Source organism: Hemicordylus capensis, chromosome 2, assembly GCF_027244095.1.
Source record: "Hemicordylus capensis ecotype Gifberg chromosome 2, rHemCap1.1.pri, whole genome shotgun sequence".
NCBI lineage: Eukaryota > Metazoa > Chordata > Lepidosauria > Squamata > Cordylidae > Hemicordylus > Hemicordylus capensis.
Window position 1 is genome coordinate 243,641,076 of NC_069658.1, and position 270,850 is coordinate 243,911,925.

General features: G+C 46.0%; 6 protein-coding genes and 1 long non-coding RNA gene across 25 annotated transcripts; 6 read left to right on the forward strand and 1 right to left on the reverse strand.

The window, feature by feature from the left end:
* The first annotated feature begins 1,692 nt into the window (after positions 1-1,692).
* LOC128343909 (zinc finger protein 91-like) lies at positions 1,693-39,018 on the forward strand. The gene is given in 14 exon segments (XM_053293340.1): positions 1,693-2,393; positions 3,483-5,759; positions 5,949-6,072; positions 7,868-7,950; positions 10,737-10,863; positions 17,303-19,184; positions 25,268-25,289; positions 26,322-26,492; positions 26,707-26,830; positions 30,322-30,401; positions 31,305-31,431; positions 33,207-33,299; positions 34,636-36,641; positions 36,643-39,018. Coding segments are annotated over 13 exon segments (5,106 nt in total). The 5' UTR covers positions 1,693-2,393; positions 3,483-5,660; the 3' UTR covers positions 36,811-39,018.
* A 6,895-nt stretch (positions 39,019-45,913) lies between these two features.
* Positions 45,914-94,333, forward strand: LOC128347428 (zinc finger protein 420-like). Of its 6 annotated transcripts, XR_008317564.1 has the most exons (8): positions 68,798-69,026; positions 70,058-70,535; positions 70,751-70,877; positions 71,353-71,435; positions 71,921-72,047; positions 73,920-76,789; positions 88,782-88,970; positions 94,229-94,333. XR_008317564.1 is itself a non-coding variant. In XM_053302064.1 (7 exons), exons 2-7 carry the CDS (start codon positions 47,307-47,309, stop codon positions 76,280-76,282), a joined length of 3,909 nt encoding a protein of 1,302 aa, XP_053158039.1. In that variant the 5' UTR covers positions 45,914-46,154; positions 47,198-47,306; the 3' UTR covers positions 76,283-87,300. The 6 variants fall into 6 exon arrangements, 5 of the variants coding, with proteins under 5 accessions (XP_053158039.1, XP_053158035.1, XP_053158037.1 ...); XM_053302064.1 differs by lacking the exons at positions 68,798-69,026; positions 70,058-70,535; positions 70,751-70,877; ... (2 more) ...; positions 88,782-88,970; positions 94,229-94,333 and adding exons at positions 45,914-46,154; positions 47,198-47,675; positions 47,891-48,017; ... (1 more) ...; positions 49,058-49,184; positions 60,281-61,456 and having other exon boundaries at positions 74,256-87,300; XM_053302060.1 differs by lacking the exons at positions 88,782-88,970; positions 94,229-94,333 and having other exon boundaries at positions 73,920-87,300.
* Positions 94,334-106,654: 12,321 nt separating this feature from the next.
* LOC128347429 (zinc finger protein 420-like) lies at positions 106,655-142,519 on the forward strand. Of its 10 annotated transcripts, XM_053302075.1 has the most exons (7): positions 106,655-106,868; positions 107,903-108,380; positions 108,596-108,722; positions 109,198-109,280; positions 109,766-109,892; positions 111,946-114,294; positions 139,242-142,519. In XM_053302075.1, exons 2-7 carry the CDS (start codon positions 108,012-108,014, stop codon positions 141,140-141,142), a joined length of 4,956 nt encoding a protein of 1,651 aa, XP_053158050.1. In that variant the 5' UTR covers positions 106,655-106,868; positions 107,903-108,011; the 3' UTR covers positions 141,143-142,519. The 10 variants fall into 10 exon arrangements, with proteins under 10 accessions (XP_053158050.1, XP_053158041.1, XP_053158040.1 ...); XM_053302066.1 differs by lacking the exon at positions 139,242-142,519 and having other exon boundaries at positions 111,949-115,428; XM_053302065.1 differs by lacking the exon at positions 139,242-142,519 and having other exon boundaries at positions 107,907-108,380; positions 111,946-115,428.
* Positions 109,291-129,984, reverse strand: LOC128347618 (uncharacterized). The gene is made up of 3 exons (XR_008317619.1): positions 129,763-129,984; positions 111,919-112,005; positions 109,291-109,924 (listed from the first exon to the last, which is right to left on the reverse strand). It is a non-coding gene; the product is annotated as an uncharacterized LOC128347618 (long non-coding RNA).
* Positions 142,520-155,501: 12,982 nt separating the features above from the next.
* Positions 155,502-188,472, forward strand: LOC128347576 (zinc finger protein 420-like). Its single transcript, XM_053302530.1, has 7 exons — positions 155,502-155,729; positions 157,264-157,735; positions 157,944-158,070; positions 160,556-160,638; positions 161,194-161,320; positions 162,750-164,953; positions 187,374-188,472. The coding sequence occupies exons 2-7, from the start codon at positions 157,322-157,324 to the stop codon at positions 188,262-188,264; spliced, it is 3,846 nt and encodes a 1,281-aa protein (XP_053158505.1). The 5' UTR covers positions 155,502-155,729; positions 157,264-157,321; the 3' UTR covers positions 188,265-188,472.
* A 6,416-nt stretch (positions 188,473-194,888) lies between these two features.
* Positions 194,889-230,102, forward strand: LOC128347587 (zinc finger protein 420-like). The gene is made up of 7 exons (XM_053302537.1): positions 194,889-195,204; positions 197,053-197,524; positions 197,733-197,859; positions 200,555-200,637; positions 201,329-201,455; positions 205,752-206,804; positions 228,496-230,102. The coding sequence occupies exons 1-7, from the start codon at positions 194,966-194,968 to the stop codon at positions 229,512-229,514; spliced, it is 3,120 nt and encodes a 1,039-aa protein (XP_053158512.1). The 5' UTR covers positions 194,889-194,965; the 3' UTR covers positions 229,515-230,102.
* Positions 230,103-239,868: 9,766 nt separating this feature from the next.
* LOC128347425 (uncharacterized) lies at positions 239,869-263,327 on the forward strand. 5 transcript variants are annotated; one of them, XM_053302041.1, is made up of 6 exons: positions 239,869-239,949; positions 248,619-248,735; positions 250,121-250,200; positions 250,713-250,839; positions 254,807-255,024; positions 258,155-263,327. In XM_053302041.1, the coding sequence occupies exons 2-6, from the start codon at positions 248,702-248,704 to the stop codon at positions 260,837-260,839; spliced, it is 3,144 nt and encodes a 1,047-aa protein (XP_053158016.1). In that variant the 5' UTR covers positions 239,869-239,949; positions 248,619-248,701; the 3' UTR covers positions 260,840-263,327. The 5 variants fall into 5 exon arrangements, with proteins under 5 accessions (XP_053158016.1, XP_053158018.1, XP_053158017.1 ...); XM_053302040.1 differs by having other exon boundaries at positions 239,942-240,003; XM_053302043.1 differs by lacking the exons at positions 248,619-248,735; positions 250,121-250,200; positions 250,713-250,839 and having other exon boundaries at positions 239,886-239,949; positions 254,807-256,753.
* The last annotated feature ends 7,523 nt before the right edge of the window (positions 263,328-270,850 follow it).

Genomic DNA, 270,850 nt, shown 5'->3' on the forward strand with positions numbered 1-270,850 from the left:
CCTCACAGGGACCATTTGAGCATGTGAGGTGGCCATTTTTAAAAATAATTTTTAAAAAAACATGGCGGCTGAAAACAAAATGGCCACCGCGCATGCTCAAATGGCCCCTCTGAGGCCTGGCATGGCCTAGGGCCTCACAGAGGCCATTTGAGCATTTTAGAAAAGGTTTTTAATTTTAAAAACTGGCGCCCCCTTCAAGTGGCACCAGGGGTACGTGCCCTGCCTACCCTACCCTAGATACGCCCCTACCAGTGATTCCCAAGAGGTCTGGTGGGTGGGTGGCGGGTGTATCACATTCTGCGGTTTCTATACCTTGAAAAGAAAAAGAAATGCCCCCAAGAAAAGTACAAAAGAGAGCAGCGTCTCCACTACCAGAATTCTCCTAACTTAATGCAGGGAAGAAAACAAAATGACAAAGCATCCCAAAAGAGCCTGAGCAGTACATGCTGCATTGAATCTGCTAAAGTTTCTTAATCTGGGGCCTCCAGATGTTGTTGGACTACAACTACCAGAATTCCCAGCCAAAGGCCATTGCAACTGGGGATGCTGGGAGTTGTAGTCCATCAACATCTGGGGGCCCATGATTGAGATACCCTGGTTACGCAGTCTCCCTTTTGGTCTGTGCATGGGACGCACTCTGTGCTTTCTGGTAAGAGTCTATCTTATCTATATATGGCTTTAAGAGGGGTTTGGATAACTTCATGGAAGTCTATATACAGCTACTAGTTGGAGGGCTATAGGCCACCTCCAGCCTCAAAGGCAGGATGCCTCTAAATACCAGTTGCAGGGGAGTCACAGCAGGAGAGAAGGCATGCCCTCAACTCCTGCCTGTGGCTTCCAGCGGCATCTGTTCAAATCCCCATTCAGCCATGAGACTAGCTGGGTGTCTCTGGGCCAGTCACTTCTCTCTCAGCCTAACTTACTTCACAGGGTTGTTGAGAAAGAGAAACTCAAGTATGTAGTACACCGCTCTGGGCTCCTTGGAGGAAGAGCAGGATATAAATGTAAAAATCATCATCATCATCATCATCATCATCATCATCATCATCATCATCATCCTTGGGAAGGACTCGATGTCTGGATAAAACAAACCAGTCAATAACACTTGTCTGACTGTGTAAACAAGAAATAATAATAATAAAAATAATAATCTGGTGGGCCACTGTGTGCAGCAGGATGCTGGACTAGATGGGCCTTGGTCCTGATCCAGCAGGGCTGTTCTTATGGTTTGGAGGTCCTTTTCCAGACCTCCGAACCGGTCTGGTGTTTGAGCCGGTTTGGCAGAGGGGTGGGGTATACCGCTGCTGCCTGACATAGGTGTTTCCCATAGTCTGGGAAACATACGAGGAGTTACTTTATGTAAATTTCCCCCAACCCAACCCCCAGAAAAATGCCTGCATCAAAAAGAGAAACATAGCAAGCACAGCAAAAAGAAACAGGGTATTATGATGTTTTGGACTTATTGATCTGATTGTTTTAAAAACTGGAAATGCTCTGGTTTTTGCAGGACAAATCTAAAATCTGTATCTAAAATATATTTGCTCAGGTATTTTGTATCTAAAATACATTTTAGAAGTATTTTGCCCATCTTTGCATACATATATGCATAAATCTCCCTCCTGCGAGAGTGTAAGTGTCCAAGAGAGTTTTCTTTTGCTTTAGACAGCATGAAAAGGGTTAATTATGAAAATGCAGAGGTGGAGGGAGAGGCTGTGGGCCTGAACCAAGCCCTTTGAGCCCAAGCTCAGGATCTTTTAAGTACTTATGTCCCTCTGCCTGGAGAGGGAAGCCAGGGGGCCATCTTTACTTCCAGGGCCCAAGCCAACCTTGCTACAGCCCTACTCAGGTTTGGGCTTTAGAGAGACTCAAATAGAGGCTACTGCTGCCTAAACTTCTAAGAGTTACATGAAGGAAGCTATGATTCCTAGAGAGGAAGGGAATTTGGGGATATGGCTGGTCGCCTTGCAGAGCAAATGCACCTCCCTGGCCTGCCTGGTGAATTTCGTTGTGGAGGAGGAGCTGAAAGTTAATGTTTAGAGAGCCATCGCTTAAGTTGCCACTTTAACACAGCGCTGCCTAGAGCAGCCAGAATTAATTATCTGAGCTCTTCTGGGCGGCTGTCTCTTCCCGGGACCATATTTATGTATTTTAAAAAACTTAATATACTGCCCAATCCACAGACTCAGGGATTGAGTCTGTACAAGGCAAGAAGAGCATCTGAGATTTTTTTTAAAAAAATTAAAGCGCAAACACCAGGTGGAAAAGAAATGTCTTCAGTAAGGATTTAAAGGCTGAAAGGGAGGAGGCAGACCGAATCTGGTGGGGCAAGAGAGTTCCAGAGTTCCATATCTGGTGAATTGCAGCAGATTTCCATATCCAGAGTTCCATATCTGGTGAGTTATATGCACACTTGTGGGGAGGGCTGCTGGGATCAGAGAGTGGGCAAAGGAAGGGGGATGGAAGACCAGGCAGAACTGGGGCTAGGGCAGACAAGTGGAACCTACTTCAGTGGCCACACACACACACACTTTATTCCAAAGTGTGCAGTTTTGAACAGGTGATTTTGAAACTGGATGCTATATGATTTCATAGTGAACCTATATGAAAGTGCTGAATTGCTAAGTTATTGCTTACCACAAATGTACTAACTTTCACATTTTTGGAAAGAGTGACATATGACTACAGGGCTCTGAAACCATTACAATTTTATATACAATTCCTTTCTGTGTAAGCTGTGTCTGACAGATCCATGCCACATCCCTTGCTATCATAAATCCAGTAACTATAAATTAGAATGATTCTCACACACAGATGTGATGAAAGCACATTCCAGATTATTCAAACACGTTGCAAACCAGTTGTGGTGTGTGTGTGTGTATTTACTATTGTAATTAAAAGACAGCAAAGTGTTGTTTTAAATGAAATAGGGAATGGGTCTGTTCTTTAAAGCACTGTGTGTTGAGCTATTTCCTGGAGAGGAAAATTATTTTGTTGATAAAAGAACAAAGTGCCCTTTTAAACATTAACTGGTCATTGTTGATGTTGGAACAGTTTGAGCATGGAAGGGACAATCCTCTCCACCTCACTCATTTATCTCTCAGTCTGTCTGGAGGGATGGGTTGTTGCTGAAGCTTTTCCTGCAGATTCCGCCCACTCCCGTCAAGATATTTCACGATATCAAGCCATTGATGATTGCTTTCAGGATTGCTTTTTCCAGGATTGCTTTCAGTCCTTGCTGAGATTAATGCTCATTCCTGGAAACCCCAGGAATACGGCTGCTAAGCTGTTGTGAGGCTAAAATAGGGATGGAGAGACCATGTATGCTGCTCTGAGTCCATGGGAGGAAATACAGAACAAACATTTATTAAATAAAGTGCACACTTAGACACACTGGGGGAAGCGGAGGGGGCTCATCTAAGAGTGGGTAATAATCTTTACATTTCCAAAATTTACAAGGAAACCTTTTGCTTTATGTCTGAAAGGCTGCCTCTGATGTCACATGTCACAGTGAGGACAGAAGATGCCCATTCTCTTCCAAGTTCCATGACATGCTGAAGGCAGAGGGAGAGAAGAATTCCTGGAGCAGGAATCCATTCATTCATTCATTCATCCATCCATCCATCCACAGTTGTTATTATTATTATTATATTTATTTACACAGTCAGTCAGGTGTTATTGACTGGTTTGTTTTATCTAGACATCGAGTCCTTCCCAAGGACCTGGGATGGCTGAATTTTATTGTTAATGTTGTTGCTGTTGTTATAGATATCGTCGTAGAATATTATTATTATTATTTTTACATTTATATCCCGCTCTTCCTCCAAGGAGCCCAGAGTGGTGTACTACATCCTTGAGTTTCTCTTTCACAACAACCCTGTGAAGTTATCTTGCTCTTCCTCCAAGGAGCCCAGGGTGGTGTACATGGTTACGTTTATCCTCACAACAGGCTTCTGAAGGATGTTATGCTGAGAGAGAAATGACTCTTAGTGTCACCCAGTGAGTTTTGTGGCTTAATGGGGATTTGTGTCTGGGGCTCCTTGGGCTCAGCCCAATGCTCTAATTACTACACTGTGTTGGCCTGTGAGAGATCCTTGCAGTTCTTAGGAAGATGATGATTAATCATTGACGCTTATTGTGCATCCTCCTCCAAGGAGCTCTGCATGCAATGGAGTACTCTCTTTTACCTGTTCTGAATCTACCACCAATAAGTGTAACTGACTAGCCGAGAGTTTGAGTGTAATGAGAGACCAAGAGAGAAACTTCTATCTGGTTTTCTACACTAGGGCCTATACTAGGGCCCAAACCAAAAACAGGGGGAAGAGTGGTCAACAAGCCCACAGTTGTGTAATGTAGACAGCAGAAAGATGCTCTCTTGTTGTATCATGGTCTGCTACAGAGAGGAAAGATATTGAGGGGGAAAGAGGAGGGGACCGGTCAGGGTGCCTGTCAAAACAAAGGGACCACTATTCCCGCCTTGGGCTTTTGCTTAGATCAGAGCTGGAGGTTGATGGAGCAAAGATTTCCCATTTGCTCTTCCACATAAAACTGCATGCAGTCCTTGAATAAGGAGCTAAAGTTTCCAGCCTCATTTGTGCTATTGACTCTTCACCAGTCCAGGGGAATGAGTCCCCCTTGTGGGGAGGGGACCAGAGGGGGCTGCAACAAAGGATTGATAGGAAATGTCAGGTGGGTATGGGGGAGTATGGGAGAGATCCAGGCCAAGAATAACAAGAACTAAGTAAGGCACCGGAACAGAGGAAGCTGCCTTATACCGAGTCAGACCATTTGTCCATCCAGCTTAGCATTGTCTATGCAGCGCTCGGCAAGGTCTTAGGCAAGGGATTTTCTCAGTCTACTCTGAAGACAGCAGAGATTGAATCTGGGACCTTGTGCATGCCAAGCAGATGCTTTGCCACAAAGCTGTGGCCCCCTCAGTAAGCAGCTGTTGATAGGGAAGGCTAGAAGCTTAGAAGAGCAAATGAGATTTCTTCCCCACCCCTCCAGCAGCTGCTTTCGCCCTTTAGTTTCTTTCCTCCCCTCCACAAAGCCAAGAGCTCAGTTCCATTTTGGTTGATTCTAGCTATTGATTCCAAGCTGTTTCTGTTTGCTCTAAGGAGAAAGGGGCAACTAAAGAACATCCACAAATCTGCCAACAGAGTCAGACTAGCTCAGTATTGTATATACTGGCCGGCAGTGGCTCTCCAGGTTTCCAGGCAGGGGCCACCCTGCAGATGCCAGGGACTTAACTTCTGACTTCTTGCATGCAAATCAGATCCATTGCCACTGCACTGAGCTACCATTGTGTTGATCCCCAAATGAAGGGATAGAGGAGGAGGAGTTATGGATGGGGACTGCTGTAGAGGAAAGAAGATGAAGCAGGTGTAGATGTGGTGGGAGGGGGCTCAAGGGAAGGCAGAGCAAGGGGCTGAGCTGTTGGGAACAGACGTGATGGGTAGGATGCTGGACTGCATTTAAGGCTTTGTTCTGTGGCCTCAAGGGAACGCCTTCCCCCACACTGCCTTTCTAGTTTTTTGACTCCTGCATTTGTCTACTTTTCTTACAGGGCAAAGATTCAGGAGGTGGAATTGGGTTGTTAAAAAGCCTAATCCCTCAGGAGAGGAGATCTTTAGACCTTGTTGGAGTCAAAGCACAGATCAGGGATGGAAGACGGTGAACTGGAGAGCAGTTCCCAGGCGGTGGCCCGGACAGAAGGCTTCCTTCTGAGCCAGGCAGAGGAGAAGAAGCTGGGAGAGCAGCAGGTGAGAGAGCATTTCATCCTGGGTGTTGCAAATGGCTGAGGGTATGTGCCAAGAGATCCTAAGATAACCTAGAATTGCCCAAGGGAAGCCGCTTTCAATGCACCCTAACTCATTCTCCAGACTTGTTTTGCACCATTCCCTTTCTAATCTCTCTGTTCTCCATTCCCTGCCTGGGATCTTCCCTTTCAGATAAAAGGATTGTTGTCAGAAGCGGCCCCTGGTTTCCCAGAGGCAGAGAAGGCTCCAGGTACCAGGCAGAGGTTGCTGTTCAGGGGAATCCTGCAGGAGAGTGATGGAGCTGCCACCTTGCTGGGTAAGGTGGAATGGGACAGCTGTCCCCTGGGTCTCCCTTTCTTTCACATATCCTTGAAATCTGTGTGCTGCTTTGATGTTGCCTTCAGCCTGTTGGAAGAAAATGCTCACCTCTAGCCTCAAACAAGGCTTAAATCCCCCCCCTCCGGTTTCAACAGATTAGGAATTTCTACATCTAAATCTGCACTCTCAGATATTGTGGTGAGAATTTTATTTCCATGAAACTCTACAGAAATACATCATTAGTGGAAATTTGTCTTTTCTGGGCATGAGACACTACATCTGCATCAGCAATGCCAGATGGTATGTGTGTGTGTGTGTGTGTGTGTGTGTGTGAGAGAGAGAGAGACTCAGAACAGCCCTGTTATTGCTGAAATATCAACCTCTTGGAGACTTTTTGAACCCGCATCTCAGAGTCTGCAGTCTTAACCTGTAGTGGGTTCATAAGTATGCAACAGGAACAAGGTATGCCAGGGAAAAAACATATCTTATTTTAAACAAAAGGTTACTTAAAAATAAGCAGAAATCATGTCAGTAACATGTAATACTGAAATCATGGCAGAGCTACAGTATTTCTTATTTCTCTTTATTTTTATGATGCTGCTTTGAAACCTCCCCTCTATCAAGCTAGTCTTTCGCCACCTGGCTGGCCCATCCCTTTGTTGCCTTCTTTCTTCCAATTTCTCCTCAAAATATTCTCCCTGGCTTCTCCCTTTCCAGCCCTAATCCCGCTCCTCTCTCCAGCCCTCAGTTCACTGTCCCGCCACTGGCCGCTCCACCAGCCACACTCACCAATTTGTTTCCCCTTCTCTTTCAAGATTCTAACAGGGGTTTTTCCTGCTTATGTGCAGGGGCTGTTTTCTCTGTCAATCAATGGTCATTTGTTTCGTCTTGAAAATCTCAATCATTTTTGTTGTTTGGCAAACATTTTGACCAAAAAAATGTCTTCTCTTTCTCCATTTTGTCAGAGGAGCCGGGTGTTCCCACCTGCTCCCCCACACTGCTAGACCCCTGTAGTGACCTGAAGGAAAGATACTTTTCATAGGCTCCCCTCTCAAAATGCATTACTCTGTGCCTCCCCCGCTTAATTTTTGTTTGTTGCCACTGGACCTTTATTGAACTTCTACAGTGCTGCGCTCAGAGGAACTCAAGGAGAGGCAGAGAGTGGGTGGGTGGGCAGGGGGCAGTGATTTGGGCAAGGCTGCTTCATTTTGTGACATATCTCCCCCTCCCTCACCCCACTCAACCAGACAAAAAGATTTAGTCCTCAGGTGAAGACAGCTCCCACCTGCCACAGGCTCTGGTTTATCTTGCAGTTTTAGCAATCATGTGCCTTTTTACAAGGGGAAATCTAGAAGCTAGCTGGAAAATTCAATCTTTGCTTGGGAAAAAACCATCCACGGGTGGAGGAGGGCCCTATCTTTTCGTTATATTTTCATTTTCATTTTATGTTGGGGAACCAGGGGCGTAACTATAATAAGGCAAGGGGAGACAGTTGTCTGGGGGCCCACTCTCTTGGGGGCCCCCCAGAGGCAAGTCACATGACTCTCTCCCCCAGCCACGCACGCGCCCGGGCTTCCTTCAGTTGTATTCATCCTCTGAAATTTCTTTACTTCATGAGCTGAGCTTCAGTGAGGGGGGGGGGCATTTTAAAATCTTGTCTCTGGGCCCACTCCAACCTTGCTACACCCCTGTGGGTAACTATATATATCTATATATCTATCTATATCTATCTATCTATATATCTATATATCTATATCTATCTATCTATAATAAATCTTCCCTGCTTTGCACAGGTTCTGGAATTGTGTTGGCAATACATTCTCAGCCATCTTTTCTTTGTGGTGCAGTGGAAGAAGCTTCAACACCACCAAATCAGGTAGGGGAAGAATGGCTGAGGGTATTATTATTTTTATTTATTATTTTTTATATTTATATCCCGCTCTTCCTCCAAGGAGCCCAGAGCGGTGTACTATATACTTGAGTTTCTCCTCACAACAACCCTGTGAAGTAGGTTAGGCTGAGAGAGAATTGACTGGCCCAGAGTCACCCTGCTAGTCTCATGGCTGAATGGGGATTTGAACTCGGGTCTCCCCGATCCTAGTCCAGCACTCTAACCACTACACCACGCTGGCTCTTCACCTCTACACCTCTTCTGGCTGAGTAGAAGATGTGGGATGGGCAGGCTGCCTCTGTCCCCTCCATATCTCTCTGGCCATGAAAGAATCTCTTTCCTTTAGGCTCTTCTCCGAAGCTGTCCACTAGGAAGGCTGTAAAGACTATTCCTGAAGGCAGGGGCAGCTCCTCACTGGGCAAGCGGAGGCAATTGCCTTTGGTGGCACATTTACGGGCCTTTTTGGAATGGCAGGATGCGCTCTTGCCCTTAGGAATCTTTTCTTTTTTACTGGTGGTTGTTAATGATGACAGCTCGACTTGCCACTCCCCGCTCTGCCCACAGGAATTTGGGTTTGTTTTCCTGACCAACAGCCAGCCCTTTGGCTCTTTGATATTTGTCTCCTGATCGCGCTCTGCCCCTACCTATGTACCAGGCAAAGCTAAATTCAGTTAGAGTTGGAAACTGACCAGTTTGGAGAGAGCTGAGTGTGAGTTCAGTAAACTGCAAAAAAAAACAAAAACCTGTAATGTTTATGAATGAAAGTGGAGGGCGGGAGGGAGCCAGAGAGAGGTGGGGGGAAGGGGGAGGCCAGAGAGAAAGGAGAGAGAGAGGCAGGCAAAAGGGGGAAACCCAGAGAGAGAGAGCAAGAGAGAGAGCAGCACACCATGAATGGATTAGCATTTCTTTAATCCAGGGCTGCATAGCTTTGGCCCTCCAACTGTTGTTGGACTACAACTTCCATCATCCCAAGCCATACTGGCCAATAGCCAGGGATGATAGGCATTGTAGTCCAACAGCAGCTGAAGGGCAAAAGTTGTGCAGGAGGTTTTCCAAGCAATGATTTACTCCCACTTCACAACACTTGGGGTAGGGGTGAGTTCATATGAAGGAGGCATTTACAACGCTTTCAGTTTGGTGCTGTTCATACTGCTAGTGGCATTATTTGGCCTGTTTACATGAATATTGGCCCTTAATGTGTAACATAAGCGTCTTTTAAAGTTGCACTTTGCTGCAGTGTTGAAAATGGTTGTGTGGTATACTCCAGCATTTTTGTGGGGCCATGTGGAGAGATTCCACTAACTGGGCAGATTTGTTTTCTGTGCCCTACAGTCAACTTCTTGCCTACAGCAAAATATCTATATTTTGTTCCATCTATAATGGCTAGAGTCCAGGGTACTTAGGAGAGCTCCTTCTTTGTCATGAACCCAGCTACCTATTAAGATCATCTGGGGAGATTCAGTTATGGTTGCCACCGGCTTATTTTGTGGTGACTCGGGACTGGGCCTTCTCTGTGGTTGCCTCAAGGCTTTAGAATACACACCCTGCTCAAATAAGACCATCTCTAATTGCTTTTTAAAAGACCCTCAAAACACACCTGCTTTCCCAGGCTTTTAAATGAAATTAATTTTAAACTGATTAATTGTTTTTATCCCATGAAATTGTGTTAACTTTTTAATTCTGTGAAATTGTTAACTCTTTTTACTCTGTTTTCTTTTTGTTGTGTTTTAAGTTGTGTACACCACCTAGAGATACAGACCTCCGGCAGTATATAAATATGACAAATACATGAATATATTTGCACACTGCCAGTGGTGTGCTAAAACAACGGACAGGCATACCACACAGGCAAATCCAAAATCCACAGCAGCTTTCATGCTCTGTAGTACAGTAAAAATATCAATTAAAATATCAGACTAGAAAATGGTGGCAGAAATACAAAATGGCGTCTTCAGCCGCATTCCACAGTTATAGCAATCCCTGCCCCCCCGCCCCAATCACAGTTGCAATATCTCTTCTCTGAGCTTTTTCTTTTCTTGTTTAGTTTGGCAAGGTGCTCTTGCTCACCTCTGCTTTTGCAAAAGGAAGAAAACAAGTCAGAAATCCTTCTGAAGTAATGCAGTTGCACAAGAGCACTTTCTCAAACCAAAAAACCCCACAGCTGTCTATGGGGGAAAGAGAAAAAACTTTATAACATGATAATGGCTGGGCAGAGATCTCTGAAAATTGGCACACAGGTATGGAGGATGACAAGATGGTGTGTATTGAATTCCAAGAAAATCGGTCCATGTTTAATGATTTTTAAAAGATTAAGCTGAAATCGCACTAGCATCAGAAAATTGCGGCAAAAAAACCTTTCACATCCAAGAATCACTGAAGTTTTAAAAAGCTGCATTTTGCCAACTGGGCAAGGAGGTGCCTTTGAGAGTGTGGGTGATGCTCAAATATTTAGCAAGGGAAGAGCAAATCTGCCTCTTCATCCCAACAGAGTATCTCTTCCTGCAGCTGTTCCTGGTGTCTCCACTGTGTATTTTTGGGCAAGAATTTGATCTGCTTTGGGGCAGGGGGCCACTCCCCCCCCCCCCCGCTTTTCTTTTGCTATCTAACCACTTGGAATATTTTTTATCAAAAAGTGGTATGTAAATATAATTAACAAGCCTGCAGGTGAACTTCCCCCTGCAGCTCATCAAAACCTTTGTGGATTCTGCTTCTAAGAGAAAGAAGCATTATGTTGTCTGTGAGAGAGAAAATGCTTCCTTCTTCTTTTTCAGAGTCTGGTGACTTTTGAGGATGTGGCTGTGCACTTCACGGAGGAGGAGTGGGTTTTGTTGAATCTGGACCAAAGAGCCTTGCACAGGGAAGTCATGGAGGAGAATTATGAGACTGTGGCCTCTCTGGGTAAGACTTGCTGTTTTTCCCTTAAAGGGGAGAGTGAAAGTGTGTGTGTGTGTGTGTGTGTGTGTGTGTGTGTGTGTGTGTGTGTGTGAGAGAGAGAGAGAGAGAGAGAGAGAGAGAGAGAGAGAGGCGAATGGGGAGAATAGAGAGCCAGTGCAGCATGGTTGTTAGTGTCAAAATACCCATTCAAATACCCCGTCAGTGATAAAGCTCACTGAGTGGCTTGGGGCCCTTAATTGCTTGGCTAACCTTCCTCGCACCGTAAGGATAAAATGGGAGAGAGACCATGAAGGAATGGGAGAATATAAATGCAAGAAATAAAGCTTTGTGAACTCTTTGAGAAGGCTGTGTCTGACGGACCCTGAGCATATGAAGCTGCCTTATTTGGGAGCAGACCCTTGGTCCAGGTAGTTGGGCATTCTCTGCATTGACAAGCTGCAGCTTTCTAGGGTTTCAGGTGGTAGTTTTTACCAGTCCTGCTTGGGGATGCTGCTAGAGATTGAAACAGAGAACTACAGCAGGCAAAACAGGTGCTTAGCCACTCAGCTACAAGCCCTTCCCTACAGCCCCTTCCAGACTGTCAGGCTTCTGGAGTGTGACAGTCCAGAAGGAAGGAGAGCTAAGCCATCGTTGGCCTACTAGGAGAGGGAGCTCCAGCATCTGCACAGAGACTGGCCCTAAGAGAAGATTTCCCTTACACTTCCTCTCTGTACCCTACATTTGAGGCGAATGAACCCAGACTTGCTTAAAAAATGAATACGGGTGCCATCATTCACACAAAAACGTATAAGTGTACAGGCATATGAATGCAAGGGCAACATAATGTCTGAAAAGGGCTTTCTTCGGGTTCAAGTCTGTGACTGATCCCCAAGCCTGTATTGAGATAGCCAGGAGAGGTTCGTCTGCAGTTGCCACCGGCTCATCTGGTGGCTACACGGGGATGGGCCTTCTTTATTGCTGCCCCAAGGCTTTGGAACACACTCCCCACTGAAATAAGAGCCTCCTCATCTCTTACAACTTTCTTAAAGGCAGTCAAGACACATTTGTTCACCCAGGCTTTTAATTAGATACTGTTTTAATAGTTTGATGGTTTTTAATAGTTTTAACATTGTTTTTAAATTTTAAATTATTGTTATGTTTTAATCTTTTTATTTGTCTTTATTGTATTGTTGTAAACCGCCCAGAGACCTGCGTTTTGAGCAGTATACAAATATGTTGAATAAATAAGCCCTGCTGAGTTTTAGGGTCCCTATAAGTCTAAGGTAAGGATCTGCCCATGAGTAAAGAATTCGTTTGAATCTCTTTTCATCATGCACACAATTGTTCTTACCCGAGCAAAATGTCAGGTCTAGAGTCTCCCCCGTCAAAGATATATGGCCGGATGTAACTGGGGACCTACCCACAGAAGCCATAAAACTCAGAGCTCCACCAGACAAGTGGGTCTCAGAATCAATATTGAAATGCCCCATGATAAGTAATCAGAGTGCTTCAACACTACCTTGAGGCCAGCCCTGTTGGCCCACAGAAGGAGATTCTTAGGCACCAGTGTCTGACAGGTATGCCAGATCTACGTACATACACTGGGAATTGCCCAACAAGGTAAGAGAAATAAAATAAGGGAAATGATATCCTGAGAGTGACCTCCCCATCGAGCCATTTCTTGCTGCTGGTGTGAGAACCCAGATGGACACAACTACAGAGGATCGTTTTTGGACTGTTTGTATACCACCACCCACTGTTTGTATACCACCACCCACCCTCACAGAGGTGCCTAGCCCAGCTTGACCTGGCTTAAGGGTCCAGGGATGAGACTGTTCTTACCATTCTTACCTGTTCTTACCACTGCAGTCAAGAGCTTCCCAAGGAGACTAGCTAAGAAAGTACCCAAACAGTTGCTCCCCATTTTTGAACAGCTCAGCCTGGGCACCAGGATTCCCTCTAACAGGGATTCCCAGATGTTGTTGACCACAGCTCCCAGAATCCCCAGCTGCAATGGCTTTTGCTTGAGGATTATGGGAGTTGTAGTCAACAACACCTGGGAATTCCTGTTGGAAGGAACACTGCTGGGCACCCCAATATTTACTAGCTTCCTTTGTGGAACTTTGGCCATCCTGAAGACAAAGGGCAAAGAAGCCAAAGTTTACCCTTTTTCCCCCAGCTGAACTCCTGACCTCTAGTCCTCTGTCACCCCTTCCAGAAGATATCAAATCTCCAGAGTCAACAGGCCAAAATCCTTAGAGTAAACGTTCAGCTTCCAGCATCAGGAAATCCCATCATGTAGTTAAAGCTAACTTGCAAACCCATTGTTCTCAGCCAAAAGCTCCCACATGTAGCCATTAACCATAGTCCCGCTCTTGCCCACAGCCCTCCCTTTTACAGGCATCTTTTTCTCCCTATTAGATGAGTGAGCCAAAAGGCCCACGTTGTGCAGTCTTGGGGTTCACCCCAAGGCTCTGGCCACCCTACTTCTTCCAATCTCCGTGCTCCCAAAGAACCCAGCTTCCTCCTCCGTGAAGTCAGGTTGCATAGGGAGTTTCTCTCCTCCACTTCTGGTAAACCCTCCCCCGCGCCACACAAACAAACACTTCCCCATGGATGTATCTGTGGTGGCTGGTGGTCTCTGGAACTGAGGTGGCAAAGTACAGGGCAGGTATTGGTCTCTGAAAAATCACATCAATCTTTATTTGTTTATATTTATAACTTCCTCCAATGAGCCCAGAGCGATATATATATTTGTTTCTCCCCAAATCACCCCTGCTAACTTGGCAAAGAGGCACCTTTTTAATGTGGTGATTCTCTTTATTGAGCAGGGGGAGAGTAACTGGCCCTATGCACCCCCAGCACAGTACCTCCAGTGACTGTTGCTGGTGTCTATCCTATGTTTCGTTTTAGACTGTGAGCCCTCTGGGGAAAGGGATCCATCTTATTTATTTATTATTTCTCTGTGTAAACCACCCTGAGCCATTTTTTGGAATGGCAGTATAGAAATCGAACAAACAAACAAACAACCCTGTGAGGTAGGTTAGGCTGAGAGAGAAGTGACTGGCCCAGAGTCACCCCCTGGTTTCATGTATGAATGTGGGTTTGCAGACCTAAAGAGGCTGAAGTTCTTCTGGTTCCACTCTCTGTGTAAATTTGCAACTTGCCTAAGGCTTATGCAGGTTGTTTTGCAGAGTAGTTTACACATCCATCCTTGTCTGTGTCCCCCATTGTTTACGGTGGCTGACTGATGGTAGCAAATTTCCATTTCTTTCCTCTCTGTGAAACAAAGCATTGGCAGCCTCGTTGTTTAGCTTTAGAGAGCTTTGTGTTCAGATTGCTGGAGGGCATGCAGAGTGCTTAGCTGGCTTTCCAGGTTACCTGGCTACAGTGGGAGTGGGACACATTGAGGCCATTCTCAGGATTGCCAAGAGAGGAGGGCAAGGAAGGAAGGCTGCTTTTAACTCCCCTTCTCCCCAGACGACCAGCGTTCCATGTGGGAACACAGTGATATTCGGCCAGAACTCATTGTTCCGGATGCCACGTATTCCACAATGCACTGTGCACAGTGCATTGGGGGATTCCCCAATCTCTGTGTCTCCTCGGGCTGCATGATACCCCGCAGCTGAGTTAAGGGTGTGTTTGCACTCTTAACCTTGGCTAACAGCCAGGTTTAGTGATGGGGTCAGACTGCAAGAGAGCACTGGGATCCGTGAGGATCCCAACACTTTGCACGAGACTAACCCATGCTTGGCTGCCCTAGCCTGGGTCAGGCCAGTCGTGAGAACAGCATCGGTTTCACTGTGGGACCGACGGAACAATACAGGAAATCCAGCAGCCATGCCCGCTTAGACTGGATTTTAAAAGCTTCTAAAGTTTTAAAAGCCATCTCCCCCCCCCCCCCCACACACACAACAGCCTGTAAAGTCAGTCAGAGAGAGAGAGAGAGAGAGAGAGAGAGAGAGAGAGAGAGAGAGAGACTGCCTGCCTTACAGGAGCAGATGACTCCATGACAGTCTCCCAAGTTTGTTTTCCCCCATTTTATCCTCACAACAATCCTTTGAGGTAGGCTAGGCTGAGAAATAGTGAGGCTGTTCACCTGCGCAATAAAGATCAAGTTTGGCTGCCTTATTCCGATCTTTGCTGTGCGTGTGAACCATCAGGAGCCGTGCGGCTCTTAGTGGTGGCACAGCGGCAAACCCATCTCTGGAACCCACCTCCAAAATGTTGTTAAGGGAGCATATACTCTCTTGGCCCCATTTTGTTGATTTTGCTTGCAGCTAGGATTAGGAGACTGCAGGGCTCCCAGCATTGGGTCGATCCCCATAATGCACTGTGCACTTGTGTGGTGCATTATGGGATTTCTGGGGGGTGGAGCAATGAGTCCCAGCCCCAACCTTCTGCTGCTGCCAGGGAGAGCTGGGGTCCGTGTGGGTGCCTGATCCACAAGGCAATTGGCTATGGGGGAGGTAAGATCTTACAGTTTCCCACTCCATGTGCCCCAAGCGCTTTCACAAGGATCATGAGAAAGGGCTCAGAGAGTGGCCAAGATCACCCAGTGATCCGACAGTGAGGATTTCATGACTGAGAGAGGGCTTCAGTCTTCCAGTCTTCATCCAACAACCTAATCACTACACCACATTGGCTTATGTGGAAGTTATAATCTTTTTTATTTTCTGATTTGTAGGAGGATATACAAATGCATGCTTTTGATTTGTATATAAACTAGCAGCTTTCTTTAGTGTTCTTACTGAGTAACAACTTGGGTTTAAGCCAAGGAATCCTTCAGAGTCACTCCTGTAAAACAACCCCCAACACATTGTTCTCAGTGCTTCAAGGATAGTATAGGCTGGGAAGAGAGGAAAGTAGGAAGCGGAATTGTTCACCTTCTCATAATTGCTTCACCATAAATACAACTTGATGCTCATTCCTATAGCTGTGGCTATAAGATTGCAACATTTGTCATGACTAACTTTCAATTATTTCAGTGGGTTTACTCCTCTAAGCGCCACTTTAAGTGGCGCAATGGGGAAATGCTTGACTAACAAGCAGGAGGCTGCCAGTTCAAATCCCCGCTGGTACTATATCGGGCAGCAGCCATATAGGAAGATGCTGAAAGGCATCATCTCATACTGTGCGGGAGGAGGCATGGTAAACCCCTCCTACCAAACAAAACCACAGGGCTCTGTGGACAACAGGAGTCAAAATAGACTTGATAGCACACTTGACCTTATTCCTCTAAGCAGGATTAACATTGGATACATCCTGTTGTGTTTTGATTTTTATTGACATACTTTGTGTATATTTTGCCCCCACCCCTCATTAATATGTTGGATGGGTATCCTATTGTCCCATGGCTATTTTTAAAGATATAATACAGGTCTAACATCAAGTGGTCCCGTAGAATAGTTATTTTTCTTTGTTAGGATGATTCACAGCCCCAGAAGGCACAACATGAGTAACTTAATCTTTGAAAAATATGTATTGCTTAAAGGAAATGGAAACAAGTTTGGATAAGTAATGAACTTCTCAAAATTGTTTCCTTTTTTTCAGGCATTTCATTTTGTAATTTAAAATACTATTTTGTATTTTTATTGGTTGTTTACTCAATATTTTGTATCTTCTATCTAAAATACATTTGCTCAAGTATTTTGTATCTAAAATATTTTTTAGAAGTATTTTGTCCATCTCTGCTTGCTCTTTCTTGCTCTTCTGCCGGTTCTTTTGAACCATCTGTTCCCTCCATCTCTACCCAAACTATTCGGGTCTGTCCTGTCCTTTTCTGGACCTTTTCACTGACCCTGCCTTCTCCCTGTCCCTGATTCTGTTTTAGATTTTACCCAGCTTAGACTGTCTCTGCCCTCCTGCTCTCCCGAGTGACTGCAATGGGTGCTCTGGACCCAAACCTATTTGGATCTCTTGTCTAGCTGTCCCCACTGTGTCTATGAATCTCTAAGATGGTGTCTGCCCCCTATCTCACCTGCCATCCTTTCCCTGCTTTCCCTTCCTCCGCCTGGTAGGATAGTGTACTTTCTTTGTATACAATGCCCCTTTAAATAGCCTTTTAAATAGCCCATGTAACTTAAAGCACAGGTTAAGTGACAGTGCACAGATAATGTTTTCCATCTTGCATGTTCTGTGTAGTGTGGAAATCCCCTTATTAGCATAGTAGTCTAGCCTCACTCTGTATTTAATAAAATATATTTCTGTTAGGTTTTTTTAAAACTGGGGTGTCATTTTCCTGGGAAACTGCCTGTTTTAGTCCTGTGCTTACAATATCCAAGGGGTACAGCAGTGCACCTCATAACATTATGACTCTGCCTGTGGCCTCCACCCATGTCCCAGTAATTCAGTTCAGGTTGGGTTTTTTTAATACTCCCATTAAGAGGACTTGTAACTGAGGGTTGTTTGTTGATCTGAGGCTCCCCAGGCCTTGACCAGAAGTTCTCTCTCTTCATTCCAGCAGGTGACAGGTGGGAGAGTGAGAATGAGGGAAAACTCCGTGAAAGATTGTTCAGAGATGCCAGACGGAAAAAGAGGGAACAGATAATGAAAACTGAAGCAAAACAGAAGAGGCGGAATAGATTTTCTGCTTCTCAGCATGGTGATGTCCAAAAAACCATGGAGAAAGTAACAGAAAGAACCCTTTGTACTGTCAGTAGGAAAAGCTTCAGTTCTGAACCAGGTTTTCAAGCTCAGTGGGGAATACACACTGAGGAGAAACCATATGAATGCTTGGAGTGCGGAAAGAACTTCATTCGAAAGTCCTCCCTTGCTTTACATCAAATAATGCACACAAGGGAAAAGCCGTATAAATGCTTTGAGTGTGGAAAGAGCTTCAAAAAGAGTGGATATCTTACATTGCATCAAAAAATTCATACGGAGGAGAAACCATATAAATGCTTGGAGTGTGGGAAGAGCTTTGCTCAAGTTTCCTCCCTTACTTTACATCAAAAAATCCACACAAGGGAGAAAACTTATGAATGTGTTGAATGTGGAAAGCATTTCTATCATAATAGCAATCTTATTGTACATCAAAGAACTCACACTGGAGAGAAACCATATATATGCTTGGAGTGTGGAAAGAGCTTTGGAGAGCGTTCCCACCTCACTTTACATCACAGGACCCACACTGGAGAGAAACCATATAAATGCTTGGAATGTGAAAAGAGCTTCACTAGAAATTCGTCCCTTACTTTACATCAAAGGATTCACACTGGGGAGAAACCATATAAATGCCTGGAGTGTGGAAAGAGCTTCAGAGAGAGTGGATACCTTATTTTGCATCAAAGAATGCATACAGGGGAGAAACCCTTTAAATGCTTGGAGTGTGATAAAAGCTTCGCTCGAAGTTCCTCCCTTATTTTCCATAAGAGGAATCACATTGTGGAGAAACCATATAGATGCTTGGAGTGTGGAAAGGGTTTTAGAGAGAAGGGATACCTTATTTTGCATCAAAGGATCCATACTGGGGAGAAACCATATGAATGCTTGGAGTGTGGAAAGCGTTTCTGTCGCAGGAAATCTCTTATTTCACATCAAAGAATCCACACAGGGGAGAAACCATATATGTGCTTGGAGTGTGGGAAGAGCTTTAGGGTGAGTTCACAACTCACCTCGCATCAGAGGATTCACACTGGGGAGAAACCATATAAATGCTTGGAGTGTGGAAAGAGTTTCAGCCAAAGAATAAAACTTACTTCACATCAAAGAATCCACACAGGAGAGAAACCTTATACGTGCTTGGAATGTGGAAAGAGCTTCAAGGAAAGTTCACAGCTTCCCTCACATCAGAGGATTCACACCGGGGAGAAACCTTTTAAATGCTTTGAGTGTGGAAAGAGCTTCAGGGAAAATGGAAGCCTTACTAAACATCAAAGAATCCACACTGGAGAGAAACCATACAAATGCTTGGAGTGTGGAAAAAGCTTCAGAGAAAGTGTATACCTTACTTTGCATCAAAGAATTCATACAGGGGAAAAACCATGTAAATGCTTGGAGTGTGGAAAGAGTTTCCGTCGCAGGCAATGCCTTATTTCTCATCAAAGAATCCACACTGGGGAGAAACCTTATAAATGCTTGGAGTGTGGAAAGAGTTTCCGACGCAGGAAATCCCTTGTTTCTCATCAAAGAATCCACAGTGGGGAGAAACCATATAAATGCTTAGAGTGTGGAAAGAGCTTCAGTCAAAGAATACATCTTACATCACACCAAAGGATCCATACAGGGGAGAAACCATATACATGCTTGGAGTGTGGAAAGAGCTTCTGTCAGAGACGCTCCCTTAATTCTCACCAAAGAATGCACTCCAGTGATTCACATTGTAAATGGATTCCAGGAAATAAGTCACATTAATTTGCTGTGACAAAAACTACAAAGAATCCTGTGTCCAGGGCCAGAATAAAGTATTTGTAAGCCCTAGGCACTCTCATAATTGTAGGCCCCCAAGATAGATCTATAGATAAATATTTGCATTGTGTACAATGTATTGGTCCCCGAATATGACCCATAATATGTCTGTGTCAGAATGGGTATCCACAGGGCTGGATTCAGGGGCGTAGGAAGGTTGGAGTGGGCCCAGAGACAAGATTTTTAAATGGGCCTCCCTACCTCACTGAAGCTCAGCTCATGAAGTTAATTGTGGACTATGCAAGTCATTTAAAGGTACTAGAGAAAGACATGCTGTTCTGGTCGCTCCAGGTCTTAACACTCACATCAATTTCGGAGGATGAATACAACTGAAGGAATCCTGGGTGGGTGCGCGGCTGGGGGAGTCAGTCATGTGACTTGCCTCTGGGGGGGGGCCTCAAGACAACTGTCTCCCCTTGCCCTATAATAAATAATAATAATAATAATAATAATTCAATTTCTATACCGCCCTTCCAAAATGGCTCAGGGCGGTTTACAAAGAGAAATAACAAACAAGATGGCTCCCTGTCCCCAAAGGGCTCACATTCTAAAAAGAAACTTAAGACACACACCAGCAACAGTCACTGGAGGTACTGTGCTGGGGGTGGATAGGGCCAGTTACTCTCCCCCTGCTAAATAAAGAGAATCACCACGGTAAAAGGTGCCCAGTTAGCAAGGGTGCTATAGTTACACCTCTGGCTGGATTATTCATTATTTCCTCACAAGAAGCTATATGGTGAGGTAGAGATAGTTTTTCTTACAAGTTTGTACTCTTACAGTTTTAGCTTATGCTTGTTGGCACCTTGTTATACTGATTGGAAATCATTTTTTAAGTCACACACAAACAAAGGAAGAAAACACAAACGGAGGCTTCAGGTGGGTGGGTGGACAGGGAGAATCTTTCTCACACAAAGAGTTCCAAATGGAACACAAACACACAAATGAAGGCTTTCAAGTGGGTGGTGAAATGTCTCTCTATCTCGCACATGAACACGCAATTCATACAACTGGGAAAGAGAGACACACAGTGGCTTCTAAGCAAGGGGAAGAAATCTCATTTAAAACACCTTTTTGTGGCCTTTGGGAGCTTCATAGGCCCTAGGCACTATGCCTGTTGTGCCCAATGGATAATCCAGCCCTGCCTGTGACACCTTAAAAATGCAAACATTGGTTGTGTCATGAGCCTTGGGGGGGGGGGTTGACCAAAGGGGGGCCTTGCTTAGAAATGCTAATACTTTACTGCTCACTTTAAGCTTAGAGGTAAAGCACTCACTCACCCATTTTCCTCTCTTAAAGTGGTGTGGAGCAGCAATGTGATTGGTTGACCCACACTGATGCATGTTGTGGAGCTTGAGTATGATGACGGTTTTTAAGAACTTTTTTTCAAGAACATGCATCTTATTACTTCTCTGTTTTAAATAAGGGGTAAAGGTGAAAACCCCTGAAAGGCAACTGACCTCCCTTCATAATGTGGTTGCAGGATACTACCATGTTTGGTCATTTTATGGCTCTATTTTCCTCAGGCACCTTTTGGTCCTCTTGTATTAAAGATGTTTTCACTTGAGCAGGCTGAGTTTTCAGTAGTTTTTGGGCCATCATTAAAGGAGTAATTCATACTAAGCCACGACATAATTTTAGCCCCAAGTTTGTAAAGAAAAAGGCTTGACCTATCAGGATTCATCTTAGGAACATAAGAATATAAGAAGTTGCCTTCTACCGAGTCAAACCATTCGTCCATCTAGCTCAGTATTGTCTACACAGACTGGCAGCGGCTTCTCCAAGGCAGGAGCAAGGGAGGGAACTTGGAACCTTTTCCATGCAAGCATGTAGGTGCTCTTCCCAGAGCAGCCCCATCCTGGGGACACCCATGATTTTGATGTGTACTCCAAGAAGCAAAAGCATTCCTAATGGAGTGATTCCTTCCCTGTTTTACCTCAGTGTTCTGTTTTAGCTAGACTTTCTTTTCCATGTGGCAACGTTTATATTTTTCTCTTGATTATTACATTTTGCCTTACCTCTAATAATGCTTTGATTTTATCTCTCCCCCCTTGCTGCTCATTTACATTGCTGCTCATTTAAACCTTCTTTGTTCTTTAGGCAGCCCAGTGTTTTGAGTTCCTTGCTCCTGTTTCTTGACTCTTTTCAACTTAAAGGAACTTTCCCTTGCTTGTTGTTTTCTCATGCTGTTTTGATTCAAGGTTTTAGAGACATTTTTCCTCTTCTGAAGCAATAAGCTTCATTCATAGCTGGAGATTTTGCTCTTATGTGCTGCTTTTGGGGCTTTTTCTCATTTTGTAAGGCCAAAAACAGTTAATCTACTTTCCTGGAGGATCAATAGAATACTTCTGACTTCTGGAGATTTCTGAAGTGCCTCTCACTTAGAACTTAGTAGATACCAAATATTACGTATATGATAATTTGATAGTAAAGTTGCTAAGGGGTTACAAGAGATGTTGGTATTTCTTTTTATTATAAATCATTCTTCTGTGTTGTCCAAATTCATTTTGTCCTATTTTCATGTAAGAATTTGAATGCCAGGAATTTTAGAACTTCTAAGCAGTAAATGCAGGAGGAGACAAATTAACTGCTTCAATTGATAAGAAGTGTGTCACCTGTCTCTAAGAAAACTGCTTCTTTCTAACACATTGTGAATTCTCTTTCCCTTGCTTTTTGTTTTCTCGTGCTGTTTTGATTCATATGTACTTATCTCTCTTTAATTCCTGTGTAGAACAACTGGTATCAAAAACAAACAGCTTTAATTTCTTTTCATAAAACCGTGTGTTGGCATCTGTTGAGCTATATGTACCCTCAGGTTAGCCTACCGGGCGGCGGGGGTGGGGGTGGGGATAAAAGAACCCAATTTTTATGGATGAGCTGTCCCAGAGATAGGAGCATCATGTCCTCACCCACATGGTTTCACTCAGCCCAGTTCCAGGCCTAGAAGGAAGATAAGGGTTTGGCCTCGCCCTTGGGCAGTGTTCCCTCTAAGGCGTGTGCATACAAGCTTTTTAATGTCTGTTCAGTCAATTTTAGATCTCACTCAAATTGAATCAGGAAGGTCCCACTCAATGCACGTGCGCACACACTGCCTTGATATTGCTGCCCAGAACAAAACTCACTGAAATGAGTTCTCATTGAAATGAGAATAAAGTCATTTTTTACACAGGTGAAAAAAGTTAGAGAGAATACTACTCCTGGGAGGGTTGAGGAGTCTCCTACCTACCTGGCTGTGCTGGCTTCTGCTGCTTGTTATGGGGCAGAGGAGTGAGTGAATGAGGCTTGCTGAAACAATAGCGGCCTTTAAAAATTCAAGCTACAAGATTACCATGTACTATGACTGTATTATCTGACACTTTGCTATAAAATTCCAGTTTGGTGGATGGAGGAGTGAAAGGGGGAGTGGGAGATATTTTGGGGGAGCACTTCCTGACCTTTGCTACCTCTTGGAGCCAACCCTGTGATCACCATATCTCAAAAAGGATATTATAACTGGAGAAGGTGCAGAAGAGGGCAACCAAAATCATCAAGGGGCTAAAGCACCTTCCTTACAATATACAGTTGCATTTGGAGCTTTTTTAATTTAGAAAAATGACTAAAGGGAAATATGACAGTGTATATAATTATGGTTTGGAACGACTGGATAGGGAGAAATCCTCTCACACAACATTAGAAGTAGAGGTCACCCCATGAAACTGCCATGAAATTTAGTTCTGACAAAAGGAAGCACATTTCCACACAGCACATAATCTGTGGAATTCTCTGCCATGGGATGTGTCTGCTGCTACTAGCTTGGATAGTTTTAAGCAGGGCTTAGACAAATTCAGTCAGCCACCTAACGGCACAGCAGGGAAGTAACTTGCCTTGGGAGCAAGAGATTGCTGGTTTGAATCCCCGCTGGTATGTTTCCCAGACGATGGGGAAAAACCTATATTGGGCAGCAACGATACAGGAAGATACTGAAAGGCATTGTCTCATACTGCGCAGCAGGAGGCAATGGTACACCCCTCCTGTATTCTGCCAAAGACAACCACAGGGCTCTGTGGTTGCCAGGAGTCAACACTGACTCTACGGCACAACTTTACTTTAGACAAATTCGTGAACAGGTCTATCAATGGCTACTAGGGGACCTCTGGGTTCAGAGGCAGGTTGCCTCTGAATGCTAGTTGCAGGTGAGCCACAGTGGGAGAGGGGGCATGCCTCCATCTCCTGGTTCTGGGTGTCCCAGAGGCATCTAGTGGGCTATTGGGAGACAGGGTGCTCATGAGCAGTGGATATTTTTAACCAGTGTTTGGAGGCTGTGCTGTGCTGGATGGGGAACCAACAAGCTGAAATTTAATCCAGATAACACAGAAGTGCTCTGGATGAGTAAAACTGATCATCCAAGTGGTGAGGTAAATCTGGTCTTGGAGGAGGTCCTGTTCCTGAAGAACAAAGTTTGTAGCGTGGGAATGCTTCTGAACCCAACACTGTCCCTCAAGGCACAGGTGGTGGTGGTGGTGTGCAGGAGTGCTTTCTACCTTCTACACCCCTACTTGGAAAAGTCAGACCTGACTTCAGTCACTCATGCTTTGGTAACATCCATATTGAATTACTGCAGTGTGCTCAGAGTAGGGTTGCCCTTGAAGATGATGCGAAAGCTTCAGCTGATCCAGAATGCTGCTGCAAGGATGCTCACGATCGCAAGACACTTCAGGAGTGTTACACCCATCCTGTGGCAGCTTCATTGGTTACCAGTCTGCTTCTGGGTTAGATTCAAGGTGATGGTCTTGGCCAAGTTCCACACAGTCTGAGTCTGGGATATCTGTTGGACCACATTGGTCTATATGAACCTGCCCAGGCCCTGCTCATGGTCCCACCACTAACAGAGATCCAATTAGTGGGGACTAAAGACAGGGCCCTTTTGGTTGTGGCCCCTCAACACCCTCCTAGATGAACACCCTCCCAGAAGAGTTTTGCCATGCTCCCTTATGAACACCCTCCCAGAAGAACTTTTCCCTTAGGGTCTTTAAGAAATGGTTGAAGAGCTATCTTGTTAGAAACATATTTTAACATTTTAGCTGTAACTATATCTAGTCAGTTTTTAACCTTTTAACCCAGGCGTTCCTAATTTGTGGTATTCCAGAAGTTACTGAACTACAACTCCTAGCAGCCCCAATATCTGGAGTATCACAGGTTGGGGATGCCTGTTTTAACCTCTTTTTAATCTTGTTTTAATATGTAATTTTAAATGTTGGTTTTAAATATATAGGAGATATGGCCTGATCCAGCAGGGCTGTTCTTACATTACAGCCTCAGAAATGGTTGAAACTTGTTTCCCACAGTGACCCACCCAATACCTTGAGGAAACCCAAATGCAGAAGACATGCCCCCTCTCCTGCCTTTGCTCCTCTGCAACTGGTATCCAGAGGCATCCTACCTCTAAATAGAGAGGTAGTTCTAGCACCATCAGTACTAGTAGCCATTGATTGACCTGTCCATCCTCATTAAGTTTGTCTAAGCCCTGCTTAGCCATCCAAGCCGCAGGCCACCAACACATCCCGTAGCAGAGAATTCCACAGATTAAATGCTGTGTGGAAAAAAATGCTTCCTTTTGTTGGTCCTAAATTTTCAGGCAACCGGTTCCATGGGATGACCCCCGGTCCTAGTGTGAAAGGGGGAGAAAAATGTTTCTCTGTCCACTCTCTCCACACCATGCATGATCTTAAAACAATTGCATTGTTTTATAAGCCAAAAGCAAAAGAGAGGGACCATGGAGAGGAGAAGGAACACAGGCGCCTGGATACGTCTGCGAGACAGACTCGCACTGGGGAGCCGGTGGAAACAAGGGCATTTATTGGGCATTTATTGGGCTCCAAGCGCAGTGGGATTGAAGAAGCTCAGACATACTGGCGCGCGTTGCCCCCTTCCTCCCCCCGCCTCATCCCATCAAGCAGCCTCTTCCCCCCCCCACTCATCCCACACACACACACACACCCCAATTTTGCACCCTTAACTCTTTGCCCCCCTAACTCCTCGCAAGTGGAGACTTTCTCGCTTTGCAGGTAAGAGGACTACTACAGCAGAGACAAAGATCAGAGACACAGACAGCAGTTGCTTCCGCTTCCGGTTTGTCTGCTGCCGTTTTTGCGGGTCAGTCGCATGTGTAGCGATGGGGACGTTCTCTTTTCCGACTCTATCATGCTCCGTCCGAGAAGGAAGAGGGGAGCGGAGCGGAGCAGGGTCTCTCGGACAGAGCCAGAGCCCAAGCTTAAGCCTTTCCACTTTGTGCGTTTTTTCAGGGAGGAGCTGGAGTGGAGACCGATGTCAAGAGGAAGCAACGCTTTCCCCTTTCGCAGGGAGCTGGAGCTTCCACACTTCTTCTGTGGGGAAGGGAGAAGGAGCGGCGCCCTTGTTTCACCCCACCCCTGGGCAGGATCCGGTGAGTCATAGGCACATAGGAAGCTGCCTCACACGGAGTCACCATTGGTCCATCTAGCTCAGTATTGTCCACACAGAGTGACAGAGGCTTCCCTAAGGTTGCAGGCAGGAGTTTTCTCTTAACCCTGCCTTGGAGATGCCAAGGAGGGAACTTGGAAGATTCTGCATCCAAGCTTGCAGATGCTCTCCCCAGAGCGGCCCCATCCCCTAAGGGGAATATCTTGCAGTGCTCACATGTAGTCTCCCATTCAAGTGCAAACCAGGGCAGACCCTGCTAAGCAAAGGGGACAGTTCATGCTTGCTACCACAAGACCAGCTCTCCTCATGGATTTGGAGAGAGAGGGCTACAGGGGTGGTTTAGTGGGAAAACAGGTGAGCAAGTGAGGGAGACCAGACACAGAACAGAGGCAAGCAAATCAGGGTGCTTCTGATGGGGGAGAGGGGGTTTAGGCTTAGAATAGCAAATGTGATCTCTTTGTTGCCGCCCATCCCTTTCAGCCCATAGGAAAATGCTCTTTGCTGCTTACCCATCCTGGATTTCTCCCCAGCAACCACATCAGGCAGTTTCCTCTCTTTTGTAAAGCCAAGAGCTCCCTTCTCTTTGGGTACATTCAAGCTATTTCTGTTTGCAGCCTACTTCAAAGCCTTTGCCATAGGTGGCTGAAGCCGCAAGCAAGAATCAAATCTTGGACCACCTATTGGCCATTCTGGCCCTGGAGATGGAAAGCTGGGTCAGTGAATGCAAAGCAGAGACCAGTTCCCAGTCAGTGACTCTGACAGATTCCTGCTTGAGTCAGGCAGAAGATGAGAAGCAGGAAGAGCAGCAGGTGAGAGTGGTTCATTCTGGGAGTTGCAAAGAGCTGAGAATGTGAGCCAGGAGACTCCAAAAAGAACCCAGTTGTTACTCAAGAAAACAACTTGGAAATCATGCAAGGAGATGACCCAGTTACTTTATGCCCTTCTCAGGCATTGTCCTTCATCACTCCCTTTCTAACCCCTCTCCTCACAGTTCCCTGCCTGGGATCTCCTCTTATCTTTCAGATACAAGGACTGTTAAAAGTGGCCTTTGATCTCCCTGAGGCAGAAGAGGCTCCATCAGACACCAGGCAGAGACTGCAGTCCATGAGGATTTCACAGCATGTGGATGGAGGTGCCACTTTGCCAGGTAAGGAGGGATGGTATATATATATTATTATTTATTATATTTATATGCCACCTCAGCCAAATGGCTCTGGGTGGGGCACAACCACAAAAATAAAGCTCACAAACCAATCCTTTTAAAAACAATCATTACAGAACAGTATAAAGCCATTAACAAAACATTTAATACTGTTTTAAAACCCTGGAAGGCCAGGCCAAACAGATAGGTTTTAGGGGCTCTCCTGAAACCAACAATGAACTCAAACTACGGATTTCTGCCGGGAGTGCATTCCACAGCCCAGGAGTAGCTACAGAGAAGGCCCAACTTTGAATCACCGCCAGATGTACCGCTGGTAACTGAAGATGGACCTCCTCAGATGACCTTAAAGTGCAGTGGAGATCATGCAGAAAAACGTGCTCTCTAAGGTAACCTGGACCTAAGCTGTTCAGGGCTTTAAAGATAATAACCAGCACTTTGTATTTTGCCCGGAAACATATCGGCAGCCAGTGAAACTGTTCTAAAACAGGCATAATAATATGGTATCTCCAGGTTACCCCAGAGACCAATCTGGCTGCCGCATTTTGAACTAACTGAAGTTTCTGAACTCCGTACAAAGGCAGCCCCACATAGAGTGCATTGCAATAGTCAAGCCTGGAGGCTACCAGCTGATGCACCACTGTTTTGACATCATCGTCTTCAAGGAATGGGTGCAGCTGTCAAATCAGCCAAAGCTGGTAGAAAGCACTCCTGGCCATAGCCTCCACCTGAGATACCAGGGTGAGGCCTGGGTCCAGGAGTATTCCCAGACTGCATACCTGTTCCTTCCAGGGGAGTGTAATCCCATCCAGCACATGAAGATCTAACTCATCCCTCAAATTCTGATCCACTACAATGAGCACCTCCATCTTACTTCGATTCAGTTTCAATTTATCCCTCATCCAGCCCATTAAGGCCTTTAGGCAGGCATTTAGAGAATGAATGCCATTTCCTGATGATACAGATGAAAAAGATAAGTAGATTTGGCTGTCATCAGCATACTGATAACACCCAGCACCAAATCTCTTGATTATCTTACCCAGAGGTTTCATGTAGATAACCCCAGAGGTTACCCAGAGGTTTCATGTAGATTTCATGTAAAGCATTGGTGACAGAAATTTCCACTTGGTCTCCCTTTCTCTCAAATATCTTCAAAGTCTGTGGGCTGCTTTTATGTCCTTGAACCCATCTGAAGAAGATGCTCATTTCCACCATCTCACATAAAATGAAAGATTTCATTTCAGCAGTTAAAGAATTTATACAACCGCCTACACTTTCAGATATTGCAGGGAAATCCCCCCCCCAAAAAAAACTTAAATATAGAATTATATGAAAATACAAATTTCTTATCAAGGATACATAATCAGTGGAAAGGCATCTTCACCATCAGACACTCTCTCTGCGGAAAGAGTCATCTATATTTATCAGACCCCAGTGGGTAGACCAGGTGTGGTGAGGTGTCTGAGTGACAGAATAGCCTTGTTATGGCTTAAATATCTGCTCCATCACTCGTAGACTCCTTTAACCTGCATCACTGAGCCTGCCATCATAACATGGTGCATAGTTTCTAAGGAGACAATATACACTATTAAACAACAAACTTTCTTTTGAACAAAGGATTATTTAATAAGCATCAAATTCTAAATAAATTCCTTTCAACAACACACAGTACTGGTCACAACTGTGTTATAGTCCTTATTTCTATTTTATTTTTATGGCACTACTTTGTAACCTCTTCTCTATATTAAATATAAATAAATAGGGCTTTTGAGAGAGAGCCTTCTTTTATTATGAATCCTGCCACCTATTAAAATAATCAAAGGAAGTTTGCCTTGTGGCAACTCAGAGGCAAACCTTCTCTATGGTCACCCTGGGGTTGAAATAAGGACTGCTCTATCCCAATTAGGGGATAATTATTTTATTTATTTAACATAGTTCTATACTATCCAAAATTTGTGTCTCTGGGCAGTTTACAATAAAACAATACAAATTAAAACAAAATTAAAAGGTTAAAATTTAAAAAATTTAACACAATCTTAAAACTGCTTTTAGTGTGTCTTCAATAGGACATTAATGAAGCCACACTGATTCAGCCATACTTTTAGCTGATTTTTTTTTACTGAGCCAGGTTTTTAACTGAATTCTATATAAGTTTTTAAATTTGTTTTAAAACGTTTGGCTGTTTTAATTGTGAACCTCTTTGAGACTTTTATTATAAGAGATGTATAAATAAATAAAAAAATAAAAATATATCATTCCAGTCTTCACAATGCAAATTGACCTATTCCTTTCTTGCCTCCCCCCTCCAACTTGTCTTCAAAATACCCTCCCTGGTGTTTTCCCTCCCAGTCATAACCCTTCTCTCTCCCCAGCTCATAGCTCCTCACTTGCAAACTGTCTCTTGTTTCCCAGGATTCTAGCAGGGCTTTCCTTGCTTATGTGCAGCAACCCTTGTCTGTGTGTGTGACTCGCTTCATCCTGAAAACCATCCCTTATTTTTTAACATTTTAGCAGAAAAGCCCTCTTTCATTCACACATGCTCACACACATTTCACACATTACTCAAACCATCTGTGCATAATGTACACCAGGGATGTGCACGAAACGAGCTTGGAACAGAACTCAAGATCTGCAGAACATTCTGTTGGAGTGCCATTTAGGAATCTGCACACGTGCGGCAGCTATTTGTGTGGTGGTGCTGACCACACAAATGGCCGTGTGCATGCAGAGGCCAGAAGAGCACCATTTTGGATTCATAAAAGGTGCTTGAAACATTTTGAGTGTTCAGAGTTCAGAGCAGGGTCATTCATTCCGAGCTCAGAACAGGCCCTTCTGCTCCAAGCCTGGAACACTGGGAACAGCCCAGTTCCAAGCTCTGAATACACTTCAAGGGAACACAGAGTGGGAGGATGTGCAAGGTGGAAGTTATTTGGGCAGATAACTGATAAAGCTTCTCCTTTGTGTTGCATATACTCCCTGCCACACACACAACGACAAGATTTGCTCTGCATCCTCAGGTGAAGGGACCTGCCACAGTTCCAGTTTATCTTTTAATTATAGCATTTGCCTGCCTTTTCTGCAAGGGGAAACCTGGAAACTAATGGGAATCACCCATCTTTATTTGAAAAAAACATCATCGTCTGAAAGGGGGCAATGTCCCTAAACCACCACCCCCAGGTGTTGCCCTGTCCCATTCCTCTTTTAACCTTTTTTCCTGTGTGATACTTGATCGCATGTGAAATCTTCCCCCGCTTTGATGCTCCTTTGAGTTTTATTTTTGGGGAGGGAGACAATTTTCTCCTGCCTCTCCCACAGTTTAAAAATATATTGAGTTAACACAGTTTTAGACTTCCGGCATCCAAATCCACATTTTTAATTTTCCACAAAGGGAAATATGAAGATTTTTTTCTTTTTTACTCCATTCCTGTTCCTCCATTTTCTCATTTTCCTAATTTTTCCCCATTTTGCATCCTTCACAGGTGCTGGAATTATGTTGGCAAGGCATTCTCAACCATTTCTTTCTGGTGGAGTGGAAGAAGCTTCAATACAAGTAGATCAGGTGGGGAGGGATTGTGGGGGGTGAAGGATGGGGGGACAGACAGGCTTCCTCTGCCCCTCATAAGACAGCTTGTGCTGCCTCCACATCCCCCTGTGCCTGAAAGAATTTTCCCTTTTGGCTTTTGCCAAAGCTGCCTGCTATGAAGGCTGTGAAAGCCACTCATGAACATAAGAACAGTCCTGATGGATCAAGCCCAAGGCCCATCCAGTCCAGCGTCCTGTTTCACACAGTGGCCCCTGAGAAGCCCACAGGCATGAGCGCATGAGAGCATGCTCTCTCTCTTGCTCTTGTTCCCCTGCAACTGGTATTTAGAGGCTGGACGTGGCCTATCACCACCAGACTAGTAGCCATTGATAGACCTGTCCTCCATGAATTTGTCTAAGCCTCTATTAAAGCCACCCAAGTTAGTGGACTCCGTATTTCCAAATGCCTTCTGCTCTTGCTTGTGGGCTCCCCAGCGGCATCTGGTGGGCCACTCTGTGAAACAGGATGCTGGACTAGATAGGCCTTGAGCCTGAGCCAGCAGGACTGTTCTTATGACTCAGTATTTCCAAATGGGCAAGAATTCTTTGAAAAGTTTAGCTCTTTAATATTGAGCTGGAGGAGAGCAAGTGTGTCTTTCCTTCCCAGCATAGTGGCTGTTCCTGGTGCTTCCATTGTCAGAATTTGAACCCACTTTGCGACAGGGAAATGCTTAATGCTTTTTTCCTCCACTTCTTTTGCTTTATTAAAACTTTCAAACATTTTCATTGAAAACCAGTATGTATAATTAAGAGTTCTGCAGGGGAGCATAGCCCTAGTCTTTTCGCACTGCCTCCCCTTAACAAGTCTTTTGGATTGTGCTTAGAAGGAAGATTTCCATTATGTGATCTGTGAGGCAGAAAATGTTTTCTTCTTTTTCAGGGACTGGTGACCTTTGAGGAGGTGGCTGTGTATTTCACGGAGGAGGAGTGGGCTCTGCTGGATCCAGACCAAAGAGCCCTGCACAGAGCCGTCATGGAGGAGAATTTTGCAATTGTGGCCTCTCTGGGTAAGGCTTCATCCTTTTCCCTTAAACAACAACGACAAATATTTATATATCGCTTTTCAACAAATGTTTCCAAAGTGGTTTACATAGAGAAACAATAAATAAATAAAGATGGATCCCTGTCCCCAGAGGGCTCAAAATCTAAAAAGAAACGTAAGATAGATGCCCGCAACAGTCACTGGAGGTACTGTGCTGGGGGTGGGTAGGGCCAGTTACTCTCCCCCTGCTCAATAAAGAGAATCACCATGTTGAAAAGGTGTCTCTTTGCCCAGTGAGCTGGGGTAGCGGGGTAGTTAAAGGGGAGAGGGAGATCAGTTAGGATTGCTCAGTTGCTGAGAATGCTGTTGTCATGAGTTCGATCCTCCCCTTCTTCAGAGTGCATCTCAGGCAGGTATCACTGCAATATTCTGCCAGGTATCACTGCAATAAGTCTTTCTGAACTCTGAGGAGGCTCTCTCTGACACACCCTGAAGATATGAAACTGATTTTATATGAGGGTCTGACCTTGGGGCCATCTAGTTCAGTATTCTCTCCCCTAATTAGCAGCAGCTCTCCAGTATTACAGGTGAAGGTTTTCCCAGCCATACCTGGAGATGCTGTCAGAGAATGAAACAGACCTTCTGCATGCAAAGGAGATGTTCATCCACAGAGCTACAGCCTGCTCCTATGATGGTTTGGAAAGAGTGAGGGCCTCGGACTTCTTGAGTGTGTTTAGGAGAGGGAGATCCCATATCTGCATGGAGATTGGTCCTGGAAAAGGTTCCCTCCCTCAGCTATAGAGCAAGACTTTCACCTGAGCAGCAGATTGCAGGCTAAGTCCTGGGAGGTGCCTTAGTCGGAGGAAAGTCCCCATGTTGACCCTACAGCCAAGATTGTGAACCACAGTTTTTGGTATGTTTTAAATATAAATCTCCTGCTCAGATGTCCAAAAAGGTCTGTCTGGTCTGCATTAAGTTCCAATTTGTTTAGGCTCATCAAGACCATCACTGATTCCCATTTCTGCAGAATCTTGTGGTCCCTATAAGTCCCAGATAATGATCTGCCCCAGAATTATTTTGCATCCCTTTCACCAGTCACACCATTTTCTATAATGGAGCAAAATTTCACTTCTGGAGTTCCCCTTGCTCAAGTTTTATGGCCAGATATAGCTTGGGGCCTATCCTTGGAAGCCACAAAATCCAGAGCCACACCAGGAAGGGTGGTCTCAAAGTCACTCCTGAAGAAACCTAGTCTGGACTTGGAGGATATTCACAGCTATAGGCCTGTGGCCAGTATCCCTTTCCTGGTCAAGCTGCTTGAGAGAATAGCCGCTGATCAACTCCAGACTTTCTTGGAGGAAACTGATAATCTAGAATCTAGATCTGTTTCAATCAAGCTTCAGGCCTGGTTTTAGAACAGAAGTTGCCTTGACTATCCTGTGGGATGACCTTTGCTGAGAATTAGATTGGGGGTGGGGTGGGCGGAGTGCAGCCCTGTGATTCTCTTGGATCCCTCAGTGGCTTTCAGAACCATGATATCCTTCTGGATAGGTTGGCTGGGTTGGTGTGGCAGCTTGACAGTGGTTCTGCTCCTACATGGATGGTCGTCTCCAGAAGTTGGTGCTGAGGGACTACTGCTCAACCCCTTGATGGTTATGCTTTGAGGTGCCACAGGGTTCCATTCTTTCTCCCATGCTGTTTATATCTACATGAAACCACTGGAAGAGCTAATCCAGAGATTTGGCTTCAGGCATCATCAGTATGCAGAGGACATCCAGCTATCTCTCTCTTTTTCGTCAGATACAGGTGAGACAGTGACTGTCCTGAATCAACCAACTGAGGCTCAGTCCAGACAAGACAGAAGTACTGTTGGTTGGTGGTTCCTCAACCCAGGTAAGGGATGTTCAGTCTGTTCTTGATGGAGTTGATCAGGGGTGGGCAAAGCAGGGGTGGGCAAAGCAGGGGTGGGCAAACTACAACTCCCAGCATCCCCAGCCACAACTTATTGTAACTGGAGAAGATGGGAGTTATAGTGCAATCACAGCTAGAAGACCAAGTTTGCCCAGCCTACCCTAAAGGATTAGGTTCACTGTCTGAGAGAGCTCAGTGATCCAGCATTGCCACTAGAGACTCAAGTGGCCTCTCTGACTTGGAGTGCCTTTTATCAGCTTTGGCCAACTACAACCTTACTTGCAAGGAGATAGACTGGCCACAGTTGCCCATGCTCTGGTGACTGCATGTTTTGATTACTGTAATGCATTGTATGTGGGGCTGCCTCTAAAAACAGTTTGGAAACTGCTGTTGGTCCAAAATAGGGCTACAAGATTATTAACTGGTGCTGGGCATTTTTATACAATTATACCATTGCTTCATCAGTTGAACTGGTTTCCTGTCCTGTTCCAGGTCCAATTTAAAGTATTGGCTTTAGCCTTTAAAGCCCTAAATGGCTTCAGGCCAGGTTACCTGAAAGAGCACCTTACCGCACTTGTCCCTCCCCAGACCTTAAGATCCTCTACAGAGGCCCTGTTCTGAGTGCCCCTACCAAATAAGGTGAGGCAGGTGGCAATTAGGGAGAGGGCCTTTTTGGTAGTGGCACCTCACGGTATGGTCTCCCCAGTGAGGCTTGCCTGACACCATCACTATGCTCCTTTGGATGCCAGGTCTTAAGACCTTGTTCACTCAAGTTTTTTTTAATGTTTAAGTGCTCGTACTCTTCAGTTGTATTTTTGGGTAGTTTTTTTTTACCCTTCTTTAACTTATTTTGCGAGCCACCCAGAGAACAGTTTGTTTGGGGATGGCCATATAAATAAAAATATTGATTATTTTTTTTTTTTTTTGAGATCCCTTGTGATAAGTAACTACCAGGACTTCAACATCCCCCTGAGGCAACCTTGGATCAGTCCAGGAATGGAGCTTGTTAAGCTCCAATGTATGACAGCTATGGCAATATTCAGTACAAACAATGGAAACGAGGATCTCTCAATGGGGTGAGTGAGATGAAATCCTCATGGTGACTCGCCCACCCATTGAGGCTGAGTAGCATGCTGCCTGTCGAAGAACCTAGATGGAGATAGCTAGGAGTCTGTCTGCCCCACCCACCTGTATCAAAATAGAACAGCGCAATCCCATGTTGTTTTTCCATTGCCAGAAGGTGTAAATGGGGGCTCTTCATTGACATGGGGCTCCTTTTCTTTCTCGGGCTCTGACCTGTTTTCTCCTTTCATTCCAGTAGGTACCAGGTGGGAGAGTGTGAATGAGGGGAAAATCCAGAAAGAATTGATGGGAAGTCCCACATCTAAAAAGTGGAAAGAGCAGAGTAGAAAAACTGAAGGCAAACAGAAGAGAAGTGGTGCATCTCCTGCTTCTCAGCATGGTGAGCTCCATGAAATCCTAACCCAAAACAAAGTGGGGAAAGAAAAAGAAAGAGGCCTCTGTTTTGAATCAAGCCTTCCAGATCAGTGGAAAATGCACATAGAGGAGAGCCCATGTAAAAGCTTTGAGAGTGGAAAGAGCTTCAAGCAACCTAACTCTCTTACTTTACATCAAAGAAGCCACACCAGGGAGAAACCACATAAATGCTTGGAGTGTGGAAAAAAATTCAGCCAACTTGGACATCTTACTGTGCATCAAAGAACCCACACAGGAGAAAGACCATATACATGCTTGGTGTGTGGAAAGAGCTTCAGTCAAATGGGACATCTTACTTTGCATCAAAGAACACACACTGGGGAAAAGCCATATAAATGCTTGGAGTGCAAAAAGAGCTTCAGTCAAAGTGCGAAACTCATTTCACATCAAAGGATTCACACTGGGGAGAAACCATATCAGTGCAGTGAGTGTGGAAAGAGCTTTAGAGAAAGTGGGAAACTTACTGTGCATCAAAGAACCCACACTAGAGAGAAATATACATGTTTGGAATGTGGAAAGAGCTTCAATCAGAGTAGAATACTTGCTTCACATCAAAGAACCCACACTGGAGAGAAACCATATAAATGTCTTGAGTGTGGGAAAAGCTTCAGAGACAGAGTACGTCTAACTCATCATCAAAGAACCCACACTGGTGAGAGAGGATATAAATGCTTGGAGTGTGGAAAGAGCTTCAGACAAAGTCGACACCTTACTTTTCATCAAAAAATTCATACTGGGGAGAAACCATACAAATGCTTTCAGTGTGGGAAGTTCTTCAAAGAGAGTGGAAAACTTATTGTGCATCAAAGAACCCACACTGGGGAGAAACCATATAAATGCTTGGTGTGTGGAAAGAGCTTTAGCCAAAGTGGACAACTTACTTTGCATCAAAGAAGTCACACTGGTGAAAAACCATATAAATGTTTGGAGTGTGGAAAGAGCTTCAGTCAGAGTGCAACCCTCACTTCACATCAAAGGATTCACAATAGAGAGAAACCATATAAATGTAATGAGTGTGGAAAGAGCTTCAGCAATAGTAAAAAATTTACTGTGCATCAAAGAACCCACACTGGAGAAAAACCATATGAATGCCCGGAGTGTGGGAAAAGCTTCAGACAAAGTAGACAGCTTACTTTTCATCAAAGAATCCACACTGGAGAAAAACCATATAAATGTTTGGAGTGTGGAAAGAGCTTCTGTCAAAGTGCAAACCTTAGTGCACATCAAAGGATTCACACTGGGGAGAAACCATATAAATGCTTGGAGTGTGGAAAAAGCTTCAGTGATAGTGGAAAACTTATTGTGCATCAAAGGACCCACACTGGAGAGAAACCATATGAATGCTTGGAATGTGGAAAGACCTTCAGTCAGAGTAGAATTCTTGCTTTACATCAAAGAACCCACTCTGGAGAGAAACCATATAAATGCTTGGAGTGTGGAAAGAGTTTCCACCAAAGTAGACACCTTACTTTTCATCAAAGAATCCACACTGGAGAGAAACCATATAAATGCCTGGAGTGTGGAAAGCGCTTCAGAGAGAGTGGAAAGCTTACTGTGCATCAAAGAACCCATACTGGAGAGAAACCATATAAATGCTTGGAATGCGGAAAGAGCTTTGGTGTGCGTTCCAACCTCAATTCACATCAAAGGATTCATACAGGGGAGAAACCGTATACATGCTTGGAGTGTGGGAAGAGCTTCAGGGGAAGTGGAAGTCTTGCTGAACATCAAAGAACTCATACTGGGGAGAAACCACATAAATGCTTGGAATGTGGAAAAAGTTTCAGTCACAGCTCAGATGTTACTAGACACCGAAGAATCCATACTGGGGAGAAACCATATAAATGTTTTGAGTGTGGAAAGAGCTTCAGTCAACGTGCATACCTCACTTCACATCAAAGAATCCACTCTGGCAATTCAAGTTATAACCAAATTGAGGGGAAAGTGTCACAGTAATTACCTGTCGCAAAAACAAGAGAGAATCCAATGTATCTAAAAAACTTAAATTTGTATTTTGGCATGAGCTTTTCAGGGAAGCATTTGATAAATAGGGTCCTTGCTTATAAAACGAAATGCTTCATTGTGAATGTCAAACCCAGTGCTGGAGATCCTATTTGGACTCCTTTTCTCTTAAAGTAGCCCCTTCTCTCTTAAAGTAGCATTAACTTTATGTCTTCACACATGCATTTAGTTGGACAATGTTTTTTAGACTGTCTTTCCCTTTTAAGTAAAAGGTGTAAGCCCTAGCAACTCTCTCCATTGCAGATTGACAGGACAATGCTCCACCTGATGCTTATGTTCTTACACCATGATGACCAGGGCTTCAGAAATCCACTAGTCTACTAGTCTGTGACTAGTGAAAAATGATGCCTGACAAGTGAAAAAAGTCCCAATGAGCAATGTACCAACATACCTCACTGAGTGAAATATTTTGTCTGGCTGATAAACTGAGCCAACATTTCTTGACCCCTGATGATACCTGTAGTTTTCTGAGACCCTGTTTGGTCCTCTTGTATTGGGTAAGTTTCAGATTGAGCAGTCTAAGTTTAAATGAGTATTTGACGCATGGGTAGAGGAGTGTTTTGGATGATGCACTGCCTTCCTCTGGTGTAAGTGTCCTGGTACACTGTGAATGGGGAGACACATGTGTTCATGCATTCTGATTGCAAGATCCTGGCGCAGTGGTGGATATGATATTTCAGGAAGGATATTGTAGAGCTGGGGAAAGTGCAGAAAAGGGTAAACAAAATGATCAAAGTTCTGGAGCACCTTCCTTGTAAGAAAAGGCTACAATGTTTGGCAGTTTGTAAAGGTGGGGGGGGGAGAGGAGAGAGAACACTAAGTTGAGGAAACATGTTTGAGACTTATGAAGCTGTGCATGGTGTAGAGAAAATGGGTAGAAGTTTTTTTTCTCCCTTCCTACACTAGAACCGGGGATCATTCCATAAAACTGACTGGCAGTCGATTTGGGAGAGACAAAAGAGTTTGTTACAGTTCCTGCCACTGTTCCCTCCAACTTACCCAGATGTTGTTCACTACAACTCCCAGAATCCTCAGCTGCAGTGGCTTTTGGCTGGGAATTCTGGGAGTTGTAGTCAACAGCATCTGGGAATCCCTGTTAGAGGGAACACTGGTTCCTGCAACCTATTTTCACTCCCCCACTGCTCCCGCCAATCTGTAAGCTCAACTTAAAGGCAGTTGTGGTTTTAGAAGCAATGCCCGGTAAAGCAGAGTTTTGCTTCCTTGCTCAAATGACTGGAAGGCCCACATGGAATACCATGACGATTCTTACATTGGGGAAGAGATCGAAGAAAATAAATATGACAAGGGGATTTCTGTTAGGAATTTTAATTTATTCATTTATTTATTGTTAAATTTATATACCGCCTTTCATTAAAACAATCTCAAGAACGGCACCTGCTGAAGCCAGCAAGATGAGAAATGCTTTGAAAGTGTATCTCTGTGTGTGATGCTGCTTTGGATCGTATATTCGTTGCTTTGAAATATATGTATTCTGGTATTTTGCATGCTTGAGTGAGGTTTGAGTGGTGCGTCTAGAAATTAGGAATTGCATAGATAATATTGGGTAATTATCTTAGTTGTTTTGAACTAAGTAGAAGTTACACATGTTAAGGAAAGCTGAGGACCAGAAAGTGTAGGTGGGCCAATTAGGAGGAGATGAAGACAACCATGAAGTGGTATGTGATGAGTTGTATAAGAGAGACCCATGGACTGGGGTTGGAGTCACAAGGGCATCTGACCAGTTGTTGTGGGTCACCCCACTATTGCCTCACAGGTCCCTGGACAGTTTAGACTACAAAAGAGCGATTCTTAGGTGGTCCAAAAAGGGACTTTTCATCCCACGTAGCTGATACCCATGCTGTCCATGTGAAGAGCATCTTCCAAACTCCCTGACTTCTGACTTTTGTCCAGTGCCTGGTCAGCACTGTGATAGAAAGCAGTGTAGTGTAGCAGGTAAGACTAGCTTAATAAATAACTGTAATATAAAGTTACAGTTGGTAAGCTGAGGCATTATTCTAGTTAGTGAATGTGTGCATGCATGCTGGTACAAGAAAATAGGCATTGCCACATTGAGCAGATCTGTTGGATTTTAGTTTGTTTTCTTCATTATGTTTGGGTTAGAAGTACATGATTCTGTTTTGTAAACCTTTGTCAAGGAAATAAAAGTGCCTTTTTCAGTGCACCATTTGTGGTTTGATATTTTATGTTAGTATGTATGTATTTTATTTGTACACCAAACTTCTTTCTCTAGGCAGTTTACAGCAACATAAACCAATTAAAATAGGAACTAAAACAATTTAGAACCACAAGTCTAGTTAAAAAGCTTGGGTGAATAAATGGGTCTTTAGAGACTTTTAAAAAGTTGTCAGAGATGGTGAGGCTCTTATTTCAGCAGGGAGTGCATTCCAGTCTTGGGGTGGCAAGTGGTAGCAGAGAAGCCTGTCCCTGAGTAGCCACAAGAAGGAGCTGATGGCAACCGCAGATGAACCTCTCCAGATGATCTCAATGGGCGATGGGCCACCTAGTGAAGAAGACTAGGATATTCTTCACTAAGTTATTTCTTCAGCTTAGGTAAAAGATACTGGTTGGAGTGAAATTTTTCACAAGGGAAGCAGCCAGTCATAGGCAAACGTAGGACTGTACAACATTGTCCCTCCAGCTGTTTTTGGACTACAGCTCTCCTCGTCCTCAGCCATAATGGCCAATAGTGAGAGATAATGGGAGCTGCAGTCCAACATTTGCAGGAGGGATGAAAACATGCAGCCCTGGTCAAATGCTTCTGTATTGACATATTTGACTGTGGCAGGCTGAATTACAGCCTGCCACATTGAACCCTCTGCTGTAACACAGCTAGAAACTTTTTGAGCAACAGGCTGCAGGGCAGTTTCCTTCTCCTCTCTTCCCTTCACTGACAACAGTATTTCAAGTTAGAGTTTCCAGTCTTTAAGGTTAAATTAAAAGATCCAACACTGCCAGGGATGTCCAAAGATGCATAATCTCTCCAGTGCAAGGAAGAAGTTGCTGCAATGTTTGTTTTGTTTGTTCGATTTCTATACGAGCCAAAAATGGCTCAGGGCAGTTTACACATACCAAACAGCCTGATTGAATATGAAATGAAATTGGCTCCAAGCAAAAATGTTTTTCTCCATCAAATGTCCTGCTGGAATCCAGGGATGTTCTGGGAAATGCCCTATTTAAGCCAGCCCAGTTATATGGTTCAGAACTATGATCAACCCTTTTAGGAGTACAAGGACTTCCTATAATCTTTATGGCATCTTTGGACACTAAACCTAAGTGTTCCTATACTTAGAGTAAGAGATTGAACTCTGAGACAGTTGGGACTTATGCAGCCTGCTTTGCGATTCTGACTGTTATCTCAGGGGATTTGTTGTATCTTTCTGCTCCTTTTATCCAGCTTCCCCCCAGTATATAGCACTTACATTTAGCACTTACATCTACAGAGACTTGGCTCAGCAAATTTAGGAAGAGGTATATTTTAGCCAGACTCTAAATGTTCTCTTTCTCGTGCTAAGCTGTGAGTGTGTGTGTGTGACAGACAGACAGACAGACAAACAAACACACACACCCCAAATTTAATTACAGTAACCAATACAGATCAGTGAGGCCTAAGGAAACTCAAATCAGGGGTTCCCAACCTTTTAAAACAAGTGTTTAAAGTGCTGCAAACCTTCAGCTAGGTACCCCATAGTTATGTGTGCACACAGACACACATCTAAATGTTACCATTCTGAGACAGGCTACTCCAGTCACTGACTTACATCCAGACTAAGTTACTCATGAGTACTCCCATTGAAATTAATTGAACAACTATATTTGTCCCATTAAATTTAATGGAAGTATTCAGTGCCAATTTTCTGAAGTCTGTGAGTCAGGCTGAAGGAAGGAATACATTGACTTCCAGTGCATAGCCACCCAATCAGGACCCCCTCCCTCTCCTTCTGCAGTGGGCACATTGCTGAGGATGCATTGGCTTCAAGCTGATGATCCTCAGATGGGGAACAAATAGTGTGGCTGCAGCATAAGGAAGCTGAGGGCTCCGAGTACTCCCTGAGAGCCCTCTAAGTGTCCCTAGAGATACTAGTAGCCCCTCTTTGGGACCCTTGACTTAGATGAACAGGTAGGGTGCTTGAGTACATATGTCACTTTGCCTGGATGTCTTTCCAAAAGCATACTTTTCAGGTCTTATAATGTTCAAGCTGACCCCCCTCTCTTCACTGCTCCTGAGGTTGAGAGAAATTCTTCTCCCTCTCACATAACACTAGAACCAGGGGTCATCCCATGAAACTGATTGCCAAGAAATTTAGAACCAACAAAAGGAAGTACTTTTTCACACAACACATAATTAACCTATGGAATTCTCTGCCACAAGATGTGGTGTCAGCCACCCGCCTGGATGGCTTCAAGAGGGGTTTAGATAAATGCATGGAGGACAGGTCTATCATAGGCTACTACTCTGAGGGCTATAGGCCACCTCCAGCCTCAGAGACATGTCTCTAAATCGGGAGAACAGCAGGAGAGAGGACATGCCTTCACCTCTTGCCTATGGGCTTCTGGGAGGCATCTGGTGGGTCACTGTGCAAAACAGGATGCTGGACTAGATAGGCCTTGGGCCTGATCCAGCAGGGCTTTTCTTACATATGAACCTGCACGGTGCTCCAGGTAATATATCTTAAAACGTCTGATCATCCCCCCCATCTCCCCCCCCTAAAAAAATTGTTTTTTTCCTTTGGACAAAGTGACAGTAGTGATTCAACTTCCAGCTTTGAAAGAGACTGATGTTTAACGTTGCATCATGCATACCAAAAGTCTAGGCAGCATGCAGAGTGGACTCCTTCAACCTGGACACTCTAGGAAGCTTTGACATCGTTCTGCTTTTTTGAGGGGACACAAAGGTGATGACTTTGACCTTGCATACGACTACAATTCCTGTGGAGGATATGGCGTGTGGATTACAAGACATGCAAAACTTTTAATGGGCCCACATAAAAAGACTGTTTTGGAGTATGGATGGGCAAGTATAGGTGGCTGAAGGGAGGCATGATAGAGATTTATAAAATTACTAGTATTTTTAAGCCCGTTATAATAACGGGCGCTAGGTTCCCCCCCCCTTTATTCCTTCTTCCTTTGCTCTTGCCCTTTTTTTTGGTTTCTTTTTTATTTCTTTCTCTTCCTTTCTTTCCTTTCCTCTGCAGTTACCTCTTTGAAACTATGGTCTACTTTACATTGGCTGTGTAGGAAGTTGTATATCAAGTCAGAGACCCTTGATCCGTTCATCAACCTCACTATTGCCTACTACACTGACTGGCAGCATCTCCCCAAAGTTCCAGGCAGTCTTTCCCAGCCCTCCCTGGAGATGCTGCCAGGGCTTGAACCTGGGGTCTTCTGCATGCAATAACTTACTATGGAGTAAGCCTTGTTGAAATCGGTAGGGCTTACTTCCGAGTAAATGTGCACACTGCAGACTCAGGCTGGAAGTATTCTACACACACCACCACCCATCTCCTTTGCAAGCTGCGGTGCGGGCGGCGATGTGACACAGACACACACTAAGCAAGCCAGCCTTGCCTAGTATATGCTTGCTGTAGTGTAGTAGAGAGAGGCTTGGGTTCGCGGGGAGAAGAAGTGCTGGTGTTTCTCTCCAGTGGGGGAAACAGCGCAGAGAGCATGACTGAGCTTCGCCCTTGCTGGAGTGAGAGAAGTGCAAAGAGGAAAGAGTTACCTCCTTGTTCTCTCACCTGCTGGCAAACAAATTGAGGAGGCTGGGAGCAGAAAAGCCTTTTTAGAGGAACCCCCCACCCGGAAAAGGAGGCATAGGAAGAAGCCGGGCAGAGGTGCCGCTGCGGCCGCCGGCGCCGGACGGGGTGAGGAGGCGGCGGCAAGAGGACCGCCTCCCGCGCCTTCCTCCCCGCTGAATTGCCTCCCTGCAGCCGGGTAGGGTGCGCCATCGCTGTCTCTGTGCTTCTGGTCGGATGGTGAGTGCCGGCCCCGCTGCCATCAGTGCCGCCCGCAACTGCCGTCTTCCCCTTGGCCCTGCCTCCCAGAGTGCCGCCCAGAGTGCCGTCCCGATTGCTGCCCGCCCCTGCCGTCTTTCCCTTCCCGGTGTCCTTTCCTCCGGGCGGACAGATGCGGCAGCAATAGAACCGGCCAGCATGGCCACCTGGTGTCAGTGGTCCTGTCTCCAGTGGGCTGTTCTGGGCCTGCGCTTCGCGCAGGCCCAGAACAGCCCAGGGAGGCAGGGACGCAGATCCCCAACGTTCCAAGGCCACGGCCACTCACTTAGCCCTTTATTATATAGGATGCATGGTGTGGAAAGAGTGGATAGGGAGTAGTTTTGCTCTCTCGCACCACATTAGAGCAGGGGTCACAACACTAGAACCAGAGGTCATCCCATGAAACTGATTGCCAGGAAATTTAGGACCAACAAAAGGAAGGACGTTTCTACACAATGAACAATTTATCTGGGAACTTCCTTCCCATAGGATATGGTGGTGCCCATTGGTTTGGGTGGTTTAAAAAAAACAACCTTAAGTGGGGCTTAGACATATTCCATGTCTATTGATGGCTACTAGTCTTGATGGCTATAAGCTATCCTCCAGTTTCAGAGACAGGATGCCTTTGAATAGCAGTTGCAGAGGAGTAATGGCAGAAGAGGGGCCATGCCTTCAACTCCTGCTTGTGGGCTTCCCATTTATTTATTTATTTTATTTTATTTTATTTTATTTATTTATTTATTGTTAAATGTATATACCACCTTTCAAAGTCATCTAAGCAGTTGACTGTAACCAGAGGTGCTGTACCCCTGGACTTCTGTGCTGATGTCCAGGGCCTCCACAGCCCCTGGGGGCCTCCCAAATTCTCTTTAGTCTGTCCTGGATGGTATGGTAGCCAGGCCAAGCATGATGATGCTTAATTTGTAGGGGAGGGGGGCCTCCAAAGACCTTAAGGTCCAGGCTCCCAAATTACCTAGGTGTACCTCTTGACTATCTCCACATTTTGTTGCAGGGGGTTCCTAAGATTAAATATGTATTACATGAAAAATAACATTTTTAAATTGTCTGAATCTACTGCCTTGTTGATCGGCCTCGAGTTCGAGTGTAATTTAGAAAATCTCTTTAGTCATTTTTTGTGTGTGTGCCAGTCAGCATTTGGGAAGCCACATGTGGAATAGGATGGATAGCTGGCTAGGGGATGGTGAGGAGAGATTGTGGAGAGCAGGAGCAACCACCAACCAGCCCCCAGCTTGGGGAGGGGGGCACTTGAAGCCTACTGCAACTGCAGGGGTCAAAACATTTTGGGGTGGCCTCATGCTGGGCGGGGGTCTGTGCAGAACAGTGAGAGGGGGAGGGTGCCCAGAAGTTGGGATTTCCTCAGAAGTTGGGATTTCAAACAGACTGGCCCTCCTCCAATCCTCCAAGACCGAGGAAAGAGGAGCCATGGGGTTATTATTATTCTTATTTTTATTTTATTTTTACATTTATATCCCGCTCTTCCTCCAAGGAGCCCAGAGTGGTGTGTACTACATACTTGAGTTTCTCTTTCACAACAACCCTGTGAAGTAGGTTAGGCTGAGAGAGAAGTGACTGGCCCAGAGTCACCCAGCTAGCATCATGGCTGAATGGGGATTTGAACTTAGTTCTCCCCGGTCCTAGTCCAGCACTCTAACCACTACACCATGCTGGCTGGGGGTGGGGGGAGCTGAAGGACCTGGCACTTGCCGTGTGAAAAGCAGGAGGAGCTCTCTTCCATAAGTTTGACAAGGACATAGGAAGCTGGCTTGCACGGAGTCAATCAGGTCCGAAGTCCGTCCCTTTCTGACGCTTGAGCGCCCCCCTGAGGCCGCGGCCAGTGCTGTGCGCTTGCCCTGTATTTCTTTGCAGGAATCAGAGCAGGAATGGCTCGAAAAGGTTGCAAAGCAGCGAGGGGGTGGGGCTGGAGGCAGCTGCGAGGAGCGGGTGGGGGGAGCTCCCGACTTCAGGGGGCTGTTGTCAGCTTGCCCTGGGAGGGAGAGTTCTCTCGTTTCCGTGCTGGCTCTGCAGAGAGCAGTAAGTTTTAACTTGGGCCGAGCTTGCTTTCTTTTCTTGGTGGGGAGAGGCCAGGGGTTACTGCCTGCCTCCCTCTACCGACTGGCCGCATCTGCCTCCCACTCCTTTGGCGCTGGCACCAGCACATGAGGGGAGGGGCTTGGAAGGGAGGGGGAGGGGGCTGCTGTCGTCCAAGTTACTGGAGAGCGAGAAGGGGGGGAGGGGGAGAGAAATTCCTCCTCCCGCATAACAATTACCTTTCTTTCATCTTGCAAAGTCCTCCAATCTCCAGTGCCCTCCTCCCACAAAAGAACCCCCCTGGCTAAGTGCTCTTCTTTATTTGCTTTTAATTTAATTTAATGTTTTGTTACGTACACACACACACACACACCCCCAGGATTCCTGAGATGAGGGATTGGAATGGTGACTGTGTCGCTGGAGGGAGCTTGCGGGGGTGGGGAGGGGTAATTTGGAACCTTCTTTATGCAGATGCTCTTCCCAGAGGGGCCCTGTCTCCTAAGGGGGATATCTTACAGTGCTCGCCCATGTAGTCTCCCATCCAAATGCAAACCAGGGTGCACCCTACTTAGCAAATGGGACAATCACTATGTTGGAATCTGAATTATCAAAATTCTACCCCCGCCCAACAGACCCACTGATTTGTGTCCCATATTCGGGGAACTGAATGTCGGCAACCCCAAATGACACTATTAAACCCCGCAATATAGCATCGCTGCAGCCTTCTCCGTCCTTATTCCAGGCCTTCTCTCTCCCTCTCTCCATCTCCCTTCTTTACTTGGGAGTCTCTGGGAACATAGCACAGCAGACAGGATCTTCCCTTCCTTGCTACCAGGGAGCCCTGCATCAAGCCCAAAGCGACATTCCCTTCCTGCTGCTCCTGTCTTGAAGTCGCAATCCCCCCACCCCCTCCCTCCAGTGGTGGAGCGTAGATGGAAGGGCAAGCAGAGGCCAAAGTCCAGAGCAGTGCATTTTGGGACATGTAGTTCATTGAATGCATCCATTGAAGTCATTCACAGAACTACGTGCCCCAAAATGCACTGCTCTGAATTCCAGCGTGCGCCGCATTTCTAGCTAGGATACACCGTTCTTGTTGGATCCGCTTGAGGGTAGTTTAGTCGGGAATGCTGCCTGGACTAAAATCCGGAGCTGCTGTCTGAAGGAGGCAGCTGAAGCTCTCACGCTGGTTCTTCTTCTTCTGGTGGTGGGGTCCAAGTGACCTTTGCCTTCTCCGCCCTTACGGGGGTGGGGGGATCTGGTGAGTCCCCTGTGTGTTGGGGGGTGGGGAGGGGGGCACCCGAAGGCATGATCGCAATGCCTAGTGGAGAAGTAATGCTATGGGTGGGAGACCCAGCAGGAAGGGAGAGAACAAAGGGGGCCTCCGCTTAGAGGAGCAAGTTTGAGCTCGCCCCTCTTCAGACTAGGAGTTGCTTCAAGGAAATTTGTGGGGCGGAGTCGGTGTCGACTCCTGGCGCCCACAGAGCCCTGTGGTTTTCTTTGGTAGAATACAGGAGGGGTTTCCCATTGCCTCCTGCTGCACTGTTTGAGACCATGTCTTTCAGCATCTTCCTGTATCGCTGCTGCCTGATATAAGTGTTTCCCATAGTCTGGGGATTCCATCCAGCAATCTCTTGCTTGCTAGGCAAGTTACTTCCCCGCTGTGCCATTAGGTAGGTAGGTGCCTAAAAGTAATGGGGCCTGGAAAGGCAGCTGCTGATGTGGAAGCATGGGGGGGGGGCAGGTAGACAGGAAGAAGGTTGATCTCCCCACCCCTGTCCCCTTCACCCCATTGGTAGATGCTCCTCGTTCCTTACCCCTCACATATTTCCCTGTTCTGGAGGATTCTTCCCCCTTCTCAATAGCCAGGAGCCCAAGGCTGAGGAGTTCCCTTGGGTCGACTCAGTTCAGTTTCAAGCTATTTTCATTTTCCCTTAGAGGCAGCTGAAGAACATTGATGAAGTTGCCTTCTGAGTCAAAGCTCTGGTTCATCTAAACAGGATTGTTTACTTGGGACTAGAACAAAGAAACCACTGAGCTACAATTCCTTCTCAAGTGGAGGAGTAAAGGAGAGAGGATTAGAGGAGGAGTTTTGAAGAGGAAAGAGAGTAGAGCAAGTGCAGCTGTGGGGTGAGGGAGCTGTAAGGAAGCCCAGAGGAGTAGGAAGGCTTTGCAATTCTTGGAGTCTGACCAAAGGAAAAGAGATTGTATTGAATGAAGGTTTTGTTCTGCCCCACTTCCTCCCCCACACATTGCCTCTCTAGTTTCTCTTTGACTCCTGGCATTTGTCTCCTTTTTGCACAGGAAGAAGGTCCACAAAGTGGAATCTGGGTGTCAAAAACCTTCATCCCTTGAGAGAGAAGGAGTAGTTCTTTGGATCTTGTTGGAGGCTGCCCTGGAGCACAGATTAAAGATGGGAAAGAAAGATTCTGCTGGCCTTGATGCAGGAAACAGCCCTGATGCCACCCAGGCAGTGGGGGATTCTGAGAATAGTGGGGGATTCTGGGAAAGGACCACACAGAAGATCGTGAGTGGCTTCCAGGATGCCAAGGGGCCCCGAGAGATTTGTAACCAACAGAACAACTTTTGCAGTCAATGGGTGATGCCAGAAAGATACACGAAAAATCAGACCATGGACCTGGTGGTCCTGGCAAGGTTCCAGCCCACCCTACCACAGGAGATGAAGAGCTGGGTCAGGGAATGCAGAGCGAAGAATAGTTCCCAGGTGGTGGCCCTGGCAGAAGGTTTGAGCCAGGCAGAGAAGCAGCAGGAAGAGCAACAGGTAAGAGAGCGCTTCATGCTGGGCGTTGCAACAGGCCTAGAATGTGAGCCAGGAGATGCTGGAAGAAGCCACTAGTTGTCCAAGAAGGCAACTGGAGAATCCTTCCAGGAGATGACCCTCCCAGCTGACCCCTTCTCAGGCCTTGTTCTGCACCATTCCTGTCCTAATCTCTACCTCTCCCTGTTCCCTCTGTGGAATCACTTCTTCTATTTCAGATTCCAGGACTGTTGTCAGAAGCAGCTCCTGGTTTCTCTGAGGCAGAGAGGGCTCCATTAGATGCCAAGCAGAGGCCGCTGTCCAGGTGGACCTTGCAGGAAGTTGGTGGAGCTTCCACCTTGCTGGGTAAGGAGGGATGTGTTGGAAGTCCCCTTGGTCTCCCTCTTGCTCAAATATCCTTGAAATACATGGCATGCTTTGATGTTTCTTTGAGTCCATTTGAAGAGGATGCTGCCTTCTAGCCTCTTGCAAAAAGTTTTTTAAAGATTTTTTTTCTGGATTTATACGTCCAAACCTGTACTTGCAGAGACTGGGGGGAGACCATTTTTCTTGCATGGAGCTTAAATATAAATTTGTACAGAAACAGGAAATGTATATCAAAAATTAATCATGATTGGAGATTATCAAATCCCCAGACTGGCATCTTTCCCGTCAACCACTAGTTGATGGGAACATTGCCACCAAATGGAGGGAAGAAAGAAGTGGGGACCCCCAGCGATCTGTACTGGGACCAGTAAAAAAAAACTATACTTAAAACTATACTTAATTGTCTCTCTCTTTCTTTCACCAACATTTTTCTATCACTCTGGTGTGATTTGCAGGTACTGGAATGACACTGCCAATGGATTCTCGGCCATCTCTTCTTGCTGGTGAAGTGGAAGAGGATTCAGCGCAAGCGGATCAAGTAGGGGAGAGATCGCTGGGGGAGGAGGAGGACAGGGAATGAAGAGATCACCGTTTTCTGTCCCATATTCCCCTGGGTGTGAAAGCATCTCTCCTTTGGCTTCTGCCGGAATTTAAAAAACCAAAAAACTTCTGGCTAGGAGAGCTGTGGAGGATGGCAATTGGCCGTTGAAGGATAGTGTGTTTTCCAGAGTCAGTTCCTGGTGTCTCCCTGGTGTCTATTTTTATGTGTTATTTTTGTAACAATTTGAAGCATCTTTGAAACAGAGCACCTTCCCTCTCCATTTCTTTTTATTTGCTATGTAAACCCCTTTGAAGATTTTTGTGAAAAGTAGTATATAAATAGGATTAATGACACTGCAGGGGAATCTTTCCTGCCATTCGTCTCCCAACGTACATTAACTGCCCATTTGGCATGTGCTTGGAAGGGAAAGGATCAGTGTGTGTTTTGTGAAGGAGGTAATGTTTTCTTCTTATTCCAGGCTCTGGTGACCTTTGAGGAGGTGGCTGTGCATTTCACGGAGGAGGAGTGGGCTCTGTTGGATCAAGACCAAAGAGCCCTGCACAGGGCAGTCATGGAGGAGAATTATGAGAATGTGTCCTCTCTGGGTAAGGCTCCCTCTTCTTTGCTGCAGGGGAGACTGAAATAGGAAAAGAGAGATGGGTCTGATTTGCTGAAGTTGGTGAGAGCATGGTGTAGATAATTGGGTGCAGATAACTGGGTTCAGTTCACTTGTGGGCCAGAGAACCAGTGTGCTGTAGCAGTCAGAGTGTTAAAAAATCTTGAAGATCTGGAATCAAATACTCCTCAGCAATGAAGCTTGTTGGGTGACCTTGAACCAATAATCTCACAGGCTAACCTTCCTCACAGGGTTCTTGTTAGTATCAAGGAGAACATAAGAACAACCCTGCTGGATCAGGGACAAGGCCTTTCTAGTCCAGCATCCTGTTTCACACAGTGGTTCACCAGATGCCTCGGGGAAGCCCACAGGCAAGAGGACTGTGCATGCCCTCTCTCCTGCTGTTGCTCCCCTGTAACTGGTATTGAGAGGCATTGTGCCTCTGAGGCTGGAAATAACCCTCAGACACCGGACTAATAGTCATTGATAGATCTGTCCACCATGAATCTGTCTAAGCCCCTTTTAAAGCCATCCAAGCTGGTGGCCATCACCACATCCCATGGCAAAGAATTCCATAGATTAATTATGCACTTTGTGAAAAAGTACTTCCTCTTGTCGGTCCTAAATTCCCCGACCTTCAGTTTCATGGGGTGACTCCTGGTTCTAGTATTGTGAGAGAGGGAGAAAAATTTCTCTCTGCCCACCTGGAGAGAGGAGGCACCCAGTGGAGGAAAGCTGAGATAGAAGTACAAGAAGTAAAATGGAACTCCGGGGAGATTCAGTCTGACAGACTCTGAAGAAATGAAGCTGCTTTATTTGGGGTCAGAGCACGGGTCCATCAAATTCATGGTTCTCTGCACTGACTGGCAGCAGCTTTGCAGGGTTTCAGATAGGGGTTTTCCCAGTCCTACCTGGAGATGCTGCCAGAGACTGAAGCAGAGAGCTCCTACTGGTGCTCCGCCTCTCAGCTACAGCCCCTTCCCTAAGAAGTTTTACAGTCGGGAGGGAGGGAGGGATTAGTTAGGAGAGGGAGATTTGGAATCCATGCAGAGACTGGTCCTAGCAAACATTTCATCCTCTCAGCTATGTAACGGGACTCCCCGCAAGCAGCAGATTGCAAGCCAAGTCCTGTGAATTACCTTCCACTAGAGGAGAGTCCCCATTTGGGCCCAGCACCTGAATCAAGGCTGTGAACCAATTTTCTGCATCATGGGTATATTGTGTGTTCAGCATATCTCCTGCTCAAATGTCCAAAAAGGTCTCTCTGGCCTGGATTAAGTTCCAGCTTGTTCACACCCATGGAATCGATGACTGATCTCCAACCCCTACAAAGTTTCATGGTCACTGTAAGTCTCCAATAATTATCTGGCTATGAGGGAAGAATTGTTTTTAATCCCCTTCAGCATCCACACAGTTCTCCATACCTGAGCAAAACTTGAGAACTAGAATTTCCCCTACCTAATATATATCAGGCCATAGAAGTTGAGACCTTCAAATGGAGGCCTCAAAATCCAGAGCTCCATGTGTCAAGCAGGCCTTGGAGGGAATATTGAAATCTTGAAGGGTAAGTAGGCAGGTGGGAATTTGGCTGTTAAGACACGTGAGCTAAACTGGCTTGTCAGTGTTGGGACCATCACTCTGAAGGGCTGATCTCTGCAGTGGGAGCCAAAGCCATACAAAAGGGAAGGCAGGACAAGCTTGTATGAACAATCAATCCCATTGATTAAAAAGGGAATTAGAAATTACACTTTGTCAGGGAATTGGGAAAAAGGTACATTGGTATTCACCGTGAAGGTGTCTTCTGGCTGGTGTAGAAGAGGTCACCCAACATGGGATTACATCCCTCCACATGCTCCAGAAGGCAGGAAGTAGTAATACTTGAAGATCCTTAACCCCATGCATGTGGGCAGATCCTCTCAGTACCTAAAACAGCTCAAGCTTTGGAAAAACATCAATAACATGAATAAACACCGACCACAACCAGAGCAACACCAAGTGGTAGAAAAAACATCAGAAACACGTAGCGATACAGAAGAGCCTATAGGGCGCACCAGCAGCCAAACAGACTCAGAAAGAACAACCCGGGTGGGCCTTGGGTGACCTCTTCTACACCAGCCAGAAGACACCTTCACGGTGAGTACCAATGTACCTTTCTCGGCTGGTGTAGGAGGTCACCCAACGTGGGAAATACCACAGCACCAACCACGGGAGGGGAAGATACAGACAGAGAGGAGCTATTGACCCGGAAGGACCTTCTGCAAGACCCTCCGACCGAAGGCAGCTCTGGCCGCATCGTGATAATCCAGCTTGTAGTGTCTGGAGAACGTGAACGGGGAAGACCAAGTCACCGCCTTACAAATCTCCTCAAGAGAGGCAGCCGACGACAAGGCAGCAGATGTCGCCGCCAACCTTGTTGAATGGGCCGTGACCTGCCTAGGTGCTGGAAGATTCTGAGCCTTGTATGATTCCGAAATACGGATTGTACCCATCTGGCAATGATGGTGGCCGACACCTTGGATCCCCGTTTTGCCTCCTTAAAGGCCACAAACAGCGCATCAGATTTGCAGAAGGGTTCCATCCTATCCAGATAAATCCTCAATGCACGACGAACATCCAAACGATGCCACTCTTTTTCAGACTGATGTTTTGGATCGGGGCAAAACGATGGAAGGTAAATATCTGCAGCCCTATGAAAAAACGAATTCACTTTAGGAACAAACGAAGGATACGGAATAAGTCTCACTGAATCCCTGGAAAAAATGCACAAGTTGCTCTTCACCGACAGGGCCTGCAGCTCAGACACCCTTCTAGCTGATGTAATCGCGACCAAGAAGGCCACCTTCCAGGACAGCAATTGCAGAGAAATGGAGCAGAGAGGTTCGAACGGAGGAAACTGCAGCCCCCTCAAGACCACATGTACTGTAGATCCCAGGACGGGAAACAGTGGCAAACTGGTGGGGAAAGCTGGACCGCTCCCCTCAGGAATTTCCGTAGCAGGGGGTGCCTAGCCTGGAAGGACCTGCGTTGAGGGAACAGCATCTGCACCAAACAAGCCACCTGCCTCTTGAGGGTGTTGGGTTTCAAGCCCAGCAAAAGGCCATCTTGAAGAAAGTCCAACAATTCCCGTAGCCGACAATCCTTGATTTGCACAGAACGTCTAGAAGCCCATCGCAAGAAAGAACGCCACGTCGACTGGTAAATCTTGTTAGTAGATACCTTCCGGGAGGCGAGGATGGTCTGGATAACGCCGCCCGACAACCCTTCCCTCTTTAACAAGGACCTCTCAGCTTCCAAGCGGTCAACTGCAACCACTCCGGGTCCGGGTGAAGGATGGGCCCTTGCTTCAGTAAATCTGGACGCACCGGTAGTCTGAGCAGTCTTTCTACTACGAGAGCGATAATCTCGGAGAACCACGGTCTCCTGGGCCAATAAAGTGCGATGAAGATCATTGAGGCTCCCGATGCCCGCAGCTTCATTAGACACCAAGAGAGCAATGGCACCGGAGGAAAGGCATACAGAAGACACGGAGGCCACTGCACTGAAAGAGCATCCGTCGCTTCCGCTCCCCAGGTTGGAAAACGAGAGTAAAACCTGCGCAGCTTGGAGTTCTGAGGCGAAGCGAAGAGGTCTATCTGCGGAGCGCCCAGTCTCCGAGTCACCCAGTGGAATACTGAATTGTGAAGGCTCCACTTGGCCGGATGGATCTCTTGCCTGCTCAGCCAATCCACTTGGATGTTGGATGCGCCGCTGATGTGATGAGCAAGAATGGATAGGAGGTGACTCTCTGCCCAAGATAGAAGTTCCACTGCCTGCAGGTGAAGAGACTTGAACCTCGTCCCCCCTTGTCTGTTTATGTGCGCCTTTGTGGCCATGTTGTCCATGCACACCAACACATTCTTCCCTGATACTGCTGGTTGGAATGCCTGCAGTGCCAAGAAGACTGCCCGCAACTCCAGCCAATTGATACTGTGGTGAGCTTCCTCCACTGACCATAGGCCTTGCGCGGTCCTGTTCAGGCAATGTGCCCCCCAGCCCGACAGTCTGGCGTCTGTTGTCACTCGAACACGATCCGGTTCCACAAAGGGCTTCCCTCTGACAAGGTTTTCCCACCAAGTCCACAAAACAAGGGACTCCTGCAGACGCTTGGGCGGTTGGATCCACTTGTCCCGTTTGAGGGCAATCCTGTGCTGAAAAGGAAGGAGCGTCCACTGCAGTTGGCACAGATGGAACCTCGCCCAAGGCACCAAGTCCATGGCCGCCACCATGAGACCCAGTAGACATGCTAACTTTAGGATGCTGATGGATGGGCGGTTCAAGACCTCTAGAACCAGGGAAACAAGGACCTCCCTCCTGTCTTGTGGTAGAAACAGTCTGCAGACGGCAGTATCTATAACCACTCCCAGATGACGGAGACGTAGAGACGGGATGAGGTGACTCTTGCCTGCATTTATCAAGAACCCGTGTTCCCTCAAGAGGGACATGGTCCTGGCCAACGCCAGCTCTACAGCCTCCGCCGATCCTGCTCGGATCAAAAGATCGTCCAGGTAACAATAAAGAGGGATGCCCTCTGTGCGAAGAATGGCCACCAGGGGGCTCAGCACCTTTGTAAAGACTCTGGGCGCAGAGGACAGACCGAAAGGCAGAGCACAATACTGAAAGTACCTGCCCCTGTAGCAGAACTGCAGAAGTGGGCGGCTTAGCAGATGGATCGGGACATGTAGATACGCGTCCTGTAGATCTATGGACGCCATGAAGTCCCCTGCTTGCAGCGCCTCCGCAATGGTGCGTAAGGTCTCCATTCGAAAGTGCTTCTTGATTACAAATTTGTTGACGGGGCATAGGTTTAAGACTGCTCTTGCAGAACCATCCTTTTTTGGAACTGTAAAGATCACGGAGTACACTCCCGATCCCCTTTGGTCCAGGGGGACCCGCTCTACGGCCCCTATATCCAGAAGGTGCTGAATGGCTAGGACGAGGCCTCTGTGTTTTGTAATGTTCCGTGATGTGGGCATGAGGAGGAACCTGTTTCCGGGAGTTCTGAGTAGCTCTATTTTGTAGCCTAGTCTTATTATGGAAAGTACCCCTCAATCTGCGATGGATTCCTTCCAAACGGGCCAGAAGTCCAAGAGACGAGCCCCCACCTTGATACTTGGACCGTCAGGATTGCTGCTTGGCCCCCCTGCCCTGGGTGGAGAAGGACTGCCAACCCTGGGGGGGAGAAAAATTGTCTACCCTGGCCTCTAGGCCTACCCCACTGTGACCTATAGGGTCGAAAGGAGTCCCTCTGCCTGTACTGGGTTCTGAATGCTCTAGGTGCCTGAGGGGTCCTACGAAATGAGCTCTTGTCTTCCTTACGTGGTGCTGCAGCCAGCGCCTTTTTCTTATCCTTGGTCTCTATCAAGACCTCCTTCAGGGCATCATCTCCGAACAGTTTTCCCCCCACATAAGGGACAGCTGCCAGGTTAGCCTTGGACGTGTTATCCACCTTCCAATATTTTAACCAAATATTACGCCTGGCTGAAACGCCCACACTTATGGCTCTAGCTGAAAAACGCACGCTATCAAAAGTAGCGTCTGCCGCGAGGGCAGCAGCCCTTTGCAAGCGAAGAAGCTTCTTGTGCATCTTGGACTGATCTGCAGGTGGGTCATTAAGCAGCTCATCCAACCACAGTACTGATGCCCTGGAGACAAGGGAAGCCATAGTGTCAGCCCGGATTACCATGGCAGACGACTCATGGGCCCTGCGGAGGGCCGCTTCAGCCTTCTTATCGGCTGGATCCTTGAAAGTGGAGTCCCCATCTTTTGGTACCACCACCCCACTGAGAAGGGCCCCGAAAGGAGCATCCGTAAGTGGGACCTTCAGTAGCTGCAGCGTGTCCTCCTCAAAATTGTATAATCTGGCAGCAGATGCTGTTGCACACTTAGCAGCAGGCAAGACCTCCCATTCCTCTTTAATAGAAGAAGTAAACCCCTCTGGCATGACTGCTCTGTACTTGGGAGCTTTAGATTGTGGCAGTACCAGGGAACCATTTGAAACTGTGTTAGCCTCCTCAGGTGTAACTGGCCTAAGGCCCAATGCCAGCAAAGATTGGTTGATGACCGGTTGAGCATCCTCCATAAGGGAAAGTCTCTGGCTGTTAGCACCCGACTCCTGATCCTGAGGGATCTCCCCCTCTTCACAAGAGGATGATACCGCATCCTCATCCCCGAGCCCTGAGCCTGCTTGGGAGCCTCTGGGCTGGTAAACGTCCGGAGACTCCTCCCCCGATTCTGCGGAAGAATGTAGCCCCCTGGACTCTGCGTAGGGGGTGACCTGCATAGTGTGCCTGAGGCGCTTATGCAGCGGGGACTCCTCATGTGAGTCTGAAGATGAAGGGCTTTCCCCCCGTGTCCTGCGCGCCCTAGTCGAGGAGCGCCCCTTGAGAGCTGCATTAACAGTTTTAAGCACTGCCTCCTCAATCCAGCCCTTCAAGACTGCCGGGTTAAGAGTGCCCCCAGAATTGCCCACGGAGTGCTCCCCCGCCATCCATGAGGTGTCAGGGTGGTTCCCTATGGGGGTTTGGCTCTCCTCATCCCCGCTCCCCCTAGCAGGTCCCACTCTCACCAAGGCTGGTCCGGCCGAGCTGCCTCCGTGACTGCCGATCCTCAGCACGATCGCCTCTGCCGATTCGCGGCTTGATGGCCCCTCCGCCCCGGCCTCGTCCCCGCGAAGGCTCAGGGACCTTAGGAGTTCTTGCTCCGGCCCACCCACAGCCTCTGCGGCGGGTCGAGCGGCCGCCAGGGAGAGAAGGGGCAGTGAATGGAAGACCGCCTCCTGCTCCGGCACCATGGAAGTGTGGGGCGGCGGAGCCACGCGGCGCTCAACAGCGGCCGGCGAGTGCTCCTTGTCGGCGAGCCTCTTTTTCTTCTTCTTCTTGATGGGGGGCAAGGCCTGAAGATTATCGTGCCCAGCCAGTTTGTGAGCATCCAAATCCCGGCCGTCCGCACGGGGGTATGGCCGCTGAGGCTCGACGGCGCCAGCAAGGCTCCCCCTAGTGGCTGCCATTTTGTCTCCACCCTCCGCGGCGTCCCGCTGTTTTGACGGGAAAAGCCGTTGGCGGGCCGATTGCTCCCTCCTCACGAGGAGGCCCAGGCCCTTCTTGGTTGCCATCAATCGTCTCCTCAGAGCAGTTGGGGGGGAGCGGGCAAACAGGGGTGACAGTAGAGGGAGAGGAAGAACTACAAGGAAAGAAATATCCTTTTTTAAAAAAACAGTAGAAGAAGAAGCTACACGAGAAGTGAGAGACAGTAAAAATTCCAGAAAGGAGACTCAAAGGTGAAGTAAGAAGAAGGAGTAGAGAGATGAAGCGAGCTACAGCAAACGAGTCCTCTGGAGCTAAGGCAGGAAGTAGAATTGGGAGGATCCGCCCACATGCATGGGGTTAAGGATCTTCAAGTATTACTACTTCCTGCCTTTTGGAGCATGTGGAGGGATCTAATCCCACGTTGGGTGACCTCCTACACCAGCCGAGAATAAAGCAATACCTTCAATTGGTCTAATTAGATTGTATTGAAAAACCTTTGAGTTCTGGGAGGCAGAGCCGCTAGATATGGTGGTCTGGGGCCAATGTTAGGACTTTCTAAAAAGGCTGAGAATTGTAGCAAAAACAAGAGAAAGAATTCCTAGAATTCTGAAGGGAGGGGGAAGCTGATGAAGAGAGAGAGTGATGGAGTAAGGGAAGATAGACTGGTAGTGAGTGGTGGAAGCAGTGAGTGGGGGGAAGGAAAATCAGTGAGGAAGCAGGAGTAGGCTAACAAGAGAATTTCTGAGTGGTTCTTTCCTCTTTATTTGTGAAACAGTTAAAAATCACCAGATGTTGCAGGTAAAAAAAGCAGAACATTTTCAGTGCATAAATAGTAACTTCAGCTGCTAATACAGACTGAATATCTCAATGGATTAAATTCCTTCCTGTGATGGAAGCTATGGGTGGGGGAGAACAGAAGGAGAAACACATCACAGCTGCAGAGGACAGAATAATTAACACAGCTTACATCATTCAAAGGTGCAAACCAAACAAAGTTAGTTTAACGTTGCCTCCATGATTTTATGCTTCTGCAAGTTTACAGTACTTCCCATTCCACATCTTTCCTTCTTGGCTGAAAATAGCACCAGTATAGTTAAGCAGGAGAGTGTTTTCAGCATTCCACCATTATAAGAGCCCCTGGTGGCGCAGTGGTAAAACTGCCACCCTGTAACCAGAAGGTTACAAGTTCAATCCTGACCAGGGGCTCAAGGTTGACTCAGCCTTCCATCCTTCTGAGGTTGGTAAAATGAGTACCCAGAATGTTGGGGGCAATATGCTAAATCATTGTAAACCGCTTAGAGAGCTCTGGCTATAGAGCGGTATATAAATGTAAGTGCTATTGCTATTGCTATAAGCTCTGAACATGCTTTTGCTGATAAAATCAAATCCATTTGTCCAATCTGCCTGGCCATCAGCACACATTCACAAGGTGACAAGAAATGAGGCTCTGTGCACACACACTTTGCCTTAATCAGAGGCATCTCTAGGAAGTGATGAGGGAAACTGCATCTGTTAAATGCCTTGCCCGGATGCATCCCTCGCCAGCCCAATGTATAACTGAAAGGCAAAGTGTGGGTGCATTTCTAAAGCCATCATCATATACCAGACTGTACAAAGTCTACCGCTTATATGGCACAGAAGTTAAATGGGCACCTTAACTTGCAATTTCTAAAGTATGAGTGAAAATGTAATGCATCTTAACTCTCATATTAAACCAAAGATTTTTGGATTACTGAATTTTGCATTAATACGCCAGCTGATACACATTTCTTGAGATAAATGACCTCAGAACAGTAGTACATCTGCTGGTCACCTCCAGACTTGACTACTGCAATGCACTCTATGTAGGGCTGCCTTTGTACGTAGTCCGGAAACTGCAGTTAGTCCAGAATGTGGCGGCCAGATTGGTCTCTGGGTCATCTCAGAGAGACCATATCACTCCTATCTTAAAACATCTACACTGGCTGCTGGCAAATTTCCGGGCAGAGTACGGGGTTTTTGGTTATAACCTATAAGGCCCTAAACACCTTGGGCCCTGGGTATTTAAGAGAACATCTTCTTTGCTATGAACCACACCACCCATTGAGATCGTCTGGAGAGGTTTGTCTGCAGTTGCCACTGGCTCGTCTGGTGGCTACTCAGGGACAGGCCTTCTCCATTGCTGCCCCGAGGCTTTGGAACACACTTCCTGCTGAAATAAGAGCCTTCCCATCTCTTACAACTCTCAAAAGGGCAGTCAAGATGCATTTGTTCATCGACACTTTTAATCAGATACTGTTTTAATTGTGTTTTAAGTTTTAACTTTTTAATTTTAATTGTTGAAATGTTTTAATCTTTTATTGGCTGTTTTTATTGTTTTGTAAACCGCCCAGAGAACCTGCGTTTTGGGCAGAATAGAAATGTATTAAATAAATAATAAATAAATATTCTGGTCTGCACAGAGCACTTTACAGAGTAAAGAGCCCAGATCACTTTAGACAGTTATGTTTATCCTCAACAACACTGGGCAGTAGGTAGGTGAGACTGAGTGAAAAGTGACTGACCCAGAGTCGCCCATTAAGTTTCATGGCTGAATGGGGGATTTGAACTCGGGTCTTTCCAGTCCTAGTACAACACTTCACCCACTACACTACTTTGGCTCTCTGAGTTGCAAAGAACACACTGCCAATGCTCCTTGAAATCCACAGTGTTCATTTCAGTAGCAGGCACAGTCTGACTGTTGCTGTGGCAGGGAGTAGCATCCATTGGGAAACCTTCGCCTCTGACTTACTTAGAGCTGTGCATCCTAGCCCATAAGTTTACTCGGACATTTGTGTAGCGTGTTGCAATAATAACAGAGTTGTTCTTTATTATGATTTAGATACATATTAAAATGGTTTTTATTTTAGATCCACGTTAGGTTATTATTTATATACATGTAAAAGTTCATTTTAAGCTGCTTGTTTTTCTCTGGATAGTATTCATTTAGATTTCATTGCTCTTCACTAAGCCTTTTTGTCCGTGCTTCCCTCACCTCCCACCAAGCTCCTTGAGAACAAAGAAACCCTCTCTTCCTGCCCCATGGGCCTCTAGGACCCACCCAACATGTGCTGAGTGGCTGATCCCTAGAGGTCACTGCCTGTCAGTCAGGACGGGGTTCACTTCCAGTTCACTCTTTACAGGAAAGGAAAGGCTGTTACTGCCGGATTGTTAAACTCTCGTTTTAAACCAAAGGGTTTTGGATTACTGAATTTTGCATTTATAGTCCGCTCTTCCTCAAAGGAGCGCAGAGCACTTTACATGGTTATGTTTATCCTCAACAACGCTGTGCAGTCGGTTAGGCTGAGAGAGAAGTGACTGACCTAGAGTTGCCCAGTGAGTTTCATGGCCGCATTGGGGATTTGAACTCGGGTCTTTCCAGGCCTAGTCCAACACTTTACCCACTGCACCCTAAGTTGCAAATTCCACACTGCCAATGCTCCTTGAAATTTACAGTGTTCATTTCAGTTGGGTGGGACAAAGTCTGATTGTTGCTGTGGCATGCAGTCGCAGCCATTGGGAGACCTTCCCCTCTGCCTTACTCAGAGCCGTGCTTCCTAGCCCAGAAGATTGCTCAGAAATCAGTGTAGCCAGTTGCAACAACAAAGTTGTTCTTTATTGTTATTTAAATATCTATGAAAATGTTTTTATTTATTTATTTTAGATACATGTTAGGTTATTATTATTTAGATATGTGTAAAGGTCCATTCTAAACTGCTTGTTTTTCTCTTTCTAGTGTTCATGTAGATTTCCAAGTAAATACTTCTTCAAGCTAGATATCTCATTTTTCTCTATCCTGAGTTGGAGGGTGCCAAATCATACTCCACCTAGGGCACCCAAAATCCCAGGGCTGACCCTGGGCTGCCTCCACCCATGCCTGGGGAACACAGACCAGTCTGTCTGGGTCCTTCTCCCATCAAGACGACATGTAACCGGGGCTTGTTCATGGACCTGACGCCCCTTGACTGTCTCATACCTGATCAGTTTCCTCTCTTCATTCCAGCAGGTGCCAGTTGGGAGAGTGAGAATGAGGGAAACTGCCACAGAGGATTGTTGGGAAGTGCTGGAAGAACACAGAGGGAACAGCAAAGAATAAAAACTCAGGTCAAGCAGAAGAGGAGGAATGGATCTCCTGCTTCTCTGCATGATGAATTGCATACAATCACAATCCAGGAAAAGAAGGAGAAAGTAGCAGAGAAAACTCTTTGCCCTTTCAAAAGAAGGAGCTTCATTTCTAAATCCAGCCTTCAATCTCAGGGGGAAATGCATACAGTGGAGAAACCACACAAATGCTTGGAATGTGGGAAAAACTTCAGTAAAAGGACAGATCTCACTTTACACCAAAGGATTCACACAGGAGAGAAACCTTATACATGCTTGGAGTGTGGAAAGAACTTCAGTCGCCGCAAAAGCCTGACTTCACACCAAAGGATTCACACAGGAGAGAAACCATATAGATGCTTGGAGTGTGGAAAAAGCTTCAGTCACAGCACAAGCCTGACTTCACACCAAAGGATTCACACAGGAGAAAAACCTTATACATGCTTGGAATGTGGAAAGGGTTTTAGTCAGAGGTCAGGCCTGATTACACACCAAAGGATTCACACAGGAGAGAAACCATATGCATGCCTGGTGTGTGGAAAGAGCTTCCTTCGATCTGACTCCCTCACTTCACACCAAAGGATTCACACAGGAGAGAAACCATATAGATGCTTTGAGTGTGGAAAGGCCTTCAGTAAAAGTACAGATCTCACTGTACATCAAAGGATTCACAAAGGAGAGAAACCATATACATGCTTGGAGTGTGGAAAGAGGTTCAGATACAGCTCAAACCTGACTTCACACAAAAGGACTCATACAGGAGAGAAACCTTATATATGCTTGGAATGTGGGAAGGGTTTCATTCAGAGAGCAGGCCTGATTTCACACCAAAGGATTCACACAGGAGAGAAACCTTATACATGCTTGGAATGTGGGAAGAGCTTTAGCCATAAGAAGCACCTTACTTTACATCTAAGGACTCACACAGGAGAGAAACCATATACATGCTTGGAGTGTGGAAAGAGCTTCCTTCGAACTGACTCCCTCACTGTACATCAAAGGATTCACACAGGAGAGAAACCATATAGATGCTTGGAGTGTGGAAAGAGCTTCAGACACCGCACAAGACTGATTTCTCATCAAAAACTTCATGCTGGTGATACTATATAAATGCTTGTAGTGTGGGAAGAGCTTTGGCTGGAGGCATTCTCTTATTTCTCACTGAAGTGCCACTCTACTTGTTCATGTTGTGTATGAATTCCTGGAAAAAAATCTACATTAATCTGTGTTTGAAAAAAGAGCCAAAACTATGCCCACCTTAAAAGCTTACATTTTAAGGCATGAGCAAAGAAGGGCTTTGCTTATGAAGGGCGGTACTTCTCTCTTCGATGCAGACTCAGCAATGAATCACTCATCTTCTCTTAAAAGGTGGTCAGAGCATCGATATTGCCCACTGATGTTCACCCACTATATTTAGATGTTTTAAAGGCCTCTCATCCCTTAAAAAAAAAAAGTAATTCCCTCTCTATTACAGTATTAATACCTAGTTTTGGTGCTGTGTCCTTACACCAAGCCTGCTCATCTTCAGCCCTCCTGCAGATGTTGGCCTCCAACTCCCAAAATCCCTAGCCACAGTAGCCAACAGCCAGAGATTATGGGAGTTGTAGGCCAACATCTGCAGGTGGGCCAAAGTGAACAACCCTACATACTGTATGCCATGGTGACCATACTATCCTCCGACTTCCTGTCTAAGAAACCTTTCAGGTTTAATAGCCTGAATTCTCAAAGTAGTATTTGGAGACCTCCCCGCACTCTGCCTCATGAGGGAAAGATGGAGTCGTGCCAGAGGCATTGCTAGATGCTTAAAAGATCTGAGGCCTAGGCCTTCAGGGCCTGGCTCCGGCCCACAGCCAACCCCTCCATTTGGATAAGTAAAACTGAGTGTTTGCTGAAAGACTGGGGAGTGTTTTGTGACCAGCTGGAACTCAGTGGAGCCTGTTCCTGTTCCCTTGCCTCTTAAGCCAAGGCATAGAAAAACCTGCAGTTGCTGAGGCAAGCCTCCGTGTGTGCCTGGGTGTCACACTCAGAAGCTTTTCTCATGATCATTGAGAAGAGCTTTGAGGCTAACCGCAGGGAGTTCGGGAGATCCCTGCAGATGAGCAGCCCGTTCGTAGCTGGGCAGCCAGATCAGCCAACCACACAACTGCTGGCTCGAGCCTGCAGGGGCAGCTGGGATAAGGGGCCGCATGGCCCCCGAGAAGTTCCAGGATGCCCTGTGCGAGCACGCAAAGCATCCTGGAGAGACCCCCCAAGCCTGGGAGGCTGCTTGCAGCCTCCTGGTGGGGGTCTCCTCATGTGTCACCATGGTGAGGAACAGCACTGTGGCAGCATATGATCAGAAAACCCTGGTTAGTGGAGCGCTCGCTCTGCTAACCTGGGCTAAAGAGAGGGCTACTTTGGCGGGCTAGACACCAGAGAACCACCGGGCTCACCCGCGGGCCAGCTGGTTCTCACGATGGGGAAAACCGGGCTGGGCTTCTTTAGCCTGGTTTCCCCCCATCCTGAGAATAGCCTCTGAGTGTGTCACTAAGTGTGCACTTGGCAAGGCACTTCGAGCAGGGGCGTAGCAGGTTGTAGTGGGCCCAGAGACAAGATTTTAAAATGTCCGGGCGGGTGTGTGGCTGGGGGAGTCAGTCATGTGACTTGCCTATGGGGGAACCCCAAGGCAGTGGGCACCCCAAGGCAGTGGGCACCCCGACAACTGTCTCCCCTTGCCCTATTATAGTTACACCACTGACTTTGAGTACTGGAGGCGCGTGTGTGTGTGTGTGTGTGTGTGTGTGTGTGTGTGTGTGTGGTTTAACCACCTTTTGATTGTGCTTAAGTTAATCCCGATAGTAAATAGCAGCAGTTTAGCAGTTTTGACTCAGGCCCGCAGCCACCCTCTGTAGGATTATTAACCCTTTTCATGCCCACTAATAGAATGCAAAACTCTCTTCTCCTTCTGGAAGCCATTAACAATCAGGACCTCTTTGTTGTATCTGGTTTGTTTGGGCCAGTGAAGTCATGTGGTCCTATTTGGATTGGGACCTTGGCCCACAGTCCTTGCTTTACTTTCTGTCCTCCTTTGAACCATTAATCTCTCCGCCTAGTTCCCCCTCACAGTGGTGTTGTGAGGACAAAATATGAAGCTCAGAGTGGTGGAAGTGGGAGGATATAAATGCAAGAAATGAAACATCCTGAACTCTGAGGAGGCTCTGTCTGACAGACTCAGAATGTGTGAAACTGCCATAATGATAATGATAATGATAATATTATTTTATTAATTAATAAAAAACTTTATTTGTTAGCTGTCCCATAACAAATTGTACTTTGGGCGGCTCACAACACACCATTAGAATGTGAAATAAAAACACATAACACATTAAATCATAACAGACCTGAAAGGCGGGTGAGGGCGGGGTTTGGAAAAGAAACATATCAAATACAATACAGAGCAATTTAAAAAACATTTTTAAAACCAGTTAAAAATGAACATTTAAAAATGCCTGAGTGAACCAAAAGGTCTTTACCTGGCATCTAAAAGAACAAAGTGATGAAACCAGGCGAACCTTGCTGGGGAGATTTGCCTTAAAGGGGTCAGACCATTGCCCATCTAGCATTTTTGACACTGACCAGAAACAGCTCTTCTGGCTTTCAGATGCGTTTTCCCACATGCTCAGCTGGAGATACTGCCAGAGACTAAGATTGTCTGTAAGCAGAGTAGGTGCTCTGCCACTGAGCTATAGCCCCTGCCCTAAGGAGTCCGATAGTCTGGAGGAGGGGGATCTCTGTCTTTTTAAAAAAATAATCATTTATTATTATATGATACAGGATAACCTTGTTATTCAAGGAACCACTATTCACAGTTCCGTGTATCCGCAGGGTGTTTGATAGACACCCATTTCAAGTATCCACAGATACAATATGGTTAAAAACCACATATTCACAATTCCTAGAGCGCCGGAAGAGACTGTAGAGCTAAGATGTTTATATGGAGAGCTTCACCATAGACAGCATAATTAACTGGTGAGTCGTGTTGGCTTCTGGGGATCCACATCTCCAGCAGTTATTGGAATTTAAGATAGCTAGCTTGGTAGATCCTTGGAAGACTGGTCCAATGGCTTCTTGAGCATCTCAGGAAGGGGAGATCCAGCATTTCTGCAGAGACTGGTCCTAGGAACAGGTCCTCCCTCTAGCTATGGAATGGGACCCTCACCTGAACAGCAGATAGCAAGGCGAGTCCTGTGAGTTGCCCCCCATCAGAGAAGAGTTCCCATTTGGGCCCAGCACCTCACATCCCAAGGCTGTGAACTAGGTGTGTGTGTGTATTAATCTCCTGCTCAGATGTCTCAAAAAGGTCTGTCAAGTCTGGATCAAGTTTGAGCTTGCCCAGGCCTGTGGGGACCATGACTGATCCTCAACCCCTGCACAGTTTCATGGTCCCAGGTAATAATTTGTCCACAAGTAACTAACTATTTTGAATCCCCATCATCATCCTCCACATAGTTGTCCATACCTGAGCAAAATGTCAGATCTAAGCTTTCTGTTACCAAATACATACAGCCGGATAGAACTTGGTGACTACGAACGGAGGCCATGAAATCCAGAGCCCCATTAGACAAAGGGCCTTGCAATGAACAAAGGTTTCCAGGGCATAATGGGAAGGTAGAGATGGGTCCCAAAGAGTTTGAGCAAGGAAGATTTGCCAGATGTGTGGACACTAGGTGGGCCAAGTCATATGTGCATAATAAACTGAAGGAATTTTCATGGTATGAGAAAGAGCATACACCTTATTGTAATGGGGAGAGAATGTGGACGTGATCTGTAGAACTTCCTCCACCTAATGCTTGAGTTGATGGGGACACAGTTTCATGTTGCAAGGGTTCTTTAGGCCAGAGGAAACGTATATAGGATCTCTTTATTATAGAAATTGTATTTAGTGTTTACTGTATACTTAAATATGTATTTAGCTCTGTACTTACCCTGATTTGTTTCTCCATCTAAGCTCCTCTGGTTCCAATGTACTGCATTAAGGTGAATTTATTGTGTACTTAGCGTTTCCAGTAACAGAGTTCTCAACAACATGTAAGAGTTGTTTTAATTAAAAAAACAAAAACCTCTCCACCCCAGGATGGAATTCAACTGTTATTACACGTGGGCTGAACACAGGTGTGCGTGTTGGAACCATCGCTCCCATAGGCTAACCACTTTAGTGAGAGCAGAACAAAAGAGAAGGTGAGATACGTTTCTAATGAAGAATCAATCATAGTTATTTAAAAAGAGAATTAGAAATTCCACATTGATGAGTGAACCAGCAAAATCATACACATGGGGAATTAGCAAAATAAGACAGCACATTCAATTAGGATCATTAAAATTGTATTGAGAACGACTGAGTTCTGGAAGATGGAGCTGCTAAATAGTACACAGGAACATAGGAAACTGCCATATACCGAGTCAGACCATTGGTCTATCTAGCTCAGTATTGTCTTCACAGACGGGCAGTGGCTTCTCCAAGGATGCAGGCAGGAATCTCAGCTCTATCTTGGAGAAGCCAGGGAGGGAACTTGGAACCTTCTGCTCTTCCCAGAGTGGATCCATCCCCTGAGGGGAATATCTTGCATTGCTCACACATCAAGTCTCCCATTCATATGCAACCAGGACAGACCCTGCTTAGCTATGGGGACAAGTCATGCTTGCTACCACAAGACCAGCTCTCCTCTCCAGTACAGTCTAGTGGGAAATATTAGTACTAGCTAAGGCTGAAGACTACAGGAAACGGAATTCCTAGAACCAGGGGCTGATTAAGCCTTTTGTGGCTTGCAGGCAGCCAAGGATTTGCTGCCCCCACCTCTGCAGCGAAGTTAGGGGTGGAAGGAGAAAGACCCCCTTTTTTCTCCTTAAAAGCCACCACTGTGGGTGGTGAGATAAGGTCAACAAGGCCACACAGTGGTGGCTGCAGGGAGGGGAGAGGGGAAAGTCGCCCCCTTTACCTTTAGAACGTTGTGCAGGTGACAGGGTGGTCTTCCTCTCCACCTGCGGAGAAAGACCCATAGCGGAGAAACCTGCGGAGAAAGACCCATGCAGATGGGGCATGCAGTCATTTGGGAGGGAGGAGTGGAGATGGAAGGAGCTCTCCCTCGCCGCCCGCATTACAGCATTGCTAAAAGGGGGAACTTTCCCCTCGGCCCACTACCACCCTTCCAGATGCAGCCGCTGTGTGGCGTTTTAAAGATAAAGCAGGGGACTTTCCCCTCACCCTCTCCCTGCAGCTCCCGCTGTGCAGCCTTCGCTGACCTTATTCCACCACACAGCAGTGGTTTTTAAGGACAAGGCGGGCGGCTCTCCCCTCGCCCCCAGAGAGGGGCGGCAAATTGAGGAGCAGACCACATCGAAGAACAATGGTGCCTATGGACTCGGGGGGACCGAAGGGGGAAAGCCAACGCATGGTCATATCACCATAGGGGGAGAGGCTACCACCAAAATCCTTGATATCATATCCAGAGATTTCCAACATGGTCTCTGCGCAGGCACAAAATCCATTCATGTAAGAGCACAAATGGCCACTAGAAGAACCAAAGTTACAGGGAAGCAACCTGTTGATTTCTCTTCTAGCTGGCCTAAGCGAATATGATGATCTTGCTACTGAAGCAAGTGTTTGGTTTTGGAGATTTGGTTCTAGGTTTGGCCGAGGAGGAATATCCCCTGTAACAGAGATTCCCAGATGTTGCTGACTATAACTCCCATCATCCGGTCCCCTTTGACCATTGCAGCTGGGGATTATGGGAGCTGTAGTCAACAACATCTGGAAATCCCTGTTAAAGGGAACAATGGAGGGAACCCATCTCCTTCCCTGGGCAAGTCTGGTTAATCAGCCTAATTGATTGGCGCCAGCTCGCTTGGCGGCAACTCGTGACTACTGAGCCTTCTCTGTGGTTCATGTATTCCCAGGGCTCTGGAATACATTCCTTCTTGAAATAAGAGCATCTCTTCTTGCTTTTAGGAATAACCTCAAGACCTACCTGTTCTCCCAGGCTATTAACTGAAATTTTTAATTTTATTTAATATGCTTATCTTTTGAGATTGTTTTTTACTTGTTTTATTTTGTGAATTTTAATGGTTTTATATTTTACATTTGCTGAGTTTTAACTTTGTACACCGCCTAGAGATGTTTATATAAGGCGGCATAGAGATATGATAGATAAATAAATAATTGATTGATTGATTAGGTGCTTGTTTTAGCCTTTGGGAGTGACTCAGTCTGGGGAATCTGACATTTCCTAAATTAATCATCTTGGATTAGATTTGCCGGAATGTTCTCTCTAGCATGTTTGAAAGGGTGCCTTGTCTTGATGATCCTTACTCCCAAACAATCTCTTCAGAGACCTCTAGGCATTAGAGATCAAGGGAAGGGTGAACAAGCTGTTGGCCTGCTCTCACGACTCCTCCTAAAGTGCCATTTTTGTTTCCAGTCTCTGGCTCTGCACAAGCTGGACCTGGCTGGGAGACTCCTAGGGAGGGAGTGGGCTAGGAAGGGGGTCTGGCCCAGCTCAGCACTACATGGAGGCCGGCTCTGTCAATCCAGGGAGGGAGATTAAGTGCCATGGTATGACAGGTATGCTGCCGGCCCCAGGCAGAAACAGGGGGGATTATACTGTTACAGTATACTCAGAGAGAAAGATGAAATCCTGATAGGAACTTAGGAAGCTCCCTCATATCTAGTCCGACCAGTGGTCCATCTAGTTCATTTTGTCTACACAGAGGGAAGAGCAGCTTCTCCAAGGTTACAGCCAGGAGTCTTTCTCCGCCCTGTCTGGGAAGTCCAGGGAGGGAACTTGGAAACTTCTTTATGCAGATGCGCTTTCCAGAGTGGCCCTCTCTGCTAAGGGGAATACCTTACAGTGCTCACCCATGTAGACTCCCATCCAAATACAAACCAGGGTGGTCCCTGCTTAGCAAGTGGGACAATGCACTATGTTCAAGTTGGATTTTGAATTATCAAGATCCCCCCACCTCCACAACCTGTGTCGCTACCCTTATTCAGGGAACTAAACATTGGCAAACCCAAATCACACTATATCTGTCGCCTTCTTGGGAGCCCTTCCCGTCCTCCGCCCTTTCCCTGCCGTGCCTCCCTCTCTCTCTGGGGGCAGAAGACAGCAGACAGGAGGATCTTCCCTTCTCTGCTACCAGGGAGCCCTGCATCAAGCCCAAAGCGGCATTCCCTTCCTGCGGCTCTTGCTTGGCATTGGCAATCCCCCCACTCCCTCCCTCCCTCTCTCTAGGGGTGGAGCGTAGCCGGAAGGGCAAGCAGAGGCCAAAGTCCAGAGCAGTGCATTTGGGGACATGTAGTCCGTTGAATGAGTGCATGCATTGTAGTCATTCACAGAACTACGTGCCCCAAAATGCACTGCTCCGGATTTCAGCGTCGGCACTCTGCAGCATTTCAAGCTAGGCTGCACCTGCACTGGGCACACCTTGGGATTTCTGGCTGGATCTGCTGGAGGGTAGGATGGCCTAGCTGGGAATGCTGCTGCCTGGACTAAAATCCGGAGCTGCTGCCTGAAGCCCGTTCAAGGGGGAACTGAAGCTCTCACGCTGCTTCTTCTTCTGGTGGTGGTGGTATTGGGGTCCAAGTGCCTTCTCCGCCCTTACAGGGGGATCTGGTGAGTCCCCTGTGTGTTGGGGGGTGGGGAGGGGGGCACCCGAAGGCATGATCGCAATGCCTAGTGGAGAAGTAATGCTGTGGGTGGGAGACCCAGCAGGAAGGGAGAGAACAAAGGGGGCCTCTGCTTAGAGGAGCAAGTTTGAGCTCGCCCCTCTTCAGACTAGGAGTTGCTTCAAGGAAATTTGTGGGGCGGAGTCGGTGTCGACTCCTGGCGCCCGCAGAGCCCTGTGGTTTTCTTTGGTAGAATACAGGAGGGGTTTCCCATTGCCTCCTGCTGCACTGTTTGAGATGATGTCTTTCAGCATCTTCCTATATCGCTGCTGCCTGATATAGGTGTTTCCCATAGTCTGGGGATTCCATCCAGCAATCTCTTGATAGCTAGGCAAGTTACTTCCCCGCTGTGGCTAGGTGCCTAAAAGTAATGGGGCCTGGAAAGGCAGCTGCTCATGTGGGAGCATGGGGGGGGGAGGGAGGTAGATGGGAGGAAGGTTGATCTCTCCACCCCCACCCCTGTCCCCTTTCACCCCATTGGAAGATGCACCACCTTCCTTACCCCTCACATATTTCCCTGTTCTGGGGGATTATTCTCCCTTCTCAATAGCCAGGAGCTCTCTTTGTCTGAGGAGCTCCCTTGGGTTGACTCAGTTCAGTTTCAAGCTATTTTCATTTTCCCTTAGAGGCAGCTGAAGAACATTGATGAAGTTGCCTTCTGAGTCAAAGCTCTGGCCCAACTAGACCAGGATTGTCTACTTGGGACTAGAACAAAGAAACCACTGAGCTACAATTCCTCTTCAATTGGAGGAGTAAAGGAGACAGAAGTCTGGAGGGGAGGAGTGTTGATGGCGCAAGTGGGGTGAGGGGGGCTGTAAGGAAGCCCAGAGGAGTAGGAAGGCTTTGCAATTCTTGGAGTCCGACCAAAGGAAAAGAGATTGTATTGAATGAAGGTTTTGTTCTGCCCCCTCTTCCTCCCCCACACATTGCCTCTCTAGTTTCTCTTTGACTCCTGGCATTTGTCTCCTTTTTGCACAGGAAGAAGGTCCACAAAGTGGAATCTGGGTGTCAAAAACTTTCATCCCTCAAGAAAGAAGGAGTAGTTCTTTGGATCTTGTTGGAGGCTGCCCTGGAGCACAGATTAAAGATGGGAAAGAAAGATTCTGCTGGCCTTGATGCAGGAAACAGCCCTGATGCCACCCAGGCAGTGGGGGATTCTGAGAATAGTGGGGGATTCTGGGAAAGGACCACACAGAAGATCGTGAGTGGCTTCCAGGATGCCAAGGGGCCCCGAGAGATTTGTAACCAACAGAACAACTTTTGCAGTCAATGGGTGATGCCAGAAAGATACACAAAAAATCAGATCATGGACCTGGTGGTCCTGGCAAGGTTCCAGCCCACCCTACCACAGGAGATGAAGAGCTGGGTCAGGGAATGCAGAGCGAAGAATAGTTCCCAGGTGGTGGCCCTGGCAGAAGGTTTGAGCCAGGCAGAGAAGCAGCAGGAAGAGCAACAGGTAAGAGAGCGCTTCATGCTGGGCGTTGCAACAGGCCTAGAATGTGAGCCAGGAGATGCTGGAAGAAGCCACTAGTTGTCCAAGAAGGCAACTGGAGAATCCTTCCAGGAGATGACCCTCCCAGCTGACCCCTTCTCAGGCCTTGTTCTGCACCATTCCTGTCCTAATCTCTACCTCTCCCTGTTCCCTCTGTGGAATCACTTCTTCTATTTCAGATTCCAGGACTGTTGTCAGAAGCAGCTCCTGGTTTCTCTGAGGCAGAGAGGGCTCCATTAGATGCCAAGCAGAGGCCGCTGTCCAGGTGGACCTTGCAGGAAGTTGGTGGAGCTTCCACCTCCCTGGGTAAGGAGGGATGTGTTGGAAGTCCCCTTGGTCTCCCTCTTGCTCAAATATCCTTGAAATACATGGCATGCTTTGATGTTTCTTTGAGCCCATTTGAAGAGGATGCTGCCTTCTAGCCTCTTGCAAAAAGTTTTTTAAAGAATTTTTTTCTGGATTTATACGTCCAAACCTGTACTTGCAGAGACTGGGGGGAGACCATTTTTCTTGCATGGAGCTTAAATATAAATTTGTACAGAAACAGGAAATGTAAATCAAAAATTAATCATGATTGGAGATTATCAAATCCCCAGACCGGCATCTTTCCCATCAACCACTAGTTGATGGGAACATTGGCACCAAATGGAGGGAAGAAAGAAGTGGGGACCCCCAGCGATCTGTACTGGGACCAGTAAAAAAAACTATACTTAAAACTATACTTAATTGTCTCTCTATTTCTTTCACCAGCATCTTTCTATCACTCTTGTGTGATTTGCAGGTACTGGAACGACTCTGTCAATGGATTGTCGGCCATCTTTTCTTGCTGTTGGAATGGAAGAGGATTCAATGCAAGCAGATCAAGTAGGGGAGAGATCGCTGGGGGAGGAGGAGGACAGGGAATGAAGAGATCACCGTTTTCTGTCCCATATTCCCCTGAGTGTGAAAGCATCTCTCCTTTGGCTTCTGCCGGAATTAAAAAACAAACAAACAAAACTTCTGGCTGGGAGGGCTATGGAGGATGGCAATTGGCCGTTGAAGGATAGTGTGTTTTCTAGAGTCAGTTCCTGGTGTCTCCCTGGTGTCTATTTTTATGTGTTATTTTTGAAACAATTTGGAGCACCTTTGAAACAAAGCACCTTCCCTCTCCATTTCTTTTTATTTGCTACGTAAACCCCTTTGAAGATTTTTGTGAAAAGTAGTATATAAATAGGATTAATGACACTGCAGGGGAATCTTTCCTGCCATTCGTCTCCCAACGTACATTAACTGCCCATTTGGCATGTGCTTGGAAGGGAAAGGATCAGTGTGTGTTTTGTGAAGGAGGTAATGTTTTCTTCTTCTTCCAGGCTCTGGTGACCTTTGAGGAGGTGGCTGTGCATTTCACGGAGGAGGAGTGGGCTCTGTTGGATCAAGACCAAAGAGCCCTGCACAGGGAAGTCATGGAGGAGAATTATGAGAATGTGTCCTCTCTGGGTAAGGCTCCCTCTTCTTTGCTGCAGGGGAGACTGAAATAGGAGAAGAGAGATGGGTCTGATTTGCTGAAGTTGGTGAGAACAAGGTGCAGATAACTGGGTTCAGTTCACTTGTGGGCCAGAGAACCAGTGTGCTATAGCAGTCAGAGTGTTAAAGATCTTGAAGACCTGGGATCAAATACTCCTCAGAGATGAAGCTTGTTGGGTGACTTTGAGCCAATAATCTCTCAGGCTAACCTTCCTCACAGGGTTCTTGTGAGTATCAAGGAGAACATAAGAACAATCTTGCTGGATCAGGCTCAAGTCCCATCTAGTTCCAGCATCCTGTTTTACACAATGGCCCACCAGATGCTGCTGGAAGCCCACTGGCAGGAGTTGAGGGCATGCCCTCTCTCCTGCTGTTACTCCCCTGCAACTGTTATTCAGTGGCATCCTGCCTCTGAGGCTGGTGGTGACCCATACCCCTCAGACTAGTAGTTGCTGATAGACCTTTCTGGAGAGAGGGGAGATCAGTTAGAAGGGGGAGATCTGGAATCCATTCCATAAAATGGAACCCTGGGGAGATTTCATCTGACAGACTCTGAAGATATGAAGCTGCTTTATTTGGGGTCAGAGCATGGGTCCATCAAATTCATGGTTCTCTGCACTGACTGGCAGCAGCTTTCCAGGGTTTCAGATAGGGGTTTTCCCCAGTCCTACCTGGAGATGCTGCCAGAGACTGAAGCAGAGACCTTCAACACATGCTCCTCCTCTCAACTACAGCCCCTTCCCTAAGAAGTTTTACAGACTGGAGGGAGGGGATGATCGGTTAGGAGAGGGAGATCTGGAATCCAAGCAGAGACTGGTCCTAGCAAACATTTCATCCTCTCAGCTATATAATAGGACTCCCCGCAAGCAGCAGATTGCAAGCCAAGTCCTGTGAATTACCTTCCACTAGAGGAGAGTCCCCATTTGGGCCCAGCACCTGAACCAATACTCTGGATAGTATTCATTTAGATTTCATTGCTCCTCACTAAGCCTTTTTGCCCGTGCTTCCCTCACCTCCCGCCAAGCTCCTTGAGAACAAAGAAACCCTCTCTTCCTGCCCCATGTCCCTCTAGGACCCACCCAACACGTGCTGAGTGGCTGATCCCTAGAGGTCACTGCCTGTCAGTCAGGACGGGGTTCACTTCCAGTTCACTCTTTACAGGAAAGGAAAGGCTGTTACTGCCGGATTGTTAAACTCTCTTTTTAAACCAAAGGGCTTTGGATTACTGAATTTTGCATTTCTATTCCGCTCTTCCTCAAAGGAGCCCAGAGCACTTTATATGGTTATGTTTATCCTCAACAACGCTGTGCAGTTGGTTAGGTTGAGAGAGAAGAGACTGACCCAGAGTTGCCCAGCGAGTTTCATGGCCGAATGGGGGATTTGAACTCGGGTCTTTCCAGTCCTAGTCCAACACTTTACCCACTGCACCCTAACTTGCAAATTCCACACTGCCAATGCTCCTTGAAATTTACAGTGTTCATTTCAGTTGGGTGGGACAAAGTCTGATTGTTGCTGTGGCATGCAGTAGCAGCCATTGTGTAAAGGTCCATTCTAAACTGCTTGTTTTTCTCTTTTTAGTGTTCATGTAGATTTCCAAGTAAATACTTCTTCAAGCTAGATATCTCGTTTTTCTCTATCCTGAGTTGGAGGGTGCCAAATCATACTCCACCTAGGGCACCCAAAATCCCAGGGCTGACCCTGGGCTGCCTCCACCCATGCCTGGGGAATACAGGCCAGTCTGTCTGGGTCCTTCTCCCATCAAGACGACCTGTAACTGGGGCTTGTTCATGGACCTGACGCCCCTTGACTGTCTCATACCTGATCAGTTTCCTCTCTTCATTCCAGCAGGTGCCAGTTGGGATATTGAGAATGAGGGAAACTGCCACAGAGTATTGTTGGGAAGTGCTGGAAGAACACAGAGGGAACAGCAAAGAATAAAAACTCAGGTCAAGCAGAAGACGAGGAATGGATCTCCTGCTTCTCCTCATGATGAATTGCATACAGTCACAATACTGGGGGGAAAGGAGAACGTAGTAGAGAAGACTCTTTGCCCATTCTACAGGAGGAGCTTCAGTTCTGAATCCAGTCTTCAACCTCATGAGAATATACATACAGAGGAGAAACCATACAAATGCTTGGAATGTGGGAAAAGCTTTAGTCAAAGTGCACATCTCACTTCACACCAGAGGATTCACACAGGAGAGAAACGATATAGATGCTTGGAGTGTGGGAAGGGTTTTAGTCGCAGCACAAACCTGACTTCACACCAAAGGATTCACACAGGAGAGAAACCATATACATGCTTGGAGTGTGGAAAGAGCTTCAGTCAAAGGGCACATCTCACTGTACATCAAAGGATTCACACAGGAGAGAAACCATATACATGCTTGGAATGTGGAAAGAGCTTCAGTGTGAGTTCACACCTCAATACACATCAAAGGATTCACATTGGAGAGAAACCATATAGATGCTTTGAGTGTGGAAAGGCCTTCAGTAAAAGTACAGAACTCACTGTACATCAAAGGATTCACACAGGAGAGAAACCATATAGATGCTTGGAGTGTGGAAAGAGCTTCTGTCAGAGCTCAGGCCTGACTGCACACCAGAGAATTCACACAGGAGAAAAACCTTATACATGCTTGGAATGTGGAAAGAGCTTCAGTGTGAGTTCACATCTCAATACACATCAAAGGATTCACACGGGAGAGAAACCATATACATGCTTAGAGTGTGGAAAGAGCTTCCGTTATAGATCAGGCCTGATTTCACACCAAACGATTCACACAGGAGAAAAACCTTATACATGCTTGGAATGTGGAAAGAGCTTCCTTCGATCTGACTCCCTCACGTCACACCAAAGGATTCACACAGGAGAAAAACCATATACATGCTTGGAGTGTGGAAAGGCCTTCAGTAAAAGTACAGATCTCACTGTACATCAAAGGATTCACACAGCTGAGAAACCATATACATGCTTGGAGTGTGGAAAGAGCTTCTTTCATCAAGTAAGGCTGACTTTACATCAAAGGATTCACACAGGAGAGAAACCATATAGATGCTTGGAATGTGGAAAGAGCTTCAGACACAACAGAAACCTGACTTTTCATCAAAAGACTCATTGCCCTTTCTACAGGAGGAGCTTCAGTTCTGAATCCAGTCTTCAACTTCATGAGAATATACATACAGAGGAGAAACCATACAAATGCTTGGAATGTGGGAAAAGCTTCAGTCAAAGTGCATATCTCACTTCACACCAAGGGATCCACACAGGAGAGAAACGATATAGATGCTTGGAGTGTGGAAAGGGTTTCAGTAAAAGTACAGATCTCACTGTACATCAAAGGATTCATACAGGAGAGAAACCATATAGATGCTTGGAGTGTGGAAAGGGCTTCAGTAAAAGTTCAGATCTCACTGTACATCAAAGGATTCACACAGGAGAGAAACCATATAGATGCTTGGAGTGTGGAAAGGGTTTCAGTCGCAGCACAAACCTGACTTCACACCAAAGGATTCATACAGGAGAGAAACCATATAAATGCTTGGAGTGTGGAAAGAGCTTCCGTGAGAGCTCGAGCCTGACTACACACCAGAGAATTCACACAGGAGAAAAACCTTATACATGCTTGGAATGTGGAAAGGGCTTCAGGAAAAGTACAGATCTCACTGTACATCAAAGGATTCACACAGGAGAGAAACCATATAGATGCTTTGAGTGTGGAAAGGCCTTCAGTACAAGTACAGAACTCACTGTACATCAAAGGATTCACACAGGAGAGAAACCATATACATGCTTGGAGTGTGGAAAGAGCTTCTGTCAGAGCTCAGGCCTGACTACACACCAGATAATTCACACAGGAGAAAAACCTTATACATGCTTGGAATGTGGAAAGAGCTTTAGTTATAGATCAGGCCTGATTTCACACCAAAGGATTCACATGGGAGAGAAACCATATAAATGTTTGCAGTGTGGTAGGGGTTTCATTCAGATTGAATATCTCACTAAACACCAAAGGATTCACACAGCTGAGAAACCATATACATGCTTGGAGTGTGGAAAGGGCTTCAGTCGAAGTAAATATCTCACTGCACACGAGATGGTTCACACAGGGGAGAAACCATATAGGTGCTTGGAGTGCGGAAAGGGCTTCAGACAGAACAGAAGCCTGACTTCTCATCAAAAGCTTCATACTAGTGTTCACATATAAATGCTTGCCGTGTGGGAAGAGCTTTGGTTGGAGACATTCCCTAATTTAAGAACATAAGCTAATTTAAGAACATGGCAATTTATGTGGAGATTATTGGATGCAATGGGCGTTGGCAACAATTTTATTAGGGCTATCAAGACAATTTATTCGGAGCAATATGCTAAGATTATTGTAAATGGGGAATTATCAGAGAATTGCAAAATACAAAAGGGGACTAGACAAGGATGTCCACTTTCCCCATTGCTTTTTATATTAGTCTTAGAAGTGCTTTGTAGAAATATTAGAGAAGATGATCAAGTACAAGGCCCAAAAATTGGGAAACAAGAGTATAAACTAAGAGCCTTTGCGGATGATGTTGTGTTCTTTTTAGAAAATCCACTGGACAAGATTCTTGGAAAAAATACAACAATTTGGCCAATTGGCTGGGTTTTATAGAAATAAGACTAAAACGAAGGTCCTGACTAAAAATATGGATCGGAAATCTAAGGATAGATTTTTTTAAAATAAGTGAGTTGAAAGTGGAGAAGAAAATTAAATATCTGGGGGTTTGGCTGACAAACAATAATTCTTTGTTCATTTGCCTAAAATGTTATTTCTATTTCAGACTATTCCTATAATCAATACCTTAACTTGTTTTAAGCAATGGCAGAAGGACATAACCAAATTTGTTTGGCAAGGGAAAAGACCAAGAATTAATTTTAAGCATTTAACAGATGCAAAGGAAAGAGGTGGTCTTACCCTACCAGACTTAAGGTTGTATTTTGATGCTGTCTGTTTGACGTGGTTAAAAGAATGGATAACATTAAGAAATCCTAGAATACTTGATTTGGAAGGATTTGATAGAAGGTATGGATGGCATTCATATTTGTGGTATGAAAAAAGTAAAATACATAAAGATTTTCTGAATCACTATGTAAGAAGGAGTCTAATGAGGGAGTGGCTAAAATTAAAAATTGGTTTGAACCTAAAACTCCGTTATGGGTATCTCCGATTGAAGCTTTAGCACGTAAAGAGGTAAATATGCAAGTGCAATGGGGTACTTATAGGGATCTGTTATATTTTCAAGAAAAGGGTTGTAAGTTAAAAAGTTTAATTGAAGTACAAAATTTGGTTAGTGATTGGTTTCAGTACCATCAGTTAAATGAAGTTTATAATAAGGATCTTAAAGTTGGATTTGGGGATCAGATGTCGAGATTTGAGGAAGAGCTGTGTGAAAATGATGAAAAATTAGTTTCTAAAATTTATAAGCTCATGCTTTTGGAGGAGACAAGAGATGAAGTGGTTAAAACGACTATGGTAAAGTGGGCTCAAGATGTGGGGTGCAATATAGAAATGGCAGCCTGGGAAAAATTATGGAAAAATGATTTAAAGTTCACTGCATGTTATGTTTTAAAAGAAAATTACTATAAAATGATGTATAGGTGGTATTTGACACAAAAAAACCTGGCATTAATGTATAAAAATGTTTCAAACAAATGTTGGAAATGTGGACACTCTGAAGGAACCTTTTTTTTATATGTGGTGGACTTGTAGGAAGGCTAAAGCATTTTGGGACATGATATATAATGAGTTAAAGAAAATATTTAAAATGACATTTCCTAAGAAGCCAGAATCCTTCCTGCTGGGAATAACACAAGGAGTGTTTTCTACAACTAATTTAACATTTTTTATGTACGCTACCACGGTGGCCAGAATAATATATGCACAGAAATGGAAGAGTAATGAACTGCCTTCAAAAGACGATTGGCTGATAAAAATTCTGGAATCTGCGGAGATGGCAAAACTTACAGTACTGATAAGAGATCAAAATTTAGAATGCTTTAAGGAAGATTACCCCCACCCCACTGGATTAAAGTGGGAGGTGTAAAAGACTCACCAGCCTGGAGAAGTCAGCTCCTGTTGCGAAGGGGTGCGAGGAAGCTGCAGACTCTTCACACCAGTTGAACGACAGGGCTAGAGTCAAGGAGAGTTCTGCAGTGTGGAGTTCAGGCTGCCTGAAAACCAAGCTCAGAAGCGTTGCAATTTCTACGAAATGCCAATGAAGTAACAAAGGGATTTATTAAGAATCTCATCTAAAAGAACCAGGAAAACAACAACTTGCGGAGAGCTCTACCCAACAATGTTTTCTGACTGCCTTTGGATGCCAAGGTACGGTCGGGATACTATAGCTCTATATAGAGAGTGATTAAGACTTTTCAAGTATATCTACAGAGAAGAAGAGCTATACCTTTACAGTATTTTTTTGAAGAGAGGGAGGTTTAACGCCTACTCTAACCTTTATGTTTTCACACGGCTACCAATTCTGCTGAAGTAACTTATAGTGAACTAAATCTTGCCAAAGCTAATCAAAGTAGTTTAAGATACTAAATTGTCAGTCTACAATTTCATTTTAAGTGGAAAGAGTCGACGTTGGACAACACGGAGGTGACTACAGCGAACTCCTGGGCGTTTTGTGATGTTTTGAAGAGCGTGAAGTATAGCTTCTACCCTCTTTTTGGTATAGTTGATTCTGCTTTAGTTGGTTCATCTACAAATACGAACTTGAGGTAACCTGTGTCTATATAATAGAGTGAATAAACGTACACACTCTGAGTAAAGAAAAACTCAAAAGAGTTAAAGGGTGAACTGGATTCAAAGTGGAAACTATACCTCCCCCTTTGAAGTTACAGGAGGGGTATATTGGCTAAAGAGTTAATCTTGTTGTAAATATCCAATTTGTTACTGTAGCCTTATATATCAGAATGTCTAAGAATAAGAATACTCCAACCGGAATCCAAACCCATATGGCTAGAAGATTATCAGTGGGAACGATTCCCCAAGTGGAAAGGTCCACTGGTGAAATTTGGGAGCTGCTTCAAGCCATTAATAGTAAATTAGATACAAATAACGAAGTAGTACAGTCTATGGTCAATGATATGCAAACTCTTAAAGAGGATATACAACAGATAAAAGCAGATTCACAGGTCTTAAAGCAAGATATGTTGCAGTTGAATAAGGAGGTACAAGTGATGAAACAAGGGATCATAGACAATTCAAACAAATGTAACAACTTGGAAGAAATAAGTAAGAGAACGGTGGAGGATACTAAGCTAACTTCTAAAAACGTAGAAGTTGTAAGTCAGGAGATAAAAGAATTGGAAAAGGAAAAGGAAGAGTTAGCTGACCAACTTGCATTTTTGCAAATGGCACAGAGGGAAAGAATGCTCAGAATAAGGGGAATTCCAGAAAGTACAACTCAAAATTTACTAGATGTTCTGACAAATGAATTAGCTAAACTCTTGCAGGTGGACATACCTAATATAGAAGGACTGGTTGAAAATGCCTACAGAGTAAACCACAATTTTGCAGTTGCCCATAAAGTCCCTAGAGATTGTGTAATTCAACTTAATTCCAAATTTACCCGAGATCGTATTATACAAGCCCATTTTCAAGACAAATGGGAAATTAACGGTCAAACTATAATGGTGATGAAAGAAATCCCAGAGAGATTTCTTATGAAACGAAAAGAATACAAAGACTTGACTGATATTCTAAAACAAAACAAAATCCCCTTCAGATGGGAGTTCCCTCAAGGGGTTGCCTTTACCTTTAAAAATAAGAAATATAGACTAACTGAAGACTTAAAAGTAAAACAATTTCTTCGTAGGTATAGGAACGATCTTCAGATTTCAGAGGACATACAAAAGACAAAAGGCGCTAAATAAGGGAGGAATTAGCAATATAAACAAATAGTTACTATGGAAATAAAATTCTTCTCTTTAAATGTAAATGGCTTAAACATAAAAACAAAACGCCAAAAAATATTTCATGATTTGAGAAAAAGAAAATTGGATTTGATTTGCTTACAGGAAGTGCATATAAGAAGGAGAGATATAAAGTATTTACAGAACAAAGCACTAGGTCAGCAATTTGAAACCCTAGATATTAAGAAAAAAGGGGCGTATTTTTTTTATATAAAAGACTTCTTAGAGCCAAAATTGTTATACAAAGATGATTATGGAAGAGTATTGGTGGTAGAGATAAAGGTGGGAGATCTAAAATACATAGTAGTGGGCATATATGCCCCTAATGAGGTAAAAGCAGAATTCCAGAGAAAATTGGAAAAACAACTAACAGAGATAGATAGGCAACGGATTATATTAATGGGATATTTTAATGGAATTGTCTCAACGCAGGCTGACAGAGATACAATAGATTTGAGGAAAAATGATGGGAAATTACCAAGAGCTTTTTAAAACATGGTTGAGCATTTTGGTTTACATGACATATAGAGAATTAAAAACTCAGATGCGACGGAGTATACCTTCTTTTCAGATAGGCACAAGACGCATACGAGAATAGACATGATTTGGGCCAATGTAGACGTGTTGATAACAATGAAAGATATCAATATATTGCCAAGAATATTTTCTGATCGTAATCCTATAGAATTAAAGTAGAAAATTGGAATAAAGAAAAATTATCAATGGAAATTAAATGAGTCCCTTTTGAATCAATCTAAAGTTGTGAAAGTAGGTTTACAAAAACTTAGAGAATATTTTGAGATAAATTTAAAGGACGATCTACAAATGAAGACAATATGGGGTGCAAGTAAGGCGGTGATGAGGGGTTTTTTTATTCAACAAAATGCATACTGGGGGAAAAAGAAACAAGAGAATAAGGTTTTAATCCAGATTCAAATTAAAGATTTGGAAGGGAAACTGATTGAGAAAAAAGGTGATCAAACTTTGATTCAACACCTAAAGGTATTAAAACAGAAATACTCCATGTTGACGGTGGAGGAGATGGAAAGAAATCTAAAATTCTTAAAACAAATCTTTTGAACAGGCAAATAAACCGGGAAAATATTTGGCCTGGAAACTAAGAGTTGAACGGCAAAAGAACTATATAATGAGTTTGTGCACCTCCAGTGGTATTATTAACCAACAGTCAATGATTAAAAGAGAATTTTACAAATACTATAAGGACTTTTATCAAAAAAGAAAGGTTGAGTTAAATAAAGTAGAACAATTTTTACAATTAAGAAACTTACCACAATTAAATTCTGAACAATGGGGAAAATTGAACTTTCCCATTTCCAATGAAGAAGTTAAGGATGCTATTAAGCGAGCAAAAGGGGGGAAATCGCCAGGGCCAGATGGGCTCCCAATTATATATTATAAAACCTTTAGTGAAGTATTGTCCCAACCATTACAATGGACAATGAATGAAATTATGATGAAGGGTTGGTTTCCTGAGTCATGGAGGCAGGCGACTATTATATTAATACCAAAGTCTGGTCAAGATACATCTTTGGTTAAAAATTATAGACCAATTTCCCTGCTTAATAACGATTACAAATTATATGCTTCTATACTTGCTAAAAGAATGGAGGGGGTCTTAGCAGAGTTAATTCATGAAGATCAGGCGGGATTTTTACCTAAAAGGCAAATTAAGGATAATGTACAAATTGTCTTGAATGTACTAGAATATTATGAAAAATGTAATGATAAACAACTGGCCATGTTATTTTTGGATGCAGAGAAAGCATTCGATAATATCTCTTGGCAATTCATGTTGAAAACTTTGGAAACTGTAGGGTTTGGAGTTAACTACATAAGGGCGATTGGGTCTATATATTCTGAACAAAAAGCAAATATTAAGGTTAATGGATAACTTACAGATTATTTCAGTATTCAAAAAGGTACTAGACAAGGTTGTCCCCTATCTCCATTATTATTTATATTGGTTTTGGAAATCATGTGTAGGATGATAAGGGAAGAAACTAAAATACAAGGATTGACAATAGGGACACAAAGTTACAAATTAAGAGCCTTTGCAGGTGATATAGTGTTATTTTTACAAGACCCTTTAGAATCAATTGATACACTATTGGAGATATTAGAATCATATGGGAACCTGGCAGGGTTCTATATAAATAAAGACAAGACAAAGGTATTAACTAAAAACATGAATAAAGAAGACATTGAAAGATTTGCTCTGAGATCTAGCTTTAAAGTGGGGAAAAAGGTAAAATATCTAGGAGTGACACTTACCACAAACAATGCATTGTTGTTTCAAAATAATTATATCAAAACTTGGAAAGAAATAAAGATGGATTTGAGCAGATGGAATAGACTGCATTTATCATTAAGCGGAAGGATTTCTGTTATTAAAATGAATGTTCTTCCTAAAATGTTATATCTCCTCCAGACAGTACCAATAATAAATTCAATGTCAATTTTCGTCCAGTGGTACAAAGATGTAAGGAATTTTGTCTGGCAAGGCAAAAAACCAAGGATAAACTTTAAAAATTTAACAGATGATAGGAAGAGAGGAGGATTTGCCCTACCAAATTTTAAGTTGTATTTCGAAGCGATTTGCCTAACCTGGATAAAAGAATGGATTACATTAAAAAATCCAAGATTGCTGGATTTGGAAGGATTTGATTTAAGATTCGGGTGGCATGCATATTTATTTTACGACAAGGTAAAAGTAAATAAAGAATTTTTAAATCATTATGTTAGAAGAAGTCTATATATGGTATGGATGAAAAATAAATTTTTGTTAGAAGCAAAAATCCCACTTTGGGTATCCCCATTAGAAGTTATATCTAGAAAACAGAAAAATATGCAACTATCTTGGCCCACGTATCAACAATTGCTCATCCTTCAAGGTGTAAATTATGAACTTTAAAAGTTAGAACATATGCAGGATTGGAATATTTCTTGGTTCCAATACCATCAAATCAATGCTTTATTTAAGCAAGACTGTAAAAGGGGTTTTAACCAACTAAAGTCAGAATTCGAACTACAGTTGTGCGATAAGGAAGAAAAACTTGTATCCAGGATGTATGGCCTATTACTAATGGAAGATACAAGAATGGAGGTAGTAAGAACCTCAATGATTAAATGGGCCCAGGATTTTGGTTATAACATTGATTTTGAAAAATGGGAAAAACTTTGTATAAAAGATATAAATTTCACTGCTTGCTCTAACTTAAAGGAAAATATTTTGAAAATGATGTACAGATGGCACCTTACGCCCAAAAAGTTGGCCGTAATCTACAGGAATATGTCAAATAAATGTTGGAAATGTAAGAAAGAAGAGGGTTCTTATTTTCATTTATGGTGGACATGCAATAAATCGAGATGTTATTGGGACTTAATATATAACGAACTTTAAAAAGTATTCAAAATGACTTTTCCTAAGAGTCCAGAATCAATACTATTAGGTATTGATAACAATGCTCTCCCGAGGAAATATTGGACCATCTTCATGTACCTAACAGCGGCAGCAAGACTGACATTTGCACGCAAATGGAAAGATAGTCAATGCCCGTCTAAAGAGGATTGGATTCTTAAAGTACTAGAATTGGCAGAAATGGCGAAATTAACATCACTACTAAGAAATAAATTTGAAGAATTTAAAAAAGAATGGGACCCTCTTCTTGTCTATTTAAAAATACATCATAAAATGGATTTTTGTCAGGCCTATGAGGGCTATTAACAAATGTTTTAAAAATATTCTTAAGTTGTTTTTTATATGAATTACTGGGGAGAGAATGTTTAATCTATAGGCAAGACCCGGTTATTGTCAATAACACTTGTTCCAATGATGAGATGGAAGTCTTTATTGTATGTCTTTGTGAATGTTTGTATAATATGTGTTTGTCCTTTCGTGTTGTGAAACTCGAATAAAAAGTATAGGACAAAAAATTTTTTTAGAATGTTTTAAAGAAGATTGGAAACCATAAGAACATAAGAACAGCCCTGCTGGATCAGGCCCAAGGCCCATCTAGTCCAGCATCCTGTTTCGCACAGTGGCCCACCAGATGCCTCTGGAAGCCACAGACAGGAGTTGAGGGCGTGCCCTCTCTCCTGCCATTACTCCCTGCAACTGGTACTCAGAGGCACCCTGCCTTTGAGGCTGGAGGTGGCCCACAGCCCTCTGACTAGTAGCCATTGATAGACCTCTCCTCCATGAAGTCATCCAAAACCCTCTTAAAGCTATCCAGGTTGTTGGCTGTCACCACATCCTGTGGCAGAGAGTTCCACAAGTGGATCACGCGTTGTGTGAAAAAGTACTTCCGTTTGTTGGTCCTAGACCTCCTGGCAATCAATTTCATGGAGTGACCCCAGGTTCTAGTGTGGTGTGAGAGGGAAAAGAATCTCTCTCTCTCCACTTTCTCCACGCCATGCATGATTTTATAGACCTCTATCATGTCTCCCTGCAGTCGTCTTTTTTCTAAACTAAAAAGCCCCAGGTGTTGTAGTCTTGCCTCATAAGAAAGGTGCTCTAGGCCCCTGATCATCTTGGTTGCCCTCTTCTGTACCTTCTCCAGTTCAACAATGTCCTTTTTAAGATGTGGTGACCAGAATTGTACGCAGTACTCCAAGTGTGGTCGCACCATAGTTTTGTATAAGGGCATTATAATGTTAGCTGTTTTATTTTCAATCCCCTTTCTAATGATCCCTAGCATTGAATTTGCCTTTTTCACAGCTGCCGCACATTGAGTCGACACCTTCAACGAGCTGTCCACCACAACCCCAAGTTCCCTCTCCTGGTCCGTCACCGACAGCTCGGATCCCATCAGCATATACTTGAAGTTGGGTTTTTTTGTCCCAATGTGCATCACCTTGCACTTGCTAACATTGAACCGCATTTGCCATTTTGTTGCCCACTCCCCCAGTTTGGAGAGATCCTTTTGGAGCTGCTCACAATCCATTTTGGATTTCACTAGCCGGAAGAGTTTGGTATCATCTGCAAATTTGGCCACATCGCTGCTTACCCCTGCTTCTAGATCATTTATGAATAAATTAAAAAGCACCAGGCCCAGTACAGATCCCTGGGGGACCCCACTTCTTACTTCCCTCCATTGTGAAAACTCTCCATTTATACCTACCCTCTGTTTCCTGTCTTTCAACCAGTTAGCAATCCACACATGTACTTGTCCCTATATCCCATGACAGCTAAGTTTCCTCAGGAGTCTTTGATGAGGAACTTTGTCAAAAGCTTTTTGGAAGTTCAGGTAGACTATGTCAACTGGATCACCTTGATCCACATACTTGTTGACACTCTCAAAGAAGTCCAAAAGGCTGGTGAGGCAAGATTTACCTTTGCAGAAGCCATGCTGGCTCACTCCCAGCAGGGCCTGTTCTTCTAGGTGCTTTACAATTTTATCCTTGAGGATGCTTTCCATCAATTTGCCTGGAATGGACGTTAGGCTAACTGGCCTGTAACTTCCCGGATCGCCCCTGGATCCCTTTTTGAAAATTGGTGTTACATTTGCTACTTTCCAGTCCTCTGGTACAGAGCCCGATTTCAGGGATAAGTTAAATATTTTAGCAAGGAGGTCAGCAATTTCACATTTGATTTCTTTTAGGACTCTTGGATGGATGCCATCCGGCCCTGGTGATTTGTTAGCTTTCAGTTTTTCCAGACAGTTTAGAACATCATCCCTTGTCACTTCTATCAGACTCAGCTCTCTAGCCTCCATCCCTAAAAAGCCTGGTTCAGGTACAGGTATATGCTCTCTATCCTCTGCCGTGAAAACCGACGCAAAGAACTCATTCAGTTTCTCTGCAACCTCCATATCCTCCTTAATAATCCCTTTCACTCCCTCATTGTCTAATGGCCCAACCACCTCCCTGGCAGGTTTCCTGCTTCTGATGTACTTAAAGAAGTTTTTGTTATTCCCCTTGATACTTTTGGCTAAATGTTCCTCAAACTCTCTTTTTGCCTCCCTCAGAGGTAACTGATCTAGGGCCTGGAAGCAAGGGTGACCCGCAGAGCAGAACACAGCTAAGTAGTATAGCAAGTGCCCGCTGCAGTGTCTAAGTAACGGGTGACTCCACAAGGTGGTAATCAAGTGGGTAGCACTGGAGACCAAGGGGATCACACTGGCTGAAAAATCCAGGGGCACATAAAGCCCAAAACGTGTCCTGAGGGGACATTCCAATTGACCTTCTTTCTTGGCTAGGGCAGTTCCGGGAAGTCTCAAAAGATCCCATTGTTTTGTCTGTTGTGCTGCACTACAACACAATGCATGAATGGGATAATGCAAATGGAGTGGCTGAATGTGCAAACGAATCAGTGTTTTAATGGGTACTTCTCTGAGTTCCTATCGCCCACTCTAGCCTGCTTTTGACAAGGAGGGAATGCACATTTGTGGAGCCTTATCTGACTTCCTGCTGAGGTAATTGGTTTTTTGCTCCTTTGAGGCATCTATGGAGAGGAGGTAAATCAAAGGAGGGTCAATCCTGCAGAGAGACCTTGAACAGAGAGTTAACTGTGGTGAGTTAACTTCAGGAGTCTCTTCAGGTATCCCAGCATGGGCAAGGCGAGCTCCCTTTCAATTTGGCTCTTTTGCAGTTGCTAAATCTAGGGGTAACTGCCCCACTGCCTACTGAGCGACTGTTCCCCAATATGCCAACAAGCGGAGAGCTCACGATGTAGACTCTTTGGAGAACATATTAAAGGGCATGATACTAATAAGGATTGTGTATGTTCAACCCACAAAATTGAGAAAAGGAGCTCTATTGCTTGGCTGTTCGTATAGAAACCATACGTTTGGTTTTTCTCACCATAGATAACTCAAGTTTCTAAAGATGAAGGAGTCATTGTAAGGAATAAGTGATTATAAGTAACCCATTTCCCCCCTCTTACAGCAAGTTAGGCACAGGTGTTACCATGGTGTAATCCTGTTGTACTACTTACAAAAACGCCAATTAGCTATTGAGTAATAAGTTGCACTACTTACAAAAATGCCAATTAGCTACTGCAATCTTTTAAAGATCTGATTTACATCCTTCTAGCAGTATTTATTTCTATGGTGGTTATCATGATTGTAAACAAATTTGAGTCTATATTTTATTTGATTTATATTTAATGTCTTATTTATATGGTTGCTTCAACTGTGTAATGAGAATTTTTTGGCTGCAAGCATGTGTATAGACATGTTCAAAGTGTTTTATTGTACATTTATTGAGAGGGTTGTAACTTGTGGATAAATTGTTTTTGAGTTTTAGCTATTCACACCTAAGTGGTATTTCACATACTTATTACACTGTATTAAAGCATTTCCCATTAGTACTCGCTACAGCATGCTATTGCATGAGAGGATTTGAACCCAGCTCTTCCTGGTTGAGGCCTCAGACTAATGATTGTGCCCACATTTGGTGAAGCTGGCTCTCTCCCAGAGCTAGGCACAGAATTGAAAGAGGCATTTTGAAAGCGGGATGTAGACAGAATTGTAAGGTGTGTTCAGCCACCATAAAAGAAGCAGCATTTCTTTTCAGGCATGATCAGAACCTCAGACCTGTCCACATTCTCATGAGTCTCCAAACTTGCAGACCTGCTTCAGCTACTGTATATGCTCCATAATTGGTTTAGCTGGGTTTCTAAAAGTACTGGACAAACCCATGGAGAAGGAGAGGCCCATCACATTCTGCTAGGTGTGAATACCTCCGAGTAGCAATGGTAACTAATTAATTAGTCATTATTAGTCACACACACACACACACACACACACACACCCCGTCACTAGATCCTGTTGTCACACTTGCTGCATTAGATTGGATCAGTTTCAATCTGTTATTCCTGAGAATGTGGACAAGCTACTTGGGGCAGTGTGGCCTACCACTTGTTCTTTGGATCCTTGCCCAATTTGGCTGCTTTCATCTTGTAGGGAAATTGACATCATTAATGCATCGCTGAGGGAGGGCAGAATGCCCTCTTGTTTGAAGGAGGCAGTGGTTAAACTGCTTCTTAAGAAGCCTACCTTGTTCCCTGGGTGATGGATAGCTATAGGCTTTTCTCCAATCTCCCATGGTTGGGCAAGGTGATTAAGAGAGTGGTGCCTAATCAGCTCAAAGTGGTTTTGGAGGAAACTGATTATCTAGACTCACTTCAAACTGACTTTAGACCTATGGGGTTGAGTCAGCCTTAGTCGGCCTGATGGAGGACCTCTATTGTGGAATCTACAGAGCGAGTGTGACTTTGCTGGCTCTTTTGAATATCTCAGCGGCTTTTGATACCATCAACCATGGTATCCTTCTGGATCACCTAGGGGAGTTGGGGATAGGAGGTACTGCTTTGCAGTGGTTCTGCTCCTATCTCTCGGGCAGATTCCAGATGATGGTGCTTGGTGACGGTATCCCTTCTACACAGGAGCTATTATATGGGATCCCTCAGGGCTCTGTTCTGTCACCAATGCTTTTTAATATCTACATGAAACTTCTGGGTGAGGTCATCAGGGGATTTGGTGCTGGGTGTTATCAGTATGCTGATGACACACACCCCTATTTCTCCTTATCATCATCATCATCGTCAGGTAATGGTACCCATTCCCTAAACGCCTGCCTATAGGCAGTAATGGGCTCAATGGGGAAGCTGAATCCAAGTAAGATGGAGGTTCTCATTGTGAAGGACCGGAATTTGAGGGATGGGATATTATTATTATTATTATTACTATTACTACTACTACTAATTTCATGTATATCCCACTCTTCTTCCAAAGAGCCCAGAGCAGCGTACTACATACTGAAGTTTCTCCTCACAACAACCCTGTGAAGTAGGTGAGGCTGAGAGAGATGTGACTGGCCCAGAGTCACCCAGCAAGTTTAATGGCTGAATGGGGATTTGAATTCGGGTCTCCCTGGTCCTAGTCCAGCACTCTAATCGCTACACCACGCTTGTGAGTGTTCCGGTAGGTTCTCCACCCAGGCGTGACGCCCATCTGTGTGATGGACAGAGACCACTTAGAATAACTTGTTTTGTGCCTCTCACTGTACTCCCCCAACAGAGACTCTTGGGAATTGTAGTGTTGTAGAAATGCTGAGACTTCTCTTAGGAAGGATGAGACCCCATTGTTGCTGACCTGCAATCTCTGGGATTCCCATGCAGAAGGGATTAATGGCTAGATCAGTCTAAACCTGTGGTGAAGCCTGGCCTTTCATATGTTTTGTGCTTTCAGTGATTATGTGGCCACTTTCATTGGCCGCCAGATATCCGCATTCTTTCCCAGCCGTGTATAAAGTCACCCAATACATAAGATGGCTCCTTCAACTCTTCAAGGCTTGCTGGTTAAGATCACCTGTGATGGCAGGAAATAGAAATGGCTGTTTCCTTTTGGTATTTTCTGCTGAAATTCCATGCATTTTGAGCAGATTTCCTTTTAAAAGAAGAAGTGTTCCCAAAGGAAGGCAGTTGCTGTGTTTTGCCAGTTTCAAGATGGCTGCTTTTCCTGTTCCTCTATCTAAATAGGGACTCCCAAAACAGATGCTCTCTGAAGGCCGCATTTGAGTCAGGCTTTACTTATTTTTACATTTGTGTTCTGCTCTTCCTCCAAGGGGACTAGAGCGGTGTACATAGTTCTCCTCACAACAGATGTGTCTCTTTCGCTTCTCTCACATGCAAAAACATGGCATCCATGGAGGAGTGAAATGTGAATGTTAAGAACAGAGTGCTGTAAGCTTGGGGAATTTAGGGGAAGTCCTGATTAAAGCTGAAATTATGGGAAAAACCAGCCTTGCTGCGGCAGAATCCACAAGGGGAAATCTGACCTCTCCACCACTTTAGAATTCCTCAGGTATCAACATAAGTGCAGATAAATTCTTATCAAAGCCAAAAAGAACCAGGACATTTCTTGTTTCATTCGATGCTGCTTTGAAACTTACAGACAGAGGTTTTGCATGAGACAGATTTTGAGAAAGATGTGTAGGAGAGATGGCAAAAAAGAAAAAGATGCAGGTACAGATTTATTTTTTTCTTTATTGACTGAAATGTAATTTCTTGGCAAGTACTTTTAAATGTCTCCAGCAGTGTTCCCTCTAACAGGGATTCCCAGATGTTGTTCACTACAACTCCCAGCATCTGCTGCTGCAATGGCCTTTGGCTGGGGATTCTGGGAGTTGTAGTCAACAACATCTAGGAATCCCTATTAGAGGGAACACTGGTCTCCAGTGTGGTTCTCTCAGACCACGTGTTCACGGCTAGTCTTCAAGGGTTTCTTTCTGGCAGGCCTCCGTGCAGGGCTGTACAGCTTCAGTCCTGCTGCAGATGCTGGGGCTACAAACCCCATAATCGCTGACTATTGTGCACTGTCTGTGGCTGTGGATAATGGGAGTTGTAGTACCAAAACCTTCTAGAAGGCAAAGGTGCTGCAGCTCAGCTCTAGCGGAAGTCACCGAGCGGCTAGTCCGCAGTGTTTTCTGGTGTGGGATCCCTCAAAGGGTTAAAGTGAAGGCATGGAAGCGGGAAGTCATTGCCTGCCCCCACCTCTTTCTCTGCAAAGGGGCCTGGGATGCGTGTGGGCTCCGGGCTCCTCGTCCTCTTCTTCTTCCTGGGGTCTGGTGGTGAGTTCTCAATGCACTCCTCGCCCCACCGTCCAGCCACCCCGCATGGTGGACGCTGAACGCACCCCCTTCCCCCCCCAGTGTCCCCCCCCCCCGGATCGTGCAGGGGGAGAGAGCGGTGGGAACCGGAGCCCGTCCCCTCTTCAGGCAGGTCACTGGGGCTGGAAGGAAGCCGGCAGGGCTGGGCGGAGGGAGAGCAGGAGCGGGGTGGAAGCTGCGCCTGGGACTCGCTGCTCTTGACTGCCGGATGGAGGAGAAGATGCCTGCCAGTGCCTGCACAGTCACAGATTCTTCCACAGCAGGGGCGTAGCAAGGTTGGAGTGGGCCCAGAGACGAGATTTTAAAATGGGGCCCCCCCACTCAAAGTTCAGGGCCTCCGCACACCCCAGGCCCCCAAGGATTTAAGTCTGATATTCCAAAATAAGTATGCTGCCTGCAAATACATTTCACTGAATACACACACACACATCACAATATATAGTGATATACATTGAGTACTATACATTTGTATTACTTTTAATGCCTAGAACACACTAGAAAGATGAATTATTAAAATGGGCCCCTCGCTGCAGATTAGCAAAGGAGACTTTCAACCATGCAGGGTGAGCCTATGTTTGTTTTCTCAGAATTCTGAACAAATTCAGTCAAGTTCGATTCCAGGAGGTTTTTCACAGGAGGCTTTTAAAGCCCTTTAACACACATCTCCTCTGGAATGGAGGTGCTGCATTCACATGTTGGCCAGATTTACCCTGAAGTCCCTGCAAGTTACTGGGGAGCAGTTCACACACAAGAAAAATAAAATAAAAGCACCACACATGCTTCACAGTTCTCACTCAGACCTTCTGGGTTGCAAAACAACTTGAACATAAGTGCATTTATAAATGAATGAATGAATGAATGAATGAATAAAATAAATATAATACTGTTTCTTCCAGAAGTTTTTGTAATTTTCTGCCATGAAACAAGCCACTTATAGGACTTTTTAGATAGTTTTTTTTAAGCCAGCAAATTTTCCAAGCTGTTTAAAAATAAATATTTCTCAGTCCCTCCCCCTCCCCCATATCAAAGCCCTATGGCAAGCAGATGCCTATATATCCGGGGCGGGGAAGGTAACCACAAAAAGGAGTTCACACTCTACCTGGCAGCAAGGGGTCTTCTGCTGCAGAGAACAGTGGAGGCCTCTCTGGCTGCCTCCTCCTTCCTGGCTGGCTTGGGCCCTACTGGAGTTCAGGCTTCACAGAGGCCTACACGGAGGCCTCAGTGGAAGCCCCGCCCACCCGCCGATCAGCTGAGAGGCGGGAGAAAAGGAGCTCTTTGCAGCTTGCCTGCTGCCTCGATTGCCAGCCAGGAGAACAAGCTGGAGAGAGGCGAACAGGGCAAGTGGCTGAGGGGCCTTGGGGCTGGGCAGGGGGCAACGGGGAGTCACATGAGGTGCCTCTGGGGGGCCCCTCCAGGCAGTGGGGCCCCCAGTCAACTGTCTCCCCTTGTCCGATCGTTGTTACGCGCCTGTTCCACAGTTTAACAAGTTGACTAGTAAGAACTGATCTGCCTACTTTCCTTTATTTCATTTCATTTCATTTATAAACTGCCCCATCCAGAGGCTCTGGGCAGTGTACAACGTACTATCCCTAGAACTGGACTAAATGAGGTCCAAATTCATTTGGTTAGGCTGTTGACATGCGAGAAACGTTCATGCCTCCACTCCGAGCATTTAAAAGAACTTCTTCTCAGCCATGAGTCCCACCTCCTGTTAAGGTCATGGGGAGAGACTCGTCTGGCGGCTACTCGGGAACGGGCCTTCTCCGTTGCTGCCCCTGGACTTTGGAAGGGGCTCCCTGTTGAAATCAGAGCCTCCCCATCTCTGGCCACTTTTAAAAAGGCACTGAAGACACATTTATTCACCCAGGCTTTTAATTAGATTTATAGTTTTAAATAATTTTAATACTTGGTTTTTAATGATTTAAACGATTTTAATTGTTAATTGATTTGATGTTTTAAATTATTTTAATTGTAAACCGCCCAGAGACACAGGTTTTGGGCGGTATAGAAATATTTTAAATGAATTGGGGTGGATGACATCATCACAAACTATGCGTTTGAGGTGTCCCTATGTGTCCCTACAACTGTACCCAGTTTGAGCTAAATCAGTTCCCATTTGCACCTCAGGGTGTTCAAATTTGGTTCAAATCGGTTAGGTGCTTCACAGGTTAGCCCAGTTGTGCCTCAAATGTTCATGTGCATTTTGTTCAAGTTCATTTTGTTCAATGTTCAAGTTCATTTTGAACTTGGGTGGATGACATCATCACAAACCACACCATTGAGGTGTCCATGTGTGTCACACACTACAACTGTACCAAATTTGGTTCAAATCGGTTAGATAGCCCACAAGTTAGCCCACTTGCACCTCAAGCATCCACTATCTTGAATCAGGGTGGATGACATCATCCTAAACTATGCCATTGAGCCATCCCTATGTGTCCTTACAGCTGTAGCAACTTTGATTCAAATTGGATAGGCAGTTCACTTGTGCCTCAGATGTTTACGTCTTTGCCATCTTGAATTGGGGTAGATGACATCATAACAAACTATGCCGGTGAGGTGTACCTGTGTGTCCCTATGGCTAAACCCAATTTGGTTCATATTGGTCCAGGCATTGCAGAGTTGATGGGGCGGGGGGCAGACACACGGACACATACATGGAATGCCAAGTGATCTCCTAAGTAGGCTAAAAATCTGTTTAATTACAGGAGTTGTAGACTTGATGCATCCAAACCAGCATTTTGAACTGTGCACAGAGCCAGTATGGATTTTTTTTTGGACAAACCTATCTATATATTTCATTCATGTAGATAAGGCATGAAACTTGGCAACTGGGCAAGGAGGCAGCTTTGGAAGAGTTTGACTGTCAGGTAGTTAGCAGGGGGAGAGCGAGGGTCCTTCATCCCAGGGGGAGAGCGAGGGTCCTTCATCCCAGGATAATGTCTTTTGCTGTAGCTGGTGCTGGTATCTAGACTTCCGTCTTTTTTGCAAGTCTTTGAACTCTTTTGGGACAGGGAACCATCCCCTGCCCCAGATTTCTTTTGCTATTTAAACCACTTTGACTCTTTTTGTTAAGCAGTGGTATATAAAAATAACAACTCTGCAAGGGAGCATGTTCTCTAACTGATACCCTTCTCACCTTACCTCACCTTAAGGACCCTTTTGGATTGTGCTTAGAAGGGAAAGAATCATGTGATCTGAGAGCGAGAAACCTTTTTCTTCTTTTTCCAGGGTCTGGTGGCATGCAGTCGCAGCCATTGTGTAAAGGTCCATTCTAAACTGCTTGTTTTTCTCTTTATAGTGTTCATGTAGATTTCCAAGTAAATACTTCTTCAAGCTAGATATCTCGTTTTTCTCTATCCTGAGTTGGAGGGTGCCAAATCATACTCCACCTAGGGCACCCAAAATCCCAGGGCTGACCCTGGGCTGCCTCCACCCATGCCTGGGGAATACAGGCCAGTCTGGCTGGGTCCTTCTCCCATCAAGACGACCTGTAGCTGGGGCTTGTTCAAGGACCTGACGCCCCTTGACTGTCTCATACCTGATCAGTTTCCTCTCTTCATTCCAGCAGGTGCCAGTTGGGAGAGTGAGAATGAGGGAAACTGCCACAGAGTATTGTTGGGAAGTGCTGGAAGAACACAGAGGGAACAGCAAAGAATAAAAACTCAGGTCAAGCAGAAGACGAGGAATGGATCTCCTGCTTCTCCTCATGATGAATTGCATACAATCACAATACTGGGGGGAAAGGAGAACGTAGTAGAGAAGACTCTTTGCCCTTTCTACAGGCGGAGCTTCAGTTCTGAATCCAGTCTTCAACCTCATGAGAATATACATACAGAGGAGAAACCATACAAAATGCTTGGAGTGTGGGAAGGGTTTTAGTCGCAGCTCAAACCTGACTTCACACCAAAGGATTCACACAGGAGAGAAACCTTATACATGCTTGGAATGTGGAAAGAGCTTCAGTGTGAGTTCAGTGTGAGTTCACACCTCAATACACATCAAAGGATTCACAGGGGAGAAAAACCATATACATGCTTGGAGTGTGGAAAGAGCTTCCTTCGATCTGGCTCCCTCACTTCACACCAAAGGATTCACTCATGAGAGAAACCATATAGATGCTTGGAGTGTGGAAAGGGCTTCAGTAAAAGTACAGATCTCACTGTACATCAAAGGATTCACACAGGAGAGAAACCATATAGATGCTTGGAGTGTGGAAAGAGCTTCCGCCAGAGCTAAGGCCTGACTACACACCAGAGAATTCACACAGGAGAAAAACCTTATACATGCTTGGAATGTGGAAAGAGCTTCAGTTATAAATCACACCAAAGGATCCACAAGGGAGAGAAACATGCTTGAAGTGTGGAAATAGCTTCCTTTGAACTGACTCCCTCACTTCACACCAAAGGATTCACACAAGGGAGAATCCATATAAATGTTTGCAGTGATAAGGGTTTCATTCAGATTGGATATCTCACTACACACCAAAGGATTCACACAGCTGACAAACCATATACATGCTTGGAGTGTGGAAAGGGCTTCAGTCGAAATGCACATCTCAGTTCACATCAAAAGATTCACACAGCTGGGAAAATATATACATGCTTGGAGTGTGGAAAGTGCTTCAGTTGAAGTACATATCTCACTTCACACCAGATGGTTCACACAGGGGAGAAACCTTATACATGCTTGGAGTGTGGAAAGGCCTTCAGTACAAGTACAGAACTCACTGTACATCAAAGGATTCACACAGGAGAAAAACCTTATACATGCTTGGAATGTGGAAAGGGCTTCAGACACAACAGAAACCTGACTTCTCATCAAAAGCTTCATACTAGTGTTCCCATATAAATGCTTGCCGTGTGGGAAGAGCTTTGGTTGGAGACATTCCCTAATTTAAGAACATAAGAACAGCCCTGCTGGATCAGGCCCATGGCCCATCTAGTTCAGCATCCTGTTTCACACAGTGGCCCACCAGATGCCGCTAGAAGTCCACTGGCAGAAGTTGAGGGCATGCCCTCTCTCCTGCTGTTACTCCCCTGCAACTGGAATTCAGTGGCATCCTGCCTTTGAGGCTGGAGGTGAGCCATAGCCCTCAGAGTAGTAGTCATTGAAAGGCTTCTGCATTAAATTATCCAAATGCCTCTTAAAGCCATCCAGGTTCTTGGTTGTCACCGCCACTTGTGGCAGAGAATTCCACAAGTTGATTATACGTTGTGTGAAAAAGTACTTCCGTTTGCTGGTCCTAAAATTCTTGGCAATCAATTTCTTGGGATGACCCCTGATTCTAGTGTTATGGGAGAGGGAGAACAATTTCTCTCTATACACTTTCTCCACACCATGCATGATTTTTTAGACCTCTATCGTGTCTTCACGCAGTCATCTTTTTTTCTAAACTAAAAAGCCCCAGGTGTTGTAGCCTTGCCTCATAAGGAAGGTGCTCTAGAACGTCTTGGTTGCCCTCTTTGGCACCTTTCCCAAATCTACAATGTCCTTCTTTAAATATGGTGATCAGAATTTTACTCAGTACTCCCAAGTGTGGCCACACCATAGTTTTATTATAAGATTAGCAGTTTTATTTTCAATCCCTTTCCTTATTGTCCCTCGCATGGAATTGGCCTTTTTCACATCTCCTGCACATCTACATATTTTGCCACCTCGCTGCTTACCCCAACTTCTGGATCATTTATGAATAAATTAAAAAGCACCGGTCCCAGTACAGATCCTTGTGGGACCCCAATTCTGACTTCTCTCCATTGTGAAAACTCTCCATTTATACCTACCCTCTGTTTCCTGTCATAAGAACATAAGAACAGTACTGCTGGATCAGGCCAAAGGCCCATCTAGTCCAGCATCCTGTTTCACACAGTGGTCCACCAGATGCCGCTGGAAGCCTACAGGCAGGAGTTGAGGGCATGCCCTCCCTCCTGCTGTTACTCCCCTGCAACTGGTACTCAGTGGTATCCTGCCTTTGAGGCTGGAGGTGGCCTATAGCCCTCCAACTAGTAGCCGATGGTAGACCTCTCCTCCATAAAGTTATCCAAACCCCTCTTAATGCCATCTAGGTTGTAAGCTGTCATCACATCTTGTGGCAGATTTTTTCACACAACACATAATCAACTTGCGGAATTCTCTGGAATTCTGGAGTTGTAATCAAGAACATCTGGGAATCCCTGTTAGAGGGAACCTTGCTCGGGAGTGACTGAAAGACGACTTTTCTTGGGAAGCAGACCAGGGAGCAGCAAGTAGCAGTGAAGAATCAAGGGAGTTAGATAGCCGGGATGGATCCAGAGGGCATCTGTTCTCGTGAAGCCAGCTCTAGGTGTTAGCGAGGAGATTGGATCTGGCAAGGTAACTGATCTAGGGCCTGGAAGCAAGGGTGACCCGCAGAGCAGAACACAGCTAAGTGGTATAGCAAGTGCCCGCTGCAGTGTCCAAGTAACGGGTGACTCCACAAGGTGGTAATCAAGTGGGTAGCACTGGAGACCAAGGGGAGCACACTGGCTGAAGAATCCAGGGGCACATAAAGCCCAAAACGTGTCCTGAGGGGACATTCCAATTGACCTTCTTTCTTGGCTAGGGCAGTTCCGGGAAGTCTCAAAAGATCCCATTGTTTTGTCTGTTTTGCTGCACTACAACACAATGCATGAATAGGATAATGCAAATGGAGTGGACTCTTTTCAGTCAGAAACACTAGTAAATGAATCAGTGTTTTAATGGGTACTTCTCTGAGTTCCTATTGCCCACTCTAGCCTGCTTTTGATAAGGAGGGAATGCACATTTGTGGAGCCTTATCTGACTTCCTGCTGAGGTAATTGGTTTTTTGCTCCTTTGAGGCATCTATGGAGAGGAGGTAAATCAAAGCAGGGGCGTAACTATGACCGGGCAAGGGGAGGCAGATGTCTCGGGGCCCGCCCGCCTCGAGGGGCCCACCAGAGGCAAGTCACATGATACATCCCTACTCCCCAGCTGTCGCCGCCCTCTCGATTGCAGCCCACTTCCAGCCCTGGGCTTCCTTCGGTATTTTTTCCTTACGCAGTATTCCTTGTCTCCCTTCTCTCTTTTCCCCATCTCACTATTGCCGAGTAGGTTCCTCCTTCCCCGACCTGGCCCCAGCCAGCCAGCCTTGACCCTTCTCTGGGCTCAGAGAAAGGCTCTCATTGGCTGGACTCCTCAGCGTTCTCCACACACACAGCTGCTGCTCCCGCCTTCCTAACATCACAGACCCTGACAGAGCAGCGTGTGGAGATCGAGCCGCCAACACTGTGAGGGCAGCAAAGCACATGCGAGGGACCTACACACCTTCCTTTCCAGCTGTAGCAGGCAGCTCTTCTCCGCTGCTGCCCCTCCAAATTCCCCCTTCGGGCTTCTAAGATTACCAGGAGGTACGTGTCCCCTGAGAAAGCCCATTTTGAAAGGCCTCCTTTGTCTAAAAGGTTGGAGTTTTAGGGATCCCTCCCCACCCACTCACTCTGGTTTAGTCTGCTTCCTGCCTTCACCCGTGAAAAGATTCTTACCCGGGCTAGGAGGACATAGTTCGTCTTTTCTTGGTCATTTTAATAATTCGATCCTTCCCAAGCCACTTTCTTGGAAACAAGACCCATTACTTTCAGAGACAATTAAAATTCCAAATAAGGCTACTAAGGATCGCAGCCTCAGTATCTGCAACTAAATTGTCCTAGCTGCATGAGTCCTCCCTTGTTTGCATATTGCCACCGCAAAACCCAACGTTGTCGCAGTAGTCCTTTCTCTTAAAGAGATAGCTAGCCCCTCTCCACCCCCACAATTTTTCAAACTGAACGTGCTTCGGCAAGCTAGGAGTTACAATGCCTAATGTGGAGAACAAGCAACGGCTGCTGGGGAGTTGCTGGGGACCTCAGAGTCCAGAGAAACTAAGCCAGTTGCGATCTGCCCCTTTTAAAGAGTGCATGCTGCCAAGTTCTACAGTTCACCTCTCTTTTTAGGAACAAAGCACAGAAGAGCTAATTTTGCTGAACTTCTATTTTATTGTTGGGGATTGTGGTGAGGGGGTGGGGTGGTTGGAGGACCTGGGGTGCGCCCCAAATGATTGACTGGAAGGCAAAGAAGGTGTGTCGGGGAGCGGGGGGTGGGGAGAGAAAGCCATGCATGCCAGCCAAGGCGGAGGGAGGGGGGAGCACGCCCAGAGGAGAAGGCACGGCAGAGGAGCAGCTGGGCGCGCAACTCCTGCAAATGATGCTGCACTAAGTGGTGTGTTTAAGACCAGCTTGGATTTTTTTTTTTTTTTAAAGCACTTTCTCATGCTGTTCTCCTGCATGTTTGTTGAGCAAGGTGAAGTTGATTAGGCTTTTCCACAGGACAGGAGTTTCCAGCTTATGGTTCTCAGGATGTTGCTAATGCCAACTCCCATCATCCCCAGCTATAATTTATTGTGGCTGGGGTTGATGGGAGTTGTAGTTCAGCAACAGCTGGAATACCACAGGTTGGGAACCCCTAAGCTTACAAGCTTACATGGCAGCTACTGCTTTTTTTTGCCCCGAGTCCTCTGCAGCCACATGGGGGTTAACAAGCATGGTCTTGTTTTTCTTTTGAGCAGCAAAGCATCCATGTTTCCCTTTCAAAGTGCCAAATAATGTGTAATTAATGTGTAATAAAGTGTGTGTAATGTGTAATAAAGTATTCATTTAGATTTCATTGCTCCTCACTAAGCCTTTTTGCCCATGCTTCCCTCACATCCCACCAAGCTCCTTGAGAACAAAAAACCCCTCTCTTCCTGCCCCATGGGCCTCTAGGACCCACCCAACACGTGCTGAGTGGCTGATCCCTAGAGGTCACTGCCTGTCAGTCAGGACGGGGTTCACTTCCAGTTCACTCTTTACAGGAAAGGAAAGGCTGTTACTGCTGGATTGTTAAACTCTCGTTTTAAACTAAAGGGCTTTGGATTACTGAATTTTGCATTTCTATTCCGTTCTTCCTCAAAGGAGCCCAGAGCACTTTACATGGTTATGTTTATCCTCAACAACGCTGTGCAGTCGGTTAGGTTGAGAGAGAAGTGACTGACCCAGAGTCGCCCAGCGAGTTTCATGGCCGAATGGGGGATTTGAACTCGGGTCTTTCCAGTCCTAGTCCAACACCTTACCCACTGCACCCTAAGTTGCAAATTCCACACTGCCAATGCGCCTTGAAATTTACAGTGTTCTTTTCAGTTGGGTGGGACAAAGTCTGATTGTTGCTGTGGCATGCAGTAGCAGCCATTGTGTAAAGGTCCATTCTAAACTGCTTGTTTTTCTCTTTATAGTGTTCATGTAGATTTCAAAGTAAATACTTCTTCAAGCTAGATATCTCGTTTTTCTCTATCCTGAGTTGGAGGGTGCCAAATCATACTCCACCTAGGGCACCCAAAATCCCAGGGCTGGCCCTGGGCTGCCTCCACCCATGCCTGGGGAATACAGGCCAGTCTGTCTGGGTCCTTCTCCCATCAAGACGACCTGTAACTGGGGCTTTTTGATGGACCTGATGCCCATTTATTGTCTCATACCTGATCAGTTTCTGTTCCTGTTCCCTTGCCTCTTAAGCCAAGGCATAGAAAAACCTGCAGTTGCTGAGGCAAGCCTCCGTGTGTGCCTGGGTGTCACACTCAGAAGCTTTTCTCATGATCATTGAGAAGAGCTTTGAGGCTAACCGCAGGGAGTTCGGGAGATCCCTGCAGATGAGCAGCCCGTTCGTAGCTGGGCAGCCAGATCAGCCAACCACACAACTGCTGGCTCGAGCCTGCAGGGGCAGCTGGGATAAGGGGCCACATGGCCCCTGGGAAGTTCTAGGATGCCCTGTGCGAGCACGCAAAGCATCCTGGAGAGACCCCCCAAGCCTGGGAGGCTTCTTGCAGCCTCCTGGCGGGGGTCTCCTCATGTGTCACCATGGTGAGGAACAGCACTGTGGCAGCACATGATCAGAAAACCCTGGTTAGTGGAGCGCTCGCTCTGCTAACCTGGGCTAAGGGGAGGGCTACTTTGGCGGGCTAACCACCAGAGAACCACCGGGCTCACCTGCGGGCCAGCTGGTTCTCACAATGGGGAAAACCGGGCTGGGCTTCTTTAGCCTGGTTTCCCCCCATCCTGAGAATAGCCTCTGAGTGTGTCACTAAGTGTGCACTTGGCAAGGCACTTCGAGCAGGGGCGTAGCAGGTTGTAGTGGGCCCAGAGACAAGATTTTAAAATGTCCGGGCGGGTGTGTGGCTGGGGGAGTCAGTCATGTGACTTGCCTCTGGGGGCACCCCAAGGCAGTGGGCACCCCGACAACTGTCTCCCCTTGCCCTATTATAGTTACACCACTGACTTTGAGTACTGGAGGCACGTGTGTGTGTGTGTGTGTGTGGTTTAACCACCTTTTGATTGTGCTTAAGTTAATCCCGATAGTAAATAGCAGCAGTTTAGCAGTTTTGACTCAGGCCCGCAGCCACCCTCTGTTGGATTATTAACCCTTTTCATGCCCACTAATAGAATGCAAAACTCTCTTCTACTTCTGGAAGACATTAACAATCAGGACCTCTTTGTTGTATCTGGTTTGTTTGGGCCAGTGAAGTCATGTGGTCCTATTAGGACTGGGACCTTGGCCCACACTCCTTGCTTTAATTTCTATCCTCCTTTAAACCATTAATCTCTCCGCCTGTTCCCCCTCACAGTGTTGTTGTGAGGACAAAATATGAAGCTCAGAGTGGTGGAAGTGGGAGGATATAAATGCAAGAAATGAAACATCCTGAACTCTGAGGAGGTTCTGTCTGACAGACTCAGAATGTGTGAAACTGCCATAATGATAATGATAATGATAATATTATTTTATTAATTAATAAAAAACTTTATTTGTTAGCTGCCCCATAACAAATTGTACTTTGGGCGGCTCACAACACACCATTAAAATGTGAAATAAAAACACATAACACATTAAATCATAACAGACCTGAAAGGCGGGTGAGGGCGGGGTTTGGAAAAGAAAAATATCAAATACAATACAGAGCAATTTAAAAAACATTTTAAAAACCAGTTAAAAATGAACATTTAAAAATGCCTGAGTGAACCAAAAGGTCTTTACCTGGCATCTAAAAGAACAAAGTGATGAAGCTAGGTGAACCATTAAGGCGAACCTCGTTGGGGAGATTCGCCTTAAAGGGGTCAGACCATTGCCCATCTAGCATTTTTGACACTGACCAGAAACAGCTCTTCAGGCTTTCAGATGCGTTTTCCCCCATGCTCAGCTGGAGATGCTGCCAGAGACTGAGATGGTCTGTAAGCAGAGTAGGTGCTCTGCCACTGAGCTATAGCCCCTGCCCTAAGGAGTCCGACAGTCTGGAGGAGGGGGATCTCTGTCTTTAAAAAAAAATAATCATTTATTATTATATGATACAGGATAACCTTGTTATTCAAGGAACCACTATTCACAGTTCCGTGTATCCGCAGGGTGTTTGATAGACACCCATTTCAAGTATCCACAGATACAATATGGTTAAAAACCACATATTCACAATTCCTAGAGCGCCGGAAGAGACTGTAGAGCTAAGATGTTTATATGGAGAGCTTCACCATAGACAGCATAATTAACTGGTGAGTCGTGTTGGCTTCTGGGGATCCACATCTCCAGCAGTTATTGGAATTTAAGATAGCTAGCTTGGTAGATCCTTGGAAGACTGGTCCAATGGCTTCTTGAGCATCTCAGGAAGGGGAGATCCAGCATTTCTGCAGAGACTGGTCCTAGGAACAGGTCCTCCCTCTAGCTATGGAATGGGACCCTCACCTGAACAGCAGATAGCAAGGCGAGTCCTGTGAGTTGCCCCCCATCAGAGAAGAGTTCCCATTTGGGCCCAGCACCTCACATCCCAAGGCTGTGAACTAGGTGTGTGTGTGTATTAATCTCCTGCTCAGATGTCTCAAAAAGGTCTGTCAAGTCTGGATCAAGTTTGAGCTTGCCCAGGCCTGTGGGGACCATGACTGATCCTCAACCCCTGCACAGTTTCATGGTCCCAGGTAATAATTTGTCCACAAGTAACTAACTATTTTGAATCCCCATCATCATCCTCCACACAGTTGTCCATACCTGAGCAAAATGTCAGATCTAAGCTTTCTGTTACCAAATACATACAGCCGGATAGAACTTGGTGACTACGAACGGAGGCCATGAAATCCAGAGCCCCATTAGACAAAGGGCCTTGCAATGAACAAAGGTTTCCAGTGCATAATGGGAAGGTAGAGATGGGTCCCAAAGAGTTTGAGCAAGGAAGATTTGCCAGATGTGTGGACACTAGGTGGGCCAAGTCATATGTGCATAATAAACTGAAGGAATTTTCATGGTATGAGAAAGAGCATACACCTTATTGTAATGGGGAGAGAATGTGGACGTGATCTGTAGAACTTCCTCCACCTAATGCTTGAGTTGATGGGGACACAGTTTCATGTTGCAAGGCTTCTTTAAGCCAGAGGAAACATATATAGGATCTCTTTATTATAGAAATTGTATTTAGTGTTTACTGTATACTTAAATATGTATTTAGCTCTGTACTTACCCTGATTTGTTTCTCCATCTAAGCTCCTCTGGTTCCAATGTACTGCATTAAGGTGAATTTATTGTGTACTTAGCGTTTCCAGTAACAGAGTTCTCAACAACATGTAAGAGTTGTTTTAATTAAAAAAACAAAAACCTCTCCACCCCAGGATGGAATTCAGCTGTTATTACACGTGGGCTGAACACAGGTGTGCGTGTTGGAACCATCGCTCCCATAGGCTAACCACTTTAGTGAGAGCAGAACAAAAGAGAAGGTGAGATACGTTTCTAATGAAGAATCAATCATAGTTATTTAAAAAGAGAATTAGAAATTCCACATTGATGAGTGAACCAGCAAAATCATACACATGGGGAATTAGCAAAATAAGACAGCACATGCAATTAGGATCATTAAAATTGTATTGAGAACGACTGAGTTCTGGAAGATGGAGCTGCTAAATAGTACACAGGAACATAGGAAACTGCCATATACTGAGTCAGACCATTGGTCTATCTAGCTCAGTATTGTCTTTACAGACTGGCAGTGGCTTCTCCAAGGATGCAGGCAGGAATCTCAGCCCTATCTTGGAGAAGCCAGGGAGGGAACTTGGAACCTTCTTCTCTTCCCAGAGTGGATCCATCCCCTGAGGGGAATATCTTGCATTGCTCACACATCAAGTCTCCCATTCATATGCAACCAGGGCAGACCCTGCTTAGCTATGGGGACAAGTCATGCTTGCTACCACAAGACCAGCTCTCCTCTCCAGTACAGTCTAGTGGGAAATGTTAGTACTAGCTAAAATGGCTGAAGACTACAGGAAACGGAATTCCTAGAACCAGGGGCTGATTAAGCCTTTTGTGGCTTGCAGGCAGCCAAGGATTTGCTGCCCCCACCACTGCAGCGAAGGTAGGGGTGGAAGACCCCCTTTTTTTCTCCTTAAAAACCACCACTGTGGGTGGTGAGATAAGGTCAACGAGGCCGCACAGTGGTGGCTGCAGGGAGGGGAGAGGGGAAAGTCGCCCCCTTTACCTTTAGAACGTTGTGCAGGTGACAGGGTGGTCTTCCTCTCCACCTGCGGAGAAAGACCCATAGCGGAGAAACCTGCGGAGAAAGACCCATGCAGATGGGGCATGCAGTCATTTGGGAGGGAGGAGTGGAGATGGAAGGAGCTCTCCCTCGCCGCCCGCATTACAGCATTGCTAAAAGGGGGAACTTTCCCCTCGGCCCACTACCACCCTTCCAGATGCAGCCGCTGTGTGGCGTTTTAAAGATAAAGCAGGGGACTTTCCCCTCACCCTCTCCCTGCAGCTCCCGCTGTGCAGCCTTCGCTGACCTTATTCCACCACACAGCAGTGGTTTTTAAGGACAAGGCGGGCGGCTCTCCCCTCGCCCCCAGAGAGGGGCGGCAAATTGAGGAGCAGACCACATCGAAGAACAATGGTGCCTATGGACTCGGGGGGACCGAAGGGGGAAAGCCAACGCATGGTCATATCACCATAGGGGGCGAGGCTACCACCAAAATCCTTGATATCATATCCAGAGATTTCCAACATGGTCTCTGCGCAGGCGCAAAATCCATTCATGTAAGAGCACAAATGGCCACTAGAAGAACCAAAGTTACAGGGAAGCAACCTGTTGATTTCTCTTCTAGCTGGCCTAAGCGAATATGATGATCTTGCTACTGAAGCAAGTGTTTGGTTTTGGAGATTTGGTTCTAGGTTGGCCCGAGGAGGAATATCCCCTGTAACAGAGATTCCCAGATGTTGCTGACTATAACTCCCATCATCCGGTCCCCTTTGACCATTGCAGCTGGGGATTATGGGAGTTGTAGTCAACAACATCTGTAAATCCCTGTTAAAGGGAACAATGGAGAGAACCCATCTCCTTCCCTGGGCAAGTCTGCTTAATCAGCCTAATTGATTGGCGCCAGCTCGCTTGGTGGCAACTCGTGACTACTGTACCTTCTCTGTGGTTCATGTATTCCCAGGGCTCTGGAATACATTCCTTCTTGAAATAAGAGCATCTCTTCTTGCTTTTAGGAATAACCTCAAGACCTACCTGTTCTCCTAGGCTATTAACTGAAAATTTTAATTTTATTTAATATGCTTATCTTTTGAGATTGTTTTTTACTTGTTTTATTTTGTGAATGTTAATGGTTTTATATTTTACATTTGCTGAGTTTTAACTTTGTACACCGCCTAGAGATGTTTATATAAGGCGGCATAGAAATATGATAGATAAATAAATAAATGATTGATTGATTGGGTGCTTGTTTTAGCCTTTGGGAGTGACTCAGTCTGGGGAATCTGACATTTCCTAAATTAATCGTTTTGGATTAGATTTGCCGGAATGTCCTCTCTAGCATGTTTGAAAGGGTGCCTTGTCTTGATGATCCTTCCTCCCAAACAATCTCTTCAGAGACCTCTAGGCATTAGAGATCAAGAGAGGGGTGAACAAGCTGTTGGCCTGCACTCAAGGCTCCTCCTAAAGTGCCATTTTTGTTTCCCGTCTTTGACTTTGGACAAGCTGGACCTGGCTGGGAGACTCTTAGGGAGGGAGTGGGCTAGGAAGGGGGTCTGGCCCAGCTCAGCACTACACGGAGGCAGACTCTGTCAATCCAGGGAGGGAGATTAAGTGCCATGGTATGACAGGTATGCCAGCCCCAGGCAGAAACAGGGGGGAATTATACTGTTACAGTATACTCAGAGAGAAAGATGCAATCCTGATAGGAATTTAGGAAGCTCCCTTATACCTAGTCCGACCAGTGGTCCATCTAGTTCATTTTGTCTACACAGAGGGAAGAGCAGCTTCTCCAAGGTTACAGCCAGGAGTCTTTCTCCGCCCTGTCTGGGGAGTCCAGGGAGGGAATTTGGAACCTTCTTTATGCAGATGTTCTTTCCAGAGTGGCCCTCTCTGCTAAGGGGAATACCTTACAGTGCTCACCCATGTAGACTCCCATCCAAATACAAACCAGGGTGGTGCCTGCTTAGCAAGTGGGACAATGCACTATGTTCAAGTTGGATTTTGAAATATCAAGATCCCCCCACCTCCACAACCTGTGTCGCTACCCTTATTCAGGGAACTAAACGTTGGCAAACCCAAATCACACTATATCTGTCGCCTTCTTGGGAGCCCTTCCCGTCCTCCGCCCTTTCCCTGCCGTGCCTCCCTCTCTCTCTGGGGGCAGAAGACAGCAGACAGGAGGACCTTCCCTTCTCTGCTACCAGGGAGCCCTGCATCAAGCCCAAAGCGGCATTCCCTTCCTGCTGCTCTTGCTTGGCAATGGCAATCCCCCCACTCCCTCCCTCCCTCTCTCTAGGGGTGGAGCGTAGCCGGAAGGGCAAGCAGAGGCCAAAGTCCAGAGCAGTGCATTTGGGGACATGTAGTCCGTTGAATGAGTGCATGCATTGTAGTCATTCTCAGAACTACGTGCCCCAAAATGCACTGCTCCGGATTTCAGCGTCGGCACTCTGCAGCATTTCAAGCTAGGCTGCACCTGCACTGGGCACACCTTGGGATTTCTGGCTGGATCCGCTGGAGGGTAGGATGGCCTAGCTGGGAATGCTGCTGCCTGGACTAAAATCCGGAGCTGCTGCCTGAAGCCCGTTCAAGGGGGAACTGAAGCTCTCACGCTGCTTCTTCTTCTGGTGGTGGTGGTATTGGGGTCCAAGTGCCTTCTCCGCCCTTACGGGGGTATCTGGTGAGTCCCCTGTGTGTTGGGGGGTGGGGAGGGGGGCACCCGAAGGCATGATCGCAATGCCTAGTGGAGAAGTAATGCTGTGGGTGGGAGACCCAGCAGGAAGGGAGAGAACAAAGGGGGCCTCTGCTTAGAGGAGCAAGTTTGAGCTCGCCCCTCTTCAGACTAGGAGTTGCTTCAAGGAAATTTGTGGGGCGGAGTCGGTGTCGACTCCTGGCGCCCGCAGAGCCCTGTGGTTTTCTTTGATAGAATACAGGAGGGGTTTCCCATTGCCTCCTGCTGCACTGTTTGAGACCATGTCTTTCAGCATCTTCCTATATCGCTGCTGCCTGATATAGGTGTTTCCCATAGTCTGGGGATTTGAACCAGCAACCTTTTGCTCGTTAGACAAGTTACTTCCCCGCTGTGGCTAGGTGCCTAAAAGTAATGGGGCCTGGAAAGGCAGCTGCTGATGTGGGAGCATAGAGCGGGGGGGAGGGAGGGAGATGGGAGGAAGGTTGATCTCTCCACTCCCACCCCTGTCCCCTTTCACCCCATTGGAAGATGCACCACCTTCCTTACCCCTCACATATTTCCCTGTTCTGTGGGATTATTCTCCCTTGTCAATAGCCAGGAGCTCCCTTTGTCTGAGGAGCTCCCTTGGGTTGACTCAGTTCAGTTTCAAGCTATTTTCATTTTCCCTTAGAGGCAGCTGAAGAACATTGATGAAGTTGCCTTCTGAGTCAAAGCTCTGGCCCAACTAGGCCAGGATTGTCTACTTGGGACTAGGACAAAGAAACCACTGAGCTACAATTCCTCCTCAATTGGAGGAGTAAAGGAGACAGAGGTCTGGAGGGGAGGAGTGTTGATGGAGCAAGTGGGGTGAGGGGGGCTGTAAGGAAGCCCAGAGGAGTAGGAAGGCTTTGCAATTCTTGGAGTCCGACCAAAGGAAAAGAGGTTGTATTGGATGAAGGTTTTGTTCTGCCCCCACTTCCTCCCCCACACATTGCCTCTCTAGTTTCTCTTTGACTCCTGGCATTTGTCTCCTTTTTGCACAGGAAGAAGGTCCACAAAGTGGTATCTGGGTGTCAAAAACTTTCATCCCTCAAGAGAGAAGGAGTAGTTCTTTGGATCTTGTTGGAGGCTGCCCTGGAGCACAGATTAAAGATGGGAAAGAAAGATTCTGCTGGCCTTGATGCAGGAAACAGCCCTGATGCCACCCAGGCAGTGGGGGATTCTGAGAATAGTGGGGGATTCTGGGAAAGGACCACACAGAAGATCGTGAGTGGCTACCAGGATGCCAAGGGCCCCCAAGAGATTTTTAACCAACAGAACAACTTTTGCAGTCAATGGGTAATGCCAGAAAAAAACACGAAAAATCAGACCATGGACCTGGTGGTCCTGGCAAGGTTCCAGCCCACCCTACCACAGGAGATGAAGAGCTGGGTCAGGGAATACAGAGCGAAGAATAGTTCCCAGGTGGTGGCCCTGGCACAAGGTTTGAGCCAGGCAGAGAAGAAGAAGGAAGAGCAACAGGTAAGAGAGCGCTTCATGCTGGGCGTTGCAACAGGCCTAGAATGTGAGCCAGGAGATCCTGGAAGAAGCCACTAGTTGTCCAAGAAGGCAACTGGAGAATCCTTGCAGGAGATGACCCTCCCAGCTGACCCCTTCTCAGGCCTTGTTCTGCACCATTCCTGTCCTAATCTCTACCTCTCCCTGTTCCCTGTGTGCAATCACTTCTTCTATTTCAGATTCCAGGACTGTTGTCAGAAGCAGCTCCTGGTTTCTCCGAGGCAGAGAGGGCTCCATTGGATGTCAAGCAGAGGCCGTTGTCCAGGTGGACCTTGCAGGAAGTTGGTGGAGCTTCCACCTTGCTGGGTAAGGAGGGATGTGTTGGAAGTCCCCTTGGTCTCCCTCTTGCTCAAATATCCTTGAAATACATGGCATGCTTTGATGTTTCTTTGAGCCCATTTGAAGAGGATGCTGCCTTCTAGCCTCTTGCAAAAAAAATTTAAAAGAATTTTTTTCTGGATTTATACGTCCAAACCTGTACTTGCAGAGACTGGGGGGAGACCATTTTTCTTGCATGGAGCTTAAATATAAATTTGTACAGAAACAGGAAATGTAAATCAAAAATTAATCATGATTGGAGATTATCAAATCCCCAGACCGGCATCTTTCCCATCAACCACTAGTTGATGGGAACATTGGCACCAAATGGAGGGAAGAAAGAAGTGGGGACCCCCATGGATCTGTAGTGGGACCAGTAAAAAAAACTATACTTAAAACTATACTTAATTGTCTCTCTATTTCTTTCACCAGCATCTTTCTATCACTCTTGTGTGATTTGCAGGTACTGGAACGACTCTGTCAATGGATTGTCGGCCATCTTTTCTTGCTGTTGGAATGGAAGAGGATTCAATGCAAGCAGATCAAGTAGGGGAGAGATCGCTGGCCGAGGAGGAGGACAGGGAATGAAGAGATCACCGTTTTCTGTCCCATATTCCCCTGAGTGTGAAAGCATCTCTCCTTTGGCTTCTGCCGGAATTAAAAAACAAACAAACAAAACTTCTGGCTGGGAGGGCTATGGAGGATGGCAATTGGCCGTTGAAGGATAGTGTGTTTTCTAGAGTCAGTTCCTGGTGTCTCCCTGGTGTCTATTTTTATGTGCTATTTTTGAAACAATTTGGAGCACCTTTGAAACAAAGCACCTTCCCTCTCCATTTCTTTTTATTTGCTACGTAAACCCCTTTGAAGATTTTTGTGAAAAGTAGTATATAAATAGGATTAATGACACTGCAGGGGAATCTTTCCTGCCATTCATCTCCCAACGTACATTAACTGCCCATTTGGCATGTGCTTGGAAGGGAAAGGATCAGTGTGTGTTTTGTGAAGGAGGTAATGTTTTCTTCTTCTTCCAGGCTCTGGTGACCTTTGAGGAGGTGGCTGTGCATTTCACGGAGGAGGAGTGGGCTCTGTTGGATCAAGACCAAAGAGCCCTGCACAGGGAAGTCATGGAGGAGAATTATGAGAATGTGTCCTCTCTGGGTAAGGCTCCCTCTTCTTTGCTGCAGGGGAGACTGAAATAGGAAAAGAGAGATGGGTCTGATTTGCTGAAGTTGGTGAGAGCATGGTGTAGATAACTGGGTTCAGTTCACTTGTGGGCCAGAGAACCAGTGTGCTGTAGCAGTCAGAGTGTTAAAGATCTTGAAGACCTGGGATCAAATACTCCTCAGAGATGAAGCTTGTTGGGTGACTTTGAGCCAATAATCTCTCAGGCTAACCTTCCTCACAGGGTTCTTGTGAGTATCAAGGAGAACATAAGAACAATCCTGCTGGATCAGGCCCACGTCCCATCTAGTTCCAGCATCCTGTTTTACACAATGGCCCACCAGATGCTGCTGGAAGCCCACTGGCAGGAGTTGAGGGCATGCCCTCTCTCCTGCTGTTACTCCCCTGCAACTGGTATTCAGCGGCATCCTGCCTTTGAGGCTGGAGGTGACCCATACCTCTCAGACTAGTAGTTGCTGATAGACCTTTTACAGTCTGGAGAGAGGGGAGATCGGTTAGAAGGGGGAGATCTGGAATCCATTCCATAAAATGGAACCCTGGGGAGATTTCGTCTGACAGACTCTGAAAATATGAAGCTGCTTTATTTGGGGTCAGAGCATGGGTCCATCAAATTCATGGTTCTCTGCACTGACTGGAAGCAGCTTTGCAGGGTTTCAGATGGGGTTTTCCCCAGTCCTACCTGGAGATGCTGCCAGAGACTGAAGCAGAGACCTTCTACACATGCTCCTCCTCTCAACTACAGCCCCTTCCCTAAGAAGTTTTACAGTCTGGAGGGAGGGGGTGATCGGTTAGGAGAGGGAGATCTGGAATCCAAGCAGAGACTGGTCCTAGCAAACATTTCATCCTCACAGCTATATAATAGGACATCTCGCAAGCAGCAGATTGCAAGCCAAGTCCTGTGAATTACCTTCCACTAGAGGAGAGTCCCCATTTGGGCCCAGCACCTGAACCAATACTCTGGATAGTATTCATTTAGATTTCATTGCTCCTCACTAAGCCTTTTTGCCCGTGCTTCCCTCACCTCCCACCAAGCTCCTTGAGAACAAAGAAACCCTCTCTTCCTGCCCCATGTCCCTCTAGGACCCACCCAACACGTGCTGAGTGGCTGATCCCTAGAGCTCACTGCCTGTCAGTCAGGATGGGGTTCACTTCCAGTTCACTCTTTACAGGAAAGGAAAGGCTGTTACTGCCGGATTTTTAAACTCTCGTTTTAAACCAAAGGGTTTTGGATTTCTGAATTTTGCATTTATAGTCCGCTTTTCTTTCAAAGAGCCCAGAGCACTTTACATGGTTATGTTTATCCTCAACAACGCTGTGCAGTCGGTTAGGTTGAGAGAGAAGTGACTGACCCAGAGTCGCCCAGTGAGTTTCATGGCCGAATGGGGGATTTGAACTCGGGTCTTTCCAGTCCTAGTCCAACACTTTACCCACTGCACCCTAAGTTGCAAATTCCACACTGCCAATGTTCCTTGAAATTTACAGTGTTCATTTCAGTTGGGTGGGACAAAGTCTGATTGTTGCTGTGGCATGCAGTAGTAGCCATTGGGAGACCTTCCCCTCTGCCTTACTCAGAGCCGTGCTTCCTAGCCCAGATGTTTGCTCAGAAATCAGTGTAGCCAGTTGCAACAACAAAGTTGTTTTTAATTGTTATTTAAATATCTATGAAAATGTTTTTTTTTTATTTATTTTAGATACATGTTAGGTTATTATTATTTAGATATGTGTAAAGGTCCATTCTAAACTGCTTGTTTTTCTCTTTATAGTGTTCATGTAGATTTCAAAGTAAATATTCTTCAAGCTAGATATCTTGTTTTTCTCTATCCTGAGTTGGAGGGTGCCAAATCATACTCCACCTAGGGCACCCAAAATCCCAGGGCTAGCCCTGGGCTGCCTCCACCCATGCCTGGGGAACACAGACCAGTCTGTCTGGGTCCTTCTCCCATCAAGACAATCTGTAACTGGGGCTTTTTGATGGACCTGATGCCCCTTTATTGTCTCATACCTGATCAGTTTCCTCTCTTCATTCCAGCAGGTGCCAGTTGGGATATTGAGAATGAGGGAAACTGCCACAGAGGATTGTTGGCTGGTGCTGGAAGAACACAGAAGGAACAGCAAAGAATAAAAACTCAGGTCAAGCAGAAGAGGAGGAATGGATCTCCTGCTTCTCCTCATGATGAATTGCATACAATCACAATACTGGGGGGAAAGGAGAACGTAGTAGAGAAGACTCTTTGCCCTTTCTACAGGTGGAGCTTCAGTTCTGAATCCAGCCTTCAACCTCATGAGAATATACATACAGAGGAGAAACCATACAAATGCTTGGAATGTGGGAAAAGCTTCAGTCAAAGTGCACATCTCACTTCACACCAAGGGATTCACACAGGAGAGAAACGATATAGATGCTTGGAGTGTGGGAAGGGTTTCAGTCGCAGCTCAAACCTGACTTCACACCAAAGGATTCACACAGGAGAGAAACCATATACATGCTTGGAGTGTGGAAAGAGCTTCAGTCAAAGGGCACATCTCACTGTACATCAAAGGATTCACACAGGAGAGAAACCATATACATGCTTGGAATGTGGAAAGAGCTTCAGTGTGAGTTCACACCTCAATACACATCAAAGGATTCACATGGGAGAGAAACCATATAGATGTTTTGAGTGTGGAAAGGCCTTCAGTAAAAGTACAGGTCTCACTGTACATCAAAGGATTCACACAGGAGAGAAACCATATACATGCTTGGAGTGTGGAAAGAGCTTCCTTCGATCTGACTCCCTCACTTCACACCAAAGGATTCACACAGAAGAGAAACCGTATAGATGCTTTGAGTGTGGAAAGGCCTTCAGTAAAAGTACAGATCTCACTGTACATCAAAGGATTCACACAGGAGAGAAACCATATACATGCTTGGAGTGTGGAAAGAGCTTCCATCAGAGCTCAGGTCTGACTACACACCAGAGAATTCACACAGGAGAAAAACCTTATACATGCTTGGAATGTGGAAAGAGCTTCAGTGTGAGTTCACACCTCAAAACACATCAAAGGATTCACACAGGAGAGAAACCATATATATGCTTGGAGTGTGGAAAGAGCTTCCGTTATAGATCAGGCCTGATTTCACACCAAAGGATTCACACGGTAGAGAAACCATATAAATGTTTGCAGTGTGGTAAGGGTTTCATTCAGATTGGATATCTCACTACACATCAAAGGATTCACACAGGAGAGAAACCATATACATGCTTGGAGTGTGGAAAGAGCTTCTTTCATCGAGTAAGGCTGACTTTACATCAAAGGATTCACACAGGAGAGAAACCATATAGATGCTTGGAATGTGGAAAGGGCTTCAGACACAACAGAAACCTGACTTCTCATCAAAAGACTCTTTGCCCTTTCTACAGGAGGAGCTTCAGTTCTCAATCTAGTCTTCAACCTCATGAGAATATACATACAGAAGAGAAACCATACAAATGCTTGGAATGTGGGAAAAGCTTCAGTCAAAGTGCACATCTCACTTCACACCAGAGGATTCACACAGGAGAGAAACGATATAGATGCTTGGAGTGTGGGAAGGGTTTCAGTCGCAGCACAAACCTGACTTCACACCAAAGGATTCACACAGGAGAGAAACGATATAGATGCTTGGAGTGTGGAAAGGGTTTCAGTCGCAGCACAAACCTGACTTCACACCAAAGGATTCACACAGGAGAGAAACCATATACATGCTTGGAGTGTGGAAAGAGCTTCCGTGAGAGCTCAAGCCTGACTACACACCAGAGAATTCACACAGGAGAAAAACCTTATACATGCTTGGAATGTGGAAAGAGCTTCAGTGTGAGTTCACACCTCAATACACATCAAAAGATTCACACTGGAGAGAAACCATATAAATGCTTTGAGTGTGGAAAGGCCTTCAGTACAAGTACAGATCTCACTGTACATCAAAGGATTCACACAGGAGAGAAACCATATACATGCTTGGAGTGTGGAAAGAGCTTCTGTCAGAGCTCAGGCCTGACTACACACCAGAGAATTCACACAGGAGAAAAACCTTATACATGCTTGGAATGTGGAAAGAGCTTCAGTTATAGATCAGGCCTGATTTCACACCAAAGGATTCACATGGGAGAGAAACCATATAAATGTTTGCAGTGTGGTAGGGGTTTCATTCAGATTGAATATCTCACTACACACCAAAGGATTCACACAGCTGAGAAACCATATACATGCTTGGAGTGTGGTAAGGGCTTCAGTCGAAGTAAATATCTCACTTCACACCAGATGGTTCACACAGGGAAGAAACCATATAGGTGCTTGGAGTGCGGAAAGGGCTTCAGACAGAACAGAAGCCTGACTTCTCATCAAAAGCTTCATACTAGTGTTCCCATATAAATGCTTGCCGTGTGGGAAGAGCTTTGGTTGGAGACATTCCCTAATTTAAGAACATAAGAACAGCCCTGCTGGATCAGGCCCATGGCCCATCTAGTTCAGCATCCTTTTTCACACAATGGCACAATGGTACTCAGAGGCATCCTGCCTTTGAAGCTGGAGGTGGCCTATAGTCCTCCAACCTCCAATTCCAATTGGAATGTATGCACCTAATGAAAAGAAAGTTGAATTTTATAATTATCTGGAGCAGAAGATGGCTGAGTTTTCAAATATTAATTTGATTATATTGGGAGACTTTAATGGTGTTGTCTCTACAGCTTTGGATAGAAAATTTGATATATCTGAAAGGAACCTGCAAGGCAAGCTCCCTAAAGTATTTTTTGATTTAGCAGAACATATGGATCTTTATGATTTGTGGAGAATTAAAAATTCAAATGCAAAAGAATATACTTATTTCTCTGAAAGATATCAATCTCACTCAAGGATTGATATGGTTTGGGCATCAAAATCTATTACGCCATGTATAAAAAGAATGGATATTTTACCCAGGACTTTTTCAGATCATAATCCAATTTGTTTTACATGGAAGAAGAAAGGAATGGTTTCATTTCGTTGGAGATTGAATGAATATCTGCTGAAAAAATCAGATGTTGTGGAGAAAGCTAAAAAGAAGCTAAAGGACTATTTTGAATTGAATTTAAATCAATGAATGGACAATAAAACAATTTGGGATGCAGGTAAAGCGGTTATGAGAAGTTTCTTTATACAGCAAAATGCATACTTTAAAAAGCAAAGAGGATTGCAAAAAGAGACATTACTGATGCAGATTAGGGATGTGCATGGTCCAGAGCAGTCCGGACCGGCACCGAAGGGGGGCCTTCCTTTTAGGGCGGGGAGGGCTTGCTGCCCCCTCCCGCCTCTTTGCCCCCTCCAGCGCCTGTATTCTATTGTTCTATTGTCTTCTTCCCGGCGGGTAGACCAGGCCTCCAGCGAAAGTTCCATTAGCTGAGGAGTCCTATCGCGCGTGCGGACGCACCCAAGGCCCCAGTTGGGCCGGAGACTTTGGCAAGAGAGAAGCTCTGTTTGCGAGCTCCTCTCTTCTTTTGGCAAACGTGGTGAGCACTCGGGGGGGGGGGGGCGGCGGGAGGGAGGAGGGGCGGGAGGGCAGGAGTAGCTTTCCTTTGCCCCTAATCCGCTCGCGGGGTGGGCGGCGGAGGCAGCTGGGGCGGCTGGTTTCCAGCGCCCCAATTATACAATAGAATACGGGTGCTGGAGGGGGCAAAGAGGCGGGAGGGATAAGTAAGCCCTCCCGCCCTTAAAGGAAGACCCCCCACCCGGACCCGGACCGGCCAAGTCCGAACCGGTCTGGAAGTTCGGAGGCCTTTAGAATGGCCTCCAGACCGGTTCGGAAACACCCCTAATGCAGATTTCTAAAAAGGAAAGAGAATTATTATGGACTAAAGATAAGAAGACGATTACTCAAGCTATCAAAATGCTCCAACAACAACTTTCTATGTTAGTAGCAAATGAAGTTGAACAGAACTTAAAATATGTCAAGCAAAGGTCATATGAGTTTGCAAATAAACCAGACAAGTTGTTGGCTTGGCAAATTAGATCTGAGAGGGGGGGAAATTACATATCTAAAATACTTACCAAAAACGGGCTTTCTTGTGATGGTAAGGAAATAAGAGGAGAATTTTTAAAATACTATTCAGATTTTTATAAAGGGAATATAGTTGAAGACACAAAACTTGAGCAATTTCTTAAGACCAAAAATATTCCAAAACTTTCTAAGGAACACATAGAAATTATGAATGCTCCGATAACAATAATGGAAATAACTGAAGCAATAAATCAAAGCAAGGCGAATAAGGTGCCAGGACCTGATGGACTGTCAGCTTTGTACTACAAATTATTTAAAGATCAAAGTTTACAGCCTTTGCAATGGACTATGAATGATATTTTGCAAAGAGGAATTATGCTGGATTCTTGGAAGTATGCAAATATTGCGGTCATCCCAAAAGTGGATCAAGATTTAACGCAAGTTAAAAACTACAGGCCAATTTCACATTTAAATAATGATTATAAACTTTTTGCCGCTATTCTGGCAAGAAGAATGAAGACTATATTAAGGCTTTTTATTCATGAGGATCAAGCTGGCTTTTTGCCAAAGAGACAATTAAGAGATAATGTGAGAACAGTTTTGAATGTATTGGAGTATTATGAAAAACATAATAGGTAACAGGGGAGCAGGGTTATTCCATCTACCTTGCTGGGACCTACCATCTAGTCCCTTTGCCTCCTGTGGACATTCCAGCTCAGCCGGAGTGCAGCCTGCTTGTTGGCTGCCAAGTTCCAGCTGGCTGGTTGCCAGCCTCCCAGCTTGCTGAAGATTGCTTAAGTTCTACCACCTGCCGCCTGTCCTGGGAGCTGCTTGTGTGAGGAGTGGCTTCTGGGGCTTGCAGGCTTAAAAGCAAGGAGGCTCGCCATAGGCGTAGCCGTTGGCGTGTCCGTCAGGCCACCTGTTGGCAGCCGCCAAAGCCGGCCGCCAAAGGGGGCCTGCCTTTGGGGGTGGGGCTGGGGGGTTGGGTTGGGCCAGGCCTCTTGCAGACATGTGTTTGGGCTCTCTTGGGGGGGATGGTGCTGGGGGTGTGCCTAGCGGTTCAGGGGCAGCTATTACTGTAGTGGTGGGGAATAGAAGAATTGGCGCTGGCAGAGCAGCTGGCCGTTACAGGGGAAGGGAAGTCAGTAATTTAATAACTGTTTCCACTTCCAACTGTTCTGTCAACTCTTTGGCCTTGGGGAGCAGCTCCAACGACCCACAGAATCTGGTCTTGCTCCTTTGCAATGCCAGGTCAGTTCAGAATAAGACCGAAATTGTCCACGGTTTGATCGTGGATGAGGGAGCTGACCTGGCATGTATAACGGAGACCTGGTTGGGGGAGGCGAGTGGTCCAGTGTGGGCTCAGCTTCTCCCACCAGGTTACTCTGTCGTGGAACAGGCCAGGGGAAGTGGGCGGGGGGGGTGGAGTGGCTGTGGTCCATAAGAATACCATTTCCCTTACCAGGGCCCCTGTGAGACAGCTGACTTATATTGAGTGCATATTTTTGAGGCTGGGAACTAGGAATAGACTGGGGATTCTGGTGGTGTACTGTCCACCCCGCTGCCCAACTGACTCCCTAACTGAGCTGAAGGAGCTGGTCGCGGAGTTGGTGTTGGAGTCTCCTAGACTTTTGGTGCTGGGGGACTTCAATATCCACTTTGGGGCTGGCTTGTCTGGTGTGGCTCAGGAGTTCATAGCAGCCATGACAACTATGGGCCTATCTCAACTAGTTTCTGAACCGACTCACATTGCCAGCCATGCACTTGATTTGGTCTTCTGTTCGGATCAGGGGGGTGTTCCGTGGGTGGGGAATCCAGTGGTTTCCCCATTGTCATGGACGGACCACTACCTGGTTAAGATTGGTCTCACAGCCGCAATCCACCCCTGCAGGGGTGGTGGACCTATTAGGATGGTCCGTCCGAAAAGGCTGCTGGACCCAGTGGGATTTCAAAAGGCCTTGGAGGATTTTGATGTTGGTGCGGCCGGTGATTCTGTCGATGCCCTGGTGGGAACCTGGAACAGGGAACTCAACAGGGCAGTAGACACGATTGCTCCTAAGCGTCCCTTCCGACCTGCTGCAAAAAGGGCCCCTTGGTATACTGAGGAGCTGCGGGGGCTGAAGCGGTTGGGTAGGCGACTAGAGCGCAAGTGGAAGAGAACTCGGTCAGAATCTGACAGGATTCAGCACGTGACCCATTTGAAGGCTTATGCGGTGGCAGTGCGCACAGCGAAAAAGAGATTCTGGTATGCGCACATTGCAGCTGCAGGTTCACGCTCGGCGGAGCTATCCCGGGTTGTGAGGAGTTTGGTTTCTCCTCCTTCTACTTCCAATCAATCCCCGGGGTTGCTCTGCTGTGATACCTTTAGTGGGTTCTTTGCAAATAAGATCTCCTGTATTCGGGCTGACTTGGACTCCACTATTTCTGCAAGGTCTATGGAGGAGGTGTCCAGCAATCCCTCTTGCAGTATTAGATTGGATCAGTTTCAATCTGTGACTCCTGAGGATGTGGACAAGCTGCTTGGGGCGGTGCAGCCTACCACCTGTTCTCTGGATTCTTGCCCGACTTGGCTGCTTCTATCTAGCAGGGAGATAGTTGGAGGTGGCCTAATTAATATCATAAATGCATCGCTGAGGGAGGGTAGGGTGCCTCCCTGCCTGAAGGAGGCAATTATTAGACCACTCTTAAAGCAACCTTCCCTGGACCCCTTAGCAATGGACAGCTACAGGCCAATCTCCAATCTCCCTTGGTTGGGCAAGGTGATTGAGAGGGTGATGGCTGACCAGCTCCAGGCAGTCTTGGAGGAAACTGATTATCTAGACCCATTTCAAACTGGCTTTAGAACGGGCTATGGAGTTGAGACAGCCATGGTCGGCCTGTCGGATGACCTTTACCGGGGAATTGACAGAGGGAGTGTGACTCTGCTGGTTCTTCTGGATCTCTCGGCGGCGTTTGATACTATCGACCATGGTATCTGGATCGCCTGGGGGAGTTGGGGATAGGGGGCACTGCTTTGCAGTGGTTCCGTTCCTATCTCTCGGGCAGATTCCAGATGGTGGAGCTTGGTGACAGTTGCTCCTCAAAACGGGAGCTGTTATATGGAGTCCCTCAGGGCTCCATTCTGTCACCAATGCTTTTTAACATCTACATGAAACCGCTGGGTGAGGTCATCAGGAGGTTTGGTGCTGGGTGTTATCAGTATGCTGATGACACCCAAATCTACTTCTCCTTTTCATCCCCAGGAAATGGCACTCATTCTCTAAATGCCTGCCTACAGGCAGTAATGGGCTGGATGAGGGAGAACAAATTGAAGCTGAATCCAAGCAAGACGGAGGTGCTCATTGTGGGGGCTCAGAATCTGAGGGGTGAGTTAGATCTTCCTGTGCTGGATGGGGTTACACTCCCCCAGAAGGAGCAGGCATGCAGCTTGGGAGTACTCCTGGACCCAGGCCTCACCCTGGTTTCTCAGGTGGAGGCCATGGCCAGGAGTGCTTTTTACCAGCTTCGGCTGATTTGACAGCTGCGCCCATTCCTCGAAGAGGATAACCTCAAAACAGTGGTGCATCAGCTGGTAACCTCCTGGCTTGACTATTGCGATGTGCTCTACGTGGGGCTGCCTTTGTACATAGTCCGGAAACTTCAGTTAGTTCAGAATGCGGCAGCCAGATTGGTCTCTGGGACAACCCAGAGAGACCATATGATGCCTGTTTTGAAACAGTTACACTGGCTGCCAATATGTTTCCGGGCAAAATACAAAGTGCTGGTTATTACCTTTAAAGCCCTGAACGGCTTGGGTCCAAGATATCTTAGAGAGCGCCTTCTTTTACATGATCCCCACCGCACGTTAAGGTCATCTGGGGAGGTCCGTCTCCAGTTGTCACCAGTTCATTTGGTGACGACTCAGAGGCGGGCCTTCTCTGTAGCTGCTCCTGGACTGTGGAATGCACTCCCAGCGGAAATTCATAATCTTGATTCTTTGCTGCCCTTCAAGAGAGCCCTTAAAACCTGTTTGGCCTGGCCTTTCAGGGTTTTTAATTAGTTTTAATTGTTTTAATACCTGGTTTTCAGGGTTTTAATTGTATTGATAGTTTAATTGTATTTTAAGTTGTTTTAAAATGGTATTTATATTTGTATCTCTGTTTTAATTGTTTTTAATGTTTTCTGTTTTAATTGTAAACCGCCCTGAGCCATTTCGGAAGGGTGGTATATAAATCAAATAAATAAATAAATAAAATAATGACAAACAGATGGCGATGATTTTTCTGGATGCAGAGAAGGCTTTTGACAACGTTTCTTGGCAATTTATGTGGAGAGTATTGGATGCAATGGGCGTTGGCAACAATTTTATTAGGACTATCAAGACAATTTATTTGGAACAATATGCTAAGATTATTGTAAATGGGGAATTATCAGATAATTGCAAAATACAAAAGGGGACTAGACAAGGATGTCCACTTTCCCCATTGCTTTTTACATTAGTCTTAGAAGTGCTCTGTAGAAATATTAGAGAAGACGATCAATTACAGGGCCCGAAAATTGGGAAACAAGAGTATAAACTAAGAGCCTTTGCGGATGATGTTGTGTTCTTTTTAGAAAATCCACTGGACAAGATTGGAAGACCCTTGGAAAAAATACAACAATTTGGCCAATTGGCTGGGTTTTATATAAATAAGACTAAAACAAAGGTCCTGACTAAAAATATGGATCGGAAATCTAAGGATAGATTTTTTGAAATAAGTGAGTTGAAAGTGGAGAAGAAAATTAAATATCTGGGGGTTTGGCTGACAAATAATAATTCTTTGTTGTTCTCAAATAATTAAATTAAAATATGGAATACAGTGGAAACTGATTTACAAAGATGGACTAATATGAATTTGTCTTTAATGGAAAGAATTTCAGTGGTGAAAATGAACGTCTTGCCTAAAATGTTATTTCTATTTCAGACTATTCCTATAATAAATACCTTAACTTGTTTGAAGCAATGGCAGAGAGACATAACCAAATTTGTTTGGCAAGGGAAAAGACCAAGAAGTAATTTTAAGAATTTAACAGATGCAAAGGAAAGAGGTGGTCTTACCCTACCAGACTTAAGGTTGTATTTTGATGCTGTCTGTTTGACGTGGTTAAAAGAATGGATAACATTAAGAAATCCTAGAATACTTGATTTGCAAGGATTTGATAGAAGGTATGGATGGCATTCATATTTGTGGTATGAAAAAAGTAAAATACATAAAGATTTTCTGAATCACTATGTAAGAAGGAGTCCAATGAGGGTGTGGCTAAAATATAAAAAATGGCTGGAACCTAAAACTCCGTTATGGGTATCTCCGATTGAAGCTTTAGCACGTAAAGAGGTAAATATGCAAGCGCAATGGGGTACTTATAGGGATCTGTTATATTTTCAAGAAAAGGGTTGTAAGTTAAAAAGTTTAATTGAAGTACAAAATTTGGTTAGTGATTGGTTTCAGTACCATCAGTTAAATGAAGTTTATAATAAGGATCTTAAAGTTGGATTTGAGGATCAGATGTCGAGATTTGAGGAAGAGCTGTGTGAAAATGATGAAAAATTAGTTTCTAAAATGTATAAGCTCTTGCTTTTGGAGGAGACAAGAGATGAAGTGGTTAAAACGACTATGGTAAAGTGGGCTCAAGATGTGGGGTGTAATATAGAAATGGCAGCCTGGGGAAAATTATGGAAAAATGATTTAAAATTCACTGCATGTTATGTTTTAAAAGAAAATTACTATAAAATGATGTATAGGTGGTATTTGACAGCAAAAAAACCTGGCATTAATGTATAAAAATGTTTCAAACAAATGTTGGAAATGTGGACACTCTGAAGGAACCTTTTTTCATATGTGGTGGACTTGTAGGAAGGCTAAAGCATTTTGGGACATGATATATAATGAGTTAAAGAAAATATTTAAAATGACATTTCCTAAGAAGCCAGAATCCTTCCTGCTGGGAATAACACAAAGAGTGTTTTCTACAACTAATTTAACATGTTTTATGTACGCTACCAGGGCGGCCACAATAATATATGCACAGAAATGGAAGAGTAATGAACTGCCTTCAAAAGACGATTGGCTGATAAAAATTCTGGAATATGCGGAGATGGCAAAACTTACAGTACTGATAAGAGAACAAAATTTAGAATGTTTTAAAGAAGATTGGAAACCATTTTTATTGTATTTAAAGAATTATTTTCCTAATATTGATTTTACAACAGGGTTTGAAATTTAGTAATATTAGCAGGTTGAGTAGATCAAAATTGTGTTTGTAAGATTTAAATTTTATGTTTTGAATTATTATTATAGCAAGGGTTAATTATATAGTTGGTAATTCACAAGGAGGTGTGAGCGGGAAGTCTGTATTTGTTTAATGTGTTGTGAATGATTATTGTTAAAATTAATAAATATTCAATTAAAAAAAAAATTCTTGGCAATCAATTTCTTGGGATGACCTCTGGTTCTAGTGTTATGGGAGAGGGAGAACAATTTCTCTCTATACACTTTTTCCACACCATGCATGATTTTATAGACCTCTATCGTGTCTTCACGCAGGCATCTTTTTTTCTAAACTAAAAAGCCCCAGGTGTTGTAGCCTTGCCTCATAAGGAAGGTGCTCTAGGCCCTGAACTTCTTGGTTGCCCTCTTCTGCACCTTTCCCAGTTCTACAATGTCCTAGGGGTGTGTCCGAACCGGTCTGGAGGCCATTCTAAAGGCCTCCGAACTTCCAGACCGGTTCGGACTTGGTCGGTCCGGGTCCGGGTGGGGGGTCTTCCTTTAAGGGCGGGAGGGCTTGCTTACCCCTCCCGCCTCTTTGCCCCCTCCAGCGCCCGTATTCTATTGTATAATTGGAGCGCTGGAAACCAGCCGCCTCCAACGCCCCCCCCCCCGCGAGCGGATTAGGGGCAAATTAAAGCTACTCCCGCCCTCCCACTTCTTCCCGGCGGGTAGACCGGGCCTCCGGCGAAAGTTCCATTAGCTGAGGACTCCTATTGTGCGTGCGCGCGTGCCCAAGACCCCAGTTGGGCCGGAGACTTTGGCAAGAGAGGAGCTCTGTTCGCGAGCTCCTCTCTTTTTTTGGCAAACGTGGTGAGCACTCGGGTGGGGCGGCGGGAGGGCGGGAGTAGCTTTTCTTTGCCCCTAATCCGCTCGCGGGGGGGGGGGGAGGTGGCTGGGGCGGCTGGTTTCCAGTGCCCCAATTATACAATAGAATACAGGCGCTGGAGGGGGCAAAGAGGCGGGAGGGGTAAGCAAGCCCTCCCCGCCCTAAAAGGAAGGCCCCCCTTCGGTGCCGGTCCGGACTGCTCCGGACCATGCACATCCCTACAATGTCCTTCTTTAGATATGGTGATCAGAATTTTACTCAGTACTCCCAAGTGTGGCCACACCATAGTTTTATTATAATATTAGCAGTTTTATTTTCAATCCCTTTCCTTATTGTCCCTCGCATGGAATTGGCCTTTTCCACATCTGCCGCACATCTGCAAATTTTGCCACCTCGCTGCTTACCCCAACTTCCGGGTCATTTATGAATAAATTAAAAAGCACCAGTCCCAGTACAGATCCTTGCGGGACCCCAATTCTGACTTCCCTACATTGTGAAAACTCTCCATTTATACCTACCGCCTGTTTCCTCTCATAAAAACATAAGAACAGCACTGCTGGATCAGGCCAAAGGACCATCTAGTCCAGCATCCTTTTTCACACAATGGCCCACCAGATGCCGCTGGAAGCCTACAGGCAGGAGTTGAGGGCATGCCCTCCGTCCTGCTGTTACTCCCCTGCAACTGGTACTCAGAGGCATCCTGCCTTTGAGGCTGGAGGTGGCCTATAGCCCTCCAACTAGTAGCCGATGATAGACCTCTCCTCCATAAAGTTATCCAAACCCCTATTAATGCTATCCAGGTTGTTAGCTGTCATCACATCTTGTGGCAGATTTTTCCACACAACGCATAATCAACTTGTGGAATTCTCTGGAATTTTGGAGTTGTAATCAAGAACATCTGGGAATCCTTGTTAGAGGGAACCCTGCTCGGGAGTGACAGAAAGACGACTTTTCTTGGGAAGCAGACCAGGGAGCAGCAAGTAGCAGTGAAGAATCAAGGGAGTTAGATAGCCGGGATGGATCCAGAGGGCATCTGTTCTCGTGAAGCCAGCTCTAGGTGTTAGCGAGGAAATTGGATCTGGCAAGGTAACTGATCTAGGGCCTGGAAGCAAGGGTGACCGGCAGAGCAGAACACCAGCTAAGTGGTATAGCAAGTGCCCGCTGCAGTGTCCAAGTAAGGGGTGACTCCACAAGGTGGTAACCAAGTGGGTAGCACTGGAGACCAAGGGGAGCACACTGGCTGAAGAATCCAGGGGCACATAAAGCCCAAAACGTGTCCTGAGGGGACATTCCAATTGACCTTCTTTCTTGGCTAGGGCAGTTCTGGGAAGTTTCAAAAGATCCCATTGTTTTGTCTGTTGTGCTGCACTACAACACAATGCATGAATGGGATAATGCAAATGGAGTGGCTGAATGTGTAAACGAATCAGTGTTTTAATGGGTACTTCTCTGAGTTCCTATTGCCCACTCTAGCCTGCTTTTGACAAGGAGGGAATGCACATTTGTGGAGCCTTATCTGACTTCCTGCTGAGGTAATTGGTTTTTTGCTCATTTGAGGCATCTATGGAGAGGAGGTAAATCAAAGGGGGGTCAATCCTGCAGAGAGACCTTGAACAGAGAGTTAACTGAGGTGAGTTAACTTCAGGAGTCTCTTCAGGTATCCCAGCATGGGCAAGGCGAGCTCCCTTTCAATTTGGCTCTTTTGCAGTTGCTAAATCTAGGGGTAACTGCCCCACTGCCTACTGAGCAACTGTTCCCCAATATGCCAACAAGCGGAGAGCTCACGATATGTTCACCTTTGGAGAACATATTAAAGGGCATGATACTAATAAGGATTGTGCATGTTCAACCCACTAAATTGAGAAAAGGAGCTCTATTGCGTGGCAGTTTGTATAGAAACCATAAGTTTGGTTTTTCTCACCATAGATAACTCAAGTTTCTAAAGATGAAGGAGTCATTGCAAGGAATAAGTGATTATAAGTAACCCATTTCCCCCCTCTTACAGCAAGTTAGGCACAGGTGTTACCATGGTGTAATCCTGTTGTACTACTTACAAAAATGCCAAATGGCTATTGCAATCTTTTAAAGATCTGATTTACATCCTTCTGGCAATATTTATTTCTATGGTGGTTATCATGATTGTAAATAAATTGAGTCTATTTTTTATTTGATTTATATTTAACTAGTGTTTCAGGCCCGTTGTGATAACGGGCGCTAGTAGGGGAGAGTTCCCCCCCCCGCCCCACTTCCTCTGGCCTCCCCCCCCCCACGCCCTCCCAGCTGGCCGAGACTTCCTTACCCAAAGCAGCCCGCGACAGTCGGGCGATCAAAAATCCATTTTTTGCGAAGAAGAGAGGAGCTCCGGAACAGAGCTCCTCTCTGTGCTAAGCCAATGCCCAAACTGCTGCTATGGACGCAAAGGACGCAATAGGTGTCCTTTGCGCCCAAAGCACCACTTCGGGGAGAGACTTAGCACAGAGAGGAGCTCTGTTCGGGAGCTCCTCTCTTCTTCGCAAAAACAGCTTTTAGTTCGCCCGACTGTCGCGGGCTGCTTCGGGTAAGGAGGTCTCGGCCAGCTGGGAGGGCGGTTGGCGGCCATGGCGGCGGCCGCGGAGGCATTCTTCTGGGCCGTTTTGGCCCTTAATCATTTGCGGGGGGGGAGCGGGGAAGGAGTATGTGGGCAGCTGGGAGGGCGGGAGAGTGGGCGGTGGCAGTGGCCGGGCAGACTCTGGGGGCGGCGCTGCCGGTCCGGTCCGCCCCCGCCTCACATTCCCGGCCGGTCTCCCCGGACGGGCAAGGGCCCCAAGGACTTGCAGCCGCCTGGCTGCGGCGGCGGTGCCAGGCCTCGGCGGCGGCTCTGCCGCCACCTCGGCCGGCTTACCCCATCACCTCCTCCCCCCGCCCGGCTTCGGCGGCGCGGCTCCACCGCCGCCTTGGCCGCGCTGCGTCCTCTGGCCGAGGCGGCGGCTTTGCCGCCGCCTCGGCCAGTCTCCTCCTTCCCCGCATTCCCGGCTTCTTCGGGGCGGCCGCTTCTGGCCGCCCAAGATGGCCACCGGGTGCCGGCCCTCATGTCTCCCTTGCGCTGTTCTGCGCCTGCGCTTCGCGCAGGCGCAGAACAGGGCAGGGAGGCACGAACACACGCTTGGTGCCCGTCCACGGACGGACACCAAGCGTTTTATTAGAGAGGATGTCTTATTTATATGGTTGCTTCAACTGTGTAATGAGAATTTTTTGGCTGCAAGCATGTGTATAGACATGTTCAAAGTGTTTTATTGTACATTTATTGAGAGGGTTGTAACTTGTGGATAAATTGTTCTTGAGTTTTAGCTATTCACACCTAAGTGGTATTTCACATACTTATTACACTGTATTAAAGCATTTCCCATTAGTACTCGCTACAGCATGCTATTGCATGAGAAGATTTGAACCCAGCTCTTCCTGGTTGAGGCCTCAGACTAATGATTGTGCCCACATTTGGTGAAGCTGTCTATCTCCCAGAGCTAGGCACAGAATTGAAAGAGGCATTTTGAAAGCGGGATGTAGACAGAATTGTGAGGTGTGTTCAGCCACCATAAAAGAAGCAGCATTTCTTTTCAGGCATGTTCAGAACCTCAGACCTGTCCACATTCTCAGGAGTCTCCAAACTGCTTCAGCTACTGTATCCTATATAATAAAAGGCTAAGTGAGTGGCCGTGGCTTTGGAACGTTGGGGATCTGCGTCCCTGCCTCCCTGGGCTGTTCTGGGCCTGCGCGAAGCGCAGGCCCAGAAGAGCCCAAGGGACACAGGACCTCAGACACCAGTGTCCCACAGCCACGGGTGGCCATTAGCCGGTGTGTGGCGGCGGGGGAAAGTGGCCGAGGCGGCGGCGGAGCCGCCGCCTCAGCCATGAGCTATGGCACGGCGAGAGGAGGCCGAGGCAACCAGAAGCAGCCGCCCTGAAAAAGGCGAGGGCAATGGCGGCGGGGGAAGACCGAGACGGGGGAAGCTGGGCGAGGTGGCGGCGAAGCCGCCAAGGAGGCCCCCGCCCGCTCACAGCCGTCGCCGCCGCCTGCTCACCCGCCCTCCCAGCTGCCCAAAATGAAGCTGGGCGAGGTGGCGGCGAAGCCGCTAACGAGGCTCCCACCCGCTCACAGCCGCCGCCGCCGCCTGCTCACCCGCCCTCCCAGCTGCCCAAAATCACCTTCCCCGCTCCCCCCCAAAAAAGATTAAGGGCCAAAATGGCCCATGAGAAGGTCGCCGCCCCCGCTTATCGCCCTCCCAGCTGTTGAAGACCACCTTACCCGCTCCAGCCCGAGGGAAAAGAGAGGAGCTCACGAGCAGAGCTCCTCTCTGTGCTAAGTCACTGCTCAAACTGCCGCTATGGACGCAAAGGACGCCTATTGCGTCCATTGCGACAGTATAGGCAGCAGCTTAACACAGAGAATAGCTCTGTTCCCGAGTTCCTCTCTTCTCCTTCGGGCTGGAGCGGGTAAGGTGGGCTCCGGCAGCTGGGTGCGCGGGAGGGCGATAGGCGGGGGCGGCCACCTTCTCATGGGCCATTTTGGCCGTTATTCATCCACCCCCCCCCAAAAAAAAAGTAAAAGCAAAATAAGGAAGAACAAAAACAGAGAACAACAACAAAACAAAAAACAAAAAGAGAGAGGGGACAAGGGGGGGGGGGAAGAGACAGAAAGAGAGAGAGAGAGACAGAAAAGACGGGATAGAAAGCTAGCGCCCGTTATCATAACGGGCTTAAAAATACTAGTATGCTCCATAATTGGTTTAGCTGGGTTTCTAAAAGAACTGGACAAACCCATGGAGAAGGAGAGGCCCATCACATTCTGTTAGGTATGAATACCTCCGAGTAGCAATAGTGACTAATTAGTCATTATTAGTCACACACACACACACACACACACACACACAGTGACGGTCACTATATCCTGCTGTCACGCTTTTAGTGGATTCTTTACAGATAAATTCTCTTGTATCCGGGCCAACTTGGACTCCACTGTTTCTGCAGAGTCTATTGAGGGGGTGTCCAGCAATCCCACTTGCTGAATTAGATTGGACCAGTTTCAATCTGTTACTCCTGAGAATGTGGACAAGCTACTTGGGGCAGTGTGGCCTACCACTTGTTCTTTGGATCCTTGCCCAATTTGGCTGCTTTCGTCTTGTAGGGAAATTGACATCAGTTGACATCATTAATGCATCACTGAGGGAGGGCAGAATGCCCTCTTCTTTGAAGGAGGCAGTGGTTAAACTGCTTCTTAAGAAGCCTACCTTGGATCCCTCGGTGATGGATAGCTATAGGCTTTTCTCCAATCTCCCATGGTTGGGCAAGGTGATTAAGAGAGTGGTGCCTAATCAGCTCAAAGTGGTTTTGGAGGAAACTGATTATCTAGACCCACTTCCAACTGACTTTAGACCTATGGGGTTGAGTCAGCCTTGGTCGGCCTGATGGAGAACCTCTGTTGTGGAATCTACAGAGCGAGTGTGACTTTGCTGGTTCTTTTGAATCTCTCAGCGGCTTTTGATACCATCAACCATGGTATCCTTCTGGATCACCTAGGGGAGTTGGGGATAGGAGGCACTGCTTTGCAGTGGTTCTGCTCCTATCTCTCGGGCAGATTCCAGATGATGGTGCTTGGTGACGGTATCTCTTCTACACAGGAGCTATGATATGGGATCCCTCAGGGCTCTGTTCTGTCACCAATGCTTTTTAATATCTACATGAAACTTCTGGGTGAGGTCATCAGGGGATTTGGCGCTGGGTGTTATCAGTATGCTGATGACACACACATCTATTTCTCCTTGGGTCTCCCCGGTCCTCGTCCAGCATTCTAACCACTACACCACGCTTGTGAGTGTTCCTGTAGGTTCTCCACGCATGTAGAAATGCTGAGACTTCTCTTAGGAAGGATGAGACCCCATTGTTGCTGACCTACAACCCCCAGGATTTCCCATGCAGAAGGGATTAATGGCTAGATCAGTCTAAACCTGTGGTGAAGCCTGGCCTTTCATATGTTTTGTGCTTTCAGTGATTATGTGGCCACAAATGTGGAATGAAGGGAAAATGCCTTTTCTGAAAGCTGCTTTGTAATTACTTTGTTCTCATGGAATGGGAAAGTGCCTTTACAATCCAGTGCCTTTGTAATCGTTCCATTCTCCATTTTCTGAGATAGAAACTGCTCGGAGTTTAGGGCGATGGTTCAGCCGCAAAGAGTGTGAGACAGAACTCAGGTTTGCACTGGTCAAGAAATAGTTAATAGGGTTTGTAAGTTATCTTGTTGCTAATTGCCAGTTGTAAAATCATAAATTAGCTGACTTGGCTGGAATGTGAGGGAGGCCCCCCTTTCCTTGTATCTCCTGAAAAGCCAAGCCTGCAAAAGCCTGCAAAAATAACACCTCAAGGACACATCTAGCTAGAGAAAGAAGGGAGATGGTTCCGCTTATCAATAGGCAGTAGAAAAAGGCTTGATTGTAATAGAGGAATGTTGTCTAATTAGCAAATGATTATAATATTTGTAATATGATGGACAATGATGCTAACCAATGAGATTGTATCCACTGAATGTAACTATGCCAAAGTATAAAAAACCTGAGACAAAGGCAGCTGCGTATGACTCTCTGGAACAGCCGTGAGGCACAGAGAAGTTCGCCGCCAGCACTGGCTGTAAAACAATTAAAAAAGTGTTTGCTTCTTTCAATCATCCTTGTCGTCTGGTTTATGAGAACTGGGTTCCCCAGGTAACACTTACATTGACCGCCAGATATCCGCATTCTTTCCCAGCCATGTATATAGTCACCCAATACATAAGATGGCTCCTTCAACTCTTCAAGGCTTGCTGGTTAAGATCACCTGTGATGGCAGGAAATAGAAATGGCTGTTTCCTTTTGGTATTTTCTGCTGAAATTCCATGCATTTTGAGCAGATTTCCTTTTAAAAGAAGAAGTGTTCCCAAAGGAAGGCAGTTGCTGTGTTTTGCCAGTTTCAAGATGGCTGCTTTTCCTGTCCCTGTATCTAAATAGGGACTCCCAAAACAGATGGTCTCTGAAGGCCGCATTTGAGACAGGATTTACTTATTTTTACATTTGTGTTCTGCTCTTCCTCCAAGGGGACTAGAGCAGTGTACATAGTTAAGTTTCTCCTCACAACAGATGTGTCTCTTTCGCTTCTCTCACATGCAAAAACATGGCATCCATGGAGGAGTGAACTGTGAATGTTAAGAACAGACTGCTGTAAGCTTGGGGAATTTAGGGGTAGTCTTGATTAAAGCTGAAATTATGGGAAAACCCAGCCTTGCTGCGGCAGAATCCACAAGGGGAAATCTGACCTCTCCACCACTTTAGAATTCCTCAGGTATCAACACAAGTGCAGATAAATTCTTATCAAAGCCAAAAAGAACCAGGACATTTCTTGTTTCATTTGATGCTGCTTTGAAACTTACAGACAGAGGTTTTGCATGAGACAGATTTTGATGCCCCCCCCCCAAAAAAAGGATGCAGGTACAGATTTTCCTTCTTCTTTATTTACTGAAATGTAATTTCTTGGCAAGTAATTTTAAATGCCTCCAGTAGTGTTCCCTCTAACAGGGATTCCCAGATGTTGTTCACTACAACTCCCAGCATCTGCTGCTGCAATGGCCTTTGGCTGGGGATTCTGGGAGTTGTAGTCAACAACATCTAGGAATCCCTATTAGAGGGAACACTGGTCTCCAGTGCAGTTCTCTCAGACCACGTGTTCACGGCTAGTCCTCAAGGGTTTCTTTCTGGCAGGCCTCCGTGCAGGGCTGTACAGCTTCAGTCCTGCTGCAGATGCTGGGGCTACAAACCCCATAATCGCTGACTATTGTGCACTGTCTGTGGCTGCGGATGATGGGAGTTGTAGTACCAAGACCATCTGGAAGGCAAAAGTGCTGCAGCTCAGCTCTTGCGGAAGTCACCAAGCGGCTAGTCCGCAGTGTTTTCTAGTGTGGGATCCCTCGAAGGGTTAAAGTGAAGGCATGGAAGCGGGAAGTCATTGCCTGCCCCCGCCTCTTTTTCTGCAAAGGGGCCTGGGATGCGTGTGGGCTCCAGGCTCCTCCTCCTCTTCTTCTTCCTGGGGTCTGGTGGTGAGTTCTCAATGCACTCCTCGCCCCACCGTCCAGCCGCCCCCCCGTAGACGCTGAACGCACTCCCTTCCCCCCCCCCGGGTCCCCCCCCCGCCGGATCGTGCAGGGGGAGAGAGCGGTGGGAACCGGAGCCCGTCCACTCCTCAGGCAGGTCACTGGGGCTGGAAGGAAGCCGGCAGGGCTGGGCGGAGGGAGAGCAGGAGCGGGGTGGAAGCTGCGCCTGGGACTCGCCGCTCTTGACCGCCGGACGGAGGAGAGATGCCTGCCAGTGCCTGCCGCCGCCCTCCCCCCACTCAGCAGCCGCAGCAGAGCAGGAAAGGCAGCGTACGTCGCCCATTTTGCGGCCGCCGCCGCCACCTCCCAGCCCTGATCCGTCTCCACCGCCCGCCGCAGGGCTTGGCGCTGGGTGCCGCCCGCCCGCCTGCTCCTCCTCCCGGCCGGTCGCATGCTAGGAGCGTCCCGCCAGGTTTCTCCTTCCACACTGAGCAGCAAGCAGGGCGTGCTCCTCCGTCAGTCTGTGTGTCTCCCTGGCCTCTCGGTCTCGGCAGCCGGCAGGGTGGGAGGAGAGAGTGGGGCAAGCAGGGACAGGCGACGGCCGTGGGGGCACCCGAGGCTCGCTGCCCCAGCCGGCTCTGCCAAGGAAAGGCCCTGCTGCTGCTGCGGGGGTGGTGGGCTTGCCTTGCTTGCCAGCTCTGCCTGAAGCTGCTCCAGGAGGTCTTTCCCCAGGATCACGCCCCCGCCATCTCGACTAGAACTGCTTTCAAGTGTCACCTAAAGATTGTTGCCAATACTCGGGGAATTCCAAGCCCCTCTTGACTGGCAACCCCCCCGCCCCAGGTGGCATCAGGGACTCAAAATGAGAGGAGGGGCTGGATGGGGATATGGGAGGCCCTCGGAGTCTCCTTGGGAATTCTGGGGGGTTCTTATGGATGGCCGTGTGTGTGCCTAGTGGGAGCTGGTAGGGAGGCTCTAGCAGGGCTGCTCATCTTCAGCCCTTCTGCAGGGCAGATGTTGAGCTACAATTCCCATAATCCCTGGCTGTTGGCCACTGTAGCTGGGGATTATGGGAACTGTAGTCCAAAAACAGCGGGCAAGCCTAAGTTGAGCAGGCCTGCTTTCAGGGTCCTGTCCTTCCTGCCTTTGCCATGTACTCATGCCTGCATATGCATAGAGCTGAATTCTGTCTGCTGTGTCCCAAAATCAGCATCAACCACATTTAAGAGCAGATTCCACGTGATAAATTCTTCCAAATAAGTTGGGGAAATGGGAAATTCAAAGGGTGACCCATCAGATGTTCTTGTACCCTTGATGGCATGCAGCAGGCAAAGCCAATGAGCTGCAGCAGAGGAGACGAGAATCTGTCTCCAGCTATGACTGAGACACACACACACACACACACACACAACATAGCTTCTCTATAAACGTCTTTGCACACAAAAACAAAAATGATAATTCTACTCTCCCCCCAATTTATTTTTCAAAATGTAGGTGCTAGATTCCTGTTCTCACATTATGTTCTAGACTCATATAATCTATTCAGCATAAGCACGCACAAAGCTTTATGGCTGTACATCCGCTTATTCACACATTATGTTCCACACATGTAGAGTTCTGTACTTCCTAGCTGTAGCTGGCATTTGAGGGAGTCTGTACCCTGGTTTACTTTTGAAACTAAACATCATAGCTGAGGCAGATGCAATAGATACAGTTCTCTGGCCTTACTACGCCTCTCCCTTCCCCAGACGTCCTTTCTAGTTTTCCTGTGACTCCTGGTATTTGCCTTCCCTTTTCTACAGGGAACAGAAGCTCTGTGAAGTGGAATTTTGATATGTAAAAAACCTCCTTCCCTCAGGAAAGAACAAGGAGATCTTTGGGCCTTGTTGGAGATTGCCTTAGAGCACAGATCAAAGATGAGAGAGGAGGACTCTGCTGGCCCCAAAGCAGAAGAAGGCCCTGATGATGCCATCCAGGCTGGGAACAGTGAGGACTTCTACACATCTCCACAGAAGGTCCTGGGCAAAGACACCAGCAGTTCAGATGTGCAGCGCCAGCACTTCAGGCAGTCCCGCTACCAAGGAGCTGAGGGCCCCCGAGAGCTTTGCAGCCGACTCCACAGCCTTTGCCGTGGATGGCTGAAGCCAAAGCAACACACCAAGAATCAGATCCTGGACTTGGTGGTCCTGGAGCAGTTCTTGGCCATCCTGCCCCAGGAGATGGAGAGCTGGGTCAGGGAATGCGGAGCAGAGACCAGTTCCCAGGCGGTGGCCCTGGCCGAAGGTTTCCTTCTGAGCCAGGCAGAGGAGAAGAAGCAGGGAGAGCAACAGGTGAGAGAGTAGTACATTCTGAGAACTGTAACTGTCAGGCAGGAGATGCTCAAGAAAGGCCAGAAGCTGTCCAAGCAAACAACTGGGAAATCAGTCAAGGAATTGGCCGACCCAACCCAGCCCCTTCTCGGGCCTTGTCCTGCTCCATTTCCTTTCTAATTCCTCTCCTCCCTGTTCCCTGCCTGGGATCTCCTCTTCTTTGTTTCAGATACAAGGATTGTTGTTTGAAATGGTCCCTGATTTTGCGGAGGCACAGAAGGCTCCATCAGACACCCGGCAGAGGCCACTTCCCAGGGGGATCTTGCAGGAGGGTGACAGAGGTGCCACCTTACTGGGTAAGGAAGAATGGGGCAGATGTCAGCTTTCTATCTCTCTCACTGAAATACCTTCAATCTGTAGTCTGCTTTGATGTTCCTCCGAGGCCTTTTGAGGATGATGCTCACCTGCAGCTTCTCACAAGGTTTCATAAACCGTTCATTTGATCAATTTTAGGATTTATGCATGCCAACCTGTACTTCCAGAGATTGTGCAGTGAGCCACAAAGCATATTTAAAAAACTGTACTAAAACAAAGAAAAACCTTAGGATAACTCATCAGTGGAAAGGCATCTTCTCTGGGCTGGTATCCTACAGAAAAAGGAGCTCCTTCTGCATCAGCAACACCAGAAGGTGAGGGTGGGCGAGGGGGCAAGTGTTCCCATCTCCTCTCCCATTGCTGGGCCCCTGTGTACTTCAGAGAAAGGCACTTTTCACAACTGCCCCCAAGAATGGAGTTTTATGCCCCCCCCCATATTTCTCCTGGTGTCTGTCCTGGTTTCACAAGGATTCTCAACAATGGGTCTCCAGATGCTATTGGGCTTCAACTCCCATCATCCCCTGTCCCAGTGGCCTTTGGTTGGGGATTATGGGAGTTGAAGTCCAATAACATCTGGGGACCCAACGCTGAGAATCCCTGTTCTATAGTGCTATGCTCCAAGGACCTCAAAGAATGATTGAGAGCAGGAGATCACGCAGAGGTATTTGGGCAGAGGACTGGCAGGGCTGATACATAGTGTGACGCTCCCACCCCATGCCACCAAATTGCAGGATGTGGGTTGCAGTTTTGTTACCTGGAGAACCCAGTTCCCATAAACCAGACAAGGATGATTGAAGGAAGCAAAATCACCTTTTATTTTGCAAAAAAAGGAAAAACCAGCGCTGGTGGCTTTTCCCTGTGCCTAATGGCCAGCCAGGGAATCGCGCCAAATACCAGTGCTTTGAGTTTTTATACCTTGGCATTGTTACATAGCTGGGCGTCAACATTCAGCCCCAAGGGACCAATCCTTTCATTACATTCTTGCATATGCATGTCTTAAGGTTGGACTTTTGTCCTGAGTTCTCAATTTCACAGTAAAAAGTTAACTGCTTGGCAGAAAGCACTTCCTCATTCCTAGAAAGCAGAACAGTTACAATTCAGAGAGCAGTTTCAACCTATCACTTGACGCCATGCTAATGAAGCAAGGTACGTCATTCATCACAGTTTTCTACAGACCCGCCCAAAGATGGGTGACTTAGCAAATTCAGCAAAATTCTCTGAGCAGGAATTTCCATCTCACAGTTTCCCCTTGGGAAGGGACCTCCGCCTCCTCACATGTGTCAGCCTTCTCTGAAGTACTGTCCCACAGAAGGAAGCACAACTTTTTTCTCTGTTGCTCCTGAGGGCCAGGTTGGAACTCATAGGCTGAAATTACACGGAAGCAGATTGAGGCAAGACAGGGGGAAGAATTTATTAGAGCTGTGGGAGCTGCCTGACCATGGGGCAATCTGCTTCCTGCAGTGGTGGGCTCCCCTTTGCTGGAGGTTTTCTTTCAGAGGCTGAAGAGGCATCTGCCAGGGGTGCTTGGAACAGTTTCCTGCACTGAGCAGTGGGCTGGACTAGGAGCCATCCAAGGTCTCTGCCCACTCTGATCTTTTGATTCTCACCCACCACAGGCCTCTAGTATAATAATGGCTCTTCCAGCATTTGCCTGCCTTTTCTGGGGAGGGGGAAATGTCCCCAATCTAGCCCTCCCCACCCCGGTGTTTCTGTGTCGCGTTCCTCTTTTAATCTCTTTCCCTTCTTCTTGGCTGGTTCACTTGATGGAGGGAGGTCAACTGAAATCCTTGCCCTGCTTTTGTGCTACCGTGCTCCTTTTGGGGGGGTGGGGGGCAGAATGTAGTCACAGATTCTTCCACAGTTTAAAAAGTTGACTAGTAAGAACTAATCTGCCTACTTTCCTTTATTTCATTTCCTTTCATTTCATTTATAAACCGCCCCATCCAGAGGCTCTGGGTAGTGTACAATGTATTATCCCTAGAACTGGACTAAATGAGGTCCAAATTCATTTGGTTAGGCTGTCCACATGTTAGCCCACTTGCGAGAAACGTTCATGCCTCCACTCTGAGCATTTAAAAGAACTTCTTCTCGGCCATGAGCCCCACCTCCTGTGAAGGTCAAATGGAGAGACTTGTCTGGCGGCTACTCGGGAACGGGCCTTCTCCCTTGCTGCTCCTGGACTTTGGAAGGGGCTCCCTGTTGAAATCAGAGCCTCCCCATCTCTGGCCACTTTTAAAAAGGCACGAAGACACATTTATTCACCCAGGCTTTTAATTAGATTTATAGTTTTAAATAATTTTAATCCTGGGTTTTTAATGATTTAAATGATTTTAATTGTTAATTGATTTGATGTTTTAAATGATTTTAATTGTAAACCGCCTAGAGATGCAAGTTTTGGGCAGTATAGAAATATTTTAAATAAGTAAATTTTAAAAGCTTGAATTGGGGTGGATGAAATCATCACAAACTATGCGTTTGAGGTGTCCCTATGTGTCCCTACAACTGTACCCAGTTTGGGCCAAATCAGTTCCCATTTGCACCTCAATGTGTTCAAATTTGGTTCAAATCGGTTAGGTGCTTCACAGGTTAACCCAGTTGTGCCTTAAATGTTCATGTGCATGCTGTTTTGAACTTGGGTGGATGACATCATCACAAACCACACCACTGAGGTGTCCCTGTGTGTCACACACTACAACCGTCCCTATGGCTGAACCCAATTTGGTTCATATTGGTCCAGGCATTGCAGAGTTGATGGGGGGGGGGACAGACACACGGACACATACATGGAATGCCAAGTGATCTCCTAAGTAGGCTAAAAATCTGTTTAATTACAGGAGTTGTAGACTTGATGCATCCAAACCGGCATTTTGAACTGTGCACAGAGCCAGTATGCATTTTTGGGGGGGGAAACTTATTTATATTTCATTCCCATCACATTTGTGTCCTTTGCAGGTGGTGAAATGACACTGCCAGTGCATCCTCAGCCACCTCTTCTGTCTGTTGGAGGTGACGAATCTTCAATAGGACTAGAACAGGTAGGGGAAGGAACATTGGGGGAGGAGAATGTGGGACGGACAGTTCCTGGCACATCCTGCTAGACCTGAAGGAATCTCTTTCCTTTTGGCTTCTGTCAAAGCTGCCTGCTAGGAAAGTTGTGGCCGCTCTTGAAGGCATGAAACTTGCCAACTGGGCAAGGAGGCAGCTTTGGAAGAGTTTGACTGTCAGGTAGTTAGCAGGGGGAGAGCGAGGGTCCTTCATCCCAGGGGGAGAGCGAGGGTACTTCATCCCAGGATAATGTCTTTTGCTGTAGCTGGTGCTGGTATCTAGACTTCCGTCTTTTTTGCAAGTCTTTGAGCTCTTCTGGGACAAGGAACCATCCCCTGCCCCCCATTTCTTTTGCTATTTATACCACTTTGACTCTTTTTGTTAAACAGTGGTATATAAAAATAACAACTCTGCAAGGGAGCATGTTCTCTAACTGATACCCTTCTCACCTTACCTCACCTTAAGGACCCTTTTGGATTGTGCTTAGAAGGGAAAGAATCATGTGATCTGAGAGCAAGAAACACTTTTCTTCTCTTTTCAGGGTCTGGTGACTTTTGAAGAGGTGGCCGTTGGTTTCACGGAGGAGGAGTGGGCTGTGCTGGATCCAGACCAAAGAGCCCTGCACAAGGAAGTCATGGAGGAGAATTTTAGAAATCTGGATTCTCTGAGTAAGATATCCCCCCACCCCGCCATTTGATATAATGTCTTTTAAATGTGCAGAATAAATAATACTGTTTCTCCCCCCCCCCCTTTACCTCTTTCGATGTTCCCTTTCTATTCTCATGTCTTTGCAGGATTTTTATGTTGTTTGTTTAATCAAACATACTTTCAGTGAACCTTTTAAAGGGGAGAGTAGAAGGGAGAGAGTGTGTGAGGCTGGTTCACTCAGCTGGGGAAGTGTAGTGGGAATAATGCCAAGTTCATGGTTTCGATCCACGTACAGGCCAGAGAGCCAGTGTGGTATAGTAGTCAGAGTTCAAAAGCAACCCAGAAGATCCAGGTTCAAATCCCACCCACCCTACAACAGTGAAACTCATGGTGTGACTTTGGGCAGGCCAGCCAAAATAAATTTTCCAGCCTGGTACGAGGTAAATGGATTCTCAATCTGGTGGCAGGAACAGCTGCTTAGGTTACATGGTTTTAGATCTGAAACTTTCAACTATGTCATGTTTTGCATACTTTCCAAAGTGAAGCAGGTTTATGAGATCGCTTATGTTTCCATTGGCTCATCCACTCACTCATCGGCTCACTCCGTAGCTCATCCACTACTGCATGGACTAGAAAGTTTGCTCTTGGTCACTTTTTGCACTCCTCCAGTGACTTCCTCAGTGGCCATCGATGGGCTCTGCTGGGCGTTGCTACTCCTCAGAGGTTGCACCTAGGTAATTTTGGAGCCTCGACCTTTGGAGGGCCCCCTCCCCTGCAAATTAAGCATCATCATGGTCTGCTAGGCGGTCACACCACCTGGGGCAGACTAAAGAGGATTTGAGGGGGCCCAGGAGCTGTGGAGGCCCTGGACAGGTCCAAGGATAAGTTTTCCTGCTGCACTTCCCCTCCACATTGTCAATGCTCCTTGAAATTTACAGTGTTCATTTCAGTTGGGTGGGACAAAGTCTGATTGTTGCTGTGGCATGCTGTAGCAGCCATTGGGAGACCTTCCCCTCTGCCTTACTCAGAGCCGTGCTTCCTAGCCCAGAAGATTGCTCAGAAATCAGTGTAGCAAGTTGCAACAACAAAGTTGTTCTTTATTGTTATTTAAAGATCTATTAAAATGGTTGTTTTTATTTATTTTAGATAGATGTTAGGTTATTCTTATTTAGATATGTGTAAAGGTCCATTCTAAACTGCTTGTTTTTCTCTTTATAGTGTTCATGTAGATTTCAAAGTAAATACTTCTTCAAGCTAGATATCTCGTTTTTCTCTATCCTGAGTTGGAGGGTGCCAAATCATACTCCACCCAGGGCACCCAAAATCCCAGGGCTGGCCCTGGGCTGCCTCCACCCATGCCTGGGGAATACAGACCAGTCTGTCTGGGTCCTTCTCCCATCAAGACGACATGTAACCGGGGCTTATTCATGGACCTGACGCCTCTTGACTGTCTCATACCTGATCAGTTTCCTCTCTTCATTCCAGCAGGTGCCAGTTGGGATATTGAGAATGAGGGAAACTGCCACAGAGTATTGTTGGGAAGTGCTGGAAGAACACAGAGGGAACAGCAAAGAATAAAAATTCAGGTCAAACAGAAGAGGAGGAATGGATCTCCTGCTTCTCCTCATGATCAATTGCATACAGTCACAATACTGGGGGGAAAGGAGAACGTAGTAGAGAAGACTCTTTGCCCTTTCTACAGGAGGAGCTTCAGTTCTGAATCCAATCGTCAACCTCATGAGAATATACATACAGAGGAGAAACCATACAAATGCTTGGAATGTGGGAAAAGCTTCAGTCAAAGTGCACATCTCACTTCACACCAAGTGATTCACACAGGAGAGAAACGATATAGATGCTTGGAGTGTGGAAAGAGCTTCAGTCGCAGCACAGACCTGACTTCACACCAAAGGATTCACACAGGAGAGAAACCATATAGATGCTTGGAGTGTGGAAAGAGCTTCAGTCACAGCACAAGCCTGACTTCACACCAAAGGATTCACACAGGAGAAAAACCATATAGATGCTTGGAGTGTGGAAAGAGCTTCAGTCACAGCACAAGCCTGACTAGACACCAGAGAATTCACACAGGAGAAAAACCATATACATGCTTGGAGTGTGGAAAGAGCTTCAGTCACAGCACAAGCCTGACTACACACCAGAGAATTCACACAGGAGAAAAACCTTATACATGCTTAGAATGTGGAAAGAGCTTTAGTGTGAGTTCACACCTCAACACACATCAAAGGATTCACAGTGGAGAGAAACCATATACATGCTTGGAGTGTGGAAGGAGCTTCAGTCGCAGCACAAACCTGACTACACACCAGAGAATTCACACAGGAAAAAAACCTTATACATGCTTGGAATGTGGAAAGAGCTTCAGTGTGAGTTCACACCTCAATACACATCAAAGGATTCACAGGGGAGAGAAACCATATACATGTTTGGAGTGTGGAAAGAGCTTCCATCGATCTGACTCCCTCACTTCACACCAAAGGATTCACACAAGAGAGAAATCATATACATGCTTGGAGTGTGGAAAGGGCTTCAGTAAAAATACAGATCTCACTGTACATCAAAGGATTCACACAGGAGAGAAACCATATACATGCTTGGAGTGTGGAAAGGGCTTCAGTAAAAGTACAGATCTCACTGTACATCAAAGGATTCACACAGGAGAGAAACCATATACATGCTTGGAGTGTGGAAAGAGCTTCCATCAGAGCTCAGGCCTGACTACACACCAGAGAATTCACACAGGAGAAAAACCTTATACATGCTTGGAATGTGGAAAGAGCTTCAGTGTGAGTTCACACCTCAATACACATCAAAGGATTCACAGGGGAGAGAAACCATATACATGCTTGGAGTGTGGAAAGAGCTTCCATCGATCTGACTCCCTCACTTCACACCAAAGGATTCACACAAGAGAGAAATCATATACATGCTTGGAGTGTGGAAAGGGCTTCAGTAAAAGTACAGATCTCACTGTACATCAAAGGATTCACACAGGAGAGAAACCATATACATGCTTGGAGTGTGGAAAGGCCTTCAGTAAAAGTACAGATCTCACTGTACATCAAAGGATTCACACAGGAGAGAAACCATATACATGCTTGGAGTGTGGAAAGAGCTTCCATCAGAGCTCAGGCCTGACTACACACCAGAGAATTCACACAGGAGAAAAACCTTATACATGCTTGGAATGTGGAAAGAGCTTCAGTTATAGATCAAGCCTGATTTCACACCAAAGGATTCACATGGGAGAGAAACCATATAAATGTTTGCAGTGTGGTAAGGGTTTCATTCAGATTGGATATCTCACTACACACCAAAGGATTCACACAGCTGAGAAACCATATACATGCTTGGAGTGTGGAAAGAGCTTCAGTTATAGATCAGGCCTGATTTCACACCAAAGGATTCACACGGGAGAGACATATCTCACTTCACACCAGATGGTTCACACAGGGGAGAAACCATATAGGTGCTTGGAGTGCGGAAAGAGCTTCTTTCTTAGAGTAAGCCTGACTTTACATCAAAGGATTCACACAGGAGAGAAACCATATATTTGCTTGGAATGTGGAAAGGGCTTCAGACACAACAGAAACCTGACTTCTCATCAAAAGCTTCATACTAGTGTTCCCATATAAATGCCTGCCGTGTGGGAAGAGCTTTGGTTGGAGACATTCCCTAATTTAAGAATATAAGAACAGCCCTGCTGGATCAGGCCCATGGCCCATCTAGTTCAGCATACTGTTTCACACAGTGGCCCACCAGATGCTCCTAGCAGCCCACTGGCAGAAGTTGAGGGCATGCCCTCTCTCCTGCTGTTACTCCCCTGTAACTGGTTTTCAGCGGCATCCTGCCTTTGAGGCTGGAGGTGAGCCATAGCCCTCAGAGTAGTAGTCATTGAAAGACCTCTGCATTAAATTATCCAAATGCCTCTTAAAGCCATCCAGGTTGTTGGCTGTCACCGCCTCTTGTGGCAGAGAATTCCACAAGTTAAGTATGCGTTGTGTGAAAAAGTACTTCTGTTTGCTGGTTCTAAAATTCTTGGCAATCAATTTCTTGGGATGACCCCTGGTTCTAGTGTTATGGGAGAGGGAGAACAATTTCTCTCTATACACTTTTTCCACACCATGCATGATTTTTTAGACCTCTGTCGTGTCTTCACGCAGTCATCTTTTTTTCTAAACTAAAAAGCCCCAGGTGTTGTAGCCTTGCCTCATAAGGAAGGTGCTCTAGGCCCTGAACTTCTTGGTTGCCCTCTTTCCCAGTTCTACAATGTCCTTCTTAAGATATGGTGATCAGAATTTTACTCAGTCCTCCCAAGTGTGGCCACACCATAGTTTTATTATAATATTAGCAGCTTTATTTTCAATCCCTTTCCTTATTGTCCCTCGCATGGAATTGGCCTTTTCCACATCTGCCGCACATCTGCAAATTTTGCCACCTCGCTGCTTACCCCAACTTCTGGATCATTTATGAATAAATTAAAAAGCACCGGTCCCAGTACAGATCCTTGCGGGGCCCCAATTCTGACTTCCCTCCATTGTGAAAACTCTCCATTTATACCTACCCTCTGTTTCCTGTCATAAGAACATAAGAACAGCACTGCTGGATCAGGCCAAAGGCCCATCTAGTCCAGCATTCTGTTTCACACAGTGGCCCACCAGATGCCGCTGGAAGCCTACAGGCAGGAGTTGATGGCACGCCCTCCCTCTTGCTGTTACTCCCCTGCAACTGGTACTCAGAGGCATCCTGCCTTTGAGGCTGGAGGTGGCCTATAGCCCTCCAACTAGTAGCCGATGATAGACCTCTCCTCCATAAAGTTATCCTAACTCCTCTTTATGCCATCCAGGTTGTTAGCTGTCATCACATCTTGTGGCAGATTTTTTCACACAACGCATAATCAACTTGTGGAATTCTCTGGAATTCTCCCTCAGACGAGGATTGTATCCGAGCAACATGGGTTGTCACCACCTACTGCTCCAAGACGGGGCCAATCAGGAAAGATCTTGTCAGCAGAAGGGAGGGACAACCCCCTCGCCTCCTCAGTCGATCGCCCTGTCTTGCTCCAAGCAGGTGCTTCTTCGCTTCGCTCCTGTGCTCCTTCTGTTGTTCCTTGCTTGTTGGGGAATAGTTAGGTTTCTGAGGAGTGAACTGTCCTAGCGCTCCGTTCGCAATCTTCTCTGCATTTGCGGCGGTTGTTGGGGCCTATGGAAGCCCAGATGTCGCACGATGAGAGTGAGTCCTCTCCCTCCCTCTCCGAGGACTCAGTGGCACTGGCGGCGTGCCGCGCTGAGTGGGCTGCGGCTACCTCCCCCGCGCCCAAATCTCAGCCCCCCAAGGCCAAGAAAATCAAAAAGCTCTCTAAGGAGCAATAAGCAGCGGCACGCGCTGCCAAGCGGATCGCACCGCAAGCGGCTGCAGTTCCCCAGCTGGAGATCGTTGGCCACGCTCAGGGGAGACCAGTCAGGGGATATCTCCTCTGCCGCCGGCACAAGAGATCGTTTCGGTCCGGGTTGACCCGGGCACCTTTGGGTCCGCCTACGCTGTCCCCCTGTGGCCCAAGCCGGTCCAGGGTCCCGGCTTGCCGGCCCCCGTTTTGTTCCCGGTTGAGGATAGGGAACACACAGAGGACTCGCAGGGAGGAGGGGGGACTCTCTGGGGTCGAGGAGGGGACCTTGCCGCCATCCCAGGCCCCCTATAGGTTGTTTTACCAAGCGGATTTAAGGCGCGCAAGTCACTGCGCTTGGAGGGACTGGTGCCTACCCTACAGGACACTTCGGAGGAGGACCCCGCTGTTTTGCCCTCATTGAAAGCGCCAGAAGTAGCAGTGCCCTGTCCTCAGCTTTTCATGGATATCATCCAGGGTGAGTGGGATCGTCCCTTGGAAAGTAAAGGCCCTCCACCTGGGGTCAGGCGCCTTTACACGATCCCCAAGGCAATTATGGACAAGTTACAGGTCCCGCCTGTGGACAAGGAGGTTGCATCGCTGGTAACTGGGGCGATCCTCCCAAGGGATGGGGAGGAGGTTCTGCGTAATGTGGAGGATAAGAAGTGCGATGCTGCGTTGCGCAGGTCCCATGATGCCACCGTGCTTGCCGTAAGAGCCTCCGTTGCCTCCTCTATATTTGTTCGGGCCTCTGTCCTCTGGGTGAGGGATCTTCTGCCCCTGGTTTCGCCCGAGTTGGTGGCACTCAGGCAGGGGCTTAACAAGTTAGGGAAGGCCTCCGCCTTTATTGCTGATAATTCCCTCGACACAGTCCAACTGTCTGCCCGGGCCATGGCTTCTGACATTACGGTCAGGAGACACTTATGGTTAAAGAACTGGAAGGTGGATCAGAAGTCGAGAAGCAACTTAGCCAACTCTTCCTTCAAGGGGGGTAAATTATTTGGAGAGGCGCTAGAGCCGGTACTGATAGAAACGAAAGATAAAAAGAAAGCTATGCCTTCCTCCACACAGCGCCAGGATCGTAGATCTTTTTCTACTGCCTCTTCTTCTTCTTCTTCCTCCTATTCCTTCAACAGTGGGGAGAACAGGGAGTTACGGGCTAATTTTCGTCCCCGTCAAGGCAAGCAAGACAAGCCTTCCTGACCCAGAAACCAGGGTTTTGCCCGGGACCGTGCCCAGCAGAAGTTTCAACAGTCAGGTCAATACTCCAAGTCAGGCTTCAAGCGCGCTGCCCCTCAATGACTCAGATGCGGGACAACAAGTGGGAGGCCGGCTGGTTTCCTTTGCCCAGCAGTGGGCCAGGACGTGCACAGACGCCTGGGTTTTACGCACCATATCCCTGGGGTACAGCCTGGAGTTTCTCTCACACCCACCGAATTGGTTCCTGTCTTCCCCTCAGTCCAGCAACCCACACAAGCACTCCCTGATGGTGAGCGCCATCCAAACCTGATCAACATCAAGGCTATCGAGTGAGTTCCTCCAGAGGAAGCAGGATATGGAGTCTACTCTATTCTCTTCTTGGTGCCAAAGAAGAATTTGGAGTGGAGGGCCATCCTGGATTTGAAATTTGTCAACCAGTTTCTCAGGAGGAGGAGATTCAGGATGGAGACGCTCCGTTCAATTCTGATGGCTCTTCAGGAAGGGGATTTCATGGCCTCTATAGATCTCAAGGAGGCCTACCTCCATGTCCCCATCCATCCCCTGGACAGTTAATTTCTGCGATTCGCCTATGCGGGGGTGCACTATCAATACTGGGCCCTCCCCTTTGGTCTCTCGACTGCGCCACGGGTGTTCACCAAGATCATGGCGGCACTCGTGGCACACTTGAGGACCAGGGGGGTGCATCTTTACCCTTACCTGGATGACCTTTTAATACGGTCGCCATCTTGGCAAGGGGCACGGTCGGATGTCAGGGAGACCCTGTCGGTCTTGGCAGCCCACGGTTTCCTGGTGAATCTCAAAAAGAGTTCCCTCGTTCCTCAGACCAGGATCCAGCATTTGGGGGTGATCATCGACTCCACCCATGGGTCTGTTCACTTGACCAACGACTGCAGGCGGAAACTGTACTCTGCTTGTCGCGGTCTCCTGAGCCACTCTCAATCGAGCATCCTTTTTCTATCTCAGTTACAGGGTCTGATGGTCTCTTCAATCGGGATCGTACCGTGGGCACGGTTTCACTCTCGCCCTCTTCAATGGCTGCTCCTCTCCCTCCAGGGACTAATCGTCAGCAGGTCAAGACTCAGGGTGACCCTCACCCCCCAGGTACGCCTGTCTCTCCAGTGATGGACATCTCAGGCACTTTACAAGGGCGTAAGCTTCCTGTCAGTAGACCACATCGTGGTCACCACTGACGCTTCCCTCACGGGTTGGGGAGCTCATTGCGGGCACCAGATGGTTCAGGGTCGGTGGTCAGAGGCGGAGCAGAGTCAGTCCATAAATTGGCTGGAACTCTGGGCCGTTCGGCTGGCTCTCGTGCGGTTCCTCCCCGAGATTTGCAACCACCACGTTCTGGTCCGCACCGACAACGCCACCGCCAAGGCGCACCTCAACCGCCGGGGGGGACCAAGTCTTGGGCGTTGATGCGCGAGGCAGAGCTTCTTCTGAACTGGGCGGAGAGGCATCTCTGCTCTCTGGAGGCCGACCACGTCAGTGGAGTGGACAACACTCTGGCAGGATGGTTGAGCTGGTCCCATCTAGATCAGGGGGAATGGGTTCTGGACAATCAGATCTTCAGGGACATCATTCACAGGTTCGGTGTGCCCCTGGTCGACCTTTTTGCGACCCCAGCCAACGCCAAGGTAACCAGATTTTTCTCAAGGTATCCCTCTCCAGGGGCGGAGGGTGTGGATGCTGTACTGTCTCCCTGGCCTCGGGGGCTTCTGTATGCCTTCCCTCCCTTTGCTGTGCTCTCCTAGACGATGAGAAGAATACGACATCAGAGGGTGGAGGTCATTCTTGTGGCCCCTCGTTGGCCACGTCGGCCGTGGTTTTCAGACCTGATGGCTCTCTCGAGGGAGCCTCCCCTTCCCTTGGGGAATCGGGCCCATCTCCTGCATCAGGGGCCCGTTCTTCATCCCGATCCAGAGTGGATCAATCTTCACGCCTGGAGATTGAGCGGGGCTCCTTAGCACTCTGTGGTTATTCCTCGGCTGTCCAGGATACCATCATGGCTTCCAGGCGTCCTTCCACAGCCCGCATTAATCAGTCAACGTGGCAGGCGTTTTCGCAGTGGTGCCAAGGGTGTGGGTCGGATCCCAGAACAGCTTCTGTTACACAGGTCTTGGGGTTCTTGCAGAGGGGGTTAGATAAGGGCCTTCGTCCCAATACCCTACGTCGCCAAATGTTTGCCATAGCGTCCGTGCTGCAAGTCCCGGGGTTTTCTTCCCTGGCTGCACATCCACACATACAGCGTTTTCTGAAGGGGGCGGCTGTATTGAAACCTCCGCCTGTCCACCGTTTTCCCACTTGGGACCTCAGCTTGGTGCTCAGGGTCATGACCAAGGCTCCCTTTGAGCCACTGCGCACCGTTTCTTTGAGCATCCTTACCCTGAAGGTGTTGTTTCTGGTAGCCATCACATCGGCTCGTTGTTTTTCCGACCTGGGCGCCCTGTCGGTTTGGAAAGAGTTATGTTTGGTTTCCCCTGATCATGTGGTGCTTCGCACCGATCCGACCTACCTTCCTAAAATTAACTCAGTATTTCATAGGCCGCAAGAGCTGATGCTCCCTTCCTTTTGTCCCAGTCCTTCTTCCCCCAGGGAGAGAGACTGGCACAAATTGGACATCCAGCGGGCTATTTGCATCTATTTGAGGCGAACTAAATCCTTTAGGGGTTTCTCAATCCTTTTTCGTTTCCTTTCGTGCCTGTTCCTTGGGAAGGAAGGTTTCTAACTCTTCCTTATTGCGCTGGATCTGTCAAGCCATTCAACTGGCTTACGCTACGGCGGGAGAGGTTGCTCCTGAGGGCATTACTGCCCACTCGGCATCCTCTGCGGCGCTGTCCACCTTGGCGCCCCTAGCGGACATTTATAGGGCCGCCACTTGGGCTTCCATCTCTACCTTTGTAAAACATTACAAGATACACGATTGGGCCACTGCAGACGCATCCTTTGGCTGGTGTGTGTTACAGAGGGTAGTTCCGTCTTAGGATCAGACCTTCTATTTTTGGCCCTCCCGCGATGGGTAACAGCTTGGGTATGTCCCATGTTGCTCAGATACAATCCTTGTCTGAGAGAGAATGAATCGTTGGCACTTACCTGAATGGTCATTCTCCTCAGACATATGGATTGTATCCGACCCGCCCGATTGTATGTCTGATCCTATTTCCCTCTTTTATCCGTCTCTCACTGTCCCCCATTTATATGTGGGGTGGTGTTTTCCTACTCCGTGGGGTTTTTTCTTCAAGAAAGGGTTATTGAGAGTTAGGTTACTGGCACATGTGCCGTTTCTCCCCTTTTTTCTCTTTGTGGGGGGGGAATTGTTTCTTCTGAGTGTGCACTGTCTATCGTTCTGGTTTCTGCAGTGTCTCTGTTTCTAGACTTTTATGGAGCATTGAAGCGCTATGTTATCGACTGAGGAGGCGAGGGGGTTGTCCCTCCCTTCTGCTGACAAGATCTTTCCTGATTGGCCCTGTCTCAGAGCAGTAGGTGGTGACAACCCATGTTGCTCAGATACAATCCATACGTCTGAGGAGAATGACCATTCAGGTAAGTGCCAACGATTCATTCTGGAGTTGTAATCAAGAACATCTGGGAATCCCTGTTAGAGGAAACCCTGCTCGGGAGTGACTGAAAGACGACTTTTCTTTTAGCTTGGAAAATTATATCTGAGAAGAAGAAAAATTATATATCAAAAATACTTACAAAAAATGGGTTCTCTTATGATGGAAAGGAAATAAGAGCGGAATTTTAAAAATATTATTCAGAATTATTTAAAGGCAAAATAGTTGAAGATAAAAAAATTGAGCAGTTTCTCAGGACCAAAAATATTCCAAAACTTACTAAGGAACAAATAGAAATTATGAATGCTCCGATAACAATTATGGAATTAACAGAAGCAATAAATCAAGCTAAGCCCAACAAGGCCCCAGGGCCTGATGGACTGTCAGCTTTGTACTATAAATCATTTAAAGATCAAATCCTACAACCTCTTCAATGGACTATGAATGATATTCTACAAAAAGGGATTATGCCGGATTTGTGGAAGTATGCAAATATTTCAGTAATCTCAAAACCCGATCAAGACATAACGTCAGTTAAAAACTATAGACCAATTTCACTTTTAAATAATGATTACAAACTTTTTGCTGCCATTTTGGCAAGAAGAATGAAGGTTATATTAAGGCATTTTATTCATGAAGATCAAGCTGGATTTTTGCCAAAGAGACAACTGAGAGACAATGTCAGAACAGTCTTGAATGTATTGGAGTACTATGAAAAACATAATGATAAACAGATGGCGATGATTTTTTTGGATGCAGAGAAAGCTTTTGACAATATTTTGTGACAATTTATGTGGAGATTACTAGAGGTAATGACTGCTGGCAACAATTTTATTAGGGCAATTAAGACAATTTATTCAGAGCTATATGCTAAGGTTATTGTAAATGGGGAACTATCAGACAACTGTGTAATACAAAAAGGGACTAGACAAGGATGTCCACTTTCCCCATTGCTTTTCATATTGGTTCTAGAAGTGCTTTGTAGAACTATCAGAGAAGATGATAAAATACATGGTCCCAAAATTGGGAAACAGGATTACAAGTTGAGAGCCTTTGCAGATGATGTTGTGCTGTTTTTAGAGAATCCAATGCATAAGATTGAAAGACTCTTGGATAAAATACAACAATTTTGTCAGCTGGCTGGATTCTATATAAATGAGACTAAGACCAAGGTCTTAACTAAAAATATGGATCAGAAAACTAAGGACAGATTCTCTGAAATAACTGAGTTGAAAGTGGAGAAGAAAGTTAAATATCTGGGGGTCTGGTTATCAAATAACTCCTTGTTGTTCATAAACAACTATGTTAAAATATAGAATTCAGTGAAAATTGATCAACAAAGATGGTCTAAAATGAATTTGTCTTTAATGGGAAGAATCTCAGTGGTGAAATTCAGTGGTTATATTTTGATGCTGTTTGTTTGACATGGTTAAAAGAATGGATAACATTAAGGAACCCTAGAATTCTTGATTCGGAAGGATTTGACAGAAGGTTTGGATGGCATGCGTATCTGTGGTATGAAAAAAGTAAAATACATAAAGACTTTTTGAACTACTATGTGAGAAGGAGTTTAATGAGGCTGTGGTTAAAATACAAAAATTGGTTTGAACCTAAAACTCCGTTATGGATATCTTCGATTGAGGCCTTATCACATAAAGAAGTAAATATGCAAATGTGTTGGGGTACCTATAGGGATTTGTTACATTTTCAGGAAAAGGATTGTAAGTTAAAAAGTTTAACTGAAATACAAGATTTGGTTAGAGATTGGTTTCAGTATCATCAGTTAAATGAGATATATAAGAAAGACTTTAAAGTCGGATTTGAGGATCAGACTTCAAATTTTGAGAAGGAATTATGTCAAAATGATGAAAAATTAGTTTCTAAAATGTATAAACTGTTGCTTCTGGAGGAGACAAGAGAGGAAGTGGTTAAAATGACTATGATAAAGTGGGCTCAAGATGTGGGGCGTAATATAGAAATGGCAGCCTGGGAAAAGTTATGGAAAAATGATTTAAAATTCACTGCATGTTATGCTATAAAAGCAAACTATTATAAAATGATGTATAGATGGTATCTGACACCAAAAAAATTGGCATTAATGTATAAAAATGTTTTAAACAAATGTTGGAAGTGTGGACATTCTGAAGGCACCTTTTTTCATATGTGGTGGACCTGTGGGAAGGCTAAAGCCTATTGGGATATGATATATAATGAATTAAAGAAAATATTTAAAATGACATTTCTTAAGAAGCCAGAATCCTTCCTGCTGGGAATAACACAAGGAGTATTTTCTACAACTAATTTAACATTTTTTATGTATGCTTCTACGGCGGACAGAATTATATATGGACAGACATGGAAGAGTAATGAACTGCCTTCAAAAGAAGAATGGCTGATAAAAATTTTGGAATATGCGGAGATGGCAAAACTTACACAAGTAATAAGAGACCCAAACTTGGAATGTTTTAAAGAAGATTGGAAACCATTCTTGTTGTATCTAAAGAATTACTTTCCTACTATGGACTTTACAGCAGGGTTTGAAATTTAGTAAAAAAAAACTGCAGGTTGGGTAGATTAGCTATGTTTGTAAGGGTTTGAATTTATGTTTTGAATTATTATTATAGCAAGGGTAAATTTTATAGTTGATGATTCACGAAGAGATGTGTGCGGGAAGTCCACCTTTTTGTGTGTATTTGCAATGAATGATAATAATACTGTTAAAATTAATAAAAATTGAATTTGAAAAAAGAAAGAAAGACGACTTTTCTTGGGAAGCAGACCAGGGAGCAGCAAGTAGCAGTGAAGAATTAAGGGAGTTAGATAGCTGGGATGGATCCAGAGGGCATCTGTTCTCGTGAAGCCAGCTCTAGGTGTTAGCGAGGAGATCGGATCTGGCAAGGTAACTGATCTAGGGCCTGGAAGCAAGGGTGACCTGCAGAGCAGAACACCAGCTAAGTGGTATAGCAAGTGCCCGCTGAAGTGTCCAAGTAAGGGGTGACTCCACAAGGTGGTAACCAAGTGGGTAGCACTGGAAACCAAGGGGAGCACACTGGCTGAAGAATCCAGGGGCACATAAAGCCCAAAACGTGTCCTGAGGGGACATTCCAATTGACCTTCTTTCTTGGCTAGGGCAGTTCCAGGAAGTCTCAAAAGATCCCATTGTTTTGTCTGTTGTGCTGCACTACAACACAATGCATGAATGGGATAATGCAAATGGAGTGGCTGAATGTGCAAACGAATCAGTGTTTTAATGGGTACTTCTCTGAGTTCCTATCGCCCACTCTAGCCTGCTTTTGACAAGGAGGGAATGCACATTTGTGGAGCCTTATCTGACTTCCTGCTGAGGTAATTGGTTTTTTGCTCATTTGAGGCATCTATGGAGAGGAGGTAAATCAAAGGAGGGTCAATCCTGCAGAGAGACCTTGAACAGAGAGTTAACTGAGGTGAGTTAACTTCAGGAGTCTCTTCAGGTATCCCAGCATGGGCAAGGCGAGCTCCCTTTCAATTTGGCTCTTTTGCAGTTGCTAAATCTAGGGGTAACTGCCCACTGCCTACTGAGCAACTGTTCCCCAATATGCCAACAAGCGGGGAGCTCACAATGTAGACTCTTTGGAGAACATATTAAAGGGCATGATACTAATAAGGATTGTGTATGATCAATCCTCAAAATTGAGAAAAGGAGCTCTATTGCTTGGCTGTTTGTATAGAAACCATAAGTTTGGTTTTCCCCACCATAAATAACTCAAGTTTCTAAAGATGATGGAGTCATTGTAAGGAATAAGTGATTATAAGTAACCCATTTCCCCCCTCTTACAGCAAGTTAGGCACAGGTGTTACCATGGTGTGATCCTGTTGTACTACTTGCAAAAACACCAATTAGCTATTGAGTAGTAAGTTGCACTACTTACAAAAATGCCAATTGGCTATTGCAGTCTTTTAAAGATATGATTTACATCCTTCTGTCAATATTTATTTCTATGGTGACTATCATGATTGTAAACAAATTGAGTCTATATTTTATTTGATTTATATTTAATGTCTTATTTATATGGTTGCTTCAACTGTGTAATGAGAATTTTTTGGCTGCAAGCATTTGTATAGACATGTTCAAAGTGTTTTATTGTACATTTATTCGGACCTCTGAAAAGTATAAGCATGCATATGTATTCAGTACTTGGTTTGGGCCCCTTTTGCAGCAATTCCTGCCTCAATGCGGCATGGCATGGATGCTATCAGCCTGTGGCACTGATGAGGTATTATGGAAGACCAGGATGCTTCATTAGCGGCCTTCAGCTCTTCTGTATTGTTTGGTCTCATGTCTCTCATCCTTCTCTTGGCAATGCCCCATAGATTTTCTATAGGGTCAGGTCAGGCGAGTTTGCTGGCCAATCAAGCACAGTATAATGTATACTTTTCGGAGGTCCGATATTGTTCTATTCTACAATCCTTGTCTTCTTGGTTCCATGTAATATTCTAATTTTCTGGGATTGTGGATTTGGGGTTTTCATGAGCTGTACGCCATGATCATCACAATTATAACAAATTAAGGCTTGACTTATCTCGCTTTGCATGTAATGCGTCTGTCTCATATATCAGTTTCACCTTTTAATTTGCATTACTGAAATTAATGGACTTTTGCACTATATTCTAATTTTCTGAGTTTCACCTGTATATGCTCCATAATTGGTTTAGTTGGGTTTCTAAAAGAACTGGACAAACCCATGGAGAAGGAGAGGCCCATCACATTCTGCTAGGTGTGAATACCTCCGAGTAGCAATGGTGACTAATTAATTAGTCATTATTAGTCGCACAAACACACACGGTCACTATATCCTGCTGTCACGTTTTTGGTGGACTCTTTACAGATAAATTCTCTTGTATCCGGGCCAACTTGGACTCCAGTGTTTCTGCAGAGTCTATTGAGGGGGTGTCCAGCAATCCCACTTGCTGCATTAGATTGGATCAGTTTCAATCTGTTACTCCTGAGAATGTGGACAAGCTACTTGGGGCAGTGTGGCCTACCACTTGTTCTTTGGATCCTTGCCCAATTTGGCTGCTTTCGTCTTGTAGGGAAATTGACATCATTAATGCATCGCTGAGGGAGGACAGATTGCCCTCTTGTTTGAAGGAGGCAGTGGTTAAACTGCTTCTTAAGAAGCCTACCTTGGATCCCTCGGTGATGGATAGCTATAGGCTTTTCTCCAATCTCCCATGGTTGGGCAAGGTGATTAAGAGAGTGGTGCCTAATCAGCTCAAAGTGGTTTTGGAGGAAACTGATTATCTAGACCCACTTCCAACTGACTTTAGACCTATGGGGTTGAGTCAGCCTTGGTCGGCCTGATGGAGGACCTCTATTGTGGAATCTACAGAGAGAGTGTGACTTTGCTGGTTCTTTTGAATCTCTCAGCGGCTTTTGATACCATCAACCATGGTATCCTTCTGGATCACCTAGGGGAGTTGGGGATAGGAGGCACTGCTTTGCAGTGGTTCTGCTCCTATCTCTCGGGCAGATTCCAGATGATGGTGCTTGGTGACAGTATCTCTTCTACACAGGAGCTATTATATGGGATCCCTCAGGGCTCTATTCTGTCATCAATGCTTTTTAATATCTACATGAAACTTCTGGGTGAGGTCATCAGGGGATTTGGTGCTGGGTGTTATCAGTATGCTGATGACACACACCTATTTCTCCTTATCATCATCATCATCAGGGAATGGTACCCATTCCCTAAACGCCTGCCTATAGGCAGTAATGGGCTCAATGGGGAAGCTGAATCCAAGAAAGATGGAGGTTCTCATTGTGAAGGACCGGAATGTGGGGGATGGGGTGATATTTATTTATTTATTTATTTATTTATTTATTATCATTATTATTATTATTATTACTAATTTCATTTATATCCCACTCTTCCTCCAAAGAGCCCAGAGCGGCATACTACATACTGAAGTTTCTCCTCACAACAACCCTGTGAAGTAGGTTAGGCTGAGAGAGATGTGACCGGCCCAGAGTCACCCAGCAAGTCTCATGGCTGAATGGGGATTTGAACTCGGGTCTCCCCGGTCCTAGTCCAGCACTCTAACCTCTACACCACGCTTGTGTGTGTTACGGTAGGTTCTCCACGCAGGCGTGACGCTCATCTGTGTGATGGACAGAGACCACTTAGAATAACTTGTTTTGTGCCTCTCACTGTACTCCCCCAACAAAGACTCTTGGGAATTGTAGTGTTGTAGAAATGGTGAGACTTCTCTTAGGAAGGATGAGACCCCATTGTTGCTGACCTACAATCCCCAGGATTTCCCATGCAGAAGGGATTAAAGGCTAGATCAGTCTAAACCTGTGGTGAAGCCTGGCCTTTCATATGTTTTGTGCTTTCAGTGATTATGTGGCCACTTTCATTGGCCGCCAGATATCCGCATTCTTTCCCAAAGCCTTGCTGGTTAAGATCATCTGTGATGGCAGGAAATAGAAATGGCTGTTTCCTTTTGGTATTTTCTGCTGAAATTCCATGCATTTTGAGCAGATTTCCTTTTAAAAGAAGAAGTGTTCCCAAAGGAAGGCAGTTGCTGTGTTTTGCCAGTTTCAAGATGGCTGCTTTTCCTGTTCCTCTATCTAAATAGGGACTCCCAAAACAGATGCTCTCTGAAAGCCGCATTTGAGTCAGGATTTACTTATTTTTACATTTGTGTTCTGCTCTTCCTCCAAGGGGACTAGAGCAGTGTACATAGTTAAGTGTCTCCTCACAACAGATGTGTCTCTTTCGCTTCTCTCACATGCAAAAACATGGCATCCATGGAGGAGTGAACTGTGAATGTTAAGAACAGAGTGCTGTAAGCTTGGGGAATTTAGGGGTAGTCTTGATTAAAGCTGAAATTATGGGAAAACCCAGCCTTGCTGCGGCAGAATCCACAAGGGGAAATCTGACCTCTCCACCACTTTAGAATTCCTCAGGTATCAACACAAGTGCAGATAAATTCTTATCAAAGCTAAAAAGAACCAGGACATTTCTTGTTTCATTCGATGCTGCTTTGAAACTTACAGACAGAGGTTTTGCATGAGACAGATTTTGAGAAAGATGTGTAGGAGAGATGGCAAATAAATAAATAAATAAATAAATAAATAAATAAAAGGATGCAGGTACAGATTTATTTTTTTCTTTATTTACTGAAAAGTAATTTCTTGGCAAGTACTTTTAAATGCCTCCAGCAGTGTTCCCTCTAACAGGGATTCCCAGATGTTGTTCACTACAACTCCCAGCATCTGCAGCTGCAATGGCCTTTGGCTGGGGATTCTGGGAGTTGTAGTCAACAACATCTAGGAATCCCTATTAGAGGGAACACTGGTCTCCAGTGCAGTTCTCTCAGACCACGTGTTCACGGCTAGTCCTCAAGGGTTTCTTTCTGGCAGGCCTCCGTGCAGGGCTGTACAGCTTCAGTCCTGCTGCAGATGCTGGGGCTACAAACCCCATAATCGCTGACTATTGTGCACTGTCTGTGGCTGCGGATGATGGGAGTTGTAGTACCAAGACCATCTGGAAGGCAAAAGTGCTGCAGCTCAGCTCTTGCGGAAGTCACCAAGCAGCTAGTCCGCAGTGTTTTCTAGTGTGGGATCCCTCGAAGGGTTAAAGTGAAGGCATGGAAGCGGGAAGTCATTGCCTGCCCCCGCCTCTTTTTCTGCAAAGGGGCCTGGGATGCGTGTGGGCTCCAGGCTCCTCCTTCTCTTCTTCTTCCTGGGGTCTGGTGGTGAGTTCTCAATGCACTCCTCGCCCCACCATCCAGCCGCCCCCCCGTAGACGCTGAACGCACTCCCTTCCCCCCCCCCGTCCCCCCCCGCCGGATCGTGCAGGGGGAGAGAGCGGTGGGAACCGGAGCCCGTCCCTTCCTCAGACAGGTCACTGGGGCTGGGAGGAAGCCGGCAGGGCTGGGCGGAGGGAGAGCAGGAGCGGGGTGGAAGCTGCGCCTGGGACTCGCCGCTCTTGACCGCCGGACGGAGGAGAGATGCCTGCCAGTGCCTGCCGCCGCCCTCCCCCCACTCAGCAGCCGCAGCAGAGCAGGAAAGGCAGCGTACGTCGCCCATTTTGCGGCCGCCGCCGCCACCTCCCAGCCCTGATCCGTCTCCACCGCCCGCCGCAGGGCTTGGCGCTGGGTGCCGCCCGCCCGCCTGCTCCTCCTCCCGGCCGGTCGCATGCTAGGAGCGTCCCGCCAGGTTTCTCCTTCCACACTGAGCAGCAAGCAGGGCGTGCTCCTCCGTCAGTCTGTGTGTCTCCCTGGCCTCTCGGTCTCGGCAGCCGGCAGGGTGGGAGGAGAGAGTGGGGCAAGCAGGGACAGGCGACGGCCGTGGGGGCACCCGAGGCTCGCTGGCCCAGCCGGCTCTGCCAAGGAAAGGCCCTGCTGCTGCTGCGGGGGTGGTGGGCTTGCCTTGCTTGCCAGCTCTGCCTGAAGCTGCTCCAGGAGGTCTTTCCCCAGGATCACGCCCCCGCCATCTCGACTAGAACTGCTTTCAAGTGTCACCTAAAGATTGTTGCCAATACTCGGGGAATTCCAAGCCCCTCTTGACTGGCAACCCCCCCCCGCCCCAGGTGGCATCAGGGACTCAAAATGAGAGGAGGGGCTGGATGGGGATATGGGAGGCCCTCGGAGTCTCCTCGGGAATTCTGGGGGGTTCTTATTGATGGCCGTGTGTGTGCCTAGTGGGAGCTGGTAGGGAGGCTCTAGCAGGGCTGCTCATCTTCAGCCCTTCTGCAGGGCAGATGTTGAGCTACAATTCCCATAATCCCTGGCTGTTGGCCACTGTAGCTGGGGATTATGGGAATTGTAGTCCAAAAACAGCAGGCAGGCCTAAGTTGAGCAGGCCTGCTTTCAGGGTCCTGTCCTTCCTGCCTTTGCCATGTACTCATGCCTGCATATGCATAGAGCTGAATTCTGTCTGCTGTGTCCCAAAATCAGCATCAACCACATTTAAGAGCAGATTCCACGTGATAAATTCTTCCAAATAAGTTGGGGAAATGGGAAATGCAAAGGGTGGCCCATCAGATGTTCTTGTACCCTTGATGGCATGCAGCAGGCAAAGCCAATGAGCTGCAGCAGAGGAGACGAGAATCTGTCTCCAGCTATGACTGAGACACACACAGACACACACACACACACACAACATAGCTTCTCTATAAACGTCTTTGCACACAAAAACAAAAATGATAATTCTACTCTCCCCCCAATTTATTTTTCAAAATGTAGGTGCTAGATTCCTGTTCTCACATTATGTTCTAGACTCATATAATCTATTCAGCATAAGCACGCACAAAGCTTTATGGCTGTACATCCGCTTATTCACACATTATGTTCCACACATGTAGAGTTCTGTACTTCCTAGCTGTAGCTGGCATTTGAGGGAGTCTGTACCCTGGTTTACTTTTAGAACTAAACATCATAGCTGAGGCAGATGTAATAGATACAGTTCTCTGGCCTTACTACGCCTCTCCCTCCCCCAGACTTCCTTTCTAGTTTTCCTGTGACTCCTGGTATTTGCCTTCCCTTTTCTACAGGGAACAGAAGCTCTGTGAAGTGGAATTTTGATATGTAAAAAACCTCCTTCCCTCAGGAAAGAACAAGGAGATCTTTGGGCCTTGTTGGAGATTGCCTTAGAGCACAGATCAAAGATGAGAGAGGAGGACTCTGCTGGCCCCAAAGCAGAAGAAGGCCCTGATGATGCCATCCAGGCTGGGAACAGTGAGGACTTCTACACATCTCCACAGAAGGTCCTGGGCAAAGACACCAGCAGTTCAGATGTGCAGCGCCAGCACTTCAGGCAGTCCCGCTACCAAGGAGCTGAGGGCCCCCGAGAGCTTTGCAGCCGACTCCACAGCCTTTGCCGTGGATGGCTGAAGCCAAAGCAACACACCAAGAATCAGATCCTGGACTTGGTGGTCCTGGAGCAGTTCTTGGCCATCCTGCCCCAGGAGATGGAGAGCTGGGTCAGGGAATGCGGAGCAGAGACCAGTTCCCAGGCGGTGGCCCTGGCCGAAGGTTTCCTTCTGAGCCAGGCAGAGGAGAAGAAGCAGGGAGAGCAACAGGTGAGAGAGTAGTACATTCTGAGAGCTGTAACTGTCAGGCAGGAGATGCTCAAGAAAGGCCAGAAGCTGTCCAAGCAAACAACTGGGAAATCAGTCAAGGAATTGGCCGACCCACCCCAGCCCCTTCTCGGACCTTGTCCTGCTCCATTTCCTTTCTAATTCCTCTCCTCCCTGTTCCCTGCCTGGGATCTCCTCTTCTTTGTTTCAGATACAAGGATTGTTGTTTGAAATGGTCCCTGATTTTGCGGAGGCACAGAAGGCTCCATCAGACACCCGGCAGAGGCCACTTCCCAGGGGGATCTTGCAGGAGGGTGACAGAGGTGCCACCTTACTGGGTAAGGAAGAATGGGGCAGATGTCAGCTTTCTCTCTTTCTCACTGACATACCTTCAATCTGTTGTCCGCTTTGATGTTCCTCCGAGGCCTTTTGAGGATGATGCTCACCTGCAGCTTCTCACAAGGTTTCATAAACCGTTCATTTGATCAGTTTTAGGATTTATGCATGCCAACCTGTACTTCCAGAGATTGTGTAGTGAGCCACAAAGCATATTTAAAAAATTGTACTAAAAGAAAGAAAAACCTTAGGATAACTCATCAGTGGAAAGGCATCTTCTCTGGGCTGGTATCCTACAGAAAAAGGAGCTCCTTCTGCATCAGCAACACCAGAAGGTGAGGGTGAGGGACTGGGCAAGTGTTCCCACCTCCTCTCCCATTGCTGGGCCCCTGTGTTTACTTCAGAGAAAGGCACTTTTCACAACTGCCCCCAAGAATGGAGTTTTATGCCACCCCTCAATATTTCTCCTGGTATCTGCCCTGGTTTCACAAGGATTCTCAACAATGGGTCTCCAGATGCTGTTAGGCTTCAACTCCCATCATCCCCTGCCCCAGTGGCCTTTGGTTGGGGATTATGGGAGTTGAAGTCCAATAACATCTGGGGACCCAACGCTGAGAATCCCTGTTCTATAGTGCTGCACTCCAAGGACCTCAAAGAAAGACTGAGAGCAGGAGATCACGCAGAGGTATTTGGGCAGAGGACTGGCAGGGCTGATACACAGTGTGACACTCCCACCCCATGCCACCAAATTGCAGGATTTGGGTTGCAGTTTTTCCTTGGGGAGGGACCCCCCCCGCCGCCTCAGATGTGTCATCCTTCTCTGAAGTTCTGTCCCACAGAAGAAAGCACAACTTTTTTCTCTGTTGCTCCTGAGGGCCAGGTTGGAACTCATAGGCTGAAATTACACGGAAGCAGATTGAGGCAAGACAGGGGGAAGAATTTCTTAGAGCTGTGGGAGCTGCCTGACCATGGGGCAATCTGCTTCCTGCAGTGGTGGGCTCCCCTTTGCTGGAGGTTTTCTTTCAGAGGCTGAAGAGGCATCTGCCAGGGGTGCTTGGAACAGTTTCCTGCACTGAGCAGTGGGCTGGACTAGGAGCCATCCAAGGTCTCTGCCCACTCTGATCTTTTGATTCTCACCCACCACAGGCCTCTAGTGTTTATGGCTCTTCCAGCATTTGCCTGCCTTTTCTGGGGAGGGGGAAATGTCCCCAATCTAGCCCTCCCCACCCCGGCATTTCTGTGTCGCGTTCCTCTTTTAATCTCTTTCCCTTCTTCTTGGCTGGTTCACTTGATGAAGGGAGGTCAACTGAAATCCTTGCCCTGCTTTTGTGCTACCGTGCTCCTTTTGAGGGGGCAGGGGGCAGAATGTAGTCACAGATTCTTCCACAGTTTAAAAAGTTGACTAGTAAGAACTAATCTGCCTACTTTTCTTTATTTCATTTCATTTCATTTCATTTATAAACCGCCCCATCCAGAGGCTCTGGGCAGTGTACAACGAATTATCCCTAGAACTGGACTAAATGAGGTCCAGATTCATTTGGTTAGGCTGTCCACATGTTAGCCCACTTGCAAGAAACGTTCATGCCTCCACTCTGAGCATTTAAAAGAACTTCTTCTCGGCCATGAGCCCCACCTCCTGTGAAGGTCAAATGGAGAGACTCATCTGGCGGCTACTCGGGAACGGGCCTTCTCCCTTGCTGCCCCTGGACTTTGGAAGGGGCTCCCTGTTGAAATCAGAGCCTCCCCATCGCTGGCCACTTTCAAAAAGGCACTGAAGACACATTTATTCACCCAGGCTTTTAATTAGATTTATAGTTTTAAATAATTTTAATCCTGGGTTTTTAATGATTTAAATGATTTTAATTGTTAATTGATTTGATGTTTTAAATGATTTTAATTGTAAACCGCCTAGAGATGCAAGTTTTGGGCAGTATAGAAATATTTTAAATAAGTAAATTTTAAAAGCTTGAATTGGGGTGGATGAAATCATCACAAACTATGTGTTTGAGGTGTCCCTATGTGTCCCTACAACTGTACCCAGTTTGGGCCAAATCAGTTCCCATTTGCACCTCAATGTGTTCAAATTTGGTTCAAATCGGTTAGGTGCTTCACAGGTTAACCCAGTTGTGCCTCAAATGTTCATGTGCATGCCATTTTGAACTTGGGTGGATGACATCATCACAAACCACACCACTGAGGTGTCCCTGTGTGTCACACACTACAACCGTCCCTATGGCTGAACCCAATTTGGTTCATATTGGTCCAGGCATTGCAGAGTTGATGGGGGGGGTGGGGACAGACACACGGACACATACATGGAATGCCAAGTGATCTCCTAAGTAGGCTAAAAATCTGTTTAATTACAGGAGTTGTCGACTTGATGCATCCAAACCGACATTTTGAACTGTGCACAGAGCCAGTATGGATTTTTTGGGGGGTAAAAATTATTTATATATTTCATTCCCATCACGTTTGTGTCCTTTGCAGGTGGTGAAATGACACTGCCAGTGCATCCCCAGCCACCTCTTCTGTCTGTTGGAGGTGACGAATCTTCAATAGGACTAGAACAGGTAGGGGAAGGAACATTGGGGGAGGAGAATGTGGGACGGACAGTTCCTGGCACATCCTGCTAGACCTGAAGGAATCTCTTTCCTTTTGGCTTCTGTCAAAGCTGCCTGCTAGGAAAGTTGTGGCCGCTCTTGAAGGCATGAAACTTGCCAACTCGGGAAGGAGGCAGCTTTGGAAGAGTTTGACTGTCAGGTAGTTAGCAGGGGGAGAGCGAGGGTACTTCATCCCAGGGGCAGAGCGAGGGTACTTCATTCCAGGATAATGTCTTTTGCTGTAGCTGGTGCTGGTATCTAGACTTCTGTCTTTTTTGCAAGTCTTTGAGCTCTTCTGGGACAGGGAACCATCCCCTGCCCCCCCTCCCATTTCTTTCGCTATTTAAACCACTTTGACTCTTTTTTTAAACAGTGGTATATAAATTTAACAACACTGCAAGGGAGCATGTTCTCTAACTGATACCCTTCTCACCTTACCTCACCTTAAGGACCCTTTTGGATTGTGCTTAGAAGGGAAAGAATCATGTGATCTGAGAGCAAGAAACACTTTTCTTCTCTTTTCAGGATCTGGTGACTTTTGAAGAGGTGGCCGTTGGTTTCACGGAGGAGGAGTGGGCTGTGCTGGATCCAGACCAAAGAGCCCTGCACAGGGAAGTCTTGGAAGAGAATTTTAGAAATCTGGATTCGCTGAGTAAGATATTCCCCCGTCCCCACCATTTGATATAAAGTTTTTAAATGTGCAGAATAAATAATACTGTCCCCCCCCCCTTTTCCTCTTTCTATGTTCCCTTTCTATTCTCATGTCTTTGCAGGATTTCTGTGTTGTTTGTTTAATCAAACATACTTTCAGTGAACCTTTTAAAGGGGAGAGTGGAAGGGAGAGAGTGTGTGAGGCTGGTTCACTCAGCTGGGGAAGTGTAGTGGGAATAATGCCAAGTTCATGGGTTCAATCCACGTACAGGCCAGAGAGCCAGTGTGGTATAGTAGTCAGAGTTCAAAAGCAACCCAGAAGATCCAGGTTCAAATCCCACCCACCCTACAACAGTAAAACTCATGGTGTGACTTTGGGCAGGTCAGCCAAAATAACTTTTCCAGCCTGGTACGCGGTAAATGAGTTCTCAATCTGGTGATAAGAACAGCTGCTTAGGTTACATGGTTTTAGATCTGAAACTTTCAACTATGTCATGTTTTGCATACTTTCCAAAGTGAAGCAGGTTTATGAGATCGCTTATGTTTCCACTGGCTCAACCACTACCGCATGGACTAGAAAGTTTGCTCTTGGTCACTTTTTGCACTCCTCCAGTGACTTCCTCAGTGGCCATTGATGGGCTCTGCTGGGCGTTGCTACACCTCGGAGGTTGCACCTAGGTAATTTTGGAGCCTCAACCTTTGGAGGGCCCCCCTCCCCTGCAAATTAAGCATCATCATGGTCTGCTAGGCGGTCACACCACCTGGGGCAGACTCAAGAGGATTTGAGGGGGCCCAGGAGCTGTGGAGGCCCTGGACAGGTCCAAGGATAAGATTTCCTGCTGCACCTCCCCTCCACACTGCCAGTGCTCCTTGAAATTTACAGTGTTCATTTCAGTTGGGTGGGACAAAGTCTGATTGTTGCTGTGGCATTCAGTAGCAGCCATTGGGAGACCTTCCCCTCTGCCTTACTTGGAGCCGTGCTTCCTAGCCCAGAGGATTGCTCAGAAATCAGTGTAGCCAGTTGCAACAACAAAGTTGTTCTTTATTGTTATTTAAAGATCTATTAAAATGGTTGTTTTTATTTATTTTAGATAGATGTTAGGTTATTCTTATTTAGATATGTGTAAAGGTCCATTCTAAACTGCTTATTTTTCTCTTTATAGTGTTCATGTAGATTTCCAAGTAAATACTTCTTCAAGCTAGATATCTCGTTTTTCTCTATCCTGAGTTGGTGGGTGCCAAATCATACTCCACCTAGGGCACCCAAAATCCCAGGGCTGGCCCTGGGCTGCCTCCACCCATTCCTGGGGAACACAGACCAGTCTGTCTGGGTCCTTCTCCCATCAAGACGACCTGTAACTAGGGCTTGTTCATGGACCTGACGCCCCTTGACTGTCTCATACCTGATCAGTTTCCTCTCTTCATTCCAGCAGGTGCCAGTTGGGAGAGTGAGAATGAGGGAAACTGCCACAGAGGATTGTTGGGAAGTGCTGGAAGAACACAGAGGGAACAGCAGAGAATAAAAACTCAGGTCAAGCAGAAGAGGAGGAATGGATGTCCTGCTTCTCTGCATGATGAATTGCATACAATCACAATCCATGAAAAGAAGGAGAAAGTAGTAGAGAAGACTCTTTGCCCTTTCTATAGGAGGAGCTTCAGTTCTGAATCCAGTTGTCAACCTCATGAGAATATACATACAGAGGAGAAACCATACAAATGCTTGGAATGTGGGAAAAGCTTCAGACAAAGTTCACATCTCACTTCACACCAAGGGATTCACACAGGAGAGAAACGATATAGATGCTTGGAGTGTGGAAAGGGCTTCAGGAAAAGTACAGATCTCATTGTACATCAAAGGATTCACACAGGAGAGAAACCATATAGATGCTTGGAGTGTGGAAAGAACTTCAGTCGCAGCACAAAGCTGACTTCACACCAAAGGATTCACACAGGAGAGAAACCATATACATGCTTGGAGTGTGGAAAGAGTTTCCATCAGAGCTCAGGCCTGACTAGACACCAGAGAATTCATACAGGAGAAAAACCTTATACAAGCTTGGAGTGTGGAAAGAGCTTCCTTCGATCTGACTCCCACACGTCACACCAAAGAATTCACACTGGAGAGAAACCATATACATGCTTGGAGTGTGGAAAGGGCTTCAGTCAGAGCTCAAGACTGACTACACACCAGAGAATTCACACAGGAGAAAAACCTTATACATGCTTGGAGTGTGGAAAGAGCTTCCGTCAGAGCTCAGGCCTGACTACACACCAGAGAATTCACACAGGAGAAAAACCTTATACATGCTTGGAATGTGGAAAGAGCTTCCTTCGATCTGACTCCCTCACGTCACACCAAAGGATTCACACAAGAGAGAAACCATATACATGCTTGGAGTGTGGAAAGGCCTTCAGTAAAAATACAAATCTCACTGGACATCAAAGGATTCACACAGGAGAGAAACCATATACATGCTTGGAGTGTGGAAAGGCCTTCAGTACAAGTACAGAACTCACTGTACATCAAAGGATTCACACAGGAGAGAAACCATATACATGCTTGGAGTGTGGAAAGAGCTTCAGTAAAAGCTCACGCCTGACTACACACCAGATAATTCACACAGGAGAAAAACCTTATATATGCTTGGAATGTGGAAAGAGCTTCAGTCTGAGTTCACATCTCAATACACATCAAAGGATTCACACTGGAGAGAAACCATATACATGCTTGGAGTGTGGAAAGGACTTCAGTACAAGTAAAGAACTCACTGTACATCAAAGGATTCACACAGGAGAGAAACCATATACATGCTTGGAGTGTGGAAAGAGCTTCTGTCAGAGCTCAGGCCTGACTACACACCAGAGAATTCACACAGGAGAAAAACCTTATACATGCTTGGAATGTGGAAAGAGCTTCAGTTATAGATCAGTCCTGATTTCACACCAGAGAATTCACACAGGAGAAAAACCATATACATGCTTGGAATGTGGAAAGAGCTTCAGAGTGAGTTCACACTTCAATACACATCAAAGGATTCACACCGGAGAGAAACCATATACATGCTTGGAGTGTGGAAAGAGCTTCCATCAGAGCTCAGGCCTGACTACTCACCAGAGAATTCACACAGGAGAAAAACCTTATACATGCTTGGAATGTGGAAAGGGCTTCAAACAGAGCACAGATCTCACTGTACATCAAAGGATTCACACAGGAGAGAAACCATATAGATGCTTGGAGTGTGGAAAGAGCTTCAGTAGCAGCACAAAGCTGACTTCACACCAAAGGATTCACACAGGAGAGAAACCATATACATGCTTGGAGTGTGGAAAGAGCTTCCATCAGAGCTCAGGCCTGAGTACTCACCAGAGAATTCACACAGGAGAAAAACCTTATACATGCTTGGAATGTGGAAAGGGCTTCAATCAGAGCGCAGATCTCACTGTACATCAAAGGATTCACACAGGAGAGAAACCATATACATGCTTGGAGTGTGGAAAGTGCTTCAATCGAAGTACATATCTCACTTCTCACCAGATGGTTCACACAGGGGAGAAACCATATAGGTGTTTGGAGTGCGGAAAGGGCTTCAGTCACAACAGAAACCTGACTTCTCATCAAAAGCTTCATACTAGTGTTCCCATATAAATGCCTGCCGTGTGGGAAGAGCTTTGGTTGGAGACATTCCCTAATTTAAGAACATAAGAACAGCCCTGCTGGATCAGGCCCATGTCCCATCTAGTTCAGCATACTGTTTCACACAGTGGCCCACCAGATGCCGCTAGAAGCCCACTGGCAGAAGTTGAGGGCATGCCATCTCTCCTGCTGTTACTCTCCTGCAACTGGTATTCAGCGGCATCCTGCCTTTGAGGCTGGAGGTGAGCCATAGCCCTCAGAGTAGTAGTCATTGAAAGACCTCTGCATTAAATTATCCAAATGCCTCTTAAAGCCATCCAGGTTGTTGGCTGTCACCGCCTCTTGTGGCAGAGAATTCCACAAGTTGATTATGCGTTGTATGAAAAAGTACTTCCGTTTGCTGGTCCTAAAATTCTTGGCAATCAATTCCGGTTGGATTGCTAACGAGGCTGCACGCTTCCCGACAGGGGAGACAGAAGGGGAGTAATTTAAGGGGGTTTTGAGGCTTCATAACCCCCCCACGCCACCCTGGATTAAAGGGTCTGGATCAAGATAGCCCACAGATTCCCCCTGAGCCGGCTCCTTAATTTAGAGCTGTGTTGAATAACGCAGTTCTGTTTTAAGTTGAGCGGTGGGGGCTGAGAGACATCAAGCTCACTCCTTCATCGGAAATCTTTTCGACTGAAGCCGGTTAGCATCTAATATCTACGGTGTGGATTTAATTATTTACATAAATTTCAAGAAGCTCACCTCTCAGCGTGATTAAGGATAACTTGCTGGAATTTTCTCTGCTTTTGTTGGAAAGACATCACAGAACTCAAGTCGTTGCTGTAAGTTGTCTGACTATAAATTAAGGAGGAAAACTCAATCTTCTTACTAAATGCTGGAATTCAAGAACTGAACTGATGTTTAAAAGTTTTAAAGCTTTAAAAAAAAGAAACTATATTAGTGGGAATTACTGTTTTTCTCTCTCTTTACTGCTGTTTGAGAAAGTTTATGGAAGAAGCGTTTTGCTGTTTGCTATTGAATATGTCTATCATTATATCAGACAATTAAAGGCAGGAGGCGTTCCACTCTACCGTGATAAAATTCAACTGGCAGTGATAAGATATGATTTGTGGTGTGGAATTGATCCTATTTGGAAAATAACCACAGGCTTTTACTTTCTCTCTCGAGATCAAGGTCACTAAACTTTGTTGTGAAGCTACTGGAAAGTGTTCTATTTCCCTCCCCCTCTATATTACGAAGGGGGGAGAAAGAAAAGAAGGACAATGCAAAGAAAACCACAACAAAGTCAGATACAAGCTCAATTACAGCCTAGGAAACTTTCTCTTCCAAATCCATGTTTGGGGGAAGCAAAAATGTCTACAGATTTGGATAAGACACTATTAGCCATGAAACAACTACTGGAAACCAATACAACCACCCTTCAAAAAGTCAGTTGTGATATGTTACAAGTGAAACAAGATATACAACAAATTAGACAAGATACACAAACACTAAATGATAGAACATCAAATATTGAGGAAACAGTCAAGAAATTAGCACAGGACAACAAAGAATTTAAAACAAGGGTTGATACTTTGGAGCATGACGTGGGGTCACTAAGAGATGACAAGGAAAAATTATTAGATCAAATGGCACTGCTGGAACTTAGACAAAAAGAGAGATTTTTAAGGTTTAGAGGTATTCCAGAAAAAGCTGGTCAAGATATTAAACGATTGCTTGAGGAGGAGCTCGCATTACTTCTGGGAATTCCAGGTGAAGAGATGGATGTGCAGATTGATGCAGCTTTTCGTTTAAATTCGGAATTTGCCACAAGAAATAAGTTAGCTAGGGATTGTTTGGTACAATTCAATTCAAAATCAATCACTGAGAGGATTTTTCAAGTCCATTTTGCTAAAGCCCTTACCATTGAAACTCAGCAGATAAAATTTTTGAAAGAAATACCATCCAGAATTTTAAGGAAATGTAAGGATTAAAATTTTTTTGACAGATGCTTTGAATGCCAATGGAATACGTTTTAGGTGGGAAATACCTGAGGAAGTCTCCTTTTTTTACAAGGGCAAGAAGAACAGATTTACAATGCTCCTTAAAGCGCAAGAATTTTGGCGAAAAAACAAAAAAAATTTCCTCTGAGCAACCAGCTCCCTCAAAACATAATTCTAGCTAGATAAGATGGATTACAAGTTGCAAGATCACAAGATACTTTCTTGGAACATTAATGGGTTAAATACTAAATCAAAAAGGAATAGTGTTTTTCATTTTCTTAAGAAACAAAATTTGGACATTGTGTGTTTACAGGAGACACACATTAGAAAACAAGATAGAAAGTTTTTGATCAATCAGGCTTTAGGACAATAATTTATTTCCTCAGATAAGGGGGGAAAAAAGAGGGGTAGTATTTTATGTTAAACAAAAATTTGAACCCAAGTTGATTTTTAAAGATGAAGAAGGTAAACTACTAGCCCTGGAAATTTTAATTTCTGGAATTAAAACAGTGATAATTGGAATTTATGCACCTAATGAAAAGAAAGTTGAATTTTATAATTATCTGGAGTAGAAGATGGCTGAGTTATCAAATATTAATTTGATTATATTGGGAGACTTTAATGGTGTTGTCTCTACAGCTTTGGATAGAAAATTTGATATATCTGAAAGGAATCTGCAAGGCAAGCTCCCTAAAGCATTTTTTGATTTAGCAGAACATATGGATCTTTATGATTTGTGGAGAATTAAAAATTCAAATGCAAAAGAATATACTTATTTCTCTGAAAGATATCAATCTCACTCAAGGATAGATATGGTTCGGGCATCAAAATCTATTACGCCATGTATAAAAATAATGGATATTTTACCCAGGACTTTTTCAGATCATAATCCAATTTGTTTTATATGGAAGAAGAAAGGAATAGTTTCATTTCGTTGGAGATTGAATGAATATCTGCTGAAAAAATCAGATGTTGTGGAGAAAGCTAAAAAGAAGCTAAAGGACTATTTTGAATTGAATTTAAATCAAGGAATGGACAATAAAACAATTTGGGATGCAGGTAAAGCGGTTATGAGAGGTTTCTTTATACAGCAAAATGCATACTTTAAAAAGCAAAGAGGATTGCAAAAAGAGACATTACTGATGCAGATCTCCAAAAAGGAAAGAGAATTATTATGGACTAAAGATAAGAAGATGATTACTCAAGCTATCAAAATGCTCCAACAACAACTTTCTATGTTAGTAGCAAATGAAGTTGAACAGAACTTAAAATATGTCAAGCAAAGGCCATTTGAGTTTGCAAATAAACGAGGCAAGTTGTTGGCTTGGCAAATTAGATCTGAGAAAAAAAATAATTACATATCTAAAATACTTACCCAAAACAGGCTTTCTTATAATGGTAAGGAAATAAGAGGAGAATTTTTAAAATACTATTCAGATTTTTATAAAGGGAACATAGTTGAAGACACAAAACTTGAGCAATTTCTTAAGACCAAAAATATTCCAAAACTTTCTAAGGAACACATAGAAATTATGAATGCTCTGATAACAATAACGGAAATAACTGAAGCAATAAATCAAAGCAAGGCCAATAAGGCGCCAGGAACTGATGGACTGTCAGCTTTGTACTACAAATTATTTAAAGATCAAATTTTACAGCCTTTGCAATGGACTATGAATGATATTTTGCAAAGAGGAATTATTCCGGATTCTTGGAAGTATGCAAATATTGCAGTCATCCCAAAACCGGATCAAGATTTAACGCAAGTTAAAAACTACAGGCCAATTTCACTTTTAAATAATGATTATAAACTTTTTGCCGCTATTCTGGCAAGAAGAATGAAGACTATATTAAGGCTTTTTATTCATGAGGATCAAGCTGGCTTTTTGCTAAACAGACAATTAAGAGATAATGTGAGAACAGTTTTGAATGTATTGGAGTATTATGAAAAACATAATGACAAATAGATGGTGATTATTTTTCTGGATGCAGAGAAGGCTTTTGACAACGTTTCTTGGCAATTTATGTGGAGATTAGTGGATGCAATGGGCATTGGCAGCAATTTTATTAGGGCTATCAAGACAATTTATTCGGAGCAATATGCTAAGATTATTGTAAATGGGGAATTATCAGAGAATTGCAAAATACAAAAGGGGACTAGACAAGGATGTCCACTTTCCCCATTGCTTTTTATATTAGTCTTAGAAGTGCTCTGTAGAAATATTAGAGAAGACAATCAATTACAGGGCCCGAAAATTGGGAAACAAGAGTATAAACTAAGAGCCTTTGCGGATGATGTTGTGTTCTTTTTAGAAAATCCACTGGACAAGATTGGAAGACTCTTGGAAAAAATACAACAATTTGGCCAATTGGCTGGGTTTTATATAAATAAGACTAAAACAAAAGTCCTGACTAAAAATATGGATCAGAAATCTAAGGATAGATTTTTTGAAATAAGTGAGTTGAAAGTGGAGAAGAAAATTAAATATCTGGGGGTTTGGCTGACAAACAATAATTCTTTGTTGTTCTCAAATAATTATATTAAAATATGGAATACAGTGAAAACTGATTTACAAAAATGGACTAATATGAATTTGTCCTTAATGGGAAGAATTTCAGTGGTGAAAATGAACGTCTTGCCTAAAATGTTATTTCTATTTCAGACTATTCCTATAATCAATACCTTAACTTGTTTGAAGCAATGGCAGAAGGACATAACCAAATTTGTTTGGCAAGGGAAAAGACAAAGAATTAATTTTAAGAATTTAACAGATGCAAAGGAAAGAGGTGGTCTTACCCTACCAGACTTAAGGTTGTATTTTGATGCTGTCTGTTTGACGTGGTTAAAAGAATGGGTAACATTAAGAAATCCTAGAATATTTGATATGGAAGGATTTGATAGAAGGTATGGATGGCATTCATATTTGTGGTATGAAAAAAGTAAAATGCATAAAGATTTTCTGAATTACTATGTAAGAAGGAGTCTAATGAGGGTGTGGCTAATATATAAAAAATGGCTGGAACCTAGGACTCTGTTATGGGTATCTCCGATTGAAGCTTTAGCACGTAAAGAGGTAAATATGCAAGCGCAATGGGGTACTTATAGGGATCTGTTATATTTTCAAGAAAAGGATTGTAAGTTAAAAAGTTTAATTGAAGTACAAAATTTGGTTAGTGATTGGTTTCAGTACCATCAGTTAAATGAAGTTTATTAGAAGGATCTTAAAGTTGGATTTGAGGATCAGATGTCGAGATTTGAGGAAGAGCTGTGTGAAAATGATGAAAAATTAGTTTCTAAAATGTATAAGCTCTTGCTTTTGGAGGAGACAAGAGATGAAGTGGTTAAAACTACTATGGTAAAGTGGGCTCAAGATGTGGGGTGCAATATAGAAATGGCAGCCTGGGAAAAATGATTGAAAAATGATTTAAAATTCACTGCATGTTATGTTTTAAAAGAAAATTACTATAAAATGATGTATAGGTGGTATTTGACAGCAAAAAAACCTGGCATTAATGTATAAAAATGTTTCAAACAAATGTTGGAAATGTGGACACTCTGAAGGAACCTTTTTTCATATGTGGTGGACTTGTAGGAAGGCTAAAGCATTTTGGGACATGATATATAATGAGTTAAAGAAAATATTTAAAATGACATTTCCTAAGAAGCCAGAATCCTTCCTGCTGGTAATAACACAAAGAGTGTTTTCTACAACTAATTTAACATTTTTTATGTACGCTACCAGGGCGGCCAGAATAATATATGCACAGAAATGGAAGAGTAATGAACTGCCTTCAAAAGACGATTGGCTGATAAAAATTCTGGAATATGCGGAGATGGCAAAACTTACAGTACTGATAAGAGAACAAAATTTAGAATGTTTTAAAGAAGATTGGAAACCATTTTTATTGTATTTAAAGACTTATTTTCCTAATATTGATTTTACAACAGGGTTTGAAAGTTAGTAATATTAGCAGGTTGAGTAGATCAAAATTGTGCTTGTAAAGTTTAAATTTATGTTTTGAATTATTATTATAGCAAGGGTTAATTATATAGTTGGTAATTCACGAGGAGGTGTGAGCGGGAAGTCCGTATTTATTTAATGTGTTGTGAATGATTATTGTTAAAATTAATAAAAATTCAATTAAAAAAAATTCTTGGCAATCAATTTCTTGGGATGACCCCTGGTTCTAGTGTTATGGGAGAGGGAGAACAATTTCTCGCTATACACTTTTTCCACACCATGCATGATTTTATAGACCTCTATCGTGTCTTCACGCAGTCATCTTTTTTTCTAAACTAAAAAGCCCCAGGTGTTGTAGCCTTGCCTCATAAGGAAGGTGCTCTAGGCCCTGAACTTCTTGGTTGCCCTCTTCTGCACCTTTCCCAGTTCTACAATGTCCTTCTTTAGATATGGTGATCAGAATTTTACTCAGTACTCCCAAGTGTGGCCACACCATAGTCCTATATAATAAAGTCCCTGGCGTGTCCGTCCATGTCGCCAAGGCTGGTGTCTGCTTCCGTGTCTCCCTCGGCTGTTCTGGGCATGCGTGCCGCGGAGGGAGGCCGAGGGAGACACGACCGCTGGTACCAGGCGGCCATGTTGGCCAGTTGGTCGGCCCAGGCGCAGGAAGGTCAGAGGCAGCCACGGGGAGGGCAGAGGCAGGGGCGGCGGGTCCAGCCCGGCCGCGGGGAGACACCATAGTTTTATTATAATCTTAGCAGTTTTATTTTCAATCCCTTTCCTTATTGTCCCTCGCATGGAATTGGCCTTTTTCACATCTGCCGCACATCTGCAAATTTTGCCACCTCGCTGCTTACCCCAACTTCCGGGTCATTTATGAATAAATTAAAAAGCACCGGTCCCAGTACAGATCCTTGCGGGACCCCAATTCTGACTTCCCTCCATTGTGAAAACTCTCCATTTATACCTACCCTCTGTTTCCTGTCATAAGAACATAAGAACAGCACTGCTGGATCAGGCCAAAGGCCCATCTAGTCCAGCATCCTGTTTCACACAATGGCCCACCAGATGCCGCTGGAAGCCTACAGGCAGGAGTTGAGGGCATGCCCTCCCTCCTGCTGTTACTCCCCTCCAACTGGTACTCAGAGGCATCCTGCCTTTGAGGCTGGAGGTGGCCTATAGCCCTCCAACTAGTAGTCGATGATAGACCTCTCCTCCATAAAGTTATCCAAACCCCTATTAATGCCATCCAGGTTGTTAGCTGTCATCACATCCTGTGGCAGATTTTTTCACACAACGCATAATCAACTTGTGGAATTCTCTGGAATTTTGGAGTTGTAATCAAGAACATCTGGGAATCCCTGTTAGAGGGAACCGTGCTTGGGAGTGACTGAAAGACGAATTTTCTTGGGAAGCAGACCAGGGAGCAGCAAGTAGCAGTGAAGAATCAAGGGAGTTAGATAGCCGGGATGGATCCAGAGGGCATCTGTTCTCATGAAGCCAGCTCTAGGTGTTAGCGAGGAGATCGGATCTGGCAAGGTAACTGATCTAGGGCCTGGAAGCAAGGGTGACCCGCAGAGCAGAACACCAGCTAAGTGGTATAGCAAGTGCCCGCTGAAGTGTCCAAGTAAGGGGTGACTCCACAAGGTGGTAATCAAGTGGGTAGCACTGGAGACCAAGGGGAGCACACTGGCTGAAGAATCCAGGGGCACATAAAGCCCAAAACGTGTCCTGAGGGGACATTCCAATTGACCTTCTTTCTTGGCTAGGGCAGTTCCGGGAAGTCTCAAAAGATCCCATTGTTTTGTCTGTTGTGCTGCACTACAACACAATGCATGAATAGGATGATGCAAATGGAGTGGCTGAATATGCAAACACTTTTCAGTCAGACACACTAGTAAAGGAACCAGTGTTTTAATGGGTACTTCTCTGAGTTCCTATTGCCCACTCTAGCCTGCTTTTGACAAGGAGGGAATGCACATTTGTGGAGCCTTATCTGACTTCCTGCTGAGGTAATTGGTTTTTTGCTCCTTTGAGCAGGGGCGTAGCAAGGTTGGAGTGGGCCCAGAGACAAGATTTTAAAATCCCCCCCCAAAGTCCAGGGCCTCCGCACACCCCAGGCCCCCAAGGATTTAAGTCTGATATTCCAAAATAAGTATGCTGCCTGCAAATACATTTCACTGAATACACACACACACGTCACAATATATAGTGATATACATTGAGTACTATACATTTGTATTACTTTTAATGCCTAGAACACACTAGAAAGATGAATTATTAAAATGGGCCCCTCGCTGCAGATTAGCAAAGGAGACTTTCAACCATGCAGGGTGAGCCTATGTTTGTTTGTTCAGAATTCTGAACAAATTCAGTCAAGTTTGATTGCAGGAGGTTTTTCACAGGAGGCTTTTAAAGCCCTTTAAGACACATCTCCTCTGGAATGGAGGTGCTGCATTCACATGTTGGCCAGATTGACCCTGAAGTCCCTGCAAGTTATTGGGGAGCAGTTCACACACAAGAAAAATAAAATAAAAGCACCACACATGCTTCACAGTTCTCACTCAGACCTTCTGGGTTGCAAAACAACTTGAACATAAGTGCATTTATAAATGAATGAATGAATAAATAAAATTAATAAAATACTGTTCCAGAAGTTTTTGCAATTTTCTGCCATGAAACAAGCCACTTATAGTACTTTTTAGATAGTTTTTTTTAAGTCAGCAAATTTTCCAAGCTGTTTCAAAATAAATATTCAGAGACTTCTCGGTCCCTCCCCCCCCATATCCAAGCCCTATGGCAAGCAGATCCCTATATATGGGGCCGGGGTGGGGTGGGAAAGGTAACCACAAAAAGGAGTTCACACTCTACCTGGCAAATGCTGGTCTGGGTTAAGCAGGGCAGCAAGGGGTCTTCTGCTGCAGAGAACACTCTGGCTGCCTCCTCCTTCCTGGCTTGCTTAGGCCCTACTCGAGTTCAGGCTTCACTGCGGCCTACACGGAGACCTCCGTGGAAGCCCCGCCCACCCGCCGATCAGCTGAGAGGCGGGAGAAAAGGAGCTCTTGGCAGCTTGCCTGCTGCTTCGATTGCGGGCCAGCAGAACAAGCAGGAGAGACGGCGAAGAGGGCAAGTGGCTGAGAGGCTATGGGGCTGGGCAGGCGGCAATGGGGAGTCACATGAGGTGCTTCTGGGGTGCTCCTCCAGGCAGTGGGGCCCCCAGACAACTGTCTCCCCTTGCCCTATCATTGTTAAGTGCCTGCCTTTGAGGCATCTATGGAGAGGAGGTAAATCAAAGGAGGGTCAATCCTGCAGAGAGACCTTGAACAGAGAGTTAACTGAGGTGAGTTAACTTCAGGAGTCTCTTCAGGTATCCCAGCATGGGCAAGGCGAGCTCCCTTTCAATTTGGCTCTTTTGCAGTTGCTAAATCTGGGGGTAATTGCCCCACTGCCTACTGAGCGACTGTTCCCCAATATGCCAACAAGCGGAGAGCTCACGATATGTTCACCTTTGGAGAACATATTAAAGGGCATGATACTAATAAGGATTGTGCATGTTCAACCCACAAAATTGAGAAAAGGAGCTCGATTGCTTGGCTGTTTGTATAGAAACCATACGTTTGGTTTTTCTCACCATAGATAACTCAAGTTTCTAAAGATGAAGGAGTCATTGTAAGGAATAAGTGATTATAAGTAACCCATTTCCCCCCTCTTACAGCAAGTTAGGCACAGGTGTTACCATGGTGTAATCCTGTTGTACTACTTACAAAAACACCAATTAGCTATTGAGTAGTAAGTTGCACTACTTACAAAAATGCCAAATGGCTATTGCAGTCTTTTAAAGATCTGATTTACATCCTTCTGGCAATATTTATTTCTATGGTGGTTATCATGATTGTAAACAAATTGAGTCTATATTTTATTTGATTTATATTTAATGTCTTATTTATATGGTTGCTTCAACTGTGTAATGAGAATTTTTTGGCTGCAAGCATTTGTATAGACATGTTCAAAGTGTTTTATTGTACATTTATTGAGAGGGTTGTAACTTGTGGATAAATTGTTCTTGAGTTTTAGCTATTCACACCTAAGTGGTATTTCACATACTTATTACACTGTATTAAAGCATTTCCCATTAGTACTCGCTACAGCATGCTATTGCATGAGAGGATTTGAACCCAGCTCTTCCTGGTTGAGGCCTCAGACTAATGATTGTGCCCACATTTGGTGAAGCTGGCTCTCTCCCAGAGCTAGGCACACAATTGAAAGAGGCATTTTGAAAGCGGGATGTAGACAGAATTGTGAGGTGTGTTCAGCCACCATAAAAGAAGCAGCATTTCTTTTCAGGCATGATCAGAACCTCAGACCTGTCCACATTCTCAGGAGTCTCCAAACTTGCAGACCTGCTTCAGCTACTGTATATGCTCCATAATTGGTTTAGCTGGGTTTCTAAAAGAACTGGACAAACCCATGGAGAAGGAGAGGCCCATCACATTCTGCTAGGTATGAATACCTCCGAGTAGCAATGGTGACTAATTAGTCATTATTAGTCGCACACACACACACAGAGTCACGGTCACTATATCCTGCTGTCACGCTTTTAGTGGATTCTTTACAGATAAATTCTCTTGTATCCGGGCCAACTTGGACTCCACTGTTTCTGCAGAGTCTATTGAGGGGGTGTCCAGCAATCCCACTTGCTGCATTAGATTGGATCAGTTTCAATCTGTTACTCCTGAGAATGTGGACAAGCTACTTGGGGCAGTGTGGCCTACCACTTGTTCTTTGGATCCTTGCCCAATTTGGCTGCTTTCGTCTTGTAGGGAAATTGACATCAGTTGACATCATTAATGCATCACTGAGGGAGGGCAGAATGCCCTCTTCTTTGAAGGAGGCAGTGGTTAAACTGCTTCTTAAGAAGCCTACCTTGGATCCCTCGGTGATGGATAGCTATAGGCTTTTCTCCAATCTCCCATGGTTGGGCAAGGTGATTAAGAGAGTGGTGCCTAATCAGCTCAAAGTGGTTTTGGAGGAAACTGATTATCTAGACCCACTTCCAACTGACTTTAGACCTATGGGGTTGAGTCAGCCTTGGTCGGCCTAATGGAGAACCTCTATTGTGGAATCTACAGAGCGAGTGTGACTTTGCTGGTTCTTTTGAATCTCTCAGCGGCTTTTGATACCATCAACCATGGTATCCTTCTGGATCACCTAGGGGAGTTGGGGATAGGAGGCACTGCTTTGCAGTGGTTCTGCTCCTATCTCTCGGGCAGATTCCAGATGATGGTGCTTGGTGACGGTATCTCTTCTACACAGGAGCTATTATATGGGATCCCTCAGGGCTCTGTTCTGTCACCAATGCTTTTTAATATCTACATTAAACTTCTAGGTGAGGTCATCAGGGGATTTGGCGCTGGGTGTTATCAGTATGCTGATGACACACACATCTATTTCTCCTTGGGTCTCCCCGGTCGTAGTCCAGCATTCTAACCACTACACCACACTTGTGAGTGTTCCTGTAGGTTCTCCACGCATGTAGAAATGCTGAGACTTCTCTTAGGAAGGATGAGACCCCATTGTTGCTGACCTACAACCCCCAGGATTTCCCATGCAGAAGGGATTAATGGCTAGATCAGTCTAAACCTGTGGTGAAGCCTGGCCTTTCATATGTTTTGTGCTTTCAGTGATTATGTGGCCACAAATGTGGAATGAAGGGAAAATGCCTTTTCTGAAAGCTGCTTTGTAATTACTTTGTTCTCATGGAATGGGAAAGTGCCTTTACAATCCAGTGCCTTTGTAATCGTTCCATTCTCCATTTTCTGAGATAGAAACTGCTTAGAGTTTAGGGCGGTGGTTCAGCCGCAAAGAGTGTGAGACAGAACTCAGGTTTGCACTGGTCAAGAAATATTTAATAGGGTTTGTAAGTTATCTTGTTGCTAATTGCCAGTTGTAAAATCATAAATTAGCTGACTTGGCTGGAATGTGAGGGAGGCCCCCCTTTCCTTGTATCTCCTGAAAAGCCAAGCCTGCAAAAGCCTGCAAAAATAACACCTCAAGGACACATCTAGCTAGAGAAAGAAGGGAGATGGTTCCGCTTATCAATAGGCAGTAGAAAAAGGCTTGATTGTAATAGAGGAATGTTGTCTAATTAGCAAATGATTATAATATTTGTAATATGATGGACAATGATGCTAACCAATGAGATTGTATCCACTGAATGTAACTATGCCAAAGTATAAAAAAACTGAGACAAAGGCAGCTGCGTGCGATTCTCTGGAACAGCCGTGAGGCACAGAGAAGTTCGCCACCAGCACTGGCTGTAAAACAATTTAAAAAGTGTTTGCTTCTTTCAATCATCCTTGTCGTCTGGTTTATGAGAACTGGGTTCCCCAGGTAACACTTACATTGACCGCCAGATATCCGCATTCTTTCCCAGCCATGTATATAGTCACCCAATACATAAGATGGCTCCTTCAACTCTTCAAGGCTTGCTGGTTAAGATCACCTGTGATGGCAGGAAATAGAAATGGCTGTTTCCTTTTGGTATTTTCTGCTGAAATTCCATGCATTTTGAGCAGATTTCCTTTTAAAAGAAGAAGTGTTCCCAAAGGAAGGCAGTTGCTGTGTTTTGCCAGTTTCAAGATGGCTGCTTTTCCTGTTCCTCTATCTAAATAGGGACTCCCAAAACAGATGCTCTCTGAAGGCCGCATTTGAGTCAGGATTTACTTATTTTTACATTTGTGTTCTGCTCTTCCTCCAAGGGGACTGGAGCAGTGTACATAGTTAAGTTTCTCCTCACAACAGATGTGTCTCTTTCGCTTCTCTCACATGCAAAAACATGGCATCCATGGAGGAGTGAACTGTGAATGTTAAGAACAGACTGCTGTAAGCTTGGGGAATTTAGGGGTAGTCTTGATTAAAGCTGAAATTATGGGAAAACCCAGCCTTGCTGCGGCAGAATCCACAAGGGGAAATCTGACCTCTCCACCACTTTAGAATTCCTCAGGTATCAACACAAGTGCAGATAAATTCTTATCAAAGCCAAAAAGAACCAGGACATTTCTTGTTTCATTCGATGCTGCTTTGAAACTTACAGACAGAGGTTTTGCATGAGACAGATTTTGATGCCCCCCCACCCCCCCCAAAAAAGGATGCAGGTACAGATTTTCCTTCTTCTTTATTTACTGAAATGTAATTTCTTGGCAAGTAATTTTAAATGCCTCCAGTAGTGTTCCCTCTAACAGGGATTCCCAGATGTTGTTCACTACAACTCCCAGCATCTGCAGCTGCAATGGCCTTTGGCTGGGGATTCTGGGAGTTGTAGTCAACAACATCTAGGAATCCCTATTAGAGGGAACACTGGTCTCCAGTGCCGTTCGCTCAGACCACGTGTTCACGGCTAGTCCTCAAGGGTTTCTTTCTGGCAGGCCTCCGTGCAGGGCTGTACTGCTTCAGTCCTGCTGCAGATGCTGGGGCTACAAACCCCATAATCGCTGACTATTGTGCACTGTCTGTGGCTGCGGATGATGGGAGTTGTAGTACCAAGACCATCTGGAAGGCAAAAGTGCTGCAGCTCAGCTCTTGCGGAAGTCACCAAGCGGCTAGTCCGCAGTGTTTTCTGGTGTGGGAGCCCTCGAAGGGTTAAAGTGAAGGTATGGAAGCGGGAAGTCATTGCCTGCCCCCGCCTCTTTTTCTGCAAAGGGGCCTGGGATGCGTGTGGGCTCCAGGCTCCTCCTCCTCTTCTTCTTCCTGGGGTCTGGTGGTGAGTTCTCAATGCACTCCTCGCCCCACCATCCAGCCGCCCCCCCGTAGACGCTGAACGCACTCCCTTCCCCCCCCCCGGGTCCCCCCCCCGCCGGATCGTGCAGGGGGAGAGAGCGGTGGGAACCGGAGCCCGTCCCTTCCTCAGACAGGTCACTGGGGCTGGGAGGAAGCCGGCAGGGCTGGGCGGAGGGAGAGCAGGAGCGGGGTGGAAGCTGCGCCTGGGACTCGCCGCTCTTGACCGCCGGACGGAGGAGAGATGCCTGCCAGTGCCTGCCGCCGCCCTCCCCCCACTCAGCAGCCGCAGCAGAGCAGGAAAGGCAGCGTACGTCGCCCATTTTGCGGCCGCCGCCGCCACCTCCCAGCCCTGATCCGTCTCCACCGCCCGCCGCAGGGCTTGGCGCTGGGTGCCGCCCGCCCGCCTGCTCCTCCTCCCGGCCGGTCGCATGCTAGGAGCGTCCCGCCAGGTTTCTCCTTCCACACTGAGCAGCAAGCAGGGCGTGCTCCTCCGTCAGTCTGTGTGTCTCCCTGGCCTCTCGGTCTCGGCAGCCGGCAGGGTGGGAGGAGAGAGTGGGGCAAGCAGGGACAGGCGACGGCCGTGGGGGCACCCGAGGCTCGCTGGCCCAGCCGGCTCTGCCAAGGAAAGGCCCTGCTGCTGCTGCGGGGGTGGTGGGCTTGCCTTGCTTGCCAGCTCTGCCTGAAGCTGCTCCAGGAGGTCTTTCCCCAGGATCACGCCCCCGCCATCTCAACTAGAACTGCTTTCAAGTGTCACCTAAAGATTGTTGCCAATACTCGGGGAATTCCAAGCCCCTCTTGACTGGCAACCCCCCCCCCCCCGCCCCAGGTGGCATCAGGGACTCAAAATGAGAGGAGGGGCTGGATGGGGATATGGGAGGCCCTCGGAGTCTCCTTGGGAATTCTGGGGGGTTCTTATGGATGGCCGTGTGTGTGCCTAGTGGGAGCTGGTAGGGAGGCTCTAGCAGGGATGCTCAACTTCAGCCCTTCTGCAGTGCAGATGTTGAGCTACAATTCCCATAATTCCTGGCGTTGGCCACTGTAGCTGGGGATTATGGGAATTGTAGTCCAAAAACAGCAGGCAGGCCTAAGTTGAGCAGGCCTGCTTTCAGGGTCCTGTCCTTCCTGCCTTTGCCATGTACTCATGCCTGCATATGCATAGAGCTGAATTCTGTCTGCTGTGTCCCAAAATCAGCATCAACCACATTTAAGAGCAGATTCCACGTGATAAATTCTTCCAAATAAGTTGGGGAAATGGGAAATTAAAAGGGTGGCCCATCAGATGTTCTTGTACCCTTGATGGCATGCAGCAGGCAAAGCCAATGAGCTGCAGCAGAGGAGACGAGAATCTGTCTCCAGCTATGACTGAGACACACACACACAACATAGCTTCTCTATAAACGTCTTTGCACACAAAAACAAAAATGATAATTCTACTCTCCCCCCAATTTATTTTTCAAAATGTAGGTGCTAGATTCCTGTTCTCACATTATGTTCTAGACTCATATTATCTATTCAGCATAAGCACGCACAAAGCTTTATGGCTGTACATCCGCTTATTCACACATTATGTTCCACACATGTAGAGTTCTGTACTTCCTAGCTGTAGCTGGCATTTGAGGGAGTCTGTACCCTGGTTTACTTTTGAAACTAAACATCATAGCTGAGGCAGATGTAATAGATACAGTTCTCTGGCCTTACTACGCCTCTCCCTCCCCCAGAATTCCTTTCTAGTTTTCCTGTGACTCCTGGTATTTGCCTCCCTTTTCTACAGGGAACAGAAGCTCTGTGAAGTAGAATTTTGATATGTAAAAAACCTCCTTCCCTCAGGAAAGAACAAGGAGATCTTTGGGCCTTGTTGGAGATTGCCTTAGAGCACAGATCAAAGATGAGAGAGGAGGACTCTGCTGGCCCCAAAGCAGAAGAAGGCCCTGATGATGCCATCCAGGCTGGGAACAGTGAGGACTTCTACACATCTCCACAGAAGGTCCTGGGCAAAGACACCAGCAGTTCAGATGTGCAGCGCCAGCACTTCAGGCAGTCCCGCTACCAAGGAGCTGAGGGCCCCCGAGAGCTTTGCAGCCGACTCCACAGCCTTTGCCGTGGATGGCTGAAGCCAAAGCAACACACCAAGAATCAGATCCTGGACTTGGTTGTCCTGGAGCAGTTCTTGGCCATCCTGCCCCAGGAGGTGGAGAGCTGGGTCAGGGAATGCGGAGCAGAGACCAGTTCCCAGGCGGTGGCCCTAGCCGAAGGTTTCCTTCTGAGCCAGGCAGAGGAGAAGAAGCAGGGAGAGCAACAGGTGAGAGAGTAGTACATTCTGAGAGCTGTAACTGTCAGGCAGGAGATGCTCAAGAAAGGCCAGAAGCTGTCCAAGCAAACAACTGGGAAATCAGTCAAGGAATTGGCCGACCCAACCCAGCCCCTTCTCGGGCCTTGTCCTGCTCCATTTCCTTTCTAATTCCTCTCCTCCCTGTTCCCTGCCTGGGATCTCCTCTTCTTTGTTTCAGATACAAGGATTGTTGTTTGAAATGGTCCCTGATTTTGCGGAGGCACAGAAGGCTCCATCAGACACCCGGCAGAGGCCACTTCCCAGGGGGATCTTGCAGGAGGGCGACAGAGGTGCCACCTTACTGGGTAAGGAAGAATGGGGCAGATGTCAGCTTTCTCTCTTTCTCACTGACATACCTTCAATCTGTAGTCTGCTTTGATGTTCCTCCGAGGCCTTTTGAGGATGATGCTCATCTGCAGCTTCTCACAAGGTTTCATAAACCGTTCATTTGATCAGTTTTAGGATTTATGCATGCCAACCTGTACTTCCAGAGATTGTGCAGTGAGCCACAAAGCATATTTAAAAAACTGTACTAAAATAAAGAAAAACCTTAGGATAACTCATCAGTGGAAAGGCATCTTCTCTGGGCTGGTATCCTACAGAAAAAGGAGCTCCCTCTGCATCAGCAACACCACAAGGTGAGGGTGGGCGAGGGGGCAAGTATTTCCACCTCCTCTCCCATTGCTGGGCCCCTGTGTTTACTTCAGAGAAAGGCACTTTTCACAACTGCCCCCCAGAATGGAGTTTTATGCCCCCCCTCAATATTTCTCCTGGTATCTGCCCTGGTTTCACAAGGATTCTCAACAATGGGTCTCCAGAAGCTATTGGGCTTCAACTCCCATCATCCCCTGCCCCAGTGGCCTTTGGTTGGGGATTATGGGAGTTGAAGTCCAATAACATCTGGGGACCCAACGCTGAGAATCCCTGTTCTATAGTGCTGCACTCCAAGGACCTCAAAGAAAGACTGAGAGCAGGAGATCACGCAGAGGTATTTGGGCAGAGGACTGGCAGGGCTGATACACAGTGAGTGTGACACTCCCACCCCATGCCACCAAATTGCAGGATGTGGGTTGCAGTTTCCCCTTGGGGAGGGACCCCCCCGCCTCCTCAGACGTGTCAGCCTTCTCTGAAGTACTGTCCCACAGAAGAAAGCACAACTTTTTTCTCTGTTGCTCCTGAGGGCCAGGTTGGAACTAATAGGCTGAAATTACATGGAAGCCGATTGAGGCAAGACAGGGGGAAGAAAGTCTTATAGCTGTGGGAGCTGCCTGACCATGGGGCAATCTGCTTCCTGCAGTGGTGGGCTCCCCTTTGCTGGAGGTCTTCTTTCAGAGGCTGAAAAGGCATCTGTCCGGGGTTCTTGTAACAGTTTCCTGCACTGAGCAGTGGGCTGGACTAGGAGCCATCCAAGGTCTCTGCCCACTCTGATCTTTTGATTCTCACCCACCACAGGCCTCTAGTATAATAATGGCTCTTCCAGCATTTGCCTGCCTTTTCTGGGGAGGGGGAAATGTCCCCAATCTAGCCCTTCCCACCCAGGCGTTTCTGTGTCCCATTCCTCTTTTAATCTCTTTCCCTTCTTCTTGGCTGGTTCACTTGATGAAGGGAGGTCAACTGAAATCCTTGCCCTGCTTTTGTGCTACCGTGTACCTTTGTGTGTGTGTGTGTGTGTGTGTGTGTGTGTGTGTGTGTGGTGGGTAGTGTAGTCACAGATTCTTCCACAGTTTAACAAGTTGACTAGTAAGAACTACGTAATCTGCCTACTTTCCATTATTTCATTTCATTTATAAACCGCCCCATCCAGAGGCTCTGGGCTGTTCACATGTTAGCCCACTTGCGAGAAACGTTCATGCCTCCACTCTGAGTATTTAAAAGAACTTCTTCTCGGCCATGAGCCCCACCTCCTGTGAAGGTCAAATGGAGAGACTTGTCTGGCGGCTACTCGGGAACGGACCTTCTCCCTTGCTGCCCCTGGACTTTGGAACGGGCTCCCTGTTGAAATCAGAGCCTCCCCATCTCTGGCCACTTTTAAAAAGGCACTGAAGACACATTTATTCACCCAGGCTTTTAATTAGATTTATAGTTTTAAATAATTTTAATCCTGGGTTTTTAATGATTTAAACGATTTTAATCGATAATTGATTTGATGTTTTAAATGATTTTAATTGTAAACCGCCCACAGACGCAAGTTTTGGGCAGTATAGAAATATTTTAAATAAATAAATTTTAAAAGCTTAAATTGGGGTGGATGAAATCATCACAAACTATGCGTTTGAGGTGTCCCTATGTGTCCCTACAACTGTACCCAGTTTGTTCCCATTTGCACCTCAATGTGTTCAAATTTGGTTCAAATCGGTTAGGTGCTTCACAGGTTAACCCAGTTGTGCCTCAAATGTTCATGTGCATGCCGTTTTGAACTTGGGTGGATGACATCATCACAAACTACACCATTGAGATGTCCCTGTGTGTCACACACTACAACCGTCCCTATGGCTGAACCCAATTTGGTTCATATTGGTCCAGGCATTGCAGAGTTGATGGGGTGGGGTGGGGGGGACAGACACACGGACACATACATGGAATGCCAAGTGATCTCCTAAGTAGGCTAAAAATCTGTTTAATTACAGGAGTTGTAGACTTGATGCATCCAAACCGACATTTTGAACTGTGCACAGAGCCAGTATGGATTTTTTGGGGGGAAAACTTATCTATATATTTCATTCCCATCACTTTTGTGTCCTTTGCAGGTGGTGAAATGACACTGCCAGTGCATCCTCAGCCACCTCTTCTGTCTGTTGGAGGTGACGAATCTTCAATAGGACTAGAACAGGTAGGGGAAGGAACATTGGGGGAGGAGAATGTGGGACGGACAGTCAGAGGCGTAACTAGGGAAAACGGCGCCTAGAGCAAGCACTGACATTGCGCCCGCCCCCCCGCGGCCCCCCCGCAACATACATCTGACTTGCTTGAAATAAATACACATAAATAAATACCCCCCAACATACATCTGACTTGCTTGAAATAAAAACACAGGCAAATAAAAAAGATCATGATTAAGTAGGGGTGAGATTTTTCTTTGTTTTAAAGAAGCCTTCCCAATTTCCTCTTATTTTTAAAACTCTCTCAAAGGAAAATATAAGTTTAATATGTAAAACAAAATACACATTGAATGAAAAACCGTGATTAACTTTTTAAAAACTATTAAGTATGTAATTAGAAGGATTCCATTACATTAAGATACCAATTTCTTTAAAGCCAGAAATAATACCTACTGAAACTTTAATTATTTAAACAAGGAGAGAAAAAGGCATGTTATCTTCCCTGACAAAGATTAAAATCAATTTAATTGGCTCTCCACTGCCTTGACATGATTCTCGCTGTGAGTCAAGCAAGCAAAAAGGGAAATTAATATTGCAGCTGTTAATCAAGTGATATTTGTGCACTCCATCTTATTAAAGCTACAGGGGCAGAAAGAAAAACTTCCCATTGTTACTTTTTGGACCAATTTGTTCACACTGTATTAAATGGGATTTCCCCCCCTTAAAAAATATAGATGCTGTACTTATGTTTTGAAGACAGAACATCTACAATATGCACCAAATGAACAAGGCTGAAAATGTTGTATACTGTATGTTGCTAATAAAAATCTGCTATAAAGGATAAACCTAGTATTAATCCAGACAGACTGAACATTATTCAAAAATTATATTAATGAGTTCCAAATTAAATTTGCTATTCCACCCCACCCACCCCCGCCGATGCTAAGGGATGATCCAGAAGTTGTAATTATTAGCAGAGCTGCAAAGATCTTGTGTACTAGTACTACTAGTTTCCTTTTGCAATCCCACCTCGAGTGGCTCCGAGAGGTGGGATTGCAAAAGGAAACTCACGCAATGCAAGCCAGGAGAGCGACTTGTGGCTCCACTTGCATTGCATGACTTTCCTTTTTTCCTTTTGTTTCCTTGGCCGCCGCCAAGCCAGCAAAGCAATGGGGGGGGGGCGTGGAAGGGACCGCTCGTGGGGGAGGGGGCGCCACGCGCTCCTTTGACTGCCGCTAAAAAAATTTTTATGTAAAAAGAATTTGGGGGGGGATTGGCGGGGGGGGCATGGGACTATTTGGCGCCCCCCCACGTGACCCGCCAGAGTGGCGCCCAGGGCACGTGCCCTGCCTGCCCCCCCTATCGTTACACCCCTGCGGACAGTTCCTGGCACATCCTGCTAGACCTGAAGGAATCTCTTTCCTTTTGGCTTGTGTCAAAGCTGCCTGCTAGGAAAGTTGTGGCCACTCTTGAAGGCATGAAACTTGCCAACTGGGCAAGGAGGCAGCTTTGGAAGAGTTTGACTGTCAGGTAGTTAGCAGGGGGAGAGCGAGGGTCCTTCATCGCAGGATAATGTCTTTTGCTGTAGCTGGTGCTGGTATCTAGACTTCCGTCTTTTTTTCAAGTCTTTGAGCTCTTTTGGGACAAGGAACCATCCCCTGCCCCCCATTTCTTTTGCTATTTAAACCACTTTGACTCTTTTTGTTGAACAGTGGTATATAAATATAACAACTCTGCAAGGGAGCATGTTCTCTCACTGGTACCCTTCTCACCTAACCTCATTTTAAGGACCCTTTTCTTCTTTTTTCAGGGTCTGGTGACTTTTGAAGAGGTGGCCGTTGGTTTCACGGAGGAGGAGTGGGCTGTGCTGGATCCAGACCAAATAGCCCTGCACAAGGAAGTCATGGAAGAGAATTTTAGAAATCTGGATTCTCTGAGTAAGATATCCACACACACCCCCGGCCATTTAATATAAAGTCTTTTAAATGTGCAGAATAAATAATACTGTTTCCCCCCCCCTTTTCCTCTTTCTATGTTCCCTTTCTATTCTCATGTCTTTGCAGGATTTCTGTGTTGTTTGTTTAATCAAACATACTTTCAGTGAACCTTTTAAAGGGGAGAGTGGAAGGGAGAGAGTGTGTGAGGCTGGTTTACTCAGCTGGGGAAGTGTAGTGGGAATAATGCCAAGTTCATGGGTTCGATCCACGTACAGGCCAGAGAGCCAGTGTGGTATAGCAGTCAGAGTTCAAAAGCAACCCAGAAGATCCAGGTTCAAATCCCACCCACCTTACAACAGTGAAACTCATGGTGTGACTTTGGGCAGGCCAGCCAAAGTAATTTTTCCAGCCTGGTACGCGGTAAATGGATTCTCAATCTGGTGGCAGGAACAGCTGCTTAGGTTACATGGTTTTAGATCTGAAACTTTCAACTATGTCATGTTTTGCATACTTTCCAAAGTGAAGCAGGTTTATGAGATCGCTTATGTTTCCACTGGCTCATCCACTCACCCATCTGCTCACTCACTAGCTCATCCACTACCGCATGGACTAGAAAGTTTGCTCTTGGTCACTTTTTGCACTCCTCCAGTGACTTCCTCAGTGGCCATCGATGGGCTCTGCTGGGCGTTGCTACACCTCAGAGGTTGCACCTAGGTAATTTTGGAGCCTCGACCTTTGGAGGGTCCCCCTCCCCTGCAAATTAAGCATCATCATGGTCTGCCAGGCAGCCGCACCACCTGGGGCAGACTAAAGAGGATTTGAGGGGGCCCAGGAGTTGTGGAGGCCCTGGACAGGTCCAAGGATAAGAATTCCTGCTGCACCTCCCCTCCAATGCTCCTTGAAATTTACAGTGTTCATTTCTGTTGGGTGGGACAAAGTCTGATTGTTGCTGTGGCATGCAGTCGCAGCCATTGGGAGACCTTCCCCTCTGCCTTACTCAGAGCCGTGCTTCCAGCCCAGAAGATTGCTCAGAAATCATTCTAAACTGCTTGTTTTTCTCTTTTTAGTGTTCATGTAGATTTCCAAGTAAATACTTCTTCAAGCTAGATATCTCGTTTTTCTCTATCCTGAGTTGGTGGGTGCCAAATCATACTCCGCCTAGGGCACCCAAAATCCCAGGGCTGGCCCTGGGCTGCCTCCACCCAGGACTGGGGAACACAGACCAGTCTGGCTGGGTCCTTCTCCCATCAAGATGACCTGTAACTGGGGCTTGTTCATGGACCTGACGCCCCTTGACTGTCTCATACCTGATCAGTTTCCTCTCTTCATTCCAGCAGGTGCCAGTTGGGAGAGTGAGAATGAGGGAAAACGCCTCAGAGTATTGTTGGGAAGTGCTGGAAGAACACAGAGGGAACAGCAAAGAATAAAAACTCAGGTCATGCAGAAGACGAGGAATGGATCTCCTGCTTCTCTGGAGGATAAATTGCATACAATCACAATACTGGGGGGAAAGGAGAACGTAGTAGAGAAGACTCTTTGCCCTTTCTACAGGACGAGCTTCAGTTCTGAATCCAATCGTCAACCTCATGAGAATATACATACAGAGGAGGAACCATACAAATGCTTGGAATGTGGGAAAAGCTTCAGTCAAAGTGCACATCTCACTTCACACCAAGGGATTCACACAGGAGAGAAACCATATACATGCTTGGAGTGTGGAAGGAGCTTCAGTCGCAGCACAAACCTGACTACACACCAGAGAATTCACACAGGGAAAAAACCTTATACATGCTTGGAATGTGGAAAGAGCTTCAGTGTGAGTTCACACCTCAATACACATCAAAGGATTCACACAGGAGAGAAACCATATACATGCTTGGAGTGTGGAAAGGGCTTCAGTAAAAGTACAGATCTCACTGTACATCAAAGGATTCACACAGGAGAGAAACCATATACATGCTTGGAGTGTGGAAACGGCTTCCGTCAGAGCTCAGACCTGACTACACACCAGAGAATTCACACAGGAGAAAAACCTTATACATGCTTGGAATGTGGAAAGAGCTTCAGTTATAGATCAGGCCTGATTTCACACCAAAGGATTCACATGGGAGAGAAACCATATAAATGTTTGCAGTGTGGTAAGGGTTTCATTCAGATTGAATATCTCACTACACACCAAAGGATTCACACAGCTGAGAAACCATATACATGCTTGTTGTGTGGAAAGAGTTTCAGTAATAGATCAGGCCTGATTTCACACCAAAGGATTCACACGGGAGAGACATATCTCAGTTCACACCAGATGGTTCACACAGGGGAGAAACCATATAGGTGCTTGGAGTGCGGAAAGAGCTTCTTTCTTAGAGTAAGCCTGACTTTACATCAAAGGATTCACACAGGAGAGAAACCATATATTTGCTTGGAATGTGGAAAGGGCTTCAGACACAACAGAAACCTGACTTCTCATCAAAAGCTTCATACTAGTGTTCCCATATAAATGCTTGCCGTGTGGGAAGAGCTTTGGTTGGAGACCCTTATAGTTGGAGACCCTTATAATTAACCCTTATAGCAAGGGTTAAATATATAGTTGGTAATTCACGAGGAGGTGTGAGCGGGAAGTCTGTATTTGTTTAATGTGTTATGAATGATTATTGTTAAAATTAATAAAAATTCAATTTAAAAAAAATTCTTGGCAATCAATTTCTTGGGATGACCCCTGGATCTTGTGTTATGGGAGAGAGAGAACAATTTCTCTCTATACACTTTCTCCACACCATGCATGATTTTATAGACCTAATTTAAGAACACAAGAACAGCCCTGCTGGATCAGCCCATGGCCCATCTAGTTCAGCATCCTGTTTCACACAGTGGCCCACCAAATGCTGCTAGAAGCCCACTGGCAGACGTTGAGGGCATGCCCTCTCTCCTGCTGTTACTCCCCTGCAACTGGTATTCAGCGGCATCCTGCCTTTGAGGCTGGAGGTGAGCCATAGTCCTCAGAGTAGTAGTCAGTGAAGGACCTCTGCATTAAATTATTCAAATGCCTCTTAAAGCCATCCAGGTTGTTGGCTGTCACCACCTCTTGTGGCAGAGAATTCCACAAGTTGAGTATGCGTTGTGTGAAAAAGTACTTCTGTTTGCTGGTTCTAAAATTCTTGGCAATCAATTTCTTGGGATGACCCCTGGTTCTAGTGTTATGGGAGAGGGAGAACAATTTCTCTCTATACAATTTTTCCACACCATGCATGATTTTTTAGACCTCTATCGTGTCTTCACGCAGTCATCTTTTTTTCTAAACTAAAAAGCCCCAGGTGTTGTAGCCTTGCCTCATAAGGAAGGTGCTCTAGGCCCTGAACTTCTTGGTTGCCCTCTTCTGCACCTTTCCCAGTTCTACAATGTCCTTCTTTAGATATGGTGATCAGAATTTTACTCAGTACTCCCAAGTGTGGCCACACCATAGTTTTATTATAATATTAGCAGTTTTATTTTCAATCCCTTTCCTTATTGTCCCTCACATGGAATTGGCCTTTTTCACATCAGCCGCACATCTGCAGATTTTGCCACCTCGCTGCTTCCCCCAACTTCTGGATCATTTATGAATAAATTAAAAAGCACCGGACCCAGTACAGATCCTTGCGAGACCACAATTCTGACCTCCCTCCATTGTGAAAACTCTCCATTTATACCTACCCTCTGTTTCCTGTCATAAGAAGATAAGAACAGCACTGCTGGATCAGGCCAAAGGCCCATCTAGTCCAGCATCCTTTTCCACACAATGGCCAACCAGATGCCGCTGGAAGCCTACAGGCAGGAGTTGAGGGCATGCCCTCCCTCCTGCTGTTACTCCCCTCCAACTGGTACTCAGAGGCATCCTGCCTTTGAGGCTGGAGGTGGCCTATAACCCTCCAACTAGTAGTCGATGATAGACCTCTCCTCCATAAAGTTATCCAAACCCCTATTAATGCCATCCAGGTTGTTAGCTGTCATCACATCCTGTGGCAGATTTTTTCACACAACGCATAATCAACTTGTGGAATTCTCTGGAATTCTGGAGTTGTAATCAAGAACATCTGGGAATCCCTGTTAGAGGGAACCCTGCTTGGGAGTGACTGAAAGATGACTTTTCTTGGGAAGCAGACCAGGGAGCAGCAAGTAGCAGTGAAGAATCAAGGGAGTTAGATAGCCGGGATGGATCCAGAGGGCATCTGTTCTTGTGAAGCCAGCTCTAGGTGTTAGCGAGGAAATCGGATCTGGCAAGGTAACTGATCTAGGGCCTGGAAGCAAGGGTGACCCGCAGAGCAGAACACCAGCTAAGTGGTATAGCAAGTGCCCGCTGCAGTGTCCAAGTAAGGGGTGACTCCACAAGGTGGTAATCAAGTGGGTAGCACTGGAGACCAAGGGGAGCACACTGGCTGAAGAATCCAGGGGCACATAAAGCCCAAAACGTGTCCTGAGGGGACATTCCAATTGACCTTCTTTCTTGGCTAGGGCAGTTCCGGGAAGTCTCAAAAGATCCCATTGTTTTGTCTGTTGTGCTGCACTACAACACAATGCATGAATGGGATAATGCAAATGGAGTGGCTGAATGTGCAAACGAATCAGTGTTTTAATGGGTACTTCTCTGAGTTCCTATCGCCCACTCTAGCCTGCTTTTGACAAGGAGGGAATGCACATTTGTGGAGCCTTATCTGACTTCCTGCTGAGGTAATTGGTTTTTTGCTCCTTTGAGGCATCTATGGAGAGGAGGTAAATCAAAGGAGGGTCAATCCTGCAGAGAGACCTTGAACAGAGAGTTAACTGAGGTGAGTTAACTTCAGGAGTCTCTTCAGGTATCCCAGCATGGGCAAGGCGAGCTCCCTTTCAATTTGGCTCTTTTGCAGTTGCTAAATCTGGGGGTAATTGCCCCACTGCCTACTGAGCGACTGTTCCCCAATATGCCAACAAGCGGAGAGCTCACGATATGTTCACCTTTGGAGAACATATTAAAGGGCATGATACTAATAAGGATTGTGCATGTTCAACCCACAAAATTGAGAAAAGGAGCTCGATTGCTTGGCTGTTTGTATAGAAACCATACGTTTGGTTTTTCTCACCATAGATAACTCAAGTTTCTAAAGATGAAGGAGTCATTGTAAGGAATAAGTGATTATAAGTAACCCATTTCCCCCCTCTTACAGCAAGTTAGGCACAGGTGTTACCATGGTGTAATCCTGTTGTACTACTTACAAAAACACCAATTAGCTATTGAGTAGTAAGTTGCACTACTTACAAAAATGCCAAATGGCTATTGCAGTCTTTTAAAGATCTGATTTACATCCTTCTGGCAATATTTATTTCTATGGTGGTTATCATGATTGTAAACAAATTGAGTCTATATTTTATTTGATTTATATTTAATGTCTTATTTATATGGTTGCTTCAACTGTGTAATGAGAATTTTTTGGCTGCAAGCATTTGTATAGACATGTTCAAAGTGTTTTATTGTACATTTATTGAGAGGGTTGTAACTTGTGGATAAATTGTTTTTGAGTTTTAGCTATTCACACCTAAGTGGTATTTCACATACTTATTACACTGTATTAAAGCATTTCCCATTAGTACTCGCTACAGCATGCTATTGCATGAGAGGATTTGAACCCAGTTCTTCCTGGTTGAGGCCTCAGACTAATGATTGTGCCCACATTTGGTGAAGCTGGCTCTCTCCCAGAGCTAGGCACACAATTGAAAGAGGCATTTTGAAAGCGGGATGTAGAGAGAATTGTGAGGTGTGTTCAGCCACCATAAAAGAAGCAGCATTTCTTTTCAGGCATGATCAGAACCTCAGACCTGTCCACATTCTCAGGAGTCTCCAAACTTGCAGACCTGCTTCAGCTACAGGTGAAATTTGGAAAATTAGAATATAGTGCAAAAGTCCATTAATTTCAGTAATGCAAATTAAAAGGTGAAACTGATATATGAGACAGACGCATTACATGCAAAGCGAGATAAGTCAAGCCTTAATTTGTTATAATTGTGATGATCATGGCATACAGCTCATGAAAACCCCAAATCCACAATCCCAGAAAATTAGAATATTACATGGAACCAAGAAGACAAGGATTGTAGAATAGAACAATATCGGACCTCTGAAAAGTATACAGTGTACTGTGCTTGATAGGCCAGCAAACTCGCCTGACCTGACCCTATAGAGAATCTATGGGGCATTGCCAAGAGAAGGATGAGAGACATGAGACCAAACAATACAGAAGAGCTGAAGGCCGCTAATGAAGCGTCCTGGTCTTCCATAATACCTCATCAGTGCCACAGGCTGATAGCATCCATGCCACGCCGCATTGAGGCAGTAATTGCTGCAAAAGGGGCCCAAACCAAGTACTGAATACATATGCATGCTTATACTTTTCAGAGGTCCGATATGTATATGCTCCATAATTGGTTTAGCTAGGTTTCTAAAAGAACTGGACAAACCCATGGAGAAGGAGAGGCCCATCACATTCTGCTAGGTGTGAATACCTCCGAGTAGCAATGGTGACTAATTAATTAGTCATTATTAGTCACACACACACACACACACACACACACACACACACGGTCACTATATCCTGCTGTCACGTTTTTGGTGGACTCTTGTATCTGGGCCAACTTGGACTCCACTGTTTCTGCAGAGCCTATTGAGGGGGTGTCTAGCAATCCCACTTGCTGCATTAGATTGGATCAGTTTCAATCTGTTACTCCTGAGAATGTGGACAAGCTACTTGGGGCAGTATGGCCTACCACTTGTTCTTTGGATCCTTGCCCAATTTGGCTGCTTTCGTCTTGTAGGGAAATTAATATCATTAATGCATCGCTGAGGGAGGGCAGAATGCCCTCTTCTTTGAAGGAGGCAGTGGTTAAACTGCTTCTTAAGAAGCCTACCTTGGATCCCTCGGTGATGGATAGCTATAGGCTTTTCTCCAATCTCCCATGGTTGGGCAAGGTGATTAAGAGAGTGGTGCCTAATCAGTTCAAAGTGGTTTTGGAGGAAACTGATTATCTAGACCCACTTCCAACTGACTTTAGACCTATGGGGTTGAGTCAGCCTTGGTCGGCCTGATGGAGAACCTCTATTGTGGAATCTACCGAGCAAGTGTGACTTTGCTGGTTCTTTTGAATCTCTCAGCGGCTTTTGATACCATCAACCATGGTATCCTTCTGGATCACCTAGGGGAGTTGGGGATAGGAGGCACTGCTTTGCAGTGGTTCTGCTCCTATCTCTCGGGCAGATCCCAGATGATGGTGCTTGGTGACAGTATCTCTTCTACACAGGAGCTATTATATGGGATCCCTCAGGGCTCTGTTCTGTCACCAATGCTTTTTAATATCTACATGAAACTTCTGGGTGAGGTCATCAGGGGATTTGGTGCTGGGTGTTATCAGTATGCTGATGACACATACCTATTTCTCCTTATCATCATCATCAGGTAATGGTACCCATTCCCTAAATGCCTGCCTATAGGCAGTAATGGGCTCAATGAGGAAGCTGAATCCAAGTAAGATGGAGGTTCTCATTGTGAAGGACCGGAATGAGGGGGATGGGATGATATTAATAATAATAATTATTATTATTATTATTACTAATTTCATTTATATCCCACTCTTCCTCCAAAGAGCCCAGAGCGGCATACTACGTACTGAAGTTTCTCCTCACAACAACCCTGTGAAGTAGGTTAGGCTGAGAGAGATGTGACTGGCCCAGAGTCACCCAGCAAGTCTCATGGCTGAATGGGGATTTGAACTCGGGTCTCCCCGGTCCTAGTCCAGCACTCTAACCGCTACACCACGCTTGTGAGTGAGTTCACTCCAGTCAGGCGTGAAGCCCATCTGTGTGATGGACAGAGACCACTTAAAAGAACTTGCTTTGTGCCTCTCACTGTACTCCCCCAACAAAGACTCTTGGGAATTGTAGTGTTGTAGAAATGCTGAGACTTCTCTTAGGAAGGATGAGACCCCATTGTTGCTGACCTACAATCCCCAGGATTTCCCATGCAGAAGGGATTAAAGGCTAGATCAGTCTAAACCTGTGGTGAAGCCTGGCCTTTCATATGTTTTGTGATTTCAGTGATTATGTGGCCACTTTCATTGGCCGCCAGATATCCGCATTCTTTCCCAAAGCCTTGCTGGTTAAGATCACCTGTGATGGCAGGAAATAGAAATGGCTGTTTCCTTTTGGTATTTTCTGCTGAAATTCCATGCATTTTGAGCAGATTTCCTTTTAAAAGAAGAAGTGTTCCCAAAGGAAGGCAGTTGCTGTGTTTTGCCAGTTTCAAGATGGCTGCTTTTCCTGTTCCTCTATCTAAATAGGGACTCCCAAAACAGATGCTCTCTGAAGGCCGCATTTGAGTCAGGATTTACTTATTTTTACATTTGTGTTCTGCTCTTCCTCCAAGGGGACTAGAGCAGTGTACATAGTTAAGTTTCTCCTCACAACAGATGTGTCTCTTTCGCTTCTCTCACATGCAAACACATGGCATCCATGGAGGAGTGAACTGTGAATGTTAAGAACAGACTGCTGTAAGCTTGGGGAATGTAGGGGTAGTCTTGATTAAAGCTGAAATTATGGGAAAACCCAGCCTTGCTGCGGCAGAATCCACAAGGGGAAATCTGACCTCTCCACCACTTTAGAATTCCTCAGGTATCAACACAAGTGCAGATAAATTCTTATCAAAGCCAAAAAGAACCAGGACATTTCTTGTTTCATTCGATGCTGCTTTGAAACTTACAGACAGAGGTTTTGCATGAGACAGATTTTGAGAAAGATGTGTAGGAGAGATGCCCCCCCCCCCCAAAAAGATGCAGGTACAGATTTTTCTTCTTCTTTATTTACTGAAATGTAATTTCTTGGCAAGTAATTTTAAATGCCTCCAGTAGTGTTCCCTCTAACAGGGATTCCCAGATGTTGTTCACTACAACTCCCAGCATCTGCAGCTGCAATGGCCTTTGGCTGGGGATTCTGGGAGTTGTAGTCAACAACATCTAGGAATCCCTATTAGAGGGAACACTGGTCTCCAGTGCCGTTCGCTCAGACCACGTGTTCACGGCTAGTCCTCAAGGGTTTCTTTCTGGCAGGCCTCCGTGCAGGGCTGTACTGCTTCAGTCCTGCTGCAGATGCTGGGGCTACAAACCCCATAATCGCTGACTATTGTGCACTGTCTGTGGCTGCGGATGATGGGAGTTGTAGTACCAAGACCATCTGGAAGGCAAAAGTGCTGCAGCTCAGCTCTTGCGGAAGTCACCAAGCGGCTAGTCCGCAGTGTTTTCTGGTGTGGGAGCCCTCGAAGGGTTAAAGTGAAGGCATGGAAGCGGGAAGTCATTGCCTGCCCCCGCCTCTTTTTCTGCAAAGGGGCCTGGGATGCGTGTGGGCTCCAGGCTCCTCCTCCTCTTCTTCTTCCTGGGGTCTGGTGGTGAGTTCTCAATGCACTCCTCGCCCCACCGTCCAGCCGCCCCCCCTGTAGACGCTGAACGCACTCCCTCCCCCCCCAGGGTCCCCCCCCCCGGATCGTGCAGGGGGAGAGAGCGGTGGGAACCGGAGCCCGTCCCTTCCTCAGACAGGTCACTGGGGCTGGAAGGAAGCCGGCAGGGCTGGGCGGAGGGAGAGCAGGAGCGGGGTGGAAGCTGCGCCTGGGACTCGCCGCTCTTGACCGCCGGACGGAGGAGAGATGCCTGCCAGTGCCTGCCGCCGCCCTCCCCCCACTCAGCAGCCGCAGCAGAGCAGGAAAGGCAGCGTACGTCGCCCATTTTGCGGCCGCCGCCGCCACCTCCCAGCCCTGATCCGTCTCCACCGCCCGCCGCAGGGCTTGGCGCTGGGTGCCGCCCGCCCGCCTGCTCCTCCTCCCGGCCGGTCGCATGCTAGGAGCGTCCCGCCAGGTTTCTCCTTCCACACTGAGCAGCAAGCAGGGCGTGCTCCTCCGTCAGTCTGTGTGTCTCCCTGGCCTCTCGGTCTCGGCAGCCGGCGGGGTGGGAGGAGAGAGTGGGGCAAGCAGGGACAGGCGACAGCCGTGGGGGCACCCGAGGCTCGCTGCCCCAGCCGGCTCTGCCAAGGAAAGGCCCTGCTGCTGCTGCGGGGGTGGTGGGCTTGCCTTGCTTGCCAGCTCTGCCTGAAGCTGCTCCAGGAGGTCTTTCCCCAGGATCACGCCCCCGCCATCTCGACTAGAACTGCTTTCAAGTGTCACCTAAAGATTGTTGCCAATACTCGGGGAATTCCAAGCCCCTCTTGACTGGCAACCCCCCCCCCCGCCCCAGGTGGCATCAGGGACTCAAAATGAGAGGAGGGGCTGGATGGGGATATGGGAGGCCCTCGGAGTCTCCTTGGGAATTCTGGGGGGTTCTTATGGATGGCTGTGTGTGTGCCTAGTGGGAGCTGGTAGGGAGGCTCTAGCAGGGCTGCTCATCTTCAGCCCTTCTGCAGTGCAGATGTTGAGCTACAATTCCCATAATCCCTGGCTGTTGGCCACTGTAGCTGGGGATTATGGGAACTGTAGTCCAAAAACAGCGGGCAAGCCTAAGTTGAGCAGGCCTGCTTTCAGGGTCCTGTCCTTCCTGCCTTTGCCATGTACTCACGCCTGCATATGCATAGAGCTGAATTCTGTCTGCTGTGTCCCAAAATCAGCATCAACCACATTTAAGAGCAGATTCCACGTGATAAATTCTCCCAGATAATTTGGGGAAATGGGAAATTCAAAGGGTGACCCATCAGATGTTCTTGTCCCCTTGATGGCATGCAGCAGGCAAAGCCAATGAGCTGCAGCAGAGGAGACGAGAATCTGTCTCCAGCTATGACTGAGACACACACACACACACACACAACATAGCTTCTCTATAAATGTCTTTGCACACAAAACCAAAAATGATAATTCTACTCTCCCCCCAATTTATTTTTCAAAATGTAGGTGCTAGATTCCTGTTCTCACATTATGTTCTAGACACATATAATCTATTCAGCATAAGCATGCACAAAGCTTTATGGCTGTACATCCACTTATTCACACATTATGTTCCACACATGTAGAGTTCTGTACTTCCTAGCCGTAGCTGGCATTTGAGGGAGTCTGTACCCTGGTTTACTTTTAAAACTAAACATCATAGCTGAGGCAGATGTAATAGATACAGTTCTCTGGCCTTACTACGCCTCTCCCTCCCCCAGACTTCCTTTCTAGTTTTCCTGTGACTCCTGGTATTTGCCTCCCTTTTCTACAGGGAACAGAAGCTCTGTGAAGTGGAATTTTGATATGTAAAAAACCTCCTTCCCTCAGGAAAGAACAAGGAGATCTTTGGGCCTTGTTGGAGATTGCCTTAGAGCACAGATCAAAGATGGGAGAGGAGGACTCTGCTGGCCCCAAAGCAGAAGAAGGCCCTGATGATGCCATCCAGGCTGGGAACAGTGAGGACTTCTACACATCTCCACAGAAGGTCCTGGGCAAAGACACCAGCAGTTCAGATGTGCAGCGCCAGCACTTCAGGCAGTCCCGCTACCAAGGAGCTGAGGGCCCCCGAGAGCTTTGCAGCCGACTCCACAGCCTTTGCCGTGGATGGCTGAAGCCAAAGCAACACACCAAGAATCAGATCCTGGACTTGGTTGTCCTGGAGCAGTTCTTGGCCATCCTGCCCCAGGAGATGGAGAGCTGGGTCAGGGAATGCGGAGCAGAGACCAGTTCCCAGGCGGTGGCCCTAGCCGAAGGTTTCCTTCTGAGCCAGGCAGAGGAGAAGAAGCAGGGAGAGCAACAGGTGAGAGAGTAGTACATTCTGAGAGCTGTAACTGTCAGGCAGGAGATGCTCAAGAAAGGCCAGAAGCTGTCCAAGCAAACAACTGGGAAATCAGTCAAGGAATTGGCCGACCCAACCCAGCCCCTTCTCGGGCCTTGTCCTGCTCCATTTCCTTTCTAATTCCTCTCCTCCCTGTTCCCTGCCTGGGATCTCCTCTTCTTTGTTTCAGATACAAGGATTGTTGTTTGAAATGGTCCCTGATTTTGCGGAGGCACAGAAGGCTCCATCAGACACCCGGCAGAGGCCACTTCCCAGGGGGATCTTGCAGGAGGGCGACAGAGGTGCCACCTTACTGGGTAAGGAAGAATGGGGCAGATGTCAGCTTTCTATCTCTCTCACTGACATACCTTCAATCTGTAGTCTGCTTTGATGTTCCTCCGAGGCCTTTTGAAGATGATGCTCATCTGCAGCTTCTCACAAGGTTTCATAAACCGTTCATTTGATCAGTTTTAGGATTTATGCATGCCAACCTGTACTTCCAGAGATTGTGCAGTGAGCCACAAAGCATATTTAAAAAACTGTACTAAAAGAAAGAAAAACCTTAGGATAACTCATCAGTGGAAAGGCATCATCTCTCGGCTGGTATCCTACAGAAAAAGGAGCTCCCTCTGCATCAGCAACACCAGAAGGTGAGGGTGGGGGAGGGGGCAAGTGTTCCCACCTCCTCTCCCATTGCTGGGCCCCTGTGTTTACTTCAGAGAAAGGCACTTTTCACAACTGCCCCCAAGAATGGAGTTTTATGCCCCCCCCCCCATATTTCTCCTGGTATCTGTCCTGGTTTCACAAGGATTCTCAACAATGGGTCTCCAGAAGCTATTGGGCTTCAACTCCCATCATCCCCTGCCCCAGTGGCCTTTGGTTGGGGATTATGGGAGTTGAAGTCCAATAACATCTGGGGACCCAACGCTGAGAATCCCTGTTCTATAGTGCTGCACTCCAAGGACCTCAAAGAAAGACTGAGAGCAGGAGATCACGCAGAGCTATTTGGGCAGAGGACTGGCAGGGCTGATACACAGTGAGTGTGACACTCCCACCCCATGCCACCAAATTGCAGGATTTGGGTTGCAGTTTCCCCTTGGGGAGGGACCCCCCCGCCTCCTCAGATGTGTCATCCTTCTCTGAAGTACTGTCCCACAGAAGAAAGCACAACTTTTTTCTCTGTTGCTCCTGAGGGCCAGGTTGGAACTAATAGGCTGAAATTACATGGAAGCCGATTGAGGCAAGACAGGGGGAAGAAAGTCTTATAGCTGTGGGAGCTGCCTGACCATGGGGCAATCTGCTTCCTGCAGTGGTGGGCTCCCCTTTGCTGGAGGTTTTCTTTCAGAGGCTGAAGAGGCATCTGCCAGGGGTGCTTGGAACAGTTTCCTGCACTGAGCAGTGGGCTGGACTAGGAGCCATCCAAGGTCTCTGCCCACTCTGATCTTTGATTCTCACCCACCACAGGCCTCTAGTATAATAATGGCTCTTCCAGCATTTGCCTGCCTTTTCTGGGGAGGGGGAAATGTCCCCAATCTAGCCCTCCCCACCCCGGCGTTTCTGTGTCCCGTTCCTCTTTTAATCTCTTTCCCTTCTTCTTGGCTGGTTCACTTGATGGAGGGAGGTCAACTGAAATCCTTGCCATAATTTTGTGCTACCGTGCTCCTTTTTTTTTTTTTCAGGGGGGGGGGGAGTGTAGTCACAGATTCTTCCACAGTTTAACAAGTTGACTAGTAAGAACTAATCTGCCTACTTTCCTTTATTTCATTTCATTTCATTTATAAACCGCCCCATCCAGAGGCTCTGGGTAGTGTGCAATGTATTATCCCTAGAACTGGACTAAATGAGGTCCAAATTCATTTGGTTAGGCTGTTGACATGTTAGCCCACTTGCGAGAAACGTGCATGCCTCCACTCTGAGCATTTAAAAGAACTTCTTCTTGGCCATGATCCCCACCTGCTCTTAAGGTCATAGGGAGAGACTTGTCTGGCGTCTACTCGGGAACGGGCCTTCTCCGTTGCAACATTTATTCACCCAGGCTTTTAATTAGATTTATAGTTTTAAATCATTTTAATACTGGGTTTTTAATGATTTAAATGATTTTAATAGTTAATTGATTTGATGTTTTAAATGATTTTAATTGTAAACAGCCTAGAGACACAATATTTGGGCAGTATAGAAATATTTTAAATAAATAAATTTTAAAAGCTTGAATTGGGGTGGATGACATCATCACAAACTATGCGTTTGAGGTGTCCCTATGTGTCCCTACAACTGTACCCAGTTTGGTCCAAATCAGTTCCCATTTGCACCTCAATGTGTTCAGTTTTGGTTCAAATTGGTTAGGTGCTTTACAGGTTAGCCCAGTTGTGCCTCAAATGTTCATGTGCATGCCATTTTGAACTTGGGTGGATGACATCATCACAAACCACACCTCTGATGTGTCCATGTGTGTCACACACTACAACTGTACCAAATTTGGTTCAGATCGGTTAGATAGCCCACAAGTTAGCCCACTTGCACCTCAAGCGTCCGCTATCTTGAATCAGGGTGGATGACATCATCCTAAACTATGCCATAGAGCCATCCCTATGTGTCCCTACATCTGTAGCAAATTTGGTTCAAATTGGTTAGGCAGTTCACTTGTGCCCTCAGATGTTTACGTCTTTGCCATCTTGAATTGGGGTAGATGACATCATCACAAACTATGCCGGTGAGGCGTACCTGAGTGTCCCTATGGCTGAACCCAATTTGGTTCATATTGGTCCAGGCATTGCAGAGTTGATGGGTGGGGGGACAGACACACAGTTGATGGGTGGGGGGACAGACACACAGACACATACATGGAATGCCAAGTGATCTCATAAGTAGGCTAAAAATCTGTTTAATTACAGGAGTTGTAGTCTTGATGCATCCAAACCGGCATTTTGAAGTGTGCACAGAGCCAGTATGGATTTTTTTTTTTGACAAACCTATCTATATATTTCATTCCCATCACTTTTGTGTCCTTTGCAGGTGGTGAAATGACACTGCCAGTGCATCCTCAGCCACCTCTTCTGTCTGTTGGAGGTGACGAATCTTCAATAGGACTAGAACAGGTAGGGGAACATAAGAACAGCCCTGCTGGATCAGGCCCAAGGCCCATTTAGTCCAGCATCCTGTTTCGCACAGTGGCCCACCAGATGCCATTGGGAGCCTACAGTCAGGAGTTGAGGGCATGCCCTCTCACCTGCCATTACTCCAGGAACATTAGGGGAGGAGAATGTGGGATGGACAGTTCCTGGCACATCCTGCTAGACCTGAAGGAATCTCTTTCCTTTTGGCTTCTGTCAAAGCTGCCTGCTAGGAAAGTTGTGGCCGCTCTTGAAGGCATGAAACTTGTCAACTCGGGAAGGAGGCAGCTTTGAAAGTGTTTGACTGTCAGGTAGTTAGCAGGGGGAGAGCGAGGGTACTTCATCCCAGGGGGGAGAGCGAGGGTACTTCATTCCAGGATAATGTCTTTTGCTGTAGCTGGTGCTGGTATCTCGACTTCTGTCTTTTTTGCAAGTCTTTGAGCTCTTCTGGGACAGGGAACCATCCCCTGCCCCCCATTTCTTTTGCTATTGAAACCACTTTGACTCTTTTTGTTGAACAGTGGTATATAATTATAACAACTCTGCAAGGGAGCATGTTCTCTAACTGGTACCCTTCTCACCTTACCTCACCTTAAGGACCCTTTTGGATTGTGCTTAGAAGGGAAAGAATCATGTGATCTGAGAGCGAAAAACCTTTTTCTTCTTTTTTTTCCAGGGTCTGATGACTTTTGAAGAGGTGGCCGTTGGTTTCACGGAGGAGGAGTGGGCTGTGCTGGATCCAGACCAAAGAGCCCTGCACAGGGAAGTCATGGAAGAGAATTTTAGGAATCTGGATTCTCTGAGTAAGATATCCCCCCCGCCCCCACCGCCATTTGATATAAAGTCTTTTAAATGTGCAGAATAAATAATACTGTCCCCCCCCCTTCCTCTTTCTATGTTCCCTTTCTATTCTCATGTCTTTGCAGGATTTCTGTGTTGTTTGTTTAATCAAACATACTTTCAGTGAACCTTTTAAAGGGGAGAGTAGAAGGGAGAGAGTGTGTGAGGCTGGTTCACTCAGCTGGGGAAGTGTAGTGGGAATAATGCCAAGTTCATGGATTCAAGCCACGTACAGGCCAGAGAGCCAGTGTTGTATAGTAGTCAGAGTTCAAAAGCAACCCAGAAGATCCAGGTTCAAATCCCACCCACCCTACAACAGTGAAACTCATGGTGTGACTTTGGGCAAGCCAGCCAAAATAATTTTTCCAGCCTGGTACGCGGTAAATGGATTCTCAATCTGGTGGTAAGAACAGCTGCTTAGGTTACATGGTTTTAGATCTGAAACTTTCAACTATTTCATGTTCTGCATACTTTCCAAAGTGAAGCAGGTTTATGAGATCGCTTATGTTTCCACTGGCTCATCCACTCACCCACATAATTTCACCCACATGGACTAGAAAGTTTGCTCTTGGTCACTTTTTGGACTCCTCCAGTGACTTCCTCAATGGTCATCGATGGGCTCTGCTGGGCGTTGCTACACCTCAGAGGTTACACCTAGGTAATTTTGGAGCCTCGACCTTTGGAGGGCCCCCCTCCAAATTCCTGCTGCACCTCCCCTCCGTGAGCTCCATTTCTTTGCTTCTCTGCTTCTCTCTCTCTCTTTCTCTCCTCCATCTCTCTCCAGCCCTTCCCTCCCTCTCTTACCCACTAAGTGTCTGGGTCCTACCCACTACCCCTTCATTTTCAAACTCTCTCCACTTCGAGGTCAGGGGGCAGGGAGGGACAAGACTGCACTGAGCACAACGGGCCAGAGGAAAGGTCCTAGAAGCAGGAATGGAGACAGATCAGCAGCTGCTCCCTTTCCTGCTACAAGGGCAACGGTTGCCAGAAAGCAAATCAAGTTCAGTGGTAAGAGAAACGCTGCGCGCATGGAGAAGGGTGGCGAGAAGTAAAGCAGATGGGGTTTTCTCCGCCTCTCAGTCTCTCTCTCTCTCTCTCTCTCTCTCTCTCTCTCTCATTCCTTTCTCCCTCTTCTCTGCCTCTTTCTCTCCTCCATCTTTCTCCCCTCTTTCGTGTTTCTCGCCACTCCAATCGTACGATAACTCACGCATACTCAAATTACAATATGCGAGACTGACCACAAAATCCCTTTTGCACATACTAAAAACAAGGGTTACGAAATCCACAGCTGTCAATGGCCGATTGTATAGAAACAACTCAATAAGTGAAAAATAGAACCTATGATGAAACCGTAATTGGTAAAAATGAGAGAGAATTATTATTTATTTATTCGATTTCTATACCGCCCTTCCAAAAATGGCTCTGGGTGGTTTACACAGAGAAATAACAAATAGATATTAGATACAAATAGATATTAGTAGATGATCACAGAAAGAACACAAGGAAGAGTAGCACTAAAACCCTGTTTTCATGCTCTTTATCAGTCACTGTTGGAATCTTTGTGTAACAAATCCAAACTGCAATCTGAGGAGGATATAAACTTCTTATTGCGGACTCTAAAAACCAATTATAAATTGAGGCCTTCAGGAGAGCCTTAAATTCCCATCTTTTTAGCCTGGCTCTTAACGAAATCCATCTTACTGATACCTAGTTTTAGTTTTAATTTTTATGAGTTTTGATCTGGTTTGAATGTTGTTTTTTAATTTTAATTGTTCTATTACATGTTTGTTTTTTAATTTTCATGTAAACCACCTGCTCCCACTTTGGGAAGGGCAGTATATAAATTGAATAAAAATAATAATAAAAATAATAAAATGTATCTGCAAGTTGCAACACTCTCAATAATTCTTTGAAAACAGTTTGAACATATCTGTACAAATTCTTACAGCCAAAAATGTTTTCATTACACAGTTGAAGCAACCATATAAATATATCAATTAATTCACCCAAGCTTTTTAACTAGACTTGTGGTTTTAAATTGGTTTAATTCTTTTTTATGTTGACATAAACTGCCCAGTGATGGAAGTTTGGGGCAGTGTACAAATAAAATAAATAAATAAAATTCAGTTATCTAAATCAAAGAGTCTTCATAGTTTATTTGAAGAATATATTAATAAGGGCAGACATAAGAGATGATACTAATAAGGATTGTGTACGATCCATTGGCACATTTAAAAATGGCTGATGTTCACCTTGCAAATATATAAGAGAGGGTTCAAAAGATTTAAGTTTTCTTAAATAAAACTGTTCTTTCATGTGTCCACTACTTACAGTACTTCTAGTGTTATATACTATATTTTAGATTTTTTAAAAAAACATCTATAAACCCATCTTTTAAACCAAGCTTTCTCAGCCGTTTAAAATCTGTTGGTTTTAATTCCATGATTGATTTTAAATTGTTGAATTGTTTTATGTTAACCGCCCAGAGATGAAAGTTTGGGCGGTATATAAATGTGATGAATGAATGAATAAATATACATGCTGGTATGCCCATGTGGTTTGACCTCTGACAAGATAGATTTATATTTTAGTTATAATTATTTTAAATAAATTGAATCTGTAGTTTATTTGATTTAGATTATTTAATGCCTTATTTATATGATTGCTTCAACTGTGTAATGAGAATTATTTTGGCTGTGAGAATTATTTTGGCCAAACCATATGTGGTCTGGCTGATTTCAGCAAGGCTCGAGGGCTCCCAGGTTGTATCAAAGAAGAAGGCTGGGCCCTGCTGATTCAGAAATGTTAAATATCTACAATAATAAGCTTTTTAAAAGGCTGTGTGATAAACGTCAGTCGGGGACTACACATGGAGACTGTGAAATCCAGGGTCGCACAAAGCAAGGCAGCCCTGGGATCAGTGTTGAAATGGCACAGCAAAACTAGCCTGGGGCACTCAACCACATCCTAAGGCTACCTGTGTTAATCCAGGGAAGAAGATTACTAGGGAGGGACCAGGTGTTGCCAACAGAGAAGTTTCCCTAGGGAGAGTAAAACAAGATGAAACCCTGATTGTGAACATAGGAAGCTGCCATATATACCAGTGTTCCTCAACCACCGATCCATGGACCGGTGCCGGTCCACAAGGTGTTGGGTACCGGTACGTGAGGCATCACTAATAAAAATCACCCCCTCCCCCCAAAAAATTGGGGCTTTGGGGGCCCAGCGGGAGCTCTCCAGAGCTCATTTCCAGGCAGCCCTCGCTGCTGGATAACGTTCATTTTGCTTCGTCAAAATGAACATTACCCAGCAGCAAGGGCTGCCTGGAAATGAGCTCCAGAGAGCTGCCCAAAATTGTTTTTTTGGGGGGTGCCTGGGGTGGGGGTGGGGGCAAGGAGGATGACCCCCTTACTAACTTCTGGTCCAGGAAACTACAAGAATAATGTACCGGTCCATGACTCCAAAAACGTTGAGAAACACTGATATATACTGAGTCAGACCATCGGTCCATCAATTGAGCCCCTGCTAATTGAGCAAGGGGGCACCTTTTAAAGTGGTGGTTCTCTTCTATTTAGCAGGTGAAGAGCAACTGGCCCTATTCAACCCCAGCAAAGCACCCCTCCAGTAGTTGTTGCTGGTTATCTGCCTTACGTTGATTTTTAGACTGTGAGCCCTTTTGGGACGGGGTCCATCTTATTTATGTATTTATTTTTCTATGTAATCTACTTTGAGAACTTTGGTTGAAGAGCGGTATATAAATATTTGTAGTAGTAGCTCAGTATTGTCTACCTAGACTGGCAGCGGCTTCTCCAAGGTTTCAGGCAGGAATCTCTCTCAGCTCTATCTTGGAGAAGCCAGGGAGGGAACTTGGAACCTTCTGCTCTTCCCAGAGCAGCTTCATCCCCTGAGGGGAAGTTCTTACAGTGCTCACACTTCTAGTCTCCCTTTCGTATGCAACCAGGGCAGACCTTGCTTAGCTAAGGGGACAAATCATGCTTGCTACTACAAGTCACACTCCCCTCGTGACTCCCTACCTATCCATCCACCCACCCAAACATCCACTTCACCTGGCTCCCTACTGCCTGGAGAGCCTGAATGGACACAGGTAGGACTCTGCCTGCCACATCCACCCATATCTCATTATAACAGGGCAAATTGGCTTTGTTGTTTTTCATAATCGGAACAGTCATAGAGGCTGTTAATGGATATGGGGCTTCTTTACTATCCCAGGTTTGACCAGTGTTCTCCTTTTCTCCCAGTAGTTGACACGTGGGAGAGTGAGTTTGAGGGAAAGCCCCATGGAGGATTCTTGGGAGATGCCAGAGGGAAAGAAAAGGAGAAAAGGACTATCAAAATCCAACAAATAATGGAGAAAGAAAGAGGAAGCCTGTATTCTGTAAGTAGGAAAAGAATAAGTTGGGAACCATGTTTTCAACTTCAGTGGGAAATGCAGACTGGGGAGAAACCAGATAAACATTTGGAATGCGGAAGAAGCTTCTGCCGAAGTTCACACCTTCCTTTGCTTCAAAAAATGCACACTGAGGAGAAACCATATAAATACGTGGTGTGTGGAAAGAGCATCAGTTTATATGGAGCTATTACTATACATCACAGAACCCATATTGGAGAGAAATTATGTGAGAAACCATATAAATGCTTGGAATGTGGACAGAGTTTCAGTTACAGTGGAAACCTTATTGTACATCAAAGGACCCACACTGGTGAAAAACCATATACATGTTTGGAGTGTGGAAAGAGCTTCAGTCAAAGTGGAAACCTTATTATACATCAAAGGACCCACACTGGTGAGAAACCACATAAATGCTTGGTATGTGGAAAGAGCTTCACCCGAAAAGCACAGCTTACTAAACATCACAGAATCCACACTGGTGAGAAACCATATACATGCTTGGAGTGTGGAAAGAGCTTCATCCGAAGTGCACATCTTACTAAACATCACAGAATCCACACTGGTGAGAAACCAAGTGAGAAACTATATACATGCTTGGAGTGTGGAAAGAGCTTCACCCGAATTGCACATCTTACTTTGCATCAAAGAACCCACACTGGTGAGAAACCATTTAAATGCTTGGAGTGTGGAAAGTGCTTCATCATGAATAGTGATCTTGCTAGACACCATAGAACCCACACTGGAGAGAAACCATATAAATGCTTGGAGTGTGGAAAGACCTTCCGTACCAGTGGACATCTTACTAGGCATCAAAGGACACACACTGGAGAAAAACCGTATAAATGCTTGGAATGTGGAAAGAGCTTCACACGGAGTTCACACGTAACTTTGCATCAAAGAATTCATTTTAGATAGAGTGTATAAATGCCTCAAGTTTGGAAGGAACTTCAGTGTGAGTTCACACCTTGGTTCAGGTTTAAGAACCCCTTTGGGCTTTCCACGCTGTTCAAGGAAAATAATCACATTAATCTGTAGCAAAACGAGGAAAGAATCCTGTGAGACCTGATAAACGTACATTTTAATGTTGACATAAGCTTATGTGGAACGTATTTGAGAAAGAGCTTCGAATACACAATGCTTCACTGTGCTGTTCAACATCACTGCTGGTGATCTCATCCAGCCTCTTCCTCTTTTAAGGAAGCACAGAGGAGTAACTTTATTCACTGACTTTCACCCATGTCTTTCCCTTTTTGGTTGGTTTGTCTGTTTTAAATAAAGGATGTGAACTCCAGGAAGGAGGTCTCCTCTGTGCATTACAGGGTGGCAGAACAACGCTCCTTTTGGTGCTGATGGGAGTAGTTCCTTGAGGCACAGTCTAGTCCCAAGAGTCTAGTCTCTAACTTTTCAGCTCAGAACCATGATTGTAGCATGAAATCGACTGGTGGGGATTTAGGACGGTGAAAAGGAAATATTTCTTAAGGATGCCCCAACCTATTTCATCCCCACACAAACACACTCCCCCCCTCTCCATCTTCAAGCTCATGTTAAGGATAGCTGTGATCACAGTGAGAGTTATGGAGCAATTCCCACCAATGTAGACTGTTTCTTCCTTGCCCAAAAGACTGGAAGGCCCACCACGGATACCATTACTAATTTTGAATTGGGGAAGAGAAATTAAGAAGGGAAGCATAACAAACATCCGCTTAAGAGTGACAGCACCCTGGAGCTGTCACTCACCCCTCCAGTTTGCCCACTCATCACTAAGGCTCCGTTTATGCCAAGAGGGAAGCGCTGTAACTGTGATGTCCGGAATGCCTGATGCTGCTGAGCGCCAAAGCGCTGGCCATCATGGTTACAGACCTCCTCTCTTCACACAAACAGAACCTTAACAAAGAGTGGGGGAGCTGGAAGGGGTGAGTGACAGCCCTAGGGTGGGACTTGCTGCTTGCTCTTGGTGCTGTAACGGTGAGCAGAGCTGTGGATTCAGAATGGGGCTTCGGTTTTGAGCCATCTAGGAGCTGTATGTGTCAAAGAGGGATAAGGAGCCAGGTGGGTTTGTCAGCTGGGAGAAGATGGAAGGACATGGAGAGGCCAAGAAGGCCAGCTGATGAGTTGTGGGTCACCCCACTGTTGTCTTACAAGTCTCTGGCCAGTTTGATCTATTAAAGGGGGACTCTTAGGTGCTCCAAAGAGACTTTTTATCCAATTTACTGCCCATGTGAAGAGCATCTTCCAGGCTACCTGACATCTGGCTTTTGCATAACTTCATGGAAGAGAGGTCTATCAACAGCTACCAGTCAGAGGGCTATAGGCCACCTCAAGCCTCAAAGGCAGGATGCCTCTGAGTACCAGTTACAGGGGAGTAACAGCAGGAGAGAGGGCATGCCCTCAACTCCTGCCTGTGGCTTCCAGCGGCATCTGGTGGGCCATTTTGTGAAACAGGATGCTGGACTAGATGAGCCTTGGGCCTGATCCAGCAGGGATGTTCTTATGTACTAACTAACTTCAGTTAGTTCAAAATGCAGCAGCCAGATTGGTCTCTGGGGTAACCCAGAGAGACCATATTATGCTTGTCTTAAAACAGCTGCACTGGCTGCTGATATGTTTCCGAACGAAATACAAAGTGCTAGTTATTACCTTTAAAGCTCTGAATGGCTTGGGTCCGGGTTACCTTAGAGAGCGCCTTCTTCGGTATGATCCCCATAGCTCGTTGAGGTCATCTGGAGAGGTCCGTCTCCAGTTACCACTGGTACATCTGGTGGCAGCTCGGAACTAGGCCTTTTCTATAACAGCTCCTGGTCTATGGAATATACTCCCAGCAGATATCTGCAGTTTAGGCTCGCTGTCGGCCTTTAAGAGAGCCCTAAAAATGTATTTGTTTGGCCTGGCCTTCCAAGGTTTGCAAACTGTTGTTTTTTAAAAAGTATTTTAATTGATTTTAAATTGTTTAAATTGTTTTTATTTATTTATTTTATTACAACTTTTATACCGCCCTTTCAAAAGGCTCAGGGCGATTTACATTAAAACAACATTAAAATCAATTAATTAAAACAAAAATTATCAAACAGGATAAATCAATAATCAACAATTAAAAACATCATAAAACAATTAAATAATCAGAACAATTTAAAAACAAGTTTTAAAAAGCTGAAAAAGCTTGGTTGAAGAGATGTGTTTTCAGAAGTTTTTAAAAAATTGCCAGAGATAGGGAGGCTTGTATCCCAGCAGGGAGCCCATTCCACAATCTCGGGGCAGCAACCAAGAAGGCCCGTCTCTGTGTAGCCACCAAACGAGTTGGCGGCAACTGGAGACGGACCTCCTCAGATGACCTCAATGGGCAGTGGGGCTCATAATGAAGAAGACGCTCTCTTAAATACCCAGGGCCAAAGCCGTTTAGGGCTTTATAAGTTATAACTAGCACTTTGTATTTTGCCCGGAAACCTATTGGCAGCCAGTGTAGCTCCATCAACAGAGGAGTAACGTGGTCTCTCCGAGATGGCCCAGAGACCAACCTGGCTGCCACATTCTGAACCAACTGAAGTTTCCGGACTATGTACAAAGGAAGTCCCACGTAGAGCTCATTACAGAAGTCCAGTCTGGAGGTTACCAACAAATGTACCACTGTTTTGAGGTCATTGATCTCGAGAAACGGGTGCAGCTGGCATATCAGCCGAAACTGATAGAAAGCACCCCTGGCCAGCGCCTCAACCTGTGAAACCAAGGAGAGGTTTGGATCCAGAAGTACTCCCAGACTGCGAACCTGTTCCTTTTGGGGAAGTGTGACCCCGTCTAGAACAGGTAGATCAAAATCGTCTCTAGAGTTCTGACCCCTCACAATAAGTATCTCCGTCTTATCTGGATTCAGCTTCAGTTTATTCTTCCTCATCCAGCCCATTACTGCTTCCAGGCAGGCATTTAGGGAGGATATGCCAACTCCTGAAGAAGCTGACATGGAGAAGTAGATCAATTTTGTTGACATGGTGAAGTAGATCAACTGACATGGAAAAGTAGATCAATTCAATTTTTGAATTGTTTTTATGTTGTTTTTAGCACTGTGTTTTGAATTGTGTGTTTTTAAGTCTTTTTAAAAGTTGTTGTACAACACCCAGAGCCTCTGGATGGGGTGGTTTATAAATGTAATAAATAATACATAATAAATAAATAATAATGTCCTTATGTCCAATGCCCGGCCAGCACAGTGACAGAAGACAATGAAGTATATTTGTAAGACTGACTAGGTCAATAATAGATTTAGTTGGAGAAGTTATAGTTGGCAAGCTAAGATATCTTTGTAGTCCGGGTATGTGTGCATGCTTGACCATGAAAACAGGAACTGCAACTGAACTGATGTATTGATGTTTAGTTGTTTTCTTGTTATTGAGCAAGGTACCTTTGTTTAATACACCATTTTGTGGTTTGGTTGTCCTCCGACTTGGTTGAGGCCAGGAGAGAATGACTGTCTTGCCAAACAACCTTGACTGGTTCTAATAAACAAGGATTTCTCCCATCAAATGTCCTGCTGTAATCCACAATCCAGGGAAGTTTATTTTATAGTATTGAAACTTCTTATATAACGTCTCTGCCAAAGACTTTAGGCGGTGAACAACAAAAATACCAACAACGATCAATTTAAATATATATATTATTAAAGGGCAAATGCCTGATGTCTTAAGAAGGGCCTTAAAAGTAGCCTGGGATGGGACTGAATGAATCGGGGGGGGGGGCGGGGGCAGGGGGAAGAGTGTTCCAAAGAAGAGTTCTGGGAAACAGTGGTACATATGCTGGTGACCTCTAGACTTGACTACTGTAACGCACTCTACATCGGGCTGCTTTTGTATATAGTCAGGAAACTGCAGTTGGTAATGTGGCCGCCAGGTTGGTCTCTGGGTCATCTCAGATACACCATATTACTCCTATACTAAAAGAACTACACTGGCTATCAATACGTTTCCAGGCAAAATACAGGATGCTGGTTATCCTATATAATAAGATGCCAGGGTGTGCACCCATGTCTCTGCGCCCATGTCTTCCTCGGCCGTTCTGGGCATGCGCTGAGCGCATGCCCAGAACATCCGAGGAAGATACGGCCGCAGGCACCAGGCGGCCATGTTGAGGAGAGCGGCGGGCCGAGGACTGCGGTGGGGGCAGAGGCGGCGGCGTTCCGGCCCGACCGCAGGGAAGGGAAAGCCCGGGGAGAGCAGAGGCGGCGGCGACGGCCGCAGATGTGAGGCGGGGGCGAGGTGGCGGCGTGCCAGGCCGTGAGGCGGCGGCGGCGAGGCCCGGCCAACCAAGGCGGCCCGGCCGCAGATGTGAGGCGGAGGCGGCCCGGCAGTGTGGCCATGGCGGCAGAGGCGAGGGGAAGGCTGGGCCCGGGCCCACTAGCGGGCAGGAGGACTGGCCCCGCTGGCATCGGCAGCCGCGGCAGGGGGACTGGCCCCACTGGCGGCAGCGGCTGCAGCGGGAAAACTAAGCCTGCTGGCGGGGGTGGCCGGGCCAGCAGCGTGGCGAAGGCGGGGGGCAAGAGAGAGTGGGGCAACCCTACTAGCACCCGTTATTTAAACAGGCTTAAAAATACTAGTAATCTATAAAGCCCTAAACCATCACCTTTGCCAGGAGCCCCACTTCACATTGAGATCAGTTGGAGAGGTTCATCTACAGTTGCCACCATCTCATCTGGTGGCTACTCAGGGACGGGCCTTCTCCGTTGTTGCCCCAAGGCTTTGGAACATTCTCCCTGCTGAAATAAGAGCCTCCCTTTGACAACTTTTTAAAAGGCAGTTAAGACACATTTGTTCACACAGGCTTTTTAATAATTTACAGTTTTTAATGTGTTACATTTTAAATTACTTTAATGTTTTAGCATCTTAAGTTTGTTTTAATTTGTATTGTTTTATTGTAAACCTCCAGAGACGTGAGTTTTAGCTGGTATATAAATATGCTAAATAAATAAAAACTGTATTTTATTTATTTATTTTTTGCAGAAACGCTGTGGCACATACATTTTTGAAAGTTGTTTATCGCCATTTACGGCGATGCAGCGTTTACATGTGAATTCCAGAGCACACCAGAAACACTTACAACGATGCGATGTTTACGTGAGATTCCCGGGGAAGGACGCCTTTTGGGCACCAAATTTGTTGGGGGAAATGGCACCTAAACGGCATAAGAGTTACACTGCAAGTTTCAAGCTGACAGTTGTGCTAAGAGCAGAACAGATTGGAAACAGAGCTGCAGCCCGTGAATTTGAAGTGGATGAACGATGCATTCGTCGGTGGAAATCTGAAAAAGACGATCTGGCAAGAATGCCCAAATTGAAACGTGCACGGAGAAGTGGCGTTGCAGCCTGGCCTAATTTGGAGAATAATCTTGAGGAGTGGATTAAAGCGCAGAGAGAGAAAGGACTGCCAGTCTCCACTGTGAAAATTCGCCTACAAGCAACATTAATGGCACAACAAATGGGAATAACGGACTTTAAAGGTGGGCCATGTTGGTGCTACAGATTTATGAGGCGAAAGAATTTATCCATGTGTACGAAAACAACAATGGCACAGCAGCTGCAGATGAACTAGCGGTGGTGGGAGGGGAAGGAATTAGCATTTTAAAAGTTTGTTGCAATTGCTATTGAGCAGGAAAGATTTGTGCAATCACAAATAATAAATATGGACGAAGTTCCACTGGCATTTGACTGTCCCTTGAATAGGACTGTGAATGAAAAAGGACAAAAACCAGTTTCCATATTGACAGTTGGAAATTAGAAGACTTTAAATGTGTGTATTAGCCTGCACTGCAAATGGTGACAAACTAAAACCAATGCTAATTTTTAAACGGAAAACTCTCCCGAAAGGCAATTTTCCTGCGGATGTTGTTGTTCGCCCTAATGAGAAAGGGTCGATGTGTGAAGCCATAATGTTTGAATGGCTTAATGAAATGGGGGGGGGGGAGCTTTTTTCCAACTACGTGGCATTTTAATAATAGATTCAATGCATGCACGTTTACTGTGTGAATCCTGGTGAAGAAGGCATTTAAAAGTGAAATGAGAAAGCATTGGGAAAACTGGATGAGCAAAGGCCTGCATATATTCACAAAGGGCTGGAAAATGTGCAAAGCTACCTACGATAAGGTTGCAAAATGTATTTCAGAAGCATAGAAAGCTGCTAAAACTTCTTCAGTGATTTCTGGTTTCACAGAAGCTGGAATTCTACAATCTGAAAATGTTGAAAGAGATGTAATTAACAATTCACAAGAGGACGAAAATGACGAGGATGTGGATGAGCCTGAAAACTTAGATGAGACCTTGTTAAACCTTTTTATTTCAGAGAGCAAAGGTTTCTGTTGAAGTGCAATTTAAAGTTTATGTTTTGTCCAATGTGATGTGCTAAAAACACACACACCATGGTTTCCTTTGAAGTGAGATTTAAAGTTTATAACTACTGCAATGTGATGTGCTAAAAAAATAAATAAAGGTTTCCTGTGAAGTGAAATGGGAAATTACTTCTGCAATGTGATGTGTTAAAATTAAAAAAAAAATCATGTCCAGCATTTATGTCTTAATTTCCTTTCATTGCATTAAAACTGATGAAGATATGGGAGGTGGATTTACGCTGCAATGCATAGCTGTAGTTAAATGTTAATCACAACCAAAAAAATAATACATGATGTTTCTCTTTAGTTGCAGCATTCATGGTGATGCAGCATTTCTGTGGGCTTTGTTCAGCCTTTTCCCCTTAGAGTGCCATTCACGCCGATGCGGTGTTTCTGCCCCCAAATAGGTAAATGTCCTCTTCAAGCCAGCCCAGTTCTTTGCTTCCAAACCATGAGTGACCCATTTAGGAGAGTCAAGGACCATCTGGATTCCTCCCTACACATTTGGACTCCATTGACTGCAAAGCCCTAAATGTTTGTATAATTAGAGGAGTCAGAGAGTCTGAACTCTGAGAAAGGTGGGACATTCAGAGCCGGCTTGCCTGGTTCTGACTTTTAGTGGGGGTCCTGTTGCATCCTTCTGCCCATGATATCCAGCTTTGCCCCACTTTGACTAGAGATTGTGCTCAGCAGACTGAGGTAGATTCAAGCCTGCCCAAGAATAAATAAACTGTGCTTCTTCAAGCCTGCCCAAAAATCCATAGTTCACACCAAGTAGCTGAAGCAGGAGACTGGCAAGTTCCCTAATTCTATCTCTTCCATTTCTGCATACCATCTTCTAAGCCACATTTGCTATTACAGTTTGTGTCTCACATTCTTATCTCTGTCAAATTCAGGATTCACTGTTTAGCCATTCCAGCTTTTTTAGGAGCTCTGTTTTCACACATGATGATTTTGAACCCCTTAAATGCCTGTTCAGGGTTTAGGCAAAGTGTGTGGTGTGGGTTTTCTTAACCATTATACCTAAGATTATGGCATGGTATATAATGATTTGCTCTTTAAGCTTGTTTTCTTACTGAAAAGGACCCTTACTATTCTTTAAATGTGAAATAAAACTCTTTTATTAAATTAAATTCAGTGGCTGGCATACTGAAGATAATCACTCAAAGTGGTTCCACTGAAACTAAAAAGGCAAGAATTAACTTGGAATTATATTCCCCAGTCGTTTTCATTTCTTTGGGGCTGTTTTGAGTGATTCTCCTCCATATTTCAGCCTATGAGTCACATTGTCCCTCACCCATTCTGAGACCCAAGTAACTTAGTCAAAAGGTCCTTTGCATGGCGGAAGACACATGTTAACATAATTTGTCTATGGAACTTGCTGCTACAAGATGCAGTGATGGGTACCAGCTTGGGGGGTGTTAAAGGAGAGCCCACGTTCAGCACATAAGGAGGTAGATCAGGGGAATTGGGGGGTTCATTAGCTGGAATTGTTAGGGGGGGAAGCCTGGCTGAGGCAGAATACGCGAGGGGAAGTCTCTTCAGTTAACATATCAGCACTAGGCTAGAGGAACACCGATCAGAGGAGCGCCACGACCCTTTGCTGCTTGCAACACCCAGGGAGAGAGTCCTGCAGCTGCCTGGTTTTCCCCACAGGCTAAATGTAGCAAACAAGGAGGCAGATGTTGGTTGTTGTTCTTTTAAAGAGCTCTGTCCTCCTTTCTGTTCTAGGACTAGGCGGCATCCGTTGGTCTTCCGAGTTCTCTAGTCAGTGGGTCCGTCTAAAATGGTAAAGTGAAGGAATCTCGTTTCCTAGAGTGGCAAAGATGAATGAATGAATGAATGAATGAAAGGAAGCATCAATTCTGGCCAGAGGCGTATCTAGGGAAAATAGCGCCTAGGGCAAACACTGAAATTGTGCCCCCTGTCCAAGCATCTGACACCCATCTTTGAGATAACTTTACCATAATATCAGCTGAAAAATACAAGTCAGGCTTGTTAATCTTTTATTATTTCAAAAACTATTTTAGCAGTGGACTTAGCCAGACCAAAAAATGCTGGAAAACTACAAATTTCAGTATGCTGGGGCTCATGGAATACCCAAATACTATGTGGAGGTGTACTTGGAAAACTAAACAGAAGTGCCTGTCTAATTCTCTACCATGTATTGTAGTATCACCATTACATAAGTTTTAAAAATAAATGGAGAATTTGACTTTTCCCAGATACTCTGAAAATAATTAAACGATATGCAGAATAAACTGTGTCACTGCTTGGAATATATTCTAGTCTTTCAGAAAGACAGTTAAAATGAGAGAAAGAGAGCAAGAAACTCCCAGTGGGCCTTAATATTAAGGATTTCACACTGATTCAAAGACAAATTCACCATTAATAGCCATATTAGCAAGACATCACATTTAACTCACTTATCACAAGAAGCAAAGTAAGAGCAAATGAATACAATCCTAGCTCATAAGCATCAGCTCAGTATTCACAAGCCCTGATTCTCTGTACAGTGGTCCCTCTACTTACGAAATTAATCCGTTCCGAATGCACATTTGTAAGTCGAAAAATTCGTAAGTCGAAAAGCGGTTTCCCATAGGAATGCATTGGGAACGGATTAATGCGTTCCGGGTCCTAGAAAAAAGACCCAGACCCCCAGTAAGGCTTGCAAACTGCACAGGAACATTTCTTTTCAAGAATAAACAGGCAGTAAACAGGCAGGCAAGTCAAGGAAACCGCATGTAAAATTTGTAAGTCGAGGAAACCCCATCTAAAAATTTGTAAGTCGAGGAAACCCCATCTAAAAATTTGTAAGTCGAAAAAACAGCATCTAAAACCGGATCTAAAACTGCCGTTTGTAACTCGAAAAATACTTATGTCGAGTAGTTTGTAAGTCGAGGGACCACTGTACATAGTGCCAATCTGAATATGTGTACAGTGACTTATATTATATACTATTATTTTTTTACCTGTAGCCCCTTCGGGGGTCTTCCTAAAGGCTGGGGGGTTTGCAAAGGTTCCTCCTCCCCCCACTGGCCTCTAGGGCCTCGGCAGGGACCATTTGAGCATGTGCAGTGGCCATTTAAAAAATCTTTTTTTAAAAAATGGCCACTGCGTATGCTCAAATGGCCTCTGCAAGGCCTGGCATGACCTAGGGCCTCACAGAGGCCATTTGAGCATGCACGGTGGCCATTTTGTTTTTGGCAGCCTTTAAAAATTTTTTTAATTTTACAAAATGGCGCCCCCCTTCAAGTGGCGCCCAGGGCACGTGCCCTGCCTGCCCTACCCCTAGATACACCCATGATTCTGGCTCCCCGCTCTTCCTCTGCGGAGTGGTCCTGGAGTCTTCTGCCCTCCAGCTGTTCGCATCCTCTGCCATCCGGCGAACCCCACGTGTGTGTCTGACTGGACAGAAGTTCCAGGGCTGCAGAGGGTGAGCAATGCAATGATAAGTAAGTGGGAATAAAGAAGGAAAGAAAGACACGCGAGCAGAGAGGAATGCCGGGAGTGAATGGGGGGAAAGGCAATGCTGCTTGGAGCGCTGCTGAGAGGGAAAGGGAAACGGAGAGCTCTCCCCTCTCCGTCCCCGATTCAGAAAGTTCTGGAGGTGGGCAGGTTTCCTTTCTCTTCTGTCCCGGTTTTCTACGGTGCTGCACTCAAAAGGAGCTCAATGGAAAGTGTGGACTTTAACCATTCGAAGGCTAAGCCGCAGAAGCATCGCTGTGTTTAAAAGAGCTCAAGGGCAGACAGAGTGGTGGGAGGGAATTTCATAAAATAAAAATAAATCAATAAAATGCGGAGGGAGAGAAATGAGGGCCGAAGCAGGGACGTAGCAAGGTTGGAGTGGGCCCAGAGACAAGATTTTAAAATGCCCCCGCCTCCACTGAAGTAAGTGTGTGTGTGTGTGTGTGTGTGTGTGTGTGTGTGTGTGTGTGCCACAACAGAACATCACCCTAAATTATTGTTTTAAAGGTTTTGTAAATTGTGGATGATTCAAGTCATTTAATGGTACTAGAGAAAGACGTGCTGTTTTGGTAGCTCTTCCAAGAGTGGCCCCATCCCTAAGGGGAAATACCTTACAGTGGTCACATGTGGTCTCCCATTCAAATGCAATAACAAGGGTGGACCCTGCTTAGCAAATGGGACAATTAATGCTGGCAGACACAAAACCAGCTCTCCTCCTTTTTAAGGTTGATTAAGATACTGAATGGCGCAGCAGGGAAATGACTTGACTCGCAAACAAGAGGTTGCCAGTTCGAATCCCCACTGGTATGTTAATACCTATATGGGGCAGCGGCGATATAGGAAGATGCTGAAAGGTATCATCTCATACTGCACGGGAGGAGGCAATGGTCAACCCCTCCTGTATTCTACCAAAGACAACCACAGGGCTCTGTGGGCGCCAGGAGTTGACACTGACTTGACAGCACACTTTACTTTAAGATAGATTAAAGGTAAGGTAAAGTGTGCTGTCAAGTCGGTGTCGACTCCTGGCACCCACAGAGCCCTGTGGTTGTCTTTAGTAGAGTACAGGAGGGGTTGACCATTGCCGCCTCCCACGCAGTCTGAGATGATGCCTTTTCAGCGTCTTCCTATATTGCTGCTGCCCAATATAGGTGTATCAGCAGGGATTCGAACGGGCAACCTCTTGCTTGATAGTCAAGCATTTCCCCGCTGAGCCGTTAGGTGGCTGTAAAATAGATTAAAGGCAGTTTTAATCAGATGACCATGTCAAGATCCAACTCTGGTTAAAAATTATAGACCAATCTCCTTGCTTAATAATGATTATAAATTATTTGCTTCTATACTTGCTAAAAGAATGGAGGGGGTCTTGGCAGAGTTAATTCATGAAGACCAGGCTGGATTTTTACCAATTGAGACATTATTGGAAATATTAGAATCATATGGGAATTTGGCAGGGTTCTATATAAATAAGGATAAGACAAAGGTACTAACTAAAAATATGAAAAAAGAAGATATTGAAAGATTTGTTCTGAGATCTAGTTTTAACGTGGAAAAAAAGGTAAAATACTTAGGAGTGACACTTACAACAAATAATGCCTTATTGTTTCAAAATAATTACATTAAAATCTGGAAGGAAATAAAGATGGGTTTAGGTAGATGGAATAGATTGAATTTATCATTAAGTGGAAGAATTTCTGTTATTAAAATGAATTTTCTTCCTAAAATGTTATATTTCTTCCAGACAATACCAATAATAAATACAATGTCAATTTTTGCCCAATGGCATAAAGATGTAAAGAATTTTGTCTGGCAAGGTAAAAAACCAAGAATAAATTTTAAAAATCTAACGGATGATAGGAAGAGAGGAGGGTTTGCACTACCAAATTTTAAGTTATATTTTGAAGCAATATGTCTAAACTGGATGAAAGAATGGATTACATTTAAAAACCCAAGATTGTTGGACTTGCAAGGATTCGATATAAGATATGGTGGGCATGCATATCTATTTTATGATAAGGTAAAAGTAAATAAAGATTTCTTAAATCATTATGTTAGAAAAAGTCTATATATGGTATGGATGAAAAACAAACTTGTGTTAGAACCAAAAATTCCACTATGGGTATCTCCACTGGAAGTTATATCTAGAAAACAGAAAAATATGCAACAGACATGGCCCACATATCAACAACTGCTTGTTCTTCAAGGCACAAAATACGAACTCAACAAGCTAGATCTTATGCAGGACTGAAATATCTCTTGGTTTCAGTACCATCAGATCAGCGCCTTATTTAAGCAAGATTGTAAAAAAGGTTTTAACCAAATCAAAGTCAGAATCTGAACAACAGTTGTGTGATAAGGAAGGAAAACTAGTCTCTAGGATATACGGTCTCTGTTATTATTGGAAGATAAAAGAACAGAAGTAGTGAAAACTTGTATGGTAAAATGGGCTCAGGACTTTGGTTATAATATTGACTTGGAGAAATGGGAAAAGCTATGGATAAGAGACATGAAATATACTGCCTGTTCTAGTTTAAAGGAAAATCATCTCAAGAAGATGTACAGATGGCATTTAACTCTCAAGAAGTTGGCCTTAATCTACAAGAACATGGCAAATAAATGTTGGAAGTGTAAAAAAGAGGAGGGTTCCTACCTGTATATACATTTATGGTGGACTAGTAAAAAGTCTAAAGGCTATTGGGATTTAATTTATAATGAGCTCCAAAAAGTGTTTAAAATGACTTTTCCCATGAGCCCAGAAACAATACAATTAGGTATTGACAACAATGCGTTGCCGAGGAAATACTGGATCCTCTTTATGTATCTGACAGCAGCAGCAGCAAGACTGACATTTGCTCGCAAATGGAAAGACAATCATAGGGAACTGCCATATATACTGAGTCAGACCATTGGTCTATCTAGCTCAGTATTGTCTTCACAGACTGGCAGCGGCTTCTCCAAGGTTGCAGGCAGGAATCTCTCTCAGCCCTATCTTGGAGATGCTGCCCGGGAGGGAACTTGGAACCTAGATGCTCTTCCCAGAGCGGCTTCATCCCCTGAGGGGAATATCTTGCGGTGCTCACACATCAAGTCTCCCATTCATATGCAACCAGGGCAGACCCTGCTTAGCTATGGGGACAAGTCATGCTCGCTACCACAAGACCAGCTCTCCTCTCATTGCCAGAGTAAAGAGGATTGGATACTTAAAGTATTAGAATTGGCAGAAATGGCAAAATTAACAGCATTATTAAGAAATAATCCTGAAGTATTTAAAAGGGATTGGGACCCTCTTCTTGTTTATCTAAAAACACATTATAAAATGGATTTTTATCAGGCCTCCGAGGGGTAATAACAAATGCTTAAAAAATGTCCCAGAGTTTATTTCTGTATGATTTATCGGCGCGGGGGGGGGGATAATTAAACTACAGGCAAGATCTGGGTATTGTTACTGGGTATTGTGAAACAAGTGTCATTGTTTCAATGATGAGATGGAAGTCCTTCTGTGCTCTTTCTCTTTTTTCTGTTTGTTTTCTTTATGCTTTCCTTTTTGTGTTGTGGAAAAACTGAATAAAAAATATTAAAAAACAAAACCAAACAGATGACCATGGAAACGTGGTGGGGGGAGGAGGTGAGAAGAATCTTAGGAGGGGGTCCCTATAGCCTGGTGCTGCACATGAGAAAGCTCCAGAAGACTGCAGTCTCCAGGATGAAAGTCTCTTATCTTGCTGCCTGACCCAAGAGGAAACTTTCTGCCAGTCACATGCCACTTCACGTTCTCTGGCCTGCTTCTCGATTTCCAGAGGCAGGACAGCTATCTAAAATCTCCAGGCTCAAGATCTGATGCCGAGTTTTACTCCGGTGAAATTAGTACTCCGGGGAAGGTTAGAAGAATATATGCATTGGTTGCTTCATATAGTGCTGCTTGTGAGCTATCCAGAGAACAATTTTTAATGTGGTGGCTAACAAATAAAGATGATAGTGATGATTTATTTTATGTACTAAAGAGCTGGAGAGAAGTTGCTGCTTGTATTTCTAAGGCTTAAATGTAGAGAGAAGTCACCTTAAGTGGCACAGCGAGGAAATGCTTGACTAACAATCAGAAGGTTGCCAGATCGAATCCCCACTGGTACTATATTGGGCAGCAGCGATATAGGAAGATGCTGAAAGGCTTCAGCTCATACTGAGCAGGACGAGGCAAAGATAAACCCCTCCTGTATTCTAACAAAGAAAACCACAGGGCTCTTCGGGCACCAGGAGTCGGAATAGACTTGATGGTGCACTTTACCTTTACCTTTAAATGGAGAGGGAGAGAGAGACTTTGGGAAGATGGGATCGGATGCAGCTTCAGAGCAGATGCTCCTCTCGCCATCTCACTTTGAGTTAGAAGTGGATTGCAAGTGGATTGAAGCGCACCTTTGCTACTGCTGCTGCTCTCTCTCCACATTTTCTATCCTGCTCTTCCTCCAAGGAGCCCAGAGCTGTATACTACATACTTAAGTCTCTCCTCACAACAACCCTGTGAAGTAGGCACAAGGGATCAAGTGGCTAGTCCTCACTGTTTTCGGAGAAAGAGTGCAACTAAGGAACTCTTAGAAGGCATCACGATTCCTAGAGTGGCAAAGAGGAACAAAGGGAAAGGAGGAACGTCATTTCCTGCCCCTTTTTCTTGTAAACTGAGTTATGCTCCCTCGCACATGTGGGAAAAGCGGCTGTTTTCCTGCAGTAGGTGGTGAGTCCTGAATCAATCTGGGTGAAGGAGCGTCCCAGGGCTGGCTGCTGCTGCAGTAGGTGAGCAATGCAAGGCAGGCAAGTGGGTGGGAAGAAAGAAGCCAACTCAGTGGCAGTTTCTTCCTCGTTCAGGCTAGGGAGGAAAGTGCAACCCGTCGAAGCAGACTCGGTGCAGTCCCTCTTTCATGGGAAGAAGGTGCTTTGGCATCTTTCCGTGCAAAGATCAGTTGAGGGGAGCTTATATCACGGTCTTGTTTGGTAAGGTCACTTATATCCTCCTTTAGTATCTAGTGCTGTTGGGAGGGAATTTGTGATCATTGCTTTTCAAGGAACTGGCTGCCTAATTTAAGGTGAGCTCCTTTCCTCTCCTCTAGAACTGAAATAAGTACTGCTGCGTTGCCAACTTCATTAGCTTTACATTGGGATGCCCGTTGAAATTGTCCAAAGATAAACGGAGCCTGCAAACCTAAGCACACTTACTAGAAAGTAAGGCTCATTGAGTTCAGTAGGACTTACTTCTGAGTAAACATGCTTAGGGTTGCACTGAATGATTTGTGCATTTCCTCCTTTTAATATTAAGCATGTTAGTGTAATTTAGATTGAAAGAGGCTGTGCCTCCTGCCAAAAGATTGTCTTTTGGATACGTCTGTTTTCATGGAAGTTGCTAATGCACCTCATCATAATCACATTCATTTGCAATGCATCAACTATTTTAAATATACATCTGCTTTCCTGTCAGGCTTGCACAAGAGGTTAAACATATATTCTTAATATTGTCAAATGGCCCTTTTAATGTGATGGCTGCTGGGATCCAATATGTTCTGCACACATTGGAATCAAACATCCACTGTTGTGTGCCAAAATTGCTAATAGGTTCAGATTTCTCAAAGTACAGAATTCCTGAGAACCAGGGGCTAACTACAATTAGGCAGGGGGAGGCCATTGTCTCGGGGCACCCCGCCTTGGGGGGGCCCCTCAGAGGCTCTCCCCCACCCAGTGCCTACCCGATCTTCCTTGTGAAGTCAAATTTTTATCCTCCTTGTTCTGGTGCCGCCCGCTATTTCTTTGTTGTTTGTCTCTGCGAGTCCACCCTTGGGGGGGGGGCCTCAGAGGCTCTCCCCACCCAGTGCCTACCCGATCTTCCTTGTGAAGTCATTTAAGGGGGGGGCATTTAAGAATCTTGTCTCAGGGCCCACTCCAACCTAGTTACGCCCCTGCTGAGAACCTTTTAATTTAAACATTCAGAGTTTTGTTCCCCACCCCCTTTCTCTTTGTGAAAATAACTCCAAAGGAGAACCCATGGTCAGGAGTCACAAAAGTGTGTGTGTTGTGTGTGTGTGTGTTTTGCAAAGTTTGTTGACTGGCTGGCTCAGCTGAGTGGAGGCATGGGGTGGTTGGTGGGGGGGGCACTAGGCAAATGAAAAAATTGAATTACTTTACTATGCAAGTAAATAATTTATGTTTTAATATTTATGTGCATTTTTTTTAATTTGGGCCCCCTTCATAACATATGCTACAGGCCCCATACTAGCTTAATCCGGCCCTGGGGAGGTCAACTGTGCCTCTTAATCCCAGTTTAGCATTTTTCCCCGGGGCTGTTGCTGGTGTTCTCCACAGTCCCTGCCCCTTTTCATGCCTCATTGCCTTAACTACCTTCATCACTTAGATGCCAGGTAAAGACCTTGTTCACCCAGGCCTTTTAAATTCAGCTTTTTAGATTTTATCTGGTTTTAAACTAATTTTAAAACAACTGTTTAATGCTGCTTTGTATTGTATTTTTTCCACCTTTGTTTGTCTGTCATTATTTAATGTGTTATGTGTTTTTATTGTATGTATTAATCCTCTGTTGTGAGCTGCCTAGAGAACAATTTGTTATGGGGCAGCTAACAAATAAAGTTGTTCATTATTTATTTATTTTCATTATTTATTATTATCATTATTATTATTATTATCATCATCATCACCACCACCACCACCACCTGTTTGGATTGTGCTTAGAGTGGAAAGAACAGTTAAGTGATTTGTGAAGAAGAAAATGTTTTTCTTCTTTTTCAAGCTAGTCAGGAGCCAGCATGGTGTAGTGGTTAGAGTGCTGGACTAGGACTGAGGAGACCTGAGTTCAAATCCCCATTCAGCCATGATACTAGCTGGGTGACTCTGGGCCAGTCACTTCTCTCTCAGCCTAACCTACTTCACTGGGTTGTTGTGAGGAGAAACTTAAGTATGTAGTACACAGCTCTGGGCTCCTTGGAGGAAGAGCGGGATATAACATGTGAATAATAATAATCGTCTGCTGTTTCTTTTGCTAGTCTGTGGCAGATTTCTTGACTGCTAGCGCCCCTTTCCCCCCCCCCCGGTGAGGTGTCTATCTAAGGGTTAAAGTAAGTAAGGGAAGCCATGTGCCTAGAGAGGCAAATGAGAGGAAAAGGGGAGGGGCCGAGGAGGAACTCTTCCTCTCCAGTCCTGCTGCTTGCTGGCTCGCTCGCTCCCCTGTGAGGCTCAGGCGGTCTCCCCTGGCGGCTGCGGAGTTCCACGTGCGCGTGAATGAACAGGAGTCCCAGGACTTGTAAAGGTGGATGGGAGGTGGGAGGGGAGGAAGGAGGGAGGAGCAGCGATGAGAAGAACAGAGGCGATAGCGAGCCTTTCTTCCCCCGTTTTGCCCTGCAGGGAGGGCTCCCGGGCAGCTTTCCTTTCGTCCTCCGTCTCTCTCCCGGATGTCTTCATTCCTGCACTCAAAGGAGCTTAAAGGCAGGCCGAGAGTGGCAGGAGGAGGAGCGGGCGGAGAGCTGGCAAGGCTCCTCCACCGTGGGACTCTTCCCCCCGCCTACACCGCCACCCAGTTGAAGGACTTAACCTGCAGACCTTGAGGGGAGGAAAGAACCACCCAAACAACCCCCAACCTTCAAATTATCCAGACGCTTTAGCATGTGCCTGTATTAGACGTGCATTAGGTAATTTTGGAGCCTGGACCTAAAGGCCTTTGGAGGGCCCCCTCCCAGCCCCGCCCCCTGCAAGTTAAGCATTCTCCTCCTACACACACACTCTGTATTTTTCACACGGGGTATATTTATGCAAATATACAGTAGCAGGAACATTTAACAGACAGCTTAACATATTCTGATCCCACATTTTTCTTTCCCCACTCCCCTGCTCTGTGAGCACCAGGCACACCACACTCGGCTGCCCGGTGCACTGCAGGCCAGCGGTGACCACACCATTTGGGACAGTCCCAGTTAAACAAAGGAATGAATGGATGGGGAGAGTAGTTTCCTGCTCCTTCCTCTGTAAAGTGGCCAGGGCTTCTCTTCCCCGACAGCCAGGAGTGGGATCAGAGAGTCCTAAATGTGTTTGGGTAAAGGGAAGCCCTGGAACTGTAATGGATGAGAAATGCAATCCCCAGGGGAAAGTGGGTGGAAAGAAGGAAGGCAAGATTCCTCCCCTGGGGAGAGAGAGGAAAGTGGGGGGAGTGAATGGAGGGAGAAGGCAGGTGCTGATTGGAAGGAGCGATGGTGAGAAATTATCTTATTTATGTATTATTAAACCATCTTATTTATGTTTTTTTCCCCTGTGTAAACCGCTTTGAGAATTTTGTTGAAGAGTGGTATATAAATATTCAGCGTAGTAATAGTAGTAGTAGAAAGGAAAGCCAGCCCTTCTTACCCCCAGGTCACCCTGCAGGGAGCAGGCCTGGGTAGCTTTCCTTTCCCATCTGGATCTTAGCTTTCTGCATTGCTGTGCTCTGGGGAAGTCTGAGAGAGGGAAGTGCACAGAGGGGGAGGAATAATTTTGGGCAGAAGTCAGGCAAGGCTGTTTCATTGTGAGGCACGCATGTACGCAGCCCAAATTGAAGGATACAGTGTCTCGGGTAAAGAAAGCAACCCTGTCCTGTGCGTTCCCTTGAAGCAGGGGTCCTCAAACTGCGGCACTCCAGATGTTGCTGAACTACAATTCCCATCACCCCGACTACAATTTATTGTGGCTGGGATGATGGGGATTGTAGTTCAGCAACATTTGGAGGGCCGCAGTTTGAGGACCCCTGCAAGTCTTAGCATTTGCCTGCCTTTCCTGCAAGGGGAAGACCTGGGAGCTGCTAGCTGGAATAGTTGGTCTTTGCATTGAAAAAAATAACCATCCAGGATTAGGGCGATTTCACCTAATTGCTCTGCTGATTTTTTTTTTTTTAACCCAATTTCTGCCTGGGATCCTCTGCGCTGCTTCAGGTGCAGGCACCAATGGAAGCAGCCATGCATTTTCCTTGGGCAGTGGAGGCTGCATTAGATGCTGGTCAGAGCCAATGTTAAGAGGAATGTTGCAGGAGGTTGACTGAAGGACCCTTGCCCTGCCTTTATTCTCCCCTTGGTCTTGATTCTCTGTAAATCTCAGTCACCTCAATCTTCCCGCCATTTCAGTCTCAGTCACCTCAATCTTCCCGTCCTTTGCAGGTCCTGGAATTATGTTGGCAATGCGTTCTCAGCCATCTCTTCTTTCTGGTGGAGTGGAAGAAACTTCAGTACGACTGGATCAGGTAGGGGAGGGATCATTGGGGATGGAGGATGTCTGACAAATAGGTGATTTCTCTCCCCTCCACATCCATAATCTTTCTTTCTTTGGGCGTTCATCACAGTTGGTTGCTAAGAATGCTGTGAAGGTCTGAATCTTGTTAACTTGGCAAAGGGGACTGTGCCTTTGAAAGTGCTGGCGCATGGATATTTATCAGTGGGAGAGCAAGGGTTGGGTCCTCATGCCAGTGCAGCATCTTTTCCACTAGCTGTTGATGGTAACTCCCTATGCCTTTTTTAAAAATAAAGAACTGGAGCCCCTTTGGGAAAGGGGCTTCCCACCCCCCATTTATTTTGCTTTCAAAACCACTTTGAATGATATATAAATAGAACTCTTGGAGGGAACATTCCTCACCCTTCTCCTTCCACCTCACCTTAACAACCCTTTTGGATTGTCCTTCGAAAGGAAAGATCTGCTGTGTGATCCCTGAGGGAGAAAATGTGTTTTCCTTCTTCTAGAGTCTGGTGACCTTTGAGGAGGTGGCTGTGCATTTCAATGAGGAGGAGTGGGCTCTGCTGGATCTGGACCAAAGAGTCCTGCATAGGGAAGTCATGGAGGAGAATTTTTGGAATGTTGCCTCTCTGGGTAAGACACCTTATTTCTCCTTTGGTTGCTGACAAACTGCTAAAAACGTTTTGCAGCATTGTTATTTTGTTTGTATGTATTAAAGCACTTTTATAGATAATCTAATAAAGGGGGCCGGCTTTCTCAGTTGGTGAGGACGTGGTAAAAAGGTTGTGGATTTGATCCAAGTATTTGTCAGAGAGGCAATGCAGTAGAGTGGCTAGTGTCAAACTAGAACCTGGAAGAACCTGCTCCAAATATCCCCTCAGCAAGGAAGCACATTGGGTTGCTTTGGACCAGTAATCACTCAACTGGCCCTACTGCATAGGGTTGGGGTTGCTGTGAACATAAAATGGGAGGCCCATAATGCAGGAAGGGAGGGATAAACAACGGATCCTTGTGGAGTCTTTCTGACAGACGGTGAACATATGAAGCAACCTTTTACAGGGTCCACTTAGTTCAGCCTTTACACTACCTAGCAGCAGCTCTTCATGATTTCAGATAGGCATTTTTCCAGGCCTACCTGGAATTGCTACCAGAGGTTGAAATGGAGACCCTTTGCATGGAAAGCAAGTGCTCTGCAATTGACTTTCTGCCCCTCCCCTAAGCAGTCTGGCGGACGGTGTGGACATTTCACCCTTCTTGAGTGTTGGGAGAGAAGGAGATGTACCATATGCACAGAGACTGGTCCTAGCAGAACTTTCCCCCTCTGAGCTCTATAACTGGGCTGTCACTTGAGCAGCAGGTGGCAAGCTAAGTCTTGTGAGATGCCCACTCTCCAAGGGAACTCCTTGTGTGGTGCTAGCAGTAACAACCAAGGCTGTGAACCAGTTCTCTGTTTTTTTCCTACCCTTCATCACACAGACAAATGTCCATACTCAAGCAGAATGTCTACAGGTAATCTAGAGCTTCCCCAGCCATTGGCGTATCATCAGGTATAACTGGGGGCCAGCTCACGGCAGTGAAAGAATCCAGAGTCACACCGGACAAGGAGGTCTTGAAGTGAATGATGCAATTTCCTAGGATAACCAGCCTGGGGGGCATCCACAACAGCCTGAGGCCACCTCTGTCTGCCTATGGAGGGAGAGTTTAAGTCACCATTGTTTGCCGTCACTGGGTGCCCATACTGGATATGGGGGTACTGCCCAGTGAGGCATTTGGTGAGCGAGATGAAATCCTGACTGTGACTCACCTCTTGAGTTTGTCCTTCTACAGGCATGAAATACCTGCTCTACAGATCTGGTCTATGAAATGCCTGGTCTACAAAATGCTTGGGAGATCACTAGTGGTGGTGGCCACTAGTGGTGGCCACTAGCTTGGATGACTTGAAAAGGGCCTTAGACAAATTCATGGAAGAAAGAGGCTTCTGGTATGCCACTTTGTGAGACAGGAAGCTGGACTCGATGGGCCTTGGGCCTGATCCAGCAGGACTGTTCTTATGTAAAACTCAGATAGACACAGCTAGGACTCCACCTGCCACATCCATCTGACTGAGCACACAACTGGAGGTTGTTCATTGATCTGAGGCTCTTCTTTTTCCCCAGGCTCTGAGCAATTTTCTCTCTTCATTCCAGCAGGTGACAGGTGGAAGAGGGAGAAGGACAAAAAAGCCCACAGAAAATTGTTTGAAGGTGCCAGATATAAAAACAGAGAACAAAAAAGAATGAAAACTGAAGGAAAACAGAAAAAGAGAAATGGACCTTCTGCTTCTCAGAATAGTGACCTATGTAAAATCACAATCAAGAAAAAAAAGGAGGAAATAACAGAGAGAAGTCTCTGCCCTGTGTATAAGGAAAACTTCAGTTGTGAACCAAGCCTTCAACCTAGGTGGAAAATGCACATAGAGGAAAAAACATATAAATGGTTGGATTGTGGAAACAGCTTCAATGACAGTGGAACTCAAACTATAAATCAAATAATCCACACTGGGGAGAAACCATTAAAATGCTTGGAGTGTGGAAAAAGCTTCAGTGTGAATTCTAACCTCATTATACATCATAGAACCCACAGTGGGGAGAAGCCATATAAATGCTTGGAGTGTGGAAAGAGCTTCAGCCAGCGTGGAACACTTACTGTACATCAAAGAACCCACACTGGGGAGAAACCATATAAATGCATGGAGTGTGACAAGAGCTTCAGTGTGAGTTCACAGCTCATTATACATCAAAGAACCCACACTGGAGAGAAGCCTTTTGAATGCTTGGAATGTGGAAAGAGCTTCAGCAAGCATGGAACACTTACTGTACATCAAAGAATCCACAGTGGGGAGAAACCATATAAATGCATGGAATGTGGGAAATGCTTCAGCCAAAAAGCAATCCTTACTGTACACCAAAGAGCTTACGCTGGTGAGAAACCATATAAATGCTTGGAGTGTAGAAAGAGCTTTAGGGATAAGGGATCTCTTACTACACATCAAAGAACACACACCGGGGAGAAACCGTATAAATGCTTGGAGTGTGGAAAGAGCTTCAGCGATAAGCGATATCTTACTAAACATCAAAGGATTCACACTGGGGAGAGACCATATAAATGCTTGGAGTGTGGAAAGTGCTTCAGGGTTAAGGGAAGTCTTACTAAACATCAAAGAACCCACACAAGAGAGAAGCCATATAAATGTTTGGAGTGTGGAAAGCGCTTCAGGGACAAGGGAAATGCTACTGAACATCAAAGAACACACACTGGGGAGAAGCCGTATAAATGCTTGGAGTGCGGAAAGAACTTCCGTTCAAGCTCACACCTCACTTCACATCAAAGGATTCATACTGGGGAGAGACCATATAAATGCCTGGAGTGTGGAAAGAGCTTCAGAGTCAAGGGAAGTCTCACTAAACATCAAAGAATACACACAGGAGTGAAGCCTGAAGTGTGGAAAGAGTGCTTGGAGTGTGGAAAGGGCTTCTGTTGGAGCTCACACCAGTGTTCCCTCTAAGGCGTGCACATGCTCACAAGTTTTTTTGATGTCCACTCAGTTTATTTTAGGTCTCACTCAGGTTGAATCGGGAAGGCCCCACTCTGAATGTACATGTGCACAATCTGCCTTGATAATGCTGCTCGGAACAAAATTCATTCCACACAGAGATGAAAAAATTAGAGGGGCCACTGGCTCACACCTCACTTCACATCAAAGGATTTACACTAGAGAAAAACCCTGTAATGGTTTATAGTGCGGAAAGAGCTTCTGCCTCAGGTAGTCACTTATCTCACCTCAATCCACTCTGATGACTGATGTAAATGAATTGCAGGAAAAGAGCTACATTTTTCTGCTGTGGCAAAAACAGTAAGGAGAGAGTTTCAAGAACATTGCAAGCCTCACTTCATAGTCAAGTTTTTAATTATATGGGGAGCAACCGTATCTATCCTTGGAGTGCGGATAGAGCTTTGGTCAGGGGCACTCGCTTACTCCTCAGTAGAGAACTCTTTCCAGTGATGAAGATTGTAACGGAATTCACTTTAGAAATGAGCTACTTTAATCTGTTCACACTTTAAACATTTAATTTTAAAAAATGTATACACCTTTTTATTTTGGCATGAGCTTGTGTTGGTTATATTTGACAAGAGAGGGTTCCTGCCTGTGAATGGGAATGTTATCCTCTCCATCTTGCTGGTGAAGCACCATCCAGCTTCCTTCTCTTTTACAGTGATGCAGAGTATCAACATTAGAGGATGACCTCAAAACAGTGGTGCATCAGCTGGTAACCTCCTGGCTTGACTATTGCAATGCGCTCTACATGGGGCTGCCTTTGTATGTAGTCTTGAAACTTCAGTTAGTTCAGAATGCAGCAGCCAGATTGGTCTCTGGGGTAATCCGGAGAGACCATATTACGCCTGTTCTGAAACAGTTACACTGGCTGCTAATATGTTTCCGGGCAAAATACAAAGTGCTGGTTATTACCTTTAAAGCCCTGAATGGCTTGGGTCCAAGTTATCTTAGCGAGCTCCTTCTTCTGCATGATCCTCACCGCACATTAAGGTCATCTGAGGAGGTCTGTCTCCAATTACCACCAGTTCGTCTGGTGGCGACTCGGAGGCGGGCCTTCTCTGTAGCTGCTCCTGGGCTGTGGAATACACTCCCAGCAGAAATCCACAATTTGAATTCTTTACTGGCCTTCAGGAGAGCCCTTAAGACCTATCTGTTTGGCCTGGCCTTCCAGGGTAATAGTTGTAATTGGTTTTAGTGTTTGTAACCTGGTTTTCAGGGTTTTTAATTGTTGTGATTGTTTAATTGCTGTTTTAATTGTTTTTAAAAAACTGTTTTATAATTTCTGTTTAATTGTTAACTGATTTTAATGGTTTTGTTTTAATTGTAAACCACCCTGAGCCTTTTTGGAAGGGTGTTATAAAAATCAAATAAATAAATAAATAATAATAATAATAATAAATTATCCAGTGACCACACATTCTGTAAAATTTCAGCAAAAACTTTGATAAAGTTTCTCAGGCCTCCTTCCATAACAGATCACATATCTAGTCCCTTTTCTTTTAAAATAAAGAGTCTTTAAAATAAAGACTCCAGAAAGGTAGTTCAACTCTCTTCATTACAAGGTGGTTGGGTCGTACTCCATGTTGGTGCTTGTTTTAGACCAAAGAACTTTTATCTAAATGACAATACTTTCCAGAGACATTGTCTGGTCCTCAGCCTTTTGTGGCCTGAGTTTAAACTAGCATTTGGGCAATGTGTAGAGGAATGGTTCCGAAGAATCCTCCGGTCAGTCAGACGAAAAGCGCCCCGATCCTCTGGGAGAGGCAGAAAGACCTCTGCATTCACATACAAGTGGTAGGCTGGGTGGTCCACCCCAATTTGGAAAAAAAAAAAAAAGATCTTGGGGTTGTGATGGATAGATCAGTGAAAATGTTCACCCAGTGTGCAGCACCTGTGAAAAAGTGGAATTCCACGCTAGGGATCATGAGGAAAAGGATGGAAGATCTAACTTCCTGAATATACTGGCACAGTAGTGTCGGTATAGTGAAGATGGGGAGAGGTTTCTACCTTCTACCATGATACGATCTGAATGTTAGGAACACAAGAAGCTGCCATATACAGATTCAGACCATAGGTCCATCTGGCTCAGTATTGTCTACACCAGGGTTTCTCAACGTGTGGGTCCCCAGATGTTATTGGACTTCAACTCCCAGAATTCCCAACCAAAGGCCACTGAGGCTGGGGATTATGGGAGTTGAAGTGAAGTCCAATAACATCTGGGAATCCACATGTTGAGAAACCCCGGTCTACACAGACTGGCAACGGCTTCTCCAAGGTTGCAGGCAGGAATCTCTCTCAGCCCTATCTTGGAGATCCTTCTGCTCTTTCCAGATTTGTCCTAAAATCAAAACCATCTGTCAAGCATACATCAACTTGGTGACACTAGACAACCCCTCCAAATTTATTAAATTTTGATACCACCATCCCACCCAGATGGCTCTTGGTGGTTCACATAAATAAAACAAATAAAAACACAACTGATAACCCATTAAAAATATCAAAATAAGATCATTTTATAAACAGGCCAGGCTTAAAAATATGTCTTTCTCGGGCTCTTTTAAAAGCTGGCAAGATTCTTAAGCCTCAGATACTGTGGGGAGCTGCATTTTACAACCTAGGAGCAGCTATTAATCCTGAGTCCCCATCAGGCGAACTGGCAGCAGCTAGAGAGGGGCCTCCTTGCTAAAATATTTAACTTATTCCTGAAATCGGGCTCTCTACCAGAGGACTGGAGAGTAGCAAATGTAACACCGATTTTCAAAAAGGGATCCAGGGGCAATCCGGGAAATTACAGGCCGGTTAGCCTAATGTCCGTTCCAGGCAAATTGATGGAAAGCATCCTCAAGGATAAAATTGTAAAGCACCTAGAAGAACAGGCCCTGTTCGGAGTGAGCCGAAATCTTGCCTCACCAACATTTTGGACTTTTTTGAGAGTGTCAACGAGTGTGTGGCTCAAGGTGATCCAGTTGACATAGTCTACCTGGACTTCCAAAAAGCTTTTGACAAAGTTTCTCATCAAAGACTCCTGAGGAAACTTAGCAGTCATGGGATAAGGGGACAAGTACATGTGTGGATTGCTAACTGGTTGAAAGACAGGAAACAGAGGGTAGGTATAAATGGAGAGTTTTCACAATGGATGGAAGTAAGAAGTGAGGTCCCCCAGGGATCTGTACTGGGACCGGTGCTTTTTAATTTATTCATCAATGATCTAGAAGCAGGGGTAAGCAGCGATGTGGCCAAATTTGCAGATGATACCAAACTCTTCCGGGTAGTGAAATCCGAAACGGATCGTGAGCAGCTTCAAAAGGATCTCTCCAAACTGGGGGAGTGGGCAACAAAATGGCAAATGCGGTTCAATGTTAGCAAGTATAAAGTAATGCACATTGGGACGAAAAACCCCAACTTCAAGTATATGCTGATGGGATCCGAGCTGTCGGTGACGGACCAGGAGAGGGATCTTGGGGTTGTGGTGGACAGCTCGTTGAAAGTGTCGACTCAATGTGTGGCAGCTGTGAAAAAGGCAAATTTCAGGCTAGGGATCATTAGAAAGGGGATTGAAAATAAAATGGCTAACATTATAATGCCCTTATAAAAAACTATGGTGTGACCACACTTGGAGTACTGCGTACAGTTCTGGTCACCACATCTTAAAAAGGACATTGTTGGAGAAGGTACAGAAGAGGGCAACCAAGATGATCAGGGGCCTAGAGCACCTTTCTTATGAGGCAAGACTACAACACCTGGGGCTTTTTAGTTTAGAAAAAAGACGACTGCGGGGAGACATGATAGAGGTCTATAAAATCATTCATGGCATGGAGAAAGTGGAGAGAGAAAAATTCTTTTCCCTCTCACAAAACACTAGAACCAGGGGTCACTCCATGAAATTGATTGCCAGGAGGTCTAGGACCAACAAATGGAAGTACTTTTTCACACAACACGTGATCCACTTGTGGAACTCTCTGCCACAGGATGTGGTGACAGCCAAGAACCTGGATGGCTTTAAGAGGGGTTTGGATGACTTCATAGAGGAGAGGTCTATCAATGGCTACTAGTCAGAGGGCTGTGGGCCACCTCCAGCCTCAAGGGCAGGGTGCCCCTAAGTACCAGTTGCAGTGGAGTAATGGCAGGTGAGAGGGTACGCCCTCAACTCCTGCCTGTAGGCTTCCAGTGGCATCTGGTGGGCCACTGTGCGAAACAGGATGCTGGACTAGATGGGCCTTGGGCCTGATCCAGCAGGGCTGTTCTTATGTGCTTAATGACCTTAATGTGCGGTGGGGATCATGCTGAAGAAGGCACTTTCTCAGGTAACATCCCTAGGCCGTTTAGGGCTTTGAAGGTAATTAGCAGCACTTTGTATTTTGCCCAGAAACATTCTGCTGTTTTAGAAAAGAGGCTCCATGCACCCATGCTTGGCCCTGGTCTACCAGCTTATTTTATTTATTTATTTATTTGATTTATATACCGCCCTTCCAAAATGGCTCAGGGCGGTTTACAATTAAAGAGACTTGAGACTGGGCTGGGGAGGGATGCATCCAGGCATAAATTCAAGTGCAGTTTCTCTAATTCTTTGCTAGAGATTCCTGTGATTAATTTTTGTCTGATGCATCTTTACAGAGGGCAATGCTTTCCCAAACTGCCAACTGTATAGTAAGTGTCCAGCCAGAAATTCAAGAGGTCTCCAGTCCAGCCACAAAAACTTATTATAGCAATACTTTGTTTTTTAAAAATACATCTCTACAAGGCACAGTTCTTTACGCAAATGCTATGTAGGAGATCGAGACCATATTTGTGAATAGGCCTTCCTTCCCAATAGTCCCTCAAATTTACTTTTGAGTAGGCCTGACGTTCTTTGTGAGTAGGTAAGTCTTGAAAGGCTGCAAGATTTCCATTACATTAAGTAAGGCAGGTCTACACACAAGTAAGGGTGTGGTCTACTTGTGAGGGAAGGTGGAGCTTTACTAGTGAGTTCTATCCCTAATCATGAGTAGACCACCTTACTTAATGTTACCTGTAAATGTGGGGTTTACCTGTAAAGCCAGTGGTTCGGTTTGTGCCATCGAACTGGGTTGGGTGATTTGATCTGGTTTGGGTGGCTATGCTTGTAAAGGTGATTCCTAACGCTAAAGAAATTAAAAGGGCCGCAGAGGGGAGAGAAGACATCTTACGGTAGGCAGAGGCGTATCTAGGGAAAATAGCGCCTAGGGCAAGCACTGAAATTGTGCCCCTGTCTGAACATCTGACACCCATATTTCAGATAACTTTACCATTATATCAGCTCAAAAATACAAGTCAAGCTCGAACTTTGCTTTCCTTTCACTGTCTCTACATGTGGACTAAATTTGGTGCAAACCGAGGTCCACAAGTTAGATCTCTTGCACCTCAAATATTTATGTGTCCTTCATCTTGAATTGGGGTGGATGTCATCATTACAAACTACACCATTGAGTTATCCCTGTCAGGTGATCTCATAAGCCTAGAAAGTAGGCTAAAAAACAATAAAGTTAAAAATAGCAGCACCTTAAGCACCTTATTTAAAAAGCAGTTATTTAAATAAGCATTTGCTGGAACAAAACAGTTTTCACCATCCTGGAAAGGAGAGCAGTGATGGTGCCAGGGGTTTTTTCACACAGCAGACTTTACCACAAGTTTGAAGTTGCCCAAAAAACCCAATGCAAAAAGTGGATTTTTTAAACCCTGGATATATATTGGGCTACACTCTTAACACACAGTGAAAAATCTGAATAGTTTGTGGAATGCTCCTTGAGAACTTGCAGAGACTTCAAGGCAAATCTAGCCAAGATGTGAACGCACCCTGTCCATTCTGGAGGAGATGCCTGCTAAAAGCCCTGTGTAAAAAACACACTGGTGTTCTCAGGTTCATATGGAAAAAGGTCATTCTGGAGAGGAGAGCTGGTCTTGTGGTAGGGAGCATGGTAGTGGTAGTGAGCACTACTTGTGGCAGTGATCCTTTGTTAAGCAGGGCCCACCTTGGTTTGCATTTGGATGGGCAACTACTAGTACTACTACTATTTCTATACCGCTTTCAACAAAAGTTCCCAAAGTGATTTACATTGAGATATAATACAATCAAAGGAAGGGGGGGGCATTAACAGTGCACAGCCAGGGAGGCAATAAAGACAAGTAAGTGTGTTGTGGTTTTGTACTCACTAATTATGATGACCTAACCTCAGGCCTCTACTCACTTACTAGCTATGGATACTAGCATCTATATATATAATTCTCCTGGGTGTGCCTTTCAAACATGTGTCCCGGCAGCCCAGCTGATTGGCTGGGCTGTGGGGGTGCCTGATTGGATAAGGCGCACCCAGGAGAACCAGCGGGCCAGGCTGTGGGTGGCCATGATGGCCGCGGAGCTGAGGCGGCGAGCTGGCCGGGTGAGGCAAGGCGGCGGGCCGGACAAGGCAAGGCGGCGGGCCGGGCGAAGCGGCGGCGGGCCCGGGCGGTGGTGGGCCCGGGCAGAGCCGCGGACCTCTGCCAGCAGCCTGGGCAAGAGGGTGGGGGAGAGGAGGCCGGCCGCAGAGGCCAGCAAGGAGCGGCACTGGCACCGGCGGGGGGGGGGGGGGAGATAGCCGGCCCCAAAGAGCGCACAGATGCTCTGTGCGGGGTCGGCTTGTTTATTATATTGCTCATCTGAAGTACACAAAGTACTCCAGCTCCATGATCTAAGTACAATATCCTGGAGTAGCAGACTTGATACATGTTTGCAAAGCTCCCTTTATTTAAAAAACAACAACAAAGCAGTAACCTTTCCTTCCTCCCCCCCTCCCACCCCACACACTCACTCTGCAAGGCAAATGGCATGTTTAAACAACAATTCTCTCTGGCAAGGAAAAAGGCAATACCTGCTTAAAGATGCTAGAGGTTTTCCATCCTACAATTCAAGCTTTAGTTGCATTTTATTAATTGCTCTAACTTTAAATTGTATATAATGTGTTTTAAAATGTGTTAATCTTTTGGGGTTTTTTGTTATTGTAAACCACCTAGAGACTTTGGTAGTGGGTGGTATATAAAGATGTTAAAGCCATTTTTGGAAGGGCAGTATATCTATCAATCAAATAAACAGAGCTCTTTTAAATCAGATATCAGTCCCATGGATTTCCCTTTCTTTGCAAGTAGGTTTGCAGCCTAGTCCTAACTTCTGGCTATACCCTGCCTTGAATGACCTTAAAAGTAGGAAGACGGTATAGAGATCTATTAATAAATACGCATGCCTTGCTCAATTCAAGCCCTGCTAAACTCAGTGGAATTTATTTCCAAGTTATAATTAGAAGTTCAGCCCTAATTACCTATTCCCAAATTTCCAGAAGGGCAGCGTTAAGTCTGTTGCAGCAAGGAGGCAAAGAGAATCTTGTGATGCCTTCAAGACTAAACACAGTAGCTTCAGCTTTCTTGGATTTACACAGTTAGGTTGCCAGCGCTCCCGGATAGCCCTGGAGACTGAAGAGAAAGCAAAATCCATCTCCAGAACAATTCTGGAGATTTTAATGGTCCATGACTACAGCTAAAAGTAGCAACATGTGAAACAGCCTTAAGAAGTTAAATAGGCTCAACACGTGTTAGCATTCAAAGCACACTTGCTAAGAGCTTTCTCTCTGCAAGTCCTCTGTCTAGTTCCTCACAAGGATGACCAAGAAAGGCTTCTGAATCTGAAAGCCATTCTCCCCTTTAATCTAAAACTTTGCAAAGCCCAGAGAAAATAATAACGGATGCCATTAGTTCTGGGAGCGGGCAGGGTGGGGGAGAATCCACACACAACACTCCATTGAACTGATCTGCTGCACAGCGCAGCACTCCATTTGGATCTGCTACCTAGATTTCAGTTTCTCTGGAAACCAAGTCCTTCAGTTTCAAATTGTACACACACTCCAATTGCAGTTGAAGTACTAGGAACTATTTGCAGTGAGTGAAAATACACCCCAAGGAAGAGGTCTCTCTGAATACCATAGATCAGGCATTCAAAAGGGGATGTAATTTTAGCATTTTAGAAGAAGAAAGAAAGAATCATCACAATGTCTGAAGGCGCCTTTATTTAGGAACTCTGGCGGCGGCCGATTTCCTGCCCAATTTCCCGCCTTCCTCTTCCTAGCAGAAATGGGTAAGGAAAGCTAGGGAAGAAAGTCTGGGCAGCAACTTACTCATAATGCTCACCTTTGTTTCTTCCTTTCCCAGGCAGCAATGCAAGAAGTGGCAATTTTGCAACCTGGGAAAAGAGACAGAGCTCCCTCCTCTCCCTCCCCCCCGCCCCCTGCTAGGCAGAGCTTCCCATCCAGGTCACCCAGAGCGAGGGAGAGGTGTTGATCCAGGAGGAGAGAGGCGCTCCACAGAAGCTCCCTTGCTAAGGAAGCTTCTGTGGAGCGCCTCTCTGGACTAAGGAAGGCACGGGGAAGCAGCGTGGGAGAAGCGTGGTGGGGGGGGAGAGAACAAATATAGGGCAAAGGAAGGAGCACCTCTCTGGGCTAAGGAAGGAGCAGGGAAGCAGCATGGGGGGGGGAGAAGGGTGCTGCAGCTCTCAATCAATGGTGCCCCAAACCTTTTTCGACAGGGCGGCGCGGTTTAAACAGGACTGGAGGGAGCCAAGGACGAGAAGTCCATTTATTACAATGCTATTCACACGAGCACGTGTTGCTCAAAAAGTTGCAGGAAAAGGCAAGCAAAATGATCGAAAGAAATAATCTCATCATGCTCTGTCTGCTGTTGCGCCTTGGCTTTCAGGGTGCACGCTCTCACCACCAGCCAATGAGAGTCTGCCTGCTGCCCACGTCCCATCCTGTGCCACCTGGAGATCTTGCGAGTGTGCTGCTGCTGCACCTGCGCGAGTGGGGTGTGTGTGCGGGTCATGGGTGCCAGGTCCGCCGCTGCCCGGGCGCTCCAGAGCCGGAGGGAGACACTGCCAGCTCACCCAGAATTTTTTTGGGGGGGGATTTAAAAAATTATGGGGGAGGGCTTTTGTAGGACATGGCACTGTGCCCCCATTCCAGTTGTGCCCAGGGCACGTGCCCTGGCTGCCCCACCCTGGATACGCCTCTGGGTAGGTGGTGGTGGTGCCCCACCCAGGCCCCTGCTGTTCCCCACCAGCAGCCCAACCAGGTGGGGGTTCGGATTCCAGTCTCTGCGCATGCACAAAGGTCATTTGCATCATCAAGCTCGAACTGGCCGATCTAGGTTGAACTGAATTGAACTGGGTTTGATAGGAACTGGCTCTGCACACCTTCTTGCCGATGGGCTTCTCAGAGGCATGGGATGCTGGCCTACTTCCAGTGGCATCTGGTGGGCCACTGTGTGAAACGGGATGCTGGACTACTAGATAGTCCTTGGGCCTGATCCAGCAGGGCTGTTATGTTCTCATGATGTATGTATGTATGTATGTATTTATTTATTCAATTTATATGCTGCCCTTCCAAAGTGGCTCAGGGTGGTTTACAACAAGGTAAAAACAATTAAAACCAGTTAACAGTTAAAATCAAAACTATAAAAACCGAATAAAACCAATTCAACAATTCAACAGCTAAAAAATCCTGGAGAACCAGGCCAACCATTTAAAAACAATTTAAAAACATTTTTTCAGTCATTTTAAACCCTGGAAGGCCAGGCCAAACAAACAGGTTTTAAGGGCTCTCGACAGTAATATCTCGAATTAGGGATTTCTGCCGGAAGAGCATTCCACAGCCCAGGAGCAGCTACAGAGAAGGCCCGCCTCTGAGTCACCACCAGACAAACTGGTGGTAACTGGACATGGACCTCCTCAGATGACCTTAACGTGTGGTGGGGATCGTGCAGAAAAAGGCAATCTCTAAGATAACTCGGACCTAAGCTTTAAAGGTAATGACCAGCACTTTGTATTTTGCTAGGAAACATATTGGCAGCCAGTGTAACTGGCTGCCAAGGGTGGATTGGCTTGTAATGCAAAGTCACAATAAACTAATCTCTACTCTAATTCTTCTTGAAAAGGGGTTTGAATAAAGGTCTGGTACTGCTGCCTCTAGCTAACTGTTCTGCAATTGACAACATTCAATTACAAAGCACAGGCGAGATCAAGGGTGGAGTGGGTCAGGAGGTGGCCATGCACGCAAAGGTCTTTAGGTCCAGGCTACAAAATTACCAAGGTGCTCCTCTGTTTGGAGCGAGAAGTGGAATGCAAGCTGCTTCAAAAAGTGTGCTGCCTTTCTCTCCAGAACAAGGCATTAAGTGGCCAGTCCTCATTGTTTTCTGGGGAGAGTGCTTCTAAGGGTTAAAATGAAAGAATCGCAATGCCTAGAGTGGCAAAGAGAAAGAACGGATGAACGGTGGAATCGCTTCCTGTTTCTCCCTTTGCCTTTGTAACCTGAGCCATGTGGGAGTAGTGGCTCGTTTTCGGGGCGATCTGGTGAGTCCTGCATGAATTGGGGAGAGGTGAAGGGGAGTCCCAGGGCTGCAGCTGGTAAGAGATGCGAGGCTGGCAAGTGAGGAGGGGCTGGGGAGAAAGAAAAGCAAGAGCCTCGGGGGTTTCCCTCTCGTTTTCCGCCTTTTTTCTGGTTGTCTGTATTGCTGTACTCCAAGAAGCTTGAGCAGAACTTTGAGCCTCTTCAAAGTGGATTTAACCATCATCAGCGGACCAGGAGGCAGAAACTTCCTCCTCCACCGCCTCGTGCATTTCAGTCCTCTGGAAATGTTCTGGTTGGAAACAACCTAACGGGGGTTTTCTGCTGCTTGGGCGAACTAAGTGCCCCAGAAGGCAACCCGGAGGAGCCTCCCGTCCAGGGGCAGCTTTTCCCTCGATCAGTCTGGGCGGGAAAGGGGGGAGCAGCCAGCTGGGGGGGGGGAGGAGACTCGCGGCCCTCCCTCTTGCACGGGAAGGGGCTGCTCTCTCCTTCTTCCCCACCTGCGCCTTATGCAAAGAGCTCCCCCGACCCTGTTTTTCAACATGGCTGGAGCTGCGTGAAAAGCCCCGAATAAGGAGGAGCTGGATTTGATACCTCTCTTTGGGCGGGGTCCGCTATTGTCTTTCCCACCAAAAGCGATTTGGTGAGACCCAGGAGGAGGAGGAGGCCACAGGGGAGCGTTGGTGAGAACTGCCCGGTGGGGAGTGGGTCGGAAGGAGGCCAGGTAGTGGCTGAAGCATAGAGGCGGGAAAGGGAGGCAGGTAAGGCAGCTGCAGGTGGGGAGGGCAAAGCAGAGAAGTAAGAGTTTGGGGTATGTTGGAGTGGGGAATCTAGACTTTACAGTTTCTGAAAACCAGTTTTTTTGGGGGAAACATAAATATATGCAATACTTCTTTCTATACTCAGTCCTCAGTGGGAGGATTGTGCCTGCCCAATTTGGAGAGGAGAGCTTGTAGCAAGCATGACTTGTCCCCATAGCTAAGCAGGGTCTGCCCTGATTGCATATGAATGGAAGACTAGAAGTGTGAGCACTGCGGAGAGATTCCCCTCAAGGGGATGGAGCCGCCCGCTCCCTGGCATTTCCAAGATAGGGCTGAGAGAGATTCCTGCCTGCAACCTTGGAGAAGCCACTGCCAGACTGTGAAGAAAACATTACTGAGCTAGATAGACCAATGGTCTGACTCAGTATATGGCAGCTTCCTATGTACCTGTAGGTCATGGGGAAGTATGCCTTTATTTTGCACAAATAATGTCACAAACTCTTCAAAATCTAGAATATAATAGACTATGCCTTACAAAGCATTTCATGGGGCATTGTAAGAGAATATTTTTTTGAGGTGTATTTGCCTCCAAATGTTCTGATTATTGTGCCTGGGGCTGGACCTGTGGATCTCCCACCCCCACTGTTTTCCCAGGGTTTTTTCTGACCCCACCCTTCCTTTCTCCCCCCACCCTTCCTTTCTCCCCATAAGAAGCTGCTTTGTGCTGCTTACCCAGCCCAAAGTTCTTCTCAGCACTCAGATCCAGGACTTTCTGCCCTTTCCCATATCAGCAAAACCAAGAGCGCTCTTCTCTTTGGGATCATTCAAACCACTTTCAAGTGTGTGTTCTAAGTTTGCAACCATTACTATTGCCTGGCAACTTTCTAGCTTTGTTAGCCAGATTTTCTACCTTTGTTATGCCCCATTAATACCAGTAGGGAGCTCTGCTACCTGAGTACTCCTTAGACATGTAAATATCACTATGATGGATTTCACTCCATTTCAGGAAGCAATGTTTTGGTGTTGGGATGGTCTTCTATACAGAGAGATTTGAGTCTGCTGATGTAATAAAATATTATTTATTAAGTCAGTAATTTGATGTATATAAGCAGGATGGTTCAAGAAAAGAAATAATAAACATAAATAATAATAAAGGTGTAAAATAGGGATTTGCACAAAACTGGGTAATCAGTTCTAATTAGAACCACCCTAGAACTGGTTCTAAAAGATTCTCCATAGGGAATAATTGGTCTCGAACTGGCCCATTATTCCCTATGAGTAGCAGCTGGGGTGCCAAGTGGGGTGTGTGGTAGTCCTCTATGGGTGCCAACTACCACCCAAGCCCCAAAGCAATTGGCCAAAGTGGCGATTTTTAATGATTTTTAAAGTATTTTTTATTATTTGTCCCATAGGGAGTAAAGGGGATTGTATTCTTTAATGTCACAGATTCTACATAATTTTTTATTATTTATTTATTTTACATTTTATATCCCGCTCTTCCTCCAAGGAGCCCAGAGTGGTGTACTTAGGTTTCTCCTCACAACAACCCTGTGAAGTAGGTTAGGCTGAGAGAAGTGACTGGCCCAGAGTTACCCAGCAAGTATCATGGCTGAATGGGGACTTGAACTTGGGTCTCTCCGGTCCTAGTCCAGCACTCTAACCACTACACCACCCCCTATGTGGAATCTATGAACAGAGACACCACCAACCTGGCTACAAACCGCAAGATCAGAAGACACAATCCAAACTAACAAGAAGTAACCACAGAAGACTGAAAGCCTGTTGGAGTAAGTAAAAAACCAAACAAGCAGACACCACAGACACATTGCAGACCACAAACCTGCTAATACCACCAAATAACACAAACTACCCCAAAAAATTTAGAAACAGGTGTTTCAGAAAAAGCAAGCCAAGCATTTTAAAAGCAGCACTTAAAAATAAGAAAGCAATTCTTTAAAACGAGGTTTTAGACGTTTTAAGATTGGACTGGACTGGGAAGTCCAGGACTGGGAAGACCCAAGTTCAAATCCCTATTCAGCTATGAAACTCTGGGTGACTATCCAGTCACTTATCTCTCAGCCCAACCTACTTCACAAGGTTGTTGTGAAGATAAACATAACTATGTACACCACTCTGGGCTCCTTGGAGAAAGAATGGGATATAAATGTAAAAGATAGATAGATAGGAAGCAATTAATTAAGCACACTGCATTATAGCCAGCCAGGAAATAAATCTCTATATATAATTCTCCTGGGTGTGCCTTTAGAATGTGCGTCCTAGCGCCCAGCTGATTGGCTGGGCGGCGAAGGTGCCTGATAGGCTGAGGCGGTGGGAGCTCACAGGCGGCAGGAGGCCATTGAGCTGCTGCTGGAGGAAATGACGGCGGCCCTAGCCACAGTGAGGCGGTGGCCTGCGCGCTCTCCGGGGTTAGGAGGCGGCGGCAGCAGGAGGCAGGAGAAACTGCAAGCGTGGGGGGGGGGAGAGAAAAGTGGGCCAGGTGGGTGTCAGAGACGCCTGCCGGAAGACACGGAGAAGGGCCTGGGGTGGGGTGGGGTGGGGAGAAGAGTCAAACCAGGTGCGCAGATGCTATGCATCCGGTCAGCTAGTACTTAAATATTGTTTAAAAACATAAAAGTGTCCTCCTCCTGCCCCCGAACAGGCAATGTGTTTTCAAATAGGAAGCAATTAATGAAGAACACTACATTATAGCCAGCAAGGGAATAAAATACTTAAATATTATTTAAAAATTTAAAAACATAAATGGCCCCCACAAAGCAGGCAATGTGCTTTCAAATAGGAAGCAATTCATTAAGCACACTACTTTACAGTCAGCCAGGAAAAGAAATAAAATACTAAAATACTGTAAAAATAGTTGAGCAAAGGGTAAGCAGGAGTCAGTCAAACTTATCTGTGGAGACCACCACAAGCAAGAGAAGCTTGCCTTACCAATTTCCAAAGAAGCAGCCTCAGCAGTAGTATTGGCTCTTCAGTCAGCAGAGAGACCAGCAGCAGAAAAAGATTCCAAGCCACAAGTTGGTTTTAACATTTACTTTGAATAACCTTCCTGGAGATCACCCCCCCCCCTTGTCCCTCCCCCTTCCCGGGCCAATAAGGTTACAGGTGTCCCTGAGTGACAGACTGCCAAAGCCACTCAAACAGCTAGACACATCTGGCCAATAGTGCCAAGTGACACAAGTGTCACAAAATAGATGATGATCTTTCTTATACTTAAAATGGAGTTTTGAGCCTCCCGAGCCAGTTAGAACTGGCTGTAATAGAGCCAGGCTTGGTCCGGTTCAACCTAGAACAGGTTCTCTTTGGAGTTCAGGCTCAACCTAGAGCCATTGGACCGAGACACTGTGTGTGTGTGTGTGTGTGTGTGTGTGTGTGTGTGTGTGTGTGTGTGTTTCGATCTAGAACCAGTTCTAGATGGAACTGGTTCGCACACCCCTAGTATAAAGGGTTTGTCTAATTAGGCTGGGCTAAGTGACCACTCACTCAGCTCTTGTGAAGTATCTTGACTAGAACCAACCTCCCTTGTGACTTCTCTTTTTCTTTGTCTGGCTTCCTGCTCTCCTCCCTCCTGCTGCTCTTTCTCTCTTCATCTCTTCTTCATCCAGAGCTCTCTGTCTGACACCTCAGCCAACACCTTCGCCAAGCCTGCTCAGATCCTATACTTTGTCAAAATTGCTCCTGTAAACATATTAAGGGGGAACCAGGAAAGTCAACGGACTCTCCACTGGTTACCCTGGAACTGCCTCAGTACTGGTGATCATCTCTTATTGCAATCAAACATCAACGTTATTGTATCCTATATAATAAGATCCTTGGTGTCTGTGTCCATGTCTCTGACGATGGTTGGTGTCTGTGTCTGTGTCTGACGGGTATTCTGGGCATGTGTGGTGCGTGTGTGCAGAACACGGAAAGGGAAACGGAGCGGGTGGAGGCCGCCATGTTGGGTGTCTTGCAGGCGGCGGGCCAGGCCGCGAGGCGGCGGCGTGCCAGGCCGTGAGGCGGCGGCGGCCGGGCCCGGCCAACCAAGGTGGCCCGGCCGCAGATGTGAGGCGGGGGCAAGGCGGCGGCGTGCCAGGCCGTGAGGCAGTGGTGGCCGGGCCCGGCCAACCAAGGCGGCCCGGCCGCAGATGTGAGGCGGGGGCGGCCCGGCCCGGGAGCGTGGCGGCGGAGGCGAGGGGAAGGCTGGGCCCGGGCCCACTAGCGGGCAGGAGGACTGGCCCCACTGGCGGCGGCAGCAGCGGCAGCAGGGGGGACTGGCGGCGGTGGCGGGGAGACTGAGTGCGCTGGCGGCGGCAGCCGCGGCGGGGAGAGTGAGCCCGCTGGTGGGGGCGGGGGCAGCCTGGCAGCGTGGCGAAGGAGGCGGAGGCGGGGGGATGGCTGGCTCCGGGCCCACTAGCGGCCAACACAACTCTCCCAGCGCCGGTCTGGAGGAGGCGATTGAGGAGGAGGCGGCGTCGGGAAAAGCCAAACCGAATGCTGGGCCCCGGGCGGATCCGGGTCATCTGGCCCCCTCTCAGCCTCTCGCCTCTCAGCCGCCGCCGGCAGCTCACACCCAGCAGGAGCGTTCGTGCAGCAGAGCTTTCGTCCTGGACAAGTGAGTGAAGTTACCTGGTGGGTGGGTGGAATGCACGACTCTTCTGGGCAGGGGGGAGGGGGAAGGGCAGGTGGGAGGGGGGAGGGCAAGATGGGGAGGGGGAGGGCAAGAGGGAGTGGGGCAGGGGGAGGGGGAAGGGAAGAGCAAGAGGGAGTGGGGAGGGCAGGAGGGACTGGGGCAGGAGGCTGACAGGGAGGGGAGGGTGAGGGGGGTGGGAGCGGGAGGGAGGGCAAGAGAGTGGGGTGGGAGGGAGGGGAAGAGAGGCAAGAGTGTGGGGCAGAAGGGAGGGAGGGAGAGTGGGGCAGGAGAGAGAAGGGAACAGCCAGCCCCAAAGAACGAGCCCGTTAATATAACGGGCTAAAGAGGAGTGGGGAGGGGGGATGGGCAAGAGAGAGTGGGGCAGGGGGAGGGGCAAGAGAGGGAGGGGAGGGGCAAGTAGGAGTGGGGGAGGGGAAAGGGTAAGAGGGAGCTGGTCAGGGGGGAGGTGGAAGGGCAAGAGGGAGTGGGTCAGGGGGGAGGGGGAAAATCAAGAGAGGAAGGGGGAGGGGGAAGGGCAAGAGGGAGTGGGGGAGGGGAGGGGGAAGGGCAAGAGGGAGGGGGGCAGGGGGAAGGGAAGGGCAAGAGGGAGGGGGGAGGGGGAAGGGAAGGGCAAGAGGGAGTGGGGCGGGGGGAGGGCAGGAGGGACCAGGGCAGGAGGCTGACAGGGAGGGGAGTGTGAGAGAGAGGGGTGGGAGGGGGAGGGAGGGCAAGAGAGTGGGGTGGGAGGGAGGGGAAGAGGCAAGAGTGTGGGGCAGAAGGGAGGGAGGGAGAGTGGGGAAGGAGAGAGAAGGGAACAGCCAGCCCCAAAGAGCGAGCCCATTAATATAATGGCCTTAAGAGGAGAGGGGGAGGGGCCAGAGAGAGTGGGGGAGGGGGAGGGGCAACAGGGAGTGGGGCAGGGGGGAGGGGCAAGAGGTGGAGGTGGAAGGGCAAGAGGGAGTGGGGCAGGGGGGAGGTGGAAGGGCAAGAGGGAGTGGGGCAGGGAGGAGGGGGAAGGGCAAGAGAGTGGGGTGGGAGGGAGGGGAAGAGAGGCAAGAGTGTGGGGCAGAAAGGAGGGAGGGAGAGTGGGGCAGTACTCTCAGAAAAGGGCCCCCACTCTCGGCCAGAGGAAGCTGTGGGCCCGGCCAGGTGGAGGAGGACGCGGTGCGGCCGAGGCGGTGGCGGGGCCGAGGCCAGAGGAGGCGGAGTTAGCTGGCTCCAAAGGTCTACTAGTGCCCGTTAATTTAACGGGCTTAAAGTTACTAGTAAACTAATACAAAACTAAGATAGGTTGGATTCCCACATAACACTGAACCTACTTGCAAAGTTGGTAACCGACTTCACTGTGGCGATTTGAACCCCCGCCAAGGCAGGAGCCTGAAGGTCACTTGGAGTCACCACCCAAGGTGCATAATCCAAACTGCTTGCCCTGAGCAGCGTGTTACGTCTGCAGCTCTGGCTTGTTTCTGGCAGGCCAACCCCATCGGGACCAATGGCTATGATGCGGTGCAAGGCAGGCTGAGAGAGCACCCAGGGCCTTGCTTGGAGGCGCAGCCAAGGGACATCCGGCTCAACTTGGCTACTTCCAACAAACCAAGATCTGTGATCGTCTGCAGTGCCAACTTCAGGCTGCTCCCAGAGAGCTTAAGGCTCCCAGATTGGAGCTGGGGTGTGGGAGGTGGACAAGGACGTGGGAGGTGCTCAGAGTTCCCTTCTTGCCTTTGCCTGGGATGTTGGGGTGTGTTATTTAAGACCATGCCCTGCCCTGGTTGTATGTGGGTGGCTGCATCCACACAGAGGAATCCTGCCTTCCATCCCCCAGAATCAGCCTCAGTCTGCAGGTGACTCTTGGAAGCAGTGCTGGAGATTTGAATGGCCTGATCTGGTGAACAACATTTGCGAGGGAAAGAAATCTCCAGGAATAGCTTTGGTCAGAGTTGGCAACCCTGCTTGCCACAAGGTGCTTTAAAGAGGAGAAAGTTCTTCCCGATAAAACATCATTTGGGGAAATGGGCCACTCAAGGGTGGGTCCATCAGATCTGCACTGGTCCATGGTCACCGCCCATTCTGAGGGGCATCTAGCAGGAGGGTGACCAAAGTACCCATGGGAATAATTTCCACTTACCCTCAATGAAGAAAGGCGCCAGTCTTTCTCGATTTATCTCTCACACTTTATTTCAGTCTCTCTCACATCTTCCTGACATTTCTGTGTCCTTTGCAGGAATTAGGTTGGCAATGCATTCTCAGCTATTTGTTCTTTGTGTTGGAGTGGAAAAAACATCGATATGAACAGGTTTTGTTGGGGGAAGAAGACTTGGGGCAGGCTCTCTTCCTCTCTTCCTGCCACATCCCCCTGGGCCTGGAGGACTCTCCCTTTGCTATGGCTTTAGTCAAAGCTACCCACTAGGAAGGCTGTGAAAGCCACTCATGAAGGTGTGACTCTTGCTAACTGAGCCTTTGAAAGTGTCAGCTCTCAAATATTGAGCAGTGGGTGGTCAACTGGGCCTCTTCATCCCAGCATAGTATCTTTTCCCATGGCTGTTGCTGGTGTTCTTCACTATGTCTTTTCTCCCTGCTCTTCTTCGTCCCTGGAAAGAACCCTTAAGTGATCCGTGAGGAAGGAAGTGTTTCCTCCCCGCCCCAAGTCTCTGTTGAGCTTTCAGGAGGTGGGTGTGCATTTCACGGAGGAGGAGTGGGCTCTGCCAGATCTGGACCAAAGAGCCCTGCACAGGGAGGTCATGGAGGACGTGGCCTCTCTGGGTAAGGCTCCCTCTTTTTCCCTTAAAAGAGAGCATAAAAGTGTGGATCATCTCTCTCTCTCACTTTTTATCTACCTGACACTTTTGTGTCCTTTGCAGGAATTAGGTTCTGTTGGGGTGGAAAAAACCTCAATATGAACAGGGTTTGTTGAGGGAGGAAGACCTGAGGCAGGCAGTTTTCCTCTCTTCCTGGAACATCCCCCTAGGCCTGAAGGAATCTTCCTTTGCTTTGGCTTTGGTCAAAGCTACCCACTAGGAAGGCTGTGAAGGCCACTGATGCAGGTGTGACTCTTGCTAACTGAGCCTTTAAAGTGTCAGCTCTCAAATATTGAGCAGGGTGAGGTCAACTGGGCCTCTTCATCCCAGCATAGTATCTTTTCCCATGGCTGTTGCTGATGTTCTTCACTATGTCTTTTCTCCCTGCCATTCCCATGCCACATTTCCTTAACTACCTGTTTGGATTATGCTTAGAATGGAAAAAGCCTTTAAGTGATCTGTGAGGAAGCAAATGGTTTCTTCTTTTTCAGGCTCTTTTGAAGTGGGTGTGCATTTCACAGGCAGGAAGTGGGCTCTGCTGGATCCGGACCAAAGAGCGCTGCACAGCAAAGTCATGGAGGAGATCTTTGCCGTGCTGCCCTCTCTGGGTAAGGCTCCCTCTTTTTCCCTTAAAAGAGACAGTAAACGTTGCTCATTCAGTACCTGAGAGGATGGTGCATATAATGCCAGACCTGTTAGTTTGATCCACGTAGGCAACATAACACATGGTGGCTTGATCCACAGGACAAATTCGAGAAAGATGCTTTGGGGGAGCATCAGATGATGCAATTCTAGAGAAAATATGTCTCCCCCCTCTGCATTGGAGTGGAAACAAGAGTGCCAACACTTGAAATTGTGTTTGTTGTGCTTCTGTTTAGTCCTGATGAGCACCCATATGAGGGAATAATTCAATTTCCCAGATGAGCAAAGAGGAAGAAAGGAATGAATGGGGAAAGTAGCTTCCTGCTCAGTGTTCCCTGTTACAGGAAATCCCAGATGTTGTTGACTACAACTCCCAGGATCCTTAGCTGCAATGGCCTTTGGCTGGGAATGCTGGGAGTTGTCAACAACATCTGGGATTCCCTGTTACAGAGGACACTGTTCCTGCTCCTTCCTCTTCCTCTGCAAAGTGGCTTCTGAGCTTCTCCTCCCTGACCCCCCACAAGTGGGATCAGGTCCCCTGCTCTGGGATCTAGGGAGTCCTAAATGTATTTAGGCTGCAGTGGAGGAGAAAAGCCATTCCCCAGGAAAGTGTGGGTGGGAAAAGGAAGGAACAAAAGAAAGATTAATCCCCTGGGGGGTCATCTCTAACTCGGTTTACACACACTCACTCACTCACTCACTGAAGGACTTGGCCTAAGTGGATCTGTACGTTCCCCCCAAGTTGTAGCTTTTGCCTGTCTTTCTGGCAAGGGGAAGAACTGGGGACCAGCTGGAAACATTTGGAAAAATTGATTAGGTTTGGAAAATTAGCATTGGAAAAATAATCATCCTGGAGGAGGAGAAATGCAATTAATTCCCCCTCGGACCTTTGCCTGTCTGAATCCTCTGCTAATCTTTTACCCAATTTGTGTCTGGCGTCCTCTGTGCTGCTTCAGGTGCAGGCACCAATGGAAGCAACCACTCATTTTCCTCAGGCAGAGAAGGCTGCATTAGATGCCAGCCGGACCCAGTGTTGAGGGGACCTTGCAGGAAGGCAACTGAAGGACCCTCATCCTGCTTTTATGCTCTCCTGAGTTTGGATTAAGAACATAAGAACAGCCCTGCTGGATCAGGCCCAAGGCCCATCTAGTCCAGCATCCTGTTTTGCACATTGGCCCACCAGATGCTGCAGGAAGCCACAGGCAGGAGCTGAGGGCGTGCCCTCTCTCCTGCCATTACTCCCCTGCAACTGGTACTCAGAGACATCCTGCCTTTGAGGCTGGAGGTGGCCTATAGCCCACCTCCAGCCTCTGTACATTTCATATTCCTACATCTTCCCATTATTTTGCAGCTGCTGGAATTCTGTTGGCAATACATTCTCAGCCACCTCTTTCTGGTGGAGTGGAAGAAGCATCTGCAAATCCGGATCAGGTAGGGGAGGGATCATCATTGGGGTTGGAGGGTGCGTGACAGATCGGCGATCTCTCTCCCTCCACATCCGCGTGGGACTGAAAGAATCTCTCTTTCCTTTTGGCTCTGGTCAAAGCTGCTTGCTAAGAATGCTGTCAAGGCCTCACATGAACTCCTGAATCTTGTTACCTTGGCAAGTAAGCACCTTTGAAAGTGCTGGCCCTGCAACATATAGCAGGGGGAACACAAGGGTTCAGTCTTCATCCTAGCGCAGCATCTTTTCCAGTAGCTGTTGATGGTGTCTTCCTGTCTTTTAAAAAAAGAATTGGAGCCCCTTTAGGAAAGGGGGGCATTTCCCCCGATTTCTTTTGCCTTCTAAACCCCTATGAATGATATACAAATATACTTAGCAATTCTGGAGGGGAGCACCCCCTGACCTTCTCACACCACATCCCCTTACCAGCCCATTTGAATTGTGCTTGAAAGGGAAAGATGTAACCCACGAGGGAGAAAATGTTTTCTTCTTGATTCAGGCTCTGGTGACCTTTGGGGAGGTGGCTGTGCATTTCACGGAGGAGGAGTGGGCTCTGCTGGATCCGGACCAAGTAGCCCTGCACAGGGCAGTCATGGAGGAGAATTTTTGGAATGTTGCCACTCTGGGTAAGAGACCTTATCTTTGCAGTACAGTTGTTAGCGTTGAATTAGAAGCAGGAAGATCCTGCTTCCAATAATCCTTCAGCGATGAAGTGCATTGGGTGGCTTTGGACCACTAATCCTTCAGCATATCTCATAGGGTTGTTGTGAACATAAAAGGGCAGGTGCATAATGGAGGAAGGGTGGGATATAAAAACAAGAAATAAAACTGAACCCCAAAGCGGCTCTGCCCTGAACATACACAGTTGCTCCCAAACTGAGACCCTTTCCATGGAAAGCAGGTGCTCAGCAATACAGCAGCAGCCCCTCCTCTAAGAAGTCTGGAGGGAGGGAGACATCAGCCACTATAAACGTGTTCGGAGAGAGGGAGATCGACCATTTGTGCAGAGACCGTTCTAGGAGAAGGTTCCCCCTCTCCACAGTGTGAACAGGACTATCACTTGAGCAGCAGATGGCAAGCTAAGTCTCGTGAGATGCCTCTTGTCAGAGGCAACTCCCTATGTGGTGCCAGCAGGAACAACCAAGGTAGTGAACCCATTCTGGTCCCCCCCACTTCCCCTTCACCATCCAGACAGCAGTCCATACTTGCGCAGAATGTCTGATCTAGACCTTCCCCTGCCACACATGTATGGCCAGATATAACTAGGAGCCTACCCATGGAAGCCAAGGAATCCAGAGTTGCACTGGACAAGGAGGTCTTGAAGTTTATGTTGGAATCTCCTAGGATAACAAGGCTGGCAGACTCTTAACAGCACCCCTGACAGCCTAGTGAGGGAGAGAGCACATGGTCTCTCCGCCCATACTGTCATTCATCGCTATTGTCCTGTCACCAAGAAAACCCCAGATGTGACCTTCTTGCTTCCCACTGGCTCAGAGCTGGCTGGGAATGCACAGGGTGCATGCGCCCTGATGCAGACACAGGGCACATGCGCGATGTGCCTTCCCAGCTGGTTCCATGCCAGTGGGAAGCAGAAAGGCCCAGTTAGATCCATTTTGCTTTCCACCAGCCCTGGAGCTTGGCGAAGTGGGTGGTAAGGCAGGCAGCAGGACGGCATGGTGGGTGGGTTGCGGGAAGGCCTGGCAAGTGGAAACAACAGTGGCCGGCTAGTGGATCAGCAAGAACAAGTGATTGAGCAGCCAGCCAGCAGAGGGAGAGGCGAGGGGATTTTCAAAGGCTGGGCAGCTCATGTTCTTAGAAGTGTCTGTCCAAGTATAGCTCTGCCCCTGGGCACCAGGGTTTTCCTTCTAAGCCAATCCTGGAAATGCGGGGTGTTGCCCCATGAGGTATCTAGTAAACAAAATTAAATCCTTACACTGTGCCACTTTGCACTCTGTGTATGCTTATGAGATATACACTGGAAGTGGCTCTTCTGTTCTTTGTACGTGAGTTACATATTCTGACATTAGAGTGAAGGAAGACGGGCAATGAACTTCATAAAGAAAGGGGATTTTTATTTGTCGAAATCAGGGTTTCTTTCAGGAAACCTTGGGCCCCCAGATGTTGTTGGACTACAACTCCCATCATCTCCAGACATGGCCTTTGTGGCTGAGGATGATGGGAGTTGTAGTCCAACAACATCTGGGGGCCCAAGGTTAAGAAACCCTGGTCTAAATAGAAACATAACCAAAATGAGCTGGCAAGTGTGTGTGTTTATCTGTGTATACTCTACAGGCTAGCAATCTAACTATTTTAACAACATGGGGAAAGCAGGGAGGAGAGGCAGAGAGAGAGGAATGGGGGAGAGGGGGGTTAGGGAGGGGTAGACAGAGGAAGATACTGGCTGGAATGCCTGGGGAGGGGGAGGCGCAAAGGCTTGTCATACTGACGAGGCTTGGAGCGGCTTGAGGAAAAATAAACAGATGCTGAGGTCCAGTATGGGGAGAGAGTGAGATGGGCATGTCCTCAACTCCAGTATGGGGAGAGATTGAGATGGGCATGCCCTCAACTCCTGCCTGTGGCATCTGGTGGGCCACTGTGCAAAACAGGATGCTGGACTAGATGGGCCTTGGGCCTGATCCAGACGGGCTTTTCTTATGAGATGTCATGGCCACAGTTGTGTAGGCAGGTAGGTCTCGGATAGGATCTGGAATGCAGGCTGCAGACAATAGCTTTGGCCTGGTTCCCCGCTTTGTTGCAGCTTTACCAGCAGGGTTGCTGGCAAACTTAGCAAGCAGGTCTGGGTGAATCCCCAGAACAAACTAAAGATGGCCTCTCATGGCTGGTCTTATACAGTAAAAAAAAAATCCTTGGTCAGCACTTCATCAGTAGCAAACATGTCCATCATAAATGTCCTGAACACAGCAAATGTCCAAACGCTCGAGGATGGTAGATCCTGAATGTTTCAGTTTAGCAAGTGGTTATCACAAGTGTTGGCCTTGTTTACAGAACAAATGTTCGTCAGATGCAAAACATATTAGCTCAGAGGTGCAGTCTCTGTTCTTTCTTATTCCAGGTTGCAGGCATCTCAGTAATTTCAGTAAGAGAAGGAAAGGTGTGAAGAGGGGAAGGGGAAATTGGGGGACTTCTGCATGATAAGATCTAAACATACAAACAGAGCCTTCTCTGTAGTTGCCCCAGAGCTGTGGAACCCACTACCTGCTGAGATTAGAGCTGCTCCATCCATGTTGACTGATCTGGGATTGCTGGGGTTGCGGCTTCCTTTGTGAGCAATGACAGGTTTTATGGAGTTTTCCTCTGGGTGGTTATTCCTGTAAGTGTGGTCTGTTCCTACATCTCTGGGACACCCATCTCTGCTTAGTCTGGGAATTTCCAACAACCCCAGGCTTTAGCTGCCTAGTCCCATCTCAGGTTCTCGTGATGCTCCCCGTATGGTTCAGGAGAGCCATGCTACGGGGGTACTTTGGCTGATGTCTGCCCCAGTTGTTCTCTGTTGCTTCATATCAGTCTTGGCATACCCGAGATAGCCTCTCTGTTGGTCAGGTTCCTTGGTCTTTGACAGGCTTGGTCATCTGTCATGCCAGATGACCAAGTCAAAGGGAAAGGCAGCACCCTGATTTCTTCAGTTTTGGCCAGCATACACACACACACACACACACACACACACACACACACACACACACACCACGCTTGAATATATTCCTCTCATTGGGGTATCTGTTTTGCTATTGAGCCTTTTGATGAAGGACAGTGTACTAACTCTGTGGTTAGTTGAGAAAAACAACCAAAAAGCTGCTTCAGGTCACACAGCTGCAGAAACGTGGTTGGTGAGGCCATTGATGGGTATAAAACTAAGGCCTGAGACATTCACGCAGAGGCCTGAATCCAGTCCAGGCCCAGGCATTCTCTCAGCACCAGGACTCTGCCTGCTGCATCCGCCTCTCTCTGTCACACACACAAGAGCCAGTGTGGTGTAGTGGTTAGAATGCTGGACTAGGACCGGGGAGACCTAAGTTCAAATCCCTATTCAGCCATGATACTAGCTGGGTGACTCTGGGCCAGTCACTTCTCTCTCAGCCTAACCTACTTCACAGGGTTGTTGTGAGGAGAAACTCAAGTATGTAGTACACCACTCTGGGCTCCTTGGAGGAAGAGCAGGATATAAATGTAAAAAAATAATAATAATTGTTGTTCTATTAAGAGAGCACATAACTGGGGGTGGTTCTTTGATCTCAGGATCCTGTTCTGTCCCCAGCTCTGAGCAAGGAGAAGAAAGCTGGTCTTGTCATAGCAAGCATGATGTCCCCTTAGCTAAGCAGGTTCCACCCTGGTTGTATTTGAATGGGAGACCACAGATATTCCCCTCAGAGGATGGAGCCACTCTGGGAAGAGCAGACGGTTTCAAGTTCCCTCCCTGGCTTCTCCAAGATTGGGATGAGAGAGTTTCCTTCCTGAAACCTTGGAGAAGCCGCTGCCAGTCTGTGTAGACAATACGGAGCTAGATAGACCAATGGTCTGACTCAGTTTATAGCAGCTTCCTATGTTCCTATGAGCCGTCTTCTCTCTTCATTCCAGCAGGTGACAGGTGGGAGAGGGAGAAGGAGGGAAAAGCTTTCGGAAGATTGTTGGGAGGTGCCAGATATGAAAACAGAGAACAAAAGAGAATGAAAACTGAAGCAAAAGAGAAGAGGAGGAATGGACCTTCTGCTTCTCAGCATGGTGACCTCCATGAAATCACAATGGAGCGGGGGAAGGAGGAAATAGCAGAGAGAAGTCTGTGCCCTGTGTATGAGGTCAGTTTCAATTTTGAACCAAGCCTTCAACCTCAGTGGAAAATGCACATAGAGGAGAAACCCTATAAATGGGTGGAATGTGGGAACAGCTTTGGCGACAGCAAAACTTACTTTAAGTTTAAAAACAAACAAACACACTGAGGAGAAACCATCAAAATGCTTGGAGTGTGGAAGGAGCTTCAGTATGAATACATGCCTCAGTAGACATCGTAGAATCCACAGTGGGGAGAAACCATATGAATGCTTCAGATGTGGGAAGAAGTTCAATCGATCAGATGTCCTTCTTAGACATTGAAATAATCCACACTGGAGGCAAACCATTTAAATGCTTGGAGTGTGGAATGAGCTTCAGCCTCAAGGAATATCTTACTAAACATCAAAGAACCCACACTAGGGAGAAGTCTTATACATGCTTGGAGTGTGGAATGAGCTTCCGTTGGAGCTCATACTTCGCTCCACATCAAAGGATTCACACTAGAGAAAAACCATGTAACAGCTTATAGTGTTGAAAGAGCTTCTGTCACAGGAAGTCACTTATGTCACCTCAAATAGTCCCATCATCAGACTGGTGTTCCAAAGTACATTTCAAGCCTCACTTTATAGTAAAGCTTTCATTTATGTGGGGAGCAACCCAGAGGTGTATCTAGGGTAGAGCAGCCATGGCACGTGCCCTGGGCACCATGCCAGTGCCACTGCTTCCTCGGTGCTGTAGCCACTACAGCCGGGTCTCTGGGTGGTTTACAATAGAATAAAAACAAAGTAAAACATTCGTTAAGACAAAAATGGGGGTGGGGGGGACACACACATTACAACAACTTAAAAATTTTAAAATAATATTTTAAAACAGCATTGAAACCATTAAAACAACATTAATTAAAAGCCTGGGTGAAGAGATGTGTTTTTAAATTCTTTTTAAAAGCTGTCAGAGATGGGGAGGCTCTTATTTCACTAGGGAGTGCATTCTAAAGCCTCGGGGCAGCAGTGGAGAAGTAGCGAACTTAGTTGCGAACGCTCCACTGAGCTCCCATTGGCCAGAGGCGGAAGGAGCACCGGCCCTCCTGATTGGCTAATAATGCACGAGGCATGCTGCTGGTTTGATTTTTCCCGGCACGGGTGTGCATGCTCTCCAAATTTCAGCGATGGCAAAGCATCGAAATTACGGACCAGTGACCAGGACTAACTGAACCCCCCTCCGCCTCACCTTTGCTGGCGGGCACCAGAGGCAGAGCACACTTTTCCTGAAAGGCTGAATCATTAGGGGTCCCCCCCCCTGCAGTTTTACTATAAGTACAGGACAAGTGGGTTCTTTCTGATTTTTACATTTAAACAAACAAACTTTTGTTGTTGTTGCAAGCAATTGAATAACTGATCTGTTTCCCACATTCGTGTGAGGCAGACAAAAAAAATATTCTGAGCGTTCATCCCTTTATCACTTGCAGTTCTTCTATGGAAGCTTTTCCTTCCTTTTTCCTTCAGCAGTGAAATTAGCTTAGGAAAGCAACGTTTGAGCTGTGAAAAATTCTCCATGTGGCAGGACATTTACCAGAATACATTCCCTGAACTATCAGTTCTTAGAAATGAAATGAGGAAGGCTTCCTCCTTGCTGGCTTTAACAAGATATGTTACAAAAAGAATCCATCATATGGCAAGTTCTGGTGTAGGAGTAACTCGTTCACAATGATGCTTCCCTTGGTTCTTTCATTTTTTCATGGTGCTTCTACCCTAGTGGGTAAGTCCCAACTGGATCTTTGCTATGAATGATGATACTAGTACATTTTCATTTTGGTTTATTTTGCCTGTTTGGGAACGCCAAACTTTCACTTTAGTCATTTACATTGTACTTTTAGATGTTGCCAAGAGGGGATCAAGAGATGTTTCCGCTTAAACAATTCAACAGGGCTTTTCAGTTTCTTGGTGTTTGGGCCTCCCAAATGGTGTTTAGCTATCAATTTTAATATGCATATTTTCACCTGAATTAATAAGTGCAAACTGGAAATAGCCAGGAATTGTTGTTGGAAGTGCATAACACCTTAAATGCCTATCTGTGTTGTGCAGTATTACAATGCACACCCGCTAATTTAATTATACTGGTCTTATTATGTAATAGCATGAAGTTTAGTTAGGACCTATATGAAATGTTGGGCAGCAAAGGATAAAACAACAGTTTTATCTGTCCTTGTGATTCTCATCCTTCTCTAGCTTTCAAGTTAAGGAGAGTTAATTTCTTGCAGGATTGGGTCCTGCTTATATATCACTACATCCTTTGGATTTCCAGAACATTCACAACCAAACAAATGTTCAAACATTGCTCAAAGAATAGCATGCCAAAAATCAATGTGCACAGTTCTGTGCATGCCACAGTCTTCATATAACCAGCTTAATCATGGCATCAACAGCTGCCACTTTGGCTCATGAAGGCTCTACTATGTCAGAGATGTTTTGGAGAATTCACCTTATGCTAACGTCAAGGGGTTAGATCAGTGATTCTCAAACTTGGGTCCTCAGGTGTTATTGGACTTCAACTCCCATAATCCCCAACCAAAGGCCACTGAGGCTGGGGATTATGGGAGTTGAAGTCCAATAACACCTGAGGACCCAAGTTTGAGAATCCCTGGGTTAGATCATAACCTGTATGTGTGGGACAGAGCTTGTGGAAGGGATTGTCCTGTCCTTTCCTCTCCACAGCAGCTTCCTATGCTCCCAAAGCACTCTTCTGAGGGTGAAGAGACTCTCATGAAGCTGGTGGGGGTAGAGTGTGGTGGGTTGTAGCGAAACTGCAACCCCGCCTTGGGGTTGTCTTTTTAACGAAAGGCGGTATATAAATGCAAAAATAAAAATAAATAAATAAATAAATAAATATAACTGAACATCTGGAAACTGAATGTCCACAACTGCAAACTGAATTCAGTGCTATGTACAAATGTATACCTTTCTGTTTTACGCTATATTACACTGGGTTTGAGTGTTGGACTAGGACTGGGGAGAGCTGAGTTCTAATCTTCCCTCTCAGCCCACCCTACCCTACAGGGTTGTGGTAAGGATAAACATAACCATGGAGACTGCTCTTGGCTCCTTGGAAGAATAGCGGGATATTGACGTAACAATAAACAAATGCCCTTATATTAATTAGAATACCATGATGCAACATTCCCTCAAGAAGAAGAAGGAAAGTGGAGCTGCAGGACGGAAGAGACGAAAGTTGGAGGCGGAGAACGCCAAGAAGTCGAGTGAGTTCTTCATGCCCGTCTCTGAAACGTGCAGAACAAGAAGTTCGACACGTTCCATGGAGTCGCCTGTACCTGCTACAATTTTGTTAGAAACCGAAGGTGGATCAAGTACAAATGCGTCACAAACTGAGGAGGAGGAGGAGGTCAAGTTAGTTAAAATCGAGTATGACGCGATTAAGAGTGAGGCTGCCACAGAGAACGTAGACATGACAGGAAGGGAAGGTGGTGGTGATGTTGAGTTTATTGATGAGATTTTATCTGTCAAGATTGAACCTGACGACACTGAACCTAGTGAACTGGATGGTGTCAAAGAGCTTCAGACTGTCATACCAGAAGTGATTGAACAACATGACATTGGACTTCTGAAGTTCAACAAGTATACTGGAGAAGCAATTCTGACTGACGCATTGAGAACAGAAATAATAAAGCTGGGTTCTAAGTATTTCCAGAACAGTGAGGGGCCTTTCCTACCAACAAATAACCGCTCAATGAACAAAACTTGGTTCAAGAGGAAATTGGGAAATGGTCATGGTGAGGAAATGACTCGCACATGGCTGGTCTATTCCCCTTCTAAAAGGTCTGCATTTTGTATCTGTTGTCTTCTCTATTCCCAGTCAGACCATCAATCCTCATTGGAGCAGGAAAGTGGATTCAACCACTGGAAAGCACCTGAAAGGCTTAATTCTCATGAAAATGCCAGGAATCATCGGGAGTGCTTCACAAAGTGGAAAGAAATGGAAAGAAATTTAGTTGGAAACGGAGGAGTTATTGACACCGTACATGAGTCACAGATTGTGAAGGAAAAGCAGAAGTGGCGGGATATCTTGACGAGAATCCTTCACTGCATACAATTCCTTGCGACTCAGAACCTGGCTTTGCGAGGACACAAGGAGTCACTTCAGCTAGAAGACGATGACTCTAGTGTAGGACATTTCCTTGGCTTACTGAAACTACTGGCCGTCTTTGACCCTGTCATGAAAGAACACCTCGCTCATGTGGAAAGTCATCCTGGATCCACGTCTTATCTTTCACCGGTTGTCCAGAATAAATTCATTCACTTGATGGCATCCACTGTTCGCCAGAGTCTACTAAGAAGCATTCGTAAAGCCAAGTACTATGGTCTCATGTTAGACTCTACTCCTGATCAGGCACACTGTGAGCAGATGTCAGAAGTAGTGAGATACGTGGAAGTTGATTTTGAGAGGAAAACAGTCCGTGTTAAAGAGTCGTTCCTTGGTTTTATCCAGGTAAGCCAGAAGGATGCTGAGAGCTTGGTTGAAGACATCTTGAAACAGTTAGAGAAGGACAAAATGGAGCTACAAGATTGTCGGTCACAGTGCTATGACAACGCTGCTGTGATGGCTGGACATAGTAGTGGTGTTTATCAAAGTTTAAGTGAGAAAAACAACCTGGCAGTGTTTGTGAATTGCGACAATCACTCACTCAACTTGGTGGGTGTACATGCAGCCAAACAGGATACAATGATGGTCATATTTTTTGGAACCATTGAAGCTCTCTACATGTTTTTCTCTCGCTCAACACAGCGCTGGGAAAAACTCAAAAACGCTGTTCCTGTGGTTAAGTCGGAGTCTGAAACCAGGTGGAGTGCAAGGACCGACGCAGTGAAGCCCGTCATCGTGTACCTTGAGGAGATACTTCAAGTTCTTCAGGACATGATAGACAATGAAAACGAGACCAGTGAAACAAGAAGTGATGCAAGGTTGCTGTACAACAGCATGTTGAGTTATGATTTTCTGACTTTGTTAGGATTCTGGAACAAAGTACTCATTCGCATTGACCGTATTCAGAAGAGGCTGCAGGATCCTAGCATGAACTTCCACAATACTGCCCTGTATTTGAAAGTCCTTCGAGATCATTTTGATGATGAAAGAGAAGTGTTGGTCAGTGAATCACTCGAAGAAGGGCTTGGTCTCTATCAAGAATGGAATATTGCAGTTGAAGGACGTCAGAGACGAAAGAAACGAATGGCTGGTGAGAACTCAAGAGATGCTGGGTTAACAGCTAAGGAGGAAATGGAAAGAGTCATGAAGGGAACACTCGACCGTTTTCACAGAGAAATGGATGAAAGGCTCGCTCGTTTGCACGACACTGATGCCAGGTTTGGGTTCCTTCTTGATATCGAGGGTCTTTGTTATGGTGCCGACAGGAATGACCTAAAGAAGAAGTGCGAAAATTTTGGCGAATTGTACAGCTCTGATGTTGATGGACAACAGCTATATGAAGAAATTTTGGCTTGCAGAATGTTGCTATCAAGGCTGACTAACATGAAAATATCAAGACCTGAAGAGCTTCTCGAATTTATTGTTCAGTATGGAGATGAGAGCATCTTCCCCAATCTTCGCATTGCTATGCAGATAATGCTAACCATCGCAGTTTCCATCACCAGCTGTGAGAGACCATTCAGCAAGTTAAAACGAATACTTTCGTATTTGAAACCCACCATGGGTCAAGACAGACTCTGTGACCTTGCTCTGCTGAGTGTAGAAAGAGAAGAAACTGAAAAAACTGACTTTGACCATATCATAGACCAATTTGCATCAGTGAAAGGAAGGAAGGTGCAGTTATAATTTTCATGTAGTGCTATAATTTGTTAATTAAAAGATTAATGACCTTGACTTGTATTTTTGAGCTGATATTAGGTAAAGTTAACTGAAAGATGGGTGTCAGATATTTGGACAGGGGCGCAATTTCAGTGCTTGCCCTAGGCACTATTTTCCATAGATACACCTCTGTTGGCGTGTGGAAAGAGCTTTGGCCAGAGGCACTCCCTTACTCCTCACCAGAGAACCCTCTCCGGTGATTAATACTGTAACGGAATTCCCTTTAGAAAAGAGCCACTTTTATCTGCTTTGGCTAAAGCAAGAATAACATTCAAACTTTAAAAATGTGTCCTATTTATCTCAGCATGAGCTTCTGTTGTATGTGTTTGACAAAAGAGGGGTATCTGAGTGGTAATGCTTTCCTCTCCATGTCCAGCTCAGTGGTGAAGCACTATCCAGCTTCCTTCTCTTTTAAAAATGGTTTAGAGTATCAGCATTATCCGGTGATCATGCATTCTGTAAAATTTTACTTTGATGGTGTTTGCCAGGCCTCTTTCCATAACATACCACACATCTAATTCCTTTTGCTTTAAAATAATCTGGACTCCAGAAGGCTAGTTCTTCTCTCTCCATTACAGTGTAGTAGGGTCGTACGTCATGTTGGTGCTTCTTTTAGACATAAGAAATTATGTCTAAACTAGTGTTTTTAAGCCCGTTTAAATAACGGGCTCTAGTGGGGGGGGTGGGGTGCTAGTTTTCTCCTCCTCCCTTCTCCCTCATGGCCGCCTGGCTCCATACGTCCGCTTCTGCGGCAGGGCCGGTCCCGCCGCTGCCACCTCCGCCCTCCCTGGTCCCTGTTTCTCCTCCTCCCTCATGGCCGCCAGGCTCCATACGGCTGCTTCAGCGGCAAGGCCGGTCCCGCCACTGCCGCCTCCGCCCTCCCCGGTCCCCGTTTCCCCTTCTCCCTCCTCCCTCATGGCCGCCAGGCTCCATACGGCCGCTTCAGCGGCAGGGCCGGTCCCGCCGCTGCCGCCTCCGCCCTCCCCGGTCCCCGCTTCTCCTCCTTTCGCACCGAGAGCCAACATGGCCGCCGTGTCTCTGCGGCCGTATCTTCCTCGGACGTTCTGGGCATGCGCTCTGCGCATGCCCAGAACGGCCGAGAAAGACGGGCACAGAGACGCGGGATCACACCTAAGCCTTTTATTATAGAGGATGGCAGTATTTTCCACAGGCACTGTCTGGTCCTCTGGCCGGGTCTAGGAAATGTTTCAGCCTTTGGGGTTTGAGTTTAAACTAATATTTGGACTATGTGTAGAGGAATGGTGCAGAGGAATCCTCTGATGATTCAGACGAAATGCGCCCTGATTCTCCGGGAGAAGTAGAAAGACCTCTGCATTCACACAACAGATGCTAGGCTGGGTGGCCCATACCAACATTAAGAACAAGATCTTGGGGATAGTGTTTCCAGAACTGCCCTGGAATCCTGGTTAGACATTGCAACTATGCTTTTGTCTGAGATGGGGGAATAATAATAATAATAATAATTATTATTATTATTATTATTATTATTATTATTAATAATTCGATTTCTATCCTGCCCTTCCAAAAATGGCTCAGGGCGGTTTACACAGAGAAATAATAAATACATAAATAAGATGGCTCCCTGTCCCCAAAAGGCTCACCGTCTAAAAAGTGATATAAGATAGACACCAGCAACAGTCACTGGAGATACTATGCCGGGGGTGGATAAGGCCAGGTACTCTCCCCCTGCTAAATAAAGAGAATAGCTACGTTAAAATGTGCCTCTTTGCCAAGTTAGCAGGGGCTAGCTTGTCTTAAGGGAGCAGTTCTGTCCCAATATCAATTTGAGCACGGTTTTGGTCTTGGAAAGGATGAGGAGATATAGATGCAGTTTTAAAATTTATTAAGGAGAAAATGGGGTATAGGAAGACAAAATAATAGTTAGCCAAGGCAATTGAATCTTAACTATTAGGTAACAATTTAGCTTAAAATCACCTGAGAAAAATCAGGTGATTCCCTTTCTCTCCTCCCCCCTCATTATCTCATTGTCTCTCCGTCAGTAACTGAACAGAATGTTATCTGCTCTAAATCCCCTGCTAACTGGGCAAAGAGGCACCTTTTACCGTGGTGATTCTCTTTATTTAGCAGGGGGAGAGTACTGGCCCTATCCACCCCCAGCACAGTACCTCCAGTGACTGTTGCTGGTGTGTGTCTTACGTTTCTTTTTAGAATGTGAGCCCTTTGGGGACAGGGAGCCATCTTATTTGTTTGTTATTTCTCTGTGTAAACCACCCTGAGCCATTTTTGGAAGGGCAGTATAGAAATAGAATTAATAATAATAAAAATTATAATATAATATAAATAATGTAACAGCTGGGGAACAGAAGAGGTCTTATCTGTGCTTATTTGTTTAACTGATAATGGTGTATATGCTGAAAATGTTTTACATATACCAACTTTATTTTTGCACAATAAAAAATATTGTCTTTTGGAAGAGTGTTGAGGTGTTAATATGCGCACTGCATTACCGACAGTGGTCCCTCTAATTTCCCCCCATCTCTGTGTGGAATGAGTTTTGTTCTGGGTGGCTTTATCAAGGCAGTGTGCGCGCACCTGGATTCAGAATGGGGCCTTTCTGATTCAACCTGAGTGGGATCTAAAATGAACTGAGCAGACATCCGAAAACTTGTGAGCGTGTGCACGCCTTAGAGGGAACAGTGATCACCGACATATCAACTTTAGCTTAAAGTCCAAATAGAACAGTCGGCTTGGCTAAGGTACTAGACAAGAGCTTGGATTAAGGCTTGCTGAAGAAAGTACTTGAAGGGGAGGAAAGGAAAAGAATGAGGAAAGGAGACCCAGAGAGGCAAGATGTTGGTTTACCTATCCTCAGTCCGGTGGTATGTTCACTGCATGTTTGGTCAGGTGGACTTCCTCAGAAGTAGTAAAAAAAACAACCCCAGGGAATTTGACAATATGAATATGACTACTATTTATATACCGCTTTTCAACCAAAGTTACCAAAGTTGTTTACATAGATGTGTATGTATGTATAAAGTGGCTCCCTGTCCCCAAAGGGCTCACAATTGAAAAAAAAATATAAGATAGACACCAGCAACAGCCACTGGAGGGATTCTGTGCAGGGGATGTTCAGGGCCAGTTGTCAATTCCGGGGAAGAAGAGAGGTGAGGAGCGAAGGGCTACTCCTCGCACACCTGAGATCCAGCAGGGCAGTGCTCCATACAGGTTTCTAGGCCGTGTGGTTTGGCAAGGAGTCCATATACTCCAAAACATGCCCAGAGGCACTTTCTTAGCTATGCTTCCTCCCTGGGAAGGGAGAAACTCCTGCAGAACAATGGAGTTCATAGTTGCATGAACTGGTGAGTCTTGGGTGTGACTTGCCAAATAAAGGGCAAGATGGCTTGTGGAAGTGTATGTGTGTGTTTGAATAACTGGACTTATCTCAAGATGGGGGTGCAAAGATACATGCCTATCGATATAAAGAGCTGCCTCCGCTCAAGTCAACCCAGCACCAATTAAGCTATATTGGTGCTGGGTTGGGAAATGCTGTTTATCTCAGTTGCTAGGGGGGAGTACTTAGACTACTATCTCTTGTGGAAAGGGAGTAATTCTACTCTCTAAGTTACCTTTTAATTCAGGTCTGCTGGGCTGAATGCCTTCTCTTCTGACTGAGAGGGGTGGGGAGCGGCCCTTTCAGTCTTAGGTATTCCTACCTTGGGGTATATTGCCCTGCACTTTGTTCATGCTAAGCGACCAGTTGCAAGGGTGCATTAGTAAAGTAGGGCTTTACTAATGAGCAAGAGTTATCCCTAATCATGACTAGACATCCTTACTTAATGTTATCTGTAAGTGTGAGGTTTACTCATAAGGATGCATGATCTGTTCATGAGATGGACTCACGGATGGCCTATTTAATAAGTAAGAGGTCTATACACAAGCAAGAATGCTAGGTTTTCACGGGTTAGCAGGCACCCCTGCTAACTGAACAAAGAGACACATTTTTAAAGTGGTGATTCTCTTATATTTAGCAGGGGGAGAGCAACGGGCCCTATCCAGCTCCAGCACAGCATCCCGCCTCCAGTGGCTGTTGCTGGTATCTGCCTTATGTTTCTTTTTAGAAGGTGAGCCCTTTGGGGACAGAGAACCATTTTATTTATTTAAGTATTATTTCTCTATCTATGTAAACCACTTTGTGAACTCTGCTTGAAGAACGATATATAAATATTCATAGTGGTAGTAGGAGTAAGGGTGTACATCTAGTCACAAATAAGAGCATGGGTGTATTTGCACATAAGGGGGAGGTCCATTCATTTGTAAATTCTACATTTGTTATTACTACCATTTGTGTGATTTGTTAGTTCCACATTTGTAAAAGTGTGGGTGCATGGAGTCTTCTTTCATAATATGCAAGATATATTACAGTTTATATGGTGCAGAGCTCAAGATGGATACTTAACTTTCCATTTCTGTGCTTTTCAGAGGATGAGTGACAATTGAAAGAACTCCTCATCTTAAACTGAAGGTGTTTTTTTAAAAACTGCTGAGTATTATAACAGCCTTTAACAAATTCATGGTTCAACCACATTTGAATAGTGTGTTTAAATGTGGTCATAGTATCTTTATATATATAATTTTACATATATATAAATATATTTTAAAGCTTAAGAAAGGGCAGAAGAAGTCAAGCAAAATAATCACAGGTCTGGAGTGGAGAACGTGGATAGTGAGTTTTTCTTTCTCTTGCAGCTCTACAAATGGGTTATCTAATGAAATGCTGGGAGGACATTTAGGAGCGGCAAAATAAGTATTTCTTCACACAGTGTATAGTTAAGATGTGGTCATGGCCACAATTCAAGATGCCCTCCATGTAGTGGTCTAAGGTAAAGCTAAAGGGATTAGATAAATTGGCCAAGCCTTTAAAGGGCTACTGGATGTTTTCCAAAAGATCTCTGAACTCAGAAGGAGGTTCAAACCTCAAATTGGTAAATAAATACATAATTTATAAATAAATAAGTTCAGACAGAGATGGAAGGAGTATACTGAAAATCTGTACAGCAGGGACATCAACATCCAAGATATTCTAAATGATATTCCCTACTTGCAAGAACCTCTAGTACGGGAAGATGAAGTTAGATCAGCACTCTGGTCATTACTAAGTCAGAAGGCTACAGGAATTGATGGAATAGCTACAGAAATATGGCAGGATACAGAAGAAGAATCAGAAGACGTCAGTCTACATCCCCATACCAAAGAAAGGAGACTTAACAGATTGTGCAAACCATTGCACAATATCCTTAATTTCACATGCTAGCAAAATAATGCTCAGGATCATTTATTTATTTATTCACTTTCTATACCACCTTTCCAAAAATGGCTCAGGGCAGTTTACACAAAGAAATAATAAATAAGATGGATCCCTGTCCCCAAAGGGCTCACAATCTAAAAAGAAACATAAGATAGACATCAACTGTCACTTGAGGTACTGTGCTAGGGGTGGATTGGGCCAGTTACTCTCCCTCATTACACAATCTAATGCAGATTAGAGCCCTAAGTGGGAAGGGAAATGCTGGATGTTCAAGCTGCTTTCAGAAAAGGCTGAGAAACAAGAGACATCATTGCTGATGCACACTGGATAATTGAGAAAGCCAAAGAATACCAAAAAGAAGTCATTATTTTATTGACTTGCTTACTACATTTATAAAACACCTCATTCAATGGCTCTGGGCAGTACAACAACTTTTAAAAGACATAAAAACACACAATTCAAAACACAATTCAAAACAATATAAGAATTCAAAAACAATTAAAACCATTTAAAACCAATTAAAATACTTATAAAAACACTTTACAAACCTTGGAAGACTAGGCCCAACAAATAAGTTTTTTGGGCTCTCTTAAAGGCCGACAGTGAGCCTAAACTGTGGATATCTGCTAGAAGTGCATTCCATAGACCAGGAGCAGCTACAGAAAAGGCCCAGCTCAGAGTCGCCACCAGATGTACCTCTGGTAACTGGAAACGGATCTCTTTAGATGACCAAGCTGTTTAGAGCTTTAAAGGTAATAACCAGCACTTTGTATTTTGCCCAGAAACATATTGGCAGCCAGTGCAACTGTTTTAAGACAGGCATAATATGGTCTTTCCAGGTTGCCCCAGAGACCAATCTGGTTGCCACATTTTGAACTAACTGAAGTTTCCAAACTATGTACAAAGGCAGCCCCACGTAGAGCGCATTGCAATAGTTGAGCCTGGAGGTTACCAGCTGATGCACTACTGTTTTGAGGTCATCCTCTTAAAGGAATGGACCCAGCTGTCAAATCAGCTGAAGTTGATAGAAAGCGCTCCTGGCCATAGCCTCCACCTGAGATACCATGGTGAGGCCTAGATCCAAGAGCACTCCCAAGCTGTGTACCTGTTCCTTCTGTGGGAGTGTAACCCTATCCAGCACAGTAAGATCTAACTCATCCCTTAAATTCCGATCCCCCACAATGAGTACCTCTGTCTTGCTTGGATTCAGCTTCTATTTGTTATCCCTCATTACTGCCTGTAGGCAGGCATTTAAGGAGTGAATGCCATTTCCTGAAGATGATGATAATAAGGAGAAATAGATTTGGGTGTCATCAGCATACTGATAACACCCTGCACCAAATCTTCTGATGACTTCACCCAGCGGTTTTATGTAAATATTAAAAAGCATTGGTGACAGAATGGAGCCTAGGGCCTCGCAGGGACCATTTGAGCACGTCCAGTGGCCATTTTTTTAAATAAAAAACATTTTTTTAAATGGCCACCAAAAACAAAATGGCCACTGCACATGCTCAGATGATCCCTTGCCAGGCCTCACAGAGGCCATTTGAGCATGCGTGGCGGCCTCCAAAATGGCCACCGCACCGATGTTTGTGGGCCCGAAAATCAGCCCAGGATGGGCTGCAGCGGTAAATTAAGAGGCCAGCAGGGGAGGGTGAACCTTTGCACACACACACCCCCACGGCCTTTAGGAAGCCCCCCGAAGGGGCTTTTAAATTTTAATTTTTTAAAAAATTTAATTTTAAAAAAATTGCTAACTGGGGAGGGGGTGGGAAGCAGCATGGCACTGGTGTTGCGGGGAAAAAACCTCTAGAATCTAGCCTTCCTGTTTGATTCAGCCACTGGCTTTCACCCTCCTATTGTGGATAGGGAATGGGCCGTCTTGCCAGAACCAAAGAGGATTAGGCTCAATTCTCGCCAATATACTTGCTGTCTAACTGAATGGAGTCAAACAAGGGTGCGTTGCTCAAAAAAGCTTTTATTTCATGTCATGAAAGGCACGAGTATCATCAGAGAGCATCTGGCTGATACTGCGCGCCCGAGCCATACAGGTGGCTAGTTTTTATAGGTCTCAAACATACAAGCATATCAACAAAGCAACTAATACACGTTATTAGTTATTAAACTTACATATTCCGGAGGTGTCAGCTAGAGCCTGAGAAGATGAGTTACTACCTGGCTTTTATGACAACTTTAATCCCTATGGTATCTCTTCATACCAGCAAGACCCTCTTTCTGCTGACTGAGGAATTTAGCTAATGGCCTGTGTTTGACCACTCCTGGTACCTGTTATCTCTGGTGGCTTCTCAACCCACATTCTTGAGAGGGGGCCTCCCGCTCTTGACTTTGGCCTCTGTTACCGAGAGGCTTCTCAACTCTGAATAACCTGCTGGCTCTATACTCCATTAGGGATATGAACCAAACTTTCCCGAATTATACTTTGATGCATACTTTTATATACTTATTTGTAGGCCTGGATTAAACAATTTGTTATCACTGGTGCCCCCCTTCAAGTGGCGCCCAGGGCATGTTCCCTGGCTGCCCAACCCTAGACATGCCTCTGGCAGTGCCCAATTCCCCCAGGCGATCCAGAAGGATACCATGGTCGATGGTATCGAATGCAGCCGAGAGAACCAACAGAATTACACTCCCTCCGTCGATTCCCCGATAAAGGTCATTAATTAGGCTCACCAAGAAGAGACTCAACCCCATAGCCCATTCTAAAGCCAGTTTGAAACGGGTATAGATAATCGGTTTCCTCCAAAACTGCCTGGAGCTGGTTAGCCCCCACTCTCTCAGTCACCTTGTCCAACCTATCCATCACTGAGAGATCTAGGGAAGGTTTCTTAAGAAGTGGTCTAATCATTGCCTCCTTCTAACAAGGAGGCATCCTACCCTCCCACAGCGATTAGTTAATGATAGTAACTAGGCCATCTCCAACAATCTCCCTGCTAGACAGAAGCGGCCAAGTCTGGCAAGGATCCAGAGAACAAGTGGTAGGCTGCACTGCCCCAAGCAGCTTGACCACGTTATTAGGAATCACAGATTGAAACTGATCCAATCTAATACTGCAAGAGGGATTGCTGGACACCACCTTAGCAAACTCTGCAGAAACAGTGGAGTCCAAGTTGGCCCGAATACAAGATATTTTGTCCGCAAATAACCCATTAAAAGCATCACAGCAGAACAAAGTCCCCGGGGATTGGTTTGCATTGGAAGGAGCCTGAATCAAACTTCTCACAACCTGGGACAGATCTGCTGGATGTAAACCCACAGAAGCAATGCGTGCAGACCAGAATTGTGTTTTTGCCGCACGCACCACCTTAACATAAACCTTCAAATGGTCTCTATGCTGTGTCCTGGCATTCAAGCAGAGTTCTCCTTCACTTGTGCTCCAGTCGCCTACCTTGCTGCTTCATGCCTCTGGGGAGATTTGGATGTCAATACAGCCTCTTAAGAGGACCTCAGCCATCCTGACAAGTACAGTCTAAGCCTGTACTTGGCTTAGTACAATTCGTGGAGGTCTGTCTTCTGTATGATTTGTTCTTTCAGTTAATTTGTGGCTACTTTAATTGGTTTCCAGTTATTAATATTCTTCCTCTGTCACAGGTAAAGCCATAAAATATGTAACATGGCTGAAACTTCCCTAGTTTATGATTGCCCTGTACAACACAGATGGCAACAAGTACTCAATGGCTCTGCTTCTCTTTTTGTGAGTTGTAGCTGATGTTCCCTGCTTCATCCTGAGGGGACTTCCTTTTAAAAGAAGAAGTGGTCTTCAAGGAAGGCCTTGACTGTGCTTTGCCACTTTCAAGATGGCTACACTTCCTGTCCTTGTATCGAAATGCATTCTCCACTCTGAAGACATAAAGGATGCCGCCTCTTTCCTTCATCTCTCCCAAATGCATGCCATTGACCTTAGGGGAGGAGTGGATTGCAGATGTTTCAAATAGGAGTTAAGATCAGCAAGCATGAATTGTCCCCTTTGCTAAGCAGGGTCTGTCTTGATTTAAATTTGAATGGGAGACTGCCTGTGAGCACTGTAAAATATTCCCCTTTGGGGATGGGGCAACTCTGGGAACAGCAAAAGGTCCCAATTCCCTCCCTGGCAGCATCTCCAAGATAAGGCTGAGAGAGATTCCTGCCTGCAACCGTGGAGAAACATAGGAACATAGGAAGCTGTCATATACTGAGTCAGACCATTGGTCTATCTAGCTCAGTATTGTCTTCACAGACTGGCAGCGGCTTCTCCGAGGTTGCAGGCAGGAATCTCTCTCAGCCCTATCTTGGAGAAGCCAGGGAGGGAACTTGAAACCTTCTGCTCTTCCCAGAGCGGCTTCATCCCCTGAGGGGAATATCTTGCAGTGCTCACACATCAAGTCTCCCATTCATATGCAACCAGGGCAGACCCTGCTTAGCTATGGGGACAAGTCATGCTTGCTGAGCTAGATGGACCAGTACTGAGCTAGATGGACCAATAGTCTGACTCAGTATGTGGCAGCTTCCTACGTTTCTGTTTTTAAAGTGGTGATTACAAGCTACCGTTACTAGAAAGAAGCGCCTGCTACTGCAAAATATGGGAGGGCAAGTCTTGCCTTTCTCCCCACCACTGAGGAATCCCTTGAGCATATCATCAACCCAAGCGTTGACAATATCAAAGCTAACAAGGTCTGTGCATTGGATGCTGCTTG

What these genes read in the sequence shown, in the direction of transcription:
- LOC128347428 (XM_053302064.1), top strand. Translation starts at nt 47,307, where the DNA reads ATGGGAAAGAAAGATTCTGCTGGCCTTGATGCAGGAAACAGCCCTGAT. An exon ending in AGCAGCAGGAAGAGCAACAG is followed by an intron (nt 47,676 to 47,890) that starts GTAAGAGAGCGC and finishes CTTCTATTTCAG; the next exon opens with ATTCCAGGACTGTTGTCAGA. An exon ending in TGAGAATGTGTCCTCTCTGG is followed by an intron (nt 49,185 to 60,280) that starts GTAAGGCTCCCT and finishes TCTTCATTCCAG; the next exon opens with CAGGTGCCAGTTGGGAGAGT.
- LOC128347429 (XM_053302075.1), top strand. Translation starts at nt 108,012, where the DNA reads ATGGGAAAGAAAGATTCTGCTGGCCTTGATGCAGGAAACAGCCCTGAT. An exon ending in TGGAGCTTCCACCTTGCTGG is followed by an intron (nt 108,723 to 109,197) that starts GTAAGGAGGGAT and finishes TGTGATTTGCAG; the next exon opens with GTACTGGAACGACTCTGTCA. An exon ending in ATTCAATGCAAGCAGATCAA is followed by an intron (nt 109,281 to 109,765) that starts GTAGGGGAGAGA and finishes TTCTTCTTCCAG; the next exon opens with GCTCTGGTGACCTTTGAGGA.
- LOC128347576 (XM_053302530.1), top strand. Translation starts at nt 157,322, where the DNA reads ATGAGAGAGGAGGACTCTGCTGGCCCCAAAGCAGAAGAAGGCCCTGAT. An exon ending in AGAAGCAGGGAGAGCAACAG is followed by an intron (nt 157,736 to 157,943) that starts GTGAGAGAGTAG and finishes TCTTTGTTTCAG; the next exon opens with ATACAAGGATTGTTGTTTGA. An exon ending in CAGAGGTGCCACCTTACTGG is followed by an intron (nt 158,071 to 160,555) that starts GTAAGGAAGAAT and finishes TGTCCTTTGCAG; the next exon opens with GTGGTGAAATGACACTGCCA.
- LOC128347587 (XM_053302537.1), top strand. Translation starts at nt 194,966, where the DNA reads ATGATGGGAGTTGTAGTACCAAGACCATCTGGAAGGCAAAAGTGCTGC. An exon ending in CAGAGGTGCCACCTTACTGG is followed by an intron (nt 197,860 to 200,554) that starts GTAAGGAAGAAT and finishes TGTCCTTTGCAG; the next exon opens with GTGGTGAAATGACACTGCCA. An exon ending in TAGGAATCTGGATTCTCTGA is followed by an intron (nt 201,456 to 205,751) that starts GTAAGATATCCC and finishes CTTTTCTCCCAG; the next exon opens with TAGTTGACACGTGGGAGAGT.
- LOC128347425 (XM_053302040.1), top strand. Translation starts at nt 239,961, where the DNA reads ATGAATTGGGGAGAGGTGAAGGGGAGTCCCAGGGCTGCAGCTG. An exon ending in TGCCGTGCTGCCCTCTCTGG is followed by an intron (nt 248,736 to 250,120) that starts GTAAGGCTCCCT and finishes ATTATTTTGCAG; the next exon opens with CTGCTGGAATTCTGTTGGCA. An exon ending in TTGGAATGTTGCCACTCTGG is followed by an intron (nt 250,840 to 254,806) that starts GTAAGAGACCTT and finishes TCTTCATTCCAG; the next exon opens with CAGGTGACAGGTGGGAGAGG.